At 31.9% G+C, this 288,358-nt stretch overlaps 2 protein-coding genes and 1 long non-coding RNA gene across 5 annotated transcripts; 1 reads left to right on the forward strand and 2 right to left on the reverse strand.

Moving 5' to 3' along the window:
• The first annotated feature begins 17,443 nt into the window (after positions 1-17,443).
• On the forward strand, positions 17,444-141,421 carry LOC124535586 (amyloid-beta-like protein). The gene is made up of 17 exons (XM_047111846.1): positions 17,444-17,597; positions 131,842-132,003; positions 132,919-133,054; positions 133,280-133,501; positions 133,601-133,792; positions 134,029-134,186; positions 134,364-134,471; positions 134,701-134,826; positions 135,123-135,260; positions 135,663-135,809; positions 136,333-136,428; positions 136,563-136,745; positions 137,288-137,479; positions 137,965-138,057; positions 138,275-138,376; positions 138,655-138,813; positions 139,147-141,421. Exons 1-17 carry the CDS (start codon positions 17,532-17,534, stop codon positions 139,255-139,257), a joined length of 2,391 nt encoding a protein of 796 aa, XP_046967802.1. The 5' UTR covers positions 17,444-17,531; the 3' UTR covers positions 139,258-141,421.
• LOC124535587 lies at positions 33,073-46,679 on the reverse strand. Its single transcript, XR_006966818.1, has 3 exons — positions 46,567-46,679; positions 40,180-40,276; positions 33,073-33,282 (listed from the first exon to the last, which is right to left on the reverse strand). It is a non-coding gene; the product is annotated as an uncharacterized LOC124535587 (long non-coding RNA).
• Positions 141,422-167,546: 26,125 nt separating the features above from the next.
• LOC124535542 lies at positions 167,547-215,217 on the reverse strand. 3 transcript variants are annotated; one of them, XM_047111766.1, is made up of 2 exons: positions 214,791-215,217; positions 167,547-170,318 (listed from the first exon to the last, which is right to left on the reverse strand). In XM_047111766.1, exon 2 carries the CDS (start codon positions 170,315-170,317, stop codon positions 169,820-169,822), a length of 498 nt encoding a protein of 165 aa, XP_046967722.1. In that variant the 5' UTR covers position 170,318; positions 214,791-215,217; the 3' UTR covers positions 167,547-169,819. The 3 variants fall into 3 exon arrangements, with proteins under 3 accessions (XP_046967722.1, XP_046967720.1, XP_046967719.1); XM_047111764.1 differs by lacking the exon at positions 214,791-215,217 and adding an exon at positions 176,779-177,020; XM_047111763.1 differs by lacking the exon at positions 214,791-215,217 and adding an exon at positions 170,730-170,979.
• Between the last annotated feature and the right edge of the window lie 73,141 nt (positions 215,218-288,358).

The following is a 288,358-nucleotide window of genomic DNA, read 5'->3' on the forward strand; positions in this document are numbered from 1 at the left end:
CAAAGAAATATTAAGGAGCAACTGTTTCTTTACCAAAGTGCTATTATTCATGAACTTACTTATTGTGATTTGTAATTGAATTATTTCTATATGAATCCCCACTTCTGTGGGGGCGGGATTAGGTCATACAAATACTATAACTCTTACCCCTTTTAGTATATTGTTGTTCAATGTCAAAGTTTTGTACCACATTTGCTTAGCCAAGTGACGTTGATACAAGATAACAAAAATCTTATAAAGGATTTGTTGAATAATGTTTAAATGAAATGTTCCTAAAAACGAATCAATATTTAATAAGACATGTTATCGATCGTTATAAATGTTATAATATTTATTATTAGTAGAGAAAGTAATAAAAAATATTTTTAAAATAATATGAATGTTTAATTTCATAAATTCAGTTCTTTCTAAATAGCGTAGGGCCAGCTAGGTATTATGTGTAGGTATGTATGCGAAAAATCGCACACTTAAACATTTTACGTATTCTATGCCATTTGCTTATAGCTATAAGCACAACAATTCTTAAAAAAATACCTTCATTTGTAATTCAAAACTATTTCACCCACTTAATTATATTCACTATAATTTTATTTCCTAAGTTCCGATAGTAATTTTGCTAACATTCAATTAGTCTAGTTATACGGACCCACAATAAATACCATAGACAAAAATATCGTTGTTGTTTCTTTGTCATTATTCCAGCTGCGATTGTAATAGGCAATGCTTTGTTTTGAAATATGACATAAATGCGTATATTTTAAATAAGAAAATGGTTTTTTTAAATATTTGTTTTATAACATTCACAGATGTATTATGTTAAAAAAAGATACACTTTTTTATTTTTTATGGCATTTTACAATTTTCTTATTGTCTGATCATCAGCAGATCTTCGCTGGGGTTGGAGCTCGCCGTTCTGTTCTTCTCGGCTGTCGTGACCCACACTGATTTAATTTTTATTTCATATTTTAATTTACAATATTTTAATTTCAATATAATAGATATATGATCATTTGATAATTTAGTAGTTCATTGTGTAGTGCGAGAATTTTATAAAGTATACTTGAAAAGGCACCAGAAAAGCAGACTGCACGCATGCTAGTTACAAATTGTAGCGGGTTACACTAGTCCTTTTTAAGATAATAGCTTAGCATTCAATTAGCAGCAAGAGCTAATATAACAATATTAGAGACATGTGAAAAGAAAAACGTTACAAATTCAGCCAAACTTTTGTCAGCATGCTGATTCTGCTGTACCATCTCCATTCAGACCATGCTGATAAAATCCAAACGGACGTCAGATATTCATCGTCTCAATTTCATGAGATAATACATAGAGAGTAAGATATGTGGAAAACGATACCATCTCAGCTTCTCTGATTCTATTATATCGTCTTCTTTCAGACCGTGCTGATTAATCCCAAAAAGATAACAGATATTTAAAGTAAAGTAACAGCCTGTAAATTGCCCACTACTGGGATAACGCCTCCTCTCCCATTAAGTTTGGAACAAATTCCACCACGCTGTTCCAATGCGGGTTGGTGGAATGCACATGTGGCACAATTTCGATGAAATTAGACACATGTAGGTTTCCCTACGTTGTTTTCCTTCACCGCCGAGCACGAGATGAATTATAAACACAAATAAAGCACATATACATAGTGGTGCTTGCCTGGGTTTGAACCCGAAATCAGCGGTTAAGATGCACGCGTTCTAACCACTGGGCCATCTCAGCTCAAAAATTACAGATATTTATCGCCAGCTTTTTGAGAAAATGCTTGTGCATTTGATCAAATAAGGCCTAGGATTAATCGGTTGTGTCTTTAGACAGGATACTATCAGATTTTTTTTTATAATCCGGGGTAGATCAAGAGATAAAGTTCGCAGGCTAAAGTTACGCTTACGCTACGCTACTTTCTTCAGATCATCTGATCTGAAGAAAGTAGCGGAACTAGACAAAAGCAAAGAACTAACAGCATTGTTTGGATTATGATCAGCTGAGAGATGATTGCGATGATCATACATCAAGACATTTAACAAAAAAGGATTTTTTTGGTAATTGTCCAAGATTGGTTTTAGATATTCTACCGCCAAGCAGCAGTACTCAGTATTGTTGTGTTCCAGTTTAATGAGTAACTAATGGAACAAGAGACTTTAGTTTCCAAGGTTGGTGGTTCATTGGTGAAGGAATGGTTAATATTTCTTACAGCGCCATTGTCTATGAGCAGTGCTGACCCCCTCCCACCAGGTCGCACATCTATATAAATCATAAAAGTTGATTATGATGTTGAGCTCTCTTCTATGATCTTGTCTCCTTAGAGTTTAAGAGTAAAAAAAGCGTTGTTTTCAGCGAGTGCTTTTATTATTGATTTTAAGACTTGGCAGGTTTGGCACATCGATAGACTTACGGCAGTCAGATACCTCTAAATATTATGTAAGTTGTGAACCCAGTCGCCAAACGGACTAAAACTTGGACGACATTTATGTACTGGCTTGGTATTACATAACCGTCATTGAATCATTTTCATATTTAAAAATATATATGGATGCAAAAATGATATTTGTGGTTAGGTTATATTCTCACGGTATTCTGGACTGTCGTCATCTATTATGTCGGTTTCTGAATCAACTGTTGTATTCCTTCTGCATTGCAAGTGAAGTTATTAGATTACTCTCCAGAGTATGCTAAGGTGTTGAGAAAAAAAGAAAAAATCCATGAGGAAGGTTTTTTCGAAACCAAAGAGATATATAATATGCCATCACTTAAAATATCAAATTAAAATGAAACCTTCAGTTAGTTTCACAAGCTTATGCTAGATGTCGCTACGAGTACTTCTAGGCTACAGTTTTAAATAATTATTATTGCGATCGTCGGTCCTTGAAATTATATAATGTTTATTTTCTTGTACCTCATCTTTGGTCACTATTATATGTTTTGATGAAATTAAGTTATTTATTCAAGGTATATTAAATTATTTAATAAGGTAATAATTTTATCAAATTATTCGAAGCTAGATTAAACTAGATTTTTTAGTTCATAGTATTTCTTAATTACTATATTTTATTCCTTAGAAGCTTTGTGAGTATATAAATATGCATATATCTGCATATAATTATGACATGTACAACAAATTCCTTGAACATATATATGACGTCATAGTATGTAAGTACTTATACACTTAAGGTCACAAGCGAAGTTTTGCTGGCAAGTTTGACATTTTGCCAAAGAGAGTTCGTCATGTCCCCTGGGCGAGGGTGGCTCGGTCGGTCGACATTAACACTGCTGAAAACACAAAGGCGGAATTATTAATGGTTGCCTTGAGCGTTCGTTAGTTTTGTATTCGAACTACATAAAAGCATAGTTTATGACACAGATTTTATGAAAATGAAAGTAATCTGAATAAAGTTAATTAAATAACAAATATGAAAACATTTGTGATAAATTTATCGAATGCTTATAAGCTAGATAAAATTTTATGCTGTTTAATTAATTTGCAGACGTGTTATTTTGCTATCGCTCATCCGCTACGATCGTTATTTCGCTACCTTTTAGCGAAGCAAGCATTTCATTCTACGGGTATTAAAAGTGCCGCTTTAAGAAAAAAAAATGTTAAATTTTATTACACATCATAATATAATTAAAAAAAAAAACACTTTTTGAAACTTCTATTTGGGGAGAGACTACACTACAAACTATTATGAATGATAGTATTTCATCTTAAATCGTAGGTATGTCGTCATACGACATTAATTTGCAAATAAACTGCTTTATGAAGCAGACAGATATACATGTATGTTTATTAGTGTAGCAGTAGCTGCAATGTCAAATTAATTCTTAATTAGCTAATGTGTATCTTACCTGGATAGGATACGTGGAAGTACAAGCAACGATGTTGATGAATTACATTGAATGATTTAACGATTGAACGCATTGCCGTAATCGGGTTACTCCAAGCAAGAATAAGGTACAATAATAGTTTTGTTAAGGTATTATTTGATAATAAGTCGTTATTTATATAAGCAAAGACCATTACAAAGATTTTTGCTTTATTATTTGATTTATCTTATATATAGTTTAGTCCTGAAGTTAAAATTTCACTTATTTTTATAAAATTTGATACAATTACAAAATAGGAATTTATTAAGTATATTATTATAAATGTGAATGTATACATATGAACACTGTCTGTCTGTCGTACTTTTCAACGGTTCAATCAGACCGTTGAACCGAATATGATGAAATTTATTATGAAGCAAATTTGAAATACAAGAAAGGAGATAGGCTACTTTTTTTGCTTAACAAATCACAACCAACACTCTAAAACGCGAGCTAACCCTCGGGCGACTACTAGTATTCTATAAAATTAATAAACTCTAGGTACAATCTTACGTCGTCCGTATTGTTGGTACAAAATTTGACTACTATTCACTAGACTTAATTTTTTTTTTATAAAATTTATTTTTAATAATTTTACAGATAATTGATAAGTAATTATGGCCTATTTATTAAATGATCATTGCGGTTTCTAAATGTAATGATTATTATGTATAATAATAATAATATATGCTTTATTCATGACAAATAAATATAATAATAATACTCACTATACATAAAAAAAAATTCTTTGTTTACTGGACTGAATATATTATGATAAATTTAGAGATAAGTAGGGCAATGGATTTCTTGAGTGGTAGTGATGAACCATGCTACGAACTTATTTATTGCCATTGACTGCTACAGCATCGTAACGCCGATGATTGAGCGAGTTAAAATTAGTTTAACTTACAGGATGCATCATTTGATGCTGTGTCAATAATATAATAAATGATTACATTATGTTTTCGAGAACGGAATTTTTATATTTATATGTAATGTCATCGTAACCGTGGGTATTCTTGCTTATATTAATCTGTAAATATATGTCTTGTACACAAAAAAAGCTGAAAATGATATGATAAGATTAAATAATTGTGAAATAATATATATTTTTGACTTAAGTAATTAAAAAATAGGTGTTAATGGTACTCAAAGTTGAGCACAATCTTGACATTAAACTACTTTGTTAGGTAGAAAGAGATTTACAAATGCCGCATTTGCATTGTTTTGTAAGTATTATAATTTGAAAGTTATGCAAACGCTTAGTAACTTAACGTAAAAATAAAAACTTTTATTTTATATGTATAGAACTAATTAATAAATACAAATTTTAACAAAAAGAAAAAGCGACTTCTAACAATTTTAAAACAAATCAATATGCATCAAAGTAATAAAAATAGTTGCGTATCAAAAATATTCTTTAGAGTCCTTATAAGTAAAATGAAATGAAAAATATTAGACTACTTAAAAGTTGATTTACGATTATATAACGTAGTTTTCGTTATTATTAACAAAGAAACAAAAAAAGGATCAAAATCGGTTCACACAGTGAAAAGTTTTGAGGTAACAAAATACAGACGAATTGATAACCTCCTCCTTTTTGAATTCGGTTGAAAAGTCACGTTCATATACACCATCGTCACATATTGTCGCAAAATTTTATGACACAATCATTTACCAAACCTTTGCAGGCCCTACTATTTTTGTTGAATCTATCCAAAACCTTAACTTAAACTTAAGTTAGTCTCACTTATCATATGTTTTCAAATTACTTTAGATATTATTGTTGAATAAGCATTGGCGTTAACTGCGCATTACGATAAATTTATAGAAATTACATCCAGATGAGACATATTCAGTATGTAAATTCATTCATATTAAGGCACGAGCATGGAGATGAAATGGCCCATGACCAAAACTATTATACCGTTGTATACTTAGTTATGAGATAAGTTGGTACACTAAAATGTATATACAGCCAAAACTTTACAAGTAGTTTATAGTTATGAGGCATTGTTCAAAAAGGTCAAATATCACAATTATTAATTGGATTTAGTATAGCTAAATATATATTTCACATATTTTACTTTCATTCTTATTGTCTTTGGGACTAAAATAAATTATAATTTAGATATGTAGAATATGAACATTGTATAACTAACCAATGTAAATGCTTTAATATAAATTTATTGTTTCATATCACATATGAAACTAAATTTAGAGTCTCATTAGCAAATTAGCTCTAAGACTTACGTATACCTACTAAACTGAGTAGGTACGGCCTTGAGTAACTTGTTTTATTTACTACTCAAGTTATTGTTAAGATTTCTATCAACTCGAAGCCATTTTTTTTAAATAAAACTGTGTCAAGGTCAAACGTGATATAGGTATTATTGGAAAAATACGAAAGATTTCAGGTGAAAATAAAAATGAAATATTTTAATAGCCACCGAGATTGGAGCCCGGGTAAAACAAATAGCATTTATTTATATGTTAAAACAATGAATGTTTCTTTGTTTGTCTTGTATTCACGTCCGTTTGAGCTGAAACATTGTACAGTTGTTAGAACAAGCGTTAAGACTTCTGACGTAGTCTACGTTTGTAACGTGGCGCGGGAGTCGTTTGAATTGTAAATGCATTTGCTAGAAAAACTTCTTCTAGAAAAGCTTTTCTTGAAGATATTCTTAAAACTGTTTTTATTAAGAAGAAATACTCATATAAATTATACATAATATTAATAAGAACGAATATTGCAATGAAACTATGTATGTATATGTTATACGACTTATTTTTCATTTTTATTACAATTTCTCTAAAGAATGTGTCTTTAGAGAAATTGTAATAAAAATGAATGCTTGGGCTAGAAAACCATCTTAGAAATTAAAAATGAAATACGGAAAACATTGTACTCGGGTATCAACGATTAATATAAATTGTTTTATAACGTTGTATTACATCAGCTCTTAAATATTACTTTGATTAATTGAACAAAAATCTACAAATATTACCTTAGTAGACCGTATAATAAATATCCTTACATGAATGTTAAATATTTATTGGTACGTTTTTTTAAGACTAGCTGTGCCCGCAACCTTGTACGCCTTTGAACATAACAAAAAAAATTGTAGCCTAAGTTACTCCCTATTATATCAGTTATCTGCCATTGAAAGTCCCGTCAAAATCGGCCCAGCCGTTCCAGAGGAACAAACAGACAGACAGACAGACCGACAAATATTGTAAAAAAATATATTTTGGTATATGTACCGTGTATAAATACATATACATTGAGTAAACACATTGACACTCCAATTTTACTATTTATTTATTTAAGAAGAAAATTATGGCTTCCCAAACTTAAGCGATCACCCACGACAGACATAAAATAAACCATTACATCGTCAAAACGCCGCTAACAGGCTCTCAGATGTTAGTTTCTGATGTTAATTACTCTCACCGTTCAAACAGATCACAACACTATATGATTATTGACGCACAAGTCCCGAATACCAGTAAACCGGTGGATAGCTCTCGATACTTCGATGTTATTCGTTAACCCGTGGTGGTATCGATCTGATGAATGAGTCACAGACGCAGTGTGCAGTTACACAACTGTTACTTAACACCGGCGCGGTATATTTGTATCGTTTTTTTATTGATCAAAACCGTACATGATACATTTCGTAATTAAATTTATACATTATAAGAAATTACAGTTGAATTGTCTATTTTTATCGTGTTTACGTTGAAATATTTGACTCGCAAATTTATATGTGTGAAGTGTTAGTCTGAATGGAGTTATTATTCTAAATAGATCATCTACATTATCTTTAAGACTTTAGTTACTCAACTTATTAAAAATAGTAGATATTTTTTGGATTTCTAGTTTTTGAATAGTTTGTGAATATATGTTTTAGGTATGTTAAATCTAGTTAAAATATATCAAATTATGACGTAACTTTTAAATATTATTTACTAGAAGACTTCGGCTTCGCCCAGGTGCAATACTGATGTTATATTATAATATACGACATAATTTGTTCTTTTACGACATCCAATTAAAGGCTTCTAAAATATCAGTGTTTCTTTATTTTTTGTCCATGTATTATATAGAAAAACCTTCCTCTTGATATCAAAATCGTATCAAAACCGTTGCATAATTTTAAAGATCTAAGACAGACGGCGGAAAGCGATTTTGTTTTATACTATGTAATGCAAATTATTATAATAATCACATTGAACACAAATACATACAAAGATTTCATATGTTTGTTGAAAAATAATATAATTCAATATTTTAAATTTGAAACGCCAATGTCGTTTGCATATCCCAAAGCTTTATATATAGATTAGCCTTTGAATCGATAACTTACACGTGGTTACTCGGTATATAGTCTGACCTCTCCACAATCTGCGGTTATGTAATATTAAGAATAAAATATATTGAATCGCTTTTTAATATCATCTAATCGATACTAATATTATAAATGTGAAAGTAACTCTGACTGTCGTTCTGTAACGAACAAACTAATGAACCGAATTTTATGAAATTTGTTGTGAAGTAAAGTCAATAAATCCTTCTTGGGGCAAGGTATCCGTTTCTATAATAAATATCCGCAGACATTTTTAACTTTGATGTTTCGTAAATTCAAATCGTTTGTAAAAAATACATTGGTAGAAAAAGCTTATTATTCGATACAAGATTTTATAGATGATATAAAAGCGTGGAGTTAATACCTGTTGACTTCGAAGCAGGATATATTAATTTAAATAATTGTATTTAACATGACTCTGTATTTTTTAAATGTTAAAAAAGACTAACTACTGAGTTTCTTGCCGGTTCTTCTCGGTAGAATCTACTTTTCGAACCGGTGGTAGCTTCACTTAATTGTAAAATGACGATTCAAAAATGCTTGTAAATGCCTTGAATAAAGTTTATTTTGATTTGTGATTTTTGTGAAGCAAGCTTAAACCGCAAGGAAGAACATAGGCTACTTTTTTACTTAACTCATGACAACCAATCCTCTAAAACGCGAGCGCAGCCGCGGACGACAACTAGTATTATATATTTGATAAAAATAGTAAGATGCTGTAAGATTAATCGTGTCCGCGTGCCCAAAGCTCTGATTAGGAAGTTTTTTCATTAATACTGACGTTTTCTGAGATAGCGAATACAGCTGCCATACTGGCAGCCTGCCCGCGTCTTCGCCCGCATTATTGCGGAACTAGCTAACTATGTCAATAGCTTATGTACTTAAATGTTCAAGAAAATTGTCTGCGAATGAGCTATAAAAAGCATTACGAATATATTGCCTCGACCTACATGCCTATGTTGATTTCAATAAATAAATCACATAAGCACATATACTTACATGTCTTTTTCAAATAGCTATGATTATTTCTTTATTTTTGAATATAATTTTAAAGAGAGCTCATCCAACGTTATTAGACAACTGTTAGATGCTCATTGGTGCGCTGAGTTCAGGATCATTTTAACAGATGTACCAAAGAGAAGGCCTATGATCATCAGAGTATTAACATGGGCTGTATGGCTGACATGATAATAATTGTTATATTTGACATAAAAGAGGCTGCCGCCTATTTTTTTGTGCCTAGAAAGTCTGTCACAGCTGAGAATGCGTCCAAAAATAGTAGTCTACTCTTGGTCGATAAATACAAGCATACAAAATGAAATTAAATTCCGCAAGTGTCAAGTGTAGCCCTCACGCACACTTTGATAAAAGTTTGTTTGTGTTATTTTTTTAGTACATTGCTCCATTTAGACATGTAAATGATCAAGAGTTTGGTATACCGTGGATTTATCCACTTTATTTGGCAATGATGTGTCATTCTAATTGATAGTGATCGTCGGTGGCATTCCCAACACAGCGGTAACAAGGCATATGAGCTATCATAGCGCTTTTCGCAAAAGTGCTCTCTCTATATATTCAATCTCATAACCATAAATACAGATAACAAATAATTGGGTTTATTTTAGAGGATAAAGAAGAACCTGAATTGAACATCACCTCCAACGATTTAATATAACACACGGTAATTACTATGAAACTTGGAGGTGTTTCCGAATTTGAATTCATTTCATGCAAACATTTTTAACTTTGCCGTCTCGTAAATTCAAATCGTTTATAAAAAATACATTGGTAAAAAAGGCGTATTATTCGATACAAGATTTTGTAGATGAAAAAAAGGCGTGGAATTAATGCCTGTTGACTTCCAGGCGTATATTAATTTAAATAATTGTATTAACTAACATGACTGTATTTTTTTAAATGTTAAAAAAGAGTAACTACTAAGTTTCTTGCCGGTTCTTCTCGGTAGAATCTACTTTCCGAACCGGTGGTAGCTTCACATTGTTAAATGACGATTTAAAAGTGCTTGTAAAAGCCCACTTGAATAAAGTTTATTTTGATTTTTGGCTACTGTACTCATAATATATACATATTGGAAGTCTTTCGCGGCTTCGTTTTAGGGTTTTGGTTTCATGTGTTAGGCAAAAATGTAGCCTATGTCCTTTTTTTGGAGTTCAAGTTTGCTTCATACCAAATATCATAAAATTCGGTTTAGCGGTTTGGTCGTGATAGAGCGACCGATGAACAGACTGAGTTACTAAAATAATATAAAGTAAAGTTAAGTAACAGCCTGTACATTTCCCACTGCTGAGATAAGGCCTCCTCTTCCATTAAGGGGTTTGGAACATATTCCACCACGCTGTTCCAATGCGAGTTGATGGAATACACATGTGGCAGCATTTCGATGAAATTTGTCACATGCAGGTTTCCTCACGATGTTTTCCTTTACCACCGAGCACGAGATGAATTATAAAGACAAATTAAGCACATTAATCAGCGGTGCTTACCTGGGTTTGAACCCGCAATCATCGGTTAAGATGCACGCGTTCTAACCACTGGGCCATCTCGACTCTTAATTATATGTTCGATTGGATTCATATAGATATATATTAATTGAGCTACCTTCGTCCTGTACTTTATCTTGTCATATGTAAATATAGGATACAGTTGTCTTCATATTGTATTAAAGGTATCTCAAGAATGAAATATGCAATCGTTTCGAATAAACAGTATCGTTCCCTAATAATATTTATATACATTATACATGGATCATATGTATTACTTACTGTAAATGAACTATATCAAAGAAGGGAATTTGTATCATTGGATGACGCAATCGGTTTAATTTTGTCACGTATGTTGAATCATACGCATTTAATTGATTTTATTAAACATAGGCAAAAACCTAACTATTATTTATCTGTATCATATAAATTCCGTGTCAGCAATTTCATTATGATATATCAAAATTATCTGTACTCGTAACAGCAGTACAATCAAATGATTGACTGCAAATTAATTATTGTCATATTGGAAATTGCAATCTAAATGAAATCGGCACCACATCGCCTGTACCATCCGTCACTGTTTCTCTAAATACAGTGGGAATCAATCACTCAATTGACTTTGAATAATATCCTCAAGATTCTAGATACTAAAACATGTATTAGACGCTTACCGTAGATCGTCGATGTTATGAGTTTTGAAACGCTTATAAATACCTGCCAAGGAAAACATCATAAGGAAAGCTGCCCGCCACCAACCCGCATTGTAGCAGCGAGGTGGAGTATGCCCAGCAGTGGGAATTTTACAGACTGAATATATGTACGTATGAATTAAAAAGTCTGAATTGTTTGTCATGATAGATTAAATTTAATGTCTAACCATTTTATAATGATAGAAATTTGGAAATCGTGTAACCTTCGCGTAAGCTGATAAAATTAACTTGTTCTTACACATTGGTTGGTATGTTTCAGCTTACGAAAGTCAGTGTATGATGGATTATAATGTACTAATGCACATAAAATATTCACTCAATTGGTTTGAAAAGTCTTAAAACTTGGGAGTATACTGAAAAGCACAAATCCGAGTAATCTCTAGACGGCTGACAGCCTTGTCCTCTTTCAATACTGCCTCAATAATAAAGTAGTTAAGGCTAATCCAGACATTAGACAACACGTTTCTTATATACAATATTAAATTAAATATTTATATGTAATTTATTCATTGTCATATTTGAAAAGTTAATGTGTATTATTTTAATTAATGTTTTTTTTTATGAATCTTAAAATATAAATTTTAAATACATTTTTATAGTTTGCACATATCCTACATTAGAGATAAAATAAATGAAAATAAAAAAATACAATTATGAATAAATAAAACGTTCGTTTGTGAGAGCTTCGGTTATGGAAAAATAGTTTCTTAATTTGCCCTTGGGAATCTTTCAATGTCCCAAGATAAATATACTACGTGTTGATGTGCAATATAAGTTATTACGACGCCAAGTTTAATTAGAATCTATATTCAATAGTTTCTAATGGAAAAGGTTTTATTAGAAAACTATAAAAATTTAATAATTGTGGTACAAAACCATATATTTTTATCAATTATAATATTGAAGATTTTAATTATGTAACCAAAAGTATGCTAGTGAAAAAACTGCCTACCGCCTTAAAGAGCATCGAATACCGGACAGTCTGAAGGGGCATGTGATATCATCCGTCGTATATGCAAATATCTAGAATATTCTAGACGGTCTGCGTACAGCTTCCGACTGCAGTCGCTGTAAACATAGCCGTTTAAATCTTGCTCTTGTTAATGATACTTTAACCAGATTTTATAACTGTTTTTTTTAGTTTTACTTTAACGTGGGTTCCTATTTGATTTTTTTATATATAAAATTTAAATAATAGATTCCGTAAATATTCTTTAATTCAAATTTAATAAATAACGAAGCCTTACATAATGTTCCAGTTCCAACCGATTTTTTTATTGTCTTTTTTGATCAAAAATCATAAACAAAATAAACTTTATTCAAGTGGGCTTTCACAAGCATTTTTGAATCGTCATTTAACAATTAAGTGAAGGTGTGCACCGGTTTTTCCGTAGCGTTTATAAGAATGTCCGCAATGTAATATGCATTTCTATACATATCTGTTAATTGATTATATCCATCAGTTATTCTACCGCCAAATAACAGTACTCAGTATTGTTGTGTTCCGGTTTGAGGGGTGAGTGAGCCAGTGTAACTACAGGCACAAGAGACATAACATCTTAGTTCCCAAGGTTGGTGGCATATTGACGATGTAAGGAATAGTTAATATTTCTTACAGCGTCATTGTCTATGGGTGATGGTGACCACTTACCATCAGGTGGCCCATATGCTCGTCCGCCAAACCTATACCATAAAAAAAAGTTATAAATTTGTCTTTATTAGAATTTAAAAGTGTTGTAGTAAACAGATATGTTATTAACGCGTAAAAAGTGAAGACTAGAAAACGTCCTAATTGAGACGTTTGCCTTTAGTCGTTTTACGTAGTAATACGTTATAATACATCATAATTACGTAGTAATACGTTTTGCGTAATTAAAACATCTAGTTATCCTTTTCACTTATTGTTTTTATCAAGCTATCCTTTTTACTTGTAAAGAAATGTAAAAATAAACTAAAATAAACGTCCCCGGCGCAGCACACTTGTTTCTGTTGTTTAGTATGGATATAACATATCTGTTTATTAGAATATCATTGCCTGCACCTATCTAAAATAGTTGGATGCAGGTAACTATAGTATTTATAACTTACGATAATTCATAAAGTATAAAATAATATTTTCGATCAAACTAATATAAAGACTGAAAAATTAATCACTTCATACACAGCTTCATTAAAGTAGTACTCAATCAAGATCAGTTTCAAGCAGGATACTTATAATGGGTATGACAATTATAATCGATGGTATAGCCGCTGTGACATTAACATGGCCGTTATAATCAGTAGGATATTACAGACACCGTTCACGTAAAGGTTTTAGTACTCTATCCTTATAACACTATCACTATCCTTATAAAAATAGGTAAATTGAATTAGCGTACATTTCTTTGGTTAATTTCTAGATTAACTAATTAAGCATAATTATAATTTATCTTTGTTAAATGAAATCGAATAAAATATACTTTATTTAAAAAGGCTTTTACAAGCACTTTTGAATCGTCTTTTAAATCCTTATTCTATTAATAAGTACAAAACAAAAGACAAATAATAACAAGTGTGAATGAAAAAGTCGTATGTATAGCAAATATCACCAGTAAAACTACAACATTTGCATTATTTTTTGTTGATATAGACCGAAATAAAGAGCGGGCAAAAGTAGTGGCCAACCGTTGGCTACTATCTACAATCTACATATACATTAGAGTTAGGTTAGACACTATAAATTAAATTTAAATAACCAAAAACTACATCCTGGGTCCTATGGGTGCCGGGCCATTTAAGTAACAGCTTATACTACTTTGAAGCTGAATGGCAAAAGCGTGTAAACGTGAATAGCCACAAGACAAATTGTTACTTCTACAAAATTTTCCTTCCTTATAAACTAAAGAATACATATTGATTAATACGGTACAGCCAACATAATAATTTATTTTTCAATAACGAAAGTTGATTACTTTCGGAACGTAAATAAAGTTTATTTGTGAAAATTTTCATATAGAATTGTCGGGTTTAAGCAGAATGTGTGGTGAACGTTTAACGTGCAATAAATTTGCATGAAGAGCAAAGGGACGGAACCAATCAAATAAATAACGAGAATAAGTTCAGAACAGAAAGTATGTGAGAAGTGAACCCCAATAAATTTTATTTAGAATCTTTTCATTCGAAATTTAAACTTTTTCATATTTCTAATAATAAAGTACATTCAATGAATAAAAAAATATATAATATGATATTGTTTATCGTAAAACCACAGATAATAAAACCGCTTAAAGATTTTCATTAACCTAATGAAGATGTGACATTTGGCAGGTATACGTGTTTATAATTCATCTCGTGCTCGGCAGTGAAAGAAAACATCGTGAGGAAACCTGCATGTGTCTAACTTTATTGAAATTCTGCCACAAGTGCATTACACCAACCCGCATTGGAGCAGCGTGGTGGAATATGTTCCAAACCCTCTCCTTAATTGAAGAGAAGGCCTTATCCCAGAAGTGGGAAATTTACGGGCTGTTACTTTACTTTTACTTTAAGTATCTGCGCAAAATATAATGCGGTACTAAAAAGGGTCTCCCTTGTATTAAACTTATAGTTATAATACAGTGCATATAATTAAGTACCTATGTACATAAATATAACTTGTATATCTACAAGTTACGAGCATTGAATAACTGACAATATATTTTGATTAATTAATTCTTCGAATAAAAAATGTTCATTCCTTTTCTTTATATTAATACTAAAAAATGTACGTCAATTTTTGATGTTCACGTATTTCATAAATATGCTTTATACAAACCGTTTCTTTTGTTTTCTTTGTTCCAAGTCTAATCATGTATAAAATTCCCGGATAATATTGTCAATCCGAGTTCGGTTATTCGGGATACAGAAATCTTAAATTGACATGCCTTTAACGTCGATGACGAGTGATTTAACGTATACAAAGTCTGAGAAGCAGGTAACTGTTATATTATTGTCTTTTATTTTATAAGAAATTCTTAAATAGCGTAATTTTTTTAATTTATTTAATTATATTTCTTTGGTATCTGGATAACATTTGATTTGTCGTTGAGTAATAAGTTTCTTGTTTAAAAAGGTTTTACTGTTTTTTATTCTTTGTTAAAAAAGAATCTGAAAACTAGTCGCTGCACTATTGAGTCTGTATCACTACATAGTATAAAACAAAGTCGCTTTCTCTGTCTCTATATAACTAGGTATGCTTAAATTTAAAACTATGCAACGGGTTTTGATGCGGATTTTTTAATAGATAGAGTAATTCGAGAAGAAGGTTTTATTTAATAAAGGAACACTGATAATTTTAGAAGTTTCCAATGTGATGTCATATCATTGAACCAGTGCGAAGCTGGGCCGGGTCGCTAGTACTACTATAAAATATCTTGCGTCCTCTCGAATACGCACAAAATTTCATCAAAATGGGAGCAACAAAGGGGAAGTCAGTGTAACATATAAGCATAGTAGGATTATATGAATATATATATATATTATCTCTTTCCTAATATAATGACAATAACCAATTTAAAAACTTACAATAATAATAATTGATATCATACTATGTTGTTTTCAATTGGCAATTAGAACCGCCATTTAAAACCTTTTTTGTGTCCAGTGTTGTAAGAACTGTATTAACGAAAGGCAAATAGACCGATATTTTTAAGAAATATAATCTCTTTGTTCTTTTTAATGTCATTCCTTTTTTGTATAAGCGTACACAAGCAAGATCAAACAATTTGAGGATTGCAAAAATATAGTCAAAAGTTCATTAAAAATATCTTATGATTGTAAAGTATTTTATAATCTTTCCTAACTTTTACTTCGGTTGTTTATATGTAGATGGCCTTTATAAATTTATAAAGGATTATTTTATTTTTTTCTTAAATAAAAGTACATTTTAACGGTTCAAGGTATTTCCTGTTTTATAGTTATGACCAATAACATAATACTTTACTAAAATATAAATTATATTAAAATAGAGTAATTTTTCAAATATGAGTACAATAGTCTTATTATCATAATCATAATATCCCAGCGAGGTTTTCAAACGTTAGCCCCAGACCAATAATTATACAGCTTAAAGCTTAATATTGTCCTTTAATAATGAAGTTATGAGAGTAAAAAAATATGCATTTTTAAATAAAACGAAGCATAAAAAAGTATGTAAAAGTAGTTTAGAAGCATTAAAATAATTACTAAGCGAGCCGGTCTAGACGCACGTCTTATCCAAGCGACAATATTATCGTGAAACCCGGCTTAATGTGAATATACGTTATTATATTCTTCTAAGAATATGCAGCGTGAAATAGTTTTAATTTCAAAGTAAATGACCTGGCGTTGTGGACAAGGATAGAGGGCGGACAAAGGCAATGGGGTTGCTGTGATAGGTATCCTCTACGGTTGGGCTTTGTGCCAGCCACAGGCTCTACTCGCTATAGTTGTGCAATATTTTACAAAAACAAATCGAAATTTTTCTTAAAAAAATACCTTATATAATGCCGTCTATTTACTAAGCATCGAATTTTCACTATACGTACCCATATCTTGGTCTATAATCAATATTACCCTCTGACATTTCATTGTTGCTTTTTTATTTAAGTTAAAGTTAATTATGACTCATTGAGTGTATATTGCCTTTTGAAATTAAGGGCGATAGCAATTGGAAAAATGTGTAAATCAAATAGCGTCCGTGTGTTGTTTCTAATTAGCTGCTATTGATAGCAAATTAAGGACGATATTCGCGTGGCTTTTTATTAAAAACTGATGCCTCATCATCGGGAAACCCAGACAGGGGTAGACGAAGACAGCATTCGTGATTCGCTTCGTTATAGACGAAGTTCTCTTGCGTTGCGTTTTAACAGCACCGCGCATGCGTTATTCCGCCTCCTTCCTCCCTTTCCAACTCGCTTTGCACGGTCTCCGTCCCTCTCGCTCCCGGGAGGGTCGATATATACGACGCTAGGTACGCGTACTGTGTCGTACCAACCAACTAGTACGCAGGTTTCTGGCGTCTAGCACAAACGTCAGTAGCGAGACGGGAACCAGAGCGCTTCATCGCGGCCGCAATCATGTCGCGTGCCGTGCTTTTTATTAGTGTTTTTACGATATTTTTGGACGTCCTGCAAGCTAGCCAGGTAAGTTTAGTATTTATTTCGACGTATTTTAGAGTATATTTTTGGATACAGCACTGCGGCGAGAAGCCGGGGCCTTTAAGTCTAAAATCGATTAACGCGCTTAGAAATGTTTTTAAGTCAGGCGTTAAATAGACTAACCGGCTGTTTTCAGTTGCAGATACCTTAAAAGTTTATTGATGGTAGTTCCTACATCATGTGGTTTTTTTGTTACTTTAATAGATATAGAGATTGCGTAATATAAAACGTAAGGATCATATAGTTTTCAAGTATGAAGACGTCACTGCTATACTACCGGCGAAATGCAGTAATAGTTAATGCAAAACGAGACGTCATTTCGTTTTATAATAGCTAGGTAGTTTTTCTTGTGAATATATGAAATGCTACGGAAAACTATATATGTTGTAATTAATTACCTTCATAATTTAAAATAACTTTCCCTGTAATTCTCAATATTACATAACTTTGTAATACTTTTATTTTAAAAATAAAGTAATAGTAAATATTATATAAAAACGATAACAATGCATTTCTATTGTAACAGGGTAAAAAGTACTGTATTAAATCTACAAGGGATATATTTTGAACTATTTTTAATAATATATTAGGAAAAAATAAAAAAAAATCCATAAAAACTATCATACCATTTTTTTTTAATTTGTCTAATTAATATTAAAAAGGGTAGCTCTTTGATATAGCGTTTTGAGTAGAGATTTGTATGGATCTCACTATCATGGAATACAAGAAAATTGGATGCCGTCGGAGCCGAAATTCCACCTAACAGTAGAGCAGCGGAGAGTCAGTTGATAATGTAACATAATATGTTTAAAAAAACACAAAAAAGTATATAAATAGTAAATAAGACGATTAATTCTTACATTTCTTATTTACTTAGACCAAATTAATCTCTTCTCAAATTTAAATGACATAATAATAAAATTGAATACATCTTAAATGATTATTACAAGAAATATATTACTAAAATTATATTAACATTTCAATATATTCTTATTTGAAATTATAATGTACACGGATTTCATTGAATATGTTTTAAAATTGATTTTCTAGAAAATAATCTGTGCAAAAATCTGTCTTAAATAAATCTGTGCAAATATAGTCTTCGGATATCTTTTTATTAATTATAGATTATCCTAAACATTCCATCAATCCACATTGGAACAGTGTGGTGGAATATGTTCCAACTCTCTCCTTAATGGAACAGGAGGCCTTATCCCAGCAGTGGGAAATTTACAGGCTTTTACTTTTACTTTTTTATCCTAGACATATCGCGATATAAAGATTATGCAATATTACGTCGGGATATTTTATATTATACGCTTATTTTATATTATAATACTAAGAGCTCCGACTTCTTTAATTCCGAGCTCTTTTCCACTTAATTATTTTTCCCTGAATTAATTACTTAATTAATACGAAGGGCCGGTTCATTAGGTCGGAACGGTAGTTCTATCGCAGGCTCTTGCTGATTATACAATATTATACACATATAAGTTTATATGACACATTATACAGGACTCTAATTTTTGGTAGCATTATGTTTGAACTCGAATTATGAACTACAGATTGCATTATAGGAACAATTCTAAGGATTATAAACCAGCATATTTAAGAAGGTAGAAAGGAATAGGTAGATGACGATGGCTCGTTTAATTGTCATTAGTTCAATATCAATTTCGATCGTTCGAGTAGTTTGAGCGGATATCTTCCCTTGTTCGTCTATGAAATAAAATTATTCGCTCGTTTCTGAACCAGTAATAAAATGAGATCTTATATTCTGAAGGAAATAGAACAAAAGACGGCGTTCATTTAAAGTCGCCTCACGTTCGTGCGCTAAGTTCTTATTGATTACGATTCTCCGTAACTCGAACTACATTCAGATCGTGGGTTTGGAAACCCAGGTGGGAATTACTTAACCTTACCCCTTTGGCACACATAAGTGTTTTAAACATACGTATCAATGCTTTATTTGCTTTTCTTTATACTTTATTTAATTAACCATTTGATATTAGGCAATTAATAACTGAAGGACACTGACCACACTGATTTATCTCTTTCTGATGTAATTGATTTAACATTCGAAAGAAGAAGACAGAGAATATTTGACCACTAAAACTAATTTATTTAAAGTCATATATTTTAACTAACGTAGGATAAAAATATTCATCAATAAAATTATTTTAAAATTTCATATATTTTGAGATGTACTACATTTTGTAAAAGTTTCATACTGGAATTTATATTTTGAATTCTTTGCACTTCAACTTTTTGGAAAGCTGTCATCACCGGCGGATGAGAGCTTTCGGAGCTTTCGGTTTTGAGCGTCCGGGTAAAAGCTATATAAACGTTTGTGTGAAAAACGGAAATTGATAAAACCAAAAAATCTCTACCCTATACAACTTAATATTACATCATCAGCGCTAAGTTTTATGAAATATGTTCAGGAAAAGTGAGATTTTAATATCAGAGCGACTGTATTATTTAGGCGTCGTTTATTTAATATTTACCGTATCTTTATATGTATGTTATCCATGTTAATAGATACATAGAAAATAAATAGCGTTAGTACTGAGTCTGAAACTCAGTATTCTAAATATTTGATTTTTTTTATAAAAAAATTTGGAAGCCTATCACATTTCAATGTTTGTTTTAAAAAATAGCGATAGATAAAAATATATATTTCCAAATATATTCAAAAATGACGTAATTCAGAGTTATAAAACATATAAAACTATACAACCTCGTTTGTCATAGAATTATTAAGTTGTAAATTAAATATTTCAGAACGTTACAATATCATGTAATATAAAACAAAGTATTTCGAAAATCGAAAAGTTATTTAAATCCGTTGATAATTTTATTACTTCAAGTTTAATGTTATTAACAGCTCAGAACTCATGCACGTACGTTTATTAAGCTGTTACGTAAGATCGGCTATATGACCACGCAGATGTTAATGTTAGTTGATCCTAAGCTCTCAAGTTTTAGTGCACATTTACGAGCAGGCTTGTGTGCCTAACTGTTGACCGAGTCTAGTTGAATAAAGCTACTGTTGTGCGCGTACAGTGAGTGTACCTTAACTTCAACTCTTACGAGTACCACTAGTTGAATACGACTTTATTCTGATTGATTATATTATAGCCATAGTTTATGTTATAATAATTATTATTATAAAACCAAGGGGGATATTGTAGTGTGCAAATGATTGCACAGACACAGCTTTCTTCAGTCTTTTAATTCGATGAAACGGGAAACCCACATGAATGGTGGATCAGGCGTTACACCAATAAGTATCCTATGATCTACTATGAAGAAGTTCTTGATAGAATAATCGATTAGTTATTCCGATCTAGGATTAAAATTTAGACCTATAAGGTCTTAAGTTACTATACCGTCGAGGCTGCTTTTACTTTATAAGTAGTCATTGAATTTATAAGTAACAATGAAGCTCATGTTATTGTTGTATTTGTTATCATAAATAAAATAATGTAGATGATAACTCGACGATTGTCATTTTGATTTTTTTTAATGCAGAACGCACATTAGAGAACTGCTTAATTGATTCTCTTTTTCTATGAAATAAAAGTTAAGTACTTATTAATTTATAACAAAGACTTTTAAGCTACGACTTATAATTTTATATCAAATATGTATTGTTATATTTTTTTAAATAAATACTTTTTAATTTCAGCTCATTTCGTGGAAGGCTATCGTTTAAAAGTTAAACAATATATTAAACGTTGTAAATAATTGGTTCTTGAATTTCATCCTTTATGTTTCACGCATAAATGATGTAGCTGACTATTTTCAGCAATAAATAATATTTATGATAGGTAATCAAATAAAAAGTATTTAAATATGGAATTCATTTCCGTACGGATTGTAAATCAGGCGTATAATATTGAAAAGTTACATAATATATAAACTCTTTTTAATCGATGACGTACGAGTATATTTGAAAAAGGAATAAAAAATTAAAAAAGCGATGGTATTCCTTACAGAATAAAAAAAAATCACATTATTTATACCTTGAAAAGTGAAATAAGCTTAACATAATTAATTGGCGGTGCTTGAATGTGTCAAGCACATTGAAGGCATTAATGAGGGCGCGGGAAAAGCGCTACTTTTTTCCAGAATATTGATGGAATTTATTTAAATAAGAAATCCTTTACTGTTACCGTGAATCCGTTAAAATACGGTAATAGCGATCTTTTTATACACATCACTTCCATTATGGGACATTCGTTAATTACTTTAGCATAGCTAATGTATTTTACGTTTTATCTTTATTAGTATCATATTAATATTTTTTTTCTGTTCCTAATTCATATTATAGATAGCTCCTTTAACTTTAAATTGACATAAAACATTATTATTTATCTGTGACGCGTATGACACATAGAGGTGAGACCTCTTTGCTGAAATTAGAATTTTTTTTAAAGTTATTTTATTAATACATATTTTACCAAAAGAAATAAAAGTGTATCATATAAAGAAGTTTTCATGTAACTCACGTGCGGCGTAAATGAAGAAAACTTTTGTTTATGGCCAGTAAAAATACTATAAAGCGCTGGGAAGAGCGTAAACTATACCCGAAAAGCCTAACAAACTGCTTTTGAAACTTTATATCGAGGCAACTGTAATAATAATTATAATTAACCCTTTAATATTTCTCGTCTTATTATTATTTATATATTATTCTCGAAGCAGAAATTAAAACATAAGAAACTCAAGAAAGCTAAACTTCATTCGTAGAACACTTAAAATATAATTTATTATGTATTTAATTTAGACCAATTATTTTCTCTCGTCGTTGTGATGTTTAATCAAAAATGAATTTGTATTAATGTGTATCCTGTCATCAAAAGTTCAATATTCCGATGTTTCCGAAATTCAACGATACAATCAAGTTCAGTAATAGAATAAAAGAATAATCTTGTTTCCCAATATCTGAAATCGGATTTACTTAAAATTATACGAAAGTGAAGTATATTTTTCTGACATTGTTAACTAAAAGTCGGCTTTGATGGGATTCGGCGTCGCACTTTTGAAACGTTTTTATAACGGTTCTTACTTTGTAAGGATTTACGGGCGTAAGCAGGCCGAAATATCATTACCGTTTCGCTATTATTGTGACCATTGTTTTAATTTTCGTCTCGGCCTTTATTTTGAATTGGATCAAATTGGACGGAGAATATTTCATTTCGTCGAGTGAACCTGTGTAATATTTAACTCCTGAAAACGTTTTATTAGCTTCATTCGCAATAACCACTACATTTGAAATGCAAATTGCAAACAAGCAAGTACATTCTATGCTTTATAGTAACACATATAGGTATATATATATTTATACACAAAGTAACAGCATGTAAATGTACCACTGCTGTGCTACGGTCTTCGGTTAATACACGTGCTTGAATTGTGTCTGACTCTTGTGTGTAGCTTTGGCTTATTCGAAAGATGACTTTACCGTCCATACGGGATATGAGAACAAATAATATGTTATAGTTCTTATACTTAATGATGATTGTTTTAGTTTAAATATTTAAATTTGTGGTAAATTTATTGAAGTGATAACATTTATCTTTACTAGATTTTTTATATATCTAATTTTTCTAACAATAAAAGTTGTATGACGAATGAATAATAATTTCGCGAAGTTGGCAAAGCTGTACTTAGCCTAGAATTTATAACTTAGAATGCTTCTATGATATTAAATATGTATTTTCAAATGATAGCTATAAAAGATGATGAATTAGTTTCTTTTTGGTATAGTGTTTCATATGTTTAGTCAAACAAACCTTTGGGTTCAGGGAAATACGTAGTTATTGTCCTTAACAATTTTTCATCTAATTAATAATAAAAAATGTGAAAATAAGCTAATTAGCTTCATTTATGAATGCCTTTTTTATAAATATATTGGGTGATGTATTTTACTTCATAGATAAATAAAAAAATGATAAAATAGAATATTTACGAATTGAAATTCAATAAATAAAATTTATTGAGATTTATTGCTTGTAAAAATTGTTTAAATAATGATTTCTCTTTTTCACTCATCATTGATTTGTCAATCTAAAAAAGGAATCAGTATTGTTTACCTTTTATATACATAATTTTTTCTTCAGATAACAGTTCTTAAGGATATATAAATTTTGTTTTATTTACAAGTATGTATCTACAAGTGTATGTGAAATCGCCGATACTCGTTAGGCTTTTTATAGCCTAACTAGTTTCTAGACAAGTTTTTGTGCACCTGCAATGCGCTTAATTTGACCTCTTGGCGAGATGAGCTTATTGATAAAACTTTACAAACATTTGTATAAAAGGTTATACGCGGAGAATTATATAAAGAATCCCGTTTATATATTTTTTTAAATTGCGTTTTTTAAGGCTTATTCGAAAACGGTGTATTTCTTTTTTAATTTTAATTGGCTCTTGGTAATAATAAAAAAAGTCTAATAATTTAGATATGATAATAGTAATTTCGTAGTTCATATTAAAACTAAGTTATAAAAAAAAACTATTTTAATAATATTTGTATTGTATAGAATAGAAAAAGGAAACTTTTAATGTGCAGTATCTCTTAGACATAAAATATCATATTCATATGTTCTTCAGCCTCTATTTTCTATATATAGAGTTAGTTATCAATATAGAGTTTTGTCTTTAGTAGAACGTAATTATAACATACTCAAATAAAAAACCGGGTATTGTATTATCGACTACCGTGCAACAATGATTCCGTAAATGGACGGAACAACTAACATTATCGGCATTCCGGTTAAGATAGGTTTAACCTCCTTTCTGTGGTACCGTCCGGAGATCTATTACCACAAACCGAAACCACCAACGATGTAAACTAATAAAAAGTTAACGCAGATTATACACAGCACGTCACATGTAATCTATTCATATAAGAAAATTGGGGTGTCTGTTTGTAATATTAATATAACCCTTTTTTACTCAATGCATATGTATAACAATGTACAATTTTTGTCGGTCTGTCTATTTGTTCCGGCTAATCTCTGGAACGGCTGGACCGATTTTGACGGGACTTTCACTGATAGATAACTGATATAATAGCGAGTAACTAAGGCTACAGTATTTTTTTTGTTATATTCAAAGACGTACAAGGTCTCGGGCACAGCTAGTGAAATAAAATTAAAGAAATTCATATAACTTTATATTTAATAGCAAGCGTTGAAATATGGAACGGTTCTTTAAAGTTTAATCTCTATCCGCAAGATGGAACCGTACTAAGGCTTGAGACGAGATGAGCCACGAAATTGGCGAACTGGGACTAATGCGTAGCTCACTGTTCTATTTCGTGAGAAGGCCCGAGAGACTTTGAATATTATACGTGACACATATTTGATGAATTTATGAATGTGAATTATATTTAAGTTTCTTACGTTAACTAAGTTTTCGTTTTAACTTTTGAGTTTTGAGGTTTCATATAAAGTAGTACAGTAAAACGGATGAGTTTTTCAACTCAATATAAATGGGTTAAAATTACTTTAATATTAAAAAATGATGACTTTGTATGTGATCTCAATTAATAAACTGCTTTATGATTGATGCTTACCGGTATTCTTTACATTTTATTATCACCTGAAACAGTTTTATAAAGCATAATTTGGTAATAGAGTAAGAGTATTTTAGATATGACCTTGAATGAAATCGCGGTAACAAATAAAAATTCTTATAGATAAATAGAAGATGCGAGCATATTTGATATAACACGATGTCCGCCGGTTTCAAAGCCCGAAGCCTCCTTGAGACGTATTCAGCGGAACTTTACAGTAGTTTGCATGTAGTCTTTTGTTCGCAAAGTGCGCTTGGGAAGATACGTATGGACGGAGTTGGGTGCAGCGACTATTTTATTTTCCCCATTCCACCCTTTCACAATGATATCACAATTTACCTACAAGACATTCGCGTTTTGTACGGACTCGTAATTTCTATTCTCCTTTCTTTCGTCGTCTTATTGTTTGACGGTATATAAGATCTCTTTTAATTGGCATCATTTCGTTTTTGAGATATCTTTTTTTCAGGAAGCTATTTTCGTAGCATTTATAAAAAAATGTACGACGAATGGGGGACGCCGATGTCTTCTTGTTGTGACTTTATAGAAAGAGAAAGATCGTAAGACTTCCTTTGTTAATATCATGTACAATATTTTTGTCATGTCGATTGAGACAATTTAGATATTTTTAATAACCTCTAAGTAGAGCTAAGGAAGTTTTATTTCGAAAATATTTTCATGCTAGCTAATTCATATTTCATATTATATACGGTGGTTGAAATAGCCATTAGCCATACATTCAAATTTAGAATGCCCATCTTCCACATAAATCTTTCTTTAATATTTTACATTGTAACCACAGTATTGGATGTACCGTATCATACTACGTCAGTACATTAAAGTTTTCTTCGCATGTAGGCCACAGCTGCCTGCACCATTGTAGTCTAAGAGGATTACTTGCTGCCTCCGCTGAAACGTGGCGAACATCATTTAAAAGGATTTTTCATAATAATTTCTCTTCGCTTCACGTGTTGGTACATGAACTGAAAGTTTTATGTAAAATGGCTTTAAGTTTTTATCACATTTAATGTTACGTGCGCTGTAGGCATTTGGGCGTTGAGAACAATTATATAATTAGGAAGCTGGAAACCAAATTCAACCGTCGTGTAAGGAGTTTCGAGACGGCAAGCCTCAAGGTTTGTTGCTAAGTACCTGAAGCGTGTGTTTTTGAAGCACGGAAATATTCGCAACTTTTAATATGGTTTTAAAATTTATAACAAGAGTGAGGAGTTTTTCAAACTTCACTTTTACATTAGAAATACACTCATTTCTATAATATAAGCATTTCGGTTATTTAGGAAAAAATGTAGGTAGTTAAAAATATTAATAATGTTTTATTCAATTGATAATATGCTAATGTTATTCTTTTGCAATATGTTATAGATATTTACGGGTACTATAACAAAATAATTCTTTTTATAAACCTACACCTGATTTTACAGTTAAATTGAAATTCTGAAATTACTGAATTTTGGCTCCAAGAAAACAATTGGGTGCGTTTTATCTCGCGTAACACCTAACTACCAATTCCTATATCACGAATAAAACCTCGAATACCAACTATTAATCCCTAATTTGCATAAAACGACTACATTATGCATAAAACAATTAATTAATCTTATCTAACAAATTTTTCATGTCTAATGATCTCAAGTTAAATAAATCGAAGCTACAAGTATCGTAATGGCTATTAAAACGTCTAACATTCTATACAAATGCCACGTTAATCGATTAAACTTTTCCCAAGGACAACGGTACAGAATAATCTAGATCAGACCCGTCCTTGTCCTTTTATAAGATTACTATCTACTATCGAGTACCGTAAAGAGAAATAAATGATAATGTAATCCACTCGATTTTATATCTTGTCCTCATGGAAATAAAGTACAGTTTTACATAATTCTATTTATCTCATTAGTTTTATAAAAACTACTACCATGTACTATAAGATACCGATGTACCCTATAATGGTATGGTGATGGTAAAAAAGTTATATTGGCTGTACGCGAAGGGTTTTTGCGTTGGTTCCCAGGCTTCGAAGCATCTTAGGCGTCACCTGTGCGACTAGAAAGGCAAGTTGATCGGTTTTTTGTTTCTTTATTATCGGTACGGTAATACGAGTTGGGAATCATGGGTATAATGATTTGAAAGACCCGTTTCTTGTAATATACGTAAAATTTTCCGACTCATGGAAGGATATATTTTATATATATTCGAAGTAGAGAGAGAACTCGCTTATGTAATACTAATCTATACTTAATATTATAAATGTGAAAGTAACACAGTGTGTCTGTTTGTCTGTTGCTCTTCCATGGCCAAACTGCTGAATCGAATCTAATGAAATTTGGTATTAAGGAACCTTAAACTCCTAGGAAGGACATAGGTTACTTTGTCGAACAGTTGTGGAACCAAAATGTCAGCGTAGCCCGGGGGACTACTAGTTAAATTATATTTGTTATCATCTTGTAACCATTATTAAGCGACTTGTGTTTTAAATATCAATAAGGAAGTATGACTGGTAGTGACTTTGGTCCATTTTAAGATACAGCCCACTCACCAATTTCTAAGGCAAATAGTCATGCTGCGTATTACCGTGTTGCGGTTTGAATGGTGAGTTATTGAGCCAGTGTAATAATAGTTAATTATTTAATCCCGGCGTTAAAATTTATTAATTCTTTAAATTACTAAATTTAGTTAATCCTTTCGAGTTTGAAGGGTCAGTGAACCAGTGCAGCTACAGGCAGAAGGGACATAAGATCTTAGTTCCCAAGGTTGGTGGCGCATTGGTGATGTAAGGAATGGTTAATATTACACAGAGCTTTTAACTATGGGCGGTGACAACTTACATAAGGTAGCATTTGGTTGTCCATCTACATATATGTATTATAAAAATATTAGTGTAAACATGGAAACAAATGTACTTACAAAACATTTATGTTTACACAGTTATACTTATGAGTTTTAGAAACCTGACCGAAGCGTCCCAAAATCACAAGAGCACAAGCACCAAGGCTCTCGGATATAGCTTCGAGGCTCGTCTTGCAGTAATCTAGTTGTAGCAACATAATACACCGTAGCAGTTAATTGAGTCAGCGCCACAAAATGTCCAATGGACCAGCAAATACAGCCTTCTGCTCCGCTTGACGACCTAACATCGATAGCTATACGACGAACTAATCCTCTGAATTTTATTCCACGCCGGGGCCCGTGAAAAATGAATTTTGAGGTTGTTCACCGCCCGGAGGAGGGTAAATTGAGGTTGAATAATTTACTTTTCGCTGCTTCTTATTGCGTGCTTATTTGCCTCTCGACTCAGCGAATTTATTTTTGAAGAAAATCAACTTGGCGTTGTTACGAAATTATTATTTTTTGCTGTTGTTGTTATATATACTGAGATATAGGCATAAGTAAGTTGATTTATTAGCAAAGTACTTTACATTATAGCCCGTGATGGTCAGAGTGTTGGGTAAAGGCGACTTCTGCCGAGGTAATTTTATAGAGTATTATTCCAAGTGTAGTGGTTTGGCGGATATTCATATTACTATTTTTCACGACCACTCAGCACCAGATGTACTCAAGTTTAGAAAAACTCAGTTATGATTGTCTGACTTTGGACTCATGATCTCCACCTTCAGTTAGTTCATTTAAGGAATGAAGTCCTTAGTTGATTCTTTGAATAATATTAAACGTTTATGACAAAGTCCCTTACACAGTTAATTTGTGTTGACTAAGAAAGATTTTGACGTATTGTGATAATACAAAATAATGATGATGCTGCCACAGTTATATTAGATACCTGCCGTCCGCTAATGATTCAATAAATTCCACTATTATCATATAATAACATAATAACGTATATTACCTGACATATAATTGCTCGACAATATTAGTTCTATAATTCGGTTCGCTTGAACATAGACAGATTAACATTATATATACCTACGGAACCTAGAGAGCTAAGTGATGGTATTTACTAAGAGCATACAGCAATCCCGTAGGGTGTGTATTTGGTTAGAGCACAGCTTCTCACTATGTACCGGTCGAGTAGCTTCTAAGATTCATTGGATATTCAGTGGTCTATATAACACGAGTTACGATTTCAGTCTAGGTATTTGTCTACTACAGCAAACAATGGTTGTAATGTAAATACGATTCGATTGAGACGAGATTTGATTCGGTGGCAATATTGAAAACTATTATGAGAAAATATGTATCTGAAATAAAGACTCAAACTTATTCTCTATAGGTACAAGTAAGAAAACTTATTACATCAGGGACTGCACATTCTTATAACAGACAGATCAGACAATCTTTATAAAAAAAGTAAAATTAATAGTCACAAATGTCTCACTGTTGGGTTAGAGTACTAAGAATAAGTTTCCAAGGAACTTTGGTATATGCATTCGATAGCATTTCATTTCGGCCCGGCATTGTGCTTTCAAAGATAACGTAAAAATACAGTTTATTTTTATTTAATTACTAATTACGCATGTAGTTTTAATTCATATTTTTATGCAATACATTATGATTAAAAATTCTCTTTTACTTCAAATACCTTTAAATAATATAGACCAAAGCAGTTTATACAATATGCATAGCAATAAATAATATATGAATATTATATATATACGTAAGGAATTAATCAAACGAGCTCCATAAGCTTGTGACTTTGACTTAATCCATACAAGCTGTATAATATACCCTTTGAGAATAATGTCGTTTCCATAACACTAATTTATACATATTAAAAATACATATATTTCATACATATTTAAAATCATATGTGTATGTATTTCTACGATTAAATAACAAAATTCAATAAGCTTAAACTGCGTATATGCTCAATGTATGATGACCTCAATAGTATAGAAAGGATATGTAATTAAGCTATTCAATTAGAGAAGCAAATTACCTCAGTCAGAGACTCCAATCATACGTATAGTCAGCAAAACCGAATTAACTTCCGATCGATGATATATTGAGATCACTAGAACTCCGGTTTCTATAGCTCATACATATAAGAGCTATATTTGAGTTAATAAATATGAACACATTCAATACGAAGAGTTTTAATTCATACGTCAGTATTATTAGTAGTATTATAGTTTTTTTTAATATGAAATGCTTAGGTTATATCACCTCTCTCGTGATGTCATAAAATCATTAACATTAACTTTTAAAATACAAATAAGGTTTTTCTTAAATTAAAAAAAAAAAAACAAAAATTTTAATTTACAAAGAAAGGGAAAATCAAAAAATCTTTGAAGGACTGGTATTATTAAAAAACAATCTGCTATCAAATAAAAAAAAACACTAAATTCCAATTTATTTAAAAAAAATCCTTTTTTCATTTTTTAACGCTAAAGTCGAGTCGAGTCGAGTCTATTGGGCTCTCGTTCGACTTGTTTTAATTATTAACGGATTATTTATTAGGGATTACGTTATATAACGTTATTTAAATTAGTTAATATTGCCGTAATCCTAAGGCGTAAGCAAAGTTATTACAGTATAATTATTATTATATTTATAATACAAAATTTGTTTTTTAAAGAAAGAAAAGCTTACTTTTTTATCAAGGAATTAATTAATTAAATTTAACATTGTCTGTGGCTGTAACTACTACCGTTGAAGATTAATGAAACAAAAACGATACCCAAAAACACTTAGCCGCAGACTTGTAAGGTTTTCGAGCGCTTTTTCGCGAAACTAGCTTTACAGTCTTCTGTAATTTTTTATTCAGCTTGTATCATGTTTCCTTAAGGATCTCTTCCGAGACTTTTTCCGTATTCTTTTCACAATGTAATTATTTTAGAATTTAAACTTTTATTTTTAACACGATTTGTTTTTTATAATTTTAATATCTCAAACGTTATTTGTATTAGTCGTTGATTAATTAATGGAGGGACGTCTCTCTCTATTAAATAATTATTGACGTATATTAGTGCGAATGGGTGATACACATGTGTGATGACTAAGCAAAAAGACTGCAAAAAATACATATAAATATTAAGAAATAATGCATTTAACACAAGCGTTTTTTCATACTAATCGAAAATTTCAACCAAAGTGGTAAATTGTACTTCATTAAAGTTAACGTAGGCAAAACTGTACGGCATAGCTGTTATAAGTTAACTCAATAAATAGCCAATATTCGTAAAATTAAAGTTAAAATATAGAGCCGGCTTCAAATGTACAATGGCAATTACAGTTCTATGTAATTACAGTTCTTATGAAAGATAAATCTTATAATATTAGATTCAATTAGCAGAAAATTGTTTCTCCCTTTCCATAAGATAAGAAACAATATTCCGTTTTTATTGCAAATAGAAATGAAACAAAAGTATAAAGGAGAAATTACAGATAGTATATGAACCACTAAAACCACAATAGGCCTTAATATATGCAAAGATAGGAAAGTATTCAATAAAAGCATTCCAATGTTAAAAGCTGAAGTATCTCCATTATAAACCTAGGACTAGTCCTTAAGAGGGCAATGATGCGTTCGTTCACCGTCGCGCCCTAATGGCATTGTAAAAGTTTAATGCGATTCCACAAGCCGTGATCTCACTGATGGATTCTGAGCCACGATTACCTCAGTCTAAGCGATAGCTGTTAATCTGTTTCGTCTCCTAATGGACTAGCTGTAGTTCTGCTACTGCCGTACTATCGCATCAATGCTATACATATAATAAAATCGGAATGTCTGTATGTAATTAAAAATTTGAAAGGAACTACTGAGTCTCTTGCCGTTTCTTCTCGGTGGCTACATTCTGAACCTGTAGTAACTTTAACTTTTGATACATACTAAAATGAAGGTTCAGATGTTCTTGAAAAGCCGACTTAAATAGAGTTTATTTTGATTTTGACTTTGTGAGAATTTATAAAAGATATACTTTTTTAAAATTTAGTGAAGTATTATTAATAATTGGATGAAAATACTGGTGATATTATTAAAATAAGTAATGTACCCATTATTACAAGTTAAATTTAAAAATGTTAAGATGATAATATATATTTTAAATCATCGACTTGTGGAGTCTAGGCATATCCTGACATACCTAAATATTAACGTAACATAATTACAAGGCCCATCCTCATTGAGCCGCTTCGTCGCTGGTGCCTTTAATAAATTTATCTTGTCAAGGGGAATATTAAGCAAGTTTAGTAACAAATTACGAGCACAAAGTTGTTCGCACCTTCCAAGTTCGAGCGTAATTACCGTGGCATTTGCCCTAATGTCCCCTTCGAGCTCACGCCATTTTACTGCAGAACACAGGCCATATCACAGTTCCGCTTTGGCGCAAACGAGCACAGATAACCACTTTATTACGAGCCCTGATGCCAGAAGTGCTTTCTTTTGAATCAATAACGTAATGTTTCCTTCCTACTCAGAAAATAAAAAGTCTTCCCAAATCTGATTTTGGTTGGTTGATATTTGAAACACAGTCATTTTATTGGAGTATTTTATTATAGCTTCGAGAGCTATAAACCTTCGGCAACAACTACTTTTGTAAAGTAAAACTGAATTATTTCGTCGCGCCAGCTTCAAAGGTTTGTAAGATATCTAAAGCTGCCGTTTTGCTACATTGCACCTTGTTTTATTTATCGCATCCTAGAAATTTATGTGCAGTCATTTTTATTTGAAGGACTTTCAATTTATTTTGTTGATTTATCCCAGGAAAGCGATCGCAGGGATAAAAATCTTTCTCATGTAATATAGTTAATTAAAAAATTATCAGATTTGAAAAAAAAAGTCATCAATTAAAACAACACTTTGCTCCATCCGTCATATATAAGTTTTACATAATATTTTAGGTAGTACATTTTAAGTATCATCCTTAAATATAAGAAAAGAAACGTACGGAAGGATGAGCCTGTAGTACCAGGCGCGCAGTGGTTGTAGGAGTGTCACCGGCGCTGCTATGAAACGGAGCATGTAGGTTAAGGGTCCTTCACGCTTTGTTAGCGCGCTCTAATCACTGCCGGCCCTCAGCGGCACGCGACTCGAGGGCTCGTGGCGCACTAGCGTTTTGTGCATCTCCTCTTCGCCGTATCTCCTACCACTCAATGTTGCTTCGCCACCTGCCATTAAGATTGGTAATAAGGTTGCGTTACAATACCTCGGCTGGACATCGATTTACCGCATTTGGTGCATTACATTTCGTTACATATTCGGTAACAAATCATTTTTGCCGGAGACGTATAATATGACTGGCGTTTTTCCAAGCGATTTCCGTTTTAATTTAACATTACCCATACGTGTAGAACTTTTCAGGATAAACTGTAATCTAAATCAGATTTCATATTTGCTGATTCAAATTCTGCTAGACCTGCATACAAATTCACATATACGAGTATGTTCAAAGAATTTGAAACGTCGTTTTATCATCATATTTTTGCAAACACTGATTTGTAATATTCATGATTAAAGACTGATACTAATACTTAACAGTCTATAAATTGTATAAAGGTCAGTCCTTTTTGATATATTTACATATTATATATAGATATATTTGATTTATTTATATTAATAATTTCTTTGAAAATATTAAGTTTTTTTTTGTGTTTTTAGTTTATGAGTGGAGTTTTGTCATTTTAAAGAAAAGCACTTTCCTCCTTTATAAAATACATGAAACATAATTTCTCAAAGCGTAAAGGATTCCGACAAGCTAATAATGAGGTTGGTTTGCTTGTCCTATAAGAGGGGGTTAAAGAGGGGATAGGGGGAGGTGGCAAAACTCATTTCCTGGCCGTCGACGGAAGCCCAGCCGGCCAATAAGCACGGAAAAATTGTATTCAGAAATGTCTGGCCGTTTTTAAACCTTAATTTTGTATTTCCTTTTTGCTGGTCTAAATGTGATTTGTTTATATTGAAAAAAATATCTTCCTTCCATTATAAGAAAACCTCATTTAATCTAAACTCATTTGTTAAACGGAAGGAAGGAATTATTTTTCCAAATTTAAAATGTCATAATATGCAATATGAAATAGTAACTAGTCTACGCTCGTGGCTTGCAACCAGGTCGTCCTGGCAAGCCTCCAGGCTGGTTGGCAAACATATGTAGAACATCAAGTTTTAACATAACAACGCCCCTTGTGTCCTACTTTATGGATATATTTTTTGTTGCCAACGTATACCGTTTTGCTGCACCGAATGTGTATTATTTGAAAATTAAAAAATGGGCGACACACTTGAAAAATATTAAAATATAGCGTTTGTAAAAGGAAACAAAGAGAACAGTTTATTTGAAAGTAAACCAGCTTAAAAAAGGAAAACTAATAAAACAAAGAGTTTTAAGACGATACGTGCAAAATGTGGCAGGATTTATACATTTAATAAATGGGACTTAGAAATCTTGACGCGACGAGAATTCATTCGATTTTCTTTACGATTGAACTTTCTAGAAACTCTTCAATTCTTTTATGAAAAAGAAAATATAAATTATCTTTCAACGTTTCATTTGTTTTGTCTTAAACTCGGAACATGAATTGAAGATAAATGTAACTATTTAGTGTGACGCTTTGAATGTTAGCGATTTTACAATGTTATATCACAAAAAAATCTGACTAGGGTTATTTAAGGAAAAATTCATGCGTGAAATGTACGGTATTTTTGACACAGTTTTTTTTTCTTAAATATTATATTGCTGGGATAGGTGCGCTATATTAAGTGATTTTTATTAAATTCATTGTGAATTAACACATCGAATATTATATAAATGATTAATGATTTACTGTTTTATATTGGAATCAGACGTAAATTTAAACCACCCTATATCCTAAAAATCGTAATTAGCTACTTGTAAGCGTATATATCACACACACAATAATGGATACATAACTGTAATATATCAAATTATGTTAATAACGATTCTTTAGTCAACATTCAATAATTTGTTGTTTATTTGTTGGCATTATAATACATTATTCGGATTGATTAGTATCCAGTAGAATAAACTAAGGTATATTAAGTAAATTCTGAAACGTGAAACGTCATTAGAATCAATGCTAATGAATTATTTATTATATCTCGTAACTAATACGTTGTCTTGGCATTTAAATACGAGAGGCGTTTCAGCCATTAATTCATTACATTTCTGAGGCTACATAATTATTTTTAATTATCGCAACGACTCCCCGTCACGGCCATCTCGTTGAATATTTATTCAACGGAGATCTCGGCATTTTTCTAGAGGCTCTCTAACCTAATTTCCAGTAATGAGTTGTGGAGATGCGTATCACTATCAACGTAGGTTTCAAGCAAATTAAATGATGTCTTTGTAACCGTTACTTTGACTTGCCTTTGATTACTGTGATTGAATGAAAGTATACTTCACTTGCACGAAGAAGACGCCATCTTAGAAGCTTTAATTGAATGTTGCCGTACTAAAAAAATTATTAATGTCCAAATATTTGGTCACACTGTTAACATAGATAAATAAATTAATGATGGCTTTTGAAAGATTGCACGATTTTTGTACTATTATATAAATATTAATGTTTTTAAACTGCAACTCAATATAACAAGGAAAATTAGCGTCATAAAAATACTTTAAAATTTAAAACATTTCGTCCGAAAATCCACACAAATTCAAAATGTTCCTGTCATCGCTTTAAATGTAGTCGAATGTTATATTTTAAGTATTAAATACGTTTGAAGTTCATGTGATTTTATATCAAAATATAACGTTTTGAGGGCTCTAATTTGAGCACTTTCTGCGAAGTGCCTATTTCAGATTTCATCTGTCAGATGGATGCGTTGTTTTGCTTTTTATTGTAGCCATAAAGGCGAGGCGTGACCTTAGAAACGACGCTTGAATAACAATTTAAGGGTTTATGACGCCTTCTTTGGTTATTTTAACAATTAATGACGTTATATTCTGAAAGAAGTCCCTACTCGTTTTTATTGTTTCTGAACTAAGTATAAATTAAAGATATGTGTAAAGTGTACATTAGCGATCCGCCCCGGCTTCGCACGGGTGCAATACTGATACTAAATATACTACACAAATTGTTTATTAACGACATCACATTGCAAACTTCTAAAGTTATCAATGTTTCTTAACTATTTTTTTTACATTGGATTACATACAAAAAAAAAACTTCCTTTCGAATTACTCTACCTATTAAAAAAACCACATCAAAATCCGTTGCGTAATTTAAAAGATCTAAGCATACATAGGGACAGACAGCGGTAAGCGACTTTGTTTAGTGCTATAAAAAAAAGTAAAAAGTAAGTTTTTTTATTTACTTACTCTATGTTGGATGATTTTAAACTTGATTGACAATAGCATTATTAGTTTAAAATTTTTAACAACATTATATTCATGCGGCAAAACTTTAGTTAACGTCAAAGTTTAGGTTTTTCATTACGGAGGTCAGAAGCTTAGCCGTCGTGCAATGATAGCATGATAAAATCTCATTTCCTTCATCTCCTCGCATGCTCTCGGCTAGAATTATCCGGATATTACTGGCTGATGCGAAACGGATATAAATGAGCTGAACCAACACCTTTTTAATAAATACCTCATTTTTATAACTAACGCTGATATAATCATTATAAAAATTATTATTTTTAAACAGTATAAAAAGTAAAAATTAATTTATTGAATATTACTTACAATGAAATGATGACGTTATGCTTGTGCACTACAAGTTGAAAGTACTATCTATCAACTTGAAAGTAAGTTACATTGAAAGAATACCCTACGTACTTATCTCTTGAAAAGCCTTATTTTATATTTCTTATTCATATAAGAAATATCCTATTATGTGGCTAAGAACATAAATGATATTTTGTATGTTTTATGTGAAACTAGTTGTCACCCACGGCTTCGTTTGCGTTTTAGGGTGTTAGTTATCATGTGTTAGATCAAAAAAGTCTATGTCTTTACTTGGAGTTCCAATTTTTTCAAATTCGGTTCAGCAGTTTGGTTGTGAAAGAGCGACATAATCGTTATAAACGATTAAGTGAGTATTTATTTATCCGTACTCTTGTAAAATCTCTAACTACATAAATATGATAACTAAAACCAATGCCGTCTCCACACACAAGTACTATAATATTATAGTTGAATTATATGTGTAGACGTAAAGGATGCATGCGGAGAACGTTACAGAGACTTAAAAGGGAATTGTTGCGTTTGTAATGAGCGGCAAAATGTGGTAGCCATTGTCCATGTTCTCTTATTTGCATTGGATGACACACAGCTCGAATTATTCACATGGGCACAGTGAAATTCGAGCGAGAAATAGGTTTTACGCTTGCTTAAATTACGTTTGAGTAATGTATACGAGAAAAGGGAATAATGTGAACAATGTTATTTTACTTTTGTAAAATAACTCGTTTTTGGACCTAACATTTCAAGTGTAGCAAGTATACGTGCCTTTATATATCAACGCTGGAAGACGTGAGACTTTGTCGAATATTGCGGCTTCAAACCCGGGTCAGAATCACTGAATCTTCAGGTGCTTAATTTGTGTTTTTAATTATGTAGTTTTATTTCATTAAAATCAACCACATGTGTATTTATCACATAGCATTGGAGGAGCGTATTATATTGATCTCTAACCCTTCTCGTCAAAAAGAAAGGAATCCAAAGCCCAGCACTGAGGAATTTACACGCCATTATTTTACCAAATTTTGGGTCAACGCTATATAGGCTGCATAGCGATGTAAGAACGCAGGTTCAACCCAGTTAAGGTTTGATCTTGGGCTTTTGTGTTGACCACATGAAAAGCATAAGAACCAAGGAAAATTATTTTAAATTACTATATTAATGAAACTCAAAGCTCTCCCATCATTTTTATATATTAAATAGTCCAATAGTCCAGAAATATTAAAAACCAAAAAAAGAACATATATCAACCAAGCTTCTACCAATATGAAACATAAGCTAACATATATACCTCTCGAATCCGTTAAAGGTTCAAGAAATGGCTAATTCCCGACTTACGTATTTGCAACAGAATGAGGCAGGTCATTTAACGTGAAATAAAGCCCGTGTGCGCGAAATCGAGCCATTTGTTAGTTTAGGGTTGTTTTGTTAGGCATTTGCACATGTGCCGGCCAATTGACTTGTTTGATTATACTCTAAATGAAACTACTGGAGCCGGTCGCTGTTTCCGGAGTAATTTACTTCGAATCACGTGATTTTTCGAGACTTAAACAGTTAATTGATCAGTTCCACTGAATTTAAACAGCTTTTTTTGATCATAAATAGTTTGTAATTTTAGACTATAATACTTTGTTTCATATTTTTGTCATGTAGCTCCTTAGTAATGAAAATTAACTATTTATAACGCTAATGTTTCGTTTCAATATAAAGAAAAATATTTTGGATTTTGGTTAAAATAATATTTCATTATGATGTGCAAGATTTTGTCATTTTTATTTATTCATCAATTAAATCCAGTAAAGAATGCCCTTAGATCAGCACTGAACACAAATATAATATTTTGTATAAGGTTATTGAACTTTACTATGTCGCAAAACGCGCGTACAAAGTAGTTACTCGTAAACTTTAAGACGTTCGAAAGTGATGGCTCTCTTGGACTAGTTTTATATAAAACAAGGAAAGAAGAGGATCTTTAATACGGAGTACTCTGCCGCTCGCACTGGAATTTAATTATGTTTGAAAATGCCATTTCCCTCTCACACGTATCTTTGTTTTATCGGCGACGTCGTACAATTTATTCAATTTCATCAACGTTTTTATATTACTGGTACGTGTCACTTATAATAAATACTTTATATAAGAATTCTCCTCTTCACTGACATTAAGCCTTCTAAGTATATATTTCCTAAAATAAATATACGTTCAATGTAGACATTTTGTCTAATTTGTTATTTCTTATTTGAATATCTCATAACAAATTTGACGGAACACATTCTAAATTATACGTAAAACATCGTTTTATTTTCTGTTAAGAGTATCGGAATTGTGATTCAGCGTAGGGATGCTAGATTTGTGCAACTATTCTGCGGTGATATGATTTGTACAGATAAGCAAATAGGCTCAAGTGCAACTTTGTCATTTTGTCATAGCGAGGAACAATTACCATTTCTGAAACTACTTATATTCACCACGACTCATACAGTACCAAAAACTGACATGTAAATACTGGCTTATTAAGGTTTCAAACAATAGAGCTATACAGAGTTCTTCTGAGCGGGAAAATAACTTTGAGTAAATAGGTAACCATACCTATCGAGACGGTACTAGATAAAGTCTTAAAAACATATCAGCAATTTTGAATAATTCATATAAACATATACAAGCGCTTTTAACGCTATCATTATAGTATCTTACACTCGCAGTTAACGTTCTATAAATAATGGTGCAATGCGCCTTGGTGTTCATCGCCATGGTTTTAAGCTAAGCTGTGTATACTAGGGCGTGTTCGCAACAACTCCCATCGGACCAGCGTCCTATTGTTTCCTGGTCATTAGTTTTGGTTTATGCTCAGAACAAGAGCCAGACTTTAATTACAAAAGCTATGCAATGAGAATGAATTATTCGAAAAATAATGCACTCAGATATGGTAAAATTTCTTCGAATGCAAATAGAATTATTATAAGATGCAAAAAAGTACATTCAAAACTAGCATTGTTAGTTTTGTTTGTTCAAAAGCGTACGGCAGTTGAAGTAGCAAATTTTCTTCTTTTCTTCTTCTAGTGCCTTGAAATTTATATATTTATTTATGATTAAAATTTAGGAATATCCCTTATAACGTTATTACATTATGGATTTAATGTCATCTATAAATTGAGAGTTTGTCTTATAGTTCAGCTGACATATAGTCAGCCAGCCAGAGGTCATTGCCCTTATGTATATACATAGAAGGGCAATGCCCCAAGATGCTTTATATACACATATATTTACGTAACATAAACGAACTTAGCTATTCGTGGTATTCTACGAGGTGTAGAGCAATGCAGCTTTGTACGGTATTTTGAGCGTAAAATGAAGCATTTACCTGAATATTAGCTTTGTAAAGTGCCTTTGAAGTCTTTGTTTAGTGTAACTGCCAATCTGATATAAATTTCTGGGCCCGTTGATTAAGATTTAGTTACCTGTAATTTATAAAAAAAAAATTAAGATTTTTGCTGGGAAAAGTTTTAATACATGAAGGTTTACTGTGTACATAAGTAGTAAGAAATTGTATCTTGTGATAAAAATGTTATGTATAACATGCCTAGACACAGTGTTATTCAAATGAGAAAATTTGTTGATTTTCACGTGATATTTATAGATTTGATTATAATATATATTAATCAATAAAAAACGTTTTGAGGCAGTTTCTCAGGCTCATTTTAGTAGATTTCACTATGGTGTCAAAATTAATATCTTTTTCAACTTTGATTGATTTTGGCCCCGGAATATATAACACCATAACAGAAATGTATACACATATAATGTAAAACGAAGAGCTGATAAGTATCTATCAATCAGTAGAGAAGTTCATTCGAGAACATTCTTGTAGCAAACTTTATATTGTAAAGTGGAATCTGAAATTCCCAATTTAACTTTTTCCTTTTCACCGTTAAAGTCGGATGCCTTATTTACTTTTTAAGACTATGTACTGAGACTGAAAGTTAAATTAGTATTTTGTAAATTTTAAAAGTCTTTAGAAAAAACGATGTTAACGAAACTCTTTCCTTGTAATTCCTATATTGTTGTTTCGTTTTTGAAATGAAATCATTAATGAAATGTCATTTTGTAGTCTACTACATTTCATTAATGATTTATTTTTTAATTTAGTAAAGTCGTACATATGGTATATAGTATTAAAAATTGTATCTTCGGCAAATATATGGTAACCTTAAAAAATAAAACTAGACTCATATGAAGTATGATATATAAAACTTTTGTATGTTACTCGAAAAGTAATAGAAAATAAACGAATCATGCATAATGAATGTATTAGAAGTTTCTAAAACTCAGTAAAGCTGTTAAATATTTCAATGTCTAGCGAAAGATAACCTTATCCTAAAGGACAGACATATCTTCTGTCCTTTAGGCGTTTGCACACTCCTACCTTACAGTGGATTGGTGGATACAGGTTATACAAATTAACCCATAAACTCAGCACAGAAGCGCATAAAGTTGTTTAAGATCCACATTTTCTCACTAATGGGCATCTCTTGAGAGTGTAACATCTAAAATTGACTTGAAACTAAACTCCATGTTCTAACACCAGTCTAAGCACCTTGATCGTATTATATAACCCTAAGAAATTACCTAAGTAAGGGAAAATTAGTGTTTAATCAAAAGGTTATCCATAAAAATCGAAGCCTGTATATATATTTGACGCTTTACAAACATCTTTCTCAGAGCATGAACTTAGTGTTTCATTTTCATGTCTCCATAGAATCGATCGTCACGAGGAAAATGATCCCAGTACGGTCCTGAGTGAGATAAATGACATGCTTCCTTTCGATAACGGAGAGAGAATATTGAATATACGATCACATTATATAGACTATAGATACTTTATATCACGTGTCTTTATACATACGTTCAATCTGAATTGATACAGTTTGATACACAGTTTACAGGAAAAATGTCAATGTAAAAAGGTCTTATGATCATTCTTAAAAATATGCACCAGAAGAAGGATTCATCTTGCTATTATCACGTTTTTAAATCCATCGTATTTCTACAACTAAATTTTGTTTAGTAGATATATTACTTGTAGATATTTAGTATAATGTCTGATTATTGCTTTATTTGATTAATCCTAACAAAGTAGGCGAGCAAATCTGCGACATTTTCCTTTAGATATTAATATAATCTTCATACACCTTCAGTGTCCGAAGCGGTGGAGAGACGCTTTAATACATTAAACTAAATTGAATTAATGACTTCAGCTGCGTTTAACGAAGGGGGAAGTGTTTGGTATGTTCTATGGGTATTAGCTATCTCTATTGCAAAATTCATCAAAAAACATCCAAACTTTGCGCGGTCAAATGATAAATGCCCAAACACACGAACTTTACCATTTAATCAGATTGAAAGAAATGTCACTACGTTTAATATATTCCTTACTTTTAACCTGGATGTTTCTCATACTTACATTAATACACATTGAACTACTCCATTTAACATAAACCCGTTTATTTGAACTTCGTGTATACATTTATAAAATGAAGTTAATTAAAACAAGACACGAGTTGAAGCGTCAAGCTAGTAGCACGATCACAATCTCTCAACGTAAATAGGTTCCAAAGTCACATGATCTCATACGTCCCGTAGGAGCTGAGTCGGCGTTTTGCGAATCAATTACCCAAAGATTATCCAAACTTGTTTGTGCTGACGAGCCATTTTCTCATTAAAACTCCAAGCGACCTCTGAAACGATCTACTTAATGGCTCCATGGTAACTTTTCACTGTTTGCACGCATAATTCAGACCTCGTTTCGTTACTTATGAGATTAAATATATACAGCTTACATTTATTATATTTCCAGCCCAAAAATTATCCGTGAAATATTTAAAGCGAATTTTTTATTGAAATTTAATGAACAAGCAATTACTTCTCGAAATTTATGTAAATAGATCAAGCGCTTTTAAGCTGTTCTATTGAAAGAGCAGTTTTGTGGAAACTAGTCGAATAAAAATAAAAAAGATATTCAATAATAAATAAAACGTACTTTTTAATATTAAAAAAAAAAACAATAAAAGTACTTATGGTTGAACTAAAAGCTTCAAAACGTTCGATATTAATTAAAATAAATTTATAAAATAAATAAAACACTCTACAATAGAAAGAACGTGCACGTTATTTACTGGAATACACTGTAATGCACATTTAAAAGCCTCATCAAATAAATCCAACTGACCCACATGCTCCGAAAACCTTGGTAAAGTTTATTCAGAGAATTCACTTATCCTCCCTGCGACTGCCCTAAGCTCTCATTACCGGCGCTTTGAGACTGCGTACTATCTCGAGAGCGTCCCTGGCACACTGCCTCATTTTCTATAACTGCCAAGTTAAGGTTGCCGTTTTGGATAAACTGGGGCGAGTTTTAAACTTGTTACTGAAATCGTTAATGGCGACCGTTGTTCGTGAAATGAGCGGTTTTGTTCGAATGTTTCTCTGAAAACGTTAAGCGTTATTAAATTTTTTTTTAATTGAATTGTTTAATTATGATCGTCGTAACTTTTGTATACGATAATTTTTTTTTGGTTATAAATATCATATATATTTATAAATTTGTTATAAATGTATGATCATTCATCAGCATTAGTATGAAATGCCAACCCTGATACTGACTGACTCTTGGGAAAACTCGCGCTTTGAATCAAAGGCCTTGATTTCAATAGACACCTCGCAAAAAGAGGCCACAGCGGTCTGATAGAATATTTGCTTTGATATTCAATATTACTCCAGTTAACGTGAAAGCAGTTATTTGCTTCGAATTGCGAACCAGTTTAATAAATACGGAGCGATAGCCACTAGATTTTATAAAAAAAACCTTACTTTTTATGCATTTGCGTTTTAATTATTCGACTTTTATGCGGTATTTTTGATATCGCATTTTCTGTGATCGCCTAACTTATTTTATCATTAATTCAAGATTTTATAACGAGCTATGCTGAATCGCTTTTTCGTGTTGGCTGAAAATAAAAAAGCGTAAGTGTTCGAGATTTAAAATATTAATTTTGCATACAAATCCAGCATATTAATGAAATATTTGATGACACTTATGATAACGTTAAATACAAATGCATTCAATCTTTAGTAAAGTATTTAATAAATAAATGGATGGAGATTGTTCTGTTATAAATACGTTTAGAATACAATTGTAACGCAAACAAACGTGATCATGATTATGTTTGTAAATGAACGTAAACAAGTATAAAAAAGCTAAATATTTCACAAAGCGAGGAAACGGCGATGCTCTTGTTTCAACAATTAAGCTATTAAAGCGGTACTTGGTGTTTGAATAAATATTTTTAGCGAAAAAGGCCAGCAGATTAAGATTATGTCCATAAAAGGGATTGCGAAAAGCGACAAGATATTTTTTAGGGGCTTTACTTTTTTTGGTTTGCGTTGAAAGAAATGTAATACAAAGAATGGATTTTTTTTTTACTTTTTATAATGTAATTTTCGTACTTATTCCTTTGTGGATTTTTTGTCTGTGAAAATGTTTTAACTGGCAACACATATAGTGTATCTGTGCTGTGTTTGTAATTAATAATTATTCTTTATTTAAAAATGTAAGCATAAAATACTGAGTACTTTTATTTTCCTACAAAACGCACTCGTAAGTAACACTATAAGTGACAAGAAATGTTAGGTTACGAATTAAATAAATATAGTCGACCATTTTTACTAAACCATTTTTGCAATAAATTATGTGACACTGTACATGAGGTTTTATAAATTATTGACAGTCATTAGAAAGATAATCGCATGTTTCAACTATATTCTAATTTTGAATGAACTATTATTATTTAATGAGGGTTATCAATAACATCCATTGCTAAATGATCATGTGTCGTTGTTTAATATGAAATAGGAAACGTAGGTTCTGTTAATCCCTAACCTTCATAAATGTCTGATGACATTTATATTCATATAAATAGGCAAAGGTAAAACAGTTCAGTGCCTATTTCTGATCTGTTTGACAACAGATTTTCAAAAATTAAAAAAAAAAATTACGAAAAGGAATTCTAAATTTAAATTATGAGTTATTAGATGACTATCGTTTACGAGACGTACAATAAGAGTGCTAGTACTATTGTACCAAAAAGAGTGAAAATATCTCATCAATTTTAAAGTCAATACTCTCAGAATTCTGTTGAATTTATAGACTTATTAGTGTTATGTGTTCATTGCATTAGAGGTTCTGGAATCGAGTTTTCGAATGATTCTTGATTCGAAATTCCAAATTTGAATCGAGTACTTCAACGTTGCTAGTGTTTATGATTATCTTCAAGAGCGTCTAGTGCTTTCCAATGAGTCTTTCTAGTGCAATGGCACAGAGCGTCAAAAAAATAATAATATTTTACTCGCTCGTGCCTCTGAAATTATTATGCCGCTTGCCACTCTTTCATTATACCGCCTTTTCGAGTCTTATCTCGAGGACCCTCGCGCCTTCCTTCCGAGTTTATCTTCGGAAGTGTTGGTACTTCATAACTTTTAAAATTTTACAAGCCGACGCCTTGGTCTGCTCGGCATAATTATATTTATGTCGAGCATCTGCTTAGTTGTAACTTTTTCAAAGTTTAATTCCTGGTATGCTTATACATTGTTAGAGTTGTCTGAATAACAGCTGTTTTTAAATTAAGAATTATGTCAAACAATTTGAAGCTATTAAACTTCTAAGTGTTAACACCGTTGTCAAAATGTATGCTGATAGGAAGGTACTCCGCCTGAGTAACATCACTGCAAGCTATTGGCAATTTTTGACATATATTAATCATCTATATATTGACGGTCTTCTTATATATCACAATTGCAGTACCAAACAACAAAACAGTTGATGAAAGTTATATAGTATAAGTAAATAAATATTTCGTAGCTATTCGAAAATATATATCATATGCGAATCTAAAAAAAAAGTTCGTTACTTTCATTGTATTAAAAATCAAAATATTATTTAAATATAAAACATAAAATGATCGAACGTTCAAGTCTATTTAAAGTAAGATGAGCCAGTGTAACTACAGGCACAAGGGACATAACATCTTAGTTCCCAAGGTTGGTAGCACATTGACGATGTAAGGAATAGTTAATATTTCTTACAGCGTCATTGTCTATGGATGATTGTGACCACTTACCATCAGGTGGCCCGTCCGCCAACCTATACCATAAAAAAAATATTATTGAAGGAGAAACTGAGAGAAAAACTTATGTGTTGCCAATCTACGAAATATAATGCAATAAAAAAAACGGAAATTGTATGATTTCACAGGTATAATATTTAAAAAGCAAAGTAAACTATTAATTTATGCATTTACAAAGAAAATAACGATAATAATAATAATTATCACAGAAAAATGTTTTCATCGAACAAATGACATGACTTTTACATCTGTCATTTTATTAACTCATCTGAAATTACGACTCAGTACGTTTATTTTATTTTTTACTTATTAAATAAAATTGAGATAGGCAATTTCCATGCCATCAGCATATGCGATTAACACGATAAAGGTACGTTCATTAAAATTAATAAACGACTTGTAATATTCGTAAATTATTTGCTTAAAATACGGTCTCATAATAGTGGATTGTTAAAATGGAAATCAGTTTGCATATTTCATTACAGAGCGGGTCGTGTGTTCCATTTGAGTTCATTCACTTAATTACTGGTACATATGTCTTGTAACATCGTGTATCATGTTCACCTTACCATAATTACAAATTGCCGTATGTTATTGTTACACGTGAACGTTGATTTGTTACACAATGCATTACACCCTGGAGACTTATCGCAGGACTCCCCCGCTCTTAATCATGAGTAATCACTCTTGTCCCTCTTACTTCCCTCGTTTATTTTATAGTCTTATCAAACTGATAACAAATCGCTCTGAGAATGAAGGATTTCATACACATTTATAACGTTGAGTGTTGCCAGTCTTATTCTCTACAGTGACAATTTTATAATCTATATTTATTTATGGTAGGTATATTATACTAATTGTGAGAGAGGAAAAGATTAATTGAATTTAAATAAGATTTTTTTTTGACTGTCAAATACCTTAGCTAAAACAATGTTTTGTTAAGTTGAATGTTTTTATTATTCGCGTCATAACCGTAAAAACGCAGTATCAAAGCAAATCTTGCATGTAATAAATGCTCGCTGTTGTCGTGATGACATAGTGAAATTCTCTATTTCCACAAAGGTAGTTTTAAACAATATATATTTTTTTTATCTCACCAACCGTTCTTTCATTTAGACACTGTCTCCAAAATGTTTGTATATTTTCCGGCAAGTTTTTTCCTTTGAGCGTCCCAGTGGGATTTCCGTGTTTTCATTTTAAAATTACGTCACGTTTTTATTTAACTGACACTATTTCATCGTTTAAATCCCATAGAGGCAACCGAGTTTTGCGCGCAAAAAACCTTCGCTTTTGTCATCTTTGTTGCATTCTTCCGTGTGAAGTTAGCGCCGAAAGGTTTTTCTTTTGGTTTCGAAACGTAATAAATGATTAAGAGACTAAGATTGCTAACCAAACATTTATAATTACACACATAAACTATAGACTTTTTAGTATTTTTTAATTAACCATTTTTTTTTTATCTTTATATATAGTGCTTGGTCACAAAAATGACTAAGGCACTCTAAAAGTCTTCCTTAACCAGAAAAAGGGGCTTGAGAAAACCAAGAGTTCTTGAATAAAATTAAATCACTTAAACACATTTCTTTTGCCATAACGCTATTGGTGAAAACAAAAATGTTTCAGAAGAAATTGCATTTTAAAATTTCCTAAGACAGGTACAGAGGTGAACACAGTTTTATATAACCGTTTGCAATATTTCATATTATGACTCGAATTTTCTTCATTTCGTCAGCAACAGATTGCGACGAATGTTAGGATTGTATGCGGTTTGTCTCCCGGTAATAAAAGTTCTCATATTTTACGACACAGTCTAGACTGCAGCTTTAAAATTTTATAGAAGTTACTTCATTGAATTTCATAAATAATGTGGAGTACAAATGACTTTTTATTTTTCTCTCGGTGGTCTTGTATGTATTTTATACGGCACATACCTATTGTGTCTCATTATATTTTAAATATAACGATACCAATAATAACTTTTTATTTATGTTCAGTGTAAATATACATATATACCATATACTTTTCAACTACCGGGAAAAATTCCATTAGCAAAACCATTTTCATTGAGAATGAAGGCTGGCAGAAAGCCTCGAAATGCGAATCAGATACACAGCAAGAAATCTATGAAAATAGATTTCTTGCTGTGTATCTGATTTTTAATAATAATCTTAACGTTTAATTAATATAATATAGTAAGTATATTTACATGGTCCCGTACATCACTATTGCGAAATGTTTTTCATAATAATAGTTATATGGTAATTTTTCCATTAAATATTGCAGAACGAAATTTTTAGTCACGTGTCGCTATATATAATTTCCTAATAGTCAAACCTTATTACTGGCCCGACAAAGAGCTTAAAGGCCTTTGTAGAAGTAGTCTTATAAGCTATTTACTACACGGATGAGACGGCACGGCTATGTATCAATACATCTTATTATATATTATATGGATGGTAACGAAAATCGAAGGGTCATTACCTGTCACCAGCAGTCCACTAACGAGTGTTTTAATGGCTACCACTCATCGTCCTCTAGTTACATCACTCACGGCTGTCGCTATAAATCTATTGTAACTGTGGACTGTCCAGAGTGAAGCCTTTAATTTACGTGTTTCCGCTTTGGTTACTATTAAAATTGAGAAATTTTGGCCTCATTCCGACAATTTATGTTCGGCCCGGTTACCGGCTACTGTTTAATATAATAATACTTTGTAATTATTTATTACATAGAGACCAAATTAACTATAAATTTCGATTATATACAAATCTATTTTTATATAATTGTTCACGTCATAGAGGGATCTTAACCTGTAACGTCAGATTGGGTAGCATTAACATTGTATGTTCGAATCAAATTTATAAACAAATAACTTAATATTCAACAATATCACATACTCTGATCCCAATGTAAATAACTAAAGAACTTGTGTTATGGAGAATCAGAAGTAGCGACGGTACCACAAACATACCCTCAAACCCAAGACGACATAGAAAACTAATGAACCTTTTCTACATCGACTTGGCCGGGAATCGAACCCGGGACCTCGGAGTGGCGTACCCATGAAAACCGGTGTACTCATTAATCGACCACGGAGGTCGTATATCACAAGTAGTAATTGAAAACAGAAACATTATATTATCCATATGACAATCTGCCAAAAACAATGAATAATATAAAAGCAATATTACTTCGAATACATATTACTTAATTAATACGATGAATTCAACGTTAAAAATTTATTAGTATGCTTTTGAAGAATTAAGAGAAATAAATTTAATTAATTAAACTCGTAATTAAAATATTTTCACCTCTGTAAACGACTTCGCAAGCTTTGTCTGTAATTAATCTCTCGCTGATATATTCATCGTGCAAATTCTAATTATTTCAGATTTAAGAAATTTCGCCTGAATATAAATTAAAATACACATATAATTTTTATAAATAGAATGATTATTATGCTATGAAACAAATTAAATATATATATGGTTTGAAAAAGGCCTCAATTATGATTTTTTTTTTAAATTAAAACATTCGAAGCCTGACAAAGAATTAAAAGTTTTGTCGCTAAAATGTACACATGAAAAATTGTAGATACAATTTCAAAAGCGTAAATAGGAACAAAGTTTTTAATTCAAAAACGTGATAGGCAAAAACGTGCCATCATACAGCCTAAAAGAGACCCCATTCCGTTGAACTCTCACACCTCAGCTAAAAATCTCCCATTTCCTTTCTCTTGCGAAAGTGTTGAGGTGCATAGATTCGTGGAACTAAATGAGAAATTCCTGGAGTAGTACGTGTTAGAGCTAGGGATGTGAAAATTATGTAGGTTATTATCGAAATATTTTATCATATGATTTTTACATAAATGCTTTAATAATACATCATTTAAAAGTTTCAATCAGGTTAACTCAATATAATTCGTATTTAATGATTACTTGTTCATATTGCTGTGTATATATAATAATAAAATCTTGAAGATATAACTGTGACGCACAACGCTTGTAATATAATTCTTCATGTTTATTGGTTCAACATTTAATAAAACGACGAATAGTGTAAATATTAACTTCTCGATTGGATTTTTATTGCCTCTATAAATACTCAGCTTCATCGTCGCTTTCAGCTCGATCACATCACTAGTGTGCCGTAAATACAGCGCGAATATTTGGAGCATTAATTCGAGGTACGGGATAATATGGGGTTTATTAAAGTCTCTTGAATTTTTCCCTCACTTTCATCCCGTGCTCGGACTTAATTATTTTCATAAAGCTTGGCTTCGTAAAACTCTTGATATTTCTGAAAAATTCGTTTAATACTTGATGTTATTTTATTTAATAATCCTTCGTTTTATATAGAGTGTACTTATTTCATTTTGTATGAAAACATTAATTTTAACTAGCCTGAGTAATTATATTGCAAGCGTATTTTCTAAAACAAAATAAAAAAAAAACAATAATATCTGGCCGTAAAGGATGCCACTTCGAAATTTAAAAAATATACACCGATGAGCAACGTGTTTGTATGTTATTATATGTATAAGGAGAAGGGGGGGGGGCATTATGACGGCATACGAAAGCGTCATGTCATTGCTAAGCGGTTTCTGTAACGACATAAGAATAAGTCGTATAGCTAAGGCGTTACATACACATCAAATATATATATATATATATATTTAATGTTAAATCTCTATCTTTATAGACATGTTTTCCGTGCCTTTTGTATATCCTAATATTTACTACTTTAATTAATTTTTTAAGCATTATTAAGTCGCATCACAATTTAAATGTGAAGATTTATTATTTTTTTTTTTATATATTTGCAATTTGCAAAAACAAAACACCGAAACAGACTATAGGATTAGGATTATTATAGGACAAACAATTTGATTAGAGATCTATTGTTAAATGATTGGGTCAAGTCGGCGATACAAATAACAACAAATAAACGTAACGTCGGTCAATATGATCGGAAAAACGTTTGTCGTGAATATCTCAATATTGGGGCAGAAGACAAATGGATTGATCCGAACCGTTGGGGTTCGCCTGTTGACCGACGAGGTATCGGATGTTTGTAAATGTGGAATGTTTTATATGCAAATATCAAGATGTAGAGACGGTCCGATGAAAAATTACAAGCATACGAATTTGTTTGATATTGTTGACACGAGTATTATTATCCGTAGCTTTTGTGTATGAAAGATTTTCAATCACAACGATAAAAATAAATGTATTGGAAAGTGACATATGTTGAATACATACGTCGAGTAAATAATTCGAAAACGACGATCGAGTGAGTAAATATTTGGGACTTTGTAAGATCAAGTCGCTGAATAAGTAAATAGAAAATTATGTTTTAATAAGACGTAATAAGGAACTTCTTAAGGATAGCTAAATATGATATTTAGTCATCCGATATGATTTACAGGATTATTCAGCAATGTTTTTTTTTTATCTCTTATTTATAATTATAAATGAAAACTCATTGGTGGCGATCTTTTTACGACCTCTGTGTTTATAACACCGTCATCTTTCCAAACTTATCAGAACAACTGACGTTTTACATTATGTTTGTTTCCTAATCGATTTATCAGTTCTTTTTTTAAATTTTATGTTCACGAAATAGACAGATAATTCAAAATATGATACCAAATAAAGGGTAAATAAAAAAAAATTTTTTTTTTTTTATTATGGCTTTTGACGTTAAAGGATATTAATCTAACTTATTAAAAATGTATACCAATTAACTGTGTATCATACGTGGCATGAAAATTGAAAACAATTAAATCGACCAATGGCCTAGTTTTTATACGGTCAGCTCGCTTATGAAACGACGTCGATATTGGATGTTTTCTATGCTTTTTTTTAATAGATAGGCTTCGTTTGTATTCCTAATCAAATAAAACTGTATGTAGTTCTAGGGAAAATACATACAAGAAAATAGGTCATATTATTTGCTTATATAATATAATAATATGGCAACATGGTTGTTTTAATATTCGTTATATAGTTTCAATCGATGTTATAATTAAAAAAATAATGCTATACAAATATACTTTAGGGTACAGAAGAGAGAGCAGCACACACTCGAGCGAAACCGCGATATGATACCTGTTTACAATTCAATAACACGCACACACATTATATATCATTATGAGTTAAATGATTATATGAAATTTGTTTAATTGTGAAACGGTCCCTGATTGGTCTGTTTAAAATAATGTAAAGAGTCAACCAATAGAAACGCGTGGCGTGATGTCTAATTCGATTACTTAACAATTTAACATAATTCTTAAGGATATTGTGTGAAATAAAGCCACTTGGAATACCGTGCAACTATAACATCGCTAGCGAATATAGGAATTGTAGTATCACGGTTGTGACAACCCTACACACAAGGATACACACAAAACAGACAATAAAATAAAAGAAAATTTGACAAAATAAGAAATTGCTGTAATATTTAATGCGCACTTTTACATTTATTTCACATTACGTATCTTTCTCAACGAGTATATTACAAAGACATTAAGTATTATTCCGCCTAGAGAAGACAAATGGGATTTATTTGAAAGTCACATCGCCTATGTCTCGGTCGATAATGGACTTTAGAACGTGAGGCTTTGTGTTGAGGATAACGTGTCGAAATTGCTATAAAATGCTAGTTGTAAGGCGGGGTTTTATTCACATAATATATGTATGCAGGTTGTATATGAGATATAAACTCTTTTAAGAAATAGGTAGGAAATATCATGATACAAATAATCTAAATAATGACCAATAAATAAAAAATATTTATATGATGTCTTGAGATATCCTGTTAGAAAAATGCTGATATATATTGTCTATTAAATAACAGAACAATGAAATAATTTAATGGTTGAGAATAATTAAATCTCGCGTTAAAATTGCTATTAAAAATACATTTCAATTCAAACAATAACAAAAAGTAATTCCAATAAATTTAAACATATATAAATAATATAAGGAGAAAGAGAAATAGGGGAAGGTCGTCTGAAGGGGGCGTAACGCTTTTTCCTTACTTGACAATTTCTGTCAAGTAGTTCACTCTAGCTTTGTTCCAATGAATCAAATAGAGAATAAAAACGGAGGAATTGAACCTGAACCCCTCACATCACAGGCGTGTGTTTTTCCATGACGCTGTGCATCTGAATCGTTAATAAGCGACGTCAATATTATGGAGACCATAGTGTCTCTAAAACCTTAATTTTATTATTATTAAGTTTTTATGAATCTAAAAGTATCAACAGTATTATATCTTTTAAGGCTATATATTTACTTTATAGGCTGTTATTATTTCATATCCTCTCATTAGTTTTTTAACATTACAGAGTATATGAATAATGTGGAGATTTTTTTCTCCACCAAAAGCCAAAAGAAAATTAAATACTTAGCAGGCTATGAATGTTAACAATCAATTCTTAAGTGTAATAACTACCTGTACTGATGTAATTTTTAAACTTTTTAGACAGATCTAATTAATCATTTGTTGTTTATTATTAAGTAACACATACAGTCATCAAAAGGTTTAAATGAAACAAGAATCAATTAAGTCAAATCACAAAATCACAGGCAGAAAATAAGAAGTATATTTATAATCTGTGTTAATATTATTTTGTACAGTTCTTGGATTATCATGGACAACATTGCGTGGGAATGCTGAAGTCTAGATATGTGTAGCTTTAACAGGAATACTTTGGACCGGTCCCTCGTTATCAACTTTCTATGTCCTGCTTAGACATTGCAAGTGGGAGTTAAAGTTACCCAAGTTTTATCGTAAATGAGATTTCGGACGAAAGTACCAGAAATTTATCATCGTGCATGATTTAATAATTACTGTATATTTTTATATGAGACATTTTATTTGTCAAAAATTATCATATTAAAATTTCAAGTCAACATATTTATGTTGACTTGAAATTTTTCTTAATAATAGTTAGAAATATCGTAAATTTTTGTACAAAGCTTGACTAGAACACTACCACATCAAACCTAGTTATTCCATTAAAAAATAAAAAAGAATATAACTATGAGTAAATTTAAAAATAATAATACATAAAGCATACAAAAAAAATATAAAGTTGAGAGCCTTAAGTGTGGTCGTTAAAAACATTTTCGTGAGTCAAAGAACTAGAGTGTGACTTTAAAATATAAATTACTAATATTCCTAAGAAAATTGATATAAATACAGTTAGAATAATGATCGTAAAATGATATTGTCTATGCCTGATAATAAAATAAGAAATATAATCTATGTGTAGGTTAGGAGATAAATTCTTGAGAGCGTGGGCCGCGTGTGGGTTGTGTTAAAATTACAAGTGAAGCTGCATAAGAATTCTAAGTATATCTGGGTAGAACCTTTTAGATATGTATATATCTTCCATATTACATACTACGTCTATTTGTGTGCCAGTTGTACATATGTAGAGAAAAATAAAATTAAAGTAACATTTATGAGGAAATTGTGGAGATTTTTTTTTAATTATTATTCTTAACATTCTAACAAAACCATTCATCTTAATCAAAAACAAAAATATATTGGTATAGTAATTGCATTTAATGTAAATAATTTAAATTAAATGGTGAACAAATCACCATTATTTATTTTATCGCATCATAATAATACTCGTTTAAAATTTTACAACTACAGAATTTATTCAAGGAGAAAACTAATAAAAGGCAGAACGTAGGTGTAAAATGGACGCGAAGCTTTTAAGTGTAGATCTTTCTCAGTCAACTTTGCCTTTTCAAGAGTTCATCATGCGAGGTGAATCAAAAGTACTGCATTAATATTAATGCTTCGAGCGTAAGAATCTTCCGCGTGAGCGTCATATATGGAGTACGTACGTGTGTAGAGTTGGTTGACTATTTACTGGAACTACTTCTCTTAGTGGAAGGATTTTTTCTGCAAATTCGTCTAGGTAGGTACCATATCCTACTCTACCGCTAAACAGCAATACTTAATATTTTTGTTCCGGTTGGAAGGCAAAGTAAGCCAGTGTTATATATGCACAAGGGAAACACCTTAGTCCAAGTTTGGCCCATAGGTAATTTTTCTTATAGCCCAATGCTTTTAGATCTTCATTTGTATAAAGTGCAATCATTATGGCAGAAAAATTAACAATCCATGAGCAAAATTCTGTAAAATTTACAATATGTAATAAAATTAATTAAAAAACTGAAATCGAAATATTTATTAAGACATTGTCGAATTTATCTCATCGTAGAACAGCTCTTTGCAGGCAAATTGTCAAGAAGTATGGCATTCATCTTAGGGGCTTTAGATCTCAACATTACGTACGTATTTTTATCCTTTCAACTGAAGGGCTATCAAATATAAATCATACGGGATAGGAGAAAGGCATGTTACTGACCAAAGATTTATTTAAAAGGGATCTATATGTCCGGCACACACGCCGGGACCAACGTTGGAATAAAATTGGGTAATATAACATGTTATTCAAATAACTAAATATTAATTTGCCATTATATTTGTATAGTTTTGTTTTAGGCAATAAATTGTGTGGATTGCTTTTGACGACATATTCCCTCCCCGCCTTTAATGTAGTTTTGGATCACTAAGCGGTCCTCCCCAGTTGATAACTTTTTATTGGAATATTGTATCACTATCAGTAAATTAAACTTATTTTGAAATTTATATGACCTACGGACAGTGCAATGCTTTAATAATTTACGTAACTCGTAAATATTGACAGTAGACTTGAGTTGATATGCAATTTTGATACTTGTATCCTCTACATTTTATGAATATTAAACTCACTATTGCATATCACTTTCTGACAGTTCTCACTCATAGTTTTCTACGGTGAGTTTTGATTTTTTTCTTTCTGAATACCTCTACAGCTTTTTGTTGTTATTGTTTGGTTCTGAAATCTTCAATTAAAATGTAATTTAAAGTAAATTGGTATGTTTTTTCGTCAACATTTTTACAAAAAGGTACAGTTGACAAATTCGTTAAATGAAATGAGGTCACGGCAGTCGCACAAATGATTATAATTTGTATGGGCCCAATAGGTTATTCAGCAAGTAGTTGAATAGAAGTCGCGGTTATTAGGTCAAAGAATAAGCATTACCTTGATGTAAATATTACTCGCATAAGCTCTAAGGTAAAAGATATTTAACTGATTAATCATCATTAAAAACGAAGGTCAAGTGTGTAAGGATCAATAAAATATATGCTAGTTATTTCAGTGTGGCCCAGTGGTGAGAACGCGTGAATTTTAATCGATGATTGCTGGTTCAAACCTAGGCAAGCACCACTGAATATACATGTGCTTAATTTGTGTTTATAATTCATCTCGTGCTCGACGGTGAAGGAAAACATTGTAAGGAAACCTGCATGTGTCAAATTTCTTAGACATTCTGCCACATGTATATTCCGTTGCGTTGTGAAATATGTTCCAACCCTTCTTCTCAAAGGGAGGCAAGGCCTTAGCCCACCAGTGGGAAATTTACAGGCTGCTGTTGTTGTGGTTGTAAATCTCGCAAATGTGATATAGTTTATTTTCATGATAAACATATGATAATTCGTTTAGTTCCGTCATAACATAAAACGTAATAACATTTCGTAAAACATCGTGAGGAAACCTGCATGTGTCTAATTTCATGGAGATTGTGCCACATGAATATTCCACCAACCCATATTAACAGCATAGTGGAATATGTTCCGTACGTATTCCTCAAAAAAGGGAGAGAAGGCCTTAGCACAGCAGTGGGAAATTTACAGTCACTGTTGTTGTGAGTTATTTCAGTTATGTACAAAAGTGACTGCTTTCTCGTACATGTGTAAGTATGTTCGTTGCCTTTTAACGAGGCAGCACAAAAGGTAATTGGCGAATTCTCCGAGTCTCAAAGAGCTACCGTGACGTGTGTGCTCTCCAACTAGACGAGCTGAGCGACACAGCGGCGTCTCCATAACCTTCAACTGGTCTTAGTTGGAAAACGTTTTTATCCAGTCACGCGAGCCTTCATACAATATTACTGAAGTGGCCCTGACTTCGTGCGTCCTTCAAACCGTTTCTGACGTAATCTTAAAGAGTTGATTAAAAAGTGTTTCATGTTATGGTAAAAAAATAAAAAAGGTTTCTGTAAATTAAGTTTTATTTAAAACTAAAATAAAATCAATTGACCTCGGTTTCATAGTCGATATATATAGCGAACATATCAATTATGATATAATTTTTTTGTTATATGGGATTGACAACATATATTTATTTCTGAAAAGGGCGTGGCATTTAGTCGTTTACCGTCTGGTAAATGTTCAATCGACCTTTTATCATTTTACGCCTAAATGGGCAAACATTTGCGTGAATTAATTAGTATAAAAATATAAAGTCAATATAGTATGTGAAATATTACATACTTGCTTGTTTATAGCATATTTAATTTATGTATCCATACACAACCAAAATAAACTTGAGAAATTTAAGCCACATTAAATAGGGTATAGTAAAAGCATAAATATAAGGCTTCTAATTGGTCGGTGTATACATATGTATATTGTATCGAAAATAAATGCCAAGAGGTTCATTAGTCACGTTGTTCTTAAGAAATTACATACATTTATATTTTTTTCTTTAACAACATTCTTTGGTAGACGAACAATGTAATCCATATGATACTGAGTGGTCATCTTTACCCTAAGACACTGTAAGAAATAACAATTCCTTATATCAATAGATGTAACTATCCAATGGGTGGTGATGCATGGCGAACAAGGGACATCGCATATTAGAAGATAATATGTCCCTTGTGCCAGTAGATTGATCACTCACCCTTCAAATCGGACACAAATCTACGAAGTATTCTGGCGTAGTAGAATGCACGGTGGACAGAATTACCAAGTATACATTTACATACAAGTGATTTTATATCTTATTATATGCATAAGAAGATGCATTATCCTATTTATAATTTATGTAATTAAAAAAATGTACCATTGGTGAACATAAATATTTATGTCAACTGTTATTATCGTAAACGAAAACCTTATCCAAGAAGGATTTATTTACTTATTGGATTCAGAAGTATGTTTCATGTGTTTATATAATAGTCGTCACTGATACTATCAAAACAATCAATATTATTGACTTTGTACTCGTATATAATACTAGTAGTCTCCCGCGTTCCGGTTCCGGTGGTGTAAACGTAAAGACGTAATGATTAGTGGTCTGTGTTTTTAATTCGATTACCGTGTAAATAGCATCAGGTGCAACATAAAAACACTCAAACCACAAACATAACGCGCCAAAGTGCATTAACAAACGATAAACTAAGTGAAAACTGAACTATTAAAACCTTTTGAGAGATAAACATCAAAGGACATTTAAGGTTAGCTGTCATTACTACTTGTGTCAACTGTCAAGACAATACAAGTTGACTGTACCAGTGCAGTGTTACCATATTAAATATCTCAAGCTAGTACCAACCTAACAACCTTATAGCTGCGTTCACACAATTACGTTCCGCGTTAAGCAAAACATTTTGTATGGAAATGGATAGCCTACAAAAATTATTCGAACAAGTAAAACTTGAAATGTCAAAACAAACAAAGGAAATTGTAGCACAGTTAGACGAGAAGTTAGTACCATTAACACGAGAAATTCAAGAATTGAGATTGGAAAATGAAACATTGAAAGAAAAAATATACTACCTTGAAAAACATAAAAGAGTTAACAATATCATTTTATACGGACTACATGAAAGCGAAAATTCAATTAAAACACTTATTCAACTTGTTAAAAAGAAATTTAAAGACGACTTGAATATTTTAGTGGAAGACAGAGACATTAATACGATATACAGAATCGGTAAAAGAGACAAGCAAAAAGAAAAAGGGAGGCCAATACTCATATCATTTGTCAACAACTGGAAAAAAAGCGAAATTATGAAGAACAAAAACAAATTAAATAACAATGTCTATGCTTCTGAAGATTATCCGAGGGATGTGCTTAATAGGAGAAGGGAACTACTACCAAAACTTGAAGAGGAGAGGAAGAAAGGGAACTATGCAACAATAAATTACGATAGGCTTATCGTCAAAGACGGCAAATCAGGAAACGTGAAACGCAAAAGAGACTCCCCCGCCTCGCCAAGCATATCTGAACAACCCCGTAAACAACAAACAACCAAAGCAAACAGACGCAATGCATTCGATTTGATGAGGAATAGAAGCAACTCCCTTCCTATTGGTAATCACCCGTCCGAACCAGAAGCATAGGATAAAATCATCAGCCGCCGGAACAGTAAAACTACCAATAAAGTACCAAATAAAATTAGTAAAAAAACATTCCCCAAGCCGACTGGTCCTCGTGGGGAATTAGACCACTACCCTCCATCAAATGCAAAAGATACATGCAAAGCATCAACTCTAAAAGTGTGCACATTTAATGTAAGATCCTTATTATCAACAGAAAGATACCTTGAACTAAACTATGCCCTAAAAAACGTCAATTGCGATATCTTAGGAATCTCAGAAGTCAGAAGATTGGGATGTAATATAGAAGAGCACCAAAATTATATTTTTTGCTACATTGGTCAAACGAAAGGTCTGCACGGAGTAGGATTTCTTATTAAGAAAAAATATAAGAAAAATATTACTAACTTCATAGGAATTTCGGAAAGAGTAGCATTTTTACAACTAAAATTTGAAAATTTTACTTTATCAATAATCCAAGCATATGCACCTACCGAAACAGCATCAGAAGATAAAATTGAACAATTCTACAAAGAAATGGAATCAGCGCATGAACTAGCATTTAATGACCAAGTCATAGTAATGGGAGATTTCAACGCAAAAATAGGTTGCTCAAAAGCAAATGAATATCCCATCATAGGTCAACATGGTTTTGGAGAACGAAACGCAAGAGGTGACCGCCTTATTAACTACGCTTTCGAACATAAATTATCTATAATGAATACATTTTTTAAGAAAAAACAAAATCGCAGATGGACTTGGATGTCACCTGACCAAAAAACAAAGAATGAAATCGATTACATAATGACAAACAATCCCAAGCTAGTACTAAACGTGGAGACAATAAGTAATATTCCTTTTCCCTCTGATCACAGACTAGTGAGAGCAACGGTACTACAAAAACATCCACCAAAGAGCAGAAGGAACTACACAACACCACCTAAGATACCGAAGTCAAAAGCAGAAATAGAAAGTTACAAAACATGCCTAAAAACAAAACTAGGAAACAATAAAATGAACTCAGATGATACTCAAATATACTACGATTTCCTAGAAAAAAGTATAGCAGAAAGTCTGAAGTTGAAAAATAAAACTCAAGCAGAAGGACATAAAATATTCAGTAGAAGTACAATTGAATTAATTAATAGACGCACCGAGTTAATACACAACAAACACAAAACAAAAGACATGAAAATTGAACTTACTAGAATATACAAAGAAACCAGCAGATCCATCAAGAAGGACTACAGTAACTATAGACATGAAGTTGTCACAAGAAATATAAAAAAATTTAGAAGTACAAAAAGAGCCTTCAAGGAGCTCTCCACACACAAAACATGGATTCATAAGCTAGAACAAAACTCAGTAGAAACCAACTCAAGGAAAGATGTTCTAAAATACGCAACTAACTTCTATAAGGAACTATACCGGAAAAGAAATAAAAATGATATCGAGATAGAAGCCAACAATTCTAACGAAAATAATAAATCGTACATAGAACCAATCAAAGACATAGAAGTGTACGAACATATCAAGAAGTTAAAGGATGAGAAGAGTCCCGGTCCAGATGGAATATACAACGAAGTTCTCAAATCAGCTGCACCCATTTTAATCGACCATCTAACAAGATTATTTAACATGATAATGGATACTGAAACCGTACCAGAACAATGGCGCACATCTGACATAATTCTAATTTTTAAAAAAGGAAATCCCTCTGACGTGGGAAATTATAGACCCATAAGTCTACTTTCGAGCATGTACAAGCTGTTCTCATCTATACTTTTAACGAGAATAACAGGAACTATCGATAAAATGCAACCAACAGAGCAAGCTGGGTTCAGATCAGGCTTCAGCACAATGGACCACATACAGACGCTAGAACAAATAATAGAAAAACACCAAGAATTTAATAGACCCCTGTATGTGGCCTTCATAGACTACAGCAAAGCATTTGATAGCATTAGCCACTACTCAATTTGGAATGCATTACAATGCTCAGATGTGCACCAAAAATACATCAACATCTTAAAAAATATCTATACAAATAGCACAAGTAGAATAAAACTAGAAACTAGAGGTGACGTAATAAAAATAGAAAGAGGTGTCAGACAGGGAGATCCTTTATCGCCGAAACTCTTTATTGCGGTACTCGAAACCATATTTCGAAAGTTAGACTGGTCAAACAAAGGGGTGCTAGTAAACGGAAAATATCTAAACCACCTAAGATTCGCTGATGACATAGCTATAATTGCCGAAACTCCAAGGGACATTGAAGAAATGATGAGGACACTGGATCATGAAAGCTCAAAAATTGGTTTAGAAATGAACTTAAATAAAATACCTATCATAATAAAAGGAGACTACATAGAATATGTCCAAGACTATATATATCTGGGTAAACAAGTATCATTCAACAGGACTAGCAACGAAGAAGAAATAACAAGGAGAATTAATGTTACATGGAAAAAATTTTGGTCTCAGAAAGAAATTCTAAAAGGTCATTATGGATTGCATTTAAAAAAAATTGTATTTGATACTTGCCTCTTGCCATGCTTATTATATGGATGCGAAACATGGGTATTCACAAACAAAGCAAAGCAGAAAATCAAATCCACCCAAACAGCAATGGAAAGGAGTATGTTGAAAATCAGAAAAATACATAAAGTGAGGAACGAAACTATCAGACAAAAAACCAAAATCAACGATGCTCTGAAACATGCACTCACACTTAAGTGGAAGTGGGCTGGACATATCTCACGATATACTGACAAAAGATGGACTATTGAAACCACAAGATGGAACGGCCCTGGGGGAAAGAGAAGTGTTGGTAGACCAAGAAAACGGTGGGCTGATGATATCACCAATGTCACAGGGAGCGACTGGCTAACAGTAAGCAAGGACAGAGAGACGTGGAAAAAACTGGAGGAGGCCTTTACCCAAAAAGGGGTCCATATTTCACACAATGGAGACTAACCACACTAACAATAAATTAAGAAAACTTACTAACAATCTACTAATTTCATTTGAAATGTTATATTGAAATATGGAATAAATGGCTTTATTATTATTTATTATTATTAGTCTCCCGCGGCTTCGTTCGCCTTTTAAGGTATTGGTTGTCTGTATCTGGCAAAAAAAATAACCTATGTCCTTTCTTACAGTTCAAGTTTGCTTCATACAAAAATTTATCAAATTCGATTCAGCGGTTTGATCGTGAAAGAGCGACATACAGACAAACAGAATTACTTTCACAAATATAATATTAATACATATAGATTGTCGTATATTTATTATGACGTAACTATATGTATTCCTTACTATGTAACATCACGAAATAGAGCGTTTTTTGCTTTAATATGGGTAGGACAGTTAAAATATGGGTACGATTACTCCAAAGTTTTATGGCGTAAGGCGTACCACAAACATTTACTGAAGATTCGATTTTCAAGCGATACCTAAAAATACTGTGGCACCGGTTTCATTTAACTTGTCACTCTTTATAAAGTTCATAATATTGTTTTCTTACTCAATGGATTGTGTATCACATAATACGTTGTTTGTTCCGACGCGAAGGGTGACTGAGGCTGCGTGGGCAGGCAGATATGTACGCAACATAAACATAGGTATTATGATTGAACGTGTGTCAGTAATTTAATCTGATTGTTCATTAGTAGAAGTGATTATATGGTGTTTTTGCTAGACTGCCTAATGCATTTAAGTTCAAAAAAATAGTTAAAAATGGTCACAACATCTTGCGTCAGCATAATAATTCGATAGACTCGATTGAAGCCCAAATTCCAAACCCAAGAATCCAAAATTGTAAATCGTAAAAAATATTTTTTTTATGGTTTTTATTTCTTTTCTTGCAATATTCGCAAAATTCGACTTAATCCATGAAATTCAAATAAATGACAGTTCAATGGGCGGACATGTTTGACGTTTACGGGTGCGTTCAGAAATTGTGTTCCAAACAATAAATTTATGCATGGGTACGGTAGTTAGTATATTTATATTGTTTAGTTCTATTTATTTAAGCGAAGCGGGGATTTCATCGCGATATTAATATCAGTCTTAGTACTCATTCGTTCAACAGCTCTTTTAAAATATATAAAGTTGCAGTACCGAATTAAAACGTATGTATATCATCAATTAGTATAAATTAAAAATAGATATATGAGCTGGGTTTGTTTGAAACGCTTGACATGAAAACTAATAATAAGACATGGGAAATAGAAGCAATGTATAAAGAAAGTGAATTCTTATAATAAATGTCTCAGTAAATCCTTTTTCTATGTCTGTTCATGCGGGTAGTTCAAAAAGCGTAATCATTTCGCTGAGCGCTCAGTGAGCCATTAGTCTTCTAATTGGACGGATGTCTAAGTGGTTCAAGGTCTAAATGCTAAGTATTCATTAACTGTTTTACTGAATGGCTGCTTTAAAACTAAAGCAACAATAAAAGAAGATACACAATTATTATTCGTAGGGCTCAAAGCGGGAGCTTGAGAAACGGAGGGTAGAATGTATCCTTTGAACAAGATTCGACCTAAGTTGTTTTCTTTTTAAAACTCAGTAACTACGGAAAATTTCAATTTAAATATTTTTTCTTTTATCCGCTCTACCTTCTGGTGGAGTTCAAACGCGAAAACGGCCAGTACATTCAGGAACAATGAACAGCATTAGCAAGATATCTCTTCACGCCTCGTTTGAAGGAACCCAGGTTATAAGACGAGGAAAACACGTATACTAGTAGATCAGATGGAACATCGGAAAAACATATGACCACTACTATGTACATATATACCTATTACTTTACTACTACATGTAGTATACATATGTACCTATTACTTTTTAAATTATAATAATATTTTTAAACGAACCAACGTTTATTACAAATCATAAAACTATATCATCTTCATATATATTTTTTGTTTATTTATCTACAACTTTTAGCATACGGAATTCTTTCACCTTATCATATACTACCGGAATATCGTAGCTCATTACGAAAAAAATATCATTTACTTGACGCTATTCAGTAAAATCACTGACTGCGATGTGATGTCATAAATGAAGATTAAAGAGCCCTTACTATCAAAAGGGACCTATTACCTTCTCTGTATCTTGAATTGACGTCCATCGACGTCAGCTGAACAATATGGGCACGTAGAAGGCACGATCATTTACAAAAGCGATCTACGTGTAACGAATTTTGTACGCAATATCAATGGAATACGGTCTACATTGCCTTGTGTACTATTATCGGTGATGGCAGGCATAGCTATATCTTTTGAAATGCTTTGTTCGACATGTCGATTCCGAATGAAGCTGCGCCATCTGTACGAGATAAATAAGCCACCTCAGCGCCTTCTATTTGCATTCCGTCAAGTGTATGTTTTGGTAGTTCTGTAAATGTTTTATTTCGACAACATGGGTTGTAAAAGTCAAAAATGTGATCGCATCTTTTATATGATTCTGTATTAGCTAGTTAAATAGTTTTGATAAAAATTCCCTTTTGAGGAAAATTAAATTAACCAGAATAAGATTAATATCGAGTCGAGATGGCCCAGTGGTAAGAATGCGTGCATCTTAACCGATGATTGCGGGTTCAAACCCAGGCAAGCACCGCTGATTCATGTGCTTAATTTGTCTTTATAATTCATATCGTGCTCAGCGGTGAAGGAAAACATCGTGAGGAAACCTGCATGTGACAAATTTCATAGAAATTCTGTCACATGTGCATTCCGCCAACCCGCATTGGAACAGCGTGTTGGAATATGTTCCAAACCTTCTCCTCAAAGGGAGAGGAGGCCTTTAGCCCAGCAGTGGGAATTTACAGGCTGTTGTTGTGGTTTTGTTGTTGAAGATTAATATATCTTGTAATTAGTTTATTAAACATACGTTTATAATAAATTTTAATAAGAAAATAACCATTTAAAATCTTGATAAAATGTATACTGTTTGATACATTACATTTGAAAATCTGTAATGTATATGTATTGGTATCTAATATTTTTTATTAGATATCGATATATATTTGTATGTTACTGATAAAATGTGGGATTTACTTAATGAAATTGTATAAGGTCGTACTTTTTATCAGAGTTATATCTTTTTAGGTCAATCGGGGCGTTGAAAGTCCACACAAATTGTTCAGGACTTTTTTGACTTTTCGAAGGGAAGTTTGGGAAAGTTCAGGCATTTTCGGGGCAAAAGAACAAACATTTTAAGAGTTTATAAGACTCTTTTTTTGTAAGGACAAGCTTAGTTATATCTTTCTTTAATACAGTCCTTCTAAAAAAATAAATAATAACGCTGAGGCTGATGAGTACTTATTGATTTCAATGGTTCTACATAATAATGTATGAATTTATTTCTGTATTAATACAGTTATTAATATAGATAGAGAAACAAAAAAAGTACGATAAAATAATAACATTATTTTTTACTAAAATTTTTGTATAGAGGAAATTAAGCTTTGATCTTTATGAGCTATTATAGTTACAGAATTATTAAAACGTTCAATAAAAATATCCTATTAAATTAAACAAAATAATTTCCTTCCAAGAATTCTGTATAACTTGCCTTATATCTTACCAATAAAATAGTGTTCTCCTTCAGTGACAAACTCTATATACAAGCTTGTACGACGCCACGAGGGAACTGTTTCAGGAAAAAAACTTTTGTTTACATTGGAACCTTAAATAGACACAGTAAGGTCTACAATACTTCGCTACTAGCAATCAATTGAGCACAACGTAAATTGAACCTTCAGTCAATGTAATTAGGTACATAATGAAACAATTTGTTAGCAATCAAGTTCTTTATAGCAACAACTGAAACATGTAGCCTAGAGGAATTTTATATGGCGCTATACATCTGAATAAAAAGCATGCAAGGATATATAAACCTTGTGTTCTAAGTTATTAGATCTATATTCGTGAACAATGTTTCTCTATTGTAAATCGACACGGGTTTTGTTGTTCGTAAAATATGACTCGAGACGCCGTCTATGCTAATGCTTTTTATTGCGTGTATGTCGGAGGCTCGATTGGATTTGTGTTGTATTTGAAAACAATGTTCGTTGCGCATTTCTTATAACAAGAGATTTTATTTGGTATTTGTTACATATATCTGTTGTTTTAATAAATTTCAAATACCTAATATTTATAATACAGTTACAAAGACGTATAGTTCGAGCTTAAAATTTGACGTGTTACCTTAGCAAAAAAACTATTACAAATATTAATTCTGATTAAGAGAACCTAGAACTGATCAGCAGCGTTATAAATTATCCAATAGCCTAGCAAATCCCTTAATAATATTAATAAGAAATTGTTATTCTTGTGACACATTATTTTTAATAATCCATACGTTTTCTTGTAATTATAGTTTCATTATTAATAGTCCATATCAAATGATACCGTACTACAGCAAAATACACAAGAATGATAGCCATTACAATAATGGCAGGCTTGATAGGGGTAATGTAAAGATATATGCCATTAAATGACTTGCTATTTATCCCGTAATTTTCCGTTCTAGTTACATAATACTTTGAAAGTTATTGTACTTTTATATATCGTCTTGTTAATGACACCGTCATACAAATAAATAATATCCTTTTCATTTCATACTTTTAATTATACAGACAAGCCAAGCGCTAGTAGTGTCCTGTTTGTTATGATACAGGATAATCTTCTGGTCTGTTTCGTTTTATTTTACTCTTTTGTATAATTAAGTATATTGTAGTTCTTTGAAAGAGGTTAGGTTATATATATTTTACTGAATGGAAATGGACCGTACAAGTTTTAGTTATTTCAAATTTAGAATTCTAAAACATATTTTTCGTCTGCGTGTTATAGTTACGTTGATATTATTGGTTTTCACATTTCAATAAAAGTCAATCGTTCTCATCGCAAAGAGTAACATAATTTACAACTAAATTGACCAAAGCGAGAATTGATATGGAATTTTCGCGCTATCCTGTGAGTGATATTTGTATTGAGGATTGGATTTGTGTTATGCTGTTAACGTATGCGTTAAATAAATTTATTTTACAATCGAAGTTATTACAATCGTGTTACAGCTCAGGATTAAATTTATAATTAATGTGTTCTAATCTTTTAGATCTATGTTGACGGTTGAAGCATATGAAAATAGTCTTTTTTTGTATTATAATTACTGATCTTCTACAATATATATTCCAAACATTTTAATTTGAATAGTGTGTATAAAATTCTACTGCAATGAAACATATTTGGAAACTTTTTTAAGTTATTTGTTAAAAAAACACGCTAATAAATTAAGAAATGCTTATAAAAATAACAAGTGTAAAGCTTTTTGTTATAAATAATGGTCATTTCCATACTAATTGTGCTATGCTGAACAATCTCATTCACGAAGATTGAACAAAAAGCAACGTAGGCCAACTTGGCAATTTCACGGCATTATGAACTCATTCGCGTCGCTCTCAGCGCCTGTTTAAGTTTGCACAAAGTAAAATATTTCGTACCGGAATCCCATTATAAATGGAAATAGGACGGTGTACGTTTGTTGAATTGATATAAAGTCACTCCCGTTAGCAATTGACTCGTTTATGATTGATGATGTAACTCGATAGTGAAATACATTTTCGGAATGTAATGATGATTTTCAAGGATTTTATTTATTGTATTCGATATGGCTGAAAACTAATCTACATATATATCAGTATTAATAAACATTGGTTTATGTACATGGATATGTCATCCCTTTCCTTTACCAGTAGTATCTAATTCGAAAGAAAAAGACAAAACATTGTGTACATAAATATTCAAACGATATACAACATTAATTAGTATAGACGTCAGTAGTTTTCTATTCATAGTTCTCTTTCTTATATAGTTTGGCCAAAGTTAGTCACAAAGGTGAAAACTCAACGATTACCTTTCATATATCAATACGTCGTTACGTAGACGTTAATAAGCCTCGCCCCGGCTTCGCTGCTTTATAAAATATTTATATCGGAATACATCTATAAGGATTTTATGAGCTTATAACCTTCTTAAAGGTGAAATAAATTGTAGTTAAATTAAGAATATAACTTCCCTTTGTTCTTATAACTCTCATGCAATTTATTATGCCTCGGAAATTCATCAATGAATATTTTAACAACTAAAGTGCAAAATCTTTAATCTCTTTTGCATAAAATTAAATCACGACTAATAAGCTTTGACTTTTATTTTATAAGTTAATAGAGTTTTTATCAAATTAAAAGTACATCTTCTTTTTCAGGTAAGTGCTGTACGAGAGAAGTTCTCGAAGAATCTACGAGTTTTTAATTAAAGCGGTAGGGAAGAGAACGATTAAAAAAGAAATTCTTTGTTTAATTTTAAGATGTTATCTGTGATTTTTTTACAGAGATATTTGTTCGTTTTGAAGTATTAAAGCCGTGAAGTGTATATAACTTTTTTAAAACTTTCCTTTCGTTAAAATTATCTTTCATTTCATTGTATTGTTTCATCAGATCAAAATGTAACATAAAATATAAGCCAGCAGGACGCCGGCGACTGTTCGCGTTTATTCAAAGGAATTTCGAAACTTACGTATAGTATGACACAACCTAGACGCTATCCCAAATTATCAATATTTATTTCTCACGTGAATACGATCTCAAACGTAATAACTTGTAATATCGTACGACGTAATATATTCGTCAATTTGACGCGTCGATTTACATGCACTTGCTTTCTCTGACGCGTGAATCTATAGCGACGAACAGCGTCGAATGGCGCGATAGGGAGCTTTTTCTATTGGTTGTGTAAATCGGCAGTATTCGGTTTTATTTTTATTCCATTGCATTTTCCGATGCTACATCTAATTTGTGTCGTACTATAAGCCTACTGTAAAATTCATGTCGTTGGAATTTATCGACAACAATTATTTTATTTTACGTTTTTCATGTTTAATATCTCTATTACTGATTAATACCTTCTGAAATTTAATAAATTGCAGAATATTTATTAAATTGCAATTAAGCATCATCTTTAATTTTCTGCTCATCCTTGACATGAGTTCTTTCCGATTTTTGATGAGCAGCTATCGTCCCATAATCAACAAAAATCGATTTACGCTATTAATGTATAAAGATGCACCTATAGATGCACCATGCATACAACATATAACGTTTTGAAATTAAAAAACAAAAGAGATTGAACTAGAAACAAGTTTCGGCACTCGCAAGCTTCATTTTCCAGTTTTCGTTATATGAATGTAGGAACATATTCAGTTTTTTATGTAATGGTTTTTGTAGGGGGTGGAAGCGAATCGGTCCTTGGAGATTACGCGCTTATGGCACTGTGGAGGGAGCCGAGTGTGAAACGGTTCACACTTACTCATACACGCGCTATAAGGCTGTTTTCTTCTTCGCACTTCAAAGATTAGCTCATCGCAATAGCCTTTTATGTTATACATACATACTTATTTCAGACTTTTATTCAATTACGTAAATCTATACATATAATAGAATTGATGATATATATGATACATATGATAGATAGATGATGATTAGAATATCTGACGACCTCTGCGGTCGAGTGGTGTGTACACCGGTTTTCATGGGTTCCGGGTTCGATTCCCAGCCGAGTGGATGTAGAAAGTTTATTAGTTTAATATGTCTTCTTGGGTATGGGTGTTTGTGGTACCTTCGTTATTTCTGATTTTCCATAACACGAGTGCTTTAGCTTCTTACATTGGGATCAGAGTAATGTATGTGATGTTGTCCAATATTTATATTTTATATTTTTAGAATTGGAGTGTAAAATAGTACCGCGTGATCTTTTTATTTGTTAAAATAATATAGGTAGTATCTAATTCCATGAAATTAAAAAAATATATTTGTTCAGACAAAAGTAAAGAGTATTTATCACTGCTGGGTTAAGGCCTATTTTCCCATTAAGGAGAGGGTTTGGAACATATTCCACCACGCTGTTCCCATACGGGTTGGTGGAATCTTTTCAGTTTCCAACCTTTAATTTTCTGTCTAAACAAAGAATCGGGTCTGGAAAGACAGATTAACTATGAAAATATATTGGAAATAGAGACAAAAAGGGACATAAGGCGTTTAACATATAGAGTTTATTACGCAATGCTGCGAACTATCAAGGACCATTGAAAAATGGCTTTTACCTGACAATAACAAATGGGTGTATTAAGAATGGGGAGAAACTTGTAGGCGGACGTTCTAGGACAAATGGCGAACAATATAAACGTTTATCGTATATCGCGTGCATTAAAACCCCCATAAAGAGGGTGAACGACCCCGGGGGTTTATTAAGCCATTAGCAATGAAATAGGACTCTGTATCTCTGCACTACAGATGTAATAAATAAAACAAATATAAGCCGCATTCGAATTAACTTGTCGCAATTATAACAAAGTCTTAAGCGACATATCAGTTATTTTCAATTTGAATCATATGTCTATAATCATACGATTGCACTTTAAATGGCATGGCATTTAATGCGCGAATAGAGCATTGATAGGTAATGCGATTCCGGTAGTCGAGTAGTTCAAATAGTGCAGATTAGAGGGAAGTACGTTGACGCTTGGTAGTAGTGTAAATTACCCCAAGTGTTAATGGAAGCAAACAAATCCGTTGGATGTAGTGAACGTACGGGCTGTTGGTGTTTCATGTCAGTTAATTTAGGCAATCGTACATAGTGAAGTTCGTTGAACTACCGAAGAAGTTTGTGGTATTACGATGATATGGTATCGAGTCAAGATTTCGTGGCGAAGATGATGAATAAAATTATTATTTCGCAATTATATTATTTGATACACAATATATAAATAAATAGGTTACATTTATACGTGGTTTTATATATATAATACAAAGGTATTATATGTGATGTAATTAAACAATAAGCCGCGTGGGGCACGGCTTCCTTGAATTTCAACGAGCTTGTATAAAAGGGTTTCGAGGAAATTGTCATGAGAATAATATAGGAAACCTTATTAGTTTCGAAATGAAAATACTTCGTACAATGATATTATAAATGATTATATTATGTTTAAAACAGTCGACATGTAAATACAGTACATTAAGTTGTTAGGTTGAAATATAGAACACATGTTACATGTAAAGGACAAAAATTTGGGCTCTTATTAAAATACGCCAATGAGACTGCGGGATGGTCAATGAAAATTTATATCCAATAATAATGATCGAATGTACATATTATACATATAAATATAATATCTACATTGTAAATATAAATATAATTAATGATGTGTTAATGTATTATTTATTGATAGACAAAGTAAAAGTTACCAGTAAGCACAAAACAACCAGAATCAGTGAAAGAAAACAGTTAAATGTATGTACCGCGTCAGACTTTTCTGGTCGTGTTGGCATACCATATAAATGGGTAATGAGAATAAGGGAATAGATAGTGCATGTGTTTGCACTTTATTGTGCTCTAAAATACGTGCATATGTGGCAATTTCCCCGGGGTGACCGCTGTGGCTGAAATCGGTCTGGACATTATTACGTGACTAACATAAGTATTATATATCCCATCGACCGAAAGCCTACACATTTTAGGTAAGCCATAAAAACATGATAACCACTTTAATTCGTCGAAACCTCTAAAATCTCATATCGCCCGATGTGCTGACGGCGTTATTCTTCAAACCATGACCATTCGACAATTTTATTATCGACGTAAAAATTTTACACTTCCCCTTTTTTTTTGAGCGACGCAAATAACATTGGCTCATTGCCCTTTCCGAGATCCAGTTTGATTACAGATAATTTTCTATTACAGCCCTTCATTCGATGGGATTTACGTTTATGTGCGCTTTATGTACCGCTTAAATTGTATTTGTCACGGTCTGTATTTCTATTGATTGGTTTTTCTTAATAAGATATATTCAAGGGAGATTTGAAATATGTATATAGCATAAGCTACAGAGTACATAGGCTTATGCACAAAAATTGGTTTCTTTTTTTCAAGCGAACAATTTATGATATATATTCAAATTGTTCATTTGTTTCTCATAATGATATATAAACGAATATGATGAATAAACGAATATAAGAGTCATTCTGAATGATATGGTATATTGCGTCGCCATTCTAAACGAAGATTATATTACAGCACAGGAGATATCATCGTGAAAAGGTGTATACGTAAAAACAGATAGAATTTTCATAATCATGCCAGACAATGACTGACGAAAGTTCAAGCTTGTTAATGCCATTAACGCACTTTTACTGATCTGCATATCATTGGCCAATAAGAGAATAAAATGAATCGATAAAAGTATATTCTCGTTATCTAACGCATGTTTTTTAATTGTAAAATTAGGTTACTCCTTAGTCATTCAAGCGTTCAGATTAGAGCCATAATCTCGAGGCCATACAAAGTTATCTGCTCGCAAACTCAAAGCTGATGTCAATATCTCCGCACATTGTCAGTACCCCATAACTGGCCTCTCTGACGAGGCTTAAACTTCCGGAGGAGCGATGGGCAATTCGGTTTATCTCCTGACTTTAGTTTTGTACCATAAAGTTTTGTTGCTGTTGGACTTTGTTGCTATAACGCTGAGGTTCATTGTACAAATAAAATAGGAAATGCACAGAAAATTCGGAACCATTCGATCTTTGTAGATTTTAAGCGATATTTTTTTTAAGTTTTGTTGTTGGGGTTCATAGTACTTACGATCAGCTACGTGACCACTTGATCACAACCCTCTAGCATTGGTTGTCAAAGTATTCCTATGGTTATTCGATGTCACATCGCTGCTCAGGTTTTAATTAATACTGGCTCAGTATTCTCACTTAAACTTCTTACTGCTCAGATAAACTATCACGTTTACTGCAACTAAAATTGTTTATCAGTCAATATATATATATATATATTCATATTTAATTAATATGGTATTGTAATTTTTGGAAGCAGTTTTGAATATGAATTTTCTTACAATGAAAAAATACAAAACTTTAAGTCAAATATGATTTGTAACTGATAATAATTTAAGAAACTCGAAAACACTGTAACTTGTGAGAATAAATCTTGAAAAGTCAATATAGCAAGATCAAAGCGAAAATGATTAAGACTGGGGTGGATTTTCGTTAAGTCTTTGATTTCAAACACGGGCGGAAGGGAGGAAGTCCTACGGGAACTATTACCCTTGTGTCCTTCAGATATTCCCTTAGAACCTTATAACTATAGGAATAAAGCTTAAAATGGATCGAAACTATTTATTTTGATGTCCTGCGGGGACAAGGAGTGGAACGTAAATCAATACAAACACCTATTCATTTGCAGTCAGCTCGAGGCCTTGTTTGAGGGTAAAATGCTTCGTCATTGTCAAGGGTGTAAATGCAAATTTGTTGGTAGTTGTTGTATAATTTAATTAAAACAGCTTTTAAACTTGTTCTATTTTTAAATGTTTTGAATTAATACTTATTTTGTTTTATTTATAATCATATTGGCACATGTAGCTGTAGTAAGAGGGTCGTATATAAAGTTATTTAATAAATATTATATTTAATCTTATAGGTTATATATACAAGGCGTGCCACTCCACCATAAATTATTATCTTTGTCGAATGGATCGTATTGGTGTTGCCATCCTTTGACATGATAGCTTTGACATTGTGTCTTGGCGCAAAGTCCTTTCGTGCTTCGACTTCAAACTGGTCGTTTAGTGACTGTATTAATGACCGTCTCCAACACATTAATACAATTTTCATTATTTATTTTATATATTTTTTGCTACCTATACTCTTGTGTTAGTCTTCACGTACACTAATAATCTTGTAAACACGTGTGTCATTCAAACAAATACACGCTGATAATTTAACGTGACTGAGGCCTTTGTAAGTGAATAATACTACAATTATAACATGTTGTACGAGTATTAGTGCTTTATTATAAAGGAACAAAAATATTTGTAGTTAATACATGTACATCTGACCAATTTTGGCAATAGCGTTCAGTTTTAAGATAGAATAGACTGCGCAGGGCGTATTATATTGTACTCTCTATGGGATAAAGATCACTTTCATAATCATGATTATAGGGCGTTGAATCCGATAAAATCGAAAAGAGTTCAGATGCAGGATCAATGGGTTTAAGTACATTTCGAGGCATGCAAAATCAAAGACTGCACGCTGCTATTAATAATTTCTAAACCCAATAACGGTTTTACTGGTTACGAATTGCATCGAGTAACTTATAAACAAACCACTAAAGCCTAGACCAAATTTAGTTTTCAAATTAAAAATTAATTTCATGACCATACATTACTGAAGTTTGCACTTAGAAATAAAATAATAATAAAAAGTTGTATCGTCTTACAAAAAGATCAGCTATAAGCGTTTCAAATTTTAAAAGCGCGTCCTCTCCGTAACGCAATAAAGTCGAGCAAACTCAAGAAAAAAAAACGAATTTAACCCGAGAATATACGGATGTTTCATATTTTCACAAAGTACGCTTCGAGCCGAGATTATTATGTTTACTCCGACGTACTCGGGAATCGACTTTATATGGAAATTGGAGTCTATGAAATAATGTAAAAAAAGGTTGTTGACAGATATGATTCCGTCGGAATTTTTAAGAATAAAAGGTAGCCAGGAAATATATGTGTTTTCAACGGGAGAAATACAAAATTAAAAAATAGTTTTATAACGACTAAACTAAACTATTTTGACGTTAGTACTACTGTATATATTTTCCCTGGCGTAGAAAATAGGTCACAAATTTTACACGTATATAAATGCATATTATATTATAAGAAAATATTACTGGCAAGTTATATAATGCAGGCTGCATCATGTAATACATAATAAAGTCTTATTTGTAGCGTGTCCCGTATCTTCTAAACTTATTTTATCAAACACAAAACTCCAGAATGAAGTCTTTATCATTGCAACACTTTCGTAGTCACTAACTTTTCTAATACTCACACAACATAAGTACATTCCAACCTTTATAAGAAATGTACAATGTGTGTTGTGTTAATTTTGTATTCTAATCGAGTTTTACAATATCAATGAAATTTTTTGGTCCTACAGTGGTAGGTAACGAAGATTTTAAGTATATTTCTAAGGTTTTATATACTACGTGCCTTAAAAAGGTTGTGCTAGAGAACTAATTTTCATAATTATTAATTGAGAGAGGGTTTAAATATAAAAGCTGTTACTTAATAATTGAAAGACGATACCTACTTAGAAAATAACAAACATTGTAAATTATCAGCTGCCTCTCAAAAACCATTTGATTATTATCAGAGGTAAAATCTTTTGGGTAAATTACTTCCGCGTAAATAAATAAAGACTAGAGATACAAATTAATTTTTCATTTTCAAAAATAACGAGATGGCCCAGTGGTTAGAACGCGTGCATCTTAACAGATGATTGCGGGTTCAAACACAGGCAAGCACCGCTGATTCATGTGCTTAATTTGTCTTTATAATTCATCTCGTGCTCAGCGGTGAAGGAAAACATCGTGAGGAAACCTGCATGTGACAAATTTCATAGAAATTCAGTCACGTGTGTATTCCACCAACCCGCATTGGAACAGCGTGGTGGAATATGTTCCAAACCTTCTTCTCAAAGGGAGTGGAGGCCTTTAGCCCAGAAGTGGGAATCTACCGGCTGTTGTTTTTTTTTTTTTAAAATAACGAATTATCGTTGAAATTTGTATCCTTTAATGTTCTTAGGTGATTTTTAAAAATACATTATAATTGTTTACAGTCAGACTGTCAATATAAAACTTTTATCCAGGACTAGTTATTGCTCTCTACTTCTGTTGACATGTTTCCTTTCTAGGAGTTCTAGCTTGCTTCGTATCAAATAAGGTTTAGTAGTTTAGTCGTGAAAAAGCAACAAACAGACAGACAGATAGAGTTACTTTCGTATTTATAATATAAATATAGATTCGACAATATCCATAACATTATAACAATCATATTTACTGAATATATGTAGGTATTTCTAATGTAGAAATAATGAAATAGTTTTTCCTTTTAAAATATAATACATTCTATTGAGGACTCGTATAAACATTTTGAATTCTATTTTTCCTCAAATAAAATATATTCGGGAAAAGTACTTCATAAGTGAAACATTGAAGGGAATCGAGGGGAATTTATATTATTCTCTGTATGGGTAGTGTGAATACGTGACAAAAAAGCCGCATTGCGTGTCCCGGGCCATACGCGAGATGGCTATCAAAATCAGCCAATAGAACGGTGGAGGGAAAGTAGGCCGAGTATTAGATATATTCCGCTGCCGACCGACTGTGACCTCACTTTTAATAGGTTATATTGGAATGCTATAAATAAATTAAAAACATAAGTTGAAAAAAGGTTATTGATAAAAAAGGCTTTACTTATTTAATTACTCGATAAAAAAATTATATCGATAATGAAAAATATTTAATTTTATATGTTTTTTTTTCATTGGACTAATGGCGGGTATGTGATGACTAGAAGCTATAAAGTTATAAATATAACACTAACGTTTTTGTTATTGAGGTTCCTATTAAGTTTAGAGAACAATTTTTCCTGGAGAGCTATGCGATATCAGAAAATTATAACAAGGAACGATTCTGTGACGTTTCGAATTTATTATTGTTATATTATAATACTATTCAAGATAGCTAAGTAATTAGAATGTATCTTAAACCTATGATTGCGCGTAAACCCAGCAAGCAACACAGAATTTGGATACGCCTAGTTTGTGTTTATAATTCATCTTGTACTTGTTGGTGAAGGAAAACATCTCGAGGAAACCTGCATGTGTCTAATTTCAATGAAATTCTGCCACATGTGTCTGCCAACCCGCATTTAATTGGATTACAGGCTTGTTATTTTATGAGCTGTTCCGCGCGGTTTCTCCAGCGTTTAAAGTACTGCTACGCCGTGAATCGTAGCACGATTTTGTATGGCAGTACAAATACTTTCCTTTAATCAGTATCAGAGATCTCCAGATTAGCGTGTACAAGGAAACTCCACTCCATCATAATATTAGTATATATTCTTATTGAATGTTGTTATTACAATTGTAATATATGTTTATTAAAAGTGGTGGTAAGGATATATGCAAGCCAGGCTGGCTATACTCAGGAACAATAACTTACTGTTGTGTCCTTACATCTATGAACATGGTGACCACTGATTTGGGCCCAATTTGCTTGTCCACCAAGTCATGTTATAGAAAAGGCATATGTTAAAGGTCTATTTGAACAAAAATAATATAGCTATTATACTAAAATCCTATAATATTTAACATTAAGCAAAATAAAAAGTTGGGTCTGTAGACTGAAAATTAAAAATGTAATAAAGACAGTGAATATAATATATTTTCAAATATTATCTCTTTTTAACGTTATTTTTGAACGTGTTCGTAATTTAAACTATATAGAGACAGTTTCGCGTATATTTTTGCATGCATACAATAATTATATCTTTTAAAAAACAGAAATTGCTTTAAGCCCTTCGTTTAGAACTTTTAAAAAAATACAGTAATATTCATGTTACGGTTGATTTTGTTTTAATATTTTTAGTACTTATATTTTAGTATAAATAGGATTGAAATAGAGCTCCATGCCTATCGTTGGCAAGCTCAGCTTGTTTCGGTACTTTGGCAAGCATTCCAATGGTTGCAACTGTTGTCTTAGTGGTCGTTAGTACATTTTATGGGGCACTTTACAGTCACGTTTTACAAGGGTAGATAAGGCAACTCTTTAATTTGCACTCTTTGTATTTTTTACTGCATAAAATTAATTCCAACGAAGGATTTAATTACGGGATATTATGCTATTTTTATGAATTTAGAAGTCGTGTCGGATATGTTAGAGGTATTTTTTTTAACTTGGTCGTATACTAGTAAGAATGTTCGTAGTTTCGTGACCGCCATTTATAGTGCATAGTTTTTATTACTATTTATAAATTTAACATGCTTAAGGTCGATAATTTTTGTACAATTTATACAAATAATAAATACTTATAAGTAACAAGAAGAGCAGAAGAGAAACAAAACAAAATGGCGCCGTATAATATGTCACAGATAATTACTGTAAAAAATTTGAATTATTTTTTAAGCTTAAACAAACAATTATTTAACATAAAACGAAGTTTAATGTAAATAAAAATCAATTCAAAGTCCACGTATATTAAAATATTTTTGCATAACTTTAACAAAACTATATCCCTTCGTTTAGTAATTACGTTGCTGGTAAATGTATCCGAGTTAATTACAAGGATTGTATACGAGCTTAATGTGTAAGATATACAGAACGAAATTATATTCCACAAATATTCGTCTATTCCATTCCCGTTTCATAGCAATATAGATAGTATGTCCAATACACTAAGAACTATTCGTTCCTTACTCAAGCAGTCGCACTTGAACTAAGTAGTCATACATAGTCAATGCGATGTCATTTCGGACCAGCTCGCAGTCCATACCCTTTTAAGCTGATGAATTCCAAGCGAATATCGACGTTAAGAATTGTATAATTCATGATATTAATGACGGTTTTCCCGTGACTTCCTCGTAATATAATTGATCTCTGCTACGTATAATTATTTTTGTTGTATAAATTATTCAGGTTGGGCGAAGTTTGTATTAATATTGAACGTAGTAAACTGAAGACTAGTATTTGAATATTTTGAAATTAGAATAAAATACGTAGGAATATGTGATTACTATAATAAAAAATATATGTTTATTGTTTGTCACTTGCGTGAAGTGAGACAGAATCAATATTAATAATATAAATGTGAAAGCTGTTTGTCTATATGCGTGTCTTTCACGACCAAACCGCTGAATCGAATTTGATGAGATTTGGTATGAAGCAAACTTAAACTCCAAGGAATGACGTAGGCTACTTTTTTAGCCTAACACATGACATCACATCACTTTAAAAAACGAGTGAAGTCGCGGGCGATTACTAATTTTTTTTTTATATTTGAATTTATTTTATTTTTCGAGTTAATATAAATTTAAGTAGATATAGACTATAATCTACAATCATATTACGTTTGCGACGTCTCGCTGACAGACGTGACGATCGAACGTGTTTCGCATACCGCCTTCCACATTCCGACAGCGTCACCGTTCCCACAGAAATCTTAAGATGTTCATCTTTTCGAGCCTTCATGGCTTCCATTTCTCCATTAAATCTTAGCACTTGGCAAGCAACTAAGATTCAACGAACTCACCATATATATACACATAAATATTATACTATGTTTTAAACATAATGCGTAAATGCGTAATGTATATTACGTAGACAAACTAAAATACAGCTGTATTTAGAGTAAACGCAATTTTAAATAAATTATATTAAGACACAGATCTAATTAAAACCAGAAAATAAATAAGTATCAATAAAATTGCATATAAGCGCCTTTATAAGTCATTTTTTCCAACGTTTCGACAAAATTGCATCTGTTGAACATTCTATTGTACATAGTGCATAATATAATAGAAAATCGCAGAACTTTAAAGTGTACTTACAATCATTTTAATACTGTTAAAGATAAAATTCTCTAACATAAGTCTTTTAGATCGTAGGTAGACACAGTACGTACAAGAGACAATATTCCTAAGGCACACCGCTTCATTATTTCTGAAGCAACCCTTGCCATTTCCGAAGCAAAAGAAAGAAAAACTGGAGCGAGCGTATTCTTGTCTTTTATCTTTTTCACGACGACAAAGGAACGTGAAAACATTGGCTTTCCCACTAATGAAACTTTTTGGTTGTGCCGTTGCCAATTCGATAATGAGTCGTGAAAAAGTTTGTGTTTTTTTCATCTTTTTTTTTTTCAAAAACATTAATGTGTTTTCAATTGCGATTCTTCTCAAGAAATAGTTCCATTTGTCAATGTGTTACGAACAGACATTTCGTTTGGATGTTCAAATATTAGGTAATGATTTTGCTATATTCGCGTATTATTAAGTCTACGTATAATTATGTGTTCCATTTTAAATCTTTAATCGAGCTTTAAATATTGCAAAAATTCTAGGTGACAAATACACTTATTTTCAGAGATTTTAGTGAAAAAGCCAGTAGTTTTAACTCCCTATTCAATGCATTGTACAACAGAGTTTAGATGTTAAAGTAACTCCTAGAAGCTCAATACGTTCTCACCTACTACCAAAAGACTTACTATTTATTTCTAGTAATTTAATTATTCACTTTGTATTAATTGAAATAGACGTACTCTCTTTGAGAACTTTACATTATACTATCACATATTAACATTTGAATTCGTTACCAATTCCAATTTCAAATATTATTACATATTCCATTAAATTGCGAAATATCCTTTTCGATGTTTACGCTTCTAAAATAATTAAAGTTTCAATATTTTAGTTCGTGATCCAATACGATTCAATTTGAGCGCGATAACAGTTTCACCGAGCGGGCCATGCATGGGCTATGAGTGACGTGGATTTATATCAGCTTGAATATTTATCCGCTATTATTCACGTCACTCACCCTGATCTATGGCGTATTGGGATGTTACGTTTGGGAACTCGACACTTGTGTCAAATTGTACATCACTACGTCGCTAATAAATTTATCTAACGTTCCCTTCACATCTACATACTAGTTCTTGTTAACTTCGAGAAATATGAAAGGCTGAAGTTATATTAATAAATTTGAAATTAGCTTCGAATTTGTTGGACAAAGTTTGGAACATGTACATGAATTCTGAACTCCATTAAACAAAATTCAAATTATCTTTAACGTTTACTTATGTTAGTTTCGTTAATCGGTTTTGAATGCAAATATTCGTAAATTAATATGTATTAATAACAAGAATATGAGCTATAGAACTACATAAGTGGTAGAAATACAACATAGAGAGACATAAAAATATGTTAACAAATTAAACCAATACTTATAAGTACGTTGCGGAGATGTTAATTACAATGATGCAATGTAATAAGAAAATATAAAAGGAAAGCATATCTCTAAATTAAGTTTCATTTACAGATAAACAATATAATATTAATAAGTAATAAATGCTTAATCAACTGTTATTGAAAGCATGAATTGTTTTAATAATTCAAATAAAGTACAGTCGCACTCTTCGCGATTCCAAGTACTTGAGGTGAAAACTGAGGGTAGAGTGTAATCCTCATTTTACAAATAAACTTCTCTATTTAATAAATATTTACTCAGTATAGTTATCACTCTCATTATTTTCATTAATCTCCTATGAAACGCTCTTCGTTCCGCTGTAATCACTCTCCGTCGTATTAAGTGCTGCATCACTCGACTGCTAATATATAACCTGGTAAAACAGTACTGTTTGAACTGCTGGTACTTTGTGGTTATGTTGGGAGGATATTTCGAAATTATGAGCTCAGTGATTATCTCTATCTCTTGTTTAATTTAGAATTCACATACAGAAATACTCATACGTATATATTTCAATTAATAGTAATAAAATCTGCTCATACTATCAAGTTATCTTGTGTCTTATCTGACCTTGATGCCATTATTAATAGTAAACTTAGAATATAATTAAATTAACTACTTATATAATTTTATGACGTGTTTTAATCTGGAGTCAAAAAAATCATTTTTACTTTTCGAGAGGAAACAAAACTTTGACAAACATAAGTACGTTCGTATGTATGTGTATATACATAACGTCTTTTAATAAAGATGAACTTGTTAATATTTTCATATTTTTAAATTTCAAAAATATAAATTACAAATAAATTTTCTTACTTTAAGTTGATGAGTTAGTAGGTACTGAAAATAAAGGGTTTACGTTTTCGTTCTAATATTATTTGTAAGTACGTCCTCACTCAAAAGATTTTTTCCTCAATACCTACTATTACAACGTTTATTTACATAAGAATTAATAGCATCAAGTCCTTGAATATATAAAAATATAAATTGAATTATGAGTGGAATGGTGGCAAGAATGGTACGAATTTCCCCGTTACATCACAATTCCGATCATCTGGACAAAAACGAACCAGCCCTCCTGTCACGTTTTATTTTATATCGCTTAAAACTGGGAATAATAAATTTTGATATAATCGTAGCTTATTCTTAATAAATTCATAATTTGTAGTAACATTTTAATTTAGAAATAATAACGAAATCATCTAAACGTAAGAAATAAAAATAATTATTAATTCAGAAATGATTCTCTTGAATATTATATAAGATTTTCAAGAAACTCGCAAATAGAATAACGTTTAAAATTATAAATATTTAATTAAGCATTTAAGTCTTATGCTTTGTCGAGTATAATTACGAGAGCTCTGTCGGCCGAAGCCCCGAGCTAACGCTAGTTTTGGAACAAACAAGCGTCGCCGGTTCAGACGACGTTAGACATTTAATTGGTTTTGCTAATTGCTCCTCAGAGACACGACTGCGAAAACGTATAATATATTTATTTACTCAACGTTTACATCTGCGCTTGTATTTATAAATCTGTAAAACAATTTTAAAGCATAACATTTTAACATTATTTTGTTATATAACCCTACTTATCATCAATGTAAATTTTATCCATCTCACACACATAATTTATCTATGTGAATGAGATATGTATGTACAAATATTTATTGTGAGTTTTAAATTAGGATCTTCACAAAAGTCACGGGTTCAAATTCAAGCATGCATTGCTTCCAACTGAATCATGTAGATGTCCGAAAATCCACAACAGCGCGATTTTCTGACTCGCAAAACCTCTCCAAATTTTTTGCAGGCACCTTTTCCGAACCGATACGACTTGGGAACTTCGAGAAAAGATCGTACATACTTCTTAGACAGGCAGTACCTGCAAGCTCCCTGGTGTGGCAGATGTCCATGGGCAGAGGTAGTCACTTTCCATCTGATGAGCATCCTGCCCTATTGCCACTTATAGCATAGAAAAAAAATTGTTTGTTATCCACGTTGTACGTGGTATGTAAGGAACAGTTTCACTTTGAGATAAAAGAAATGTAATAAGGGACCACTGACCTCCGCAGTAGCGATATTTAAGCTGCCCAGCTGTGGAAAGTTAACGGTCATCTACTTCTCTACTTCTATTTTAATCCCAGCATATATTAAACACGGATAAAAGCCATTTGCTGTTTGTATGATTGCATTTGAAATACGCCAGTGTTTCATATCCAGTCGGTAAGGTTAAATTAAATGTTTCATGCACAAACAAATTCTAATCGGATTGTTTGACGCTGTCACATCGGCGGCCATTGTTAAATATTTTATTTAAAATTTGAAACCAAATACGTTTTCATTCACGGATTTAGAATTGTATAACATTTAAGATTGGAAAACGGACGAGTATATTAAGAATGTTATGGAATATATATTTTTTATGTATGAAATAAATCAATAAAATATAGATATAGTACTATATTGAACAGGTTTTTCCAAGCATATTTACCAGACAATATTCCTAGAAAAAGGTCGTCCAACACCAGTATATATATTTAGGAGGTTATCTTTAAATAAAGGGCATTAAAACATAAATAAAAAAGGGGCATTAATCATGGGTCATTTTACAGGATTATATAACATTGTATGAAATAATGCGTCATTGGTCATGTGGCTAGATTTCAAACCTCAGGTCGGACTGCTCCTGACTGGGTTGGTGTCTGGAGTTTAGAAATTTGAAGTGTCTCACTTTCGGAAACCACTTGAAGCTGTTGGTTCTGCACCGGACCTCTTTCCGGAAAAGACTGATTTTCCGTTCCATCAAAATCAACAACATTTACAGCCTGAAAACTCACGGATGGGCTAAGGCCTCTTCTCCCTTTTTGGAGAAGGTTAGGAGCATACACAAATTAAGCGCATGAAAATTCTGTGGTACTTGCCTGGGTTTGAAACCGTCATCATCGGTTATGACGTGTTCTAACAAATAGGATATCCCGGCCATCTCGGTTCCGTTCCGTTCAGATAATGAGAATAGAGAATGCACATGTATTTACACACACACATGTGCAATTTAATATGTCCAGCGAGATGTCCTCTAGTGTCCCTCGAGATTGGTCGCAGTGTCGCTGTAATCGGTCGGAATTCTCAGTACAATATAAAATTTAACATAAAACATAGCATTCAAGCATTATAGATACATACATATATACATATACATAGCAAAGAAAACATTATATTCTGCAGATTGAATAATTTTATTTGTAAATGTGAAGAAAAATATTTTGCAGTATTCCATCGCGTTTGAAGTTTTTCCTCTATAACTAAGCGAACTTAGACTTAACTTCTTTCTTTGAGTGTGTTTTTTATATCTTAACATACATAAAACATCCCTGACTATCATGAAAAATTGATTACGTGCCGTAAGCTGGCATAGTGCGAAGTCTGCTAACTCACTCGTATTTTCTGGTTTCAGTATATAAAAAAATACCAGACACTTCCTCGAATTGAACACTGCGAATATTGTGTTATAATTTCTTTATATTTATTTTCATTACAATTCCAAGAATAAGGCTGATACATCTATACCAAATAATTTTCGAAATCATTCATTAAAACCTTTATGGTAAATAAATATAAATTTATTTCTATTGTTTTTTTTTGTTCTTTGAGAAACATCATTGAAATTATATATAACATAAAATCGATTTGCGTGTCACATCCAGATTAAAAAATCATTTAATTTTATTACTAGTTTCAAAAATAAAACAATAATTCCTGGCTTGGCCGCTTGTACCGCAAAACGCCACATGGAATCCTGAGAGGGAGGATCTTCATACATCGAGTGTAAAAAAAACAGTTTTTCAAAAGCAAAATTGGGTCAGGCATCTTTACAAATAGGATTGGCTTCTATTTGTCTGTCATCAGTCTGACGTGAATATTTTTCGAATTGTAGTTCACAATTTCGGAATGTGTATAAAAATGTATTTTTTGCTCTTGCAAATATTGCAGTTGATGACTTCGACTGGATTGGAAAAATATCATAAATATATAAAAAAATATTAAACAAAATTCTGTCATTGGTGCAGATTATTTTATTACTTTTTTGTCATTGGTGGGTTTTATTTATAATATTTTATATATCATCGATATTTTGGTTAAATTAAAATGCGTATATTAAGCTAGAAGCTTTATAATATTTTTTTTTTTCACAAATTCGATTTAATTTGGTAGGCGTATGTGAGAATCAATCAGTCCATGAAAGGCTCAAGATCCGGGATTGTACGTTGTTAATGTAGGTATTATTCATGTAATTGAAATTCGCTCTCGAATCCTTTGGAAGAAGAACTAATGAGGCTGTCTCGCGTTTCCATTAAGCGAACTTTTTACTGATTAATTGAATTGGTTTAATAAATGACAATTACGATCGTTATGTCTTTCTGATCGATTACATTAACATGGATGTATACTGTCCAGAGAGTTTATATAACAAAATTACATATCTATAATAATACTATTATGTATATGAAAGTAATTCTGTCTGACTGTCCGTCACTTTTTCACGACCAAACCGCTGAACCTTATTTGATGAAGTTTGGTATGAAGCAAACTTGATCTCAAAGAAAAGACGTAGGCTACTTTTTTGCGCGACACTTAACAACCAAAATCATAAAACGCTACCGAAGCCGACTACTAGTTTATAGTATTTTTATTTTTGAATAAATATAAAGTATTCTACAAGACGTAAAATCCCATCTCCATATATCAAGAGACCTGGTTCATTCGCTCAGAGAATCGGAATTGAGAATCATCGGAAAAATGCTGGTTGCATCCTCACCACCATTCTACGCGGTCATGATTTTCACAGCAGCTGTTATTAAATTTTATTTATATATGTCACCGTTAGATTACAATCTATCTCGTGAGATTGTAAACTATCGAATTATTGTGAACCGTGGAATATGATAGAAATTAGGTTATAATCTATATCGCGCAATTGTAAACTGTCGAAAGATTGTGAACGTTTAAACAACTTACAATAAAAAAACCATAAAATTTCGATAGTTCATAATATTTTGGTTAGGTTAGGTTAGAGTTTTTATAATTTAACTGAAATTTGCTTTGATTGAAAGGTAATACGTTAAATTGTAAACAGTATGTTATGGTTCACAATCTTTCGACAGTTCACAATCTCGCGAGAAAGGTTATAATCTAACGGTATTCACAATTTTACAGTGACATATATACCTACTTGTTTAAGTTTTAGATGTAATCATTCATACGTAAAATGAACTTGGCACACCAAGCACTATATTTCGCTATTTGAAAGATAATTCGTTCCACGTACATAACTTATGCATAGGACTGAAGCAACAGAATACCCAAGCTTATGTAAAATATAAATCTTTCTAGGAAAAGTTAATGGTATTTTTATTTATGTAACCAAGGAAATATATATTACTCGCTTTAAAAGCATGTAATTAAAAGCGGGTAGGCAAATATTTGTTTTAAGATACATGGCTGTTAGTTACACAGAGGATTTTTTAAATGGTCGTATTAATGTTTTAAACACTTGGTCATTCGAATGTACTTGGAAAATTGTTTAAATAATATTGGGTAATATTTAATGAGTGGATCTGGATTTCAAATTGCTACGTAATATGTAATAAAATTTCAAGCAAACCCTAAAATTCTAGACTTAATTCTAGAAATACCTCGGAGATTCAGAGAAAAGTTTTCATAAAATACGCGAGATTTACGATTAGCCGTAAAACCGTTTTTGGTTGAATTAGTTTTCAAGTTATTATTTACTGCCCAAGTTGCACTCGCTCCAGGTTTACGGTCCTCCGCGGGCGTGATGAACTTGAAAAATGATTTTATGCCTCCACTATATAAAACTTACCATATTTATTACCTGTATGTGAATTAAATTTTAATTCTTAAATTTCTTAGACTGAGACGCCATTTTATTTGTTACGTAAATTAAATAATATCACGGGCTCAAACGGGAGAATTTACTAAGTTTTCATGTGTTATAATAAAATTTTACAGGTATTAAATTTAAATATTTAAAAAATATCGGTGGAATTCATCACTTCTTGATTTTCAGGCATATTATATTACATAAATTTAATTGCATTTGATTGCTATAATGCATGTTAAATGCATGTCTTTGTTGAAAAAGGGTAATACCGGTAGGTAGTTGTGAGGTAGTAGATTTCGTGCTAGAAACGCTATAATGCATGTACAATGCATGTCTTTGTTGAAAAAGGGTAAAAACTGGTAGGTAGTTGTTAGGTAGTAGTAGTAGATCTGGTGGTAGTAATATAATCATACGAAATGACAATCAAAGATGCTTGTTAAAACTTTCTCGCATAAAGTACATTTTGATTTTACTTCATATACGACATCCCACCCCTACGACGAGGGGATGAAGTTAATAATGTATATAAAATAAAACAAAAACATTAGGCTATATATAGTTAATTCAATTTACAAAAAGAAATGATTTTTTTTTTCGAAAAGAGGAAAGTACATTAAATCACTCAGAAAATGAATTTTGCGAATTTCTCGTGTAAAGTTAGAATGTTATCCTTTATGTTTAACGTTATAAAAAGATTTAAAATAAACGGGGCGTCTTGTACGTACACGTGGTTACGTTTCAACACCCGAAGCGAGAAGTCTTTGATGAGTGGAACGGCAGTGAAATTTCTGAATTCATTAGCTGGAGAATTTCAACGTAAGCGGAACGTCATTAAGAGGCATTACCGCGCCAGCACATATCCAGTTTCGCAGTGCGCTACTCTCATTTACATTTTGTCTTTCGTCTTTTTATACCTTTTTTGTATCACAAAGTATTGTTTGGTATTTGTATATTGATGGAGGACTCTTTGGCTTAGTGGGTAGCTTATAAAACTGTCAATTTTGAGGTCCCGAGTTCGAATCAGATAGTTTATGCATTTTAGCATGCTTCTTGAAGTCGCCTTCTAAAACATTTTAGCATGAATTGTATTTTGTATTCACGTACGTACGTTTTCATATTATATTGCAAAGAAAAAGAGACAGAAAATTTAAAATATGTGCTTTTGGTAAGGATAGATTAAAACGGTACGATTAATCTTTTTATAGGATGTTTCATGCTCAGACACGTTCTGCTCTATATGATATATAAGTGTTTTTCATTGACATATTTAATACAAGTCGAATGTTCATGAATATAGACAAGAGAGGCATCGAGGCGTAGTTCCGTGATAGAGGCAGTCAACGTAGATGTTAAAAACACATTGCTTTTGTACAACGCCGTCGGGCTGTGAAACGAAAATGTACATCGGCTTTTGTTGATTTTAAAAGCAGTTTATTTTAGAAAAGTCTAGCATTGTTATTATGTTCGAAATATAAATTTCTGTTAAGTATACTGTTTTTGTTTCAACTATATTTTATTGATAAATGTTTAAAATTTTCTTTGCTATTGTTTACTTTAATCGAACTTCTATTGTTTCTTGATTTTATCGATGTTAATTGATCGCAATACAGATAATTAAGTTAACAATAAACTAAAGACAAACAAATAAAGCCTTGAGAGAGATAGACTTAGCGTTAAAAACATAAGTAAGAATGAAACAAAACAACAAGGCGAAATAGATCACGTGGTCTATATTTGAAACCAATTATTTGTTACTAATTAAAATTCAACAAATATTAATGTATATATTTTAACAATAGAATTCCCTAAGTGAGTAAAAAATATTGATTCGAATATGACTAATACTTCGGGGCATAAGGCTGCATGCAAAGTCAACGGCTACACTAATGTAGTCATTATGTTCTAAGCAACAAGAATCATAATTCGAATTTATTTAATAACATATAGCTTACACTTTAAAGGGTGCGTAGTTCACGGTCACTGCGGTACGAGTATTATATAGCCGCACCTCGAAATACCGTTTTTAATCGATTGCTTGTAGCTTCAGTAGCTACAGCTAATGGCAGTAGCTAGAACACGTGAATCATAAACATCTCAATATACATATAACCGAGCAATCAGTGGGGTTTCATTTTCAAATGATGCTTATTCTATAGCCATTTTTTTTTGTTAAATCTAATAGTACATATCGATATTTATCGATATTTAATACTTTCGAATATATCGATATTTAATGTTTTTACAACTTGGCTGTCTGTTATAATACCTAGAAACTTGTCTTTGTCTATGGTACCCTTTGACTAGTTTTAATGTATCGATTAATTATTTTTATACATCCAAGGGCGAGAAGTACGTTAGTATGATACACGCAATAATTTCTTGATACTTCTAGTAAATAATGTAATTCATCATATATGTTATAACGTAGCCAGCATAGTGAACATAACAGATAACTCAATAACATCGACCGACATATGACGTATGGCCTCTTTATTCCAGGTGAATGATTCAGCCTGGGGGGTTGATATGGAACCATTTTCCCTAATGCCGAGAACACTAATAGCAGTACCGCGTTTTTTTGCCTTTAATATTATATGGAATGTTTGACCCAATTATTGGATTTGTTGGAATTATACGGTCTATTTGGAAATATAACATTTCCATTGTATAATATTTCCATTATCATTCATATCGCAATGCGTATTTTTCTAAAAAGTAAGTGATAAATGTTTGAAGTTATATACGTTTAAAATATTTGTAGCATGCTAGAATAGAGCATATTATTGTATATATTTTCCTACAAACATGTACGGACATTTAAGGAATTAAAGGTACATATATATGTATGTATTTCGCTTCTCGATATATGTACAGAATAACTGGTACCCTTAACCAGAATCGTGTTTATAAACATTTAAAAAACTTATCAAAAATCTATACCATTTTATCTATTTTATATAAAAATTAAAACTCTTTGCTATAAAGTATATAAATGGAGCATTATTTGTAATTAAAAACAACAATTAGTATTATCATTCATTATTATGCACGTATTAGCGGTACGGGGTTCGTGTCGTAAAACAGGATGTCCCCTGCACGCAAACATAAAAACAAAAAAATATCTAAGCAAATAATAGGGTGGAGCTGATGTAATCACAGTTCTTTTATGTGAGTCAACTTCACTTTGAAGCTGTATTCTGAAATACCCTCCGCATTAATTCCCGCCTTGTTCGTTCTTTTGTAGATAACGTATTTAATTTTTACGCAGTTACGCTAATAATAAGATATATAAATATATCACGATCAGTCGGTTTTAATGATGCATAAGGCATTGAACCCATTCTTGTTTAATTATCTATAGACTTTCAAGTTTATTTATTATTGGAGATATTGTAAAGGAACCACTTTCAATTAATAGAGAAAAGCGCTCGAGAACAATACTGTTTACAGTAAAAGGAAGGAAACAGAATGTCTTAAAGTTTTGGTGACCAATCTAAGCTTAATATAAAAATACCGATAGACAGTTAACTATTAACTAAATTAAGCCAATATATATGAATGGTAACGGTTGGTAATGGAGTCTGAAGCATGGCTGTAGTGAAATCTCAGGTATATTTTGTGATAGGAGAATGCCAATACCATTGTTAGTTAAGGTCTACAAAACAAGATTCGCTTTGTTTGGAATGAACGGCCAAGATGCCAAATGACGACAAATACTAAACGCAAATAATAAAGATGCTACGATCAGTATTCCAGTACCGAAGTTTGATAAAGTTATGTAAGAGTTTTCTTCTAGTTAAATATCGTACTAAACTAAATAGTGGCCAACAATTTGAAGTTAGTATAGTTGGATATAAAGAGGTGACAGAATACATTGGTCTCTGAGAACCCAAAATAGAAGAATTCAAGGAAAACCCTTATGAAGAATATCACATTGTTTTTATTTAACTTAAATGGTTTCTTGATTAATTTTAATGGCTACATCAAACTAAAAACTATATTGTCGTTATAATAATTAATATGTTTAAATTGATACTACTAATAATTATCATTTTATATTACAAAACAATGTGGATCTGTTTAATATCGGTGACTTCTACAAACAATATACAAACTGTTTTTAATAAACAACAAATATACAAATAAAAGAGGGGAAAATACCCTACGAATAATAAAAAAAATTAAACACACTTAGAATAAATCAGTATTTTTATGACATTGATTGATACTAATGAAATAAGAAACGTCTCGAAGAATTAATTGTTATTTCACAAAAGAAGTTTGCTGATGAATATTGAACAAATGTAATTAAATAGACTTTATTTCTTACTTTTTAGACGCGCTACGAATTTTTTCGTGAGTTTTCTAAATTGAACGAAATTTAAAATCACTGATTAAATTTATATTGAAGTTGATTTTGTGTTTTTTTTTTTTTTTTTAAATAAATTACGTTCTTGCCAATAATTACTTAATCGATTTTGTTACAAGAACTTAACATTCAACTTTTATTATTTCATAATTATGATTGAACTAATACTTTGACTAAAACCTTATACCTATAAAAAAAATTTGAATAATTACCAATCATTATCTTCAAATTTAGAGGCTCTTACTTTATACAAAAACACAAGACCCAAAACATTTGAAAACGTTTAATAAGTGTTTTGTACAAAGCCGTTAAGCCTAGTTTCAGGGCCCATATCGAACCGACGCATAAATAGAAAAATAGTTTAAAATCAATCAATCTCCATACGCTCGGACGGTTTTAAATCTCGATTAGAACCGGTCGTATTTTTGAAACGATCGAGGGTTCTGAAATAAAAAAGTTCGAAAAACGTTTCCTGTGCGGTATTGTGGAAGCAATCAATATGCGCCCGGCCCGGCTTTAATACTTGAAACATACGGATGATTTTTTTCCTTTCTAGCGTCCAATTGGATAGTTTGAAAATTTGAATAGGGATACAATTGAAAATAATTTTTCAATAGTCATATTATAGGATTATATTTTTAACTATCCTGTTCGGAAAATAGATTTTATATGAAACGAATCTTTCGGATATTCAATGGTTATTAATTGATGAAGTTACATTGGAATTAGCTATATAAATTCTTCTATCTAATACTTCATGTAGAGTATTACCATATTTCCCTCCTCTATGTAATTTTATATCTTTTAATATATGTCTTTGAGGTACTTCAATTCATGACGAATTCAACGTATATTCAAAGTCTAGGGTACAATATTGATGTGTGCTACAATCTAATCCGTTCCAATTCCAAGGGACAATGAAGATTGATTCAATTTCGAACTGTCAAACAGAAATCATGACTGCCAGTAAAATCTATACGACCTATTTTGTAATGGAATATATATTAGGATCAATTGTTGATTCTAGATGAGTGGTTTGACTTCAACGAAGAGTTTAAGTGTAGTTACAATGTAATGCACTAATTGTTTTTCAAAACATTTGAAAAATATACATGTAAAAAGGTCGTATATACTTTATATTCTGCTTTTCAGCTATTTTCCAATAGAACTGGCACAAAAGTGTCGTCTTTTTCTTCGTCGTCATTCCATCTGTCTATTTGCGAACCCGGTTGTACCTTTTCTTACGGCGAACATTATCCGTCTCATTTTCTCATATTGTTGACATATATTTCTGTACTTTTCATTTGACTAAAACGTTCGATTCCCAAACATATATTATCGTCCATTTGAAAATTGTAAATTTCAATCAACTGATGACAGACCTTCGTTCGAACGTTTCAAAAGTGTACTTCAGTGTCATAAAAGATAAAATTGAAAATTCCTGAACCAAATTCAATAAAAGAAAAATGAAATGTCACCGAACTCATCCATCCGTCCGTAAGTGAAAAATTGTCAGGATAAACTTATTGAATATGTAGACAACAGTTTAAATAGAATATTGAGTTAAAGGTACTTCATTAATTTCCATTAAAAATTTAGACAGGAAGACTATCTGATGAAATAGATTCTGGAATCCAAAAAATATTAACTATTTGTTTTACCGCTAACGCTAATTACAATTCATTAATCCTTAATTGTCTACTTTTAAATGTTGAATAAGAGTCACTACTGAGTTTCTTACCGGTTCTTCTCGGTAGAATCTACTGTCCGAACCGGTCTACACATCTTTTAAAGTGTACTTGAATAAAGTATATTTTGATTTGATTTATATTTGTGTCTTGACAACCAAATGTGATTTGATCCGCGTCTAATATAGTAAGTCATTTTGACAGTAATAAAAAGAGATATCTTTACAACGCTGTACAAGGGAATCAATCAATACGTACTCAACAGACACTGGCTTCCAATCAGTAGATGACACACTGATGTCGACAGTCAATCGAACGATTGTGGCGAGCGTTTGAATCAAAATGAAAGTCGCTTTGTAACTGCGTTTGAATCCCAAGCCTCTGTTGAAAAAATTACGTTTTTGCAAGACATTTTGCCTTTTGATCTTTTAAATGAAAATTGTTTTGATTGTTACTGACAGTTTGAACGTCACAAATAAAGATGACAAACCGGCCGGATGCGAGTCGGACTCGCGCACTATGGGCTCCGTACCATTATTAATAAAAATGGTAAAAAAAAACATGTATGAGAGCTCCACATCAATATTTTATTTTATTTATCTTTAGTTTTAATTACAGCGGCAATAGAAATACATAATTTGTAAAAAAAATAAGTTCCTATCACGATCTATGAGATATAGCGATAGATGGACAGCGAAATCTTAAAAATATGTTTACCTTTTGGATACGGAACCCTAAAAAAGTTGCATTATAGTTTCATTATAAGTGAAAAAACAGTGAATACTAAGTTTCTGGAAGTTCTTGTATCTTACATATTTACTAAATACAAAAAAAACAAACGTTTTGCTTGATAATTGTCTTATTCCTTATTTAAATCAGTTGTCCGTTTAAATCAGTGTTATTTAAATCCTAATATCCGCAAATCGTAGACTTCAGTTCAATAAGAAGCATATAGCAGATAACATAGCTAATATTAGCTAATGAATTATATCTTATAGGCAACTATACTATCTGTTAAAAAAACAAAATGTCATATGTGATTTCTAGAAATGTATGACATATGACTTTATTCTTTAGATACAAACTACTTTCTGTCGCTACTTTCTTCAATTATTAAGTTAAGTCTTGAACAAGATAAAATAACAAATTCTATGGTAGATGGTATTATGATCCTAGTGTATTTCGATCGATGTATAAATTGGCTTTAGACTATTCTGAGGCTTTCGTGTCTCGTAAAATGTTTGTGCCAATCACATTCGCTTGCAGACAATTCAATCATGCGATTGGTCTCTGACGCGATATTTTCCGCGGTCTTATTTTGTATATCGTTCAATAAATATTATCAACTTAAATTTGAAAAGCAATACCATTAAGAAAAACGTAAAATTTCTTAAGATGTTATTGTATTTCGTATAAATATACTAAACTAAGATATATACTATATCTTACCAAAAGTAATCTACTTATCTGTTATTTATGTCATACTTATCTTTCCTATTTTGGTCAACTTCCTCGTTCTTATAAGGTTGAACTCAGCTTACGTTCGTGGACTTAGAAGGTCCTAAGTTACCCTTATAAGTCTACAAATCTGAGGTCTTGGAACAAATATGATTCGTGGAATGTCAATGAAAGCAGTGCCATGGAAAGTAGTTAAAACCATTGCGCCTGAACTTTTTCCTATTGTGTCGGTTTTGCCCTTCCCCACACATCTGTGGGGTACTATAATGTACCCTGCGTGGTTAGTTAGCCCTTTTTTAAGAATGGCCACATTGGTGAAATTGGTCAGAAGGACATAAAAATAATTAAGCAATAATGCAAAATAAAATATAACTTTATACAAAACTTATTAAAAAAAAAAATTATACTATAGTGACTTATTATCTCGAAATTGATATAGATATTTATATATGTAAGCAAATACTCGCGGGCTTCTCAAAGTTATCCTTAAACTAACTTAATTTCATAAAATGTCTTCACTATTTTCAAAGTTTACCTGTCGTGTGCCGTAGAACCAATCAGGCTGAGGGACAATTCAATCAGCCGAGAGCGACAACTGCTGTAGAACCGAGGTCTTTTTTCGCGTCGCCATCCAATATTCTGTATTTATACCGGAGTGCAATTTAATTAAAAATCTTTCAATACGACTTCTTTGAATTGCATATTCCCAATAGATTTTATTTAAAAATATGTCTTTCATCCATTTATAATTTCCTCGCAATTTATTTTAAATTGTATTATGTTGTTCGAAATTCGAAATTTAAATGTATAAATATTTTATTTTAATTGTACACGTGAATAAAATAAAATATATAATATATTTATACGGTGTTTATATCTGGTAAAGAGCCGACCGTAAACCAAATTAAAGCAAAATTTATACGTTCTGACACGAACTTGTCACATGATATAAATTGTCGTGGCCGCCCGTCGTAGCGCCGAACTTTTATTACGATAACGATTTTAAATAGATTTTTTATATTTTACATTTATTTAAAAATATATCTTTGATACTTTTAAACAAAATATAGATGTATTTATTTGAAATACTTAATAATTAACTGATTTTAATCATAATAAATTTAATTATAAAAGTATATACGTAAACAAACATTTAACAATCCCTTTATTTGTTTCAAAAGGGGGCATTTTGAATAATATAAAGCAACATACGATAAAGCAACTGTTTCAGAAAGTATGTGATCTTTTTGTATTTTTGCAAATATTATTGTCAACAATAAACAATTATTGTCAACAATTGCAAACAGTTTAATAATATAACCAATTGATACCGTCTCGGTAGATGATTATAATGAATGCATAAAGAGCCAATTTTCAGTACCTACAGTTCCAACTTCCGACTGTTTATGACAACCATTAAACAGCTTTCCGCTCTCAATCACTCATTCATGCTCCCACTCGACTGAGTGGAGGGGCACACCCCAGCACGATTTCAACCATTTCGGAAAATACTGGATTATTTTTCGAATGTAAAAGTGACGCAATTGAAACTCAGCTGTGATGAGTTTACGTTTGCCTACTTGAGGCTTATTAGCTTAATATTTTGTGTAATGGAATACTATTTTTTATATTGCGATGATTTGAATACTTTCTTAAAGAACTCTATAGTATACACCTTATCATATGATATTATTGTTACTATGACGCAGTAACCGTTTAAAACGTCTGATTACTCTTAAAGCATTTATGAATTTTGATGGGATTTTTTTTTAAAATTTAATATCATGGATGCGCTGCGTTTATATTCGAGTCGAAAATTTTCAACAGTTTTTCCTCTATTTTGTGCGATATTCCGCTCATCACGACTGGACACTAATTGCTCAATCTATTGCGTTTTAATGTGTTTGCATAACGAGTGTTTTATTTCCATTATATTTTCATTTTTATGAACATGGTTCTCTTTTTTACGAGCTGTCAGAAAAAAAAATTCCACTTTGATTTGGATATAAAGCTGTTATTTTTCAGGTTCGCTGGGTGTATATTAAAATTTACAGTATAATGTTTATTAAAAATAGATAACATTTAATAATACATGAGATACCGGTTATGTTTTAAAAGTACGTACATATGTATTTATGTAATGGCGTAGACTTAAAATTCTTTGACAGTTTCTAATTATTATTATACGTGAACACAAACGTAAATAAATTATTTGTAATATCTTATGAAGCTATGTATAAAACTGGAGATATAAATGATTATAATGTATTTACAGTATGATTGTAAGTGTCTATCTCTTACTTCTCTGTATCAATTCTTCGCTATTTTTCGGTGTACTGAAAAAAGTCTGTACAACGTGCAGGCTTTTTATATATACTTTTTTTTTAAATATCGTATAGTAGTAAAACAAATTGAAATTCCTAAACGCATACTCAATACCGTAGTCTTCACAATGCAATGCCTACTATACGACTGTTTGCACTCACGGATCCGTGTATTTATTTGACACTCGTAACAGTTTCGCTGTAATTGAATACCGTGCGTAAAACAAATAAGGCACCTGATTCATTGAGTCTAGACGTGGCTATCGATCTGTGTGATTCAGGGATATTAGTTGCCGTATAATTTGCTGACTCACTCCTTGTTTCGTGACATCATGTTAGAAGTACCCGTATTATATATTTATTTAATCCTTTATTTATAGTATATAGACATTCAATATTGCAAGACGTCTTCGATTTTCAAATTATTTGCATTAAGTTCCGCAATCAAGATGCCGAAGTTATCAGTTTCGTTGGAAAGAGACAGCAGTGCAGCGTTTATTTCTGTCTCATTTCCAATTAAGGGTGTCTGCAAATTCAATGCACCTTAAACTACGTTCGATATAAATATAATAAATAACAGGGATTATTGTAATATCGGAACATTGTGTTGCAATTAAACGAATAAGGCTCATATTAACATGAAATTTGTTGTACCTAGAACTGAGATTTTATTTTTTTAAATATTTTTTTTATAATAACAACAATTATATGGGAATTTAGTATATCGTTTAAAATACACTTAGTTCTGGGCAGACCAACTAAAGTTATGAAATTACGTACATTTTTAGTTAATAGTTTGTAACTAAAAATCGACCTGCCCGTGTCCATTGCTAATTTTCTTGTTCCTTTACCCACTTTCCTCTCGAATAACTCTATCTAAAAAACGCATCAAAATCCGTTGCGTAATTTTAAAGATCTAAGCAAACATAGAGACAGACAGCGGTAAGAGACTTTGTTTTTTACTATGTAATAATGATAATTATTTAAATATAATGTGATATATTCTAAAGTAACCTTTATACGTACGATGTTCTAAAAATAATTGAATTTCATTTGCCCTACAGAAGGCCACAACGCCACGAGAGAGTTGCGCAGCGATGCGTTCATCCGCGAGTAATAGATGGATAGACATAATCAATAACTCCTAAGTGGTCGTTGTAATCTATTCTATGAACATTTTGATACATCATGCTGACACTGAAATACAATTCGGATGTTTCCTACGATTTTTCTTCCTATTTCTAAATCATATTTTACTATAGATACATATCAATAGGATACTATAGATACATATCTAAAGGATACTATAGATACATATCTATATGATTGAGCTTTCATTGTAAGATTGAAATTTTTTCTTGTAATTTGTTTTTTAATGATTTGATCGAACTTAGATCGTTGTTATTATATATTTGTAAATATGTAATACAAATATATAATTTAACTAGCGACCGGCTCCGGCTTCGCACGAATGCAATACCCATACTATAATGTCCATGTGATTGTCCATGTATTATATACAAAAATCTTTCTCTTGAATGATCTATCTATTAAAAAAAACCGCATCAAAATCATTTTAAAGATTTAATCATATAGGGATATAGGGACAGAGAAAGCGACTTTGTTTTATATTGTGTCACACATTTTGTTTTATCTCAATCAAAATTATTTTTCAAATATATTTATTTACTCGTTCAAAAGCGTATGTGCAAATAAAAGTGCATTTATTATTCTCTAATTCTCGTCATTGAAAATTGCAGCAAATCCGCCAGCATGTAGACTACATCGACGTAATAATTTCTCGTTCGAGAACCTCATTTATTTTTATTGTTCCGAACTGGAGTTTGAGTCCAGGACATCTGCGGCCTTGCACGATAAAACACGAACGAGAAATTGGAGCCCTACCCTGTCTGCGAGACATAATAACTAATAAGTGTTAATATATAATATAGAATTATATCAAAACCCAATGTACATGGTCTTTTCTGTATAAATACCGATTGTTATAGCGGTTGAATAGTATTGAAGCAGACGTGGTACAGCGCCATCTAGCGGCGAGTTATCATAAAGTGTTATATATAAAACTTTTCAAAGAATTCTTAACGAATATTATAAAAGTAAAAGGTTTAATGCTTACGATAAATTAAGCGTTTACTTCTTTACTATTTAACCGAATATCGCAAAATTGCAAAAAGTTTTAAATCATTAATACCTCTATCCTCATGCAGGTGAAGCCGAAAATTAATAAGACATGAACGTGCCAACTTTAATACTCCTCAGTTCAATAGTGATGTTATATATAGTGTTTTATTATTCTCATATACCAATATCTTATTATAAATAAAGCAGGCTTATAACATTGATAATGTTCATAATTCGAGTAGTATTTGCATGGTAATTTGAGCGTTTTCTCTCTGTTATTGCATAGATATATAAGTTAAAACTCATTTGCCCTACTGAACGCCACAAAAGCGTTGCGCAACGATGCATTCATCCGCGAGTAATACACGGTTAGACCAATAATTACTGAGTGGTCGCGCTAATCGATGAGATTTAAAGCTTATATTGAACTATACTGATGTATGATAATGTGTTCGATAATTAATGTATTAGTTTAATTATAATACCGATGTTGATGTTTTTGAGATATTAATGTGTGTTCAATGCTCTCATTAATCAGTACTGTTGATTTAATTTGCAGTTTCCTTTTTTTTTAATATCCATAGTTACTCCGAAACAAGCCATTATTATTTAGTAAAAGCTGTGCCCGCAACTTCTTGTCGAATGTAAAGAAAAGTTATTGTTATAGCCTAAGATACTTCTTATAACATCAGCTATCTGCTAGTGACAGTCCCGTCAAAATCTGTCCAACCGTTCCAGAGATTAGCCGAAACAAAGAGACAGATAAAAAATTGTAAAAATGATTATTTGGAATATACCGTGAATAACATATGCATTTAGTGAAATGCGCTTATTTTAATATTACAAACACCCAACTTTTATTATATGTATATATAGAATCGTTTAGCTTACCATGTCCAAGCTCAATGTAATTCTTATCGTTGGTGCCTTATACCTTAAGCTATAATTCTACTTTGAATTGCTGAGTTCTGATTTGAATGGTGGGCGAGCCGGTGTAATAACACTGACTATGAATACGATATTTTAGCTCCTATAGATAGATTTCACGGCGCATTAATAGTTTGTTTTAAATTTCTTACAGTTGTCATATTTTTTTGAAAATATTGACTGGTTTAAGGACCGCCTAGCTATGTAAATAGTCTCAAGCTCGGTCTTTATCCCTTGAGTTTGTACTTAAATAAAAGGATAAACAGTTTTTTTTTGTATTTGGTGGACGAAATGTGCCAGATGGCAAGTGGTCACCACCGCCCAAAGAGATTGACGCTGTAACCATTCTTACATGATACCAACTTTGGGAGCTAAGGAGTTGTGTCTATTGTGTCAGGGGTTACATTGTGACACTTAACCTTTGAAGAAGAACGCACCAAAACTAAGTACTGCTGTTTGCCGGTAGAATATCCAATGAGTTGGTGATACCTTCAGTGCACACAATTCTTTTAAAAAATGGATTATTACCGAAATTACCAAACGTATCGGGTGATTTCGAATTCAAGCCCGAACCATTTGTATCTCGTGATTGAGAGCGTTATGGAATATGCACAATAATATCTCCTTAGGACAAGAGGGTTACCTTTGCCTGGCAGCAGAACATCTTTAGGCTGTTACTTTATTTCCGAATCCGAATATGCGATTACCCTTTTTATCTTTTGTCATGTATGTACTTTTTTCATTTATTTGGTATAGGTTGGCGAACGAGCATATGGGCCACCTTATGATAAGTGGTCACCACCACCCATAGATAATGACGCTGTTGGAAATATTAACTATTCCTTACGTTTATCGTCAATGTGCCACCGACCTTGGGAACTAAGATGTTATGTCCCTTGTGCCTGTAGTTACACTGGCTCACTCACCCTTCAAACCGGAACACAACAATACTGAGTACTGTTATTTGGCGGTAGAATAACTGATGAGTGGGTGGTACCTACCCAGGCGGGCTTGCACAAAGCCCTACCACCAAGTAAATGTAAAATGTTTTGTTTCATTTTCAATTGAAAATGCAACTGAAATACGAGTATTGTATAGAGCAGTTATTTCGTTCGATCCTTTTTAAAATTAGCTTAACCTGAAATTTAAAATTGTTTCAGACTAAGCTATTTAAAAATAGATACGGAGAGCGTTAATTGCTTCATATAGGGTATGATCGCGGCGCTAATATGATTATCGCTCCGCCTTATAATGGCACGGATACATCGCTCGCTTAATGAGTAGAGTGCCTTTGCTACTTCCAACTAATTGCGAAACGTAACGCAACATTTTAAAATTATCTTCTACGTCTTAATGTTTAAATTACGGAAAACAAAGATTTCATTTTATTTTAGCTAGAAAAGAATTGGGTCGCGAAAATGAAATGTCCATCAGGAGGTTCATTTGTAAGTCCGCTTACGTCTTATTTGAAATAAAACAAAAGTTATATATTTGTCATTTCTACCATATTCGATGTCATTACATCTCTTAATGATATCTTCCTAAGGCTTCATTTATTTTGTTTGTGTAGCGCTAATGTTACCAAATTAACATATTATCAACGAGATAATCGTAATGTTACAGCATCAATGACTCTCATGTGACGTAACATCCACTAAATAGTCATAACTAGCGGTCATTGTATTCGTAAATGAATTAAACATCAATCATTTTACTGGAAAATGCTTGAAAACAATACTACCTACATGATATTACGTAAATAATAATCTCCAATTAGGTTGTTTTTTGTTTTCGTTACGTCACGTCAATACACGATTTAAGGATAAAAAATACTTTTACATATTAGTAATTGTTAACGTATCAATTTCATCACAATTATTGATAATTAACAAAATATGTTATTATTATTTGCTCTTGAAATATAAATATGAAGAGAAATCTATACACAATTTGCGCAATGTGCGGTATTATTTTATTTTATAGAATATATTGTAGTATTTATTTATTAACTACTGCAATAAAGTCTACTCATAAAAATAAGATCGAGTTGTGAAAAGTAGATTTAGTATATAATTATTTACAACTAACCAATAAGGTTGCAGATATTTTGATGCAGTATATGTTGATTTGTCATATGAACCCAAGCAAACATAGTTTCATTTTTATTTTGTATTTTAAAATACAGTAACATAATAAAGTCGTCTGCAGAAGAATAAATGATATTTATCAACATGAAATTGCAACTACCATCAATAAAGTTGCAATCACATAATTGAATTATGAAGATAAGTAATACCTCCAGGAATCACCAAGTTGTGTTACAAGCATAATCACATCAAATCGAGTAATGACGCACTTACACACGTATATGTTTCTACAGAATATAAATATCAGTTAGACTAATGATATTTCAATCGACTGGATTGATGAATTTCATACTAAAAACAACTGCCAACGCGAAGCGGCGCATTGCAGTGCCTTTTGACCTCTAAACTAATTTAGATTGCGTTAGATTGCGTCACAGAATATAACAAGATAATCAAAGTGTGAATCTGATATATGAAATATTAAATTTATACTTCAATATTTAACAGTTATGATAACCAATTGGTTGGTTACGTTTTCGATTAAATTGGGCTTGGACATTGGTGCAAATGTTTTATCCAAGCAAGTTATTGGTGATTAACACTATATATTTTTAATTCCTGCCTTATTTTGTTGTATAAGCTGCCTAATATACTTAGTGAATAATTTGTAGTTATTAAGATTGATTAAGGGTAAGGTATATGAGAATATTAACCATTGCTGCGGCAGTTGGACCAACAGAAATATTGGTTGTTTTTTTTTCATAGTAATTTGTAGTAGTTTAGAGTTTGGAAGCTGACAGTTTTACGATCCCATTCCTCGGAAAGCACGTAAATCTAAAAGAGATTTATAAATTTTCCGCAAATCGGTTTAACCGAATTGTCACCAATGTTAAAGTTCATACAAAACTAGAAATGAAATGAAAAAATACGGAACTCATGCGAAGTAAATCGTTTACATAACTGGAGAGTAAGATTCGTTTTTTATTTTTATTTTCATAAAATGTTGGTATAATTTCGAACCTCAAGTAGAGATAGAAGATGTTTTCGGTATAAAAAGAACTGTTTACTTGTGTCCAGCAGTTTCCTTGTGTGTGGGATTGTGTTCTGTATTCGTATTCAATGCATGTGTCTTTACGCCAATACTCAGATACGCCTAACGCCCCCGCAATGCGGTCCACGTGACATCCGTCGTAGCGCTAATTGAGCCAAAATGTACAGTTTTTAATTGTAACTTTTTACTAACGATGTAATTAATATTTCAAGGTAGACTTGTACGAATGAGACTTATCTTTATTTAACTCTAAAGTATTGGTAAACTGCTTGTTAAAGTCCATTTTCCGTCTTATAAAATTTCTTTTAAATTTGACAGATGCAGGTATCCTCACCTTAAAATTCAGTGGTGTATGTCTGAGTTTGAACCCGCAATCATCGGTTAAGATGCGCTTTAACCACTGGGTAATTCCGGTTCTAAAATAGATCAATGATATTAAATTTAATAACATAATACATTTTTTTTGCTATCTTTACTTTAAGACGTTTCACGCACTCTCAGATATCTTTCAAGGACGGGTGTCACTGCGGTGGTTTAAATTTAAGTACACACATGTAACATATTTCACTTCTGTCAAGATTGTGCAAATGCAAGTGTGTCTCAAGTGATGCACATATTTATAGATTTGAATCGATTATTACACTTTTTATCGTCATGTAATAAATTATTATTATTTGTTGCATTAAATTATTTTTAATTGTTGAAGAAAACATTGATGCACCTGAATAAAATGAAACGAGAAAACTCTTTATAGCACGTTAATGTTTTTTAATGTTCATAATTAAAAATTAAAAAAGTGTTCTGAGTTATTAGGTTCATTATGTTTTTTATTATAACCATCAACATTTCAGAACGAAGGAATTATCCTTATTCATAATATCAAAGGTAAAATAATTGTTTGTTTGTCTGCTTTCGAGGCGTTCCTCTAGGTAGTAGAATACAAAATACAGGATTCAATTGAATGAAAAACGCCGGTGTTACTAGTGTAACCATACAACAACAACAACAACAACAACAACAACAACAACAGCCTGTAAATTCCCACTGCTGGACTAAAGGCCTCCTCTCCTTTTGAGGAGAAGGTTTGGAACATATTTCACCACGCTGTTCCAATGCGGGTTGGTAGAATGCACATGTGGCAGAATTTATATGAAATTTGTCACATGCAGGTTTCCTCACGATGTTTTCCTTCAACGCTGAGCACGAGATGAATTATAAAGACAAATTAAGCACATGAATCAGCGGTGCATGCCTGGGTTTGAACCCGCAATCATCGGTTAAGATGCACGCGTTCTTACCACTGGGCCATCTCGACTCATTGTAATCATAAAATAACTTATTTATCTGCCTACAAGCAAAATAAAAAAAAAGTAAAATAAAATGAAATGAAATTTGTCGCATCGTATTCGAATATTCGAGATGACAATTCGGTAGTCACAGAATAAAGGAAGCAAGATGTACATTTATCAAGGAAAACCCGTGAAAACTTTCGAATATTCCATTATAAAATAATATCAAAAGATTTTCCTTTCCCCGTTAATGTCACTCTCAGGACAATTTCCATTTCGAAGTTGCCAAGAACTCGGTCTATTTTAATTTTATGGTATTAAATACTTTGATAATGGAATGTCTATATAACTTTAATATTGCCCTGATAACTTTTATCACTCGAAACGTTTCCGATATTAGTGCTTTATGGAAGTCAATTTAATGAAATGTCTAACTTAATCTTATGCAGATTAACGAGGTTTGTTTTATGTAATTGTTAACGTGTTAAGCCATTAAGATGAAATTGCCATATATGTTATTGGAGAGGCTTATGTCTTGCTGTAGATTGCGATTGACTGATTGATTGATTGATTCGATTGGAAGAGATAAACATTAAACATTAGTTGAAGCTATTTTGCACTTGACATTTGTTTAATTATTCGCTGCAATTTTTTGACCACTTGATAATGCAAACTGATTTGTCATTTCGATACATTTTGTTTGTTTTTTTTTTTTAATTTTGTAACGACGATGAAAAGTAGAAATCTTCTAGTAAATTAAAAATATGTATATAATATCTACAATGACATATAACAATGATCATATTATTTTCATCATTTTTGATTAGCGCAATATTGAAATATTTATTTTATTCTGTACATTTATTAAATACGCCATGGTTAACCTACTCAAAATAATACCGAAACGTAATTCGACCTATCCCAATATATATGTAATTAATTGATAAATAAAATAATTATATATCAATAGTAATATCAATTAATTATATAAATAGTCACCGACGGCTTATAAATATGATAAATATGAAAGTCACTCTGTTTGCCTGTCGCTCTTTCCCGACCAAGAAGCTGAACCGAATTTGATGAAATTTGGTATGAAGCAAACTTGAAAGAGCTGAGATGGCCCAGTGGTTAGAACGCGTGCATCTTAACCGATGATTGCGGGTTCAAACCCAGGCAAGCACCACTATATATATGTGCTTAATTTGTGTTTATAATTCATCTCGTGCTCGGCGGTGACGGAAAACATCGTGAGGAAACCTGCATGTTTCTAATTTCATTGAAATTCTGCCACATGTGCATTCCACCAACCCGCATTGGAACAGCGTGGTGGAATGTGTTCCAAACCCTCTCCTTAATGGGAGAGGAGGCCATTAGCCCAGCAGTGGGATATTTACAGGCTGTTACTTTACTTTTACTTTAAACTTGTACTCCAAGAATGGACATTTTTTTGCCTAACACATGAGAATCAAATCAAAAACGCGCGTGAAGCCGCGGGCGACTGCTAGTATTATAATAATCGTACAACCGTACATGAGGTGTACGAACAAGTTTTTCACGCAATGCAATTTGTGCTGCAATCAAGTTGCCAATAGACGTCCTAACTTAGCTTTATTATATTCATAGTCCGTCCATCGGTCCGTTCGACGCGAAATTGCCAATTTCCTGCACTGCTCTGCAACTAGATCCCATTTTGCGTTAATATAAACACGTTACTTGTTTTCCATATTCTTTGACGTGTATTTTTTTCATAGGTACAGGTTGCTTGATACGCTTTTTTTTTAATTTTTATTTATGTATAAGTGTTGTGTTTTAACTTAATTTAAAAATGGAACGATTTATGTTTTTTTTTAAAGGTTAATCTTTAAATCATCTTCTTTAGGCCATTTATAAATTTATATGTTATTTTCCGTGTATTATAAGTTTTTGCTTTGGTAAGTCGAGATTAGTAGAGAGTAGTCATATATATATACATATATATATATATATATATATATATATATATATATATATATATATATATATATATATATATATATATATATATATATATATATATATATATATTTTTAATAACATTAGCCCACAAAGTTTGACCCGTCATTTTGTAAGATTTATTTAAATGTAACTTAACAACGGGTTGGAACGTGGATTCTTCCGAGAAGAACCCGCAAGAAAAACTTTTGTTAGCAATTATTCATCTCGAGCAAGGCGATGTAGAAAATCTTCAGAAACGGGAATATCTATGTATAATATGTTAGAATAAATTATGAGACATACATATCTATCCCTGAGGATTTTTACTGGAAGAGCAATGTGGTAGAATAACATATGAGTATTAATAACAAAGGAAATGTTGCACACATTGAAACATAAGAGCGAACACTAACAAAAACACATACAACGTTTAGAACTACGTTACATTCAAAACGTTTGACAATTCTGATCATATAGTCTCATCTAGTATATTATTAACTTAGTGCGACATGGTACTCGATGTACTCGTAATGTACAAAACAAATACAGCGGTAACGCGATTTACACCATCGTATTATACGCTTCATGCATCCAATATCTAGTTCGTGATACGTACCCAGCGCTAAAGCAACGCTAGTATAAATCCTCGTTTATATAATCGAGATATCCAAACTGCATGCTGATGATATGTTAAACAGACTAAAATTCATACATTTTAAAATCGATGTAGATACCCGCTGTAGGCGAAATTTCGGCTGGATTATCCGGCTACGGATCGGAGTGGTTATTTAAATCATTCGAAATGTGTGGTTGATATTTGCTTTGTGCTGTATGACAATTTATAGCAATATACACTCAGCTGTGACTTGGTGCTGTAATTTGTAATGCAGTTTTGGAATATAATAGCACCTCGGAAACGAAATGATCGCCTGATATAATGACTGTTTTTTATATTGAAAATTTAAAAGTATTACAACAAAAATTGAAAACGGATATAGTTATCTTCAAATTCAATAGGTACTTTTTTAATTAATGGTAATAAATGAACATATTTTCGATTAAATATTTGAGCGTTGTATAGAACAAACTGTTAGTATAGTAAGGTTACACCAAGCTGATCTATTGTGTTACGGTACAAACAAATGTAGTAAAATATTTTCGGAAACTGCATAACTCTCACGTTTTAATCTGACTAGGAGATAAATAATAAATGCAAATAAACCATATCGTAAGTCGAATAAGCGATTTTCTGTTAGTGACGCGCTATCGGGCCAACGCTCTTCGTTAGTATTAATTAAATATCTATACATAGTATAAAAAAAGTCGCATACCGCTGTTTGTCTTAGATCTTTGAAATTACGAAACGGATTTTGATGTGTTTTTTTAATAGTAATATAGTAATTCGATAGGAAGGTTTTTGTATATAATATATGAACAATATAGCAAAAACACACCAAGAATTTTAGAAGTTTATAATGTGATGTTGTAAATAAACAAATTCTGTGGTATATTTAGTAGGTAACTTGGTGGTAGGGCTTTGTGCAAGCCCGTCTGGGTAGGTACCACCCACTCATCAGTTATTCTACCGCCAAATAACATTACTCACTATTGTTGTGTTCCGGTCTGAAGGGTGAGTGAGCCAGTGTAACTACAGGCACAAGGGACATAACATCTTAGTTCCCAAGGTTGGTGGCACATTGCATTTTAAGGAATAGTTAATATTTCTTATAGCGTCATTGTCTATGGGTGATGGTGACCACCTACCATCAGGTGGCTCGTCCGCCATAATAAAAAAATAAATAATACCATAAAAAAAAAGATATATATGAATGTTGTACCCATACAAAGATGAGGCGGGTCGCTAGTACTTTTATGTTAACGTATTTATGATAATGATGTCCACGATAATACAGAGGTTATATTGTAGTGTTAAAGTAAACATGGATGCACTCTGTATTTCTCTCTCATAATCCAATAGCACGGCAATCCGACACGAAACGAAGAATTCAGAAACAATACGGCTTACGTGCTTTCAGAGGTTTAACAGTGAAAACACTTATTTCCAGACTTTCGGCTCGCGATTGAAAATTTATCGACAAAAAAAAAACATTGAAAAATTTTCAATCTATACATGTATGATGAAGAGAAAGACACATTTTTTATTTATAGTCCCTTCATTGCTCTTTAATTAATTAAACGTGTTAGCCTATTTTTTTAATATGATCATATTTTATTGTTTTAATGTATTAAAGTATAATCAGCATAAATAATTCGATTTAAATAGTTGTTACAATTTGCGTTGATTGACAACATCCGGTTTTGACTAAACTAAATTGTTTTTTAAATTGATCGAAACCGGATGTTGCTACAGTCGGAGGAGGGGCGTGTAAACATTAAATACTAGGAGTAAGCCTAGAAATGGTCATTCCTACTTATAATATATCAATATATAATAATCAATCTTGTATCAGTTTGATTTAAGGAGAGTTTTTGTATTATTCCAACAAACGTGATATATATGTGAAATAAATACACAGTGAATGATCATTTGGTCGAAATGTTCCGAAAGCATTATTAACTAGCGAACCTTAGCGAAGGCTTCGCACCGTTGCAATGATATGACATCACAGTAGAAACTTCTAAAATTAGCAGTGTTTCTTTACTATAGAATGTCCATGTATTAGTCATAAAAACCTTCTTCTCGAATCACTCTATCTATTAAAAAAAAACAGCATCAAAATCCGTTTCGTAGTTATAAAGATTTAATATATAACGACATAGAGACAAAGAAAGCGACTTTGTTTTATACAATGTACCGAAGATGTAATTAAATGTTTCTAAATAAGCCAAAAATATTCATCTCATTCCTTCTAAAGCGTTCTCATTGAAGTTATCAAGTCTGTTATCATCAAAGCGCTTTTCATGAAACTGATTGAAATCAAAGGAGATAACAACACAATAGAACCACGGAGGTTTCTTACAGTGAAAATGTTTGGCGATTCTGATTAATTGATTTGATTATATAAAAAAAATATATTATTGTATCTCTCTCTATATATCTATTTAATTAACCAATATGCATTATTGGTTATTTTAATATAATAATCAAATAAAGTCAAAATAAACTTTTAAAATCATTTTTGAATCGTAATTTTACAGAATCGTTTTAAATATTGATGACACTGAAAATAGACAGAATGATGACATGTTACTATTACTACAAATTACATGATTTCAAATGTTTACTTTTTATATATTGTAAGCTACACGTGTTTAAACACATTTACAGATTGTAATTTAATTTGACAAAGTTACAGTTTATATTGTTGATGTATAGTTTGTAGAACCAATGCATACTTTGTTGACAAAGTACGTAATATCAGTGGACTAGAAGATTATTCTTATGAGAGGAGGTAATAAAGCATTCTAAAATGTTTCTTAAAAACAGATTAAAGTATTATATTTCATACACATAATGTATTTTGAATATTTTAAATAATTTAATTAAAAAAAAATATAGATATGATATATATTATTATACCTTAATAATAATTTTAAATGTATTCTTGTACAAATTGAAATATAAGTTTGATATATCTTGAAGGAGATACTATGAAGAACAGTAACTCTCTTAAAGTATAAATTATAAGGCGTATTCTTTGAACGTAATGTATCGTAGAATTAACCTTAGGGATTCAGGCGCTCCTATAAAAAGGTTGGAATCGAAACGTCGTTCACCCTTGTTCCTTTCACCCCCCACCCCCCACCCACTTAGAGGTGGGGATTAGGGTTGCGCGCGCAAACAAAATCAATACGGTTAATGTTACGCACAAATATACTGAGTAGAGATGTCAGGGACATGGTATCGGTATTCCAATATTAATTATTTTTATTAACCTATCGAACTAATTTGATATTTATTAAAATGTACTCTAAATGAATAGCCTTATAAATCATATTTGAAAATCAATTAATGTTACTTATTATTATTAACATAATTTCATAATTGTATTGAAAAAAAAAATATAGCTTTTGAATTACGATTACGTCATCATAAAAGTAAAAATAACACAAGAAAATATATTGCAAATAATGCTTTTAGTGTTAAAAGCCTATACATGTGATCATATAATGTTAAAATCCAATTACGCGCACCTGCCTATCAGGAATTTAAGTTCAATGATGGCTAATAGCTTTGTAATAGTCGCGGGCGTGATTAAATTATCGACGTTTTCTCCTGTTGTTGCTACATCCCCGGAGTATCTATAGGACATGATTAATTAATAAGTCTCTAAGATTTGCAATTTCAAAGGGACCGTTGCCATTTGAATTCGTAATCAAAATGTTTGAATGAAGCTGTTTGTGTTGAGGTGTTCAACTTGCTAATGATTCTTTTCATTGTGAGTTTAAATTTTGCAACAAATGACGGACTCTGATTTGAATATTTTAATGTTATAAAGCGATTCAGTTCTCAAACGATTCAGTATTATTATATATTATGGGGTACATACTTAATACACAGGAATTTACTACAGATCCTTATAAAAATACGATTTAGTCTTTTGCTTGACTAATCATTAAGAATTGCAATTAGAAACACTTCTGAAATCTTATTTAAATTCCGAACACTAGCCTTTTTGTGATACAAGAAATAGCAGTATTTTTTGTTACTTTCTATAGAATTGTGTTTTCTTTCGAAAAGTTTTTTTAGTATTGATTGATGATGTTTTAGAGGTCAATGATTATTTAGCATAAAATAACATATAATAATAATCAATAACCTTTTTATATTTACTTCTCAAAAACAAAACTATCGCCTATAACAAAGTTTACTTACGTTTGCGTGATGTATAGAGATACACTATTTCATGAACTATACGCTTGGGGCATTGCACGTTTTCCTATACATTTTTCGGTAACGGAAACGTGATAGTTTGCGTTTAAAATACGCAAGGGAGTCTAAGCGTTATAACTATCGACAAGGAATCAGACTACTTTACAATTACCATTAAAAACGTTATGATCAAATTATAGAAAAATTATGCTGAATATCAGACTAACCCATGAATCTGGTAAAAGGTAATCTTCCCTTCAAACATTCACGTCAAAATACGATAAAACTAAATTATAGTAAAAATATACCCTAAAGGTATAAAATATATGTTCTGAAAAATGATTATCATAATAACCTTAATAGTAAGTGATCATTTGAGCTGAAAGAAATGTTACTTGCAACGTCTATGTGCCACTAACCTTGGAGATTAAGTGGCTTGTGTATGTAGTTACACTGGCTCACTCACCTTTGACACCAGTACACAAGACTACAGAGGATGTATTTAGTACGTACTTATATTATATCTGATTAGTGCTACCTACCAGATATTATCAAAATGAATTTTCTAGTTTAGAGGTTGCTCTTGAAATATGAACACACAAAAAACACCTAATATTTGAATTCCATTAATTTGTACTGCTTACAATGTTACCCTAATTAGTTTTATGTAACTTTTCTTTGTTTGAGTGAGTTTGAACAGGGTAGACGTATAATTGCTTTTACATTTCAATATTATTGCAATTTATGATTCACAAATGCAATTAAATAATAATTGAAATAATTTAATTTGCCATTATGTATCAGTATTCAATGCGTTCTATATGTTGTGGATAAATTTTAATCTCAGGATTATTATTCAAATATGTATATGTTTAGGTCGTTGTAAATTGTTTTAAATGAATAATTAATCGTCTCTATTATTTCGAACAAAACAATTATCAAAATTTCATACAATAATTTCCATATTATAATTCGTATTATATATTATTCATGTTTACGAAAACAAATTTGGTACTTTCTTTAACTTATAACTAGCCAGCCGATCCGGCTTTGCACGGGTGCAATACGACGATAACGGGTTAGACGTTAGAAACTTCTAAAATTATCAGTGTTTCGTTACTGTATATATTGTATTATATACAAAACCATCCTCTCGAATCACTTTATCGTTAAAAAAAATGCATTAAAATTCGTTGTGTAATTTCAAAAAATCTAAGCATACATAGGCATATGCAGTAAGCGACTTTGTTTAATACTATGTAATGATTAGTACATTCAATCGAATGCTGTATTGAACATTTTTCTTTTGTCAACATACGTTTATTTTATCTAATTAACTAAAAGGAAGTTTTTGTTTGTTAGGTTTGCTGTCACGTCTTAAGAACTCAATCATCATAATTAAATTTGCGCACGTTGTCAGAGGTATAACACAAAGGTTCTGTGAGGATAAACTCGAACTCATCGCTGAACACGAGAGTGAAATTCGAGAGTGATATGCGACTTTGCCCTAAAAATATATAGGCAAGTGCCAGCGACCTTGTGCGAGTTTGATTTAAAAAAAACGTAATTGTTCAGTTCGCAGATTTTACTATAACTTATTAATTCCATATTAAGCAACTTTTGTGGTGTTAAGTCGTTAGTGGGAGGCCCCGACGAGACGTCGGAGTGGTTACATGCGCGAGGACTGCGCGCGGTACTGGACAATATTTGGACATTGTATCGTGATTTTATTAGGTCTTTATAAATAATTTTAAAATAAAACCTTAAGTTACTCCTTATTACATCAATTATCTGCCAGTGAAAGCCTCGTCAAAATCGTTTCAACAAATCGGAACAAGCAAACAGACAGACAAAAATTGTCAAAAATCGGTTTTGAACATTTCACGAGTGAGAATGAAGGGTATTCTTATAGAATAGAAGACGATTGTGTCGTGGTGTAGAAAGATAGATAGATAAAAACTTTATACCCCTCCTTTGCAAAAGTAATAAATTTTACTTAAACAAAAAAGAAAACCATAAAACTGCATGCAATTTGAAATTATCTATAATAGCGATCTCTTACAGGTAACCTGGGGTGTATAATGATAAAGTTCACAGGGCAGGGTAGCTTAGATAAGATACTAATATTTTTAGTTATATTTTTTGTAAAGATTTAGATCTTATTTCACGACGCCTCAATGGGGGTTGGTGGATACATAAGCAGTAGATTTACATCCCACGTACGGTGGTTTCCTCACATGTCGAAGAAGAGCTAGCAGTTTTTCGCTATCGTATACTTTTTTAGCCGTAACAGGCAGGCTGACCCATGCTTAATGCTTTGCCTGATATTGAGCATCGACCAGGTCTACAAAGTAGCACACGTGTCTAGAAGATACCTGTTAATTCTACATTTTACGAGATCATTGTTATACCCATCGTCAAATACAGACTTAGGCAGATTCTTCGTATCCTAATTGCTGGCTTATTTTAGCTGTGACAACTAGAAAAATATGAAAAATCAGTGTCTTTGAAGTATATATTTTCCGGGATAAAAGTAGTATACGTCATTGTTCTTCCCAAGAAAGATGTCTAAAGAAATGTGGACGTTGTTTCGTTGCTGCGTTATTGCTTGAAATGAGGAAAACCAAGTCACTTTCACATTCATATATAATTAGTTTCCGCCCGCGGTTTCGCACGCGTGAGAGGGAGAGGAGGTGTGAAGTTTGGGGTTGTCCTTTTCTGTTCCCTATACCAAAAAAATGTATAGAAAAACGTGTAAAGCCTGTGCGGATAGTTCATGAAATAGTGCATCTCAAACATCACACAAACGCACGTAAATTTTGTTATAAGATTTTTTTAAATATTTTAACTAAAATATTAAAAAAAAATCTTTCTTAAATCGCCAATGTCTATGGCAGTGGTGTGAGCTGGCGGAATTTCTCTCCCATTTTTAACAAAAAACAAATAAGCAAACTTACTTTTGCATTATTTATATAAATTAGTATATTACGTAGCAAAAACAAAGTAGCTGTAATAAAAATCTTTGTTTTCGTTCATTAATATGACGCTTAAAAGGTTCATATCGTATCGCCCGAGATAATTTGAAAACGAGACGTTGGTTATATCATTAAAAATGTACAAACAATTAAAATATACATTGTCATTCATAACAAGTAGTCCGGTTATTAGGAGCGATCTCGTAAAATCCAATTAATTCCGAAGACTCCTCACGGCGCGTGATTAAAATTATAAAAGGTTCCATTACCGACCACAAAGGACGAATCTATATATTTAGAACGTGATCTTTAGGGTTTTTTCTATGTAATTTATATAATATGGACTTGTTCAACGCTTAACTTTAATTAATGGAATTATAGCGATGACCTCCATGGTCGAGTAGTGTGTATACCAGTTTTCATGAGTACGCCACTACGTTCCGCGTTCGATTAATGACAGAGTCGATGTAGAAAAAGTGGGTGTTTGTGGTACCGTCGTTACTTCTGATTTACCATAACACAAGTGCTTTAGCTACTACATTGGGAATAATAGTATGTACTGCCGTCTAAATTTTATTTATTAATTAATTTTAATAATTTATTTAATATAGCACATGATATGAGACGGAGTCTGGAACAGATTCAACTACGTAGCATTGAGCTACCAGAGGCAGTATTTCTTTTGACACATGAAGTTTCCCTTACAATGTAAACATGAGACATAAATTATTATGTACGTGGAATGTTTCCTTTATAGATTTGGTGGTGTTACGTCCTTTTAGTCACTGAGACGTCTCGACTTTTACGTGTGGATGTTATTAATAATTTCGACGCTGCAGTTATTCACATAGTTCAATTAGCAAACCATATCGTGCGCGATTCCCAGGAGATACTGGCTTTCTTACTGTACCACATTATATATTATTATGAAATTAAATAGAATAGCCTATTTTATAACCAATTTTCTCTCATTTTCTCATAAGAAATACCAAAGTATTGACAACACAATTTAATCAGAGGTTTTTTATTCGGAAAAATAACTTCACAAAGCCCGATGCTAATAAAATTGACGCGAGAACACTTTGGAACCGATTTGAGCCCAAAGCAATAGGAACTGACAAACTCTATTCATAAATTAAAACGGTTATATCCTTTTAAGTATTTATATACATCTATACTAATATGATACGTAAATGAAATTGCGTTTGTTACCTTTTCATGCTTAATCAGCTGAACCGATTTAGATGGAATTTGATGTGGAGATAGTTTGAGTCTAGGAGAAGGAAATAGGCTATTAATTCGTCCTTTCTATAAAATGGGGTTTAAAGATTCGTATTCTATCAGTAAAGTTATGATAAAAAAGGATGAATCTCTTTAAACGTTATTTTGATATAAAATTTACGAAATATTCTCACCATCGCTTCAATTTTCACCCTACTATGCTATACATCAAGATTTCCAAGATTCTTTGACTTAGGGGCACGCTCCCTCGCAGCAGATAAGATTCGTTTTATCAGCACTATAAAAGGACAAACACGGGGCGTATCTATTGCATAATATATCAGCTGTGACAGACGCTTTAAAATTACCTCGTGATATACTCGTGGCGTCGTTTTTCGTCGGTGTAATATATCAAATATTAATTATGATACTGGATCGATATTTATTGCTAAAGTTTTAATTAAATATTTCCTAATCAGATAGACATGGATGGACATGGCCCAGTGGTTAATGCGTGTATCTTAACCGATGATTGAAAGTTCAAACCCAGGCTAGGACCCCTGAATTTTCATTTGAATTTGTATTTATAATTCATCTTGTGCTCGGCGAGGAAGGATAAAATATAAATATAAGAAATATTTGACGAGAAACAGCGCAATATGTAAACTTAGTCGAAAACAAAAAAAACTTCAGTGTATGCGTCTTTGGCCAAAACGCTATAACTTTCAACAATATACGAAAACTTTGGCTGAAGTTTTGATAATTTTGAGTTATGGCACTATTTTAGGATAGGTTTTTCATATTTACTCAATATTTTTTTTAAATAATCTTAAAAACTCTTTTCTTGCGGTTAATAGTCTTTATTGCGCAACGGACTCTTTTATTTTAAACATATTATATATATATATTTAAAAACTCTAACTCTAATACTTATAAATAAATATATATATTGGACAACATCATACATACATACATACATTACTCTGATCCCAATGTAAGTAGCTAAAGCACTTGTATTATGAAAAATCAGAAGTAACGATGGTACCACAAACACCGAGACTCAAGACAACATAGAAAACTTATGATAATCTACATTGACGCGGCCGGGAATCGAACCCGGGACCTCGGAGTGGCGGACCCATGAAAACCGGTGTACACACCACTCGACCACGGAGGTCGTCAAATATAAAAACCACCCCCCTTATCCCAAGGTTATTTTGGGTCGGTGCAGCATGTCTTCTCCTTCCACACTTCTCTGCCAAACGTCATCTCACTAGTTAACATTCTTTCTAGTCTAAAATAATATCAAATAATTATAATGTCCCTTTTAATGAGTTCTGCATTGAGCATATAAATATAGTTTGCCGATTGCATATGCCTTTGTAAATGACAGTTTATTTCCTGGTTTCCGTTAAGGACTATCGGAAAATATTATATAGAAAATATTCGTTGCATATAAAATATGACCGTTCATATCTTCTGCTCTTTGAAAATATTTCAACGTCAAGACGGAAATTAGAAAGCTAGTTTTTATTTTACAAAGCAAACTATACTTATTATTACTTCTACAACGTATATGATGTTTCCTTTGAAATCGAATTCCTTATTATATTCGAAATCGAATCGAAAAATATTATTGTTTATTGTATAAGTTACACCATCGACTTTCACTAAACAATTAAAATTAATATTTTATTTCGAAGTGTAGTATGTTAATATATATTTATAGGTGTTAACAATATTGAATAAAATGAATATATACATACATAAAACAAACTAATATTTATATTATTAAATTAGGTATATTATTTTAACATTCAGTTGAATAAGTTTTATTAATTATATTAAAATAACTAATAAAAATAAAGCCAAAAACATTGAATAGTTACAAAAGATTTATTTTTGTTGAACGTTAAAGCATCGCGTCTTAATTACATTATTGAAATTTCAGTAACGAAATAACCTTTAGAAACGAAACAACAAATCTCTATTAGATAAAAATAAATTTCGCTCTTAAATCAATCTACAAAAACGTTTCCAATACAATTTAATTAAAACTTCAAAGGGCAGCGATGAAACAGGGCGCACATAAATTTCATTAGACCAAAACTTACCAACTTGTGCCAAGTTATAAACACTTAGTAGGTCTCCAAGTGGAGCGAAACAGACATTAGGTGCTCGTATATTGAAGGGAATCAATAACATCCTTGGCGAAATGTTCCGTCGTGACATTTACCTAAACGTAACACATAAGGCTTTGCGTATTTACTGAACTTGTACAGTCAGAGAAATAAAACCTTCGTTGCTTTATCAAGTTTTAAACTCTTAGTATCTTTTGAATCTAAACATCAAATTATTGGGACGCAATATGTCATTTTCGATCAATAAAGCAGATTATCGCTCATACTGAGCTCACGAAATTAGTTCTTATGGTGACGAACGTTTTCTTACCCTGACTGTACATTTATTAGACTATACCATAAATAAGTTTCAGAGGAAATTCTTTTTCGATAATTTTAATAAGGCGCATATATTTGTCAAAATAAAAACCTCTTTTCTTATCCATAAGTATTGTCATACTCAAAGTTGTAGAGCTGTATACGCTGAATGTCATTTAACAATCCAGCTCATTAATTTTTATATTGACCATATTCTCGAAACTATAAAAGACCGAGGAAACTGCTGTGTAGTGTATGTATCACTTATGTTTACGAGGCGATAAAGTTTTATAGCATTTACAAAAACATTGTCTAGACATCACTCTCGATAGATGTTCTGCTAAAACTTTATCCGCAAAAGCCGTCCAATGCTTTCGAATTCGTATTAACGACAAGCAACATGGCGGCTGTTTAAAATGCCTTATATTATGTAAATAAAGTCGACTTTTTCCTTCCCTCCGCTGCTCGGAGACAAATGGTCCCAACGTCAAGTTCAACCATTTATCATGTTTAGAGAATGTATTGGAGTCGTCGTTTTCAAAGGCGTGAATTTCAGAGGTCAAAGAGGGAATGTGTTTGCGTACAAAGCCGACAGACCGCGCTTTTGCTTCGAATAACAAACGCGCTATATAGGCTTTCATAAAACTCGCCTTTGTGCAGCTATTTTCAGTTTTATGCGAATTTGAATATCGTTTAGCTGTATCGAAAACTAAACTGTCGTTTTAATAACATTTTGACTAAACGGATAGTCTTAGTGTCTTGGTATGTTCGAATCAGCTTTTAAATTATTTTCCTTCAAATCTGTCGACGTTGCGTTCACTTAAATTTTCTCTTGAAAGTTAAGTTAGAAGCGGTGAAAGTACCGTCGGTGTACAATTGTTAAAAGCCCGACTTGAAGTGTTGATGCACGGGACAATGGACCAGGGTTGCTAGAATAAGAATTTTTTGTACAGTTTTTTATTCATTTATTCAATATTATTATGTTATGTTCCTATTTTAAAAACATGAATTTGAATTACTTATCACTTTTTTTATAATAAGATAAGCGTGTGTGTTTTGGATAAAAAAATAGCAGATTTATTGTTGCATAAAACCTATTTAAAAAAGAAAAGAATATTACGAAATTATCTTTTGCCAGCCCTAATGACGCTTCAATATAAGAGTCGCAAGCAGTCTGCTCTACGCAATCTCCATACATTTGCATAGCAACCAAAGTGCTGTTTATGAACTCTTGGGAATTTTCAAGATGGATCTTAACGCTTCATGAATTATTACCTTTAATATTCGAAGCAAATAACTGATAAATTGTTCGAAATTTAAATACTTTGTTTGATATTATATACTTAAGATAGATAACTTACTGACGGCTCAGTGAGTAATTACATTTAAATGTGGAACTGCTGGGCCTAAATTCTAGTACTAGCTATGGATAAATAGCATTCTTTACCAAAAAATTTCAATGCTGTAATAATTATGTGCTAGATTATCGTTCGCCACTTGCATTATTCTTTACGCTTTTTTCCTTGCCACTGAGCACCGGATAAATTATAAACACAAATTGTGGACACGCCATCTATTAGTCAAGATTAACGAGTGCCCGCTACTGTGCCTACTATGTAGGTTATAATTATAATATTTTCAGTCAATTCTCTCACTAAACTTTATACACGAGTTCTTTCTGACGATTATAAAATGATTCGACAAAGTTTCCCTCGAATCCTTGAGAAAATAGAAAACGTCTTTATAACTTTAGCAACAAGTTACATTTAATACCGCTCGACGGATTTGCATACATTTGCATCGAAACTTAGAAGCGTGATTCGCTAGTCGGTTTCCTTAACTTGTGTTTAAATTGCTCCTAACTTTCAGATTCACTTTCCAATGCTTACATAATTTCATATAAAATGTACTAATTAGGTCTCTGTGTAAAGCCGTTCTGAGTTATTTATCGACAGCTGTATTTCTCTGTGCTATAACAGTTGATAAAATGACTCGGTAGAAACGGCTTCTGCTTAAGTTCTAACTTCCTCAAGCATTTTTGGAAGGTATTAGATATCTATCACCAGCTAGTTCATTTATATGTTTCTCTTCTAACTTCAAATAAAATCATAGTGATATTACCGACCCAAGCTCTAAAGTTATCGTCATTGTCATAACTTTGTTTCTCTGAATAGTATTATTTATGTAGCTGATGACCATTCTATAGTATGTCCTCTATCGATGTGCTAAACCTGTGCTTTTACATCATGTATTTCATTTTGACTCTTGATTTTTAACTCATTAAGTCAATTGACAGTTTTGCAATACACAACTGTTCCATTAAAATATATCGCGTTGTCCATTTTCTTTTTGGGACATGTGTGAATTTATAAGCTATCGATAATTTTGGTAGTCATCAAATATTATTGTCCCTATTGGGTTTATTTATTAATTAAATAAGGTAACAATTGCCATGGAATATTACCTATAAAATAATCAATTACTATTGTAATTGATGTATGAATGTATTCACTGCTCTTACATTATCGTTATATTTATTGCACTTCTAAGTATAGGCTTTTATTAATATTACCGCTTCTTAAATTTGTAGGTTACGTAAAAATCAACATAGTAAAACAATTTACTAGAAATCTAAGAAGTTTTCAATTTTGTCTTCAATTTGATTCAATCTTCCAATTTTATGTCTAGTCTTCTACATTTGATTATCATATTAATTAAAACTAGTATCTGAATTCTTTCTATTCCTTACTTTAAATTGAACTTCTTAAAGTGTAGCCCAGTGTACATACATTGAAAATTCACATCAATGTTAATAAATTCTCTCTTCGACATCAGTTCGTTGCCGAGTTTTCTCTCTAAATAAGCTCTTAAGAGAACAAAAACTTACTAACTTTTTCTAGTTGAAAACTTCCCTGTAAACATAAATATATTTATGTGTATAGTATATTCTATTCGAGGAAAAGAATTACGAAATCAAGTTGATTTTGTATTTTAGATTTTCTAGGCTTCTTGAGTACAATATTAATGCACGGTAGAGTATGTTGATATTTTCTGGTACGAAATGTGACAGTGGAAATATATTTAAATCTCCTAAGAAGTAGAAGTGACGCCTTCCTAATGTCTTCCTTAGGTTCTTAAATACATACACACATACAAACGTGGTAGAATAAAACTAAATTTGAAAGAATAGAACATGCAAGTTCCTCCTCCTCCTCATAATGTTTGATGAATAATTACCAAAAGTTAAGCACATGAAAACGCAGTGCTTGCTCTTTGAACCCGTGATATTCAATTAAGATTTATGCGTGCCAGACGATAAGTCATCTCGACTCAGCCCGGCCAGTGTTGCCCAATGACTATAAAGTTGTAACAAGTTGCCATTCATTAAAATTGGCCTATTCAGCTTTTAATATTGCTTTATCGATAGGGTCATATGATTAATACCTTCGTTTCGAACCTCTTTAATCTTCTTGTTAACGTTACGATTTATTAGTATAAGACAAATTTATGTTCGACCGACAAATTAGAATATTGATGGCGTGTATATATTTCAAAGTAATTTAACGAGTTAAGTAATATTTATCGACGTTATTAGAAACGGGCGTTTTTGATGAATTTGGGATCTTATATCATAATTATTTTATGTTTTACTTTATATTATATTAGATTATGTAAAGAAAAGACGTCAGTTAATAAATTAAAAGAATTTTCATTCGTTCATTCTTCTCGTACACATCATTATTATATTAATATTAAGATGCTGGATATTTTTTTATGGTTGAATGTCAGAAAAAATGTATATCATGTTTTTGTATTACATAGTCTACTATTAAGAAATGTTACGACTATCCCCGTATAATTTTATCTTACGAACCATAGAAGCAGAGTAACGATAGACCTTTCTACCATAGAAAACATTCACATATAATCCTATTTTTTACACGTGTGGAATCGTTGATCACGTGTCATATCCTGTATATCTATTAAAATCGAGTTCTGATTTGAAACTTTGATAATTAAAAGCAAAAATTGAAATCCTCTTCTACAATAAATACAATATAAAGGCTGATGGTTAAAACAAATTATGATGAAATGAAAATAAGAAATTCAAATGTTATATTACTTAACTCTAAAAATTAGAATATAGAATACTTAACAGTACTTTGACAGTTCATAAAAAAAAAAGTTCTTACGTTGAACGTATTGATTTACGATTTTACGTACTGTAACAAAAATCATTAGACAAAAATACAAAACAATATGAAATTTGTTTAAATTAGCTGATTAATAATAATCACGGAAATACACTCAGAAATATCATTTTAAAGGTTCAAGTAAAGAAATATCCAATGATATTAGACACTAAAAGTCGCTTACTTACAAAAATAAAATGGATATTTATTTAACATAGCGAGTGCATAGAACGAAATAATAGTGTCACATCAGATACCTCGTAATTCTCCGGAACTTTCCATCCCATACTAGAGTTTGCACTTTGTCTCCCTTCATGCCCCCCCGAGCACGTAGGGATTTACTCGATAAGTAGGACAAACGGAAAACTCTGACACATGAAATTAACATTTAGATAAAGAATATTTCAACTGTATTTTGAAGCATTACAACTATTATTTATATTTATATTATAAATATGAAACTCTGTCTGTCTATTTATTGCTCTTGCACGGCCAAACCGATAAACCAAATTTGATGAAATTTGGTATGAAGCAAACTTGAACTCCATGAAAGGACAAAGGTTACTTTTTTGCCTGACACATGACAACCAATTGCCTAAAATGCAAGTGAATCCGTGTGCGAATACTAGTTTTTAATAACGGTATTTAACACTCAATAAAATTGCAAACAGTTTAAATCAATATGATGATATAGCAATAAAATGTTCTACATCGTGCTGATTTGGTAACTTCGCTTCTGTAGCGCATCAGGGATGTTTGCTGTGTTTAATGATATCTGACTTTTGGCAGTAATTAAAAACAAATGCGCATCGTACGATCGCAGTGAATATCAACACACGATAAATTTCTAGCCGGTGCTTTGTAGACGTACGTTTTGTATTTAAATGATTGCTACTTGAATAAATTAATTAATTTGTTAGCATTATTATGAATTGTAGTTTTGAAAGAAGAAGAGTTACTATATGATTTTTTTTATTCTGTATAACTATATCATTTATAACATCAATTTAAAGTATGTATGAAGGTATATGATAATAAGGCTTAAATTCCAATAGTAAAAAGATCTTCGTATTTATTTTCATTGTTTCCATTGTTTGCTGCTACTCCACGGATCTAAGGATTCTTAAAACTGTACGTACAGATGGCGTAAGGTATTTTAGTGCTACAAATCACGATTGCGGGTTAGGTCTTACCGAACTTCGAAGCTTGTCAGTCAGCTAACGAGGCAAGTTGCACAAAACGGAACGTGCCCCAGAAACCACAACTAATCCTTAACTTACTGGAATGCCAACATTAATTTGTAAAGCGAAAGTTGGATAGTATTTTGTAAATTCTAATGAAATTCCAAATCGAGTTTATTATTCTGGAATATGGTTGTTTATTTTCGGTTAATGACTTGTGTGTACTTTACATATTTAGTTAGTAGGTGAAATTATTTATTATAGTTATTTTCTTTTATTCTAAGTCACGTTATGTTATATTAGGTTGGGGAAAAAGTCTTTTCGCATATAGTATGTATGAACTTGTAATAAAATCTCTTTGGCTATACCATTTGTATCTGGCTGGTTTTGGTATCATTAAAAAGTTTTAATTTTAAAGAAGGCTCTTCCAAATTCAAATTAGGAATTTGTGTGATTTTCATTTGTTTTTGTTGTTGTTAAAATGAGTGAATCTGAAGAAGAAATTCGATACATTTTAAAATTTTACTATAAAAAAGGTAAAAATACAACTCAAGCCGCGAAAAAAAATTGTGATATTTATGGACCTAATGCAGTATCTGTGAGAGTAGCGCAAGTTTGGTTTAAGCGTTTTCAAGCCGGAAATTTTGATATCAAAGATGCATCTCGCTCTGGTCGCCCTGTTACGGACAAAATTGATGCCATTTTTGAAAAAGTGGAGCAAGATCGGCATATTAGTAGTTACGATGTAGCTGAAGAACTGGCAATTGACCACAAAACGGTTTTGACTCATTTGAATAAAGCTGGGTACACAAAAAAGCTCGATATATGGATGCCTCATGAACTCACTGAAAGAAACCTAATGAACCGTGTACTCATTTGTGATTCTTTATTACGACGTAATGAAACCGAATCATTTTTGAAGAAGCTGATAACTGGTGATGAAAAGTGGATCACATACGACAAGAACGTGCGAAAAAGATCGCGGTCAAAGGCCGGTCAAGCTTCACAGACTGTGGCAAAACCCGGATTAACTCGCAACAAGGTAATGCTGTGTGTATGGTGGGATTGGAAGGGCATCATTCATTATGGGCTGTTACCGCCCGGCAGGACCATCGATTCAGAACTGTATTGCGAACAATTGATGAGATTGAAGCAAGAAATTGAGAGAAAGCGGCCAGAATTGATCAACAGAAGGGGTGTGGTTTTTCACCATGACAACGCTAGACCTCACACATCTTTAGCCACTCAACAAAAATTACGAGAGTTTGGCTGGGAGGTATTAATGCATCCGCCATATAGTCCTGACCTTGCACCTTCAGATTTTCATCTGTTTCGGTCTCTGCAGAATTCCTTAGGCAGTGTCAGGTTAACATCACGAGAGGACTGCCAAAACCACTTGTCGCAGTTTTTCGATCAGAAGCCCCAAAATTTTTACAGCAATAGGAACATGTCACTACCAACAAGATGGCAAAAAGTTATGGAACAAAAGGGCACCTACATACTTTAGTCAAATATAAATAAACTATAAAAAAAAACTTATTGAATTTTCATATAAAATACGAAGAAACTTTTTCCCCAACCTATTATTTAACGAGCTCTGTAACTTTTATGTTGACCTTTATTATAATTGTATAAGCTAGCTTAAACTTTAACGGTATTCAGACTGAGTACGGCTCCTCCTTATAGACTAAGCCGGTCTGGGTACGGGCTCCGAAGCTTGCCAACCCGACACTTTATCAAAAGTAGCATCGAATACCACATCATTAATATCCTGAAGACGTTTCGTAATTTAGAGGCTTAATGAAAAAGAACGTTGTAAATTATGATTCGAAAGGAAATTTGAAAATTCAGTGGAAATCTCTGACTCCTTCCAATTAAAACTTTTTTTAAATAACAATGTGATGTTTCATATTACATACATGATTTTTTTTTCAATATTTCAGCAGATAAATCCTCAACGCATTGAGCTAATTTTATAAGAAATAATTTAGCTTTATTCATATTAATATATTAATAGTTTCTCGTTATGTTTGTCGTCGGACATATATATATTTGTATTAAGGTTATAACAATGTAATGAATAATGCTAAACGAATTTGCATTCCCATACTCAATTCTAATTTGATATAAAATGCCTTCGGAATTTGAATAGGTATCTACTCAGAATATTCAGTAGGCGACCCATATCAAGCAGTGATCATGAAGTGATGGACGGGTTGAATGAAATAAGACGATCTCTATACGTTTAGGGATATTACTAAAGTGATGAAGGCGGCACAATTGGAATGGGTGTGAAAGGGTTAAATTCTATACGAATGGCATGAGAGCACTTTACACATTTTAATTAAATCTTTATCAAATGCTGATTTATATCGAATAATACATGTCGGCATTATGAGAGACATTTTTAGAGTTAGTTTGAGGGATTTGTGTGTTTTATTAAGTTTGCTATTTGGTATTCTATCGTCAAACAGCAATACTTAGATTTGTTGTGTTTCAATTTGTAGTGAAAGTGAGCTAGTGACCAAGGGACGTAATATCTTTGTTTCCAGGATTAATACTACATTGGCTATGTATGTAATATTTCTTACAGTGTCAATCTATGTGGACTGTGCTGATCAATTACCAACATTTGGCCACTCATTTTACTAAAATATTAATTTAAAAATTGCTGTCTCTCTTTCTGTCATCATAGATTTAACATTCGAAAGAAGAAGACAGCATTGTGCAGCAGTTACAATAATAAATCTTTAATCAAACCATAATCTACATTAATATGTAAAGCCATATATAATTAGACAATTATTTATTTAAGGTAATTAAGGTATTTTCCAACGTTTTAGTTCTTTCCGTTTGCTTCAACATTGAAAGAATAATAAAACAGGCAAAGCAATTGTTTTATCTCAGCTAGTTTGCACTGCTGTCTCTCGGTCTGACGGAACGCAATTAACAGTTGATCGTGAGCGCCATACTCGTTAGGGCGATTCAAACACATATTTCTTTTGGAAAAAAGTTCCGCTGCTTCTTGGTCCGAGGAAAATCAGACGTTTGCCAATAGCTGCTGCACAATCAGCATTATCGAAAAACAACACATACATATACGTTATATACATGCGCCATTTTGTTATCAAATTTTAAAATGGCCGTTAGCACCTTTAAAGTTTAGCTTTGTAATTGAATTGTTTTTTAATTAGAGAAATAATAAGTACATTATATATTTTTATTCTTTTAACATTAAAAAAAATTATAAAAATATTTAGTTCGCATCAATAAGAATCGTGTTTATAAACGAAATCTCGAGTAAAATAATGGTTCGTATTAAATAAAAAACCTGAAATTGGTGTAAAAAAATAGCAGTACTCAAGCAACTTCATTCCGTTTCACTGAGCAGAAACAGAAATGACTTTATAGTTTAAAGCGAGTGCACTTTATTTAATTACCCAAAAAGGAAATGGAAAAGCGAAATAACTGAGCGAAAAGTCGCTAATTAACAGCGAAGAGGCGAAACAGCTTGGGAGGCGATGAGAGATACGAGTGTGAGTTACGTCGTAACGAGTTTGACTTTGGAGCTTTCGTATGCGATTCGAATCATTATTCATTCCGAAAATTGTGACGCAGATTCGGAGGTCTTATTCTATGAAATTCGAAACACGATTTAGATTCGACCTCGTTTTGAAAAGTCAGATTTTTTTCAGCTATATATTTGCGGACGAGAGTATGAGCCACCTGATGGTTAGTCATCGTCCATAGACATTGGCACTTTTTGAAATATTAACCATACCTTACAATGCCAATGCACCACTAACATTGGAAACTAAGATGTTATGTTCCTTGTACCTGCAGTGACACTGGCTCACTCACCCTTCAAACGAAACAGAACAATACTAAGTAATGTTGTTTGGTGGGAGAATATCTGATCAGTGGGTGGTATCTATCCAGATGGACTTGTACAAAGTCCTATTATCAAGTAAATAAAGATATGTAACATTCTCGAAGATATAAATATTTAGTTTCTATGAATATTCTTTTAAGTTATAGCTTGAAATGTAAATTACCGAAAAAGAATGAAATCAGCAGGCCTTACTTACAATAAAAATATTGACAATATTTAATAGATACGCGTATAAATATATCTCAAATCGACGGTCGACATTTTACGACCGGGTCGAGCGTCATATTACATTGTTTGTTACAGAATATTGCTTCTCGAAGGCTTTATAGTGACATGTATTTTGTTAGGATCATTGATAAAGGATTTGATATTACTAAGAATGATTGCAAGAATTAATATATTTTATTATTTTATTATAAATAATAATAATAAATAAATAACAAATATTGGACAACATTACTCTGATCCTAATGTAAGCTAAGCACTTGTGTTATGGAAAATCAAAAGTGACGACGGTACCACAAACATCCATACCCAAGACAACATAGAAAACTAATGAACTTTCTACATCGTCGGTAATCGAACCCGGGACCTCAGAGTGGCGTACCCATGAAAACCGGTGTACACACTATTCGACCACGGAGGTCGACAATACACAACTTATTTTTGGTAATTTTTAGAGATTTGGATGTTTTAATAAATTTAACGAAAGATTATTCTTAAAAACAATTAAAACGTTTAAAAAAAAACATTGAGTAGAATACAAAAAAGAAGAGAAAATATAATATTCCTTTTTATTAAAACAGACATTTTTGTTAATAAATTACATATAATACGGCCGCCGCTACCTCCGTCAAAAGCAAGCTTCTATTTATCATGTTTATACCCAAACAAAGTCAAAGTACACGCCTCTCTGTGTAGGCGTGTTGTGCTGTCTCGTGTGTGTATATCAATATGAATAAAACAACGTTCATTTAATACTTCTCATAAAAGTAGGATATTATTTATTTGCTTAAAAAAAGAATATTCAAAGAAATCACTTACATACGTGTATCGATTGAATTTTATTATTATTGTAGTTTTTTTTTTTTAAACTTTATTCAAGTAGGCTTTTATAAGCACTTTTGAATCGTCATTTTACAATTAAGTGAAGCTACCACCGGTTCGGAAAGTAGATTCTACCGAGAAGAACCGGCAAGAAACTCGGTAGTATACAAAGTCATGTTAATTAAATACAATTATTAAAATAATGTATCCTGCTTGGAAGTCAACAGGTATTAACTCCACGCTTTTTTATCATCTATAAAATATTGTATCGAATAATATGCTTGCGAAGTAGTATATGACATTCTGACATTATAAACATTTTGTTCTGCAGTGTCGAGATTCAGATTACGGATATGCGCTTATCATATACAATTCTGAATATGAAACGTGTTTAGTTTTTTAATTTGTTTGCTGTTACTCTTTTATTATCCAAATCTGGGTATTCTATAAAATGACAGTTTCGATACAACAAGGACAATCTTATGAAACAGCTGTTCGGTAATATTGTAAATGCAGATATTCTTCTTAATGTAAGTTCTAATAAATAAGAAATTAAACAGTATTAGATGCCACAAATAATATATTTCATTCCTTGTTCTCGTTGCACAGTTCATAATCAATAGACTGTTATCACAATAATCACATTTCAAATAAAATACCTTCCAATAAGTGTGCTAGCCTGGGTTTGAACCCGCCATCATCGGTTAAGATGCACTCGTTCTAACCACTGGGCCATCTCAGCTCTGGTTTTAATAAAAAAGTACCTATGACATTCCAATTGATTATCGTAATAATTCCTTTTAAAAAATGTTTGAAATGATACCCGTCCAACAATATGGTATATATTCTGTAATATAATAAAGATAAAATGGTAACAAATAATTTTATTTAGCCGTAAATCGTAGCATGTTCAGTGAAACATGTCGAATGGACGTATCAACGAAATTTAATTAAAAACCATAGCCGTGGCTCAACTTTATTTTTGGTTGGACTTAATTAAATGCATATACGTTCAACTTTGTAGTATACTTAAAATATTGGTTCATCTGTTTGTTTGTTACCCAGCAGTGTTATGGCAATAAATAATGCACTGCTACATACAAACAAAAGTTCTGTGCAAACCTGCTGCTGTACACAGTACCACCCACTCATTATACATTCTACCGCCTAGTAGCAATAATTAGTATTGTTATATACCCGTTTGAAGTGGGAATAAGCCAGTGTAACTATAGGTATAAGGCACGTATCTAACATCTTAGCTCTCTGGGTTGTCATATTGGTTACGTAAGGAACGGTTAATTTTTTAGCCCTAAATGTTAAAGTTTTGGATGATGGTGTCTTGGTGGTGACCATTTACCATCAAAATCAAATGGTAAATTTCCATGTAAGCCTACCATGTATCATATAAAAAAACAAAAAGTTTATACTAGTTGCATTGGTTTATTCAAAAATACCATTAAATTATGTCATCGGAAACGACAGCTATGTATATACTAAGTCATAATAGTGACGCTGAAACTTTACACCAACCTTTTAATCAAATATAAATTTTGTAAGGTCTATAAGGGCGTAAGTACACCATGCGTTTGATTAGTTTACAGTATCCAGTGTCAATACAAATATTGATATGTAGGTATAATTTACTAATGGAAAACGTTTACAAAGATTCAATTTTTTGCTTTTAAAAGGTTTTTAATTACAATATTCATTTTGTTATTAGATACACTGCTGTTACGAGCACGAAGGGAAATCTTAAACGTTTGATAGGTATAAATATGTAAATATGCCTAGTACCTGATTGAAAAAAATAAAACTAATAAACCGATGTACAAATTTACACAAGAAGTCTACATATTATACAAGAAAATATAACGCATTTATACATAACAAATGGCCTTCCTAATTGTAAGTAGTCACCAAATAAATGGACATTGGCGCTGTAAGAAATATCAACCATTCCTTACATCGCCAATACAAGCCAACCTTGGAAGCCAAGATGTCCCTTGTGCCTGTAGTTACACTTACTCACTCGACATTCATCTACAACATATAGGAAATATTACTGGTGGTAAAATATCTAATGAATGAGTACCCAACCACAACAGACTTGCAAGCCTGATCACCAAGTAATACAGCTACAGTTAATATATATATTATTACTAGTTGCCATCCGCGGCTTCGCTCGTGTTGTTGGGGGTTGGTTGTCAAGTGGAAGGCACAACAGTGGCGTACGTCCTACGTTGGAGGTCAAATTTGCTTCATACAAGTTTCATCGATTTCGGTTAATTGGTTTGGTAGTGAAAGAGCAACAGACAGACCGCCGTACAGAGTTACTTTCACATTTATAATATTAATAAAAATAATGTTATTTATGATTCCTCTATTTAAAGTCAAAATTTAAAAGCACTTCGACAAAAATTACGACACCCTATTACGAAAATTATATTTCGTAACTGTTACCTAAACTTGTACTAGAACATTTTACGAAATAGGTATTCATACCTGTTTCGTTGAAACTTACTCCTGAAATTTTATGTTAGTTTGACAGTTATTTGTTTTATTCAAATTAAACAAGTTGAAGTACTTTCTACGTATGCTTCGAGAAATAATGTTTGTTTTTAATTTACAGGGAGAGTTTTAATTTCATATATTATTTTAAATATTAGAACGATATGGCAGCTAAAATTAGTTCTGTAGAACGTTGATGGATGATGAAGATGGCGATGTTAAGTCTTATGTGTATCTTTAAACTTAGCAGGATTATATCTATAGTGCGTGAATGTGTTGCAAACAATGGTGCACTCTTTCTTCTATCACTCTTATTAATCTGATGGGATGGCAATCCAACACGGCTGGAGTGTTAAGGCGCAAGAGCATCGGCTTTACGTGCGTTCCTCAGCGCAGTAATGTTAACGATGCCAACTTCCAAACTTTTAGGGTTGTTATTCTGGAATTTCTTATCAGAAAAACCGAATAACTCTTTATACACCTGACCCGTTTTGGACTCAGAAATCCGTGATTTGCAATTTAATGAGCTAGCTAAACAAAAGGTAGTGAAAAGTCCGTAAGTATATACGGCTCAGACAAAGAAAACGCCAGGCGGATATATACGTTTGTATAAAGTTTATTTTATCAACAGCCAGCAATTATTTCTCCGTTCATCGACCCCTTTATTCAATGTTTCCTTAATCGGAAAACTACCCTTTCAGAGCGTCTAGACGTCCTGAACAGACACTATTTGTCTAACTTACGCCCCGACTCGCGGTCCATTTTAAAAATAGATTTATATTGATTAAAAGTTAAAGGGTTATTTCATGTGTATACATATTTATATACTTATTTTTAAGTGAAAATATTTATTCATATTTAAAGTCTCTGTTACTTTTGTTTTGATATCTATTAATGTCTCGCTCTTTTTTATTCAAATTAGATTAATCTTGTATTTTTTTTAATAGAAAACCTTACCACTAAGATTATGAAAACCAGACACATACACATAACATGACTTTTATATAAGGCTTTAAATATCGACATATATAATATAGAACTAACAATCTTAGGGATACGTAGAATTTGTCATTTTTTTTAAAGAATATTCTTAACGGATAGTTTTAAATATAAAATTGAATTCGTCACCTTGTGATGTTTATTCACATATGTTAATAAGGATGCTTTTTACAGGCGACAAATGGCGCAGAGCCTCAAGTCGCAGTGCTATGCGAAGCCGGCGCGACCTACCACCCGCAATACATGTCCGCCGCTGGGCGATGGACGCCCGATCTCACGACTAAGCCCCACAACTGCTTGAAGGACAAGATGGAAATTCTCGATTACTGCAAGAAGGTACGATATAAATAATTTTTATTTACTTTATAAAAGCTGATAGTTATTTTGTATTTTATGAAAAATAATAACCTGGATCGGGAAAAGGAGTTTTACTGATATGCACGTTATAACGCTTCGAAAAAGCTTGGTACATGATTTTGTAAATTTATAAAGAATAATGGCATCTGTCTAATACTCATAACGGAAGTCATATAAGGCATCCAACGATGCTGACAATATTATGGAAATTATTATTAAAATGGAATGGAATTGTTGTAAATAATCCAGCCATCAGTATTTATTGAAAATATGACGAAAAATATCGCAAGAACACTTTTTTGATGTCTGAATAATTAATTTTTTTGGAACATTATTATTGTTTAAAATTATTTCCTACCGAAGTAATTGTCCATAATGGGTTTTCCCCTCTAATTGTTCACAATATAAAAGCTTGATATTAAATATTTTGAATTTTGTATAATTAGTCATCAATAATAAAATATTTAGGCAATTAAATCGTTATAGTAAATCGAATAATGAACTAATTATAGTTTGCAGAGATAAAAGTTTTGTATAAATCAGTATTTCTTTGTTCGGATAGAATATTCATTCCAATTTCATGATTCTAGGAAAACTTTTGCCATTATGGGAAAAGTTGTGGTTGTTTGGCTCACAGATTCCTCTCTAACTAAATTTATGCGACTTTATTTCGAAAAATTTGAATACTTACCGTATAATAGTTCTGAATACATTTGATAAGAAGCTATAACTTCGTCAATTATTAATGAATTTTGTTCAAAACTTCCAAAATTATTTAGAAAATAATTCATTAGTTTGGAATATGTTGCATTTTTTTTTCAAGAAGATTTCGCCTTTTTTATACTTTTAGCTGTCATAGCCTGTTTTATGGTCATAGTAAATTATTTTCGACAGGTGTATCCAAGCCACGACATTACTAACATCGTCGAAGCCTCCCACTACGTCAAAGTTAGTAACTGGTGCAAATTGGGCTCCAGTAATGCTGCCAAGTGCAAGGTTACCAGATGGGTTAAGCCCTTCCGTTGTCTTGGTATGTATGTTACAATATTTGCGTGCAAATTTTACTATTTTTCTAATATTATTTTCAACTACATAATTTTAAATTTTAAGTCCACTACCTAGTAAAAGAAATAACAAATTATTTATTGATATTAAATTGATGTAAAAAGTACCTAAGAATCCCTAAATCTATTTAGGGATTAATTTGTTGCCATATAATATTTTCCCGTTATCTACAAAGAGTATTTGGCGGCAGAAGGCCCATTCCAATCGGATGCGCTGTTGGTGCCGGAGAGCTGTCTCTTCGATCACATCCACAACCAGAGTCGCTGCTGGCAATTCTCCCGCTGGAATGCGACTGCTGGACGCGCGTGCGCTCAACGTGGACTCCGATTACGTACTTTCGCTATGCTCCTCCCTTGCGGTATCAGCCTTTTCTCTGGAGTTGAGTTCGTGTGCTGCCCTAAGCACTTCAAGGGTAAGATTATAATACTCATAAACAACGTTATTGCGTAACGTAATGTGTAACGTTGAAACAACGTTGTAATTAATTCTACGCATATGATAATTCTTACAGAAAACGTTAAGATGCATAAGCCAATGGACGTCGGCGTTCCAGTGAGCCCAGGTGGTGAAGAGATGTTGGCTGCCTCTGCGGCTATGGATGAGCGTGATGATGAACTTCTTGATGATGAGGACTCTTTGACCGATGAGGATGATGACACCCTTAACCTCAACGACGATGACGACGATGATGATACTGATGACGGTAATATTTCTAACACAAACGATAGTGACTTAGTTATTATTGTACAAAAAATTAAACACAATAAGAAAGTAATTTAAGTATTTTCCGAGCTCGAGGCATAATTTGCAAGCAATCAAATAGTATCACTAGAAATAATTTGCATTAAAAAGTATTAATTTTTTCAAATGGTGTATTTCCGTTTTAATGATAAATTAGCGATTTACCACCTAGTAAGCATTTTTATTACATTTTTATAGATATGGATGAGGATGAAGACGCAGACTTATCCCGTGACGACGATGCTGAAGACGATGACTACACTGATAGTGATGACTCAGCCTGGCCCCGACCTGAATCTTCAGCTTCCCCCTCGACTACCACATCAACCACCACTACGACAACTACTACCACTACGGTTAGTATCGCAGTAAATTGAAATAATTATGACATTATAATAATCAACTTTGCAACAAATATTTATAATTTAGGAACAGATACCATTTTGTTTTTACTTTAAGTTAAAACTGATCAGCAATCTTCCAATATTGCTATAAATTGTATCCAATAAAGATAACCGGTACATTTTTTGCAGGCTTCCACTGCTACCTCCGACCCTTACTTCTCACATTTCGACCCCCGAACTGAACATCAGAGCTACAAGGATGCGCAGCAACGTCTTGAAGAAACTCACCGAGAAAAGGTGAAAGAATACATATTACTATATTTCATATATAATAATATATTATCTACAAAAGTAATAGTAATAATATGTAGGTAGATTCAATCTTGAATTACAAACAATTTTCTTTTAATTGAATAGTATGCTATGGTAGCTTTGAGTAAAGGATAAAAAATTTACATTTGGATATGTAAATAAGTCCTGTGTTAAAAGTCTTTTTAGTTTTAGTTTAGTGTTCTTTTTTCTCTAGATTACCAAAGTTATGCGTGAATGGTCGGAACTGGAAGATCGCTACCAACAAATGATGACGTCAGACCCATCCACCGCGCAGACTTTCCGCCAACGCATGACCGCTAAATTTCAAGCCAATATCCAAGTAAGTGATCAGACTAAATTGATAGTAAAATTGAATAGCAAAATTAATGTATTTGTAATTTTTCTCCGTATTACTTAAATTAAAATTGAAGAAACTATGAAAAACGTAAAATTTATATATAGGAAAAATAATCATGAAGATTAGCCATTAAACGACAGAGTATTTAATATAATAACTGAAAGGCGAGTTCCTACACATAATAATAATTTGTCGCATATATTTTTGCCTGCCATTTGCTATTCCTAAAGTAAGACATAGTAGTTTTTTCTCAATACTGATCACGTGTTCGTCTACAGTCACTAGAGGAGGAAGGAGTATCCGAGCGTCGCCGCCTGGCCGCCCTGCACCAACAACGCGTGCTCGCTCACCTCGCCCAACGCCGCCGCACTGCGCTCACATGCTACACACGCTCCTTGAGGGACACTCCTCCTAATGTCAGTACAAACATAAAGCGCTGTATGTCAATATGTTTTAGCAAACTAAAAGGTACAACAACAACAGCCTGTAAATTCCCACTGCTGGGCTAAAGGCTTCCTCTCCCTTTTGAGGAGAAGGTTTGGAACATATTCCACCACGCTGTTCCAATGCGGGTTGGTGGAATACACATGTGGCAGAATTTCTATGAAATTTGTCACATGCAGGTTTCCTCACGATGTTTTCCTTCACCGCTGAGCACGAGGTGAATTATAAAGACAAATTAAGCACATGAAACAGCGGTGCTTGCCTGGGTTTGAACCCGTAATCATCGGTTAAGATGCACGCGTTCTAACCACTGGGCCATCTCGACTCAGAAAAGAAAAGATACAGAGTTTCATAAAGTATCATGAATTTTTTAGGCCCACCGCGTTCAGAAATGCCTGCAGCGTTTAGTCCGTGCTCTGGCTGCTGAGCGTAGCGGAGCCCTGGCCGCGTGGCGCCGTGCTGCCGCCGCTGGACGAGAAGCCGCAGCTGCTGAGCGTGCTAGTGCTGCTGACAGATTACAGGTGATCATTTAAAATGATTTTATAACAAACCAATATGTAACGTCATGTAAGCATACTACTTGACAATTATAATTTTCCTGCCTTTCAATTTATACTGTTTGACAAAACTCACGAAAATATATTCTTAAATTATAAAGGTTATCTATTACTTGTGAACAATTCTTTGACACCATTACTTTGTTACTTTGATTATTCAATGGAATTCTTATATAGTTTTATTAGCTTTTTTCCTTTTTTACAATTTTTATTTTTTATATAAATTAAAAAAAAAATCCTGTATTTTGTAAACATGTTTTTTTTTACGCAATTGAATATCTATTATTTATATTAATGTAACTCTGTTAGTCGATGATTGCCTATAACAAATTGCAATCTGTAATTACCTGTAATTAAAAGAACAATTGAAATGTATTACTAAAAATTACTACTGTACACGAATTATTGTATCTTTTGTTGGTAGTTCTAAATAAATAAATAAATATAAATAATTATTCAGAGACTGACCATTTATCGTCATCTTCAGGATGCTGACCGTGCCTTACAACGCGCTCTTACCTCTCTCCGCCGTCGTCCTCATCTCTACGCCAGTATTGGAACCGCTATTGAGGATTACGTTCAGGTAACATATGATAAGTATTATAACACACACACATACATACACACTGATATGGTTATGTGGATATTTGTGAATAAATGGAATATAATTCGCATATCTTGATATAACCTTTATTATAACATTCAACTTTTTTCTAGTCAATGCAATCTAAGGACGACATGGCTGTTTCTCTGATGTCCATGACTCCCGAGGCCGAAGAATTACTTCTGGATCGCATCGAAGCCGAAGTACAAAGGGAACAAGCCGCTCGTGAACAACTTAACGCGAAGAGGGATCAACGCACTCGTCAGCGACAAGACATTCAGAACGAACGTGTCAGGGTAAGGAAGTGTCATATATATGTATATGGTATATGTCATATGTCATAGTGTCAATCTTTCTTGGGAATGTTTTTGGTACTGAATTATTTTGTTCTTCATTTGGGTTAAGAGATCTATTTGAGAAATAATAACTAGTACGAGTGAAGATCGTTTTGTTCTCTTCGACCATGCCTGACATGACTCGACTTCTTTGACATACATAGTAAAACTATGAATTAAAAAGCATATGCTAAAAAACTTTGTCATTCCTTTTTACACAAATTTAAATTGGGCCGTATCTAACGACTTTTTCTTTTTTATTAAGCATAAATACAGTCCGAAGTTTTACATTTAATACACAAATGTAAAAGATGAGACGGTGTTGATATTATTTTTATAAATTATTATGAAAGAAATAGAATTTATGAAATAAAGAGAACTGAATAAACACATTAAAAATTCACAGTCACAAAGCCAGTTCTCGGAACACATTTTGCTTTAGCATTTACGAAATATTATTAAATTATAACTCTTTTGTTCATAAACATCTTTATTATTTGTAGACCTCCAATGGCGTGAAGGAAAGCGAGGAAGCCGATGACGAAGCCAGCGAAATAAACGACACTGAAGACACAACTACTGTATCGACGACTCAGACCTCTGCCGCGCCCTCAGCCTCCCCCTCGCCCTCAGCCTCTGTCTCCGTGCATGACCTCACCACCCGATCGGCTTTCACTCAAGAAACTAGTACCACTGTGAGTGTACCATCACTATCACGTTATTAAATATAATAAGTAATAGAAACAAAATAATTTTGCTGAAACTCTAATGGACTTAGCTACAATTGACAATTCTATAAGGCTTTTTTAGGAGATATATTTTAATTAGACATTTTTTAACATAATGGACACAGCTTGTGATCGGTTCCGACCACGGAAACCATTCTCAGTGGATACTAGCCAATTGCGCTGGAGATGTATACAAGAGTTGATTGTACCATCAAGGGCGTTTTCTCTGTTCACTTAATAATGTTAATGTTACCTACATCAATTGTTAATTTTTAGTATTTAGTGATAACTTGATGATGTAGCTATTTCAACTATTTGAATAAATAAATAATAACTTTCCGAAAACTCCTGTAAACTCTGAAAAACTTCAAACAGGCTGCTGTTAAAGATTCTCTTCAAAAAACCCAATAGGTTTTCAGTCGCAATAGCTGATATTAATATTTTGTTAACAGGAAATCATTACCAGCACGATGACCGACGCTCCTGAAAGTGAAACGGAAACAAGCGAAGTTAGCGAAACCTCCAGCCGACGATCAACTAGCGAGGTGAGTCTTCCACCGCCTTTTTTTTAAATAGACTTTAGACTCTAGGAGTATATTTGAAGTCTTTTCGATTTAATACAAATACTTGGAAACAATATGCTGTTGTGTTTATTATGCAACATTATTCCACAAAGTTGCGTTTATGAATTGAAAATATATATCTTTCTTTTAATACCGTCAAACATGTACAGTATTTATTAAGCATATTATTATATTTCAGACTGAGGGCGAAGGCTTACGCGCTGCCTTGGAACAGGCTGAAGAGAGGGCGCCGCCCCCACCAGCTCACGCTCTCAAACATGAACTGCAACACACCCAACCAGTAAGATTCTTTGTCTGACCATCTATTACTCATAGAGAAGTAGAATATCGTAAACCATGCGTTTGGCGCTTAGTATTTAGCTAAAGTGTTTTTCGTGGATCTGGTAAAGAAACCTTGCAGATTCTATGTCTGACTATCTATTACTCATAGAGAAGTAGAATATCGTAAACCATGCGTTTGGTACTTAGTATTTAGCTGAAGTTTTTTTCGTGGATCTGGTGAAGATACCTTCTTTGCAGTCATAAGTGTTGATAATTCATTATGATAATGTATTTCAGGGGTTCACGGTCCGTGGAGCTAGCCCGAATAGCAGCGGGTCCGGCGCGCTGTACCCCGCACTGTGCGTGGGCGGGGCTGCGCTGGCGGCCGCCGCCGCGGTCGCGCTGGCCGTAGCGCGCCGTCGTGATCGCGCGCCCTCCGCGCAAGGATTCGTGCAGGTGAGCACTCTCCCTTATTGAAATAAAACTAGTTATAACGGATTTGAATCGCGTATATTAATTATTTTTAACATCCCGACGTTTCGAGCACTTTACAGCGTTCGTGGTCACGGGTAGACTCAATTTCAATGAATTTCAATTAGTAATAATCGCGAAAATTTAAGACAACATTATGTGAACCACTCTCCCTTAGTTGACAAGATATTCGTGAAAAATTAAGGTCATTGGTACACAGTGTTAGCGTCCGGTCTTAAAAGGGCATAAGTGTTCTATCATATTTAATAAAAAGTTTGTTTTATTAAATGCAATAAAAAAAGAAACGTTTTATTCCAGGTCGAACAGACCGGCGCTGTCGCTCCTACTCCTGAAGAGCGACACGTGGCCAACATGCAAATCAACGGCTACGAGAACCCCACCTACAAATACTTCGAAGTCAAGGAGTAAATCTTCTCCTCCCTGCCACCGCCCATCAGACCTGCCTTACATTCTTCTTCTTACTTCGGAAAGCGTTAGCAAGACAAGTTATATGAATATGTCTAATCAAGATCTCGTTTCGCTTGTCATTTCCTCGAGGTTCATTTGAGAAGATTGACTACAGCTTACGAGCTCAATAATATCTTATAATGCTTTTATGTAAGTTTTAAAAGGTTAAACAGCAAAAAATCAACATAACGCCATCTATTGGCAGTGAAGTTAAATTTTGCCCTTGTTTTAATATGCGTTTTTGTTGAACTCAAATGAACCGATGAAGGGAAATTAGTATGGCATCTTTTTATGTATTATTTGTGACGTGTGCTAGAATCCCTTATCTCTTTACCCTTTCCTCGTATCTATTTCCTCGAATAATTAATTCTTTATGGAATGAATGTGTGTGACGATTAAGTGAAATGTTCTTCGACCGTAAAGCGGGCCTGGTGGTCAATGTTCTAAACGTTCGTTATAATAATAAAGCTTGTGTGATTAGTCAACATATTTTTTGCGATTTCTCGCAATCAGTCAAACTAGACCTAACTGAGATTAGAATTTATATTGTTTTATATGTTATTTTTTTATGTTTGCACCAAAATATTTATTTGAATTTAAGGTTAGATCTAAGTTTCGTCTAGTATCCTAGAATTCATAAGTGTCACCTTGTAGTCGAGTTATTTAAATTAAGTTTTCGAGACCGCGTCTCGAGTGAGAACGCGCATTGAAATGAAATACTCACTTTTGATATTGTTTGACATTTCAATTATCATTCGAATGTTTCGATGTTAATCTCACGTTAGACTATACTTATTTATTTTCGCGTTATGACAGTTCGCTGCGCGTCGTCACTCGATTTCGTGGAACAAACGTCCATTGTACGCTGTTTATATAGACTCCGCGTACAAATTCGAACCTAAATTTACTTACTCTTAAAGCCCGCTTTCTTTTTCTAACGTAGGTAGAACATAACGTGAATTTTATGTAATAAAATGCGAAAATATATTTTAATAATTATGTGTACTTAGCAATGGGACGGGCGGCAAAGCCGGCGCGGGTGAACGCTTAGCCTCGTAGTCTTCTTCTAGTCAAAAATCCAAAATCCTTCAATCTGAGGTACTTGAGCGATTTCTCTCGTGATCGCATCGAGACGTACCTCGGGTACATACCCCTGTCTCTCTCCCCCTTCGTCTCTCTTCGTTTACCCGCGGGACAATACTAATAGTTCCCGATAGGAAAGGACTGTGTACTCAACGTGTGCGAAAGAGATATAAAATCCAAACGCGCGATTCGAGAAGTTCAAAATTAAGAGCTTCGTATAATCTAGTCAAAAATGGGTGCATTTGAAAATCAGTTTAGTTTAGCGGTTGTGCGCACATTGGGTACTCGGTGACGCCGAAGCAGTTAAGCTTAGTGAGTGTATGTACGGTTAATATATAAGTAGATGTACAAAAGTAATACATTATATAGATGTTTTAGCGTCAGATACATAGATATAAAGCAAAATATAATTATATATTGCATTCGTCCGATTAATGTAAGGGCTTGCGCTCGTGTCTATTCCCACGTACCATTCTTAATGTTACGCCGTAGTTAAGATGTAATTCTGCCTCAGTATTATATACATTTAAGCTTATTTGTTACATAAGCTAATTTATATACACTAATTCTATTTGTTTACGGGCGAAGTGGCGTTGCTACGTTAAGGAAGTCATATCAGATGCGCCGTGGCGCTGTACCTTCTTCCGTGGGACACGTTTGTAAAGTGTTAGCTCTCAGTTCGGAAGCGCGGCGAGAGATGGCGCTGTAAGCGTGTCGCTGCGGAAAAAGGTTTGAGTAGGCGCCCGCCCGTGGCTTGTACGGCATTTACGTAAGTTTACTCACTGTATAACGTAAGTCTAATCCTGCATCAAGTAACCGCTGTATTTTTACTAATAACTAAGTAACGAGCCGACCACTTATTTTTTTAACAAAACTTTTTGCTCAAAATCAGCTGTTTCTCGTCGGTATTGAAGTATGTTCTGTATTCGATGTTTAATATTTCGATGTCAACAATATTCAATGTTCGTAGTATAACCCTGGTTTATGTAATTTCAAATCACTGTTTCACGTATTTTGAGAATATAATAAATGGTTTGAAATCTTTTGTGTTTCCTATGCTACATTTGATTGTGAGTTCGAAGTTCAAATTGAATCAATAAATAGGAATTCAAATATTGGTGTTGTTAATGGCGTTTTTGCTTACCCTGATCACTTTATTAAAATTCTTGATGGCGACTCGTCCATTGATCTCTTTACTAATAAGAAAATAAATCTGTCTGCCTGTCTGTTACGCTATCACAGCATATATAAAGCAGATTTGAACCCCAAACAAGAACCAAGACTCTTTCAATAGCTGTCACCTGATGACCCAAGCCTTATAAGTGAGCGGAGATGCGATCGCCAAACAGTCGTCTATATAATAGTTAATAAAGTGAAATAATTTATAAGATAACAGAACTACAAAATATTTTTAAATCAAAATTTGAAAAGTTTTTGCATTAATTGCCTCAAGTACAATGAACAAACTACATAATAAAAATAGAAAGCAACAGAAACTAGGCTAAAATGTTTGTAGAACAAGCCTTTTTTGAATTGTTTTTTTTGTTTGTTCAAATCTTGTAGTAAAAGTTAAGTCTGCCAAGATTTACCGTCCAGTCAAACAAAACAAGAATTTTCCTTTTTTTGAAATGGATGTTCCTCGAAGTAAAAGTTATATATTGTAAATTCAGTAGTTCGGGATGGCCAAAATAATATTATCGTTTTACAATTATGCTTCAATGTCTCTATCTTTTACTATCTGCTAAAAAAATCTAATGCTATGCCATATAAAATAATATTAATTACAGTTTTACAAATTATTGATCAATTAATTACAATAATAATTGTATATAATAAAGTAAATTCAATAGCCTCTGCTATATTAATAATATGCAATAATAATGTGATATAAGTTATGATATAGAATCAAATGTCATAACACCGTATTGAAGGCTGAGGTTACTCTCGTAACAATATAGACCCTGAGTGTACCCGTCTGAAAACAATATAATAATTCCTAAGAATAGTAGAAGTACCTAGCCAGTATACTTATATTATTATTTTTTTAATTCTTAATGCATTTGCAAATAATGCGAACCTGTGTATATGTATAATTTATAAGATAAACTAACTTAGGTAATATTATATTTATTTTATATTTTATGAGGAAATGATAGATAGTTTCAATAAATTTGTTAGATGAGTCGAGATGGCCCAGTGGTTAGAAAGCGTGCATCTTAACCGATGATTGCGGGTTCAAACCCAGGCAAGCACCGCTGATTCATGTGCTTAATTTGTCTTTATAATTCATTTCGTGCGATGAAGGAAAACATCGTGAGGAGTCCTGCATGTGAATGTCATAGAAATTCTGCAACATGTGTATTTCACCAACTCGCATTGGAACAGCGTGGTGGAATATGTTCCAAACCTTCTCTTCAAAGGGAGAGGAGGCTTTTTGCCCAACAATGGAAATTTACAGGCTGTTGTTGTTGTTAGATGAAATTTAATAGGCTAGAGTCGGGTACAATATGCGCAAATACAATATGTGCACTTGCTGTTATCGAAACAATTCAGGCGCAGAACCAACGACGTGCAACAACCAACGATGTCGGATGGTCGCTGAGAAATTATCGACATAAAACTTTGAACCCAGGATCTGCGGCGCTATAAATATCTACTGAACCATAAAGGCAGATATTGCCTTAAATTTACTTGATTCATTTTATTTATATTACAATTTAAATTAGTGGATAATTACGGAAATTTAAAATACAGAACCGTCTTGTTTCAACTTATCGTTCAGGTTAGATTGATCGATACTTTGCATATCAATATGCTTAAATGCTAAAGGATTCCAATACCGTTCTATTAAAATTAGCTCTTCAGGCTTACTTATTTTAAGGCTTAAAATTAAATAACAACAAAAACTGAGTCTCAATTTAAACAGTAAAGAGAACGAAAACAAATACGATTCCTCTTTGCTTTCAACACTTATTATACTTACCTATTAACGGAGTTAGTAGTGGAATAAATAAAGATATCGACTCTATACTAATTATTATTCCTTCTCTCTCATTTCGTCATCTTCGAATATGAGTTTTGTAGATCAATATTATTTTGTAAACTATTATTTTATTATATGAGTAAATGGGAATATTAGTAATTCCTATAAAGCTTGAGCTTAAACGGAAGACAATAATAGCCCAAGGGGCAAGATCGTACCTGTGACTTTATAAATCGCTAGGCGACCTGGAAACATATAACAATTCGTTTAGACATGTACATATACTGTGTTTTTTTTCGTGATAGAAGTATTGTTGCGGCTAACGCATCGGTTGCAGACTTGTGTTCGGCAGCGACTGTGACGTCGTGTCTGCAGTGATGGGGGCCCGGGTATATTAGGCCCCGACATGCCCCACTCGCTCTCTTCTCCTACATTTTCAACATATAAAATTGTAAATAGTAATACGTGGTCTTGCTCGTAAATTTAAAATTAACCAGTCTATGGACTTTTATTACGTCCCAACAAGTATGTCTCATAATATCCGGTGCATATGGAAATATATCACGTCGTTCGTTTGTTCCGTTACGAGAAGGTCCGTTGTTCTTTGTAAGAAGGTCAAAACAACAAATATTTTTTGCATTTATATGGTTTATAATACAAGTAAAAATATATACATATTTCAAAGATAAGAGAAATAAACATAATGAGAGTTGTTCTCTTTAGTATCTAGTAATGATTCTGGTAAAAGTGAGCTTTTCAAATAAATTGCTTTTTGTTTGTTAACTAATTGTTAACATAGGTATATTGATAACTCTACGATTTCTCATTAGATTATAAGTGTAAATAACATTGTTTAAGGGGACTACAGGAGCTAATTGCCCTTGAGAATCACGCGCACACACTTACACTAACGACAAAAACGGCATGTCCCCGCGCGCACTACGCTTAGCGAGGCGGCGAGGTTACGCCTGAATATTCCAATAGATGGCGCCGAACCGCTGCGCGCCGCGCCGAGCGAAAGCGAAGCGAAGTCAATTCTATCAATTCCATCAATCACAGATGTCATAGAAATGGATAGGACAACAGAATTATTTTTATTTATTTTAAGTGTCATTTAAAAATCAATTATGGTAAAATTAAACTGATTCAATTAAACTTAAAGGATTCTTATTTATATTTTGTGTACAAAAAATAGACTGTTAATTTTAACCTTTTTTATTTAATTTATATTACATAACATTAGTTGTTTAATACTAAATATTATATAACATACCAATTTTTAACATTTTATAAGTTTGATAATATATATATATATATAAATTAAATTAAAAAAAAATCTAAAACATGTTTAGTCGATTTGATTGAATTATTGGTTAACGAGGTCAATGAGAATGGGTTTGGTCATAAATCGCACAAAAATTGATACGATAGAATATAATTTCTATTGTTCTTGACTGTTACTTGAAAATGATTAACAAATAAAACTGATTCAATTAAACTTCAAACATTTTTATTTATATATGGTACTACAAAAAAAAATCGTGTTGTTTTTATTAAAATCGTTTATTTCATTTCATTCATATATATGAATGTATGTATGTCCTGGATACTTGCAATCAATATTTCACCCACTTCCACTGATGCTATGAGCTGAAATTTTTACACATGTTAAGTCTCGATGACAATGCACGATTCATTTATTGCCGCCATATTCAATACAATATGGCGGTCGTTACAAAATTGCGATTGAAATTTTTTACAACAATCCCTATGATATGGGTATGAAATGAAAGATCTCGATGTGAAAAATGCAACTAGTAAAGTAACGTTATTCAAGATTCAATATAGCGGACGTTACGAAAAGGTGATTAATGATGATGTTCTATATCTGGTATCAAAGCGGATGAAGAACGAGCAATGATTGAAAGTTGGCAATTCTGTCATAATATGATGGAGAGTGAAATTATAGTAGAAGGTTTTAAACAATCATTGGCTATTCATGGTTTGATATATGGGCGACTGATATCTGATGGTGACTCAAGCACTTATTCCAAAATTTTGCAGGCAAGGCCATACAAAGACATTACAGTTGAGAAAGTGGAATGCAGGAATCATTTACTAAGGAATTTCTGTAATAAAATGCAAGCGCTACAAACTGAAACCAAATATTTAAAAAGTCACAGAAAGCTGTTAACAACATCACGAATCATGAGTATAAGATCCTGCATAAGAAAAGCAATTAAAAAAAATAAAAATGACCCCTTTCCAAAAGAACAATATTTATTTGATGATATTTTGCAAGCACACCATCACGCCTTTGGGAATCACCATGAATGCAAATCATATTTTGTGACGAAATAGGAAATCTGGAGAAAAATGATATCCCCAAAGATTTTGAGCTTGGTTCGTTGTGGCAAAGAATCTGTATCATGATTCAAAGTATTGCCGGTCAAGCTCGAAGCTTACTTCACGACGTGGACAGCAACGTGGTGGAACGTTATCACAGCATCATTGCAAAATACGTAGGAGGAAAGAGAGTAAACTATTCGCTACCAGACGCGATGCGTTGCTTCAGCAGTGTCGTATAATGAAGAAAATGCGCTGTCAAAATTATATAAAAAAATGACCAATAAAAGCCCGGGAGGTAAACTCAAAATGTGGGAAGAAAGCAAATATAAACAAAAAATCCTTAGTAAGAGGTATACGAAAAAGAAGAGAAGGTTAGTTTTTAACAAAAAACAAAGTGACAAGAACTATGGCCAGTCATGTCAAAAGCCAGATATGCCGGTAGACGTACTAGATAAAATGAAAAATGATTTCATTAAAAGTTTAGATAAGACGGATGAAGAGCGAGCAATGATTGAAAGAAAAACTATTTTACAAAGCGCTAACGGAGAATGGCTTGAGATGAGGAGATCGTTATTGACTGCATCTAATTTCGGTAGAGTTATAAAAAGGCGTGTTAATACACCTTGTGCCAATTTAGTAAAAAAAAAATTGATTTACGTACAAATGACACATCCAAATATTTTAGATCTTTGGTTCACAACAATTACATATTTCTATGGTAACGACTTCACTTTTTTTTTTAATTATTAAAATTAATTCATACAAAACTATAATTCCTATTATAAACAAAATCTATAAAATTAAACTCTTACGCATTAGAAACAGCTTTCGTGTTATGATTTTCCACTATCTTCATCCTGTAAAAAATAAAAAGATGTTAATCATTATATTTTATTAATTAAAAAAGTATAAAAAAATATATGTTTCTAAATATAGTCATTTAAAAAAAAAACTTCGGACTTGTGGGGATCGACCCAAAACACTTACATCAGATTTCCGTACTTTGACTAAATACTCCAAGGTAACCGATTGAGAACTTGACGAAAAATCTGATTCTATGCGAACTGATTGAATGTTTTTTCTAATAGATGTGTCCAATATTCATTATTTATGAATATATATATATATATATATATATATATATATATATATGTTTACTAATAAAATACTCTTACCTTTTTATATCGTTCATATGTTCGGCTCTTAATTTATATGAACGTTTTTGAGTTTTTTTCACAGATTTTACTTTATTACCCATATTTGCAAAATGAAACTTTATTAATAATAACTGAATAAAAAACAAATGGCTAATTACAACTAGACTATTTTAACTTAATATATATATTTACAAGAAAGAATAATACTTGACAATTAAAATTACACAAAAAAATATCTCGTAACGCAATGATCCGGTGAAAACAGCGACACGTCCGTTTAGCAACAGGCCTCGGCCGGCAGTGTCTGTACGAGGCGTTCACGCACACATGCTTACGCATTTTGTTCGAAAATAAGAAAATCTGATTTAAAAAAAATCTATTGATATTACTAAAAAATTATGTCAATAATTATTTAGTATATTGTTTGTAGAATAATCTGACAAAAGACAAAAATTATTGAATGTATATAAGTATAGTTTTAAAACAAAAAAATACTTTTTAGAGGTATCTTTGCGATTTTTTTCTATCGAACCAAATTAATTACATCATGTTTTCATATCAATAAATAGCTAGGATGTATCCTGAATATTATCATATATTTTTTTCATTTTTTTTATTGCATTGGATTATATACTTTTGGGCATTATAAAACTTGCATTTAGCTCATGTAGTCCCCTTAAATATCAAAGTAAAGTAAAGTATAAGGATCATTTTAGTCAAATTTTAATTAATTACCACAAAGTATTTAACATTGAAAGAATCAAGCGTGTTTTGCATATTAAAGTACCTTTCATTCGGCTTTTTTTTTAAATAGTATTTAGTTTTGAATGCTTATGTGTAAATATCAACGTCGTTCCATTTCTATACAATTCGTTATATTATTTGCATCATCCTATTGAACTCATAAGTTACCGTATACATTATTACTTCAAAAAACGTCGTTTGAAATTATTAATTATTATACCTCTTATTAACGTTACTTACTTTTTCATATGAAATCGTACAAAATATAAACCAATTGGTAATTAATTTATATGAGTAATATGTTGAACACATTTGGCAAATTTATTGAAAATAGTCAGTTATTATAATTATTTTTTAATAAATATCATCTCATTTTTATTTTAATAATTTAATTTCAGTTTTACTAACTAATTTAAATTAATGTTATCGACACTGTTCTGAAGTACTTTCTCTAATAACAACAGTAATACGCACATCTACATACGAGACACCAATTTCTTAAAGACCTTTGTGTTTAAGAAATTGGCGTCTCGCTTGATAAAGAACCTTCAGTTAGGTACTCCTTATTGTGGGTTAATAACATATTTTGTTGTAATTTTATTTCATATAAATGTAGAGCGTAGCTTTGTGAAATACGCTACAAGCAGGACTAAAGTCTATTACAAAATGCAACCCCTTAAACTTGTATGTTATTTGTATTTCAAATAAATAAATAAAATTTTAACAATTTTGCTCGCAGAAAAAAAAATCGTACTGTTGCGCCATCTAGGGTCAAATAGCGTAACTACGTCAAATTGTTTGTAAGAATGCCATCTAACGGTATTATACTTACATTAACTACAAAGAAAGCTCTGTTTTTTTTAACTTGAATCAGAAGGAGCTGCAAATATTTATTAATAGATGGCGCTAGAAGGACTCACAATGTTTTTATTTATATAATTTTCAGCCTACAGCAACTGAGGTATGTTGACTGTTTTATGACTAACGTTGGTCATTCGTTCTTAATTCAGGAAAAACTTTCCACGTACTGTTCAAACTTCACTGATACAGTTATACCATTTTATTGAAAACGTATACCGTTGGAATTAATTAGAATATAGTATTGTGAAGTGGTTACGTGTTTTATGTGGTTAAAATAGTGTTCACTTATAAATACCCATTCAATTATAATACCACATAGTACGTCACATTATGACTTAAATTCTTATGAATATATTCCATATATGCGAGTCTCTTGACATAGGTAACCAGTCCAAGAGAATAAGGGCGTACTGAAGACATAGTATTTAATATGTAGGCAAGCACCACAGAGTAAAAATTACTTGCCCATAATTATTGGTAATAGTAAAAAGTTTTCATTACGGATCATAATAAACCTTTTTCCTATGTAATAATATAAATGCAAAAGTTAATTTGTTTGTTCGTGACGCTTTCTCGTCATTTTGCATATACGTTGTCAGGGGTACAGGAAAGGTCATAACTCATAGGGTACCTAACACCTGCAACCCCTCCTCCCTCCTCCTCACACGCGGATGAAACCGCGGGCGGAAACTATTAATTTATATAACCACTCTGGACTTTTAATTTGAAGACTTAGGTTTTATTCCTATTTAATCCCTATTTTCATTTTGAATAAAATATAATTTTTCTAAGTATTGAAGAGTAGGTAATTTTTTTTTTATTTTATTCATTATATCGTTTGAGAAATTTACATCGTAATTCTTTCCTTAATAGATTTTATATTTAAAGTACATAACCAGTATTATTGTATTATTATGTATATAGTACTACAACATAAAAATATAATTAAGCGGCTTTGACAACAGATAATCAGTATATCCAATAAAACGATGATAATAACGAAGATTGAATTGTAAGTTATAATTGAATGGCAGTTTCATATGAATATATGTAAGGTCAGTTAAAAGAGGATTTATTATAACATAATCAAAGAAAACAATTTGAAGTTATGATATTCTTGATTTTTTTGGTTATCTTGTTTCAAGACTTCTGATAAGTGCTGTTATAAAATCGCTGTACATAATATATACTTTAAAGCAGAACTGATAACACATTAAAAAAACACTCATAAAATATTAAATGCATCAATAAATTTTACGTACTTTTTCAAAAATCTAGATTCTAGATATTGTGATATTTATATGATCATTATAAATTCAAGATATGCTTATTATATATATAATATAATGTTACCATTCTGTTTTGTACAGTTTAAAAAAAGTTGGTTACATCAAGACATTTTTAAACAATGAAAGATTAATAAATTACGAACATATAAAAATACATATATAACATAAGATAGATTAACAACAGCGCCATCTATCGTCTACATTACACCTAATAACCATCCAGACTACGCCACCCAACAGGTAGGAAGAACACCCAACAAATTTTGATCAATCAAAAATCAACAAGCACTTTTGAATCGTCATTTAGCAACTATTTTAATCAAAGTTAGGACCTGTTCAGAAAGTTGATTCTACCGAGAAGAACTGGCAAGAACTCATTAGTTACTATTTTTCAACATTTAAAAATACAGTCATGTTAGTGTCAGATGTATGTGCAAAGATAGAACAGAAAATTTTGACTAATATATAGGCCAAAAGACATTGCAATTCTTAAAATTCAAGATTTGAGAATTGAAATCGTAAGGAAATAGAAAATATAGGTATCCATGTTTATGACCACACTTGTATACAAATCTTTCATAATAAGCCAGTTTCCATTCCAGAAAAGTCCGGTAAGTGTATTGTTATATAACTATCAACCCTTTTAATAGTTTATTTAACAGTTCTTACATGATTGCTGCACTTTAGAACTAGAACCTCTTTTAAGGCTGAGTAATACTACATCTGTGCCATATGAACCTATAGAAAAAACTTATCGACAATATTGCGCTCTTATGTCGAATACAATGAAAATAATGATGAATTTTTGAGCTCTCATTTTCTTTCATACGTCAAATTAATATTCCAACTCTAGTATCGAAAATCAGACGTACCTTTAACAATAATGATTTTATAGAAACGGTGAAAACCGTAAGTATTTTATATAGCAGTTAAATTAATATTCTTCATTTCAGTGTTTTAGTTCGGAACTCTGAAAAACCGACTGAGAGTTGAGGATTTTTTTATCAAGCGTTTACGCCGTTATCGGACAAACTTAGATTATTTTCATTTTATCGTACTTTAATCGCGTGGAGTGCGAATTTAAATTCACTTCATTGGGTAAATAAATCAGAAGTCTTCAATAGCCCATGAATACTAAGCGAAAATACAATAATTCCCTTTCAATTGTAACCGATAAAGTTTGAATACAATGTTGTCTACAACAACAACAACAGCCTGTAAATTCCCACTGCTGGGCTAAAGGCCTCCTCTCCCTTTGAGGAGAAGGTTTGGAACATATTCCACCACGCTGTTCCAATGCGGGTTGGTGGAATACACATGTGGCAGAATTTCTATGAAATTTGTCACATGCAGATTTCCTCACGATGTTTTCCTTCACCGCTGAGCACGAGATGAATTATAAAGACAAATTAAGCACATGAATCAGCGGTGCTTGCCTAGGTTTGAACCCGCAATCATCGCTTAAGATGCACGCGTGCTAGCCACTGGGCCATCTCGACTTTAATAATATCAAACACGGACATAAACTGGTTGAGTCGATACGATCATTAAGCCTAGCCTATCGACTCTCGAAAATAATGCAAAAAAGTGAAAACGAATTTTTTATCTTACAAATAAATGAAAATTATTCAAAAATATATATTTGTAAAAGTTCTCGATTGCTATTTAAATTCAACCGATATTTCAATTATAATATGTGCATTAAAATACTGATCAGAAAAAATAAGGAAATAAATATTTGGATTCAATGTATTCTGATATTATAAAACTGAAGACTTGTTTGAACGCGTTAATCGCTGATACTTGTTCAATTTGAAAAAGTAATATATTAGATAGAGTAGTAAGTAAGGAGGTTATAAGACTATAATATTGTATCATGTTACGCACGTCTGGAAGGAGCAGTATCGCTTACCCCGGGTGAAACCTTGCAGAATAACTTATAAATATTTGTAAAAGCATAGCAAAATTAAATATTGCAATCTGGTATGTGAGCATGTATCTAATATCTTGTATATTAACAGCCTAAGCCGATTTTTGTCCCAATGATTTTGGGACCGTAGTTGCATATAAAAACAACAAATAGTATATAACAGTTATACTCTCTTGATATTGAATAAATTGACAAAATTTAATAAGGAATTACTATTAGAGAGCGGTAAAAAGTTACTGGCCGGTATACAAAAATAATGTATGTGACATTACAAATTTCATTTAAAAAAGGTTTCATCAGCTTAAATGAAATTAAATGAAAACAAACCTGTCATAGGATTTGAAATATATAAAAAAATCTTTTGAATAAACGCGAAGTTTCGAGGGCGACCCAGTACTAGGTGGTTACGGGCTTACATTAGGCTTTTATCTAATAAATAAAACTATACAAAAATTATTTGTATATGTCTTGTCTTGTTCGTGACACGAACAAGACAAGACATATACAACTAAGATATTTAAGAACTAATAGAGTATAAAAATAACAACATAGAATAATAAAAAAAATATCACCATATTTTTAAACGAGAATTTTAGCAGCGCGAAATTTATAATAGTTTAACAACAGACACAAATCATCACCTCTCAATTTACCCTCTCCAGAAATGCAATAACATGAACACTACTACTTAATTGCATCCAAATCGGTTCAGCAGTTGAAGCGCAAAGAGGTAACTTTCGCATTTATAATATTATATAGTATAGTAGTTACAATTTTGCGCAGGCACTTTTGAGTCTCCAATCTGCAAGTTATTGATGCAAAGCCTCTGGCTCGAAATGTAGATTCTATCTAAGAATCTGCAACAAAATAATAACTCGTTTGTATTAATAACAGTCACTCAATAATCATACACACACAGACAAATTTATGTATCTCGTGTAAATATCCAATACTAGCACCAAGTCATTGAATCTCGTAAAGTGTTACGTCTTATTAAAATAATATATACCTAAACAAAACATTTAAATGAGTCTTTAATTTATTTGTTGATTCATAACTTTTAAATCACATAAATTTCAACTTCTCTTCATAGTCTATGTGTGATCTGTTGAGTTGAAACTGAAAATTCCTGTATTACCAGACCTGGAAAAGAAGTGCGTATATGTTTAGTTGGAATAAATCATCATTATGTAGCATACCGCTGTTTGTCCCTATATACATAGGGACAAACAGCGGTAAGCGACTTTTTAGATCATTAAAATTACGCAATGGATTTTGATGCGAGTTTTTTTAATGGGTAGAGTGATTCGAGAGGAGTGTTTTAGTATATAATACATGGACAATAAAGTAAAGAATCACTGATAAATTTAAAAGTTTTGAATGTGACGCCGTAAATAAATAAATTCTGTAGTATACTTATAATACATATATTGTATACTGTAGTATACTTATAGTATCAATATTGCACCCGTGCGATGCCGGGGTCGGGAGCTAGTTTTAAATAAATAAAAAATAATGCTTACGCTGGTATTATTGATAACTCCAGTGGTACAGAATTGGTGCTCAGACGGACTGCAGGCGTGGGCAGCGGCGTATATATTCTGTGTAATACGTATTGTAGATGTACTGAGAATAGAAAAGAATGATGCGGTCAATGATATTCTAATAAACATATATGTTATACCCATACTAAAAAACAGAAAAAAGTGTGCCGCGCCGGGGACCGTTTATTTTACATTTCGTTACAAGTAAAAAGGATAGCTCGATAAAAACAATAAGTAAATGGGATAACTAGATGTTTTAATTACGCAAAACGTATTACTACATAATTATGATGAAAACGACTAAAGCTAACGTCCCAATTAGGACGTTTTCTATTCTTCACTTTTTGCGCGTTAATGACATATCTGTTTACTAGAACATCATTGGATGCGGTACAAAATCAATAATCTTATAAAATGATGCTACGCCAAAATTTCAAATGTTATAGAAATTTAAAATAGAAAGTATTTTTTTTTTTCGAATTCTTTACCTACCGTAAAAATTTGCATTTTTTAAGCAAAATGAAAGTTGGAAGACAGATTCCGAGAACATAGGGGAGTTTAATATAGAGATTATAAGTCGTTGAAGAGCTTGAAGTCCTAACTATACAAATATATATAATTGTTTTAAAATAATACAACAGAATAACCCTTTGGGTCGGTCGCTTTTAATAATTTTTCCTATGTCAAATGTCTTTATTCAATATTGACGTATTACGCTCAGTTATTGAGTGTCAAATATATCTATACAAAAACTGATTACTTCCTAATGTTTATATTAATTTAATAAATATGATTAATTGAAAAAAAAAAAAACATTTGTTCAAAAATAAAAAGCACAAAAACAATTAAGTTACACATAACATGCTCAATAATTAAATATTGATTTTAATTATTAATTTATAAATATTACCCTTAATGTTTTATACCAAAATCAAAATAAACTTTCTTCAAGTGGGCTTTTGAATAGTCATTTAACAATTAAGTGAAGCTAGAAAGTAGATTCTACCGAGAAGAACCGGCAAGAAACACAGTAAATAGTTACTCTTTTTCAACATTTAAAAAATACAATCATATTAGATAAATACAATTATATATGTATGTAATATATATAGTAGGTACAAATCAATCATGGCTGCTTAAATGTTGACAAGAATGTCTTAATATGTATTGTGAACAAACTATCCTACCTCTGAATTAGTAATTTCGTTTCGATACACCCGATCGAAACCTATCCACAATTATAGATCATTAAAAAGTAATGATTTTTGAGTCGATAACGTATTAGGCAAAATTCGTATAATCGAGTTATTACGATATTAAGTGCATGAAATTCAAGAATGACAGCTCAAAGGCGGCCATGTTTGACGTTTACGGGTGCGTTCACCAGATGAGCAAAGAATGATTATTGTTAATTTTCATCACCTAATCTATACATATAACAATATTTGAGTGTCTGTTTGTGATATTAAAATAACGGTATATGTACATTAAAATTTTTGTCCGTTTTTTTCGTACTAATCTATGGAACGGCTGGACCAATTTTGATGATACTTTCACTGGTAGATAGCTGATGTAATAAGGAATTATATATAAAAGATAGATTTTTGATAATAATAATGTTTATAACAATAACATTATGATTTGATATAAAAAAAAGTTATATGAAAAGTAAATGATTAAGGACATTTACTTAGTTTTATTGATTTTATCCGAGTGAAGTCGGGTTTTCATCTTGATATATATAACTTAATTCATTTGAAATTGTCTTCTCTGGTTCAAGCCAAGAAATGTGCACGTCACAGCTTAGGAATCAATAACAACGAGCGTGGGATATATTTTAAATAAGATTTCATACTAAAAGGTAAGAGGAAAATAGCAATTGCTTCATTAGTCTTTGTATTGCGACACATATATAATGGAAAATCTAGATTCTCAATCCAGATTTTCTTTTAACATTATTTAACTATAGTTATGAGTTTGTGGCATATTGGACCATATATTAAATAATAGCATCCAAAGTAAGTCTAAATGAGAATGTGAGTTCGTTTATTTGTTACGCTTTCACATCTTAACTATTATACCAATTATTATGAAATTGTTGTCATAGTTACGGAAAATGTCGTACCTAACATCTGTCCGTATGGGAGATGACATGTGGGAGAAACCGCGAGCAAAAACTAGTTTATAATAAATCTCATTCTGTAGTTTCAAAAATCTCTAGGACACTCTGATATGCGGTAGAAATTTTGAACCATTTTTGCTAATCAGTGAAACATTTACATATGTTTGATTATAGCTACTGAGTGTAAGATTGAAGTTTATTCCACCATCACAAAGATATCAATACCACTTTTCAAACCAGGTATTCGAGTGAGTTCAAGATAAAAAAAAATCACATTGTTATACTTCTTTGTCCCTTTGGGTGTGTATAAAAGGGCATTTTTACCTTTAGATTTCGTTACCTGATCCGTCATTGGAATATAAAATTCTTTGAGATCTCTGAACGACGGTGAAGTTATTTTGACGTCACAACTTATCGCGTTTAAGCCGCTTCTTAAACAAACTACGTTATTTTCCTACAGCATTACGTCAGTTTCAGTTTTATCAAATATCTCTAATACATATAAAGGCTCGAGTTTAAATTTATATAAAGTTTTTTTTTTTAATATTTGAAATACACGTAAATTATTTTTATAATGCCATTCGTTAAAAAAAAAAAAAAAAGAAACAATATAGATTGAAATTATTATTGGAGATAGTTGTAGTGTATAATATTATACACACAAGAAAATACGCCTCATAGTTTCGACCGCCTCAAATAAAGACTAATGATTTGACAAGCGTGATATGTCCTTGTGTATATTATCAATATTGCACAATATGACAAAATGATATGACTAATCGTTATGATCACTGTAAACGAAGATCAAGGCCAGGGACACGATTTCAGACAAATTTTTGCCTGAAAGACATTTAACCAATAATATTGAAATGTATCAATTTCTAAATTACACCCAAAGTCGATAGTTTCTTGATATAGATTTCCAAGAAATATCTCCATGGTACTTCATGAAAATCCATTTTAATGTATATTAGGAAACGATGTATAAAATTCAAGGTGGTGTGGAAAACCAATGAGATTTTTCGTGTAAAGTTCTAATACTACACATGTAGAAAAAGTTTTGTTTCTAAAACTGAAACGTATGTAATTTCTATGTCTTTGTATAACGATGGTATTGTACAACGAAATACACACGGAAACAAAGGCTTATCTCAAAACAAATATTAACTAAGTTTAAAGTGGCAAGAAATGAAATGAAATAAAAGATTACCAATTTTTTCTTTCTTTCAAAATTTCAGAGAATTTATTAAAAAAAAAAAAAAAATCTTATATGTATCTGTAGATCGGAGGTGTACAGTAATTTTTACATTTAGGGTTTAAAATCAAAATCAAAATCAAAATCAAAATCAAAATAAACTTTATTCAAGTAGGCTTTTATAAGCACTTTTGAATCGTCATTTTACAATTAAGTGAAGCTACCACCGTACTTATACTTTATACTTGGTACCCAATTTAATTTAAAAAAAAAGTTGTATAATAGAAGAAAATTTGTGGTTTTGTTACGTTTTTGCGTACTCGCTGATATCTTCGCCGATTGAGGAGCAACTTTGATCTTTTAATGGCTTGACGGATTATAAATTACTTTAAGATAAAAAACAAAACCTTCGGTAAATGTGGAATAAGTGTGCAAAATCAAGATGTTATTCAGACGTTTATCTTAACGCCACTTCCTCGTTTGATTTAAAAGTCCACCACCCATATAAAATCTTTTTTTAATACAATGGCAATGACCCAACTTAATTAATAAAACTACTAATATTCTTTCGCTATTTTATATTATTAACTAAATTTATATGTGGCCAGTAAAATAATACATACTTTTTCTATAAGACTTGTTGAAACAGTGAGATAGATTTATAATCAATTGTTATCCGCTATTCCTTTACTTTAAGTAATGAAGCGGAACTATTCTCGTAAACTTAACTTTCACTGAAGATAAGTTGGTTATTTCAAATTTATTCAGCAGTTCGAGTTAAATTACTTAATTACAAGTAAAACCTTAAACTCCTTGGAACTATGCCTTAAATGAAAACATTGGGTTGTATAGTTATTCAAGCGGTAGTGTTTAAATGTAATTACTTACGGCTAATTTGTTTTCATTCGTACGAAATACACTTTGTAATTACTCGATACATAGAATACGAAGGCTATAAAACGGCTTTTGGCGTCCGTTGCAGTACTCACCAAAATCAAGCAATACCTTTTCCATCTCTTCTGGGCTATCCCGAGATCGCCTCTAAGGTAGTAATGTTCCCAGGAAACAGAAAACCCAATTACTTCCGTTGACGCTTACTGCCAAGAGAGAAGTTGCGCATAGCATCTATATTCTTATTATTCCTCCCCGGTCTTCTTCGTTGGAACGACTCAGCGGAGGCACACTCCCGCTCCTCGGCTTTTGCGACATGACATGGCTTTTGTGCCTGGCCAAACACGACTTAATTTTTTCCTCGGTGGTTAATGACGGTTCATGAAATGTACCTGCAAGTGTCCAATATAATATATTGGACACTTGCAGGTATGGCACTTGTAGGTACATATATTATTTTTCAAACCACAATCCATATTTAATTTAACGACCAATATCGATGTGTATCATAACACGTTGATTAAAAAAAATAGATTTTAATATTTATAGTTATTAAGTTACTTAAGTTGATACTAAATATAGAAAGTTTATTTATAAATAATAATTAATATCAGTTTTCGGTTATCTTCTAGCAAATCATCCCAAAACTTCACCACGATAATACACATTACGGACTTTGATGTAAAGTTAGAAGGCTTTATCACTGTTTTAATTGTATCCCGAAATAGGAACGGTTCGACATAAAAGTTCTGAGTTCGTTGGAATGTAATATAAAATAGTAATACTGTCACCAGAAATCATTTTTCCAAAACAAAAACATACTTAATATAATATTTAAGTAACAATATTTTATTTAAGTAACGTCCACAATCCACATTCGAAATATATATAACATTCAATTTTATTATTATTATTATTAGTGGCCAAACGTCCGACATATTATTTCAATACATAAAAATATGTACCTATATGATTAGATTGGCACAAAAGTTAAAACTGATTGATTATGTGAAAATTGTATGTTTTACATTAAAAAAACTTTAATAGGTCTTTTTGGCAGATTCAAATTTAGTGATAATAATTCTAATTCAGCCTTAAAATATATATTACAATCAAAATATATATTACGTTTTTATACTAATGTAGACGAATGCGGCACGTTTGATTGTCAGTGATCACGAATGCTCATATACATTTGCGCCGTAAGAATATTTCTTAGATTGCCAATGCGCCACCAACCTTGGTAACTCAGATGTTATATCCCTTGTGTCAGTAGTAACACTACCTCACTCATTGAAATAAAACTAGTTTTAACGGATTTAAATCGCGTATATTAATTATTTACCGACATTTCGAGCACTTTACAGCGTTCGTGGTCATGGGTAGACTGAGAAATAATGTCTTGCCTTCTGAGTGCAACCGGAACGTTACTCAAGATACCAATTGAGAAGTCGTTGGCGGTAGTTGTAAATAATATTTCTTTTGTACCTCAAATAGACAAATGTCACCTCAGTCTACCCGTGACCACGAACGCTGTAAAGTGCTCGAAACGTCGGTAAATAATTAATATACGCGATTTAAATCCGTTAAAACTAGTTTTATATCAATGTGTAATAATCGCGAAAATCTAAGACTACACTATCTCACTCATCCTTCCAACCGAAACGCAACAATATTAAATATTGCGATTGGTGGTAGAATGTGTGACTGGATGGTACCTAGAGGGGTTTGCACAAAGCTATACCTTTAAATCAGAGAGTATTTTTAATGTCATTTAATTACTTAGGTTGAGATATAGTATACGTAAGGCGTTCCACGCGACTACGTCCTCCTCAAGCATAGCTGTCCCGTTTATATGCGTTATCCACCTAGGTCCAAAACTATATGTCAGATTTCAGTACAATCGATTCATCGGTTTAATAGCAATGAGGTAACAAATAGCCAGACCAGACGGAACTTTCACATTTATAAAATTTATATAGATTTTTCATTAATGAATAAACGTATTACTAGGAAGCTATACGAGTAGTAACATTTAACTCAATAGACTTAATTGCAGACCGTAATAACCAAATGTGTGACTTGTAAAATCAATTTACTTCGCAAACCATTAATTCACATATCGTTCAATAGTTATAGCCGCCAGTTACTTTGACCTACCCCACTTCCCTCCGACGCTTCCGTCTGGTATTATACGGTGGTTTTGAATGGCATGCGGCAGGTCAAGTGGGCTGGTGGATAATAAAAGTTACCCTCGTGATAAACACAATGCAAAGGGCTGTGCCCTTGTTGTAAGATGCGGGGAATGGTAGGATGGTGTGGAATCACTTGCTAGGTTTGGTCTCGTTATTGTTAGAGGTTTTAACCGAAATATAGTTTCGATGATTTTTACGACGAAACCAATACTCAACTGGGATGAATCGATTCTTACTATCTAGATTCATCTATGTAGATTCTTATCTATTTTTATTTTTTAAACTTAATTTAATTTTTCTAATTAAATTAAGTATATTACTCCGTATATTTTTGGATTTTTAAGCAAGATGATGATGAGGCCTTTATTCGTTGACACAAAATATATCATCCGTATCGTTATTTCCGTAATTAAAATTTTCAATCGCACAGAGAGTTTAATTAAAATGTTGGCTAACTTTGTAACTTACTGAAATTATACATGACGACAAATTCCATTACAATCCCGTTTGGAGTGATGAAGGAATTATGTTAAACTGCTATTCTACGGGAAGCGTGAGCGAAAAATACCACGTGTGTTACACCAGAACCAAAATGACTAGATATGTAATTTAATATCTATAAAACGAAATACAAAAGTAATAATTATATAACTACAAAATGACTATAACTATGAACTCTGTATTTTTCGACATTTTTTAGGATGAATCACATCGAACCGTTGCTCTGTTGCTGCGTGAAACAAGAACAATCAACAAACAGACACACACTCATTTATACTATTTGTTATAACAATTTATAGAAATGGTTCTGAAATAATCAAAACTAGGTATGTATCTACAAAATGTCAGTATTATTTATGACAATAATAATTATCATATAAAAATATTTATTAACTTCAATATGTTGCAATACTGGACTTTTTAAGAAAGACATTAGGTAAAAAATAGGTCTTGCATTAAAGCATATACGAAAGAGGCAAACTTCCTTTCGTTTCTCGAAATCACTACCTAGTTAACCCATATATCTAAGGATTTAAAAGTATATTATTTGAGTGAAAAATGTACTGAGACTGACTATCCTCCCTTGAGAATTCATGCAAGTCTATCACGGTGAACATACTATATTCTTTGTTACTATATCTGTATTAATAATTTCGTGAAGGTCTACAATAGACCCACCCGATATAAACTTATAAAATTATTTATACTGTTACCAAAACTCTATGTTCTTATTTATTTCACTTAATTTTTATGTATGTTCCTTTTACATCTTTCACATATTTTAAGTATAGACAATTTTAAATCAATTTAACCCCTCACCATGACCGTGCAGTCATAGTTAGCGAATAGGGATCAGGTTCAGGCTAAACACCGATTACGCTTGAACCGGATCGCTATCGTCCCATACATCGTATAAAGCAACATACGCCATTTTACTTACAAATACACCGTCACCCCGTCAATATTGCAGAAAACAGTGATCCAAATATTCTCTTCAAACCGTCATATTTATCTACAATTAATATCAACGGTTTAATAAATAATTACGTCATCTAAATATGTTTTATTACGGATATACAAACGAGATAAACAAAAATACGCCTTGAGTTTTTATAGCCATTTTGAAAGTTATTTTTAGCGATAGATAATATATTTCATTAGAAACACTACTATTCCAATATGTAGAGCAGCATTTATAAATATTGTTCTCGTACGGCGTACGGGTATCACCAACACAAGCAAACATTGCCTTTGTAAGCATCTATATAATTTAATAAGTATTCTAATTTTAAATTTAGAATCAGCAGCTAAAAAATATAAAAAAAAATCTGTGGTTATATTTTTCGAAATTACTCCATACCAAGATTGAGTAGGTATGTATATTATTATGTGTATAATTTTGTCAGCGTTCGCCAAGACAGTTTGGGTCTTGTCCGATCCGGCATTTTTCTCTCATTACCTTGACATTATTGGCTGTATCGAATGAAGAACAAAAAGGGAACTTTACTATGTAACCAAAATAATACTATTTATCGAGCTTATTTATACACATAAGCAAAAGCAATACATATATGTTTTTTATTATTTTATAATGATTTCTTTCTTGACTCCCTTTTTTGGTTGTTCTTTAGATTTAGACACGTTAGTGTTGACTACGTGAGGTTTCCTTCGAAAGTGTCGACGAGTATCGATGAGAGATCGAAAGCTCGGGGTTAAGACCATCATTGTTGATATTTCGGGATAGTAGTGTTGTAGGAGTCTTGGTATAGTATCTGTAAGAAAGTGAGCCGGGCTAGCACACATCTGTGATCTAAATAAATTGTCTAGGTGGTCCGATTAATACCCGAGCCTTTTCCTGAACGATACTTGGGGGTCGATATGAAAAAATAACTTTGAATGTCATCTGACATAGTCGATTCGTAGTAGATTTCCAAATAGAAATTATAAACAAGTGAAAATGAGAGTTGTTTATTCGAATTTGATAACTCAATGAAGGTTTTTAAAGGATAACATTTAAAGATTTTCATTAGATACGTACATTATATGACGTCATTAGTTAACTAAATTGTTTACGCTAAAATGATTAGCGATGACACAACACCGATCCTTATAGGGCGATTTATGAATCACGGAGAAGGTAAATTCAACTCGTATTTTGCTTGTATTCTATATATATAATATTCGTATTATTGGGGAATTACACACACAACAATTGTCAGTTTGACGTAATATGTAAAAATTTTATTCATAAAAAGAACATAATAAATTATATAATAATTGTTTAATTTTGATGTAGGATTAGTTTTACGAGTTGGAAAATGAAATATAATACAAAAACAATATCTTTTATCAAAATCGATTTTATGTCGTCTTAAAAGGTTATATTAATAGATTTTGTAGATGGATGCGTTCTATTGACATGAAGTTACTCACATTTTTAATATCCGCCCAATTTTTACATAAGATGAACACCCCGGATCAATTCCTAATTTTCGAAAGAAACTTAGTAATTAATATTCATAAATAATTCTTTTACATATTAACTGTATACATTAACACCTGTTATACATTTACTTGGATAGCCCATAAGCAATACTCGTCTGATAGTCGGCCGCCAGTATCAATACTTGGAAATATTTTATTCCGATTCGTGTAAATGAGCCAGTGTAACTACAGGAACAAAGGTCAGATTATTTCCCACGGTTGGTGACAATAGAGCGCTAATGGGCGTTTATGATCACTTACCATTAAAATCTTGGCCAAAACGCCTATCCAGCAAATTGAAATGTTATTTAGGGGGTGATTAGTTAAACAATGCTGTCTTCTTCACTAAAACGTCAAATCAATGATAAAAGAAAGGGAGAAATATATGTCAAACTAAACACTGGCTGAACAGCCTTTATAAATAAGGCCGTAAAAGAATTATATGACAAAACGAGATTGCTTTAACGTTTACGTAGATTTTTTTTTCTTTGAAGTAATGTTTACTAAAAATGAATTCCCATAAGGCAATTGTGTTTTATGTATGAATTAGAATCATTATGATTTACAAATTATCAACGACTACCTACCGAGTACCTAATTAGAAGAGTTTGGAATTGTAAAGCCGTGTGAAGCAATCGTCTAATGAAATATACCTCTATTATTAATAAATAATAATAATGTATTTTAATTGGTTCTCTTAATAATTACATTATTATTTAATTGGTTTACGTACACTAAGATACATCATTGCCAGCGATTTTTATACATTCAATAATAATAATGGAAGTTAATACGTTTGGAAAGTAAATAAGCCCGATTTCTTTTTTGTATGTGTATGTATTTTTCATTCATGTTTGTGGGTGAATGTGTTTTTATGATATAGTAAGGCAATTCACCAGCAGGCACAAGGGACGTAGTAACTTATCCTATTCCGACCATAGGACGGGTTAAGACAAACAACTTGAGCCTGAGTTGACGTGATATCATAGATCGAGATCTTGAATTATCTTTGCAATATGACATTGTGAACTCCCAAAAGATACCGTTTTGAATTGAAATTCAAATAAATCTATATACATATAATAAAAAATATTTTTTCTAAATGCATAATGTATGTACACGGTACATCTACCAAAATTTTTTTTTTAATATTTGTTTGTCTGTCTGTCTGTTTGTTCCGGCTGGACGGATTTTTGCTGGACTTTGATAGATAGTTGATTAAATAGCAATGAAATGTAGCGACTTCGACTATTTCGTTTAATTCATGCATGCATTCATTCACGCATGAAGTTCCAGGCACATAGTGTAAGTATGTAAAAGTAAAAGATTCGTGTTTTAAAAATAAAAAATATGCTAAATATAGTATATAGTGTTGTGCTTTTTTAAAATTTAGAATGAGGAATAGTAAGGATTGTTTATGTCGGTCATTCGATTCACAACTGTTATAGGTTATAATCGATTCCATTGTTAACAAAAATTTCGTTTATATTAATTCTTATGCCAGTGCATAAGCTATTGCTAATAAGCAAAGGTGAACTGCTGTCATGTGCCCCTCTGCCTTTCTAAATTAAACAAAAAAAATGTTTCGCAGAGTGTTTGCGTAATCATGAATAACGGATTAAGATTTTTTAGTCCGTGGGCAAATGTTGAATAATTCTAAGATTTAATTCTATACTTTTAGTAATTTTTATCCGTAAAAAAATAACAACCATGCCACTGTTGTTTTTAAATTTTACTCAGTGAGGCAAAATCAAGATGGCGCCCAACCTGTCATTCAAAAACTGAACTGTACTTTAAATTTGAAGCATTATTAGTGCTATTTGGGTCATATTGAATCCATATTATACTTTAGTATAATAATTTAGCAATTTTTTATACATACCCTTAGCCTAATATAATAACCCCATAATACCCTGCTTGTGAAGTAAATAATTATTGATTCTATGGACTTCAAATTGGAAAATGACAGTGGGGGCAGCATTATTTTACTACCAAACAACAATACTTGTCTAGTGTTGTTGTCTTTTAAATTGTGAGTTAGCCAGTAACCAGTGGTATAACATATTAGTTCCCAGTTGATACTCGGTAAAGGATATTTATTAACTAACCGTTACGTTACAAGTACCAACGTGAATACATATATAGTGATGACCACAATCCGTCAAATGGCCTATTTGCTACCCCACCCGCCCTTTTATAAATAAAAAAATGCGACTTTAATAAAAGTTGGACTTCAAATTTTGTAACATTTAATGTGATTGATATCCAAATGGATAAAAACCGCACAAAATGAACAAACCAAATTAATATTCATTACGTTTAAGTATCTAGACTTCTTTTATTTATTTTTTTATATATATCATTTAAATTTATTATTATTTTTCATTATATATTCCTTAAAACCTTTGTGTACCATTTATTCATCATGAATTTATTTACAATGTCATAAAGAATATAAATATAATTCATTACTTATATTAGGAATATGTCAAAATGACATTTTAATTTCTTAATTATACGTCAAATACTCTAAGCGAAGATACGTAATATAAAATATTGAATAGCTTAACATAAGCAAGTCTAGTTTTAAAAGAATCTTCAGCTAACATCTCAAGTCGCCTACGCTCTCTTTGGATTATAAGAAACCTTTTGTTTTTCGCAATTTAGAAGTTTTTACCTTTTGTTGTCTATGCTTTATCAAAGAATATAAGAATCACGTACCTATATTTTTCATCTCTTTATAAATTGCATTAGTATAAAAATATCTATATCAGCAAAGAAAATAAACACAATTATTATATTATTTTGAATAATTTAATATTAAATTATCAAGTTAAAAGATATGCTGAATAGATTAATTGCTTATTTCAATCCGTTTATCTTACCATAGACAACAGAGAACAATAGTTTATTGTTCATACTTTCAGCAATATTCTTTTAGTGTTTGTTCCGAAGTTTACAACGAATTGTGACTCAAGCTGAAAAATATAACCGTTAATAAAGATAAATGTTAATTTTAAATATTATAAAACATTCTGTTGAAAACATGAAAGAAGGTTGAATATCTTATGACATTTATGACATGTTAGAAAAAAAAACATTTTCCCTGCTCTTATAAAAAATAATATAACTTCATATTAAGAATGTCATTATTAAATAATTACTTACCTTTTATATATTGAAAAAACAAAAAAAAAACAATTAATTTCAAGGATTATTAGAATTTTAATCGTATAAGAAAAACAAATGATATCGAAAAATGGTTTCATGTTATTCATTTAGTAAGAATGAGTGTAATACTTGATATATAAGAACAATATATATTGTTCGGCTATAATGAATGGGTATAACCGAGTCTAGGTTTACTCAAACGATGTCAGTGATGTCATAGTTTGAAAAAGGTAACATTTTGCATTTGTTTGTATAACACATTACGTTGCTAGTGTTGCTACATTAAAGAATTTCTCAGCAGTTGCACTATCTCGTTTTCTGTTTATATAAGCTACTGAATATTATAAAATCTAGTATTTTCTAAGTTTACTAAATTTTCGGCTGTTAAAGAGTATGATAGTTGTAAAGCTCATCTTTATATTATAAAAAGAAGAAATGTTGTAAATGTATTTATTACGTTTTGTTATTTGTATCTTAAAAATATTTTTGAAAGATTTACTTTTTCTATTCCTTATCATAGCTTATTTCTTCAATTAAAAAAAAATGTGTTATAATAATTACATTTATTTTTAAGAACTTGTTCGATGTTTAAAAATAAACAATGTTTAATTTTTTAATTTATATTTATTTAATGATCATCTCTTAACCTAAGACAGGAAACATTTATAAAATAGCAGCTAATCACAATAATATAATCATAACATTTACAAAACTCTTAAGTTTATTGTTTTAAACTGCTTACATCGCCTCTTTATATCCAAGCGCCGTTATCCAAAACAGGATTTACTATTTGTACCTTAAACAATATGGTAGCGTTCAGATTCTAATTTTGTTTGAAGAACGATCTGATTTAAGAATTTAAATTTAAAGAAATATTCTTTTGAATGAAAAAGTTCCAATAACTTAATTAGATATTTGTGAATGACTTTATTTATATATATTTTTTTTATTATAAAATGACAAGTAATTTATGTCCACAACAAAACACGATAACATGTTTCTAAAATAGCCCAACGGTTCAGCTTGGCAATGTATTTGTTTGCTAACGACTTTAAAATGCGTTTAATTTCTTCACTCGGCTTAAAGCTGGCTCATTAACCTCCGATAATACGCTAGATGTGGCACTGTAATGACGCGCGGGAATGTTACAGTTTATAATACAAAACTTTGATACAGATTAGCAATGCTTAATGATCTAAATTAAAATAAGAAAAAAGTTTAAATAAAAACTTTTTCGAATAAATGCATAGGTACTCTTAATTGATTTAAGCAGTATATTTGGGAAGAAAATATTTCACCCTTTATCGATCGCATAGTTTTTGACTTAACAAGCAACCGTAAATGTTTATAAAAGACAAAAGACGTCGCACTTTATTCATTCGCTCAGAATATACGTATAATTTGCAGTTATTGTTATTCTACAATGCGTGACTAACATTTTTAGTATTAAAGTTCTTTGTGAAGCACTCCTTAGTCATCGACATTATCGTTTACCCGAATAAATTAGGTAAGGATAGCAATTACTAAAACCCATTTCTATGTGCGAAGCTTTAGGCTACTATTATGAAGTATCAGTGAAGTTTATGGGTTGATACATTTAAAAAAAAGATTTGCAATTATTTTTTTTTAATTTCCTTCCATCCTAGGATGTCATAATAATAAAATTCGACTTATGTCATTTTACTAGTGACTTACTTAAAGTGTATTGTTACATGATGATATTAGGTCATGACAAACTAAAACTAGAATAGTGTGACTTAAGACTTTTTTATTAATTTGTTTATTACATTCATACAAACAAATAGATTCCCCTCATACATTGCAAAACATGTTTATTTGTCTCAACATAAACTATTGTTCAACTATAAATAAAAACAATGATATTTTTCAATAAAATTACGCGTACAAATTGCAACGGCTTGTTCTAAAAGAGGCGATAATTAAACTATAAAACATAAGTATAAATTACTTGAAACGATAACCTCTCTGTTTTGTAAATTATGAAATAATAAAAAATCTACTCGTAATACATAATTATGTGCGTTTTACAATATGTTTTTAAAAGTACATTTGGTTTCTGTTTTAACAACTAGTGAACATGATCTGGGACACGTATTCAAGAAAGCAACTCGATAGCAACATTGGCTTTATATTTGTCCTACTCTTTCATAAGGACGGCGTTGTTGAGTGAAAGGGATGATGTTATCGCGTTTTGAAATTGCTACCAAGTTTTGTTTTTTTGAATAGTGTAGTTTTGAAAAGTTCGTTCGACGTAATTTGTTAATGAAATACCGGAAGCTACCCGGCGGCAAAGTCATACAAGCACTTAATTTTACAATATACAATTCTTATCAACATACAAACTCCATACAAAAAAAGAAACAACTACATTTCATTACAATAGTGAAGAAAACATCTAAACGCACTACCGTCGGGTACGTGACTCGAAAAACCGGTTAATCCGTATAAAATGGCCGATATAGAAAAGGAATCAATTTTAATAAGCACATTATTTATACACAGCGTTAATTCCAAAAAAGTTGGATGGGGAAACTAGCACAGAATACAAATACGACATACAGGCTAGGCTAATATCACAGGAGGTACTGGGAACGGTGCGTCCCACTCCGCCACCCTATTCGCCCCCCACTCCCCCTCACCGCACTCCCTGCCCTTCTCCAGGTATTTACTATTCAGAGGGGGCGAAACGGGCTACTACCAATATATTTTGCGACAATTAAGATTTTAATAAAATATTTCAACCTCATTCCATTGCACAATATAGGTACCGACCGAATCGCGAAAATTGCACAATCTATCCGTTCCGATACATTTTTAACTAAATCAATCGTCTAAAATAAATTAACAATGACAACACATTTAACATGTATTCGCTAAGTAACGATAAGTACGTAATGATCGCATATCCAACCAATTATAAATCATAATGGTAACAAAGCGTAAATTGTGAGATAAGGTAACATAAAAAAGTATATAAATTAAAACAAACTGATATCGCTTTATAACAGTCGAATGTAAAATCAGACTTATTAAAATGCACGTTTGATCAAACGTTGGGTATTCGGCCCAACGTTTGGCCTTGCAAATCTACACGAGTAAGGTCACTTATGCTCATCTGTTGTCGAGTGTCGACGACGATCACACGTCATCACTTATAAGGTTTTTTCTTTTGTTACGGGCATATGATACGACGATAATACGTAACATTCGATTGCCCCCTATATACACCAAGTATTTCTTAATAAGCGTGCCGTCTCACTCATCACAGCGAAGCACACTTGGCTTTTACTTTCAAATTTGATCGGATGCGAAATACTGTTGTAGTTTAAGATTACACATTATATTTAGAGTAGAGCTCGTGAACGCATATTCTTTGTACGTTACTTGTTTCGAAATAAAACTATCCAAATCGAAAACTATCAAAAAAAGATATCTACTAGTTCTACGCAACCGTTCCCACATGTTTTGCACTATACCTTAATCACGAATTCATTTAATTATTTATAGTACAATAATGCATTAATAATAATTATGGCTTAAAATCTACAACTCCAATGTTAACCGTTGAACGTCCTCACTGTATTATCTCCTGGTCTGAATTGCAACTCGACGTGATCGCGAACAAAACACACTGCTGGTCCTCCGATAAAAGAAGTGATCGTCGAACACTAATTGGACCGTGCCCGTCGGCAGCACCTGAGCAACTTTCACTAAATAATAAAAACACGTTAACAAAGTAAGTACTTCTCTTAAATAACAAAGAATTGGCTAAACGTCAACTGTCCGTTTCGGGGTAACGAGAATTCTATCAATGAGATGTCCAGCGGTCAGGTTGCGAGTTGCGCTCGACCGCGATCCGGAACGCATCGGGCACATTTGGGCGAGTTTGTTCAAAACGCGCCCGGAAACTCGGTCAGCGACTCGAGCGCCTACGGCTCGCGTGAGTACTTCACTCGGGGCGCTGGCATCACAGCGAAGAGTGTACGTGCGCAGTGCGGCGCGGTCATGAGTCGAGCACTGTTAGAAGTCCAGGCGGCAAAAGGGCGTCTTGTCGCGAGCCATCTTGCATCTGCCGCGCTAACTGTGCGCAGCCAAGGTTGGCATCGCCTAGTTCGGGTATTGCGTCTAGAAGCGCGAGACATTCATCCTCGACGGCACGCCGAGCCTTTTTTCCTATCCATGAGTCATCGCATTCTTCTCTCGCCCTTCGTCTTCTGGCTTCCTTTTCTTTACGAGCTTCTTCACTAAGACGGCAATATGTGTTATTTATACACACAGAGCGTCGGAGATCTCGTGCAGGGTCCTCGATATTTTCCAATTTCTGCGAGCAAATTTCAATAACTCGCTTGCGCTCCTCGTTGGCGCGGAGTCGTGCGGAGATCATGGAAAGTTTGGGTCTGGCGGCGGCGGGCTCGGTTCGCGACGGACCGAACATGTCGTCCTCAAAAGCGTCCGCAATCTCCGCTCCTCGCGAGCTCTCCCGCTCCTCTTGCGGTGTCATTCTGTAACAATTTAATAAAATGTGAGCATTTATCTAAATAACATCTTAAAACACCAAAAAGTATTACTTGGGTATTTTAAAATAAAATTATAAATACATAATCCAATAATTTGTGTCGAAAGATTTATTCAAAATGTCGTTAACCGAACTTGAAATGAAGGCGTCAAAAATGTAAAAGTTGTCGTATCCATAAATGTTTATTAACGTATCGCGGAACGAATTTAATAATAAACTGAGCCGACGCAAGTACTAGGTCAAAGAACAATGCCTCGATGCCTAAACGGGCCAATAAGATTCGCACTTGATATAATCCATCCGCAATCGTAATCGTAACATAATATAAAACGAGCAAGAATCGAAGTAAATATGCTTTAAGTATTAATAAGGGATCTATAAATATTGTTACACCTACCTCGCTGATAATTCAGAGGAGATAATAAAAAATCCTGACATGTACATCTCCGAACGATTAAATAATTAAAAACAAGTAACACGTCAAATATCACAAAAAGTTCAAAACACAAGCACTGAAAGAGCGCTATTCGTCACTCGTCCTCGACGGTGAGCAAGTATAAAGGCAACACAAACAAGTGAAACAGAATTAAATTGCGCGAGAGGCGCGCGCGCGCAGCTCAACGATCACTCGACGAATGACAGTATACCTCACTGTAGATAAGACATTGAAAAAGCCAATTGCGTCACCCGTGTACGGCTACGTACGTGCAGAGAGGAAGCGGGTGACGTAGACTATAAACCGTCATTTAGACGCTATTGACTGTAATGACTCGTTCTATTTGTTTACGACACAAAAGCTTCAACGACGAGCTAATCGGTTAAAACCCATCGATGGGATTGTAAAGGAGCATTAGCAAATTGTCTAATCAAACAATCCATATTTAGTAGAAGACAAAACCGGATCTCAAGTATAAACAGCAAATAAACAGGCACGAATCAAAACTTACAAAGAAATCAAACCTCGTTTAATGACTCCGTCAGTCATTATTATCGTTAAAGAAAACGAATTAAGGAAAACCGACGTAAAATCCGTCATTCTTGAAATAATTAATAAGCGATTCATATTTAAAATTACAAGCAATCCTCTTAATAATAAGGCGATATATTTTTGAGAACATAAAAATAGCTATTGCCTGATAAAATCATCTTGAGTTAGGCGGTTTCGGTAATGGAAGTGCAAATGCCCTAATTATGGAATAAGATAAGAAAACCCAACAAGTTTCTGGTTATTGGTCGAGAAATATCTCTATCCAATCCAAAACAATAGCTCAAATTATTCCTTTCAGAATGACGAAGTGCTCTTTGGATCTTGTAAAACATATTGGGTCCACTCGAGGTTTGACAAAGTTCTAAGGCATTTGACTACGCAAGTACTCAACCGAAATTCAACTCTTATGTAATATTTGAAGCCGACCTTCTAAAGATACACATAATTAACTGACTTTATACTTTTTGTGACATTATTAAAAATCAACTACTCGAATAGACTAATTAAACTTATTTGTGGCAACGTTATATATTGCCAAAAATTGGAAATGACTAACTAAGTAGATTATCATTTGTTACAAGAATATTTTTTTAGTTACTGCTAACAAAATTCAATCAAAGAACAGTGAAAGTTGTTGGTTAAGTTCAATTTAGATAGAAATTGAACAATATTTTAACAAGGAAACATCAAACTGAACTCACTTTCTTTTTAAAGTTTTAAATTTAAAAAATACGATGTTTATTGTTTTATTTACTTGATTGAAAGCGGAATATCAAATACCACAATAATATACCTACTTTTGTGGACTATGTTGCTGTTTCTAAAGCTAATATAGTTTTATTAAGAATACTGTAATATACGGTGAGGATAAAATTTGAATGTATACCAAAAATCACACAGGACAATATTTCCTTATTGTAACAAATTACAATATCTCGTTACAAACTTGGACCAAGTTAACAGTGCAATGAATGACTGACACTAGATTGAATATATTGTGTTCTGAACGTAGTCGAGCCGTTTTTATTCTTTTTTGAGACGAAAGCGCGACAGTCGGCCGTGTGTTGCCGACCCCCACAGTTACGATCTAATAAATCTAACTCCACTCGCCTCGAGGTTACATACTACCTGCACTTTCTTTTCTCTGTCTCACACGCGTGCTAGCACGAAACCAAATGACATTCTACCGAAAGATCGTAGAGCGATAAACGACAACAAAATTAGAGAATTCAGTGTAACGTTCTAAGAAATAACTTTAATAACAACATTTTAAATATGATTTATGGAATACTAACAATTCAGAAGAATTATACAATGATAACAATATAAATAGAAATCATATAACCCTGGTAACGTTAATAGTATGATTTAATTTGGTTTAAGTGTATCTAGTACAAACGTACTAATATTTAATATATGAAAATGAAGATACAGTAATTTGTATGTAATACATATTTTATTTCAATTGCTTGCATTAAATATGAAGGCATCATTTCGAAAAAGGCAAGTAACTGCTAGTATTAAATGTATTAAGTCAGGAGCGTTATTCGTTTGGATTGTTCTGGTTTTCGACAGTACAACGACCGAGCGACCCTCGCGTCCGAATTTTGTCGAATAGAAATGGCGTATACTCACTCAGTTATCGGCTTTCGACGACGGCTTCCGAAACCAATCATTTGAGAAATAAATACGCCCTCTTAACTATAACACGACGTTATCTAAAGTTTGTTTAAAATGCTAATTATTCATTACAAGTCAATTATATTATCACAGTTATTAATAAGCGAGGCGATTGATTTGTATGTAATTAATTAACCACAGTCTATATCGGGTACCTTTGTGTTAATAAATCTAATTTTAGAATTAAAGCGTGGCTCAGCATTTTAACCCTCAAGGCCTCATGATGTAGTTAGTAGCGCATTCTTGAAAGAGGTCTCACATGTGATTGATCGTGGAATGTAGGCGTGAAACGGTACTATGAGCATAACGAACAGTAATATCTTATGATAAAACAGCGCAATTTTCAAATATTGTTACCATTGTGGGTCGATTGTCTACACTTTGTCGCGATAAAACTTAAACTGGTCCAATTTGAGGGACTGCTGACAAGCATTTCGCTTTTAAAAACACCGTTAAGCGTTTTCTATCGAATTGACTTACATTTTTTTTTTTTTTATGGTATAGGTTGGCGGACGAGCATATGGACCACCTGATGGTAAGTGGTCACCATCACCCATAGACAATGACGCTGTGAGAAATATTAACTATTCCTTACATCGTCACTGCGCCACTAACCTTGGGAACTAAGATGTTATGTCCCTTGTGCCTGTAGTTACACTGGCTCACTCACCCTTCAAACCGGAACACAACAATACTGACTACTGTTATTTGGCGGTAGAATAACTGATGAGTGGGTGGTACCTACCCAGACGGGCTCGCACAAAGCCCTATCACCTTATATGAATTATATAGAAAAGCAAATTTGTAAAGAATTCCCTTTTTTTAATATAAACTACATACTTTTAGAAGATTAGTACGTTACGATTCTTCAAATAAATTTATATCGATTTTCTCAAAAAATTCAATTTGTAAATCATATTTATGAAAGTAAAGCTTATTCATTTAAAATAAACATTTCGAGTGATATTGTTATCGATACAGAGAAAAAGTTGCAAATATAATACATTGTCAGTCATGAAAAGGGCAAAGGTAACACCCACATGCTTCTGTTTGAACCTACGTAGATTTGTAATGTCAATTTAAATATAAAAATATAATACATTGAATAAAATAACCGTGATAAAATTTTCCTAGGGTCCGTAAAAATATCGAATCAATGCGTATTTTGAGGTTAGATTAGAAAAAATTAAATCTTCGCAATTATTGTATTCTAGGAAATTATCATTCGTTTATAGACAAAAGAACGCACAAGGCTATTTTGAACAGTTTATCAAATGTTCTGATAACGCACGTTACGTAATAAACAAAGAATGATATTATTTCGTATCGTTGGCAGATTTCAAACAATTGATATTAATATTGCGAAATTAAATATATAATTTGTATATAAATATGGTAAATTATTTATATTCAAAATATAGGTGGAACACTTATCGCAATATATTCTACCAACAAGAGATACTTAGTATTATCTTGTTCAGGTTTGAAGGGTAAGTGAGCCAGTGTAACTTCAGGCACAAGGGGGATAAAATGTGTGTTTCCAAGATTATTGCTGCATTGGCGTTAGTGATCGCTTACCATCAGGCCCGTCTATTAGTCTGCCTTCTTCTTTATATTAAAGAAAAAATAAAGCACAAAGCGTAGTTTACACTTAATAGATCTGTTTTATTTTTACAGTTGATATATCTTTCTTTAAAAACAATATTTTAGTGTAGTTTTTATAGTTGAGTTCTCTAAAGTTATTAAGATTTTTGAACGATTTTTTGGCGTCATATATTCTATGTAAGTATATGTTATCAAATCAAATGGGATACAGATAAGTTTAGTAATAATAGAAAATAGCCTTGATTGGCGGCGTATAGGCGTGGTCCATTGTAGAACAATCTGTGAGTATAATTAAACAAAAATATACAACGAGATAACTTAGTCTATGGTTAAATTATAAACGAACATATTATTTACATTATAATAACTATAATGATATGTAGTTTGTGTGTATATATTATAGTTCACTAAAGTATTTAACAATCAACAGCTACTAATGAATGTGAAACAAATACTTTTGTGATAGTTCTTTCTTTATCCAACAACATCAAATTATTTAATAGCTTTCTATTTTCCATCTGTACCACTTTTGCTTTCCAAGTGCGATATGTTTTATAACGATTATGATTGCCCAGTGTTTTTCTTATGCGGAACACTTTTACCGTTAATATATTATAACAGTTCACAATAACTATATCATTTAATAGCATGTAATTTATCACGAGGGCTAATCAGAATTACCATATAATGAACGCTATACCTTGCCCGTTTTGGATGAGGCACGCATAAAGTTAATAGGCCACAGTAGACAATGGACGCGATACAACGGGAATAAATCACGAGTAATGGCATCGCAGTCGACGCGTTCAAGAGTTATTGACTGCGTATATTACTTAATTTATAGTGGAATATCAACATTAAATAAAATTGCATTAATTTGAACAAAGAAATATTGTAACAAGATGTTAGCGTAATCGTACGTGTCGACTGATCTGTCTTAGTTGTTTCATCATTCGCTTTTGAGCATTTTGTTATAATTTGTTATCAAAGTAATAAAATAAAATTTAGATATACTAGAAATTGACCTTTGATTTGCCTATAGGCGTGGTCCATTGTAGAACAATCTAAGAATATAATAAAAAAATAATAACAATCGAAATAACCTGGAATAAAAGTTAAAAATGTGTAAAGAAGCCATTTAATAAAGTTAGCGTGTAAAAATTTGACAATACTTATCAATGAATATCAGTACATTACCACAGATAACGAATTAGATAATGACATATAAGTGGGGAGGCTTTCGCAGAAGCGAGTTCAATAATTATAGTACGGAATCACAAATCTACCTATTCCCATCACATCAAAGAATAATCGTTACGCGATTTCAAAGGAAAAACTCGTGGCATACTAATTTCCTGGGTAAAATATAAAAATGTATCTCTAACATACATTTTTCAAAAATAAACACTTAGCTTTATTATATAATATTAAATTAACATTAAGGATTTTAATAGGGCATATATTATTACGTCATATTTAATAAACCACGTAAATCACGCAACAGGCATATTTTTAGTAATCAAATATATAAAAAAAAATAACACAGTCGAAAAGTAAAACTAATAATTAATATAAATTATCACTTGATAGTTAACTTAATACAATCAAAATAACGAAATGATTTCAACCGTTTTGCATTTAAAATTCCTATTCCGAAGATCCCAGAATAGGTCGTCATACCGTTGTACTCCTGTGAGTGAAAGAGATCGCTATTCTGTTACGAACAATTGGTCAGGTAGAAATGACAAACGTGGCGGTTTAAAAAACATATCATCAATGAGTCGCCAAGCTTTATTGTTATTAAAAAAAAAACCTTTCCTTAATTTTTATCCTTTCATTCAAATGCCTTATGTATGAAAGTATTTAATGACCCAATTTGAAGCCCAATCCATTTGCGCTGGATATTTAAACTAATATTTAAAGGGCTTAGGTCAAGAGTAGGCGTTAAGGGTAGGTACCAGAATAAGTCATAGGAGAAACTACGTTAATCGTTGTAAAGAAACTCGTACGGAATTAAATACAAAAAAAAATATTATTAAGAAATAAAACTTTCTAAATACAAAAAAAATAAAAATAAACCAGTTTATAATTAAAATGTGAAAAATCATTAATTAAAAAAAATATGTATATAATATAAATAAAATTAAGTACGAAAATTTAAAACAATCTTTACCTTTTAAATTACAAAGAACACTCCAAAAATATTATACACCAATATTGTTGTAAAGTTCATAAGTCCACTTAACTATTTAAAAAAACGCTTAATTCAAACATAATGCCAATCTCAACAAGCTGTATCACATGAAACAATCAACTTCACACTTGTCCAAACAGGCGAACACTACATAACTGAATTGAGAAAGTAATGTCTACGTGTGCATGGTACGGCTTCGCGCGCCAAACTGATGAAACTGACAACGCCAGCGACCGCTGCCGCGCGTGGCGTAATGGCGGTGCTGGCGTTCGTTCAGAAACTTCTGCGATGGCAGAGGGCGCGCTGGGAAACACCCCAGTCCTACGGGCTAAAGCTATACGACCCTTTAAGGATACCTCATTATATTTACTGTAATCCATCGCCTTTAATCATTTTTATTTATAGCTCTGGCTATGACCTTTTTTGAATACCACCTTTCGGTTACTAATGAGGCGTTCAGTTTGATAAGATGTTTAGTTGACTGAACATTTGTCGCACGTTTTATAACGTCAATAATACTGCAGTACATTGTTTGTACATATTTTCAGTCACTAGGTATGCAGATATTATAATTAATAACAATTTTAATACTAAAAACTAAAGATGAAACTTCTTGGTAAGAATAATATATCTTCAAGATTACTCAATTGATATTCAAGGCTATAGCTACAACAGTAGATACTTAATTGTAGTAGGTTAATCAATTTATATATAAAAATTAAATCGTTATCAAACTAAACCAAATTGTGTCGAGGATTATGAAAATTTTATAATACCATTTAGTTTGGCTTATTCGTGCACCAGAATCTGTTCAGCGATTGCCAAATTTAGAATGTATTTTTACTTAATTATATGATATTATTGACAATATATTGTCTTGCTTTTTTATTAACAAATCTACATAAAATAATTGCTAAGACAAAATTCGTATTATTTAAGGTTATTTTATTACATTTATCGTCTGAAGTAATGTTAGTTAAAGAAAATGTAAAATTATAAATGTAGGGCTTAAGAGTTTTGATATCGCGTTCGCTTCATTTTAACGCTACGTATTCCTTTGTTTCTTGTTCCCGAACGAGGAGTTATGTGATATTATATAAATACACATTATATAAGCGCGTAGTCGACACGTTTTTTTTTTTCATATTTTGTTGTTAATTTAGTAGGGCTATACTGCGTTTTATTAGATAATCTTTGCAAGTCTTAGCCATAATTTAAATTTCAATTAAGATGTCCCATCGTTATATCTTCACTTTTAATGCATCCTGTGCATTACAATAGATTTGAATAAGAGCCAAATGGTGACAAGCAGCTGCCCGACCCTCAAATCGCCTTATCCAATCATGCGTGAAGGTGCACTGCGTTGTGGGCTATAATAAACTTCATATTACTGCTATTATTTACAATTACTTGTTTTATGAAGGTTGCCCGATTATTTGTGATGCCGCAAAGAAGTGAACCGACTAACGTAAAGTTTGTTCGTGTTGCAACGACTCTACAACTCTATGAATGTTTACGGAATGCTCTAATAATAGTTAGAAATGTAATAAAAATATTCGAAGAATTCAATAGATTTGACTTCGGTTATAATGAGCGATAATAAATAATTGAACACCCAATTTAAAACAGTTTTGTAGTTTATTCAAAAAATTAAACAAACAAACATCAATGTTACATTTGAATACAGTTTGACCTTAAACAGGTTACGTGAAGAATTTATAGTGTAATCCATGACACCATTAAGCCCGAAAGCAGGAGGATGTTGGTCCGAGGCTCAATAATCGCTCGCCAAGACTTTCACCTTCGGCGCGCGACCGCGCAAGGCCGCACCGTTCCCCGTACTTCCGCGCCTCGCGCCTTGCGCCTCGCGCCACGCGACGGCGACACAACTCCGAGACCGTTTTTGCAATCCGAGTTTCGGCTAGCATTGCGATCTCATTTTTTTATTACGTAATTTTAATTATGTGTCACAAGTTGCACTTAATTCAAATTGGTTAGTTTGACATATTGTCATCATATTCATTTACTATATTGCACCTATTTGTTTAACGAGATAAATAAGAGATAAATGATATATGTTTTATCGAATTTAGAAGTATTTCAATGTAAACGTTCAAACAGTTGAAGATCTGTTGTCTGTTATGACTCGCCTATTGTTATTCATTACCTGCTTAGGGACGAAGCATCGGAACATGTTTGCACACCAGCCGACCCATATTTACGGACTACAGTAGTACGATCTCATTCCGCTCGTTAAATCGATGCTTTTAATAGAGATGATGGCTCAAGACTCAAGACTCCATTATATTTAAATAAACCGGAGCGCAGGCACGTGCGAAATGTTAACCTGACATTCTCAATACCGCATTCTAACAATATCCCTGATGGACAAAACGAGATTTCATATAAAAGTTTTATCATTAATTTCGTAAAATTAATCAGAAACAAAAATATGCAATCGAATTTGCTAATCGTAGTGAAATTTATATTCCGATATCGTCGATTTAAATATTAGTTATCGGCAAATCACAATATTTAGTTACTTTAATAATCTTTAAAGATTTCTCGTTTAAACATGTGCAAACATGGCGACAATGACCGATAACTTTAAAGCCGAAACAAAGCTAGTTTAACATTATTTTTTTGTATTATCTCTTATCGCAAAATAGTCGCTGTGACGTTCAAAGATAACAGTTACGTTCGATTACATGTTTATCTTTACGGCGAACAGCACGTGAAAATTATAAATTTCCATAAACAATTCACACAAACTAATAATACAGTCAATTATCGCTTCCACGAGTTCACATTGAAAACGATCTTATTAATGCGAAATATTTTGTGACAACGTTACAATAAATTGATTGTAATAATTTTTGACCTTAAAAAGAAATCAATTGAAAGGAATCTGTCAAGCTATCCCTAAGTTTTTAACGTTTGTTTCATAAATCTAACTGAACTACAAAACAAATATACATAAAACTTACTAAAACATGCAACTCGTTTCGAGATTTTTAATATTTATGTATAAAGTAATCCCGTTTCGTAGTTTCATTAACTTTAAATTTAGAAAATCATGTTTTTGCCGTGACAAGTGAGAATTTCGTGTTATTGAACAAAAATTATGATCTTATTACTACAAAACATTTGACTGTATTTACTTTTTAAATCTTGAACAGTCTTGACGTGAATGTATTGTTTGGAAATTTCCAAGACAAACAGTACGCAGTTGATCTTGTAATGTTTTTCAACATCTCAACCATACAACACTAGGACACGTATCAACACAATTACCCATTGAATAGTTTAAAGCTATAAATGAGGCTTCTTAAGGTTATGAGTGTGTAAAGTCTCGTTACGTTTTAAAATATTTTAGGGGAATTTAAAAAATACACTTTAGGTAGCTTAACTAATCACAGGAGTAAAGAGCAGTGACAAATAAACAACTTGTCATTGAGTTAACGTGATGTCATTACACATCTTGTATAATCTATGGTACAAATAATATCGATTCGTGAAAAAATGGCGCTTTGAATTTTGGCAAATTTGCTATCGGAATTTTGGGAATGACATTAAATTATACAAATAGTAATGTAGCTTATTCGTAGTATTATAAATAAAGATATAGAAATCATTAATTGCTCAGAGTGCATTACATTACGAAGTTATTAGCAAACCTCATTTAATATGTATGTTTTTGTTTATCTTTAAACATTCTGTTGGTTTAAGCTATACATATTTAAGTCATAATTAACTACTTGATATTAAAAGTTACATTTAAATAAGTGAACAGTTTATTTTGGATAAAGTACAAAGGAAAGCAAGCGCCACATAGTTGTGTTCATACGTTCACCGTCTTTAACGCTTTATTACAAATATTTTTAAAGGTCATAAACCTAAAAATGTATTCGTATAAATATAATCGAACGCAATGACCGTTGAGCATTCATAGTTGGTATAAATAATAATCAGGTAATGGCATATTATGAATGTATGCACGGCGTCAAAATCGATAGGGCTGCAATGTTGTTGTAATAATTAATCATTGTGTGAAGAGGCTGTTAAGTAATTATGATCAAACAGTTTGTGAAATACAATCATATATAGTAATAGGTCTTGGTTATAAATTAACATCAGATTTAAATTCTGTATTTTAGTTTTATTGCAATGACTTAGAAACTCCTTAATGAAATTACACTCCAGAAGTGGGATATTTACGGTCTGTTCCTTTATACTTTTATAAAAACCTTTTTCATGAATTTTAGATACCAATTTCAAGAGTAGTGCACTCTTTACTGTAAGTATGGCAACATTCATGTTTTAGGTTACTGGACGTTATCCTGTTAGTCGAACATGATTTACAGTACGCAACATGTTAGATCGTTAAATTAATACTCTTGTTTATTATCGTTTACTATTTTTTTATAACAAAACTAAATCCATTTAAAAGCAATGAGTTTAACTCTAATAACGTACGAATTTATTACCGCCGCAATCACGCCAAGTCAAGTTGATTACAAAATACCTATTTTGTTTACATTCGCGTCGGAAAAGAAACGGAGCAGCATTTACGATCCAACGGGAACAAAGACGCTAGCTTTGCCCGAAGACGGCCGACGATTGCCGAAATCTCACGAACAGCTGTGGCACCGATACACGTCGGGCCGCAATAAAACCGTCGAATTAGGCTAATTTATACTTTAACTCTCTGTAATAAGAGTAAAGTAGGTGTAATGTTTTGTGGCGCGCAATGTACATCCGCACGGTGACAGGCCAGTCCTTGATTATTGAAAATTTTTAGTAACATCAGTGATACTGAATGTCCCATTAACTTTTTACTGTTATTATTATTAATTATTTATTATTATTATTATTAATTTGGTAGTATAACTGTCTTAAGTATTTATTAATACATCAACTATTAGAAAGAAGTTTTAACATATTTTTACAAAGTAAATGTACTGTCAATTACGGAACCTATGCTACCTTTTTGCATGCAGCTCATTCGAATTTAAAACGAAAGCAATATAGAGTATTTCTATTTAATGGTAGAATATTAATTGATAAGTCGGTTATATCTGCCAGATGAGATACACACATACCTATTACCAGCCCATAGGCCAGTTGCATATTCACTAATACAGATAAAAAATAATAGGACAAAACGCTTAAGAGATATATTTGATTGTCCAATTTAGTGTAACTCAAATCCTACTCACTCAAAGTTTGAAAATCAAGCAGGTCGTCTATTACTAATCACACGTAATTTATATTCAAAGCGAGTAACAACACAAGCCTTTTTTTATACGTTAGGCTCAAAAAAGGTAATCCTTGTAAATAAATCAGCCTGATTTTATTGATGACAAGGTTTAAAGTGTAAATAACAATGATTTAACGCTATAAGGTCGATGACCAAATACAAAGGAGTTACAACAGACATTAATACCTTCGTATATTACTAAAAATTTGAATACCGTATTAAATAATACAATGTACGCGAATGAAAATGTAGGTATTGGTTACAAAATGACATAAAAATTGTATCTTATCGGATATAATATGTAAAATTAATACAAATTACGTAACCATTGCATCTTGCGAGCTACTTTAAAAGTCATTCAGATGATAGTTAACGAGACAGAAACGAGTATATACATACATTTTATAATATTATATTGGCATTTAAACTTAAAATAAAAGAAAAGGTTTCTTTATGTATATAGCCAGTTTGTCAATTTATTTGAAATAGATGATAAATAAAAATCAGATATATAATTTCGTTACAGTAACTGTTTTACTATATATGTAGTAGTAAAACTATTATAAATTGATTTTAGATATTGCCTGTATTTATAAGTAGCAAAACATTCCTGACGGTAAATAATTAATAAAAAATAACACTTCAAATAACAGCATGGTTACAACATCTATGCATTCCAAAGATGATAACACAAACTTATTCTGGTAACATCGAGTGTATTGATAAATCATCGAATAATAACATTATTTTTGAACATTGCCAATAACGAAAATTTAATTATAGTATATTTAGTCACAGATAAAAATAATAGTTGTGACGTTAGCATTGCGTACGTCACGAAAGCGCTGAAAATATTATTTTTAGTTGTCAATGTCACATTACATGAAGTGTCAACGACTCGGCTACGTATTCAACACCTGCTTGTAAGAAATCGATGTACAAGCCATACAAGACGACAAAAAATTAACGACACCTTTACAAGGGTATCGAATTGACTTCTAATTCACCACTTTGCCCTAATTAGCATAATATATTACGTTTTGAGGTATTATATGCACTGATCAGTGTTAAAATATAATTATGTATGTTAAAATATTCCAAACAGATTCATTCTTTGAAATATTTGGGACGCATTTTACAATCAACTGTTTAACTTTTCAAATATAGAACAAGAGCATTTAGTTAGCAGGTTTGTTATTTTTTAATTCAAATTACTTTTTTAAAATAAAAAAAAATAAACTATTAAGTTAAACATTGTCACGAAGTAACGTTGCGTATAAGTCGTCGTCGAAATATTTATTCTATAATAACAAAGAACACTTAATATTTGCACTATTTTAATAAAAACAATAATGCTATTACTAAGAATAATTACGTTTACCAAAATTACACTTAAGTTTTGAAATTAAAGCACGAATCAACACGTAATAGAGTTCTTATCCTTAAGGAACATGTTTCCGTACAGTTGGAAAGGTGAAACTCGAACAGACAAACAATATATATATTTAGAATGTTACTATTAGATTAAGTTGCAATTCACACTGGCAATATTTATGTTTTATATTTAGAATTGACCGGAGATTATTCAATTTCCTAAGAATTACGTCAGTGATTCATTATAAAAATTACTTTACACATGTATTATAGTATATATCAACCACTAAACAAATTAAAACATGTCATTTATTATATCTTGTTACTTGGCTGAATCTCAATTTCCTTTAGCTACAAAAACTTTAAGAATCATGTAAGTAGTTCCATCGATAATACGAAGAGAGAGAGCTGTACAGTTATTCTTTTATTTCCATTTAATTTTAAATATCGAATACAGCTTTGCAGAAAATATATAATTAGTCTTTTTGGAATTTATATTAACGTGCTTCATTAATAAATACTTATATGTTAGTTAAGATGTAATCCAATACACGTTGACGTGTTTATGATTCGTAACAACAAAGTATTTAAATAATGACGATGTATAAAGTTGAGACTTAGCCTGTGTTAATATGCTATGATTTACAACCGGATAATAAAATTTCATCAGCGCTGGGCCGTTATTTTAATGCTTGATTATTTAATTTGAAAATAGAATGTTATATTATAAGTCATAGAAACTAGTAACGAGTTATTTTTGATGTACAGAAGCAGCCCCTCAATGATTCAATGCAGGTTTTCGCTCCCCTACACTTTTTTGAGGCGAGTGTTTGCAGATAATTTCACTACGCAGATCCAATGTGGATTTGTGACAGATTTTCCTTCGACAAATTCATTGCCGTTTTTCTTTAAAAAAACAGCGGTGCTTATCGCGTAATCACAGATAAGATTAACTTTGTAATCTTGTGAAGTTTTGTACAAGCCCGACTAGCGAACGTCAAACACAGCTTATGTTTAAAAATTAACAATTTGCCGCAATTTTACGTTACTGTTAATAAAAACAAATTAAATCTAAAAAAACAACCGTTTAAAATTCTATAACTCTAACTAAATTTAAATGCAAATAATTTAGTTATGATAATAATTAGCAATAAACATATTAAATAGATACATAATGTGTTCATTTTGCTACAATTAAATTACAAAAGAAACTAAATATTTGCGATAACTGTACTAACAAACTAAACCCAACACCCCAGTGTATTATCGCTCCCGGAGTTAGGGATTTCAAGTATTGAATGACACCGAATGGGGCTTAAAGAGTCCAGCTTTTAAACCTTCATTATAAATATATATTTTTAATAACTTTGTACGATTAACTAACTTACAATATATTTACATTACCTTTATCACTAATTTGTAAATACTTTTATAATGTCTTGTAAAAAGCGCTGTTTTATTTAATTATAACATTTAATGAAAGGTTTTTTTTAAATTATAAAAAATAGTTGATTCATATACTAATCTGGCAACACTGAAATAAAACAGGCAAGCTACTGAGTTTGACGTTATCAAAGTAAATATTAAAGAATTAATAAATAATTATTGACGCTCTCTATCAAAACTGATTATGACTTAATTATGCACGCAAGTATTTTGACAAGTGACAAAGTGTAAGATAAGACCACAGCACGCTGTATGCTCTGTCAATATACTTGACACTAATCGCCTTATTGATAAAGATATGTATGAAAAAAGTCGGCAGAATAATTCGTGTTTTATTTCCATCGAAGCTTTGCTAATAAGTAAAAAAATATGATTCTGACAAACTTACAATAAACAATTTTTTTAGTAAAAATATAACATATTTTTTCTATTTCCAAATCTCTTTTCACAGATTATCAATATATGGCATATTATGTAAGGCCTTGACCTACGCTTTGCGCTTTTTTCAGTAACCTCAAAATTAATGTCAGCGAAATAAGAAAAATCATTCTTTCCATGTGAAGAAAATGAATACAGAAATGCAGAGACTATGTTGAATTTAATTTCAAACCGAATTTTTCGTAGTTTTAAAGGGCTTCATTTCGGTAGTTCGTTTACAGGACGAAATTGAAGGCTGTTGACCTAGCTCCCCGCTTGAAAGAAGTGCGACAACGCTACACCGCGTCGAAAGTGTTGCCTAAATAACTTTTTATCTGATATTCTTGCAGTGATACTTTTTAGTATATTTGAAAAAATAACTTAATGATATACAAAAAATTATATGCTTTGTATTTTTTTTTATTTTGCTATAAAAATTGCAATCAAATTAATTAAACGAACTAATTTATGGCGCCGAAACATATAAGCTTATATTTAATACTACCTATGTTGATGGTATTGTTTAGTGAAATTAAAAATAGTGTCGTGTTCTCTATGATATGAAAAAGGTACATTTTGTTAAGTTAAATAAAATGTTACTGTATATAAAAAAAAACTTAAAATTGCTAAAATTGCTAAATATATCACTTATTATCTGCATGTTTAAATTTTCAATTAAAGTGAATTACATAAATTGCTCGATTTCGAAACTAAAACGTCGATCACAAAGACAAAAATGTGGGTGACTTAGAGCAATCTTTAGTCTAGAACTAGTCTAGACCTGACGGCAGTCTGGCGCGAAGGTTCACTGACTGCTCGATGTGCCCTAACCAAATACATCACCAATATGCAGAAAAACCCGCTTCTAAGATATATAATTTAAAATAAAATCTTAACAAAAACCTCTTTTTATTAGCTCATTAACAATTATAGCGTTTACAATTCATAAAAAAAATAAATAAGAAAATTAATTAGTATGCAATTGTTTTTTTTTATAATTTGAATTTAGAATAACATATGTTTTTTCTCGCAATTATCAAATATTTATTTTGTTTTTTATTTATATTAAAAAGAAGGGCTCTAATATTATTAAAATAAATCATTAAATGTTTTGTCATGAAGCCAGACTGTTATTATTATATACCTACTAATTACAGCTTTACTAAGAGACCTAAAACTAAACTAGCTAAAACTATATGATTATTTTCTGAATAATTATAATATTATACATGATTTATTTATTTTTGAATAAAAAAACAAGTACATTTAATTTAAATGTTATCGTTTATACAGTAATAGGTACAATTGTAATTCAATTGTTGATTTAATCCTGCTTTAGTCAGGTTAGAATATCAAAGTGGTCCAGAGATAATCTTTAACCACAATGCTACGATAGACCTAAACTATTAAATGAGGCCGTTCTAGTCTCTTGTACCACATTCTATTAACTTCAAGAATTATTTTCCCTTAATTAAACATTTCTTAATTTGAGATTATAATTCACGTATGCATCAATCTGCATTGGAATAGTGTCGTGGAATAAACTCTAAAACTTCTTATAAAGTGGAGACGCCTTTGTTTTTTTTTTAATTTATTTATTTAATTTAAAAAGTTAAACATGCTTTAGAAGTCTTGTAGTACGTACTCTACGTTTGTAAGTCTTCTCAAATCAAAAGATTAAAAGAGCTAGTAATAGATTACTTCAATAAAGTTAATTTTTATTACATTGCGTACAAAAAAGTTGCAATCGTTTAAAAAACTGGAATATTAAAAAATATATATCGGAAAAGTCCCTTTAACAGTAAGAGCAAATGTTGCTAGTAACGATCGAGCTGAAGATATTTTAGCCCTTATACTTAAAGTAATAGAGTTGATAACATACTAATATAGTTTAATATATGTAACCGACGCAAAACATAGCGGAGCATGACGAGCGTAGCGTAATTCCTCATGTTTTCATCGCACCGCATACGATGTTCGTGATTAAGGACCTCTGATTGGTTTTGAAACTATGCGAACACTTGATATCCTGTGACCTATAATATATTTTAAGTACAGCTTCACCGCTACAACCCGAAGCATGGAAGAAAATACACTATTTGCCGTCCTTCTTTAATCAAATATGCATTTTTAATGCTATTACCTTTAAACATATGTATGTTATTAATTAAATTACAACAACTTTGATAAACTTTTTTAATTGTATACCAATTTAAATTTAATAATTATTGATGATAGCGATGTAAAGATAAAAAAAATCGCCGAAAGGCCACCATTACAGCAAATTTAACGGTGCCTATTATCTTCAACACCGTAAATTAAGCAGCTACGTAAGTATACACGATAGCCAGACGAATCTGCGGACTGGTTGCGTAACGCAGTGGACTACCGAGGAGTTGGTGGATGAGTTGGCGGACGAGTGCGCCAATTTGAATCTGATTTCTTTGTCCGAGGCTTAGAACGCGGATCGATCGCGTGACGAGTTGGACGCAGCGGCGATGACATCTGTGGATAGGTTCGCTCGGGCCTTTGCGAAGACTACTATATAACGATGCTTCAAAGATGCTCGGGATAAAGGGGAGCGGGGCAGGTGCGTTCATTTGAGGAGAAAAGGGATTCAATTGGAGATCTCATATATTAATTCGCCCCGGAGACAGTTAGTTTAACATTAACACACGTACACACTCGAAGTAACTACAGTGGAATTTTTACGACGCGTTGCCGAAAGTTATTTATGACTTCTCACAGTTTAATCGTAGAAAGTGAGACATCTAAAATTGTGGTAATTTTAACTCGAAACTTCTTTATTCAATTTACACGAGTTACTTTTACGGTGTAGAAAAAACATTTCGTTGTAATATCAAAATTTTATCGCACATAATATTTTAAGTAAAAAGCATGTTATTTGTATACATGTGTTTATCTTTATGCCGCATTAGAACACCGTTGTTTGTGCTGCAAACCCTCCCATTATAAAAGTAGGCTTTTGTGCGGCAGTTGGAATGTAATAGGCCATCGTACTTCGCCTAGCGTATTCCACGACTATGTATCAAATTGCTTTAGCTTTTTAATTACAGCAGTCACTTGTTTTATTCAAGAGAAGTCAATTAGAACGTTTCCTTTGAATGCTTCTTGTATCACTTCTATAATATAAGGCAAGTAAAATATTATAAGTGTATGTTCTATAGTTTTTACTTATTATCTAATAAAATATCTTATAAGGCGGTAATCATTGTAACGCATAAAATCTCTGATAACAACAAAGTAAGTGAAGTCAGCAACAGGAACCAGTTTTTATGGTGCGGAAAAGTGGTGCAATTATGGAAATGAGTTGTGTCAAAAAATAATATGGCTTCCACGAAATGTAAAGCCTGAAGTCTGAAGATAGTTACATTCACAGCTCATTCCTCTAAAATAACGAACTGCATAGCGGGTTCTCAACATGACTGTGAGGTAACTCCAATTTATTTCATTTTAATGTAGGTATAATTTTTTTGAACTCTCGAAATTGTTTTTTTTTTGTCTATTCTACTTTGAGTTGGTTCAGTTCGTAAAATGTGATATGCTTACAATTATTTATGGCTCAAAAGCTTGAAAATAATGAACGAAAAAAACAGCTTAATTTTTTTTATTATTTTGCAAGATGGACTTATGCTTCATTTGTGTATAAAATGTATTCTATGTTTTTTTAATAAGTAGTATTCATAAAATATTTTCATAATAAACTAATTATTCGATTATAATAAATGACTAGTTGAGATAGCCTAGTAGTTAAAAGGCGTGCATTTTGACCGATGATTGCGGGTTCAAACCCAGGCAAGCACCACTATTTATATGTGCTTAATTTGTGTTAATAATTCGCCTCGTGCTCGGCGGCGAAGGAAAATATCGTGAGGAAACCTGCATGTGTCTAATTTAATTGATTCTGCCACATGTGCATTCCACTAACCCGCATTGGAATAGCGTGGTGGAATATGTCCCAAATGCTCTCCTTAACAGGAGAGGAGGATTAGCCCAGCAGTGGGAAATTTACAGGCCGTTACTTTACTTTACTTTAATAATTGACACAGAGAAAATTTACGTTTTCTCCAATATCAATTATGTTTCCACATACGTTGGTGTAACTAATAACTTCAAGGTATATTTCACAAACCTTTCCAAGCATCATACACTTTGATTATAAATGTGTGCAAATCAAATATCTCGCTCAGAACATATCGTGTTTTTATTATCTGTGATTAGAAATACGATTATCTTACGAAGAATGAACCCATCATTCTTATGTATTACTAGCGACCAACCCCGGCTTTGCGCGGTTACTTGATATGTACCGTTGTATTATAAATCGTTATAATTCGTAGCCTATGTGTTCTTCTAATGTATTTTAAACCTATATTACTGTAAAATTTCATCCAAATCCATTTAGTAGTTTTTTCGTGAAAGAGTAGCAAACATGCATAAATCATCAATTATAATTCATCAATTATAATCGATATTTCGACCTTTAATTTTATATTTTCGAGAACTTGAGAATTTATCCGAGAAAAGTTCTACAATATCGATTTCACAACGTTGCTTAAAACCACTAAGTCGCTTCGGAATCTTTTAATTGAACATCATGCTCATATCAGTCTGGTCAAAACCATGTAAAGATGTCCTAATTGTAACAAATTTCTAAATAAGAAACATTTCAGAGAAAATTGTCCACATTTACATTGACTTATAAGTCATTGCATCGCTTAATAAGAAACATACGTTAATGGCGTATGAATCATGAATAATTAAAAGGTATATGCAACCTGCACATTTGTTAAGCTATCAATCTCGACTTCATAAAAAAGAAATAGCTCATAAAATGTCCAGATATTGCCGTCAAAGTCCTCTTTTGCGAAGAGGGCATATCACTGTAAAAGGTATATTTGAACCTTTATTTTATACTTTATTATTTTGCTTCTCGGTATACTTCCGTAACTAATTCGTACTAATACGAGTTATTCTACTATATTCCTTTCAACATTCGTTGTATTCTACAAAAAATAGGTTTTTTAATACCACCAAATATTACCAGTCAAGCGACTCTTGTAAGCCAGAAAAGCGTTCTGAAGATTTTCTCTCCTACTTCGTCGACATATTCACCTACATTTCATAGTCTATATCCATCATATAAGCTATAATCATGTGAAAGTTTCATGTCAATAGATTTAGAACTTTTTGTAATATAGTCATAAAGTAAATAGTCTTTATTAATGTATATGTATCTTGTGATAATTCTATATTTGAATATAGATTATATTTAAGAAAGTCTTTGTCTGAGGTAGAGTATAACGTGTTTTAGTCCTTTATGAAATGGAAAAGGTACGAACGAAACTTACGTTTTATTGTAGCGTTAAATTCGGCGGTGTTCAACCTAAATCCATTCGAAAATGTTTAACTTTTGTTACATTAATTTTATAATAATGACATAACCGTTGTTACGTAATATCGTAACATGATTTTCTTACCGCAATTCAGACAACGAAAAGTTACAGAGTTTGTTATGCTTACGAAAAAAGTTCTATAAAGGTCAAGGGAACTTCTAAACAATCATTTTGAGTGTAAGAGTAATTCATTCTTTGATTTTTTTTTTAATAATATTGAAGATTAAAAGTATCAAGAATAACAAATGATTAATAATTCACTTCTGTATCAGCTATGCTAGTATTCTTTATAGAACGACATAAATATTAAAAAAATAATGATGAACTAGAACGCTCAGATCTTCGTTCGAACAGATTACGCAAAAGTAGTTCGAATTCCGGGCACTAGTGTCGTAAGTTACTTCCACCAAAGTACTAAGAGCTCTCGCAAATTGGTTGCACTACATCAATTCGAGAGTTCCGTGACAAGGTATCGGCCAAAATAATATTATATCGACAATTCGAGGATGTAAACTATTTGAGATATGAACCAAACGATTGTTTGATCTAATAACGAAATAGAACTGTCATTTCATTATTATAGATAACATAATCTGTCAATCTTTTTTCACTTTAGTTTACTTTTGGTATCATGCGATTCGAACAATTAAAAATAAGATTACTTTTATTTTATTTCCATAATAGAAAATGCCAGAAAAATAATAATAAAAAATAGATATTTTAAAAGCATTATTCCTCAAAATAAGTTTGATTATCTTTTGATTGTAAAAAAGGCTTATTCAAAAACTTATTGACATTGTCAAATGTTTTTTTGAATAAGCAATTTCTTATCGATTTCCAAAAAAATGGTACGTGTGGTATAGATATTGCTTATTAATAGCAAAATACGATAAGTCGTCCGTATATTATACGCTGTTTGTTGATTAAAAGTTGTATAATGTAGGGGGGCGTCGTGACGGATCAACTTAGCCTGGTTATCGTCTAAGTAAGTACCTTTTACGATCTTGACGCGTCACTTTCCCCGCTCCGGCGCGTTTTTTCGAACGTAACTTGGCGATTACATCAAAATCGCATGCGGTACGTTCCCGTACTCTCACACTTGTGAATCGGAACGATACGTTCAACTTGGCAATTGCATTTATTGTTCATAACATAAGTTATATTAAAATAATGCTATTAATAATCTCGTATAAGATATATTTAATTTGAGTTTTTTTGTATGAGTTTCTGATTCAGTTGAAACTATGGCTGCCAGTTATGCAATTCGTACTAATACAAAATAATTTATAAAAAAACATTGCAAATAATTTAAGGCATTATCAATTAGTATATATAGTTTATTTAAATATTTATAGACACGATAATTATTACTAGTTCGATACAAAAATATGTATCTGACTAAGATTGACTAAGATCTTTAGCTACGTATACTTTTCTAGCAATACACAGACGTGTATGATCGAAATTTAAATCCTGGTGGAATTGCGGTATAGAATTTTTTTTATCAAAATACAACATGGATATAATATTTTCATACTAAAAATATACGAATATTTTATTATATGATAAAATAACATTTCGTATCTACTTAAGATTTAATGTAAAAAAGGTTACGATCATGTAGGCATAAACCCTGAGCGTAAAAGATCACTTCTAGAACAGATAACAAATTAAAGAGGAGTGAAGTAAACACGGCCTGGAAAATACGTTAAAAGGTTTACATGGAGGCGTAATATGGAAAGAATAAATATTCTTATTCTATGAATCTCAAATGTGTGAGCGAGACGCAATATCTATTTAAGGTTGGATTATTTTTGATTTTAAAATAATCTGTTAGTCAGGCGGCGGTTTTAATAAATCTATAGATTATATTTAGGCATACAAATTAAGCACCTTTGCCTGCTACTTATGAAAGTTAGGAAAATAATTATGCACTATTCATTTACACTATAATAATATTTTATATTAATTTATTTAATATAGATTTAATATTGATTTTAAGTGACTGATTTGTGTAATCTTAAGTATGTATATTACAGTACCTTATATTCGAATAATGTATTGGCTGAATACCGTAGCTCATTTAATACATCAACCACAAAGTACAAATTAAAAAAGTACCGAAGTAAACATTTTATGCCTCTAATGCTGTACACATATTTACTCTAGCGAAGTCAGAGCTTCAAAAGGTACGCCTCGCTTTTGTGCTTCGCCATCTTTGTTTTATAATCTGTATGCATCTTAGTGATATTTAGTTTATCGCGGGCTTATATTAACGTTACAATAATATTATTTTTAACGGTAAATTATTTTTAAAATGATAAATATTTTAGAAGTTTATATTGCGTAAAATAATTTATTATTTTAATAATGTATGTTAAACAAGCTGATACAAAATTATATTAGGTAGTAATATTAAATATGTTCTTTTATTCGTATTTTCTTATAAAGCTGGTCAATCGATTTTATACCATCGTAAAATACATGTATTTAATATTTTTTTTACAATACATGAAGAAAGCAAATTTGTCTAGAAATTTAGATGATCACAAAACATAGCATTGATTTTACGGTCTGATGAAGCTGAAGACATAATTAGAACTTACGATATCTGCTTAACGTCGCAGATAGATCAATTACATAACATCTAGACGACTAGAGCGAGTCTAGAAAGGTGTTTTACTTGTTCTAGCATATTACAATCTTTTTAAAATCATTGCTTGCCTATCGTTCAATTAATATTATCAATTAGTGAAAATCTAATAGTTTTGAAACTTTAGGGTACTATTGGATTAAGACTACATCACTAGTGATTTATTATTAATGCGGCATTCGGAACCACTGCGCCCCGCCCCGCAGAACTGGTTTCGTTAGCTAAAATTTTCTTTCACAAGTAAAACGGACTAAAATCTTAAGCTTATTTTCATTTAAACGTATAATTATAATATGAATTTGTTCATGTTAATACCTACATTATACGCAATTTAATAACGATACTACCCAGTAAAACATTAAATAAAAACATTAAAAAAATTAAGAGACAATAAAACCTTTTTCTTATATGATGTTATTATGATAATACAGTCGCAGACACGGTTTGGTCTGTTTTTTTTTTAATTGTGAGTAAAACTACACGATGATTGTATTTTTGTCAACTCGCGTTACTAAACTGAATTCTAAATTCAAACGAAGAAAATATTATCTCATTCCATTCTTATATTCTAACAACCGAATGACGTGTGTTATATCTGTCCATGTGCGCGATAATAAACTCTATTACAAACGGAAATCGTTCAAAACTACAAAGTGTCATATCGGCACGTAGTGACAATTACCAAAACACAATTTGTAGCTCTCAACATACATGAACTGATTAGACTAGAGAAGGACAAAAGATCATTCTTATGCAGGTTTATTAATAAGGCGGTAAATGTAATGAGTGTATTTTATCGCGGTAGAGGCGCGCTTCGGAAACGCACCGACATTCTATTTTTAAAATCGATGCGGTGACCGAAGTGGGGCATGTGTATATCTTTAACAATTATGGAACATTTATCACGATTTTAAGGCGTGATTCTATTAAACGTTAGCTAAAATTCAAATAGAATTAATTAAAATACTTACATAACATTTCGATTAAAATTTATTTGATTGAGTTGCAAAATAGCGTAGAATACTAATCGAAGCGTTCGCGTTTTAAAAAGATGGCTGTCTGCCAGTGAGTGCGACGTAAAAGCGCCCTTCATGCGTACAGTTAAATTTACCTGTATTATTGAAACCGAACGCTTTCTCCGCGTGCAGTGCGTTGAAGCGTGGGTAATCTTTTAGCTTGCCTACAATTTCTGTAACTCTATTGTTTTCTCTTTCCGTAGTTTTTTACGCAAGTATAAATCACAATTTTATTATAGATATCCACGTAATAAAATAAAGTTATTTTTAATGTTGCCAATCATGAAAAATGTAAACAAAGATATCAGTTTGTACACAAAAATATTTTGCCGTCTAACTTATAATCACGAGAAGCAAGACATTTTTGAGTAAAGTATTTATTACTTAAGTAAAGAATACAGAAGATTCTTTAGTATTATGATAGATTACAGAATTCCAAGCATCGTGCTTACGTGCACTTTCAAAATAACTAATACGATATTACACTACCAAGTGATAATGGACAATATTCCGATGCTATTAAATACCAAAATAGCTTGCACCATGAGAAATACAGATGTGTGTTCGAGCGCAAGCCTAGTCCATATAGAAACGTAATTGCATACAAATTAAATAACAAGTCTGTTATTGTTACGATCGTTTATACGTACTTCCAACAAATGTAGTATTTCGTTGTATACCTGCCAGCGCTTGCACGCGTACTGAGATTTAGGTCTTAAAAATATAGGTAAATAAGGTGAGGACGATTTATATTCCAGGAAGACGACTGAAGAAGACTGATTCTGTGCAGGGCACTATATGGTCCACAAATGTGTGCATTAACCAAACTCACAAGTCTTTCCTTCACTCTATCCTTCAATGGGACGGCAAATAAGCGAGGCGATAAGGCCGGAAGATCTCAGGCGTATTCAAAATTAGAAGTAAATTTTATACTATTTAGTTTTTTTTTAGTATTTAAATAGCATGTTAAAGGTACGCTAATGAAAGTTAAGGCGTGATCAAATGCATTTCAAACGTCTCTATGAGATCTCTACTTCAGAGAAGATTAGTTAAATATTTACTAAGATTGTTTAATTTCATGTTCATGATAAATAAATGAATTAATTCACTTAGCGCACTAGTCGGTTACGTCATTTTCTTATTGATCATTTGAAATACCATTGGATATATTTCATACCAGTAAAGAGTACTTGAAAATATGATCAGTCTTCACAAATTCTACCATCACACCAGAATACTGCAATATTCATATTGTACTGTAGAAGTTTGAAGAATGAGTGTGCCAGGGTACAGGCACAAAGGACAAGCATCTTGGTTCCTAAGGTTGGTGACGCAATTCGTTGTACTTTTCACAAGGCCAATATCTTTGGGCGATTTGACCACTTACCAGGTGACCTATTACCCCGCCTCGCTAGCTACACTACGAAAAAAACCTCAAATCAAATATTTTACATAACCAACTGATATTATTTATTTTAAAGAAACTTACATTTTAGCTATAGTCTAAATGTTATACCGTCAAGTAAAATTTTTATGTAAAGAAGAATAAAGAAACAACAGTTAATGTCTCACTTCTGGGCAATGGCCTTCTCTCTCTTTTGAGAAGAAGGCTTGGAGCATATTCCACCATGCTGTTCTAATTCAGAAGTTTTACGGTAATGGAATTAATTTATTTTTGCGCGAACTCGAGAAAATGAATATTATATTCTTGTTTTGAATATTTATGATATAATGTGTTTATTTATATTAACTCAATAAAATCAAAATGATTATTCATTCATCGTGGTATTTGTCCCACTAGTGTGGGAATAGTCTTACTCAACGCGTTGGTCGCGTTCGAAGTTCGAAAAGTAACAGAAACATTCTGAGCTAAAGCGCGGTGCAGGCCGCTCCGCGCTGGACCGTTATGCGGCCATATCGAGTTTAATGACTTACTGCTACAATACAAGAACTCACTGCAGGATTCTAGGGGATTTAAAAAGAATTATTAGAACCAAATTCAAATTCAGAATAAATTATTTTTTTTCATTAAATAATGTTCTCATTTCAAATAAATGAAATGAATTAAGTATCTCGATTATTTCATTTTATTTAATTATTGTGGAATTTATAATTCTTGATTTTGAGTGATGAATTTTATTAAAAACATTTAATATTTTAATTAATATTTAAAATAGCTGCAATTATGATAAACTAATTCAACAATTTAGTATTACATACTTAGATGCAATGTGTGTATATTGTTTAATTTAGATTATTTAGTTTTGCATCTAACCGAACGCGCCTAAATCAAGTCAAGGGAATCCTTGAAAATGGCGGTCGGATTGTCTCAAGTAACTTGTTATGCAGTGCGGATTAAACAGATATATTGGACTATTGCCATGTACTGTATCATGGTTTATTTAAGCGAACGTTGACTTTTTTATCTTATCACTGCGATTGCTGGACAGAAAAAATATCTATAGCTATCAGGAGACATTTATAATAATTATTATGTATACTTTTTTGTATAATTGCATAAGAATTAAATTGTAAATTAACGTAAAATATAAACAGCTGTCAATACTTAAAAGCTCTTACTTTTCAAAGTTTGCGATACACGGAATCTTTTATATTTTGCATCGCAATAAACAAATAAAATAATTGTTTAAAATCAATACAATACCCAGTGATATGATTGTCAGCGGTTAATAACCACAATCCCCTGCAATTATGTATTTGAAAAAGTGCCCTTTGCTTGCAAACTCTGTGACGAAGCGGCCGAAATGAAAATGAACTTTATTACTTCTAAATACAGTTTCAAGTCGAAAATAATTTTATATAATTTCGCTAAAATTAGGGGTACATTTCACTGGCCCCAGTCCGTTCGAAGTTCTCGGCAGGGGAGAGACACCGGGCTAGTGACAGAAGTTGCTCGATTAATTACGTCTTTCGCCCCTTTCGAATATCGAATGCGAGTTAAAATTACAGAATAGGGTTGTTTACTTTAATGATTTCGATTATAAACTCAGATTGTCCTTGCTAATTGAATAAAAGCAGTAAAAGACGAGTATTCAAAAAAAAATACCAAATATTTGAAATTAGAATTGATTGTATAGTTAATGGCTGATTAAAAATAAATTAACACACAACATATACAATCGTGATGACGAGCTCGACCTGCATGGACTTATGGTATGGATATTTACTTACTTAGTACAATACATAACTGACGGATAAACTTAACAATAAATTCGTAACAGAATTAAACTTAAAACAAAACTGTAGACTGTTATTAAGATGTAAATTACAGCGTTCTGTCGCGAAGAACACGCTGATTCGAGTTTGTGTCAACATTATTTTCACAAAAACTATTTGCATAAATGCATTCCCATATTAATTTACTACTACATACGCATATATAATTAGAATTTTTATTCAATATTTACACGTAATATTTTTGCATAAGACTCATTGTATAGATATTGATTGTATTGGACGTTATAATTTAATGAACTTTTTAAAGTGAAAACTTCTCGCAAAAACATTTAATATTTGAGTTATTAATTTAGATAGAAACTGATTTTTTAACCATCCTTATTCCGTAGTCTTAAAAAGAATCACTTAGCATGATCCGAATTAATTTCTCATTTTCCTCAATAACATTTACACCGAATCTTAATGCGTATTCAAGTATTTTCTGGATTGTAAATAAATAGCTCAGTAACTAGAACACGTGAATCTTAACCGATTTTCAAGTCTATGATACCACCACAAAGTTCCTATGAAGTCATTAATTGGTAGTGTTTATAGTTCATCTTGTAATCGGCGGAAAACATGAGTAAATCTGCTTTTGTCGGATGTAATTGCCAAATGTGTATCTCATGTTTTTCAATCTGTATTGGGGTAAACTGAAAAATCTCCAAACTACTCCTTAAGAGGATATAAGGCCTTTGAGGCCAGCAGAGGAACATGTACAGGGTTGGAAGCTTGGCAAATGCTTGTCCAAGGTTTTACAAGCAATATTTGATATAAATTGAAGTACTACTGCGCCATCTCTCCCATAAACCCTGTCTAGTATAATTTTGTTAAAAGACATACCTATAGTATGCATATATGTAAATCAAATTATTTGGCCTGAAATCATTAATTGTATTATAAACACTCAAATAAAAATTTCAATTTAATAAAACATAAAGATATGCATATATATCAATATGATACAGTACGTGTTAATTCTCCATTACTGATGACTATCGAGGATTTTAGCACGCTTAAAAATAAACAGTTTTTAAACAAATATACACTAGCAGTAGCTTGGCGTAGTTTTTCTCGCTTCATCATTACCGCTCCGCTACCGCGGTCGTGCCGTGATGTTATATAGTCAATACCCTTTCTCAATAAATGAGCAATATAACGCAACAAGATGTAAATCAGTCTGTTAGATCATGACTTATTAAGTTCGCTCAAACAAATTTCAGCTTTATATTACGCAGAATAAACTACTAAGAAATTCGTAATAAGTTCCAATTTATATTTTAAGTAATTTTAAACATGACATCTATGACTATTTTTTAGTCATTAAAATAAATTAAACTACACAATGGACAAGTTAATAATGTCTGTATGTTGACATCGACCCTTTTTTAAAGTTTTTAGCGATGTATAGATACGGTTGAAAATGTGTTCTATAGGCGTTACGCGAAATCCCCTCTCAGACCCCTTCGTTCCCACAGAGGAATGACGGGACTTTTCGAGAGATGTTAAGGACTCTTTAGGACGAAATGCATCGATGTATTTACCACGGCGTTTTAAATCCTGGAATGTTAGTTATCATTTTTGCTAAGTAGGTTTTTGTTTCGGTTTAAAGTGAACACTATTTAATCACTTATGTATACTAATTATAAATGTGGAAGTAAATCTGTCTGTCTGTCGATCTTTCACAACTAAACCAATAAACCGAATTTGATGAAACTTGTTATGAAGCAAACTTAAATTCCAAGGAAGGACATTGGCTACTTTTTTGCTTAACACGTAACAACCAACCTCTGAAACGACCGAAGCTACGGGCAAAAACTAGTACAAATATAAAATATAGAAAATAAATTTATTAATAAACGTCAAATTGATTAACACGAGCGCCTCGTGAAGGTACCTAATTTGTCTTTGATTTTGTTATTCATTGCGGGGCGGGACCGACCCTCTATCACCGCCACCTTATTTACCATCCCCCCGCCCGTATTTTCCTATCTTCCACGTTTCTACACAACTCATTATTTCGCCACATACCGTCATAACCACGCAAAAAGTATAACTTGCGTATTGCATAATAAATGTTTTATTATCTCCCCCTTTCTCTCCATATGAAAACAAAGGACGGCAATACACATGTATGTGTAAAGCAACACGTGTCGTAGAGATTATAAACTATTGTCGATAATGCTTTATTGTTATATCTTATCACGAGACGTTTTAAATGTTAGAAGTTTGGGTAAAACAATGTTTACGTTTGAACGAGGAATGGAAAGACGCCACGTCTGTTAAACGAATTCGTTCGTTTAATCTTTTCAAAAGTTTTAGAAACGGCTATTCTAGGTATAGTATAAGTTTATATTTTAAGTGAAAACGTTAAAATAGTTCTATTTTGTTATCGCGTCAGAATAAATTACGTCTACATTTATGTGTTAGAACTCTTAACGTAGCACTTATAATTATAAAGCGTCATAATTATGCAGCAACAAAACGTCATTTGTAATTTACGTACGTATTACTTTGCTTTATTGTATTACAAGCATTGCTTTAAATAAAAAAATAGTTTTTTAATTAGTTAGCATTAAAGAAACGCTTTCATCCTCTTTAATTTAACGCATTCTTACAATCAACTCGTTCCAACTCTTCGTTTTACTTTCATGGCACTTAACGATCGGTGCATCGACGCAGTCTATCAATTTCGATTTAGAGATCGAGTTTGGTTCTTCTAGTTATCCACATTATAAATCGTTTTATAGATTAAATAAAAAAATATAAAACCTCTTTCAATATCTATTTGTTTAAGTTAGTTGGTTTGTAAATGATTTATACAACAGCCAGCGTTTCGTTTGTTCATTTGATTGAAATAGGTTTCGTAACTACGGCGAGCTGGCAAAAAATGTACGCGGATAATTATTATTACATATACCTAAGTAAATACTATACACCCAGAGTCGATCATAAAATTTATTATAATTTAAGCCTGTCTCTTTGACCTTATGATTTACATTTAAAATAATATATTATCTGTCGTTAAATACCTATATTGTTTTACGTTTATTCGTGTTTATAATAAGACTCATTTTAGCGGTAAGAATATTATTAGCAGCGACTCATTTGAGATGCATTTGAGAGTATGTGTTTTGATTAACTTTCAATTGTCGTTGATGCTAAATCTGCCAAGGGTCGTAACGATAGCAATACGAGTGATGTTTCATAGATTACATAATAATTTTAAGACTGATATTGATTTGATCATACGCAATAAATTATTAAATAACCAGATGCACAGAAACTGGATGACAAATGAGCTGAGCTAATTATTAATTAATATCATAAAGGATTTTGTAGCTTCGTACTGCAATATTCGTCAGGACAACGGAACAATGAAATTCTTTAATTACGAATATTGATGCCGACTACGGTTGGAGGTCGACCCACTTTAACACGAACATTTTGTAGGTCGTTTATCGCAGTCATTCCCCTGGTACCAGCGATTCACGCACCGCTGTCTCACCGGCCGAAAGCAACATTTCAAATACCTAATAATTGTCATACATTTCGCCGCGAATATGCTATTGTTGTTCAAACACTAATGAATATAGCGCAAGCTATATTATACAGACGTATTATCGACATAACTGGTTTGTAGTGGGTAGTGCGTTTCGCGCGCTGTTACCGACACGAGTGAAGGCCGCACCGTTGAGAAATAACGTTTACGTACAAAATGCTCTTAATTACTGGTGAATAGTGTCAATGTTAATAAATATACACTTTTATAATCTTTATACAGTCTTGTACATAGATACCCTAATATTAATTATTAATTTTATTGTACACGTTTGACCTTGACTCTAGCAGAGATCAAATGGTAATCGCTTTGTTTAAAACAGGTCTATTGTATACACAATAGATAAGTAGATAGTATATTATATTTGACTTAATTTTGTAAGTTATATAACCGGGGCTGCTCTATATATTTTAAAATAAAGAAATAATTAAACTTTTTTAAATATTGAAAAGTACTAAATGGTAGAAAGTTTCTTTTAAAATATTTAGAAAAAATACCGAGCAGTATGTTTTAATGTAATACATTTTTAATTACGCCTACTTTTAATAATTGTCTTTGGATTATGATAAAACAAAATGGCTGCGATGAGATCTCAAGCACCTAATTACAGATCATACATAATCGACTTTATAAAAATAAATTATCAAAAAAAAAATATGTATAACGTTACCATTCGATTTCAATGTAATTAATTATCTTTGTTTAACAATTAACTTAGTAGTATCAAATAAATACTAACAAAATCTGTTGTCGAAATATATACATTGAATAATATGTCGATACATACCTAATTCGAATCGTTCACGTAAATGCGTTCGTTTATTAGATAGCAAAGCTGAACCCCAGTTATTACAAGCGAATTAACACTCTTTACCAAACGAATTACAGTCTAATTTTCTGTGATTGACGTAAATCTATGTAATGACGACATGATTTGCCGCTTAGCACTATTGAATTCGCGTTTTAAATACGTTTTTAATTGTTTTTATTTTTTAAATAACAAATGAGTTCAAGGACAACTTACGCGTTCTAATGTAATGGTGTCAAGGAAAGCTGATTTACCTGCAAAGAGAAAATAAACAAACATTAAAAACGTATAGCACAAAACATGCTTTAAAATCTTAATAATTAAGACTCTTGCTGTAATACATTGGAAATTGATGAAAATGTTCTAATTAGAAAAAGTCAATTTAAAAAGTTCGTTACATTTTAATTCGTTTCGATAGTGATTGATTCGGCGTTCGAAATTCAAAGTAAATAAAAGTGGCGACCAGTAATTATTATTAATCTATGGCGCGTTCCATTTGTGTATTGCATTCTGTAATTGACTTACAGATAAACACGGACAAGGCCGGCGCTACGATAACTCAGTATGCATAGCACTACATTTAAAGAGTTTTCTCTATTGTGAGTTCCCTATTAACCAATACTTTATTATTTATAAGCTTAGTTTATAATATTTTTTTTTTTCAAAATTATTCGGTTCATGAGCAAATTCTATTACTATTTTAATTGCCATTTTAATAAATAATTAAAAAAAATATATATTTTAGTGTTACATTTATTTTAAATGTAGCAACATTATATCATTGAATATGAAAAAAATATTACAATAATTGTTTTGATTTATTATTTAATCAATTCGCATTAAAATTGACTATCGAAATACATGGAAAGTCAATTACTTATCTAGATATATAAAATTAAATTATAATGAAACGAAGCTGTAAATGAAATATCTATTGAATAAACACCATATTATTTTGTGGATTATGTTAAATTTGGACTAAAAAAAAACATCTGTCGATTGTATTACTGATTTTAATGAGAATCATCTATTATTATGTATGTCAGCCAACGTAATGTGGCCAATATATATGGGTAAGGAAATTTAAAATTGCTTTTTATAAATAATAAGTATATATATTATATAAACTCAATTTACGAGATATCGAGAAATTGATTTCTTTAATCATTCTAATGTCAGGATAATCCCAAGCAAGGGGACTAAACAAAGGGATTTCTGGTTTTTTTTTTTATCAATAATGTATATTTTAAAATAAGATTTTTGTCAAGTTAACCTATACACAAATTTATACATACATTTTTTTTGTATAAAAATATTAATAATCAGTAATTTTAAAGAAGTTTCGAATTAAGACAAGATCGTCAGCTTTGTAGTGAGTGTAACATTCGTAAATAATTCCAATAAAAGTCAAGTTATGTATATGTCATATTGAATATGATGCATATTATAAATTCAGAATATATTATTGACTTCGTGTGCTTCACCCTTTAGCATATTATGGCTTCTTTAAAAAAAACAATGGCCGTCAACGCACAAAATAATATTAAAAAAATAAATAAAGAGATTGCGTTCGATAAACCTCCAATAACTTTTTATTCCTGGTAACACTTAAAAAAAAAAATCAATTTTCGAATGTTCAAAAAATTATGTAACAAACAATTTTGAAATTCGAAACGTTATTTTAGTTTATCTGATCAATTTCACTGTCCCAACAAATATTTATTAAGACAACCTCCGTGGATTACGTGTTTTGAAGGCACGAAACCGAACCAATAGAAGCGCATGTTCGGAGTCTTATCTTGAATAAATAATGATATTTGAGTCGTCGCTCGCAACCACCTCTGCTATACAAGCAACTGAACTTGCACGTGTAAGTATTTAAACCTTATGCGTATATAAATAAAGATTATTTTCCAATACATATATATAGCTGGCCATACAAGTAGCAGTGTCGCGATGAAGCGATTACTACCGTAAACGATACAGTTATTGTAGATTAACTTTAAGTATTAAGAATTACTTACTATGTGTATTCTATGAAATTTGGTAATTGATAGCAGAAAAGTTTAGTTTTTCAATTTATTTTAAATCTACAATAAGAGTTTTGTGAAATAGATTCAAGGATCTGAGGTCAGGGTTAGTTTCGGTGCTGCGTTATTTCTTAAAATGTTTCACATAAGCTGTTATGTAACCGAGTTAGCTGTATATACATTGTATAGATCTGTTCAGTCACAAAGGTGCGCCCCTCTACGTAAAATTATTAGTATGAGTGTGCATTAGTGTGAGTGAATAACGCTGATTTACAAGACAACTGTCTTAGTGTGCGTGAATCGACTAATAGTAAATACAGTAAAAAGTAATTAGTATAAATTTTGAGAGAAATCTATATAAATTCAAGCAATAATAATTTTGAAGACCTCCATGGTCGAGTGGTGTGTACACCGGTTTTCATGGGTACGCCACTCTGACGTCCCGGGTTCGATTCCTGGCCGAGTCGATGTAGATTACCATTAGTTTTCTATGTTGTCTTGGGTCTGGGTGTTTGTGGTACCGTCGTTACTGATTTTCCATAACACAAGTGCTTTAGCTACTTACATTGGGATCAGAGTAATGTATGTGATGTTGTCTCATATTCTTGTGTATGCATATCAATAAAATAAATGTCATCATATCAATCCCCATATCGGAGAGTAATTATAAACGAGATCTAAATGTCACGCTGATTCAGGGTCACCTTAACTCTACTTTTAGTTCGAATTTTGATCGAGTCCTCTTAAACACGTTACGCTTGCCTCTAATTACTTATTTCATTGGAATGCCAATTAAAATATTCCGTTTAGTATCTAAGCGTACAGCTATAATAACAGTTGACCCATTATGCTCAAAATATATTAAAAAACAATTTGCTGCTATTTTTATTATTGATGTATCTTATGCCTAGAACGTTGCTTTTTAACGTATCATTACTTAGTATAAAACAAAAGTCGATTACTGCTGTCTGTCCGGTCTGTATGCTTAGATCTTTAAAATTACGCAACGGATTTTGGTATGGTTTTTTTAACAGATAGGGTGATTCCAGAGGAATGTTTTTGTTTATACATGGACAATATAGTAAAGAAACACTGATAATGTGATGTCGCAATAAACAAATTCTGTAGAATATTTAGTATCAGTATTGCACCCGTGCGAAGCTTGGCCGGGTCGCTAGTTATCTATATAATAAGAATGAGTAGAAATTATGATCTATCACTTTCATAATGCCGTGGAAAAGCCGAAAAACTGGGGCGAAGTGGAGGGCGAAGTCAAATTTGATAAATAAATAAGCAGCAATGTAGTTCATAGCCAGAGAGAGCGGCGCGGCCTCGTGACGTCACTGAGGTCGCGACGCTTCCTACAACCAAATAGCGGCACCATCGATATAAAAAAAATAACCTTTAGAACGATTAAAATAATGTTGCTTATCTGTGGACGCTCGAGACAGCGGTAATAAAATATTTTAAATACTAGTGGTACCGCCAAGGTTACGCACTCATACGCACTATTTTAATAACAGTATGTACTTGATATGGTTCTCGTATATAGTGAGTAACTTAAGATCGTTCTAGTGTATTTGATCTCAAAATAAATAAAGTTCTTAAGGAAGTAGTATTTTGAAAACATAATCAACATTTATTCGATAAAATCTTATTTACCCCGCCCGTAAACCTTCTTACACTTTTACAGCGTTTAAAAACATTATTTATGCGTATTGCCGTTTATTCATTGAAACATACATGTTCGATATTTAAATATTAAGCAGTTCGTTTTATATTATCAAGTAAACGTCGACACTTATATAAAGAGCAAAATTAAAACTTAAATAATTCTTACAAAGATAAAAACGTTTTTCTCCACGGAATGCTTATAAAACCGTTTTAATTAACATAACTGTATTAAACATTTATATCACAAAAGCCTATATTGTTCGTGTTGAAAATTTAAAAATTTATTTTAATATCATCCTTCTGGAACAATCTCATAGAATTCGCTGGAAATTTCTGCGACATAAACATTTAATAATAAAACGTTACCGGTACATAACCGGGAAAAAGTTAAATTAAATTTCAGACGCTTTGCGGGGATAGGACAGTTTGGATAACATAACGGTTAATAGATAACTGTTACCGATTCGTTGATTCGTTTCAATCTCAAAATTCAATATAAGAAATATTTTATTAACCGATTCATTTACATTCACTTATAATACGAAACTTAAATTTCATAGATTGCAGAAATATTATTTCGACCTGCACTAATTTGATTTCGTTCAGTCGGATATAAAAACCGCAATGCACAATTTTTTTTTGTTTTATTAATTGATATGGAACGGATGAATATTGATGTCAGATGGTTTTCATTTAGCTGGAAGAAGATTCATTTGCTTTGCAGCGAGTTACCCGTCTATATTTGGACTAGATAAATTATAATCCGGCTAAATTGAAATTGGAAAAACTTCATACAATGTATAAAGACTATTAAGTATTTTTATTTAAATGCTTAATATTGATTCAATAGTCAATATTGACTAATTGAACGTCTTATTAATAGAACGGAAAACAATATCTTGGCGTTCCTTCCGAGACAATATCTTCCAGAGCACGATATAAACTGTTTACTATCTTCATTAAACATAAAACTACATCCTTTGTTGAAACTATTAAAACCGAATCGCCAACTACTTCAGCAATTACCTCTTAAAAAAACAATTCACGAAACAAAACAAAGTTTTTTGTTATTACGAGGTTTGTATCAAGCAAGGTCGTCGAGAGGAAACACGAAACGGTATGAAAGTCGTAACATTATCCATTGCGCGAGTTGAATTAAAGGTATTTTAGGTCGGTGTTATCCAATCAGCAATGTTGTCGGTAAAAAGAGAAGTGTTATTTTGATGGAATAGATCACGGTATTGTTACGTAGGGCTCCGAGTGGAATAGAAATCGTTTTAGCGATGTCGTCACAGCTCCGCGATTGTCAACATCGGCTGCATTGGCTCAATGAAATCGTGAGCTATCTATCTACTTCATGTATAATGTTTATCCTATTAATAAAACTGTTAACAATAAAATGGCGCACCTTATAGAGGATATCAGTTTTTTTAATTCCCAAAGTCATTACGGAGTTACTTTTTCACAAGCAGTCCTTTTAAATGTTACTACTAATTGGTGTACATATTTAATATTGTTTGTAATTGAGATTGTTGAGAAGTTAAATTTCATTTTGTAAATAATATAGGAAAACTGCAATCGTACTTTAAAAAACAAAATAATTCTGCAGCAATTTAAAATATAGAACAAATGGAGCACGGTGTTTCGCCTTCAATATTATGAAGTTACGTATCGCTTACCCACGCGTAATCTCATTTGCAGCTGATTGGTCTAACTCTGGGAAATAACAACTACTACGATATTGTGTCAATGAACACCACATACACCCATATGCTTGATATCAATTGATTTTCTGAATTTAGTCTTTTTTGTATATGAGGAATTAAATTGAACCTAAAAAAGTCCTTGAGGTAATCCCGTAAATTACATCTAAAATAATGTTAAAAACGAAAGTATTAAAGATCGTAAGTGTATTTTTTCCAATTATAATTGGGACCTTTGGGTTTAAGCAATGCTTTTATTAACAGAAACGAGACGATATGATAAAGTAATTAAAAATTTAACGAATACGAGATCCATCAAAGGACTAGTCGGCCTAAATTGTCTTATTTCGACCGGTAACGCCCTCTAGCGGGCGAGCGTGTAAGTCCTCATCGCCGTCACGTATAACGAATCCGGCGACCGGTTGTCCTACAAGTTGTCGGATACTTTGTAGAAAAGTTTCCGCTTTATAACAGTGTCGGAGTACGGTTTGGGGAAATAAAATGATATTATTGTGAGCGCAAAGAGACAGGGCGTCATTAAGTTACTCTTTTGTATCTTGAAGTTTAATTATTTGTTCAGATTCCTGTCAATTATTCTTCATATCTGTTTAAGTGTTGTAACTACGCTCATTACAGTACTATTAACCTTTTATTGTTAATTGAAATTTGTTAAGCTTCACTATTATTTTTTAAGAGTGGGTAGTTGTTGGTTGTGAAATCAATTTACCGTCTCGTTTAACATTCGTTGAATAAAAACTCTGGTTGAACCGAAACTGTTCGGAGGAGTGGCGTGTGGTTCTTGGGGACCTTTTTTTGCTATCAAAAGATCCTTAGTTATATATAGACAGACATTTGTTGAAGAACGTTCCAAAATAGATAGAAAAATATCGCTTAAGATTTCATTTAACGTTAAAAACCTATTCAACGTAAACGCTGTATATATTTAAACCGTCTTAATGTGTACTAAGAACCTTACAAGTCTGTAGTATCTGCTAAAATTAGTATGTGGCAGGTTAATATTTTATTAAAAATTGATGAACGTATATTATCACAGCTACAGTTCATACAATCAGAAATAAAAGAATATTTACAAATACTTCAATCAAAATGTAATCAAAAATAGGTATCAGTTTTATTATCAAAATAGCCATATATGATGTGATATTCAAACTATAATTTTTAAGCTAACGTAATTAACTTTGTTTTATAACAACTGAAAAAAAGGAATTGTGATTTTTCGATTTTCGTTTGATAATTTAAGGACAATGAATGAGATTATCAATGTAACAGCAATACCAAGTAAGACCAAATAAAATTATACTAAATGGCTGTGGAATGGTCTTTTTGAGTAGATTTTCTTCCACAGTGCTGATCCAATGGTAGTTAGTAACTATAACTAACAAAGTATCTTAGTTCACTTTTGAATTGAGTCAAATTACGTCATCCAATAACACAAGTTGTCATGTTACTTCGAGTTAGATTGAGGAAATGTGATCTTTGACATTGATTTTATGAATACGAATGATCTTCCTTTTGTAATGTCCTACGTTTTATCTCTTACATAATCATTATTAAGTCGACATTGCCTTTAAGTAATTGAACCTTGTAATTAGTACTTCAGTTGTCAACATTTTCTCTTATAGGTCATGTATACTTGATGTATCACGATATTTATTCAAAGCAATAATTTATATTTCTATTTATAGAGCAATCATAACATTAAAAATGTATTAAACAATTTGGATGATTGATATATCTATTCTTAATAGAAACATATCTATACTATAATTTAAGTAAAGGTATAGCAAGTTTACAACTCTACGTCAATATGTTCTATCTCGGAATATATATTGATACTATCTGTTTCCCGCGGCTTTGCTTGCATACAAATTGATTATATTACCTATAATTTCAAACCATATTTAACCCCTTCGGGATAGAATTTCCAAAATTCCTTTCTTAGTGGGTCGATAAGGACGCTAGTCACTAAATTTCAAGGCCTTAACTTAAGTAGTTTACGATTGGCGATGATGAATAAATCAGTCAGGACTTGTTACTTTAAAAAGATAAGCGATTCGAGATCAGATATTTTGTAACCCTTCAAATTTTAGAGTAATTAGTAAAAAAAAAACATATATTCAAGTGTCTATCGTCAAAACTAAGATGATGTGACCCTTGCGCCTTCAAACCGGAACCAAAAATACAATATTGTCGTTAGGCTTTGGAATATCTGATAAGTGGATGATTGGTGCCAATGGTTGCCAAACCATATGAGGCTCGGAACCCTACCACCGAGTACATACAAATATAATTATAATGTCACTTTATAAAAAACTCCCATTTCATTTTATTTTCCTTCGTGCCTCTAAACTATATAGAAACTAATCGCAAAATTACTACGTAACCTCAAGCGAGGGTTGGTCTCCATTAATTAAGTAATCCGTTATAATAACGTTTTAATTACTAAGCTGAAGACTCAACAAAATATTATTAAAAATAATTTACGAAAAACTTTGAGCATTTGAATAAAGTATAAAAAAAACCCAGGCTGGTATAGCAATATATTATTTACGAACATTACATTAAGTGTATGACATTAACCTTTAGAAATGTTTGTCTCTATACGTTAGACAGAGACAAAACATACATCAGAACCAAAAAAAGAGACGAAATAAATTGTAATTATAAAAAAAACATTAAAAAATGCTAATGAATAGGAAGGTTAATTTTTATCCTTTAACATTTATAAGCATCCAAAGCTGCATGAATAAATAATTAAATTTAATTCGTGTAATTTATACTCATTTATTGACTTTTATTAAGAGATAAAATTATCAATTGCAAATGTGAAACAGAGATAACATCATATATCGCTGTCTTTCTTTTAATTATCAGTTGTATAATTAAATACTGGCTAAGGCTGTTTAAACCAACGCTACGGTACTAACAACTAAGTAATATGTAGAGTGACTCATTGTTTTCGGTAATGGAGCATGCCTGAAGTCTGAACGGTTGCAATTATCACCTTTCGATAGTGAGTTAGAAGTGTGTTTATGAGTCACAAGTTATGCAGTTGAACTTTAATTAAATTACATCTCGTAATATTCCAAATTTTAAAATTGGAAGCAGAATATTACCCTATTAATATTTTATACTTAGGGTTAAAAGAAATTTCGAAATTTTAGACAGCTTGTCTTGTGGGTGCGCCTAGATGGAGTTTTAAAGTTACATTCCAGAACATTTTCTCAAGACAAAAACCTACCTAATGTATTAAATATTAAAAATGTTTAAGTTAGCCCAGTGGACACGAATCACGTTTGATGAAGTAAATCTTAATCAAAGACCACGGATCAAATCTCACGTTGCTGTAAAAATTAATCTTGGACTTGGCGATACAGGAAAACACGATGAAATGAAAGTAGACTATTAAATCACACAGTTAACTTCTAAACCTTTTATTCAACGAATGAGGCTAAGACATTTACTATTCAACAGCTATAGTTTTATATGTATAAATATTTATAAATAACTATGTATAGATTAATATTCAACGCTATTTGACAAACGTAACAAGTGTCATATTGCTAAAATCGATTATGCTCTGAGTAATGTAATTATACAGAAACGATATTACTCTTTGAGTAAGCTATTTTCGATTAAAAAGCGATCTACTGAACCTTAAGCCGATTGCTTGTGAAGTTGATGAATTAACGCCTTTACATTGTTGATAGAGCCAAAATGACCCAGAGTAAAACACGTAAATCTGTTGTTATTCGTTTATAACTAGTAAATATGAAAAGGACGTAAGATGTTTAAGAGCTTTAAGGTATTACAATGTTCTGGTTTTAACAGATCATGCAATAAAATCTTTAAAAAAAATATTGATCTTGGTGCAAATTTTAATTCAACAAAATATTACTAGATCGGTAACATCAATTGTCCAACTGTCTCAAATTAGCCCCGATTTAGGAAGTTGAATGTGTGGAGACATGGGTTCTGCAGATGATTTCTCTCCGTTTGTCTATTTACCTGACTTCAGATCGTGTTTATGAAGGAAGAGTATTGTTGCGCAGTTCGCTAGATTAAGTTAATATTGAATGCACTAAATTTGGTTACACGGATTATCATGATATCTCCTCAAGCCTATGTGTAAAGAGGTACAGACCAAAAAGTTTAGGACAGTTATTGACCTTGTTGTTTTTAAATTTAGTAGGTGTCAGCGAGCTTCAGTGTTGTCATTATAAAAACATTGGAAACAACAGTAGAAAAATATCGTAATATGTAAATATATTCTTCTTATTTATAATACGGATCATGGCCGAATTTTGACCACTGAGCGAACACTAGCTGCTAAAACAATAGACGAAATAACCTTTCTTTGATTAGTCGTGCGAATCTGATGCGGAATAAAGGTAAAATTACAATGTATCTAAATATAATGAGATAAAATAAACGAGGATAGACTTAATGCAATACGGCAGGTGAAAAGACGTAAACATATTGACAGGCGCATTTCATAATCATCAAATGATAATTTATAATGAAACTGACAATTTGCAATCAGAGATCAAGTCTTTGTTGTACAATAACAAGATTATATAGATAGAGGCAGATTTACAAATACCGTCTATAGCCTGATCGTATAAAGAACACCAATATGTACTAATTTCTCCATTATAGATAATAAATACTTTTTTTATTAAATATATTATCAAAAACAATTGACAAATTATAATTACTGAATATTACATTTTGGAAGTATAAGCTAAGATCGTAGTCAATATTGACAAACGCTTTAAAAAAAAAACAATTGTATAGATTTATATTGTAAGTATTTCTTACATTACTGTTTATTGGCTTACATGTTACAGGTATTATAAAAAACCAATGTTGCAGTTACAGTAAAAAAATCGAATAAGATACAGAAGAATTATTTTGTTTCTAGTTTTATAAAGGTTTTTAAAAACATAACGTACCCACTCGTGTAAATGAAATAGTTTTTTTTAATTTTGTTTTACTTATTAAATCTTCTGGGTTATTCGAGTATTTCATTCGATATTAATATCTATTGCTTATTACATAAAGACTAATATAGTTTGTACATATACAGAACTATAGAGTAGTGTTTGGAAGCGTAATATGGATTTCAGCGAGATCTGGCTGCACCCTATTTTGCGAGACGTTCCCCGCCCTTATTAGAGTTCCCATGTAGCTGCAAAGAATATTCGACTTTATTTCTTTGCTCATAAAGTTTAAATTGTTTTGCATGAAAGTCGAGTTTCATTCGCTACTCTACAATAACGCCAAATATGATCGAAACGGTAATGTTAATACAAGTCTGATACAATCGTATCTAAATAAAAGTAATTTATTAGTATTGAACATTTTACGCGTAATTTTTTATTCTTATTATAAAAATAAAACGTTGTATTTGTACGATATCTATATGGACGTGTTATTCTACTATTATATGTATATTGTGATATCTTTAGATTTTGATAATCATGGTTATATGTAGAGAAGAAAATAGTTAGAATTATTTTATAATTACCTACTTGTATATATTATGAATTTGTAAGGAATGTATTGTTTGTTTGATATGTAATGAATGTTCTTGAGGTAACTGTATTTCATGATGAATATAATCGAATAGCGTGGGAAATGTTCCGACCGCAAGCTTTTCTAGAAATCACTGCAATTCGAAACGATTTTATCCACTAATCGAATATATACAACTTAATGCTATAACTCACTGTAATTTCCTTCTACAATATACTTTATATAAAATTTAAAGTAAATACTATAAATCATCATCATCAATCATCATAATCAATATAAAGTAAAAAGTAAAAATTGTAAAAACAATTCAATACGTTCGAGCAGTACGTTCTGAAGCTTGTCCTCATCACAGATACGCATAATGAGCAATGCCATGGCAAGTTGGCGAGAAAGTAATTATTCCTATCGAAGTAATGAATACAGATGGGCTGCTTTAGTGATGTTAATTTGTTTTTAAATTAAGTTTCCTGAAAACGATATTAATATTTTGTTTAAATGAAAAAGAACTTAACAGAAAATTTTGGTTTTTAATAATAAGATTTAAACGAAACCTTATATCATTTTATGTACTAAACATGCTAATACTGATACAAATATATACTTAGAAGTTTTAAATCATTAGTAAAATCCCTATGTTCAGCTTAAAGCGATGTAATAAATTTAAAATCACTTGCAAGTGAATGTCGTAAGGTCTTAATGGTGAAAGACTTTTATTGTAATATAGCTCTTATGTCGTAGAGCCAAAAGACTTATGTTTTGTTTTACTTGTTTTTTCTGTAAGTATAATCAATCCTCGTTCATGGAAGGGAATAGCATTAAGAAAAAAACAATGTATAACAAATTAATGAATATACTAATTATTCAGGAAAAAATTCATCGAGTATGTTTTTAATGGTGTGTTTATTAAACAACGCTAAAGTTTAATTATGTGTCTTATATAACTTCCAATTTTTAAAAATCGAATTAAATTGAATTAATTAAAATTAATTAAGAAAACCCATGTGCAAGACTGTGTATTTATCGTAGGGAAAGTTCTGTATCTAACACTAATTTCTTTGTCCGCACCATCGCATACCAATTGGTTACGTCATGGGCGTCACGAACATCCCCTCCCCTCCCCACGCCCCTTCCAAAGCCCTGTTATCAATCATTTCAACTGATTATTAATAAAAGCAAAGTTTATTATTTTTTAATTTTTCTCCAGTTACAACAAATATTTATTGTAAAACAATGAACAAATAATATGTGTGTTAATTATGTTCGCAATAAGGTCTATTTTCGTACACTCTCTTTTCGCTTGTCGTTTCGAAAATAGCCCTTATTAGCATAACAATAAAAAGTTAAAATAGGCAGTTGAAGATTTAAAATTATCACGTACAAGGTCAATTTGTTAAGTCGAGTTGTCATTTATGAATTATTTAAATAAAAAAAATAAGTTCATTTCTTATATTTATTGTATTAAAACAATTTTTCATTTTAAATAATAATAACCCAAAGTAATTTAATTTCAAATAAAACTTAAATGATAGTTGGTGACTCCTCTACTTTAACTCACAATAATTACAAACGTCAGTTGAGTTGATGTTATATCAATTAGTGCGTGCCAGATGCCTTTCCACGGAAAACCTGTTTCGGTCCTTTTTATCGTCGCACAAAAAGTATAACCTTTGTTTCATAAAAAAAACTGACTCCTATTACTGTAATTAATAAATCACCGTAAATTATTTGGCAAATAGCTCTCAATCCCGGACATAATATCATTAAAAGCAGTCTAAACAAATTTAAAAGTAGTCCGATTGTGTCCGAAACGAAAAAAAGTTGGAGCATTTGCCTACCTGCTAATTAGACAAAGAGCTCGATCGCCGCGTCGGTGACAACACGATACACAAACATGCACACTAACACATGGATGGATTCGGTCGGCAGCGGGAAACGAGTCGGTAGCGAGACTAGCGAGACGCAGCGAGACGGGCGGTGGGGTCGCACGTCTGCCCGCGGGCGGTTATCGACAAAGACTGCCTCGCCAGTCGCCTGTGCCTGACTGCCTAGTGCCTGCCCGCAATGCACGCGGTATTCGAGCAACGGGCACGAGCGAGTCGAACAGCTGATGGGCTGCCTGCGCGCACACCTGTGCACTATCAGCCATCAGCGATGTAGTGCACTCTCTCTTTCTCGCACGTTACGGCGCGTCGCCGGCGCAGCGTCTTGGCCTGAAATCGCTGTGACGTTATTGTAGTGGAATGAACCCCGTGTGAACGTGATGTGGCAGTTGGCAGATCTGTACTGAACTGTAGCGCGCCTGATCCGGCTACTTGCTTTGAGCGCTTGCATGGGATGCCAATTGATGAATGACGTCACACAGCCGGTGCAGAAATAAGTGAGAGTTAGGATCCGTGATTACTTGTAATCATGACAATAGCTAATAATAAGCATTTAACATTAACGAGAAATACGCCCGAAGAACGAAATTATAAACAATCCAATTAAATACTACATTTAAAATATTTGACTCGACATTTTTAATGTATTATTTAGAATCGTAACCGTTGAAAATGTTATTTCAAATGCAGAGACTATAATAGCTAGGTAATAATAATATTACTCATAAGCATTTATTTAATTGCATAACAATTAAACACGTACGCATAGACGATAATCTCGATATTCATACGGTGCTCGTAACAATATGATACTTATCTATTACATTTTATGTTCAAACTTACAATGTATTCTTCATTAATAAGCACTTTCTAATTTCGAAAAGAATTGAAGGCGTTCGCATAATTGTTTTTAAAACACATAATAAATTTAAAAACGTTTTGTTTGTACCACTATATGCAGTCATAAAATACTTTTCAATAAAACAATAAACTATAATAGCGATTCAAATCGAAATTCAAGTCCTTAGATACAGGCTGTTTGCAAGCAGCTGACTTAACACGCATGCAAAGCGGAAGGACGTAGACATTATGCGTATTGTAGTGTATTATATTTGGTTGGCCCCTTACGTGAGGCTGTACACGGTTGACCGCGATTACAACACTTTCACAAGCGCCCGTCTGACGTCTGACATTCCATATTAATTGAATCCAATGTGCTGTTAGATTTATTTTTTACAATCGAGTATTACTGAAAATCTAGGTGTCATTTTAGGTAGTAACTACTTTTTGTGTGTGGACTGACGATTGTTCTAAAGTGTCAATCTTTAAGCAAAGACAGACCATCTAATTTCATATACCTCACGCTTTTATACTCACACTAGGCCATTCGGAATCGACCGGAACTCAGCGTGGTAGACGACGTAAAAAAATATTTTGGAATTTTAAGAATTTGTACAGAATAAATATCATAAAAGGCCTTTATAACAAAGTCTGGCTATTATAATTTCAGATTGAAAGTATTTACGTCTTTCTTATTTATAATTTCTTTTGTTTTTGATGTCGCCTTAATTACTTAGAAAAGCTCAATGTAGAGGCCCGAGTTAAAACAATGTTGACAACATTTAGAACAAATAATGTATTTATGTTATATTATCTGAATTATTTATTTCAATAAAATACATATTAATTATCTTACACCTTTTTTATGCAACTAGGCAATCATGAATCCGTAATGAGTTATATACTTTTAAGTGATCCTTGAACCGCAACAGACCGCAAGCAACGGCCTAACACTAGCGTAACAAGTCTTGTCATGTCAGTACAATGACTTCTAAATACAAATTAATACTTCTGTAACATCTTTTTTACAAAGAAAGTTACAATATAATAATTAAACTGACGTAAAACTATATCAAATACAGCACAAGGTCGGGTATTCCGAACTATGTTGTTGAATGATTGAATAGTTAACAATTTTTAAGTACCAGGCAATCATAAAATCAAGCAGTATTTAAAGTGGATTATGCACGAAGCCCTTACGTGATCGCGAGCATTACCACTGTCATATCGGTGCAATGACTTTCAATATGTACTCGTATAGCAAAATAATAAATTAATGTAAGACCGTTTAATGCTAATCAGCACTAAGTTATCGAGATCATGACGTATGTTACGACTGGAGTATAGTTTTAAGTGATCCTTGAACCGCAACAATGACCGCAAGCAACGGCCTTAAGCGAGCGTGACCAGTCTTATCATGTTAGTGGACTAAGATATTATAAACAATAAAATGTATTGAAACTTTTTCGTGATGCAAATTAGTGGAAGTACTTGTTAATTAAAATATATTTGGCTTTTCATTGCCAAAGCTTCGAATTACTAGTTATTTAACGGACTTTAATTAAATAATATTGAGCCTTCTTAAGGAAAGAAATATTAAAAAATCATTTCTAGCCATCACGTAAGAAATGTATATATAGACAGAGATACAGCCAGAAGCGGCTGATAATTCGATTTATTTTAAGTATTTAGTTGCAGAATTTATACAGTTAATTGCGATAATCTAAGATCTATATTTATTTTCGCTTAGCCGTTAATGAGACGGAGTAAAATAGTTATAAAGCACAAACAGAAAAATCAATATGGCGAACAGAGTATCGAAACCAGGGTCGCAAATAGTAAAGCACATTTCCCCTTTTTATATAATAAAAACTTTTTAGTGAAAACGATGTAAAGATTAGTTTGTATATTTAACTTGCTAGAGAATCGAAAAAGAACTGTAATCACATTATTTTTTTAATGACGTTATGTAAATAAAAAAAATAAAAATTTCGTATATACGTATATTACATACATACCTAGCTGTGTTAATGTGAACTGTCACCGTTTTGATAGAATATACTTAACAAATGTATGTAACATGTTTTCTTTGCTGTCTTTACTCTTAGTCGTCTGACGCACACAGACATCTTGTAATCACGGGCGTCACTCACACACACTAATGCACAACGATATCATTATTTAACGTGGAGGGGCGCACCATCTTGGGTGAATATTTTTATAAACATATTTCACGCTTTAAAGTATAAGTTGAAGAAGAAAGAAATACACTATTTGGTACCCACTAAAAATAAATAAAAACAGTAATGATTTTAATTTCACGTATTAATTTGTATCGCAATATAAGCAAGTGTAGTGAACGCGTCTGGGTATCCTTTTTGGAACAAATTATAGGTACTTACTACTATTTTACGTAGTAACAGCCTGTACATTTCCCACTGCTGAGATAAGGCCTCCTCCTCCACGCTGTTCCAATGCTGGTTAGTGGAATGCACATGTGGCAGATTTTCGATGAAATTAGACACATGTAGGTTTCCTCACGATGTTTTCCTTCACCGCCGAACACGAGATGAATTATAAACACAATTAAGCACATATATATAGTGGTGTTTGCCTGGCTTTGAACCCGCAATCATCGGTTAAGATGCACGCGTTCTAACCACTGGGCCATCTCAGCTCACTTTTTTACGTATTATGTGGTTATTTTTACATTTGCTGGCTAATAACCTTTATTTTTTTACATAAAACACTAGCATGCGTCATCAAAAACTACGTAAGCAAAGTTATAAAATAACACAATTGATAATTTAAAGTAACAGTCTTCTAGTATTAAATACAGAATGCATATGAGACTACAAGACTTGTACTGCCATTTCTATTGATTTAAAATTATGAAATAAAAAAAAGAAAAAAAACATTTATTTTATTTCCACACTGAACACATTTGATAATTTTTTATGTATTTTTCTATTGTAATTTGTGTAGAAACCACAAGGAACAATCCGGTGGTGCGCCCGTCTGGCCGGTAAGTACCACCCACTTACCAATGATTCTACCGCCCTACATCAATACTCTATTGATGTGTTCCGGTTTGGAGTGCAAGTGAGTCAAAGCGACAGGTAAAAGGGATATAAAATATTAGATCCCATGATCGTTGCTGGTGACGGTGGAAAGAGGTTTTAATACGGCTGGAAGTGGTAGTTTGACAAGTAACCATACATAAGCCTGTTTATTCAATCGTAATATTAAAAAAAAAAGATAATCTCTGTTCTTCCCGATAAAATACAGACTCCTAACAGGGAATACATATAATTTATACGTAAAACAATTTTCAATTCAATTTAAAATTCAATAGTACGTCCAACAAGCGTTATTGATTATTAGTAAATTTTAATTAAATCAATAGTTATTAAACTTGTTTTTAATTTATGTATTCGATAAAATTATGTGCTTCATACACATTAATGTCTGTCATTTATATGTAGGTACTAATCAAAACCTACCTCATCAAAATACAATATAATGTACCGTAACTCGTAGCCTGTAAGTAGCGCTTGTCATGTCGTCCGACTGTTCACAGATAAAAAATGCATATCTGTACATATTGTTAACGTAAGATTGTTCTGGATAAACTTAACTATATTATTGTCTTTAATATATGTTTTTGCGTATAATTATTTTTAATGTAGATATATTAAATGAATATTCATATCGATATAAGGTTATCTATTCTCGGTATGTTTTAAATATATTTCTCTTTGTTTCTCTGTGCAATTATGATAATAATAAATTAAAAAAAAAAAATCTACTCAGAATTTCCTTGGGTCGTATATCCCAGTGCCATTAAAAATAGCTGTTTTTTATTGATCTCGTAAAATGTAAAACTACTAGACCGTTCAACCGGAACTCATCGACTTCCTCGGATCAAGGCATACCGCATAATAGATTTTAGAATGACACGAAACCTTGCCTAATAACTGTAAATTGATATAACTGCAAATTATTAAAATAATTAGAAATTATATGTTTATTAAATGATATCCTATCAAATATTAAAGGCGATACTTTTTATTGATTACGCTCAGTCAATCCTTTTTATAACAATTTTGAATTGTCACATTTAAAAATAAAAACGAAATGCATATGTCAATGTGCAAAAATAAACCTTATTGATTAGTAATAACGAACAACATTTACTTAATCCTTTTTAAAATTGATCACGTAATAATAAAAACATCCGAATAATGTTTTAAAAAAGGAAAACAAAATGGAGTGATTGTCTCAACATTCGAATTTCGAGCGTCGCGCCGAGTTCGGTCCGCGCAAGGTTGGCGCGAACACGAGGTCATTGAACATCAAGCTTTCAACCCAAATACCTAATACACAGGACGAATTAGAATGATCCATATATTTGATATTAATATTCTAAGTAATTACAACAACAGGTATTAAAATCTAGATTACATGTTTAATTATAATAATTACTAAACAGTGAGGGGGAGAGATCGATATATTTTATTTTTTTTTAATTTAACAACTGGAGTTGGAATTGCGCTACAGTAGCAAACTACTTTCAAAAGGAGGTTTTATGTTTTTTTTTTTGTGTCTAACATGGAAAGTAAAATTTTAAAAAGGCGAAATGATCTTATGTAAACTATTTAGTGAATATTTGACACAAAAGAATAACATTTCTACAAAATTGAAACAATCAATTTGTGCAATGTAATATTTCTTTATAAATTAATGTGATGTCATATTTCTATATTGTTATACAGGAAAGGAATAATAATATATTATCTGTAATAGGTGTAATGCAAGTAAAGAGGTCTTATGTCTGTCAACTTTTTAATGTTAATATATTATGTTATTTGGTAACGGTACCCAGGAAGGGAAAGCAGGTAAAGTGTATACAGGCTCATGCCGCTATCTATTCTTAAAACGTTAATGCAACGCTTAAAACGTATGATATATTGTTTAATATTATTATGGAGAGCCAATGAAAATATTATCAGTACGCGAAAAATATACACTGGCGTGGTATATACTCGTTTCTTCCAAAAGAAGGGAAAATTAAACATAGGACAAAGGAATAATATTTTTTGTTCAAAGATATATCCATATCCATATACCATATTATTTTATTCGAATTTTAAATAATATATTTTTTACTGTTACTAATAATGACATTCATAATATGTGATTATTAATTACTTATAAATGATTTGACAGGTGCTAATACATGATTTCTCTCTTTCTGACATAATTATATTGTCATTTAAAAGAAGAAGACGGAGCATTGTTACAGGTTACCCCCTAAGATGTATTGATAAAGTCAAAATGTCCTGATATGAATGAAAACGTTAAATAACAACGCTTGTTGCGTTTCAATGAAATTTGGATTATCGGAATATTCGTTATCTACCGATAATTAATTTAAATTATGTGAATATTTTGGGATAATTTTAATAATATAAGCTGATGTTATTGTTGTTGTAACACATTTGCACTACACAGATATAGTTCGATACCTACTGCATATGAGCTGAGATGGCCCAGTGGTTAGAACGAGTGCATTTTAACCGATGATTGCGGGTTGAAACCCATGCGAGCACATCTATATATATATGTGCTTGATTTGTGTTTATAATTAATCTCGTGCTCGGCGGTGAAGGCAAACATCGTGAGGAAACCTGCATGTGTCTAATTTCATCGAAATTGGGCAGAATTTCGATGAAATTAGACACACATATGCATTCCACCAACACGCAATGGAACAGCGTGGTGGGATATTTTTCAAACCCAGAGAGGGTTAATGGAAGAGGAGGTCTTATCTCAGCAGTGGGAAATGTACAGGCTGTTACTTTACTTTTTACTTACCTACTGTATATGTATGACTGTATGTATCTAAACACCTATTTAAGATAAATCTTCATTTTTTGAAATTGTTTTGAAGATATTTTTATGATCAATATTATTTGCTAATATGTAGCTGACATAGTTTGCCAGTATAAAGATTCCGAGTGTTACAGCGCGTGAATCTTAACCGAAGATAGTGGGTTCAAATGCGGAAAAGCATGACTGAATTTTCATAAGTTTAATTTGTGTTGATAATTCATGTTGTTTTTGGTAGAAACCTGAATTTGTAAACTTTGTATCAACTTGCTTCTGTGCGGCGTTATAAGCAAAATAAATATTATTTTCTTAATAAAGAGAAGCCTTAGCTCATTATTAAGCTTAAATATATATAATGAATATTAATAGTGTTATTTGTGCAAATCATAACCATTATATCTGACTATCATATTAAGTTAAATATTAATTAAATCTAATGTATAAATCAGGTAGTTCAAATCATGCAGCATAATATGCTAATCCTAAAACAACAGCCTATCATAATGATATTATTTCATGACCATCTAATGAGTATGTTTTGCTTAGATACGGTAAAATTAAAAAATCAAAGTTGATAACGATTTATGGACTTGCCAATGATATGCCAATATGCTATCATACATGTTTCTTTACATCGTATAAAACAAAGGCGCTTACTGTCTATCCCTATGTATGCTTAGATCTTTAAAATTACGCAACGGGTTTTGATGTGGTTTTTATTAATAGATAGAATGATTCGAGAGAAAGGTTTTTATATATAAGACATGGATAACAAAATAAAGAAACACTGATAGTATATTTCGTAATCTGTGTAGTTTATATCAGTATTGCACTCGTGTGAAGCCGGGCCGAATCGCTAGTATTATATACATGTAATTTATTTGTAGATTTCAATTTCTCAATCTTTAATAGATATTGAAAATTTAAAGACAACCTTCGTTTTGTAATACAGTGGAGCACTAAGAGCACTAAGTGAGAATTATAAGAGGGTCACTGTAACGCCTTCTTCATCTTCATCCAATTGACCCGTTCTAAGATTATTTTATGTCATGCAAATAAATAAAAGTAATAAAACACACACACACACACACACACACTTTACTTATACTTTTAAATTACAATTCCGCAAATATACAGTGCGTATTATTGCTGGTTCTTTGGTTTTCATTTAAATCGTATTATCCTATTATTATCTAAGGTCAGTAATCTTTATCCCGAAGCGATGGTAGTTTTTTGAATAAGTAAGTGGAATGATAATTTATTCGAATTTTTAGTGCCTGTTCGTAACACATGTGTTGTTGCTTTTGAAGCTATATCTCTAAATAGTATATAACAATGTCACATCCTGCGGCCTAGTAGCTTCGATCTCTTAAATTTCACGAGGGATTATATTTCGGTTTTCATTAACAAATATTATCAAGTGATTCGAGTAAGGCTTAGATATATAATGTATGCATATAATAGTAGAGAAAAGTCGAAAGTGTCGACGTTCCTAGCCGGAATGAAAAAGAATTATTTTTTTTTAGTAACGAGACTTAGAAGACCCTTATTTAACCCGTGTGTGTAGTTTTATTATAATATATTTCTCGAAAATACTTCCGAAATTAGTAAAATTGAGGTTCGCACTTAGATTTGACCAAACAGAGCGAACTTTTTGTTTACTTATGACATTTAAATTTCTTTAATTATAAATATTTAACGCAAAGTTGACAAAACGTTATTAAAAGTCAAGCCGAGAAACAAGTTTTTAACATCTTTAACATTTTCTTCAAGGCCTCTGATAGCTTAACGGATATTAAGTGCAACTCAATAACCGGCTGTCATGACTGCTCCTTTACGAGCTATTGGTCTCTGTGTTACAGTTTCTACAAGATCAAACCACTTGGTATGTATTTATTGTAAACCTTTTATTTCGGGGAACTGAGTAAATTATTTGAAATATCTTTTTATCAAACGTCCCAGTGTTTCTGATTGTGTCTTATCCTTAAACACACATTCTCGGTTAGTTAAGTTATAAAACCTATACAATTAATACACAATATATATATGGCCCCTCTATGTATCGTAATAATTACCTGTACATTTTGGTATCACGAATCGCGTATAGTTTTTCTTACGCATATATTTAAATATCTTGTAATATGTCTATCAGCGGTAATTGATCTATCTTATATAATAACTAAAATTCAATAAAAAAAATTTTCTATGAAGTCTGAAGACTGAATGGAAACTTTGATTTAAACGTGTTAAAAGATTATTTATACATAAATAATAACAAGATACATTAATATATATTTATATATTATTATAATATAATATAAAAACTATCATAACGTCCTACTGTTACAATTATGAAACTTCAATTAAAATATATTGATCGAGCCTTTTTAAACACTTACGTCGCGTAGTTTAACGTAATTACATTTGGATTAAATGTGTTATACTCTACGTATACACTGCGAACAGTGTAAAATGTTTTTTATACATTATTAGATAGATTACTTCCATAGATTAGATTGAATTCATCAAGGGGCAACTTTTGGCCTTATTTTACTTATAATATCTGAAATATTAAAATAAATCAGTCAATAAAGCACTTTTAAAGAATTTAACATTTTTAAATGAAATGAAATTACAAATAACTAATTGCTGTTCCGATTTCGTAACAAGATTTTATGCCAAGATATTTTTTTAATCAATGACTTTTAAAATATTTAATAAAAATAAATATTTAGAGATGTTAGTAGGATTAAGGATTATAAATATATTAAAAGATTTTATTGAAAGAATAAATATTTGGACGTCGCAACAGCGACACGTGCCCAAGTATAGATAAGAATCATTCAAATGAAATGACACGTCTGAAAAATATATTTAATCAAAATCGACTAATATGCATGCATATTTCACAAAAATTATATATGAGATAGAGATATCCGAAAATGTAACCAACTGATCACTACATAAAGTTTATCAGCGTACACCAATGTAAACATTAACGGTAAATCGCGAGCCAAACCGCAGGCTAGCCCTAGTGCGTCTAATTTAAAATGTCACCCGTCTTCTTTATTGGTAAATCGCGCCATTTTCATAGCTGTTTATAGTCCAATATTGCCAAGAAGTTAGTATATGGCAGCTTAAAATCGCGTCGTACACCATTATTATCTAATTTTAAAAATACGAAAACAAGTCATGTTTACTTTAAAAGGTACGACGTTAATATGTTTTTTTTTTATACGTAATCGACGACGATAAATTCAGACGAATAATTATTTGTGAGATATCCGTTTATATAGGTTTAAAATACTAACTGTCGCCCGCGACTTCACTTGCGTTTTAGTGGTTGGTCGAAAGAAATAAAAATTGCCTTTGGAATTCATGCTTACACATATCAAATTTAACCAAATTCGGAGCAGGCTGCTCTCCCATTGATATGATATAATTGTTGAAAATATGTTTTTTGAAAATAAGTTCTAGATATAACTTTGTTGTAAATGAATCCTTCACGAAATAGCATTATTCAATGCTCATAAAGTTATAATAAATTAATTTTAAGATTGTTGAATATTGTATCTAATAGCTTCAAATGTAGGGCATTCAGAATAATCTCCATATTTTAAAATATCCTGTACATATAAGTAGTACCGTACAGTATAAAGTAAGAGGACTATTTGACGTGAAGTGGTCACCAACGTTTGTAGGCAAAACGCAATATGAATAAATTAGCAACCCTTACATCGCCAATACACCACAAACCTTTGGAACTAGATATCAAGTCCCTTCTGCCAGCACATAAACTGGCTCATTCTTAACACAACAATATTAGACAGTATTGTTTAGCGGTAGAATAGATCTCTACCTAGGTAGGTCTAGGTAGAAGACCTTACATAAATACCTTACATAAATATATAATTTCAGCCTTTGTTTATAATAATATAACGCATTATTAGATGTCCAATTTGCTCATCTACACGATGTCAGCAAAGTATAATAGATTATTCATACCATCATATAGAATTTCACCCCTTTTAATAAACCGGTGACGTAATCAAACTTCAAACAAGGGGCAGATATAGTTAGCAAATAATTGGTAATAATATTTACATCTAGATTATACTGCTATTCGAAGTCGCGATGGCTCGGTAGGTAGGGTGTAAGCGAGGGTCGCAAATTCACATCCAGGGAAGCTTCACTTAGTTAAAACGTAAACATATTTTATTTATACCAATAGGTTAGGCTAGATAGACGGTGTGAAGGACAGAAATCCATAGAAGAACAGCGTGATCGATAAGACCTTTTTATTAGCAGAGATATATTTTTGCCAGCAGTGAAACTCAATGAAGCAATTTTTGTGTCTTTTTATTAATAAATTATTTGATTTCGATTTTAAATTTTAGAATTAACAACAGATCATAAACTTGACATTAAAATTGAAGTACCGTATCTTATCTTAAAATAAAAAAAATAAATGTTGGATTTGATCACAATTATTTTTTATGGTAGGCATGACCTAGTGCTTTTAGTTGACTATAGACGAAGGAACTCCTCAACGGTCAACGGTATGGACACGAAATTTTATCTATGAAAGTTTTTTTCTATTAATCTATTTAAATAACTTTAAAATTCATTCCTTTCGTATAGAACAACCAAATATTTGAAGATAATTTAATTTGAAACATAAAAAAGGTCATAAAAACTTCCAAGTAATATCCTATCATTGCTACATCTAATAATCCCAATATTGCTCAGCAATGTTAGGAATGGATAGGTAGTATGGCTACACGCAGAGGTGAATATACATTCATACATTTTATACATATTGAAGGGTATGTACCAGTAATCAAGAAATTATAATTAAACGAATAAGTAAATTTAGGTTTTACGTTAAAAAAAATAGTGCATGTTTTTCTATATATACATACTAAGTTATCGTATATATAGTATTCTTTTATTTTTATAGAGATTAATATTCCATGATAATTATACATTTATATTATGTTTGATGAAAGAGGTTGGTTGATAGTTGATGGTTTATCTCGGTGTAATAAACACTAGGAGCTGTCGGTAGTTTTAAATTCATTTTCATATTGAAAATGACGATTTAAATATGATTGTAAAAGCCTACTCGAACAAAGAATATTTTGGTTTTGAAAACAATAAAACCGATGAGAGAATAATGGATGTGTTTGTCAAAAGATCTAATAACGAAGATCCAATTGTCACTAACTTGAAAGTTAAAAGCGGATTAAGTGATTGAGGGTTAAATATCGGAAAAAGTTTCAATTAATGGTTACAAAACGAATGATCACCGAACTCAACGATTCCATTTAAAAGAATCAGACTCTATGATAAAATTATTCCTCATTCCTTCAACATCTATTGTTTTAAATTTCAAAAGGTGCACGTTTATTTAGTGCATAAAATCGTTTGAAATGAAAAATATCATTTAATTTGTATGAAGTATATATTTTATATATATTTTTTACTTTAATTTAGAGACTACAGGAGCTTAGCGCTGGGAGTTTTCACAGGGGATATAGTTCCAAGCATTAAAAAAAATCTTGACATATACATATTTATTTCTTCAATTTAAACTATTTCAAGAATATTTTTTATCTACTGACATCGCTTAGACTTACAACATAAGTAACATTAATTAAATTTTGGTCTAAGTAATATTTATAATTAATTTACATTTATAATTTAAGTATTAAATTTAACTTAACTCTTCTGAATAAATTAGTTGCTATTTAAATTTTTTTAAGTGTGCAATTTTATTTATTGTGCCAAGGAATATGTTATGTTGTTTCGAGCCTTCTAAATTAGGAGTACCTACTACATTTTTTTTTGTATAAGTTGGCGGACGAGCATATGGACCGCCTGATGGTAAGTGGTCACCATCACCCATAGACAATGACGCTGTAAGAAATATTAACTATTCCTTACACAGTCAATATGCCACCTACCTTGGGAACTAAGATGTTATGTCCCCTGTGCCTGTAGTTACACTGGCTCACTCACCCTTCAAACCGGAACACAACAATACTGAGTACTGTTATTTGGTGGTAGAATAACTGGTGAGTGGGTGGTCTAGTAAAAATATTAACAAATGTCGACAATATTGCGAAATCAGTAGCTTACTTATACCTCTGAGCTACAGAATTTATTAGTTTAATTAAATCGATTTTTAGAGATGTTAGAATTAAACATTTATGTTATGTTATTTAACATTCCTATAAGGTAAATAATGATGTATCTTATATGAAGTACGTTTGTAGGGAAATACTGATTATTTCGAATTGTCTAGAGCTCAGATTCCAATGAGGCGTAGGGGTTTAAAGAGAAGAGAACAATTATTTACTGTATTAGGTATATACATATATATGTTTCTATTCGATTCTGAATCGATTCAATAAATAAATAATTATAAATATATTTTTTAATAAAAATTACAGGAATTAGAATAATTAATTTGGAATTAAGCCTTAGACTATAAATTTTACAGTAAAACTTCTAGCTTGGATTGAACCATGCTGTGAAGTATTGTAACGGTAGGAGGTGGAACTACTAATATATTTAATTATTTAATATCAGAAGTTTGATAATGTTGAGTTTTCGTAAGATGCTTTACATGATTAGCTGCTTAAATGATTATGAGGTAGTAGAATCTTTAATTTCATTTTAAAGATAATGTTTTGTTTTATACACATAGTTCAACCAATTTAGACATGATTTAATCCTATGCCACAAAACTAATATTCTGATTTATATTTGTAATTAAATTAAAAAAAAAATTAATTGCATCATATTGATTGTAAAGTAAAGCTTTCACCGGAAAGAAGATTCTACCTTTTTAATTACAGAGTATGCTAGTAAAGTATAATCAAATTTTTATATTCTGCCTAGAAATTAGTAAATACTAATTCCATGCTTTTTATATAAAACAACTCTATATATAATATAATATTACATTGGCTAAGAAGTCTTATTATTCAATGATTTTTTGACATGACTTTTGATTTATACACATAAAAATGTAAAAAAATGTAGGATATAGTCATAAACCATTTTGTCCAGTAAGATATGGAGTTTGCGGAATTGGTAACTTTATTATAATAAATACATATAAAGAAACTTCAAAGTATACCTAGATTTCATTATTAAATATGCCAATGCCAGATATGTAACGCAATTGCTCTTTTAATTTACAAGCTATCATCCCATAACACGCGTCACAATGTACGTGATGATTTTACTAGATGGTTCTATGCCAGATATCTTCAAGCAAGTGCCAACAACAATACTGTGTACTGTGTTTAAACTCGATAGGCGATGCGTGAACGTATATTTTACGAACAAATACAAATTAAACATCCAAACATATAGTAAAATTTGAGTGTCTGTTTGTAATATTAAAATAGCCCTTTTTTACTCTATGCATGTACGGTACATTTACCAGAATAACATTTTTTACCATTTTTGTCTGTCTGTCTGTTTGTTCCGACTAATCTCTGGAACGGCTGGACCGATTTTGACGGGACTTTAACTGATATAATAAGGAGGAACTTAGGCTACAATATTTTTTTTTCTTAAATTCAAACGCGTTCTAGGTCGCGGGCTCAGCTAGTATCTATTATAATTAAGACTGACAAACAAATAGTGCGATGACAACATTTATATTGACAAAGAACTTCGTAAACTATTTGATTTTATAAATTAGTCCATGTGTTCATCATTAACAAATAATCGAACTTTAATTAAATCAATGAATCATAAATTCAAATAATTCCTACGCTCTAACATCACGCAAATCTTTTTATAACGACGCCTTGTAACTCTACCACCTGTAAGCTAAATGAATCGTTTATTGAATATAGTTAAAAATAAAATAAATCGACAATAAAAGTATACATTTTTCAAATAAAGCAATGAGTAGGAATTATAGAATTATATTTCACAAAACACGATAACAATGAACAAGTCAAATCAATAAGTCGGATTAAAAACGTTAAACTCAAAATAAATTCCGTGGCTCTCTCAAGCCTTTTTCATCATAATTAGCGGTTAATCAAAATATAGTCGAAATGTTATTTAATTAACTTCGTTTATAGTTTGTTTTATATGAAATATCATATACAAATTAACTGGCACAGGCCAGCGGCTTTTCGTTTATTACAGAGCCCTTATCAGGTAGTTGTTATCAATATTTTTCGTGATATGTCTATCCTGTCATCGTAACGTAATAAAATATACATCCATTTTAAGTCTTATAATAATCAAACATTTTTGTTATAATTATTAGTAACATAGATTTTTAGCAACTTTTATTGCTTGAAAATTTTCATTTTAAAACATTAACTTTTGAAACATTGGTAGTGTTATTTCCCATTTTATATTTTATTTATAAGATTTTAAATTAACGTGGTTATTTTTATTACTAAAGTTATTAATTTCGGGATATTTAACATGTTTTTTATTTTTTCGGTGGAGCTCGATTTCGACATTATCTACGAATGTCTTGTACATGAGACTGTCCAACTTGTCCACCGAACAAAAATAAAAAACATGGTGAATATCCCGAAATCAATAACTTTAATAATAATTTTATTTGTATTTATTTATTTTTTTATAATAACCGAAGAACCAATTATACAGTATTATAATAATACGTTATTAATAATATATTTCTAAAAGGACAATGAACTTACGAGTACATTGAATGAAAAATTGTATTAGTAGCCTTACATACACCCGGATATATTGTACTTCTTGCTACGTACGAAACAAGTGGCATACTTTAAGAAAGTCAGAACTCAAGTTACTTTGTTAGTTTCTTAACGGTGTTTAAAACTTTAGCGTGTATATCTTTTCGTTCTATTAAGTATAACCTAATTTTTATCGCGGAAATATTTTAGAGGACATTATTCGTAATACCGTAATATATTAAGTAATATTTGTTTGTCATAACTACTAACAATATTATAAAAAAATATCGCAAATAACAAATTGTTTCTAACAATTTAAAAAAAAATTAGATAAATTCTAAAATAAAAAAAAAATAAGAAGAGTTTCCCTCAAGTATTTAAATAACTTAATTTAGAAGTTAAATATATTTATGCCAAGATCATGGTATCTTCTTTTGATAATATTGATGTCAGTTCTTGATTTACAATCAAATAATCTTTATTATACTACAATGAAAATCCATCCAACAGAAGTTTATATGGATGATAAAAAAGTGTGGGGTTAAAATTCGTTAATTTTCAGTGAGGCTAATATTTTGTTATCTATTTTGTATATAATTGTGTTTACTTATCATAATATACTGCAAATTTTTGGAAAAGAGTACATACTGAGTTTTTGCCGATTATTCACGGAAACTAGATTCCGAACTGTTGGTAGACACTTGCTTGATTCTGTAAAATTAGTATTAAAAATGCTTGTCTACTTCAAACTAGTTATTCTTTTTTCTAAGTATAATATATTCATCTTATGCAATTATTATATGTGTTTATATAATATAAAATACATTTATCGTAACGAAATAAGATGCGAGTACAAATTAATTTGGTAGTAGTGATGCGTGTATTCTTCTGTCAATCAACAATGTATAGTTCTGTTCACTCATGAAAAGTGAGTAAGCTTCATAATTACAGGCACAAGGGAGACGTCATCTCATAATTACGTTATAAAAAAGAACTATGACAACCGTAAGTCTTGAACTAATTAAAAATATTGATTCACTTTGATCTTGCTATCAACGTACTACATTTTAATAGGAGAATTCATCAAAACTCCAGCTTTTAGTCCACGCTGTACAGCGACTGTAGTTACTGGGTATGTAAATAAAAAGAACGTTAGGTAATCATTTTGAAAACATTTTTATCTTGTTTCACAACCCGCAAATCCTTTTCATCTATCGCGTTGATTCCACAAGTTTACCGAAACTGCATCAAAAAGCCTTTAATAAATGTAAAAGCTTAAGCTTAATATCGAGGAGTGAAACGCAACTAAGCGTGCCATACCAATTTGTGAACGTTTGTACGAACCCCCCTCGGGGGGGGGGGGGCATTAATTATTCTACCTGCCGCCCGGTGGGCTGAACCCTTCAGTATTGTCTTATTCCATAAAAAAGGACCTTGAAGCTTCTTTTCAAACGTTACTGATTTTTTGGTTTGTATTTTAAGATATATGTTTGGAAACTTAATTTTATTTTGGCTCCTGCAAGTTGTGTAATTATATGGTATGCTTATTGCTTAACTTTACTGCTGTATATAGTACAGAAGTGCTTAGAATTTTAAATGAATGGTTTACTCAGTGGTGGAGCTATGTGCAAGCCGGCCTACGTAGGCAATATATGTATGTATATAGTTTTATAGGTTATGTTATAATTGTATTAGCTTAAAAATAAGTCTTTATTTCACCCGAAAGGCTTCACTGGGAATGTAAATAATATTGTTGGCATAAGATAAACCTAGTCACTACATACATATATCTTAAGCGTTAAACGATAACTTTTATATAAATATAAATTCAACGCATAAAAAAATTTTGAAATTGAAACCACGTCTTTCAGCTAAAATTGACTTTTTCTTTCCTACTAAGCTTAGACTGCCAACTACAACTTTCAAATTTCTACGAATGGAAATAATAGTGGACTATTTCGTTTTTACAAACATGTCTATGTGTGGGTTTCACACTCACACGAATACATAATTTAGCGAGCTTTTATTAAATATTCCACAGTGCAATTTTAGACCGCATTATGAACGAATACCGTACACAAACCGGAACTAATATTTGAGTGAACCGGAAATCGAATACGAATCATTATTAGAAAAAGCAGGTGCGCATGGAGTATCGATAAAAAATCGTTTGCAAAACGATTTTATTTATATATTTGCGCAATCTTAATAAATATGCAGTACAGCATAACGATTACAAAGGCATATTGTTAAAAATGCCACCTGATATTTAATGTAACATATATTATGTAAACCGTCAATAATAGTCTTGTAATCAAAATGTACATGAGTATTAATTTTTAAAATAAATTGTATACCGTATTCGTTTGTAATATTATAAATTTATTATGTACTTTGAGCGTTCAGATATTATGCAAAACTTATAACATATTTGCTTGAACTCAATTTTTTTATTAAAGATTGCAATATTCCTTCAAATCCTTTCACTATGAAATGTGATTTGATTCGTTTAACAAAAAGTTCTATTAAATAAATATATTCTCCTTATTTCTTTAGGTTTACGAATTAAATAAGAAAGTTATTAGTTACGGAATTATTTTATTCTTATTTATAATACACATATATAATACACATTAATAATATTTTATTAATTAAATAAATAATAATGAATTTCGTAATAATATTATGAAGAAATATTTTTTTGTTGTAAAACCCTAATTCGATTGATATGGAACTTATATATTATTTTAGGATCAACATAAACTATATCGTATGTTAATGTTACGTCATTCTTGATAGATCTCATTAATTCAACGTAGTCTGAGAGAAAATTGTCAGATCAGACGCTTTCGAAGTAAATGCTGCACAGACTATGCAACGCATGAAAACTTCACATCACAGATTCGTAAATCAATAAATTGTCTTTAAAAAGTCAGTCAGCATATCTTTAAAAATGTTTAAAAAAATTGTTTTAAGAGTTACCAAGTATTAATAAAATATTTAGTATATTAGATCGTTTATAGAGATAGCTGTTCCAGTTTCGACCCGAGTGTAGGCGCAAAGGATCTGTCTTATCTGATCTGATTTAGCTAGGCTATCTAGTATAAACTTTATAATAAACAGTGAATTATTAAAAAAAATCTAAAATAATCATAGTTTAATTTTAGAAACATATAAAGTATTAATTAACAACTTAAAATACTGAAAATAAAGGCATAGGATTGATTTGTTTCATTATTGAAACTAAGGCAATATTATTGTAATATTAATCTATATTATATACTTTTAAAAATACCTATTTTTTTTAACGAACATCATACAAAAACCGGTGAATATTTTGATACGAATTATTACTTTTTTGCTTACTATTACGATTAGTACTATTACGTTCAGATTATTTCAAAGAAGGTTTTTTACTAAATATATTACACCGTATAATATAGTCACAGCGTGGTCGGGTCTAGTTATATATAAAGCAATGAAATAAATGCATTATAGTACATAAATACCAATTTTTATATTCTACCTCCGTCTACGTGATCCCAATCACGTCTGCACTTAGTTATGAATCTCAATTCAATTTAAAAGCTAGCACTCTTCGAAATAAGATAAAAAGAGCAAAAATCTTCGCTGTAAACAAGGTTTTGCTCATATACCTACTGTTCGAATAATTGTTAAAATTGTATTTATAAACGAGGATTCCTCCTAAAAGGATATATACGTATATTAAATAATATTTATATAGAACAGATAAATCAAAATATATATAAGTTTATCCTATAACTAATAAAGTATCAACAAATAGTAATAAAATATCATTATTGGGTATTAATTTGGAAAATCGTGCGCTCCAAACAATGTATTTGTTCCAAATGCACTGTTTCTCAAATTATGTTCAATTGTATTTACGGAAATCATTTATTTGCTATTAAATTCAAACTTTTTTAAGTTTATACGTATAAAGTTTCGAAATAATGTGATTATAATTAAATATTATTATTAGCTAAGTAGTCTTGTGAGTTTGGCTTATCGCTTAAATATGTTTTGTCTCTTTTTTACAACCAATTGCGTCTTTGGAGAAAGATAAACTATATTTTAGTATATTCGTTCAATGACTTAAGCATAAATGTTACTACAATCATAATATTCTATCACCAAAATGCAGACAAATAACATGCAAATATTTAGAGAATTCTGAAAACCCGAATCATTTATGAGAAATACATAAAGAATGTCTGGGTGGGTACCACCCACTCACCAAATATTCTACCTCTAAATACTTTGTATTGATGTGTCCTTCAGAAATGAGTTAACCAGTATAACTAAGAGCGCAAGGGATATTACACCTTCTTCTGCTTGGCATATATTGATCCCGGCTAGGATTTGCTTTCCGATTAAGCTTACTCTACTTTGTATGGTCTTTAGCGTCATTCTGTGAAACTCCATTGGATATTATGTCTTCAAGACGTCCAGCCTAGTTCCAGGTACAAACATGTCTAGACATAGGCAAGTATCACAAGGGATATAACATCTTCATGTAATTTTCGGCTCCCACTTGGGGGTGCATTACTAAATAATTTAAGACTTGTTTTTTTTTACATAGACTTTGTCTATTGGCGAAGGTATGCGGACTGGTGCCATTTAAACCATTTAAACTATATTATTTGTAACATAAACAAATAAATTAACAATATATTTATTTTAAACTCTATATTGTATTTAATTATTAATTTAGTTTTTATAATTAAAATATATATAGTTGATTTCTAAGTTTGTACTAATATCTATCAAAAACAGAAACAATAACTTATTATATTAAGTTAAATTAATAATCGCTTTGAAACTTTAACATATACGCTTTCAGTTTAAGTTACAACGTGTATTTTAGATCAATAACAAAAACGTAATCAGTAATACTAACAAAAATTGTATCTGTGGGGGCCGACGCCGTGCAGTTTCACCACCCCTAGCGTTGCCCTGGTAACTGTTATTGATGAACAAGATATATAACCGCAAAACGCTTTATCCAAAATTCTGATTTTATCGCAAACAAGTGCTTATTTATATATGTTTTATCACTGTCTAACATATACTGTCATTTAACTAATGAGAAAGAGACACAATATGATATGTCAACTTAGTTTTTATCGTTAGACTAAGAATAAGCTGTTACTAATATTTTCTTATTTATTACAATATGCAATTTTAACTACTTGCAACACTATAAATTGCTTATTTGGTAGTCGGACTAGAGGTTTGAAATTGGAATATATAACTATACATAATAAACAATAAGTTATAATATTATTTAAAAGGTAGCATTTTTAAACTAATATTATACGCTAAACATAAATATTTATCATAAGAAATATCTTGTATAACATTAATATCGATCATATCAAGCGTAGAGTTAGCACTTCAGCGCTATAGCTGTACAATAATGGCATCACGTCTATAGTAGCGGAATATATGGGAACTCTATCCAACCAAACTCGCAAAGTAAGTTCCCACGCCCGTGCCCATGATGTCGGGACTCGTTTACACTTTATCAATAATTTTATAATATGTTCCACATAATATTATACGTGTTTAACTTTGTTTCTACCGTAGATTATATTCCTGAAAATAGAAATATACCGACTTAAACTGTAACGTTTTATGACAAAAACTTTGAGAGATAATACCATAACGTGCACAAAAAAAAAATTGAACACAATACACGATTACGTATATGTACATATATACTAGGTTTATTAGAATAAGCATATAAAATTACTTGCAAGATTTTTTCGATACAGATTAAATGTTATAAAAGTATGTCTTATTCCGTAAACATAGTAACTATATTTAAGTTGAAGTTTAAATTCCTTCTTGTTTCATAATAAATCAAATCTCATAACGAAGTATTACTAAATCGAAAATACATCGTGTCCAAACAAACAATAGTTCTAACTCACATAAATAGCTCTTAGGCATCATAAACAAACATTTACGAACAGGATTTGAAACCGATAACCGATATATTATCTATACTATACTATCATAATACTTCAAACGCATAAGTATCTCTGTCTGTCTTTTTGTTACCCCTTTGTTCGGTAATAAAATTTGAATGACACATAGACTTATAAATAATGGCATTGATGTTAAAAACATTTGAACAACGATGACAAATATGCCTTAAAAGTTAGGTACTACAATAAATATTAACAAACAAGCCCCAAATTAATGTATAACAAAGCATACATAGTAATTAAAATGTTGTTAAGGGAATATGTTACTTAAAGGAGACACATTCCATTTGAAGCGAATGAAACAGCTCCCACAACACAAACTAAATTCATAGCTATTTGACCGTCGAACTTGATTTCTTTTGAATAGGATGGTAGGCCACCGCAGTTCGCCGACAGCCGGAACCTTTCTAATACACGACGACGATACGATGCGACGATGCCGCCGACATTATGCGTCATAAAACCACGCGTTAGAAGCGAACAGATAGCAGTCCTTCGCTTTCTTATTCCAAAGGGCGTCGAGAGGCGCTATTACCGACGAAGTCGTATAATGTAAATGGGGCAAGGCGTGGGGGTAAGTGGAGGGGGAGCGGGGACGCTAAACGGGATGCGCGCCTCCAATTTACATTTATGAACTCCCGTAACAGATTCCGTAGTGTTTACTTTCGATAATTAAAATAGTCTCAGGTGCTATGTGATCGTGTTTTATTGCCTTTGACAAATCCTCTCATGTTTTGACGATTTTTTCGTTACAGAAAATGTTTATAATAGATTATTATTAGCTTCGCTTGCAGTTTGAAAGATAATTTTATATTTATTTTAATCGATTGTTATATTTATTTTGTCTAACGTTCGATACTAATTCATTGATAAAAATTTGAGTAAAATATAAGTAAATGTTGTTTCGACTTTTTTCCCACTTTTAATACATTATTGCTTATGATAAATTTAAGGCTTGTGCGAGTTACTGAAAAAAGAAATAATCTATCCATAAATAGAGGTGAAGTAGGTTTCAATACCTACCTTACCTATACCTATATATATACCTATATTTGTCTTTGTCTAAAAGGTATATAATGGACAGGTACATAATACACAGTGACTATGTACGAAATACTAACAATTTGTTACAATTTCTTGGAAAATAAGACATTATGTCCCTTATGCCTGCAGCTATACTGGCCACGCTTCAAACCGGAACGCAACTATACTAAGTGTTATTGCTTGGCGGTAGAATATTTGATGAGTAACCCAGGCGGGCTTGCATAAGCCCCACCACCAAGTACATAGCAAATATAGATATCGTCTTTTCGATTTTTAATAAATTAAATGTGATAATGAGGATCTCAGTAAAAATATAGTATTATAATTCTTGTTTTCCCTAAAGGAATTTCGCTTTTCTAATGAAACTACAAAACTATAAAATCATTTGTCGTAACTGACAATAGCACATAACATCCTAACTGACTATGACAAAGCACACACAGTACTACTAAAAAACTGAAATTTCAAAAATAGATTTATTTAAAAAAAAATTGGAAATTTAAACGTTAAAAGGAGAAATGGGGAAAACTTTGTATGATATTTATTTTATGTATTTCGAAGCTGGAAAATAACTACTACATAATATAACTGATAACCTAATGCAATAAAAACTTCCAATTAAAATATAATCATCATACCATACAAATCTATCGTTAAAATAACAATTTCCATATTTTTAACACGATTAACAAATACAAAAATCCAATTCTATAACGCTGTATACTTTTATCTATCTGTGCCATTAGCATTTTTTGTTAAAATTAATTCGACGATACGATTTAAATTTTAAACAAGTTTGTGTCTTTATTCAGCGTAATTAAAACTTAGTCTTTGTCGACTAATTACACATTTTCTTGACATAAGGTTAAACACCCCGTAATAAAAGATAGGATCAAATAGAACGTTATGTATGGGTACAAAAACGGCTTTAAAAATAGTTCATTTCTCTCACACTATTATCTGAGTTAGAACTGAAAAGCGTTGAAATGTAGGTTAGGTTAAAATGCAAATCCTAGCTCAGTCTGAGACTAGTCACGTGACCACGGTTACTTAGACTACAGCTTATCTTTATTTCACTGTTAAATGAACGTGATATCATTGTATTAATAAATATAAATGAAGGTGTGGACGAAAAATATTACGTTATTATTTTTAATTAAGCCTTATGATTAAATTTACAAAACATATTTCATAACGATTTTTATATTATAATTATAATGAGGTATACGATTTATTCTATACACAATAATAACTACTGATTTAATTATTTTATTTTTTTACTGATTTAACGGGATAGGGTTTTAAATTGACCTGTAACAAACTTCTAAATTAACTTGCTTGAACGAAACAAAAATCTTTATATTCTCATGTTATAAAAAAAATAGATTAATTCAGATACTTTTGAATATATTTAAAAAAAATATTCATGATTAAAAGCTGTTCATATTTCATTATTACACTATATTTAATTTCAATAATAATAAAATTGTATTTTGAAATAATGGTATATGTCAAAGTCAGGAGAAAAAGCTGCTTCGTATGTACACTTATAGTCACAAATTGAATTACACACGGGTAAAGCAGCTAGCACAGCAGCAGTAGTCCATAGAAATCAGATGATACGAATTGAATAACAAAACTATATGTTCAAGAGTTTAGTTACATACTTACTCCTACTTAAAATTCTGTTCAAACCAAAACCGATGAATCAATTAAAAATCTTTATTTATGTGTCAAATAATGATTAATAAATAATTAATTATTTGACGATCTTCTGGTCGAGTTGCGTGTTCACCAATTTTCATGTGTACACCACTCCGAGGTCCCGGGTTCGGTGTCAGACCGAATCGATGTATAAAAAGTTCATTATTTTCTATGTTGTCTTGGGTCTGGGTGTTTGTGGTAATTTCGTTACTTCTGATTTTCCATAACATATTTAGCAACTTACATTGAGATCAAAGTAATGTATGTGATGTTGTGCAATATTTATAAGTTATAATTATTCGTCTCAAATATTATTTAGTTAAATTGATGGAAGATTATATACTCATAGAGAAAATCAACCTGATAACTATTTTCTCATATATTTGGATCACGAAAATGAAATTTCCGATTGTCACGTCAATAGTCTAAATTTAAGGCGAGTGAATTGCGATGCGCAGCTTTTTATGTAATAGTATTATATACTAAAAGCTTCTCGGAAACGCGCTGCATCTCGTAGTATAAATTGTATGTGTATTGGTTAAGTAGTTTCTTTCAAATATGCATTAAAAAAATATTTACATACATATACTAATATTATAAATGTGAAAGTAACTCTGTCTGTCTGTCTGTCTGTCGCTGTTGCATGACTAAAGCGGCTACGAATTTTATGAAATTTGGTATGAAGCAAACTTAAACTCCAAGAACGGACAGCTACTTTTTTGCCTAACTCATGTCATCCAATCCAAAAACGCGAGCGAAACCAGTATATCTATACAACAACATCAACAACAGCCTGTAAATTCCCACTGCTGGGCTGAAGGCCTCCTCTCCCTTCGAGGAGAAGGTTTGGAATACATTCCACCGCACTGTTCCAATGCGGGTTGGTGGAATGCACCTGTGGCAGAATTTCTATGAAATTTGTCACATGCAGGTTTCCTCACGATGTTTTCCTTCACCGCTGAGTACGAGATGAATTATAAAGACAAATTAAGCACATGAATCATCGGTGCTTGCCTAGGTTTGAACCCGCAATCATCGGTAAAGATGCGCGTGTTCTAACCACTGGGCCATCTCGACTCTATATCTATAATTTAGACAATACATTATGAATATTACATGAGGTATAATAAGTACATAGTTACTTTTTCAGTCTAAAAATATAACTCAACTTTTTATCATTTTACTATCTTAATAACACATTTTAAATATATGTATTCAAAACTTTAGTTGTTGAATATATTACAGTCGTTTTTAATTATAATTAAGAATTCTTGTCTGAAGACATGAATAAAATAATTTAAATGGAATAATAAATACGATGTATCCGAAAATTAGGCTTTTAGTACCAAAGAAGTTCGTCTTGTAAACAGTCAAAGAGTTTCAATTGAGCGATTTGTCTATCTAGATCTTGGCAAAGTTTCTCAGCAGTCGACACCTTGTGTCTAACAAACAGTTAACTTACTTATAGTTGTGCGAAATCGCTGAGAGGTCGCTTTTATACGACTCTTTAATACAACTTTATATAAATGTTAGTTTTTGAAATGAATCATCTCGTACGTCATTTCCTATATAAAACATAACTCTTATTTATGTAATGGTTAGTTTACCTGTTGACTTCCAAGCAGGATATATTAATTTAAATAATTGTATTTAACTAACTAGACTTTGTATTTTTTAAATGTTAAAAAGAGTAACTACTGAATTTCTTGCCGGTTCTTTTTGGTAGAATCTACTTTCCGAACCGGTGGTTGCTTCCCTTAATTGTAAAACGACGATTCAAAAGTGCTTATAAGCCTACTTGAATAAAGTTTATTTTGAATTGATATAAGCTGACGTATGTAAATAGTCACCATGTACCACAGATATTAGCACTGTTTGAAATATTTATCATTCCTTACATCGCCATTGCTCTAGTGCTTGGAATCATAACAGCATTACTTACTCTTGAAACCAAAGCATATCACAAATCGTATCATTAAATAATTAATATTCATTAATACGACAATATTGAACAAGATATATATCTTCACTTTTTACAGTTACACCTTAAGTTAATCTCTTGATTCAAGCCTCACCGTAGTTATAAAATTACCTATGTAACAGATCCTGGGCAATTCTACTAAGTTACAAAGATCACGATATGAACCTATATACATCGACCGAAACGAAACTGAATATAAATTAAAATACGAATATATCTAAAAAGCAATGATCACATTTCCATTCGATTGCGATAAAATTCATTTTGTAAGTAGAATTAGACCCCTATTCACTCACAAAGCCCTCCCCCCTTCACGTATAAAAAACGAAATTTAGTCGTAATAAATCAGCACGTAGTCAGTAACGTATAAATAGCAGAAACCAAAGGCGTTTCTGAATATACAATACCATAAATTGCCTTTTTTATTAATATAATAAAATACATACAAATAATATTTTTTATTGTTTGAATAATACTAAGAATTGTTTGCATAAGTTTCATATTTAAAGTATAAGTAAAGTAACAGCCTGTAAATTTTCCACTGCTGGGATAAGGCCTCATCTTCCATTAAGGGGTTTTCGTATTCTACCACGCTGTTCCAATGCGGGTTGGTGGAATACACATGTGGCAGAATTTCTATGCAATTTGTCACATGCAGGTTGCCTCACGATTTTTTCCTTCACCGCCGTGTACGAGATGAATTATAAAGACAAATTAAGCATATCAATCAGCGGTGCTTGCTTGGGTTTGAACCCGCAATCATAGGTTAAGATGCACGCGTTCTAACCACTGGGCCATCTCGACTCATATATAAGACGATAGTTAAGACAGTCCACTTGAAGTGGTCACAAATTCCAAAAGCTATTCACGCTGTTAGAAATATTTATCACTAGTTGTTACTCGCGGCTTCGGTCACGTTTTAGAGGGTTGGTTGACACGTGTTAGGCAAAAAACGTACCCTATATCCTTCCTTGTAATTCAAGTTTGCTTGACACCAAATTTCATCAAATTCGGTTCATAGACTAATACACAGTGTTATTTTCACATCTATAACATTAATATAGATAATATTGATGTATATTTCTTAAAACCCCCAATGGACAACAACCTTAGGAACATGCAGAACTAAGTAGATATGTACCTTGTCTCTGTAATAACACTGGTTTACTCGCCCTATGAAATGGAATACAACTATATTAAGCAGTAGTGCTTTGCGGCGGAATATGGGATGAGTGGGCGGTTTCCATACACGGGCCAAAGCTGATAGGGCTTTGCAGAATAAACATTAAAAATAGAATAAATTAAATCGAAAGTACCGTAGTCAAAATTCTTAAAATTACGTTGTTTATTTCATTTGTTACTACCGATTGTAGATACTACCGAGAAGAACCGACATTATGCAATGATGAATTTTATTCAGTAATCATTTTTTATCGAATTTCACGATAACTTTTTATAAACTTTTAGTATTGCTGATCAATATATAGTTTTAACGTTGGCTTCCAATAGTACCAAACACTCTTGTCAATAGCAGTTTACTATATTTATGTGTGCACTGCACAATCGTATCGCGCTTGGTTGAAATTCACACATATTTTGTTTTTGAAACAAAATCGAAACAATATTTTGGTCTGTTGTTTTTAGACTTTAAAAGTTGCATACCGTTGCTTTTTATTCGATTAAAAAAATCGACAACTACAAAAATTCGCATTAATATATAGACGATAAAACATTTACAATAGATTGACATAATCCAATCATGTTGTCATATATTTTTTCTCGATAACTGATATTCGAGAATCGAGACGGCATTTTTTTTTTCGTGTTTCACTCCCGTTCCTCATCTTTCTAGGTCGAATTCGTGTCGTCCCCTATCTAGAGCAATTTAATCCCGTCTAATTTATAGCCTCGTAGTTTAGAATTCACGTAATATAAACGAATAAAACGTGCGTCACATCCATTTGATTCCCTCTATTGAATTTTTAGCTATACATATCATATTATGTATATTACATTTTTACATATAAAACATAAGTATTTATATACCACTATATACCCTTTGTTTATTTTCACAATTAATACATTAACGCTAATTTTGTAAGTAAGAAATATATAATTATAAAATTTAAAAATGGAATGTCTTGAGACGAATATTGATAATTACTATTTATTAAGAAATTCAAGTTTGCTCGCGGTACCTTCATCAAAATAAGCTAAGCTATTTTTTAAAATGTGTAAACAGAAGTTTACCTTTTCGATTTTAACACCTTATATACACCATATAAGACTAATGATGTTTTATAGTAGTGATGCAATATTAAGTTAATTAGATGATGATGATGTAATGTTAAGTTGGTTTGATTTTGATTATTGTGTTATGATATTGTGTTTTGCTTGTACGGGGGTGACATAGTCAATCGGTTGACTAAACTCCCAGGTATAATTAAAGAATTAAAAAAAAAAGAAATTCAACTGACAAACAAAACCTGACGTTTCATTAATAGACTCCAATTTAACGGTTATGTTTTGCAATGGGATGGTACTTTCTTTAATTACCTTCCACTTAAAAACTAAAGTTATTGCCTTAAATACAATGTAGCTAAACTTCATAGCGTAAATAACACACCTATTAAAACCCTCGAAGAGCTTATTCGTGTAATTGTTTATTACTTAAATATACAATGTGCTATTTCAGTCTTAATAGATATAATCGATTATAACTTAAAAAAAAAATAATTAAAGTAGACTTTTACAACCACTATTGAATCGTCATTTAACAATGGTATTAAGTAAAGCTATCACTGGTTCGAAATGAAGATTTCACCGAGAAGAATCGGCAAGAAACTCAGTAGTTACTGTTATTCAACATTTAAAAAAACAAATGTATGTAATATATCCTGTCTGGAAGTCAGCATCTACAGTTGTGACTGTTGTGTGTCACTCAATATGTATTAGTATCTTGATCTAGAAATATATACATTCATGATTAACTAAATACGCTTAGTATAATTGAGTATAGTATATAGTACAATTTGTATCCTATCGTGCTGTATTAGTTTGAACGCTTCAAAACACCTATCTATAAACAGAGGTCACTTACCATCAGGTACCGATCAGACGCGCTCATTTATTCGTCTATCTTCCTGGTAAAATAAAAATAAAAACTATCCTTCAAATGTTATCGAGTTCCGTTTAGTCATTCAAACAATTAAAGCTTTAACTTTAACATCTACATATAATAAAATTGGAGTGTCTGCTTGTAATATTATAATATAAATAGGTATGTATATACGGAATATCTACCAAAATAATTTTTTTACATTTTTTATCTGTCTATCTGTATGTCTGTCTATCTGTTTGTTCCAGCTAATCTCTGGAACAGCTGGACCGATTTTGACGGAATTTTCACTCGCAGAGAACTGACATAATGAGGAGTAACTGAGGCTATAATAATATTTTTTTTGTTAAATCCAAACGCGTACAAGGTCAAGAGATTTGATCGTATAGATAATGACAGTCAATTTTCAAAATATATTTTCGTTTAAGTCATATTTATTTTTGATCCAATCCGCAAAGTGTAAAAATAGATTGATAGCGCAAATTACAATCCATAAATAAATGTAGTCGTTTTCCTTATAGTAAATTTGCTTTTAGACAATCCGTTCTTATTTTTGCAAATGGCCTTATTCGTTAAATATTGACGGCTTATTAGTGTACACAATAATATAAAAATAAATTGTTCAATCTATGAATTTGTCGACATACATTAACAGCCTTTAAATTACCGACTGTCTAGAGCTGAGATAGCCCAGTGGTTAGAACGCGTGCATCTTAACCGATGATGACGTGTTCAAACCAAAGCAACACTGAAGTTTTATGTGCATAATTTGTGTTTGTAATTCTTGTCGTGCTCGGTGGTGGCAAAAACATCGTGAGGAAACCTGCATGTGTCTAATTTAATGAAATTCGGCCACATGCATCTCTATCAGCTCCCATTGTAGCAGCGTGATGTAATATGCCTTAGCCCAGCTGTGGGAAATTAAAAGGCCGTGGATGTAATGTAATGTAATGCATGAGTTTATCATATGAAAAAGATTTTGAATGAAGCATTTTTATTTCCTGCAATGTAATTTTGGTCAATCATAATCGTTGTTCACGATAAACTATTTCGTACCTCCGCCCTCGCGGCATTAATTTTGCTTAATTCCCAGAAGGGTTATAACAATGCTCAAAGTTCTCAGTAAACGAGAGAAAAAAAATGCAATCGTTTTATCTTACCGAAAACGGTACAGTTAATATTAATGCATAAGCATTACTGATATATTATATCTAAGTTTGAAAACATATGTTCAGAACTCTCTGAATAAAGTTGCTATTACTATAAAAGTACAAATTAACTAACAATATTAGTGAATGACTCAAGTTTGACTAAATTCTACTCTTTTTTGAGGAGAATTCTTATTGTCTATACATATTTTTTTTTAATAAATACATAGGCGGATTGTCAAATGGGCCTACTTACCTTAAGTTGGCTCAACACCCTTCAAACCGATACAGCACAATACTAAGTATTCCTGATATTCCGCTAATATACAGCGCTCATTGCCCTACCATATAATATATACACTACGTACATACAATATATGTGTACTCTATATAATTATATTTCCTATCCATTAATGTGTGTTGAATTTTTTTTACTACCAACAAATTAACTTTTCAAATTAAGCATATTATGAAAAGCAATCTTTACACAAAATTAACGTTGTCTAATCTTTAGGCCACTCCAACTCACTTCAATACATATTAGTATGATTTTCAATTTGAATATTACCGTGTCAAGGACCTTTTAGTATCCTATTAAAATACATACTATCGATATTTCTTAAGTACCTTCTATTGATCAGACTCAAACTCATTAATTTTCATATTTAGTCCTTCCGAGAATCCTATAATTATGATTACTAAAAATAAAATTAATTACATATCTATTTTTACGAGCAAAAAGAATATTTCCATCACTACATTTTAATAACATTTAATGACAATCTTTAATATTACAAATTAATACATGTACGTCATAAACGCACGTACAAGCATACTATGTAGGATATTTAAATAGCCAGTCTAACAGGTGATATGAACAACGTATTAGACCACAAACGATACGATTTAGCTTTCTCGAAGAGAACGGTTCACGGGAATGGAGTCGCGATTTTAAACTATGTCTGTACGTAATAATATGTTCTGTCACTTTCACTCGTTGGGTTGTTAGCGAAAACATAAACTTGTTATTTATCATTTGTACCACAATTGCTTCTTCAAATATCATTACATCTAAACCAAAAAAAGGAAGTTCGGATTATCATACGAGTACACAATTTTTTTAATGCCAATCTTTGTTAAGCCAAGGCATATTGATTAATTGTACTAGGAAAACAGAAAAGCAAATTAGTACCATAGTCAGGTAAAGTTACAAGATTAAAAAAAAATAATAATAATTTAAATTATTGGGAATACGTTTCTGTGTATGAATGTGTGTGGTGAAATATGTTAAGTAATAGATAAGTGTAATATTTTGTTATTACTCACACTCACTCTCACTTTCGGATGACTAACGTTCAAATTGATACACAAACGATACTTGATATCCAAGAGTATCAGATTGATTATAGACTTCAATTTAAAATATATTTTTTTCAGTATGCTCAGTTCTACATACGTCAGTAAGTAATACGTACGTAAATAAAAGGCTACACCAAGTTCTACGATCACTTAGATATGGTGTTCGAAGTCTTATAAAATATACGTTTTAAAATTAAAATATGACAGTTATGTATAAAATCTTTAGTGTTACAACACTTTTCCAAATATTATTTTTAATTTTTCAATTTCTAAACAGAGAACCGTTTGACCTATTTTTAATAATGAATCTCGTGACTTCCTACAAAATGTATCAACAAAGTAGGTTTACTGACAATTGCGAATAAATCAAGTAAATTGAAGATTATTTCAAAAATCGAACAAATATGCGAGTATATATTTACAACAGATCCAACATTGAAACTAGTAGGTAAATAATTATTTCAACGTATATATGTATGTATTTTAGTTTCAATTAAATATATACAGTAAAATATTATTTTGAGAACCCTCATAAGTAATGACTTGAACTACCTTTTAGATCTAGATTTAAGTTGCAAAGCCCGAGATCCTGGTTTCAAACTCATGGCTGACAAAAAGTTATTGGGTTTAACATGCCATCGAATGACGAGAGAAAGGGAAAAGAGTTGTGTGTGCACTCACACTTTTGCAATTGAATATGTATTGTGTTATTGACGGGTATCGCTTGAGATAGGCTACTGTAACCGAAATCGTTCAGGGCGAAATTATCATCAATGACTCTCAATATGACCAACATAAAATCTGCTGAAGAAAACTAGTTCCCAAGTTATAAGTTTTATATTGACGTTCGCAGTTAAGATGAAAATCATATCTCCTCACAAAATACTTATAATATATGACGTTAAATCTCTTATATTCTTTATATAATGCATTTTATGTTTACCAAACGATTACATTTCCTTCCTTCCTCTATCAAAATATTTAATTAAGCCTATGTTAATATTTTAAGTACATACAATGAAACAAGAAAATCAAATATACCAGCAACAGGATTAAAATAAATAACGAAAATAATAAAATATTAATAAAAATATGAGAATTTCAAGTTTCATTTAAACCACAAAGTTTCCGACTCCATAAAATCAATACGCCTCTCCTGCGGCAAGACATTCGATGAGATACTAATAACACCCCACACAATATATTACATTTATAAAACATTTCAAGCGTATATTAAATAAACAGATGATTCTATAACAACTAGTGGTACTCTTGGTGGTAGAGCTTTGTGCAAGCCCGTCTGGGTAGGTACCACCCACACATCAGTTATTCTACCGCCAAACAACAGTACTCAGTATTGTTGTGTTCCGGTTTGAAGGGTGAGTGAGCCAGTGTAACTACAGGCACAAGGGACATAATATCTTAGTTCCCAAGGTTAGTGGCGCATTGACGATTTAAGGAATAGTTTATATTTCTTACAGCGTCATTGTCTATGGGTGATGGTGACCAAGTGGTCACCATCATCAGGTGGCCCAAATGCTCGTCCGCCAAACTATACCATAAAAAAAATACTAAATTATAAACGTGGAGTTTTTGTAGGTGATTCTCATTATCATTACATAGTATAAAAGTTGCTTACAGCTGTCTGTCCCTATGTATGCTTTAAAATTGCGCAACGGATTTTGATGCTGTATTTTTTAATAGATAGAGTGATTCGAGAGGTAGGTTTTTGTATATAATACATGGATATTATTGTAAGGGAACACTGACAATTTTAGAAGTTTCTAATGTGATATCGTATGTGATATGTGCATTCCACCAACCCGTATTGAAACAGCGTGGTGGAATATGTTCCAAACCCTCTCCTTAATGGAAGAGGAGGCTTTATCCCAACAGTGAGAAATTTACAGGCTGTTACTACACTTATCTTACGTAATTTACTTATGATTTTACTTATTTTATTATGTTATTTTGGTTCATTAACTCACGTGCTTTAAGGCACCTGATTTATAAGAAATGTATTATTATTATTAGAGAGTGATAACGTTCTGCTTGTAATGTCTCTTGTATACTGAGGTCGTAGATCTTTGCCCTTCAATTTTGTCTTAATGAATGTTTTGAATGACATTTTCTCTTCGATAATAATAATTTAACTATTTTCAATAATGTTCGCTTGTCTAAACTGCTTAAATTTATTATCACTATGATTGAAATATTAAATTAATTTTTTTTTAAATGGATTAAAAAGTTAGAATAATATTTTTGTCGCAGAAAAAGCGTAATGTTAATAACGTCGAAATTAATAATTATAATTTTTAAATATACAAATTTATGTTCTCCATTATTATATACTACATCATGAACTAATGTAGTTAGTCTACTTACATGAGACAACAAAATAATAGTTATTTTGTAAATAAATGGGGAATTATCAAAAACTCTACAGTCAAAATTCTTAAATTAAAGTCGTAATTAATATTAATAATTGTAGCGTATTTTTTTCATTCAACCAACCTAATAAAATAATTACACCGGTTAGGATATTAGGATATTGTCATTTCAAACTGGTTGTATTTTAATTTGACCATTAATTATAATTAAGAAACAATTTTGAATATATATTTTTTACAGCATTACGGTATAGTACTATCAAAGAACGAAAGATGGCGTGCGACTCAGATCATAAACCGCGAGCCATACATAAACAGCTAGTATTATTTTATAATAGTGTATAGTACGTCACAACTTAGATGTAGCATCGGCAAAATTTGTAAAACCGAACTCATCCGAATTAAGTACGCTATCCCAAATTGTCAATATTCATTTCTTATAATAATAATAATTCATTTATTTTCAGACAATAATAGTCCATATTTGTTAGTATACAATTTAACTTATTCTATGTTAGTATTACATAATTAATATTTATTTATTTATTATTATTAATTTTTCAGAACATGTAGTTCAGTGAATCTCCTGTACAAGTCTGAGTCCATTCTTTCACCAATTAAATTCAAAATTTTATTCGAGCTTTCTCGAACACGCCGTACTTATGACGCTACCTTTTTGCGAATATAATCTTATGTGAATATGATCTTTACACAAACGTAATAACTTGTAATATCATATGACTCAAAATATCCGTCAATGTGACATATTGATTTCACGAGTATCTATAGCGACGAATAGCGTTAATAGGCGCGTAAGTAAGTTATTTCTATTTATTGTATAAATCGACAGTAATCGGTATTATTAAATTTGCCGATGCTACATCTGAGTTATGTCGTACTATAATTGAACTTAGTTAAAGTATAATTATTCAGAATATTTCTAATTTAAGTTTTACGTCAAATTTAAGGCGTTCTACACACACACACACACACACACACACACACACAGAGAGAGAGAGAGAGAGAGAGAGAGAGACACACACACGTTTCTAAATACAAGGTTAAAACACGCTTTGTATTGAAAAGATAAAGTATCAGTTGTCCCGTTTCTCTATCATTGATCATCACATCACATCATGCTAAATTTGTATATTAATAAAACTCTTTGCGGTGATTGTTAATATCCTGCGTTTGAAGGATATTTTTATTCAAAGTCAAATGAAGTCCCAAGTCGGAGTATATTACAAATTGAAGTGAACTAACTCTCCGCGGCAGGCCGAGTCTGTAACCTGTTGTAATCGGAGAGACACTCCGTAAACTAGCTTTTGACCGCATTATATTCTATTTAAATAATTGTAATTGTAATACATTTTAGTAAATTGAAATATCTTTAATTGCTAGTATCCTCAACTATTTTGTTAAGCCGATCGTATAGTTTGTCAACCAACGCAAACACTGACAGACGAAATAGTATACCTTTTTTTAAAGTCGCTTAATAAATAGTTCACTATGCACTCATACTTTCTGTTAAATATTCATATGTAACGTTTTATTGTGGATGTTTTGATTTGAAAATTCATTACAATATTGCATTAAACAGAGAGAAATGCATAATATATACGATTAGTTACTAAGTTAGGTGAAATTCCCAGAGTGAATAATTATGGAAGTTATATACATTACCTAATGATGCTATTACGATATTATTTTATCTTAATAATATTATTTTTATATAATACGATTAAATACAGGCGTTTAATTAGTTTAGTTAAAGTGTTTACAATAGTTGTGTGTATAGTTTATAATCGAAGCAAAATCAATTTTATGATGAAACCAAGTTACCTTTATTTTCAAAGTGTCCTGCATTACAAGAATTCTTTTACAAGAGGTGACAAGGGTCGACGTATGATGCCAATCATTTGTCAACATGTTCTGCCATTGTTAAGGCTTACGTAATATTCATATTCACATTCGCGGAAAGCTGTTAAGTTGAACGTACTTAATTTCCGCTAACTGTACGACCTTCAAGAGTGATAATAATTGACACCTGACTACGTGGATAAGAAAACTATTCGAATACGCTCATCGTAATACAAGATTGGTCCCGAAATTTAAAGACAATCCGAGTGAGATCCAAGTCGTGCGTTAAACTGCTTAACCATATTATGTTTTAGAAAAAAAGGATTGATATTAAGTTAATTACCTGCCAAGCGAAACGTCCTTTTGTCGGTCGAGTCGACTGAGTTCATTGATTCCGTCCCTGCGCCCCCCGGCTTGACTCATATAACGCGAACCAAACAGTTTGACCTCTACTTCAACCCATTTTACCCCCGTTTCTCAAACATTCGGCTGCAACAAAGGCGGCGAGGTAGGTCAGGTGAGGTGGCGATGCAGCGCCAACATGTGTTTGTGGCATTGGCCTGTGTGTTTGTGGCAATGGCCTCTATGATCATTCATTCAAATTTTGACCTTAAGACTGTTCTGCAAGGCATATTATTCGTTGTAACAAATTTTTGGAGGTTTCGTTGTATTGTTTTGCTTAGGGTAAATTAGTTCTTTTGCTCATTTAAATAGAACTTAAATTCGTTTAAATCTTTCTTATTTTGATAACGTATTAATGACATATTAATCTGTATGAACTCTCTCGTTTAATTTAGGTGGATGATACGTTTTCATTGGATATATGTATGCTCTTACAAACGTTTTAAAATTAATGTGGTTAGTAATGAGTAAGAAACATTCAAGAGATAAACAAATGATTCCCCATATAGAAACCTGGAATCAAAATACGACGTTGGATGAGAAACGCTAAAATGTAACCTAAATTATAAGAAAATATACTAATTAAATAAACTGTTAATTTTACATTCAACACTAACATTTAAGTCTTATATAATTTGAGTATTTATAGTTATTTTAATAAAAATATACAGGTATTCGTCTATCTTGCTTATTTATATCACATTGTACATATGTAAGTTTTAATGTTATAATACTAGGAAATACAAATTAAAAAAAAAATTACGTTCCATACGTATTTTTATCGTGACAAAACATAATAATTAAAATATACAATTAAGAAACTATTTCGTCTGTGCTACTTCACTGAATTTTAGCGAAAGTATTTTCTATGAATGTTACTTTAAATAATGTAAAATATTCTGCGTTATTTTGTGTTTCGAAGAAATATTGTAAAAAATATTTAAAGACATTAAACTACTAAAGAGTTTTTACTTTTCTTTTTGTAGAATATTAATATATTCTATAAATACTACCAAAATACTACTTGGATTTAGTTTGAAGTGCCTCCGTCGTTAGCATGCTTGCCACCATTCCACGCTGACGTTATTTGAACAACAATAATTATTACCAAATTTATGAACCTTATACACTTAAATTTACATAATTTCACTTATACTTCACTCGAAATAAACATAAGTGTTGCCATACATACGGATAAAATAGGAAGAAATTATCATCATCAATTTATCACACATTTTCCTTGAATCATAATTTTAGTGAAAATAAATAAATAATATTTGGCTGTATATTTTATTACACGTAGCTAGTTGAAAATTATTGCATTAATTAAAAAAAAATGTCGTGAAATCTGTTTTATAGATAATGACAACAGGTTACGACTAATGTAATGTTTGTTATTGCTCGACGTATGGAATGTATTAATTTTATTGCCGCCCAATTATTATACGAAAACATAAAGGCGTGACTCTTAGCGCAAATGTCACGTACTGACTACTGTTGTCAGCTTACATTAAATTAGGGCAGTCCCACACTGTACGATTGTGGTCGAAATTCATAAAACGGTAATCGTGATTGGACTGTTTACGCCAGTTCTATCTACAGTTTTAATTTATTCTTAGTAGAAAATAATGAATAAAACAATAAGCAATACTTACGTACTTCACGAATGGCCTTAAAGTGATTTTCTAAATTCAAAAATAGTGTATTACTTATATAATTTGTATTTTTATGTTTTGTCTTTGTCTAACATAAGAAAAACAATATTTTTTTCTGTTCTAAGTAAAAGAATAGCAGAATGAGTTCGTTTGTAGTATTTTGTATGTGTTCGACCTAACGTTACAAATACCTCCGACGGGCGACAAGGCGCCACCTATTTAAATATGTCATAAACATAATGGCGGCGATTAGGAGACCGGATGTTTTACCTGAATCGAGCTCAGCTCTATTGAATATTTAAAAATTTAAAAACGATCACAAAAACACATAAAAAACGAACACTAGGATAATGTAAACATACAATGTATGCGATGGAAACTATTCACTCGAAAATAATAAATTATAATGATAAATATTAAACTAAAATTATTCCAACATAATAATAAAACCGAATATTTGTTTCACATGCGACACAAATACCAGCCAGGCCAGCATATAATATATTTTAGCCTTCACTGGCTTTAAAATTAAATCTCATTGAATATAGCATAAATATTTAATAATTTTTCAACAAGTAATCAAGTTAAGGGATCACAATTTAACATCGATGTCAAAGCTACGCCCAGTTCGTCTCATTCATTTGCCCCTATTTACCATCTAAAAACAATTTCACACGCAATTTACACCTTAAACGTATAGCGGTAAAGAATAATTTATCATTTTACGTCAATAGATACCCTGTGGAAATAGCTTCTTTCATTCTGTCTGTCTCAAAAGAGGGCTGATGTATATGTGTGCGTTAAATAATTGTTTGTATGTTGTACGATGCTTGTACCGTGAATAATTCCTCGGCTTTAATATCAATCGTTTTATAATACACTGGTTTGTGAATAAGGATTGTGGTGTAACATTCTCCAGCAAAAACAGCAATGTATGTAATTGTTAAAAGTTCTCTTTAAACATTTTATAGCGCTCTTAGTAAGCAGCTGTTCTACTACATTGATAATCACGTTCTGTTTCATTTTCTTGCCGCGTCGTCGTCGTGAAGTCGTTTTTATACACTAACACCAATATTTGATCAAATATTTGCCACATAATCCATTCGATTTTAAGATCATCACATTACGACACAGAGAGCTAACCACGGAGGGCCTCCGTAATTTGTTAGTATTATGTATTATCGAAATGGACAACTCATAGCAGCATAATCAGTAGAGTTATTTTGGATGAACAAATTCGAAATACGTTGTTGATTTCTATAGTGACGTGATGTAAACCGATATTGAAATTACGATCTATTGATGTTTGAATATTTATTTGTTATAATTGCATTGAATGTTGTAGCAATGTTTGTTTCTTAACATTATACTTTCGAATTAGACGTATAATATTTAATTAGTTTCTACAGAAAAGTTAAGTTTTAGTAATTGTTCTTGATGATAATATAGTAGGTCATTAGATATAATGTATTGAATCAGCGAATATCAGTGTTTTGTATTCCTGTGTTCCGGAAATTGGAAATTGGAAGAATGAGTGTACTAGTATAAGTACATGCAAAAGGGACTTACAGTAATTGTCAGCCATGTTAGTGGTGATGGCCCATGTTTAGCAGTGTGTCTTTTTAAAAAATAATAAAAATAATTGTATACAGTAATTATATGTAATAAACGTTCTATAAGAAAACGTTATTTTTACGATAATCTTTTAAATAAGATTGAAGTTATTACTTTTTAATTTTGATATTTACTCTTGTACACTTTGTATTAGAGTCATCAAAAGAGTGAAAATATTATAATATTTGGTAGGGCTTCATGCAATCACGTCTGGGTTGGTATATAATATACCAAAAAACTACAATACATAGTAATGTTGTCTTCGCTTGTGTGTTGTGTTGTGTGTGTGTGCGTGTGACTTGCTTTACATCTTAGTTCCCAAGATTGGTGGCGCATTGGTTTTCGAGAACATGTATGGACGATGGTGTCCACTCACCTTAGACGGTCAATTTGACGTCCATCAGCCTACTTCATATATAATAAAGAATGTAGTTGTCTTATAATTTAGTAACATTTCTGCTATATTTTTTTTTAAACAAGTAAATACTGGTATATTTTTAGGTATCTGTATTTACGTGTGTAGCTATAATTTAAATAAACCATCAAATTTAATTTCTCAGTAAAATGTAATGCTTAAAAATAAATTCTTTAAATAGCTACACTACTATTTAATATTGTTTAATACAAATAAATCAGCACGCAAATAAAATAACGCTATTGTGTTTAAATTTTATTCCATTCTAATTACGTTATTATACTTCACTGGTAGAAAAGCGTCACTTCTGCGTTTTCTGCCCAATCTTGATAGAATGTGTACTACGAAGCTGTGAAATGACAACTGACAAATAGGTCATAAGTGCCTCGTATAATAAAACACTTAAATCTTTTTTTTTTATTAAATAGATTGACGGACGAGCATATGGGCCACCTGAAGGTAAGTGGTCACCATCACCCATACACAATGACGCTGTAAGAAATATTATCTATTCCTTATATCGTCAATGCGCCACCAACATTGGGAACTAAGATGCTATGTCCCTTGTGCCTGTAGCTACACTGGCTCACTCACCCTTGAAACCGGAACACAACAATACTGCGTACTGTTGTTTATCGGTATAATATCTGATGAGTGGGTGGTACCTACCCAGGCGGGCTTGCACAAAGCCCAACCACCAAGTAAATCTTTATTATATTACAGGAATATGTGATAACTGTTTATCGTGTAAAATAGTCTCAAAGAGCGGACTATAATACTAGCGGCCCGTCTCGGCTTCGCATAGGGGACATAAGCTTTTTTATATATTTACCTTTTATTTCAATTTTAAGTTACTTTTTTCAGACATATTTTACAATTGTTGTTCTATTTCAACTTATTTACAAAAAAAAATAATAAATTATATATCTAAACCTTCCTTATGAATTCCTCTGTCTATTAGTGAAAACCGCATGAAAATCCGTTCAGTAGTTTTGGAGTTTATAGAGAATATACAGACAGACGCGAATAGGGGACTTTGCTTTATAATATGTAGTGGTCGAAAATTTTTAACCTTTTATGAAACGCATTATATCTTCTGGTATCTTAGTCAGGCGTTAAAAAATACGTCACAGTATAAAACAGAGTCGCTTACCGCGTTTATATATCCCTGAGTATGCTGATCTTTAAAATTACATAACGGATTTTGATGCGTTTTTAATAGATATAGTGATTCAAGTGGAAAGCTTATGTGTATACATGGACAATATAGAAGAGAAACACTGATAATTTTAGAGGTTTCTAATGTGATGTCGTGTACATTGCACATGCTGGCTAAACCATACAAGATGGATCAAAATAATGCACTGCAGTATTGAATACCACAAAAAGGTCTTCAAAAAGGTATATAGCTATAGATCTCTCAGGTATACGTACAATAAAAGTTTTTCATCCCTTACTTTTTACGTGAAATAATGCATTATTTTCGAAGCAATTTTAAGCAATATAGCATTAATCATAATCCAATATATATATATTGTGCACTTCATATAAGGCGGCCCCGTATAGCATGATATTTTAAATGGATACTTTTGAAGATAGTACAGATTTAAAATGTAGGGTCATAGCGGTTTCTATAATATTGTCTAATGACAAAGAGCTATAATGACATTATGTAGTATATTTTGTATCAGTACTGCATCCGCACGCAGCCGGGGCGGGTCGCTAGATTAGAATTTGTTACCGCGGCTTCGCTTGCGTTTTAGGGGTCGTTCGTCGGGTGTATAAATAAAAAAGAAGCCTATGTTAAATGTGTGTGTGTTAAATGAGTTCAATCTAGAAAGCGTTCTATCAATTTAAATTCTATTAATTAGTTTTACCTTGAAGTAACAGAGGCAGACAGCTTAACTTTCGCATTTATATTATTAATAAAGATCAAGTGATACTATTATGAAGACCATATAAAGCACAGATACGAATCCATTAGATTAAAAATGTTTATCAGTATTACACTTAAGATATGTTATTGGACCTTAAAAACTTGTCGCGCCTCGCCATGGGACAGGTGGGTCTCGGCGACAGGTGGAGTATGGCGAGCTTAGTTTTATCTTATTTATACTACCGGTCTATAAGGTAATAATGTGATATTTAAAAGACATGCGATTTTTGGCAGCTGGGCGGTGAGAACATGCCTAACTGAACTAGGAATACGTTTACCTTGCGTAGTACCTTTAAATCGAGGAGACATCACTTTCATGTGTTTAGTTTGTGTAAATATGATGCATTTCACTCGGTGGTAGGGCTTTGTGCAAGCCCGCCTGGGTAGGTACCACCGACTCATCAGTTATTTTACCGCCAAACAACAGTACTCAGTATTGTTGTGTTCCGGTTTGTAGAGTTAGTGAGCCTGTGTAACTACAGGCGCAAGGGACATAATATTTTAGTTCCCAAGGTTAGTGACGCATTGACGATTTAAGGAATTGTTAATATTTTTTACAGCGTCATTTTCTATGGGTGATGATGACCACTTACCATCAGGTGGCCCATATGCTCGTCCGCTAACCTATACAATAAAAAAAAATCTCCGATTTTGAACATCAGCCAGGGCCATAACAAATGAATCTTGAACTTACTTAAATTTACTTGAACTTGAATTCTATGAAAACATTTACGAGCGAAACATAAAACAGTGTATTCGGCGGATCGCTGATCATTTGTAACAAAAGGATTTTCAAATCTTTCATAAAATATTTATAACATATTAGCCAGTCCGACTCCACACTGAAAAACTATATTTTTTGACCCCGAAATGTTTCCTTAAATATAAAGTAATGTTAATATGGGAAATTTATCTATACGTAATGTTCTGATGCCAGGTGTGTTTCTTTTTCTATTGCTATATCAAAATAATATCTAAAGTGACAAATAAATTAGACCAATGATATACATAGTTTATAACACATCTAAGTGTTTCTTGTGACATTATGTCAAGATAGATAAGCGATGGACTTTTCTGTCGACATTTACGGAGTCTACAAATACGTTACTTTTTACTAAATTCGCGTAACAATATATATTTTTTTGTTTAATTAGAATTTTTATCAAAAACCATCAAACCTGTTTTTTTTTACATGTCAAGCAAGCTTCTAAACTAGAGGGTTACAGCTCTCGTGCTAGTAATTACACTAGATGTAAGCATTCTGGAGAATCGCAACTTAGGTGCTTACATTATCAAGATTGCAAATATGCTTAAGAAATCGCGCAAATTTGCGACACTGCGCGTCATGTAATCCATAATCCGACAAGATGGCTAACGATCGCCTCGACGAAACAAAAAATCGGTTTACACTCTGGGACCAACTCGCTATGAATTCCAATTCTGTCGAACGACCCCACTTGTGACGCTACCTTTCCTGGCCTACATCAATAGAAGCGGGCATGCGCACGCCGCCGCGGGAAGTAGCGCGTGCGCGAGCGCAGCGTATCTGCAAGCTACTTTATCTGTCTCTTTCTGTTTCATCATCAGGAGATTCTTAAATACAATTACTAAGCTTACAGAGTTGTTCATTAACAGTTACTATGTACTTGAAATATAATAGATATATATACAAATATTTCTAGTGTATTTTTTTTAACTCTAAGCATATGTGGAAAATGATAAATTATTTGAACAACCTGTTTTATATCAGTGTAATGCTATAATAATTCTAAACTATAATGCGTTATCAAGAACTTATTAGTCGAAGTTAACAAAAACTCAAACATAATACGGTAAGCACACCAATATTTTTTACTGCAAACAGATTACAACACATCGCCTCGAAGGGGAGCTATCTGTATAAATATTCAACAGAGGTTAACACCGGGCAAGGCGCCCCTGATAAAAAGTTGAAATGGCCAAGCTGTATCTCCGGAGCCGATCAATGGCGACTTTGTGATATATTGAACAGGGAAATTAGGTTCAAAAAGAAAAACATTTCATGAAGATTAATGTTATATCTTTACATATACATACATTTACGTATTCTATTGGTTTCACATATTTATATAGCATACGATTGCCGTGTTTCGTACTATGAATTTACTTTAATTCTAATATATATAGTGTGATACTGGTTATAAAAAATGCAGGCACACTAAAATAACAAGGAAAATTAAGGATAAGATACATCAAGAGCATGGAAAACAAATGTGTAGTTTTACAAATATAACAAGTTTATACATAATTAGATACATACATAAATATGTTGTGACAATTACATACGAGTACATATTAATATATGTAATTGTCGCAACATACGACGCGTTAATTTTTGCTTAGTTTGCGTCTATTAATTACCACATATATACTACTTATTCTAATCAATAAGACATAAATTAATATATATGTAACAAACATATTTAATTGGGATAAGTTTATTTAATTATATTTCAAACAAAACCGTCAGTGGACTTTGTCTATAATCAATTATGAATTAAAACCTCTAAGCCTCTGGATTTTTTATGTATGAATATTTGTGCATTTGTTTTATTTTATTTCAGTTAAAAAAATATTCAAAAGTAACGATTTAATTGTCCGTTTCCATACATTTTTTAATCAATTCTCTGTCTGGCCGCCGCGCTGATGTAATAAGAGACATTACTTTAACAATGAGGTCGTATATTTGTATTTATGACAAATTTCTTCGCATTCAACTATTTTTTTATTTCAAATAATTAGTCATACTGATAATGGGCCCCGGTCCCCAGCGTTCATAGATATAGGCACTGTAAGAAATACCTTAAAGCTTTAACACTTCAACATCCTTAAGCTCACTAGCTCAATCTCAATAGTTGAGCACTATATTGCTGTAAGACAGAATTGCACAAAGCCCACAATGTTAAAGCATATTTTATGATTTAAAGTATATACATATTGCTCAAAATAATTATTCATATTATGTGATATATTTGCTCTTCTTAATTTACGTTCACGTAAGCTGTTGCTGAGCTTTTTTTATTGTATAGTTGGCAGACGAGCATATGGGCCACCTGATGGAAAGTGGTCACCGTCACCCATAGACAATGACGCTGTAAGAAATATTAACTATTTATTACATCGTCAATGTGCCACCAACCTTAGGAACTAAGATGTTATGTCCCTTGTGCCTGTAGTTATACTGGCTCACTCACCCTTCAAACCTGAACACAACAATACCGAGTACTGTTATTTGGCGGTAGAATAACTGATGAGTGGGTGGTACCTACTCAGATGGGCCTGCACAAAGCCCTAACACCAAGTAAAGATTTCTATCGTCAGGACGCCATAGCAACGCCTCACGTCCATTTTCTCCAATCGTCATTTTCCGAGAGTTATATCCGTACACTACTTGATACTTATATCAGAGATAAGAGTTTGCGATGGCGATGACGTCAGAGAAATCATTTACTGAAAAATTTAATAAAACAACTGAATCAACACAAGAGTCCCAATACGTTACGTGATAATGTAGGCAAAAGTTAGTTATAATAATCTATTTTTACTATTACGTTTCTTGGTGATAGGGCTTTATTCAAGCCTAGTTACCTAAGATACTTATCAGATATTCTACCGCCAAACAAGAGTAGTCTGTATTATTATATAAGTAGTTACGATTCGCGGCTTCGTCCGATCTTTAAGACTATTTCATATGATAAACAGTAATCACATTTTCCTGTAATATAATAAAGATGTACTTGGTAGTAGGGAGTTTGTGCAAGGCCGCCTGGGTAGGTACCACCCACTCATCAGATATTCTACCGCTAAACAACAGTACGCAGTTAACACTTGTGTTCCTGGTTGAAGTGAGTGAGCCAGTGTAACTACAAGCACACGGGACATAGTATGTCAGTTCTTACAGTGACAATGGCTACATGCGGTGGCGTAGTTATCATCAGGTGGCACATTTGCCTTACTATAAAAAAAACAAGCAATACTGTCAGTGTTGACATGTCATGTCTCATATATAAAATCTGTATTTTATTGTATCAATTTTACGTCTATTGTTGTAGTAATTTCTTGTAGTTTGGCAATTCAAAAAACGTCCAGCTCATTTATTAGAAAGGATAAAGATTCTAAGCGAATAATAATTTATTACATTATTTGTATTGTTGAGATATCAAAAATAAATTTTACAACACGGATGCTGTATTTACGTTTAACTAATCAATTCAACTTAGTATACGTAGCAGAAGTGTTCGTTTTTTTATTAGGTACTCTGCTGATGAAATATTGAAACATATTATAATAAATGTGATAAAAACTTTGACGAATATGGCATTTCAATACAGTTATCGTACACGATAAACCTTTTATAGAAGGTATCCAAACACATTTACACAGATTTACGCATTCAACCGCATCCCTCGTGTATAATGAGCGATTTATAGCTCATAATAACTGACAACGCCGCGCCGCTGTTGCCTATTAACTATACGCAAACGTACATAGAAGCTAGGCCGATTGTCCACGGGCACCGTAATGACGTCACAAAGGCATTACGCCTAACTATATTACTCGTAATGAGATACTCTTTTTAAAACACAACGGAATATTCCTATCTAGTAGTACAAACCTAAAACCAATATGATAAAGGTAATTGCAGCAAAATGTCATGATAAATATGAAATATATTTCGTTAATTAGAGAAGTAACTCAATTAATTATGTTTCTATAGTAAATTATAATACTAGATTGCATTTTTTTAAATAAAGTAATTGAAATAAATAAACTTAAATATTCCTTATTTGTTAAAGTTTATTGTAAACTGAAAAATTGGACATAAAATATAAATATTAAATATTCTTAATGCTTTTTGAATCGACAGTTTACAAGATTAATTAAACTTGTTTTAGAACCGATTCATAATGGAGATTCTAAAAGAAGCTGAAAGTAATGTAGTCACTCTTTTATATGGATGAACAAATGAACGTAACTTTTATTTTATTTTTTATACTTGTTTGAAATCCAACGCTCCCACGCGCTTTTATCATCTATACAATTTTAATTTAATAATGTTATGGCTTGTCTTTTGATGTTTCTTAATAACTACTTTAGCGTTACTAGAGGTAAATGTTTGTGAGATTTCATAACACAAAGCCTTAATAAATTAGCAACGAACTCAGTGGTTGCTCTTTTCCACCAATTACACAAATAGATTAACTATTTATTCTTTATTGTTTTAATATGCTTGGTGAACGAACCTATGGGATCAGGTGCCATCAGGTTGATGTTTATTGGTCATCGCCCATAGACAATAGAGCTGTAAGAAATATTAAACATTCCTCATCAGCCAATGAGCCACCAACCTTGGGAACTAAAATTTTATGTCCCTTCTGCCTGTAATTACACTGGCTCACTCACTCTTCAAACTGGAACACAACAAAACTGAGTACTGTTTTATGGCAGTAGAATATCTGATGAGTGCCCAGACAGACATGCACAAAGCCCTATCACCAAGTCTGCATTCAATACAATATTATTTACCGTTCACGAAAACCGCTTAAAGCAACAACACAAATTTTATTAAATTTATCACTTTTATTTAGTAATAAGCCTTATATATCAATGTATTTTTTAATAATGTAGGTATAAATTGGTAAATGATAAAATATATTTGCGTATTTCTATGAAATAATGATTCAAGACAGGACAAAAATTGATAACGAGTAGTCACCATTATACAAGCAAAAACCTTCAGCAGACGTTCTCCATTAAACCTCTTCCCAAACGCTCTCCACCGTCTAATTGTATTATTTGTATTGCATTGTATAAAATTGATGTAGTATGTAGGTGTAGTTGTTAAGAATTACAAAAAAAACGTCACCTTATTTTTAAGTTAGGTTACACATAAGGTTTTGCTTTTAAAAATGCTTTTACCATTTACCTATTTATAAATGAGTTTCATACGTCCTTAATATTTTAAACGTGTTTAATATATTTCCAAAACTTATCACGATTCATTATAAAATAGTTAAACCAAATTAATTTCAAATTGGATATCCTGAACCTATAAAATAATTGGAAATTATAGAATAATTTAATCTAATTAACCGTGAAGTACTTGAAACCACTAAACGGATTGACGTTGAAATTACATCGTTATATAACATATATATATATATTAAACTAGTATTCGCCCGCGGCTTCACTTTCGTTTTAGGGTATGGGATACATAACATCCCATGTCAGGCAAAAATGTAGCATATATTCTTTATTATATTTCAAGTTTGCTTCATACCAAATTTCATCAAATTCGGTTCAGCGGTTTGGTCGTGAAAGAGCGACAGACATACGTACAGAAAGAGTTACTATCACATTTATAATAATAATATAGATTTTGTGTTTAACGATACAGATGTTATAAGTATGGAGAGTTGGTATGTTTTGATGCGCGAATCTCAGGAACTATTATTAACCGATAAAAAAATGCGTTATTTTGATTTAGCTACATTATACATATGTCACAGATTGAGATAGTCCAGAGGTGTAACACGTAAATCTTAAAGATAATAATTTCAAACTACAAGGACCTCAGAATTCAGAATGAAACAAACATGTGTATCCAACCGTCATTAAAACCGCATAGAGAAATAAGCTCCAAACACTCTCCTCGAAGAGAGAGGAGGCTTTAGTCCAGAAATGGAGAGAAAATATTTAAATGGTATCATCAACATTAACAGTAATATTACTAAACACTTAAACAAATTTACTGCAGACGAAACCGCGGGTCACACTCGAATTACAAAGCGTCTTGTTAATAAGAAAGTTAAAAGTCTTAAGAAATATCGCTGTTCGAATATCACTTAATCTGCGTACAAGCACAATAACGCTTTGACGCAAAACCTTTGAGATTTATGACCGAAGTTGGAACTGTAAAGCTAGTGGCGAAATATATCTTCACATAAACCTATCAATTGTACACGATTTTGATGATACAATATTACAATTCGTGTTGACTCTTGCGACATTTTCTAGATCTTTGTACACAATATTTTGTGGCAATATATGACTAAATAAGCAATTATGTAACCATACTTCATTTAAACTTTTTTTTTGTTTTTGATTCAAATTGCATTGAGATGTAAAAAGTACTTCTAAAAAATAATTGTATAATAATATAAACTTTGTTTTAGATTAGCTAAATTAGTTAAGATACATGAATCATAAACCGAATATTGCGTGTTTAAGGCCGTAATATACAGTAATATAATATATATTACATAAACATACCACTAGATACCTAGGTGATTAGGCCCAGTCAAATTTTCATGTGGTTCACTTGCGATCACAATTCATTTCGTGCTCGAAAGTGAAGGAAACCACCCTAAAAAAATAATGCATTGGATTAAAAGGAACATATGTATTCACCAACCCGTATTGGAGCAACGCGATGGGATAAGCTTCCATTAAAAGAAGAGAATGGCTTTTAACCAGCAGCATGGGCAGAAACTTTGTTTTAGCTATACTTCGAGTTGAGACAGAAAGCAGAGCATCGTAATTAAACATCCTAAATTAAATTACTATTTGTCTAAAAATGTTTAAATTTATTCCTAATTTTTTTGTTAATGTGACATATTTTGATAACTTTTCGGAATGAAATATTCAAAATCATATCCATAATATACAATAAGCTTACATAAGCATGATTGAACACGCAAGACACCTTCATTCTTATATCTAGTTATTGTAACCAGTTTTAAAAGAGCCGTCTCCTCTTTCAGTTTATACGAAGAAATGTTCCTAAACGGGTCCACAGTATGGTTGTACCTTTTACTGGGAAACAGACCTTGAATTGATTGATTCACCTCGCTCGTGGGAGGCGGAGGTCATTTGTACGTTGTATTGTCGAAACAATTTGATGAATAAGTTTTGCATTCAGAGTTGTAATTTAAAGGCTCTAATGCGTGCGGCTAGATAACCCGACCCGCGCTAAGATCGCATAGATATAGCAATTACATCATACTCGACTTAAAAATGATTCTACAACAGATCGCTATCAATATATATATAGGCAAGCTGCATTTGAAAAATGACTTAGTGGAAGAGTCTTGTGTAAGCCCAATGCATACCACCTACATATTCTACCGCTAAATAGCTCTACTTAGTACTGGGTTACGGTTTGAAGGGTGAGTGAGACGGCTTAATAACAGGCACAAGGGACGCGATTTATAGTCCAAGGTTGGTAGCGTACCAGCGATTTAACTAATGGTGCATATTTCTTACATCGCTAACGTCTATGAGCGCTGGTCACTTAACATCAGATGACCTGTTTGCCAGCCTGCCTACCTGTATGTGAAATATTGAAACCCAATTTACGATGAACATCTGTTTTGATGCTTATATTAATTTATTCATTATTATAATTATAGTCGCACATCAATTTGTAACAATTCACAAGCGTATACTGCGTTTGTGATAGAGACAATATATCTTGATACTTGTCAGTAATAATGTAAGCAAAAAAATGTACACACCTTTGGGTATAGGTGAATTAAATTAACCGGTAATTAAGTTGCCTCTCGTAAATAGAAAAACACTGACTAGGTTAAGGTTACAAGAACACGGTCAATTAAAGGATAGTTCGTAGCTGACATCATATAAAAGCTCACATGAGCTCAAATGTAATTATAATCACGAATTACAACACTGATTCCTATGAACGGTAAATTTATAGTAATATTTCAATCTTAATATTATTATTAAACATATACTGTCCTTGATTTGTGATTAGAGCCGAGATGGTGGTTAGAATGCGTGCATCTTAACCGATAATTGCGGGTTCAAACCCAAGCAAGCACCACTGAATATTATGACTGTGCTCAATTTTTGTTTATAATTCATCTCGTGGTGAAGGAAAACATCGTGATGAACCTTCATGTGTTTAATTTCATAGAAATTCTGCCACATGTACATATATTCCACCAAGTCGCATTGGAACAGCGTGGTGGAATATGTTCCAAACTTTCACCTCAGAGGGAGAGGTGGCCTTAGCCCAACAGTGGGCAATTTACAGGATGTTGTTGTTATTGTCCGTATTGATTTGTGATTATGATATCTCCGTCTAGCGGTTGAGCTTACACCAGATTTACTTTGAAAATGTTCAGAGAGTGTTCCAACACAATGCAATAATGGATACAGTGTGTTGAATTGCATGTTATTTGTTCTAGTTAAATATATATTTTTTAATTATGACGTCACAAAAGATATTCCGGCCATTGACATTTTAAGTGATTCTCTTAATTCGTTTAGAACAAAAAATATCACCTGTTATTTTAATTAGCTTCCTCCTATAGCCTTTTCCGTTTTCGGTTCAATTCCGACGATATAAATGCTCAGATACCGACGTTCTGGGATCTAAGCCCAGATCTAGCGGATGTAAAATTATTGGGTTTTCTATCGAAAATTTCTCAGTAATTTTCAGTTGTCTGAATTATGAAGGCTGGAAGCGTCAAAGCACTCGTGTTCATTTTAGCTGTTTCGGATTTGCCTTTTCATAAGTTTTTTGTACTCCATAAGTACACTCCATAGTTGACTGGTCTCTCTTGAGATATATCAGCCTGAAATCATCAGGCTGATCTGATCTGTTACTGATCCTGATTCATTACAGTTCAACTAGTTGTGTAAGTCTTGTTAACTATGCATATATTTCTCGTCTTTGTTTTAAGTCTTGAAAAATGAGTTATAAGAATATGAATTTTTCAGGATTCCTGTCCAGAAATTATTGGCAGTAACCAGGAGAGTATACGGCGGTTTTTATATTGCAACGTAATACATTTCGCATTGCGAACTCTTTCCGGTTCTGCCAGATGTTTTGCTCCATCGGTTTGTGGTGGAAAGAAAAGTGAGTGTACTTATATTAGAGCTTAGTTTCGTGCACTGCAAAACAATTGGCAAGAAAATCGATCAGATCAAATCAGTTGGCAGCACATTGGCGCGGTAAGTAGAGAAGAGTGAATTATATTTCCACCGGTCTTGTCTGTGAGCGAAGAGGAACATATGAGGAACCCTCAGATGATTAAAATACTTCGAAAAAATAATAAACAGATTTGTTCTGTCGCATATAGTAACTCCATGGATGTTTTTAAGGGCAGTTGTTATATCCTGTCTATATATTTTTTCTTTACATGTCAACACCCATTGAAATTGTAATTCATACAAACTTCGTAGCAATACTTACTAAATACATTGTCAGATGACACTTTATTTCTAATCAATTGTATTATTTAACATACTCATTAACCTATGTCAAATAAAGGGCGTCTCTCAGCTAATATAGCCGAGAGCTGAGAGGATACGCAATAAAGTTAACTCAGGTTATCAATGACTCATTTTGTATTCAGGACATGTATTCCCACGTGATATTCGAAAATCAAAATACGTCCTTAGTAAAGTGAGTTTCTTATTTAACAGTGATATAACACTCACTAAATACGTGCATGATCAGATGAACAGATGTTCATCCTGTCGCAGAATCAGAGAGCTTAAGAAGATCGAAATCAAAATACTCAAATATAAAGTTTTCTCTTTGGTAATTTCATATTTAATATAAGCTATTTTTTCGGAACGTAGATTACCACGAAAAACCGGCCAGGTATTCTGAATCTACTTTTTTCATCATTTTTCAACATAATTATATAGTTACATAAACATTACTTGTTATGATATAGGTAGGCGAACGGGAAAATAGGTCACCTTGTGGTAAGTGGTCACCACTGACGATTAATATTGGCGCCGTAATAAATACTAACCATTCCTTACATTACCGATGTACGATCGAATTGAAAAATAAAGTGTTATGTCCCGTGTAACAAACACTGGCTCACTCACCCTCTAAATAGGAACATTTAATAAGTATTGATGAATCTGGGCAGTGGAATATTTGATGAGTTGGATTGCCACTATACCGTATCATATTAAGACAGACTTGCACAAAGTCCTACTACTCAGTGAATTTATATATCCTTTAATTTATAAAAAAAAATCAAAGACAATATATCAAAATATACCTCAATCAAATAATTGCTTACTAATTTTAATTACTAATGTTATTATTATTACTATTATTACAAGTATACATAACAGATTATAGATGTGCCTTTAAGTTTTATCCTTCGAATTTAGGTTAAACAAATATATTGTGCTTGTTCAATAAAGTTTACCATATTGATTTTGTTCCTTAGACAGCGATAAGTTAAATAACCTTCCTAAATAAATGGTCTATTATACGCTAAAATGTTATTGTTATGTCTAGTTGTAAATTACTAAAATAAGCACACATCGATTCGCAAAGCTTATCATTAAAAAGGTTATATATTTAAAGCTTTTGTCATGTAGTTACGCTCTTATACTATATATTTATTGAATTATTATTCAATAAATAACCTTTACGACACGAAAGGTATTCTCTGTGCAAGATCAAGTATGTTAGATATTGTACTATTTTTTTTTTCAGCATTAATAAGCATAGTAAAATTCTAAAAGATTCTAAAAGAGTATATATGCCAAACAAGTAAGTACCTATTTTATGTACTATTGATTGTTTTTTCCACACGAACTCTACTATATCGAATCGACATAAAGTATAAAACTTTCACATTACAATAGGTTATAAGTTTCACGATTACTACAAATCATTTGTTCGAGCGTCGTAAAAAGAATCTAAAATATACTATAAAACGTGTCTCGGTTTAGTTTTATTTATTTCATTGACTTAAATTATATTTGCAATTGGAAGCAAAGAGGTTGCACTCATAATCGAATAAGGTAAGCAGTACTGTGTATTTGCAGTGCAATGAGTACAGAAAGTCCGCTACTAGATGTTGCAATATTATTTAATCAATAAAATAAATATTAATTTTTAATAATAATAAGAGGATTATAAAGTCAATTTTAATTTTTTTTTTATCGTTTAATTATAAAAATAATTTTGTTGTAACAGAGAATGAAATATAAATATAGTGATTATCTAAGCTTTGAAGCTTTAGCTTATTAAAGCCAAGGTTAGTTACAAAAATTATACAGCGTGCAGTCCCAAAGATATATTTATTATGAACAATGATTTCACAGAAAAATATATCTTATCCCAGTGAAGATAATGCATATAATAGATTGTAAGAATAATTCACAAGTGAATCGTTCGTAGTGGAAGTCTATAAGCCTTTCACGAATGAAATCATCTCCTTAAACTTATATAATTGCTGCCGCTAATATTCATAAAACAGTGACTGCTGCTTCTATTACAATGATAACTTTGAGAAGGCCGTTAATTGTCTATTTCTTATAAATGTACGCATAATTTTTATACTATTTAATTGAAACCATTTGATGAAAACCTAAACCTTTTTTGTGATGAGTTTTTTCTTTATCTGTGCTGTTTTGTTTTTTTATATTATTTTCTTAGTGCAAACTATGTTGCTTTAAGTATCTGTCTGTGTATTTGCAGGCTGATATTTGAATTAATGTGAAATTGTGGGATTTTTCATGCTGGTGGGCTAAGACCTTCTCTTCATTGAGGAGAAGGATTGGAATTTATTCTATCATATCATATTGTCGATGCGGATTAGTAGCTACACAAACAGCACTCACCATGTTTTCACCGCTGAGTACGAGCTGAATTATAAACACAAATTGCTAGTGCTTGCCTGGGTTTGAACCCGCAATCATCGGTTAAGAAGCACGTATTGTAACTACTGAGTCATCTCGGTTTAATTTATTTATTTAATAATAATATTATACTGTTCATTTGTCTGATTTAAATAAAAAGACTTTGAATTTTAGTTATATCACAAGTATTTATTGATTAATTCAAAACATGTAAATGAGATGATATCAGAGTAACAGTACAGCAAGTTTAAGAAATAGTGTCCAAAAGCGATCGCATACAGACAACATTTGGTGAAAGGAGATCGGTTGAGAACGAGTAGTGTAGTCAGAGAATGAAACGTGACGTCACAAGACCAGTACACCTGGAATCTGGAAATTGATGGTAATTGAAAACAATAATAACTAACAAAAGAAAATGAGCAAGTCATTGCAGTAACATATTTCATAAGCTCACTGTTTCTCTGACGTCATTACTATTTACGTGGTGTGCAATAAATGAGTAAATACATAACATACGACGAAAATTTGAAGGATTTTTGCTTTTTGAATAAACCTTTCATCTTGTTCATCATACGACTTATAATAATCGTATTATTATATTATAATCGTATATATATAGTATGTACAATTCATACAACTGTATATATAATAATTATCTCCAACTGGAGATAATTATTTAAAACCTTTGTTGTTAAGTTATTTTTATAATAACTAATTATTGGTCAACATCATATACATTACTCTGATCCTAATATAAGTAGCTAAAACACTTGTGTTATGGAATATCAGCAGTAATGATGGTACCACAACCTCCCAGACCCAAGACAACATAGAGAAATAATGAACTTTTTTTACATCTAGTCGGCTGCGAACCGAACCCGGGATCTCCGCATGGAGTACCAAAGAAAACCGGTGTACACACTACTCGACTGCGGAGGACGTCATATTGCGTTTATATTAATTAATTTCCTTAAAATAATTAATAGAAAATACTACAGTAACGCGTTGTTAATGTAGTACACACACAATAGCATGTTTAAATAAATAATAATCACGTCAAAAAAGGACAGATTATATATTTTTTGCCGTACAGAGCCCAACGAACTTATCTCTATTAACCCTTATCTGCCCATGTGGTCGTTATCGACTTACTGAACAAAAAACAAGGAAATAAATAATACAAATGACTATTACAGACCTTTAACTACAGTATAGAATCCTATGTAACAATAAAATCCAAAGTCTTTTATTTATATTTCAATTACGCCAAAGAAATATTTTATATTTGTTAAAGGTTAATAATACTTTTTCCTTATTAAAATAAAGACAATTTAACTAATAATTTAGCTTGGTTATTCAATTTATCATGGTAATGATAAATTAACCTAGTAGAATAAATTAAAATATAACAAAAATCATAGTATTACCTAAGTCATAAGATTCATATTGATAAGTAACAGTATCTATTTAAGCGAATACAAAACTAAAGTCACACGTTCAAAATCAAGTGTTCCCAGAAGGCTAAAGCTTTCCAACTTATAAAACTTTCTGAATGTGTTAAAAATTTTACAGAAACTAAGAATTAATCGCTAAAGATCTAAGTTAACTAAATAGCGAAATCATGTTGGATACAATCTTGCATATAAATTGTTATCATTTAAATAGTATTAATACGTGCTTAACAACTTTCGTTGTGGATTGTACAAGCTGACAAATATTACATATTCCATTCTAGGGAGCGCACGTGCGCGACGGGCGGCGACACCCGAATGCGGACGATTACCAACGGACGCGACTCCATATGTAGATAAAAGCTTTATTTTAATATGTCAATCAGTTGATTTTCAACCATAACACAAACCAACAGAGTAGTTATTACGTTGTCATCAATGTGGACATAGCGTCAGTAACAGAAATACTACCGTACGCCCTCGAGACGACCGCGGCGCATGCGGACTCCACCTCTAACATTACAAATTGCTTGTTATCCAATGAAGGTTTATTTGTACATCAATTTTTAATTTTATTTGCTAAAACCGCAATGGATTCAACTCGAGGAATTAATTTGTATTCATGATTAATAGTGTATGGGTGGTTACTACTTGCTTTGCATTCGGTATCATGATGATGTTCAAACCACTTTTGTTCACGATTATGTTTTTGTGATAGTCGACTGGCGTCGCTTTATTATTGTGCATTTATTATTCTTTATTTGACCTCATAACATATTTCCAATTATTTTAAAACGTAACAAACTTTATACGTATATTTATTACAATATATTTAATTTAACTTAATAAACTGCAAATATTTGGACGAATTAATTGTTTAGTTATTTTGATTCGCAATCACTTCATAAGATTCTAATTCCATTGTAATTGTTTTGAGTATCCTCCGGGAGTCATTCATTTAATGGAATAAAAAGTGAACAAATACATACATACGGAAACTCGGAATCGTTATGGCTTATGCTCTGGATGTTGCGTAAAAAGGGACACCGGTTCGTTGACAGACATTGGAGATGATTGTGTCATCATTGCCACGATTAGACACAGTTTTTTTATACGAATAGAACATTACCTACTAGGATAAGAAATATTCTTAAACTCGACAGACTACGTGGTCAAAAGTAGTCTAGAACATTTTTTGAATTTAATTAAAAATAAATATGTTTAACACATTCAATACGAAACGAGGTCTAATACGCCTCGTATGTGCCATTGCGGTGCGGCTAAGAACATATATGTCTCTGTAGTGAGGAGGCCGTAACGTCTATTTGATATATTGTAGGAAATTGATAAATATATTTATATGATGTCTATTGAAAAGATAATGTTATGGTGTACCTACCGATACTATACGATACCAATATTGTGATAGTTTTCATACGAGGTCTTAAACGCACCGTAGCGCAGGATTAAAAAATGCTGCTGTAGCCAATATGTTAAAGTATGAAATATCAATAATAATTAAAGCAACCTCTAATTACCTTTCGGCTTATCGAGACCAGAAGATCGATTAAGAGCTGTTCAAGTGTTTAGAGCTATACAAATATAAGGCCTAAACCTAGACTTAATTTATTTTTAAATATTTATTGGCGCTACAAGCATGATTGTAGGTTTTTTAATTTAAGATTTATTTCATATATTTCATTACCGCTTAGCAAAACATAATTATGCTACTCATCGATGTTTTTAAACTATTTATTTACTATTTTAACACTACAACAGTTTTGTTTTTCATTCGATTCAGAATATGGATCGTAGAAATGAAATCCTTAACCGATTTTTAACTAATTACCAGAAATTGAAAATGCTAACATAAGTGGTCAAAATGTAAAGGAGTAAATAATTATAAATATATAACTGTAAAAGTTATTTTTAGAATCTCCGTTCAATATTTAACACTAACTCGCTGCGTCAAAACTACACAGAGGTTCTCTTTGATAAAAATATATTATATACATTTTAATAGAAGACGAAGCTTAGTTACAATATTTTAATATCGCTGCCTAGTTAGTTAATTAATATTATTGACTTAAGAACTAAGATGCAAACGCAATCCACACAAAGACTGCGCTGTCAAAGGAAAAAGTCGTGCTAGTTATTCACTAGCAAACAAGCATTAATCAGTAAATTGAAAATTTAGTCTTTGCTAATCCAACTGTGAGCCGTCTTGCTCATCACATATTCTAGCGCCAAACAACAATACTTGGTATTGTTGTGTTCCGGTTTGAATGGCGAATGAGACAATGTCACAAGGCTATATTTTTAGCTTTAGTTTTATCGGCTAAAGAGAAATCTTATGTTGGTGATTGGTGACGCATTGGCGAGGTAAAAATTGGCCAATATTTCTACCAGCGCCAATGTCTATATCGGTCGTGCCTAATTACTATAACGTTCAAGCTTAAGGCTCATGTACCTGTTACTTGCCCGATACTATAAAAAGGCCCTGTGAACTCGCGTATCTCAACAGAAGATCACGGGTTCAAATCAAAGCACTGTTTTTACATGAAAACATGTGCATATTTCGTGATAAAAATCTGCCAAATCTGTATCTACTAACCCGCATCGGTGCAGCGTGGTGGAATAAGCTTCATTTATTTTCCTATATACCTTCACCTCAATAAAGGAGATGTGGCTTATCTCCCCTCGTGCGAGATTTTCTTGTTACAATGTAAAATAAAATGTCATTACACATTTTATTTATAAACAAAAATCATTTTCATTTTGGAAAAAATGAAATAATTTATACCTCTTTTAGTATTATATATGTCTATATATTTTTAAAATTAGCCAAGAGACATCAATCTGTTGCCACCTATATGTATTTTTTCATGGAGAAAGTTTTTATAGTATCCTTTTTGCTGTATCTCGTCGATAGACAGCAACTTCATCAATTACCGATTAACCGAACGCAAGATAAACATGACTTTTGGTGTAATATGACTGGCAGGACACCGTATATCCGACTCATTGCCTATTGGTCGAATTTAAAGTTATTTTTTGACTATACTATCAAACACACCAAGACAAATTTATTAAGACTAACCACATGATTATAATAAGTAAACACTATCCTGGACATAGATAAATAATTGTATCTGTGTAGTTGCCAGGTGGTCTTAAAAACTTCCAAATCATTAAACGTTAATGTATCCGGATGATTGTCAAGGGCGTCTAAAGTCTAAGAGCGGAACCGGACCGGATATCGAACCCGGGACGGAGGGTCGCAAACATCCGACTCGGTCACTAACCCCAGAGATGTGACAGCGTGCATGTGCGTTAGGGGATCGAGGGTAAGATTTTTTATTTTATTTAACCTTGATAACATCCTAACTACAGTAGTTTTTTTTTTTTTGATTAAAGCTATTTAATTATAATTTCATACCGTAAACATTAGCTAGAGATAAAAAAAACATTGACTATTTTATTGAATAAAAACTCCTTTTTGCTATACTCATTTTTGTACCTTAACATAAATAATATTAATCGTTTTATAATTTACTACGCAGACGAATTACATAATTAATAGGGCTTATTAGAAAAGGGTATGATAGCATGTATGTGTGTACGTATGTATTGATCCAGGGCTAAAACTATTGCGGTGCTGAGTTGTATTGATATCCACGGAGGGTTGAGAGACGTCTCATGCTAGAAAATTGTATGTTCATGGTCTGTAATATTAATCAACACAATCCATTCCTTATTACAGTTTTACAAACTGCATAATTTATCTTTATAATATGATTTTTTTTTCTCAAATTTAAATTTTCGAATTTCAAAAGACAATTTGTAACCAGTCAATAAATCAATCTTCGTTTTATGACACTGAAGTACATCACAAATAAAGTTTATTTTTTTGTCTTATAGTTAGGCCAATGGGCAAATGGGAAGGTAGTCAGTAAGACAGACATTGGTACTGTGAAGCATATTTACCATTCCTTACATAGCTAGTACGGCAGTGATCTTGAGAGCTAGAGGCACTGGCTCATTCACCCTTTGAAGCCAAACACAGCAATACTTAGCATTGATGCTTGGTGGTAGAATTTATGGTGCCTATGCAGGCGGTCTTGCACAAAGCCCTACCACTAAGTAAATTTATGTACCTGTATATTTATATAGTGTATTAATAAATTCAAACTCAAATTGATTAAGCAATTAAAAACAAATTTAAAAAAGTACTGGTTACTGGCGCTAACTATTTTATCAACTAATTATTAGACTACAATTTGGTAGTCTTTGTTCATCGCGATAATGATGTGTAAACAAAATCAAGCGCAAGACTTTTCGTACCGTTAGGATAATGTATAAATGATAGATCTTGATACTTATAAACACTCGTATTACTGAAACAATTAATCAACTATACTTTAAGTAAAAAGTATCTAAAATTATTCAGAATGCGAGACCGAATAGAGTCGTCATTATTTATTTGTTTCATAACGAATACAATTGAAGTTGTATTAATTGTAAACTACATAAACTGTCTCTGCCAAAGTCTGCCAAACATAATCATTAACTGCCATCATTTAAATTTGTTTTTCATGATGATAATGGCGATGTTGTCTTCTGACAGATTTTGCCAGTGTCTGCTTGAATTTTTGGTGATCTTTGTGCTCAGGGTCATTCTTATAAAACCAATAGCCAAATTTCTTCGAGAAGTTATTGTCTCATAACGGACATGTGCAAGGTATCCTTATAATTATATCTGATCGCCACAGGTGGTCTTGCTTTCAGTCCGTTGTGTCTGCAAACAAACTGAGAGCTGAGACGAATGCCGCTTCGCAAAGTTAAAAACTTGGTTTTTGTCTAGAGCTCTTCTCACCAAAAGTTTTGCTAGCCTTTACCATAGATAGATCTCAATTATATTTTTTACTGCATTTGCTAATCGTTTTACAGGTTAGCATAGCAGGTTACATTAGAGGTCGATTTTTTTTACCGTATTTGTAAATCGTTTTACGGAATAACTAAACCCTGTTTTCTCTTATACAATAAGCAATTGGCCATTAGTGACATTAAATAATCGTCAGAGATTTCAAGGTGGTAATAGAACTGATCTAATGTGCAGAAATGTCGATGTATCTGCGGAGTGCGAATCGAATTACAAGCAAACAATTATAATCAACAACGGACTTAGTCTATATCCTACACGGTCTCAAACTCCAAAGCTATCAAACCAATCCTTGCCGAGTTTTTGGAGAAGCTCGTTCTAAGACTGAGCATTGGTGTCTCAGATAACAAGTATGACTAGGAATTAGGTTAAGGAAAGTACGACTAAGAATACCTCGTCATTCAATAATGTAAATTTTATGTATTGTCGCGTTGGCGTTGATTTATTCTAAACATTTTTTTAAAGATTTGGAATTCCCCTTAAAATATATTAGCACCAAGTACAGCTGAAGAGGTCATGTTATTTGTAAACATCACGTAATAAAAAAACAGGTAAACCCTTTACATCCATGTGAAGTTGAAGCGGGTAGCTAGTTGGTAAATAAGTTAAATGAATAAAACATTTCTTCCTACAAAATCCATATTCATGGCTGCGCAAGATCTGACAACAATTTCATGGTCTGCTTTTATGCGAATAAAAGCCTAAAAACGAATCAACCATATAATAATGAGCATTATTTTAGTATTCTTGAATTACTGTTTGCTTTTGCGATAAGTTAAACCAGAGCTAAATATAGCTACTTGTGTAATTATTTGTATATCTTGTAGTACTCAAGAAATATTTACTCAATGTTTCTAACTCGATATTAGGTCAGGCTAATGTAAGTTATTATATTTAGTAGTAAAGTAGTTGTTGCTCGGGACATAAATTGATTGGTCCTATCTACCTGATAAGCGTGTTGGAATATGTTTCAAAGCCTCTCTTGGGAGACGAGGCCTTACCCCAGCAGTGGGAAACTTATAGGCTGTAACTTAACTTTTTTTATATCTACCTGATATATCTAGTCTTTATGGATTGTCCTATTCGACTATTTGAGTGAGGTATTGCAGTACTCTTTAATGCCTCACTCGAATATACTAACGCACACTTGTACAGTCAGGTTAAGAAAAATTTGTTCAGCTTAAGATCTATTTTCGTGTGCTCAGTACGAGCGATAATCTGCTTTACCGATCGAGAATGACATATTGCGTCGCAATGATTTGATGTTTAAATTCCAAAGATACTTGATAAAGAAATGAATTTGTAAACTTACGGAGGTTTTCTTCCTCTGCGTGTACTATATAATATATACTGCATTGACTGTCTTTTACACTACTCATCTTCGCGACGACCTCACGCAATCCGCAGAGCCATCTCGATCTCGACGTCCTAAGCCGAGGTGCGTTCTCGCTCGAGACGCCTTTAGGACATTCGTCTGACTGAACACTCGCGTGAGGTCCCCTTTCGTTAAAGTCTCGGTTCCGCCCACCCAACTGGCAACAATTGTCACATGTCAATACCAGTACCGCAAACAGCACGCACAATTATGAAAAATATTTATTTTGAGATTAACTGCTGCAGCTGACATTTTTCAGGAGGTATGGTAGTTTATTCTGGATTTGAAGCTTGTCCTTTAGTTAGGCTTGACTGATTGATGATTTACATTAACATCAGGTATTTCAACTCCATAAATTACTGCGTTAACACAGTACATTTGTGTACACGTTTTCGAAGTAAAACCTTTTTACATTGAAGATTTAATACTACAATGTTAAATCTACACAAATATTATGAACTAGCTCTTCCCGCTACTAGTGCGCGAATTGTTGAATTTAATTTAAATTTAATATATTGCTAAGTTCCCAGATATTACTATGACATTATAATTTTGTATTAGGCAGCTTTTGTTACAACAAGAAGGAGTGGTGGCTTGGACGAAGGTTGCACGCGGTACTAGACAGTATTTGGATATTACGGCATGATGATTATTATTTTATATTCTAATACTATCTAAGTTACTCCTTATTACATCATCTTTCATCTCGTAATGGTTCCGTCAAAATCAGTCCAGCCGTTCCAGAGACTGGCCGGAACAAACAGACAGACAATAATTATGTAAAAAGTTATTTTCGTATATGTACCACGTATACAATCATACTCAAGTTTAGTAAAAAACGGTTATTTCATTATTACAAACATGTATAGATGTTAATGTATGTGTGACTGTATGTTTATCGATCTGTAGCGCTTTTACGGGGAAACTACTGATATGAGGCAAGCTGGAACTCCAAGGAAGAACATAGATTACTCTTATGTAAAACAGCTGACGATCATCCCCTAAAATGCAAACGAAGTAAATTATACCTTTAAATTCGCTTCACCGGGCAATAAAAATTAATAAGGTAATAATATACAAATAAATGTTACCGACAAATGTGTGAATTACAATCGCATAATAATTGTTTGTGTTAATGTAATTCCGTATAAAGGTAGCACTTGAAACAAACCAATGTAACTTGTATGCCTGTTTAGGTCACGCACGAGAGCGTTGAGAGCTAAATGCAAGTAAATATAACTGTAATACTAATTTTGAATGTTTTCTTTTTTAATCTGGTGTGTAATGGCCAGTAATTATTTTAAATTATTTATTTAACGCATAGGTTAGTCGACAAGCATACGGGTCACCTGATGGTAAGTGGTCACCGCTGCTCATAGACAATGACGCTGTAAGAAATATTAACCATTCCTTCGCCAATGCGCCAACCTTGGGAACTAAGATGTTATGTCCTTTGAACCTGTAATTACACTAGCTCACTCACTCTTCAAACCGGAACACAACAATACTGAGTACTTTTGTTAACGTTAGAATATCTTATGAGTGGGTGGTATCTACCCAGACGGGCTTGCACAAAGCCCTACCCCCAAGTAAAAATAAAAACATTATTAATGATATATTGCATTTTTTATTCATCGTTATGAATAATTATTTTTTTACTTTTGTCAAAGGGGAGTAACGACGGATCTCTTATCAAAGTTCACATCAACCCGCATTGGTGCAGCGTATTAGAATGAGCTGCAAATCATTCTCTCTCTCCACAATTAAGAGACAATTTTTGCCACCAATGAGATATTCATATATCTAGAGAGAGCGTCTACAAAAGAATTAAAACAAACGAACCAACTTTATTATCTTAGTGTGGGTGACAAATTCGCTTAACACATGCTAAACGTCATACTACCTTACTTGCGCACGTATGTGTGTGTTTGTGTATGTATGTGTACTTCGCGGCCAACTGTTGACCACTGTGTTTTGACACGTTCTCAGTTTTGACAATTAAAGATTGACATATTGTTATCATCTATATTCGCATTAGTCAAATTAATACTTTTTTAAAATTAGAACATGAATTAGCACAATATTTTATTCCATAACATAATCGACTATACCAATGAAATTATAATTTGTCCATAGAAACTTTGATAATTATAAAATAAGTGAGTTTGTGATGTACTCGACCTTTTAAGCACTCTTTGACTATTAACTCGTCTTCTCAAAATATTATTTAATAAAATGTTAGGGAACATTCGTAACCACCTTCGAACCTGTATATAATTCAAAGAAAAATGTTAATCTGCAAACAAACTCTTCTGCGAAATTCATTAATTACCTTATCTGGATAAAAAAAGGATATACCTTCCTTTTATGACATGCGTTGCGAGTTCGATTTCCGCCTGAGACAAATACCAATTGATATTGATCGTACAAGTAAAACGACGTTTTACGCAACAAATGATTTAATTTGTAAACTAAACTGTGAATTATAGTCATTCAATAATGTAAGCATAACAAGTTGGCAACGCCCTTCACATCATTCAAATGTTATATACTCTGCAAAATTACAAATAAAATACAAATAAATATTAATCGGAACTTTCCGTATTTATTTAATAATTGTAAAAACTTTAAAATAATAACACCAGATTTATTTATTTATATTAAAACAGTAACAACGAATACTACACTTTATTGTACTTGAACATCATTTAAAAGAAAAATCTTATCAACCGTTTTTAGAAGATCTCTGCCTGATAACCTAATCGGTTCTGTTAGTAAAGGTTCAGAGTTCTGTATATGATTGTCGATGTATCTATAATACTCAAACGTTTAAAAGTTTAAATTCCTGCTCAGTAAGGGAGTCAAACCACACGAGTGACCGAAAGCTGCTTAATGTATATACGCTTACGTGATAACCCTAATCTCCTAAAGGTTTACATTGAAGTACCCCTTAAAGTTAATTTTCGTAAAATCTTACGGTCCGTTGTGTAGCACCGATATTTGTTGAGCTGCGGATTTTCAATAGACCCTACTTTGTATACCTACACCACTAAACATCAGTAAGGGAGTGGCGGTTCAACATACACTGGTTGTATTATATAGAGGCCGTCAAGCATCTAACAAACTGGTCGCTCGACTAGTCGCTGGATTAATTGAACATTTTACGGGAGAGAGAATAATCCCGAGTGTTTCGCACAAAATAAAATATGTTACCGTCACTGGGTCTGTAAAACGAAGTACTGAGACACTTATTAAATAACCGTTGACTAATTTGTTTGGATTAATAACGTTATTGAAATATATACAAAATTTTTAGTCAAAATACAACATTACTAAAATAATAACATGTCATTATAAATATTTAATTTAAATAGTATAGTGCTGTAGTTGCTGGTTATAAAATAATTTCGCAAATACAAGGATTTATTTTAAGGTTATTTTTATAAAGGGATTTTAATTGGAATTAACTTTAGTAGGAATTTCCGTGTTAGTAAAAGCAACTATTCCACGACTGTGCTTTGTATCGTTATATGTCGGGGAAAGGAATGGGTTCTGGAGTATAAAATAAAGATACATGAAATATTGCAACTTTGATCTCGTTGTAAAAATATTTTGACTGGTAGCCTGTTCGCCTCGCTGGTCGTAAATAAAAAAATATTCTTCGTTTGCACATAAAATACGGAATAACATTAGGGTTTTATATTTTTGAGGGTTAGGTTTTAGTAAATTTTAAAATACAATCTGCAGTGTTATTCTATAAAAGCAATATTTATCGCTGCGCTTGTCGTTCGAGTTTGTCGACGATATAAGACCAGCCGTGTTCGCAGCGGTATGAAAATTGGTACACAACGATAATATACTGGTCGGCGAAATGTAGGCTGTGACAACTCAACACTGTCTGTATAGCTGCAATGGATTGCTGGTATTTAGAAAAATTAACAATACATATTGATATAAAAACGCTATTACTAAACTAACGCATAAAATATACTTTTTTTTTTAAATATTTTTAGGCTTAATGATTTTGTTCCTTTGACAGATATAAAAATAAAGTTATTTTATGGACTTTGACGAGTTGTCAAGTGATAAACTAACGAATAAGCTGGATAATATAATATACAAGGGACCCTCCTCGGCTTCGCACGGGTGCATTACTAATACTAAATATACTACAGAATTTGTTTATTTACGACATCACATTACAAACTTCTATATTTATCAGTGTTTCTTTAATATATCGTCCATGAATTATATACAAAAACCTTCCTCTCGAATCACTCTATTCATTAAAAAACCGCATCAAAATCTATTGCATAGTTTTAAAGATTTAAGCATAAATAGGGACGTAGAGACATAGACTTTGTTACATAGTATATTATGTAGTGATAAAGACACTCTGTACGTGAGGTACTGACAGAAATATTTGTCTGTAGAATTGACCTTTATAATTAAATACATCAAAAATTTAAAGACAAGGCTGTTAAATGAAAGGAAAAAAGTTAAATGTTTTAATTTCCAGACTCAGAAATATGAGCGCCAGTATACAATTATAAACTGTTTTGATGCCTTCCATAAAATCTGTATTAAAACATTAATAATAAGAAAAATGTGTCCCAGCTTTGTGGTTTGTACTTTTAATTTAACAATATATACTTAGACTACTACTCCCTAGAAGTTACAACACCGATTAAAATTAAAAATTAAAATAATTTCCTCAGCAGCAGCATTTTCAGTGTTCTGTTGTTGTTTACCCGTCCGTCTATTTATTGTATGTGGCCACACATTTGTACAGTTTTGGCTTATTGGGCCAACTGGTCACCAACGTCTATAGACATTGGCGCTGTAAGAAATATTAACTATTCTTTATATTACATCAATGCTCCACCAACATTGGGAGCTAAGATATTGCGTCCCTTGTGCCTGCAGTTATACTGACCTCACACATACTCTCACACACCTTCAAACAGGAACACAATAATATACTAAGCATTGCTGTTTGGCGGTACAATTACTGATGAGTGAGCGATACCCACCCAGGCGGGCTTGCTCAAAGCCGTGCCAATCAATCACGTGAAAACTACTGAATGGTTTCGAATTTAACTCAGTACGTAGGTAAACATAAATAATTATCGAATCTTTTCAATTACAATAAGTATTATCAACCAGATAAATATTTTAACAGATACATACATATATTTCATTACTTATATTAACATTTACTATATAAAGAGATGACATGGCCCAGTGGTTAGAACGCGCGTATCTTAACCGATGATTGCGGGTTCAAACCCAGGCAAGCACCGCTATATATATGTGCTTAATTTGTGTTTATAATTCATCTCGTGCTCGGCGGTGAAGGAAAACATCGTGAGGAAACCTGCATGTGCACCTGCATTTCATCGAAATTCTGTCACATGTGCATTCCACCAACCCGCATTAGAACAGCGTGGTGGAATATGTTCCAAACCCTCTCCTTAATGGAAGAGGAGGCCTTATCACCGGAGTGGGAAATGTACAGGCTTACTTTACTTTACTTTACTATATTAACATACTAGCTTTGCCCGTGATTTCCTGCGCGTTTGAATTTAACAAAAAAGTTACAGTTGTAGGTATCTGCCAATGAAAGTCCCGTCAAAATGGATACAGTCGTTTCGAAGATTAGCCGGAACGAACACAAAAACAGACAGACATGCTAGTATTGATTAATAACCGATTATTTTATTATAACAAACAGACATTTCAATTTTATTATTATATGTTTAAATTTATCGTTTAGAAAAGTAAATATTGAAAAGAGAAGAGAAACTGCGAGGCGTGATTCTTTGAGAATTCACTTCGTATCTCATGTAATTTTGACAACTTACGTGCAGTGATACGCCATTTTGATACGTGTATCATATAAATTTAGTAATTATTACAGTTAATGTCGCATATAACCTTCTGACAATTCACGCTCGTGTTCAGCGGTGAGTTTCGAGTTTTTTATACGGAATACCTCTATTGATGCAATATCGACTTACATATAAATCATTTTAGTAAATATTTCATTGCAATAACGAAATAATTCTAAACAGAAACGGTTGGCATAAGTTTTTAATTACAGCTCTCGATATAGAGGTCACCTTATTTGTAAACTTGAATAAGTCGGGAGCTTTAACTCAGTAACGATATATGTGTCTGTGTGTGTTTGTTTACGTGTGGAAACATTTTATTACACCTATGTCGAGTTTTATCCTTTAATATTAATTTATCAAGATTGTAAAACATATAAGTACTATAATTAATGCCGTTCAATAATAGTAGTGATTGCGCGCGAAACTTCGAATTTAATTGAGAGATTATAAAGGATTTTTAAATCCTACGATAGGTTTTGTTTTGATTTAATTTCATTGTAAACTGATGAAACCTTTTTTAATGAAATTTTTAAAGTCAAATACATTAGTTTTCTATAACCGGCCAGTAACGTTTTTCCGCCCAAAATCACTTAGACAAAAATCGGCCTACGCTATCATTATATCATATTTCTATAAACTGGATAAAAATATATTTAAACAGAAAATTCAAAGTTATACATATTCATATGTTTTTTTTTATACTAGAATGTAACAAGCTAATTAATATAAATCTTGAAACGCGCCCTCGAACAATTTATGGATATAACGGTACTGGGGTCCGAGGCCGTAACAATAAGTATAAGTTCAAAAGGGGTCCATATTTCCGAGAAGTATATGACTTTATAACACGCGTAATTTACCACATTATCTTCACCTATTCTAGTTATAATATAACGGGAAATTTGTGTACGTAAAACATTGATGATACATAGTAAAACTCCAATACGATTTTCCGGAAAACCGTTTATTCTGCGCGGAATTAAAGCGCTTATAAAAATTTGGCATTTTTTCCGAATACGTATTCAACGTATACATTATTTGGTATTGGAAATAAAATAAATATGAATTAATTAATGATTTATAATTGTGCAGAAATTCCGGTTAGAATTTCAAAAATCCAGACGAATTCATTCTTTCTTGACCGGACAACTGAGTCGTGCGTTACATTCAGAATTTAATATAATATTAAAGCTTTGATATAAATTTCCACGTTTTCTACTTATTGTATCTAAAAATCGATGTTGTTATATCTGATTGAGATTAATAGACTTTGGCAACGTTTGATCGATCACTATGAAAGCTGGCACACATGTATAGTTTGTCATGGGGAAGTTTTTTTATATCATTAACTTGGTTATAGCGCTCCAATACATGATCACTTGATCGCCTCTCCTATATATAGAGAACTTTCTGCGGGTCATTTTCGTCAATGTTCAACAACAAAAAACAACCGTTGTTGTTTGTTGAAACATATTCCACCACGCTGTTCCAATGCGGATTGGAATACACATGTGGCAGAATTCCTATGAAGTTAGACACATGCAGGTTTCCTCACGATGTTTTCCTTCTCCGACAAGCATGATAAATTATAAACTCAAATATTCATTTATAACATAATAAAATATTTTTTTATTGTAAAACGGAAGGGTTATTTTAGGGGTGTGCTTATCTGCACGCATATGTTATTTATGCAAAAACAGCGTATACAACTGTGTTCGTATCGTATGGTTGTTTAATGTTCTATGGCAAATGTAATATGTCACTAATTACGTTAAACTAATATACGACTAAATTAAACATTTATAAGCTCTGTTTATTGACTCCTCGTAACTACCGAACCGCTTTCAATAACATTAAGTTTATTTAATCATCATTTAAAACTTGCTGCTTCAAAAAATGTTTAAATTATATTTATTATTTAATTGAATTTACTGAAACGAAACTACTAAGGTATAATAAAACATTTGTTATAGCAACCAAAACTAAAACTCACCTCTTCAATTGCCTCAGATTATTTTGAGAGTTTGTGCAATTTATTGTGTGTTACGTCAAAATGCATTATTACACGATTATTTTCTTATGCCTTATTAATACACTAGAAGCTTGTTCCACGGAGCGGTTCGGGGCAGAACTGTCATAAAAATCGCGTTGTAGTTTTTTGGGCAAACGTGGAGTAGTTGATACTTGGAATTTTGATCGAAAGTGTACCATAATATCGCTGCGTAGTTGGCTAGTCTTTCTTAAGATTGGTCTCCGAAGCCGTGAATTGGTCAGGACGACGTCGTAGGATCACCATCACCATCAGTACACCAGCATAACGACTGTCTATGTGCAAGCCATAATAAATATTAAAATCATATATATTGAATATATTTGCCTCAGTTGAGTGGCAGATACCGTTTAATGGCAAATATAAATGCACAGAAGGCATATAAAAAATCATATCTCTTCCTCTACCGACGTAATTCTAATTATACCCGCTGAAGGTTAGTCGGTGTTCATGGCGAGCCCCTCTAAAACGATTTCCTGGAATATTCCCTCATCAAATAGCAGTGCCTCGCATAAAGGCTACGTTATTTTAGTCTATTTTATGAGAGCTATGAGCGGAATTTAATTAGGGACGCTAGAATATCAAATAATAGTTATGATGCACTGATATGTATATTTATTGTGTATTTAGATAACATATTTACACCCGTATATATAGTGACGGTCATACCAAACGCTTTATAAATGATAAAAAGAAGCAACTACATGCGATTATAATAGGCGTAAGATCTTTGATCTGATATGCTTTGCCAGCTTATAACATAAACAAAAAAAAATTACATTATTCTTAATCAGAATATGAAGCACAGAAATTAGGATCTGCTGCCATACTCATATACTACGCCCGTAAGGCGATAACACAGTAATATCAAAGAGTGAAATTCAAAACAATAAACATAATTATACATACAAATCTCTAACTAATTATCAATTCACTCTATGACACATTTAAATATCAGTAATGCTTAAGCCAGTTCCGTATCAGTAATATCTAAAAAAAAAAAAAAATTTAAAGAAAAATATGCACCAGTAATTTATAATTTCTTTTTAATCTGTACTTTACTCAAAGTCTATGGTAAAGTAGGGTCTGTTCCGTAAATGTCCCGCTGCTACCCCCCATAGGTCTATCCCCCATGCGGATCGTCGCACAGTAAGAGACAGGACATGTAGGTTTCCTCACGATGTTTTTCTTCAACGCCTATCATGAGATTTAAATCCATAGTCTGCTTAAGATACAGATATTCTCTCCACTAGGTCATCTCAGCTCTCGAAATCGTAATTTCTAGAATTCATCCGTTTATATAAGAAAAACTAGATAATTATAAACGCACCTAAATTGACTACCGGCCATGTCTATTTAGTTATACATATTTGTTTAATTATAGAGTCAAATGAATTAAAAATTACGCAGAATTTAATCGTTTCCCCGTATACATGCGACACTAAATAACGAATTCATCAAATATCCTACATTTCGTTAAGTATTTTTTGTTTTCCTCTCGCCGCGGGTTGTAAAAATCCACTTAAGGAAATGTGGGCCAGTGTAAGCGTGCGAACGATTGAATCTATATCACCAATAAATTCATATCACAAATATTGCTATCTTGCTCATGAATATTTGCTTTTTTGTTTATTTATTACAAATATAGCCTGTAAATTTCCCACTGCTGGGCTATGGCCTTCTCTCCCTTCAGGAGAAGGTTTAGAGTTCTAAAGCGCCAGGCTATTCCAATACGGATTGGTGGAATACACATGTGACAGAATTTCTACGAAATTAGACACATGTGTATTGTGTATGCAATGAACACAAATTACGCACATGAATATTGAATGGTGCTAGCCTGGGTTTGAACCCACAATCATCGGTTAGGATGCACGCGTTCTAACCACTGGGCCATCTCGGCTCGTTTATTTATTAAAGCGGATAATATTATAATAATTGTATCAGAGTATACGGAAGGCGTGGCTTAATTACTCACTACTAAATACGGATCTTTGCGGTAGGGCTGTAAAATATTATTGCTGTGTTCCGATTTCAAGTATACCTCGAGGCACAAGGGACATAATATCTTACTTCCCAAGGTCGTTGGTGCATTGTCGATGTGCGGGGTCAACGGGCCGTGGCCACTTGCCATTGGTGACCCGTTTGCTGTCGATTAACGAGTTTAAATAAAATAATATTACTATATGTAATAGAAGCTTTTCTAATTGTATCGACAAAGCTCAATCAGCGATTCTATTATATTATTTCTATCATACAATATTATGCATTCCGCAAACGGATCCTGAATTATAACAAGGGAGGAACAAATTAATATCCCGGAAGAGTCTTGTTTCGTGTGAGAGTAATTTTTCCATAATTGTATTTTAGATTGTATCGTGAATTTTTATAGGGCATTAAGAAAATGTTGGTATTGACCGACTTCTGTATAATGTACGTTGGCGTAATTGAAGGGTCAGTTTTTAAACTGATGTTTCTCTTATGTTTTACGATTACTCAAAAACAGTTACGTCGATTCGTTCGTTATACATTTTATTCAATTATTGTATACAATACTCATTAATTAAAGACACATTTATTTAAACTTGAGTTTAGAAAACCCATGTATATTAAACTATTGGAAAATATATTCTACTAGTTTTTGCCCGCGGCTTCGCTCGCATTTTAAGTTGTATTGGCGTTGGTTGTCATGTGCTAGGCGAAAAAAGAGGCCTAATCCTTTCTTTGAGTGCAAGTTTGCATTGTACTAAATTTCATATAATTCAGTTCAGCAGTTTGATCGTGAAAGAACGCCATTGGTGACTGCCATACACCTCTACCATAAAATAAAATAAAACAGTATGTTTTATAAACATTTAAGGCAAAAATTGGTGAGAAGAATTATCACTATGTACGCATCAGTCGTAATAATTGTGATTCTACCTATTATACTCGATTCAAAATAGAAGCTGAAATACCGTTTAATGTTTTCAGTTTACAAAGACCAGACACACACATAAACATGCATACACTTGCTAAAGAAATAAACCAATGTAACAAGCTAACTTAAA

The sequence above is a fragment of the Vanessa cardui genome, chromosome 15 (assembly GCF_905220365.1).
Source record: "Vanessa cardui chromosome 15, ilVanCard2.1, whole genome shotgun sequence".
In the NCBI taxonomy this organism is placed as follows: Eukaryota; Metazoa; Arthropoda; class Insecta; order Lepidoptera; family Nymphalidae; genus Vanessa; species Vanessa cardui.

What these genes read in the sequence shown, in the direction of transcription:
- LOC124535586 (XM_047111846.1), top strand. Translation starts at nt 17,532, where the DNA reads ATGTCGCGTGCCGTGCTTTTTATTAGTGTTTTTACGATATTTTTGGAC. An exon ending in AATTTCAAGCCAATATCCAA is followed by an intron (nt 134,827 to 135,122) that starts GTAAGTGATCAG and finishes GTTCGTCTACAG; the next exon opens with TCACTAGAGGAGGAAGGAGT. An exon ending in AACTGCAACACACCCAACCA is followed by an intron (nt 138,377 to 138,654) that starts GTAAGATTCTTT and finishes AATGTATTTCAG; the next exon opens with GGGTTCACGGTCCGTGGAGC.
- LOC124535542 (XM_047111763.1), bottom strand. Translation starts at nt 170,776, where the DNA reads ATGTACATGTCAGGATTTTTTATTATCTCCTCTGAATTATCAGCGAG. An exon ending in TCCTCTGAATTATCAGCGAG is followed by an intron (nt 170,319 to 170,729) that starts GTAGGTGTAACA and finishes AAATTGTTACAG; the next exon opens with AATGACACCGCAAGAGGAGC.